Below are 288358 nucleotides of genomic sequence, written 5' to 3' on the forward strand. Positions count from 1 at the left end.
GGGTAGCCTAGTTGTTAAAGCGTTCGCTAGCCACGCCGAAGACCCGGGTTCGATTCCCCACATGGTTGGAGTCCCCCGCCGTGATATTGCTGGAATATTGCTAAAAGCGGCGTAAAATCATACTCACTCACTCACTTTTACGTCAATCATTAAATACTGGTAAACGATTGAGATAGCCATATATAATTTAACCCAGTGCTCTCCATTGTAGATTTAATACAAGTTAAGAGTGAAATAGTAATTACAGTAAACTACGGTTATAACGAACACGTTTATAACGAACTGACCGATATAACGAACTTATTTTTTAGTCCCGGTCATTTGATGTATATATGCTGTATATATGCTTATAACGAACTACGGTTATAACGAACTAAAATTAGTGGTCCCTTTGTCGTTCGTTATAACCGTAGTTTAATGTACTGTTACATTGATGTATCTTATACGTTAGCCCTTATCCCGAATTCGCCAGCTTATTGGTTAAAGTAAAACTTTACTCAACTATAAAATTATTCTCGTTTTTATATTTTCTAATGGGTAGACGCCGTTGTCTTGTGCCCCTTTCCATCCAAGCTTAGACGTTTAAGTTAGCGTGCCCTGCGTATAGAATTCAGATTTTGTTTCTGCGTAATCAATGTAGTCAGTTATTGATTTAGTGATAATACAACTGCTGTAACACACGAGGAGGGAGTTGTTTCAATGACTATAATCCAACTTGGAGTGTAATTTAGCCTGAGCATTGCTTCCCTTTGACGCGAGTAATTCTCTACAAGGAAATGATTAGTCTTGATCGTCCCCCCACTCTGTCATTTCTTTCAAAAGGTACGACATTCTGCTTGTAAACAAATTAAAGATATGCCTCGCCCTCCTACTTGACCTCGATGAATAGCGACACAAGTTGAGCAGTACATTCGAGGAGACGGCTCGGGAATTCTTTTCATCTTTCCGCTGTCCTCACAGATATTCATTCATTAAGTGCACGTGCATGGCATGAATATTAGCACAACGTGTGAAAGCAATGGAGGGTATGCAGTGTACATGACGCTGCCCCCCAGGGAGCAAATAGGGTGCACTTGCAGTGCTGTCAAGAGTTATTTTGTGTTTCTTGTTTAACTCAGCAATATTCCAGCTTTTTGACGACGGTCTGTAAATATTGTTGTTCTTATTCTCACTGGACATATCTATGTCTGTCTATGCGTAAATATTTATATATTACTTCTCTGTTTGTTGTTTAACGTCGCACTCAGCAATATTCCAGCCTAATGACAGCGATCTGTAAATAATCAAGTCTGGGCCAGACAACCCAGTGATTGACATCAAGAGCATCGATCTACGCAGTTGTGATACGATGACGTGCCTCAACCGAGTCAGCGAGCCTGACCACTCAATCCCGTTAGTCGCCTCATACGCCAAGCATAGTCGCCTTTTACGGCAAGCATGGGTTGCTTAAGATCATTCTGACCCGGATCTTCACGGGTTCCAGAGTTGTTTCCCAGACAGTGAGTGGAACAACGATTCAAGCAGAGGCGTACGATGACAGACAATCAGACAGGGTCCATAAGCAATCTTAGCGCTACGGCGATAGCATCGCCCATACTTTAACTTATGCTTACGGCAGTCGTAACGCTAAGATCGTTTTGTGCAAGTGGTCCCTGGGCCCCGTTCGACAAAGTGACCTTGGTGCTACGAATGGCATAAGTCTGTGTTAAAGGATTGTGGTTACGATCGTCCTAGTGCGAAGATAGATTTGTGGAACTGGTCGGACTTTGTATCCACCGGATCTCCATTTCTGGGTTGCTAAGGGCCACGTTAATCCGATTTATCCACGGGTTTTTTACAATGTACCAGTGGCGCATATTACAACACTTCTTCCGGTTTCTGAGAACTTCCCGAGGGAAGCGTGTCCACTAGCCTGTATCAAAGCCTAGTTTGGAAACAAAACTTTGATAAAAAAAAAGATTCGTGCACGTTCTTGCCTAGGGAAGAAGCGGAGAATCAGGTATATCCGCATTCTGATATTCTGACAAATCAAACGGCCTTTCCATGATAGAAACGGATCAGACCGTTAATGGATCAACCATGCTTGCCGTAAAAGGTGACTATGCTTGTCGTAAAAGGCGACTAACGGGATCGGGTGGTCAGGCTCGCTGACTTGGTTGATGCATGTCATCGATCCCAATTGCGTGGATCGATGCTCATGATATTAATCACTGGATTGTCTGGTTTCAGACTCGATTATTTACAGACCGCCGTCATATAGCTGGAATATTGCTGAGTGCCCCAACCGCCCTATGTGAAATGGGGAGTGGGGCCGCGACCTCATTTCACAAAGCGATCTTGAAGTGCTTTAAAAATAAAAATATATTGACTGCAAACTGTTTCACAAGATTCTGTCTGTGATAAAAAGGAACATTAAGGTAGTGACGACCAGCCCGATTGTAATGCTAGCAGTTTCGCAAGGCTGTATCCGAGATAGGAAAGGTTAAGGCAGTACCGATGTCAGCCCGATTGTAATGTATGTCAGACGTTCCATAAAGCTCAGTCATATTATAATCCTGATTGTCAAGTCTGGTAGCAGTTTCGAAGGGTCACATATGGGATAGAAAGGGGTAAGATAGTCATATCACCATCCTGATTGCAATGTCTGGTATTTTATATAGTAGTATCGAAGGGTCACACATCGGACAGAAAGGGTTAAGATTGCAATGGCTGGTAGCGATTGCGTAAGGCTCTATGGAAGAGAAAGGGTTAAGGCAGAAAACCCATAAGCCCCGATTGTATTGTCTGCGAGCCGCTTCACCTCAGCGATTGTCTTTCATCGGGACTGTGACATTTGGTCTCGCTGTGGGAGTCTGAACAGCGCTCTAAGCGCATGTAAACATTGTCTGACAGTGTCATCAGACGACAGAAAGCGGTGCTCCAGAAACATTGATATATCCGCTCAAGACGTCGAGCAGCAGCATTTCAGTTTTCTAAAGCTGTTACAAACGTATGCACATAACAATCTAAGTATACATTTATATGGAGGGGTGGCGGGGTAGCTAGTGGGTAGAGCGTTCACTCGTAACGCCGAATACCCGGGTTACCAAAATGGGCACAATGTGTGAAGCCCATTGCTGGTGTTCTCCGCCGTGATATTGCTGGAATATTGCTAAATGTCGCTTAAAACTCAATCACACAATCACTAATATGGAATATAAACATTGTTTTTGTTTTTCAAAAACGCTTCTTACATTCATTTAGACCTAGTAGATATTGGAGATTGTAGATGTTTGATATAGGTACAGCTTATACCTACATATATATGATAGAGTGAACCCCGTTTATCCAAACGGTGCCCTTCCCAGTTAAATTGCCCGTGTCAACCGGAGAGCGGAAGATCGGTGGTTCGACCCCCTGGCAGCGTCACACCAATAGATGGTATTTATTGTTACCCTGCATGACGCTTGCCTTAAGAGGGTAAACAAGGGCTGGTCGGCTCGGAGTCAGTATACTGTGTCTGAGTGGGTTATCCATGTTAAACTGCACTATTGTATCTCAGTGGGCTAGCACTAAAAATGTCCGAACAAGTATACAAGGAGCCACACAATCTGTCACACACAATAATCTTGACCGTGACGTTAAACCCCGTTTCATCTCATCTCACGTCCACTTTAATCATTCTCCGCGTCAACGGACAACGAGCACGGGTTATGTCCCTTTAGGTTGATAGAGACGTTCTAAACATACGTCTGGAAAGCAAGGGGTCGGAGTATTGGGGTTTCACTGGAAATAAAATAACCGTTTACTTTAAAGTTTTCATCCCATACACATTTACATTTACACCATCAAATCACTAGCAAGTCCGCCCCATGTGATTCCGGGGTAGAATAGGTCTTCAGCAACCCATGCTTGCCGTAAAAGGTGACTATGCTTGTCGTAAAAGGCGACTAACGGGATCGGACGGTCAGGCTCGCTGACTTGGTTGATGCATGTCATCGATCCCAATTGCGTGGATCGATGCTCATGATATTAATCACTGGATTGTCTGGTACAGACTCGATTATTTACAGACCGCCGTCATATAGCTGGAATATTGCTGAGTGCGGCGTTAAACAACAAACCAACCAACCAACCGCCCCATGTGAAATGGGGAGTGGGGCCGCGACCTCATTTCACAAAGCGATTTTGAAGTGCTTTACGACTGATGTAAATGTATGTTGTATGGTTTGGGGGTTACGACATATATAGAGCCCCGATGAAACGTGTTAATCACCACCTTGCAAAGAAGAGACCGCCTCAGCGGTGGATAGAGCGTCTGGTCGGGGGTTCGGGGGTACGATCCCCTGCCGCGTCACACCAAAAGACGTTTAAAGATGGTATACTTGTTGTTACGCTGCCTGGCGTTCGATAGTAAGGCGATAAACAAAGACAGTTGGCTCGGAGTCACTATACTCTGTCTGATCGCGGTATTCATGTTAAAGCTCAGAGGGCTAGCACTATAGATAGACATTATTCCGTACTACTGCACGCACGCACATACATACACACACACGCACGCACGCACGCACGCACGCACGCACGCACACACACACACACACACACACACACACACACACGCACGTGTGCATGTATATGTCGCTATATATGTGCAATAATCTCGAACGCGACGTTAAACCCAATTTCACCTAACCAGCAAAGACGTGTTTTCTTTGACACTTGCTCTCTGTGTATTGAGGGCGGTTAATATTGTGGTAAAGCGTTCGCTCGCCACGCCTTAGACCCATGTTCGATTCCCCATATGGGTATATTGTATGAAGCCTGTTCCTGGTATCCCGTCTTACGGGAACATTGCTAAAAGAGGCGTCTAACCCTCCGCACTCATATTGCTTATGATTATCTCACCGATGCATCGTTGAATGCATACATGCATGCAGGACGTGTGCATGTATCAATGCATCTGTGAGAATTCTAATCATAAACCAGGGCGATGGGACAACATGTTGGTTATAGCTCGGGTTCGAATCCCCACGTGGGACAATGCGTGAAGCCTTTTCATAGTGTTCCACGTCGTATTATAGCTGGAATACTGCTAATAGCGGCGCAAAACCATACTCACTCTGTCACTAAAAACAATTCACACATGGGGCTCAAATAAATTATTTTCTCGGGGCTGGCAATCTTTTTTTCTAAGTATGTGTAAATACTACTAAGAATTGTAATAATATTTTTGTCCTTAAAAATTCCAGCTTTCAAGTGGGATATGATTGCAGGTACAATTGAGTCAGCATTGCATTTTCTTTACTATTCTTTATTCTTTACTATTACAGACGTGTAGTTTGATAATACGAATATTATTCGCCAAATTGTTGACGAATAAAACAAACATATACTTAAACATCATTCATCAATAATTTAATATAAGAGTAATGTGATACGTAGGAGTAATCTTTAAGTGTACCGGTGTTGTATTCTCTGGTACACGTAATGAATACTCGAACGAATCACATTACTCTAGATATCAAAGTATTGATGAATATTGTTGTAGTGTATGTTTGTTTTATTCGTCAACATTTTGTAGAAGAAAAATATTAAGAAAAAACGTCACCGCTAAAGTTGCCGGAATCGAGAACGTACTCGGGGTCACCCACAGCTGGTAATCCAAGCAGCCATTACAGCCGCTATGATATATGTACATTATTCCTATTCCCGACATATCACCGTTTCGATAGTTTACAGAGCCTATAAAATTCCCAAGCACTCTAAAACTTGATGGGAAAAAGTCGATGATATCTATCACTTTCAGTATTCTACCAGTGGCCCGTACTTTATGCCTGAAAGCTATTGCTCATGTGAATTCTTATATTGTTCGAAGGGGCCAATCTTTTGATTTCATTGCATAAATTCATCATGCAGATACATCAAGTCCAGTGTGCGAGTCGCATGTTGGAGTTACAGCGTCCATGGACGTCCTCTGTGTGGAGACGTTGGAAGGATGCTTCTATGCATTCAAGATGAGGATGCTCGTCTGATGTTCCGATATAGCTCTGACATTGCCATTTTGATAGCACCTCGGACAGCACCGACATACTGGCGACTTGATAGCATTACCAGACCCACATGCATATGGCATTTCCATTTCAGATTGAAATGAAGCAAAAAATAACACATCGAAAAATACCCCGGACAGACATGGTGACTTGTTGGCGAATTTCGATTCGGGACGGAGAGATACTTTGGCAAATATGTTTGATTTTAGAGGCATTTGGAGTGTGATCTATGGCTCTATTGACACATAAGAATGAAATTTGTGGATATTTACAGACATTGGGAGAAATCGAAGTTTTCTTATGACACTGTCGCACCAAGGGATATTGAAACTACAGGAACAGCTCGGGGTGTCCTAGCGATATTTTGACAGCTTATTCTGTTTTTTTATTACGTCCTTCGGTTATAGGTGCTTTACTTTATGGCTTTCTTTGAATTGAGTGAACATTTTTTCAAGCAAATAATTTTGAAAGTGGGAGGTACCCGAATTGGTATTGTTTGAAAATAGACCTAGGAGTTTTCGAGACCAGAGTGCAGGTGGCGGTATCACGACGCCACGTCCTTCAGCAAGGCCTGGGTGCCGGTGTACAAAGCGATCTCAGCGCTAAGGTGATCGTAACTCCCACACCGTAACATGGAGTTACGACAGTCGTACCGATAAGGTTAATAGTACAACGGCACCCAGGCCCTGGTTCCATGAAGCGACCTTAGCGTTAAGTCGTTGGTACCTTCTATACTTCAACACAGACTCACGACGGTCTTAGGGCTAAAATCGCTTTGTGGAACGGGGCTCGGTGGCTTAAGACGCCATAATGTGTTGTGCAGCTACGATCCACTATTTTTGGTTCGAATGCTACATACTACACAGCCCGTTGTCCCACAGCAGTGGTAATGTTGCCACATACTATACAGCCCCTTGTCCCACAGCAGTGGTAATGTTGCCATATACTATACAGCCCGTTGTCCCACAACAGTGGTAATGTTGCCACATAATACACCCCGTTGTCTCACACCTGTGGTAATGTTGAGACATAATACAGCCCGTTGTCCCACAGCAGTGGTAATGTTGCCACATAATATACAGCCCGTTGTCCCACAGCAGTGGTAATGTTGCCACATACTATACAGCCCGTTGTCCCACAGCAGTGGTAATGTTGCCACATACTACACAGCCCATTGTCTCACACCTGTGGTAATGTTGAGACATAATACAGCCCATTGTCTCACAGCAGTGGTAATGTTGCCACATAATACACAATCCGTTGTCTCACACCTGTGGTAATGTTGAGACATAATACAGCCCGTTGTCTCACAGCAGTGTTAATGTTGCCACATATTAGAACCTCTTGTCTCACACCTGTGGCAATGTTACCACATATTATACGGCCCGATATCTCACATCAGTGGTAATGTCGCCACATACTATACAGCCCGTTGTCTCACAGCAGTGGCAATGTTGCCACATAATACACAGCCCGTTGTCTCACACCTGTGGTAATGTTGAGACATAATACAGCCCGTTGTCTCACACCTATGGTAATGTAGCCACATACTATACAGCCCGTTGTCCCACACCTGTGGTAATGCTGTGGGTTTTCGTTCACATCAGGCCGTGGTAGGGCTGGTTATAAAACGGGCCTCTCAGAACGAGCCCGACCAGTAGAAGTTGAAAACATGTATTCCTTGTGTGCGGGGCCAGTTTTATATACTGGGATTAGGATACAGTGGGAAATCAAACCTTTGCTGTCAGCGCACATGGTGAGATGAAACAACTCTTTATAAGAAATATAAAAATATAATCATAATAAATAAAGTCAACGTCAGAGAATATCCAGTCTCGGTTATCCACCGAAACAGGTTCCATTAGGCGTAAAATACAAAATAATGGTGGAAATCACTGGATCACTGAAAATTACTGACAACACCGGGTGTTCGCGAAGGAGCATGTCCTGCACAATTGGTACCAATGGGGATGCCTACTTCTTGCCTGAATGCCCTGTCCTCATCACACATACACACCGACATTGGGGTTGGGTGTAACGCCGCTTTAAACAGTATTTAAGTTCTATCATGGCGTGTCAGCTTGATGTTGGAGGCAAGCCCGTCGTTATGGAAGTCTAACGGCCAGCCCACACTGAAGCACCGCCACAGCGCGTAACTCGACGTAGCTACGTTTTTTTTAACAGCAACCCAGATTACCGCAGCGCGTTGACGTCAAAAGTGTTCGATTGCTCAAAATATTTTGCTGCCGTGTCGTACCAGGGATAATGCAATGGACCCAGGAACCAAATATTACATTCATTTCCACCTGTCTTCTCCGATTGAGATACATCAGTATTCATGCTTTCTACTCACGCATGCAACCCGTGAAGATTCCGGGGTAGAATAGGTCTTCAGCAACCCATGCTTGTCGTAAGAGGCGACTACGCTTGTCGTAAGAGGCGACTAACGGGATCGGGTGGCAAGGCTCGCTTACTTGGTTGATGCAAGTCATCGTATCCCAATTGCGTGGATCGATGCTCATGGTGTTACTCATTACTGGATTGTCTGGTACAGACTCGATTATTTACAGACCGCCGTCATATAGCTGGAATATTGCGTTGAATGTGGCGTTAAAGAACAAACAAACAAACGTAAAACAACGAACGAAGAACTCGGGACAAGGTTCTCAGTGGTTATACAATATTATTCATTAAACGACCACTATATATGTCCAATATGACTGATTGTTATACCTTCAATTCTATTTACATTTTTTTCCTGAACTGCTGCTCTGATATCCTGTCTGAATGTAGGTTTTAAAAACTGCTGAACTGTGCAGAGTTGCTTCACGTGGGTGCCGGCCTTAAGATGTTCGCCACTTCGGTGGAAATCACTTGGGTGCTGACAAACTAAGGATCATATACTGTGAAAATCTGATATTCGAATCCACATTACATTACATTACTTTGGTCCGCTGGCTCACTTATCCGTACATTTGTTACTCCGGACAATTTTAGTGGGGAGGCTACCGGTCGGATTAACGAGGTATCACTGTATAGAAGTCGAGTTACGTCTTTACGACGTACGTTTACAAACATAAAAATATGTTTTTCTGACGTTTATCACCAGAATATTACAGCTATAAAACTGCGGTCAGTAAATTATCGAGTCTGGAACAGAAAATCCAGTGATTGACATCAATGCCAAAACGCTTACAGAATTTCTGCAATGTCTTTTTAAGTATATCGCATACACAACCCCAATACCGACGTAGATATCTCTTTGGCGTAAATGGTGCTAACTGCTCACATGTTATTAAATCCTGTTTAATTACGACCAACTCAAAACACACAACTTATTTTAAGAGGTTTGTGTAGTCAAATGTTCAGTATTGAGTTTAAGGATATTATTCATGTGTAGGTGCCGCGAGGTGACTGTTAGGAATCGATTTTTTCACGATTGTCTTCTTGCTCGTCCAAGCAGCTTTGTGCTTTGATGTATGGGAATGAACCTGTTAGAACCACCTGTACGGCGTGGTTGTCTCCCTTTCACACTGCCTCCTCAACCCGTTATTTTCCATAGGGGGTGTTGTTAGTCGCCTTGTCAATTCCCGATCGAAAAAAACTCATTTATTCTTTGAATAAATGTCTATTTATGATATCTGCTACAAAACAAGAACGTGTTTGGTAACCCCCCATGTACTAATGATTTCAGAGGTGTAGCTACTCACAATGGATATATCGACCGGCAACCTTTCTCCCCTCAAGACAAAATAGAACCGTCCTCTGTTAAGGTTAGCAGAGAGTTGATTATCCGTGACCAAAACCTCGTTTGTGAAACTGTCAAAACACGAGGGATGAGGAAACGCGGATCGGTGTTGGAGTTACGTGGCTCGCGACAGTAGCATATACATGCGATCTTGTCTGGATAATTTTAGGATGGACGTATAGCTTGTGATACACTTTACAGTCCCGTTACTTCGTCTGATAGGAACGACCCACGAGAAAATGGCGACTCAATCTCACCAGTATTACGAACGTTTATCATCCTTACCATGGATCTGCATTGTTACATTGCTGTGCACTGTGGCGGTATCTGAGGCTAAACACCCAGAGAAGATTGTAGCTTTCTTCCAAGGTAAGAATAGCTTTACAGTTGATGACGGTATGAATAATACCGCAATGATTACCCGCTTGAAACTGGCTCTTGTTGTTAGAATCAACAGTCCTGAGGACCCAGCGCATCATGTGTGTGTATTGCAATGCATTAGTCTTCAACGTGCATGCACAGGTGTAAATTGCGGTGTATTGTTCGCTCGAATGGTTCTAGAACGTAGTGTGACGTTCGTTCATCAGATCCTGGAACAACTTTTGAGAAATAACGTGTTATATATTGCAGCTTTGCTTGGGATGGTTCTATTTTCCAGGATGGTTCTATTTTCCAGGCCTTTCTATATACATACCAGTTCATGAATGATATATGGCTATATTTATCGCTTTGGTTTGACACTACCTACAATAGCGATAACAGAGGCAAATGATGCTTTTGAATGAACGACTAATATATATTGTTATGTTTGTTGTGTAGAGTATGTACTATGAATACAAGATACTCATGTTTAGGATAGGTAGCTTAATGACATTAATCCGTGCTAAAATAAGTTCTAATAGAAATTTCTGTCAGAATTTATGAAACAAAAATTTCTCTTTTAACTGCAATAAAAATGAAAGTAATCGAATATCATTTAGTTTAATCTAAGTAGATACAGAAACTTTCCCTTAAGGTGCTCTTGTACTTCAGTGTCAAAGATTTATTCTTTATCAGGTTTATGAATTGTATTTGCCATTACATATAATTCGTTTATACCATATGTCAATTGTTTTTACAACGATGTGTTAAATAGAGATACTATTAATTTAACCAGTTGAGCAATGTTATTCAATTTGCATAGTTGTAGCACCCTTGTGCTCAAGTGGTTACATAACTGACAAATTGGCAACAATTTGCAACAAGACTAGATACTTGTATACTACTTGTTAATAAGATACCCATTTTGTATGTGTAGAACTATTATATCACTAGGCTGGCTAATTATATAAATGGTGCAAACTTCTCATTTTTTAAATTCATTGCATACTTGCTTTTTCTGTATTACATTTACTGAGGCTAAGTTAGCCATGAATGTGTATTTACTATACAAATAAATTTACTTTCAGTCAATAGGAATTTCATCAAAGGTTTCAAATCAATGAGAAGTGTAAATGTAAATGTTTATATTAATTTCAGTTATACAGTATACAGCTAAGCACAAATAATAATGTGTGCATCTGGAATGGGACTTAAATTAATTATTCAGTGAATATTGTACTCGTTTCAAAATGAATTAAAACATAAAAAGTCCCACAAAACATGGATGTGATGTATTTGATTTAATCCTTCAGTATTTCTATTTAATCCATTTCTAACTGTTATTAGTTGTCTTTCAAATATTTATGAATCAAACAGAGAAGGGAAACATACAATAACATGAAACAATTTTAATGAAAAATTGCTGAGAAAGAAAACATATTTGCTTTGAGGCTTTTGCTGGTGAATGCATTCCCTTCTTGTTAGAAGGGAAAAAACCTGATGAATAAATATCAAATTTTCATCATTTGTGTTGCTTGGCGAAATTCTAGAGGCTGATTCACTCTCAAATTCTGAAGTGAAATAGCTTCCAAAGATCAGGTTCACAGAATCCTAAAATCAATAATTATGCATTGAGTTTCATATTGGATTGAATAATTAAGGAACCAGTTACACATGAAGAGGACTACAAATACAGTAGCAGTTGAAGCAGTGTGATGTACACAGTCAGAAATCATCAATGGATTGAACATAAAATATTGGGAAGGTTTAAACAGTTGCATGGATTTGATGAAATGATTGTTGCAAGAATATTGTGATTTAATTTCAGAGGTGAGCATTGGGTGGGTGGTGTTTGAAAACTAAACATTCTGTTGATTGTATGCATGTTCAATGACAAGCGATCTTCAAAGAGATAAGAGATATTATATTGATCCCTTCAACATATAGCAGGACAGACTGACATATTGTGTTTACATATGTGTATGATGGGTACTGGAGAAGCTAGATATTGCTGCTTCTTTTATTTCTCAATTTTTTAATGTACACATTTTTTAAAGGATACAAATGATTAAGAGCTGTAGAATGTTTAGTCTAGCAAAAATGGTGTTCATCTTCAAGGCAGTTCTAATTTGGAGAGCTAATAATTCATCTGAAAACATAACTAGGTGATCTGAAAAAAATATCTTAATTTCAGAAACACAGTCCTTGTAAAAGAGGTTAACTTTTTGTAGAAGTAGGTTCTGATAACATGTTTAGAATCACTGTTTTGTCTTGCAAATTACATTACTTTGTACAAAATTTATGCTAGTCTGTCTCCCAGACCCTAGGGAATATATTAAATATGAAGTCAAACTCAAGTCTATGATGATTAACATGATTAAGCAATTTAAGGATTACGGATTGTTCTGGGCTCAATTTGTTTTTTACTGTATATTTTGTGGATATATATTTTTAAATGAGATAACTTTATTTCTGGGATTAGTCTAAATTTATCCTTTTGCAGGGATTATTCAGCTACAAATCTGGAGCAAATGTCTGTAAAAATTCTCAAATTGGAATTAAAAATGTGTCCAGTGATGTTATAGTAATAACTAATATTATTGCTTTGAGAATAGACTTGCTTTTCACTGATAACAGGACCAAAAAAACAAGAAGAGGCTTTACTGTTAGATTTACGTACATATTTACATTGGATGAAATATTATAATACCCCTGAATTCTAAGAAAATATGAAATTTTATCAAGAAAATCACAATTTTGAATAACATTATCTCTTTCCCAATTTCATTTTGGAATGTTAGATAAATCCCTGTAATGTTAGATTAAAACCAATGTTTTGTAAACACATTTTTAAAAATACAAAATAGATATTTAGAGCACTTAAAAATTCAAGGAAGCACTAAAATATATTATGACCTCCTGAAATATATATTATGACCCCTATTGTCTGAAGTGGCTTAATTCTGAAAATTCTACATCCAAAGCAAAAACACCTTGACCAGTTATAAATAATTCCGGTATCATGATTAGATCTAATGTGGATGAAGCTTTATAATGAGATATAACCTCAATTAGTACCCACTGTAGTATGTCCCATTGTGGCCTACAACAACTCTTGTTTGCTGCCATCTGTTAGTGCCTAGCTACTGTACAGACACTGCTGGGAGAGCTCCAAGCACCTGTCGACAGCCTCATCACTACTGCATGGGAGATCACGCTTCCAGTGATACGGTGGGAATAATCCTAGAAATCCTGTCTGTGAAACGGCGTTCTAGGGTAGCTGCTTGTCTTATTGAGAGAACGATGGTGAGGGTGTTTGGAAACGAGCCAGCTGGGGGGATAGGCTGTTATCAATTTTGTATAAGGTTGTTTTCAAAAAAGAAATCCATGTCTTGTTTTTATCCAGTGTGGCAGTCACCGTGTTGGTGATTTTGTAGTGTTGATGAATTCAGAAGCTCACTCAAAATGGTAATGCATCACTTTGGGTTTTCCTCCCACATCAAGCTTGCATGCTGTGTTATAACTAAAATAGTGTTCAAGTCTGCATTTGAAACAACCCAGTTATGGGTGTGTGTTTTATCAATCGTCATTCGGTGCTTGTGAAGGCCGGGGCAAAATCAGCATCAGACTTGAGTAGAACGTTATGAAGGCGTGAATATGTAACTATGTCTTAGCGTCCAGGGAATTTCGGATTGTAAAAGTGGAGCCATTTATATAGCTACATTTTCGCAGCTAAACCTTTGAATGAATGTCCAGAAGAGCAGAAGGGGTCTTATGCTGCTTTTGGCAATATCACAGTCACAGACTTACCAATGGCCTTGTGAAATTGTTCCACTGAGGGAATCAAACCAGGATATTTGTTTGGACAAGGATTGCTTTAACCGCTACTTCACTGCTTGACTTTGCCTTGGACCTAACAGAAGTCAACATGCAAGGCTAGTCATCCCTGGTTAAGTGATCAAGATTAACAGATAGAGTTAGGATACAGCTTTTTGGAAGCGGGTGGGGGTGGGGGTGCATTATAACATACAAATACTGGATGTATGCATGCGTTATTTTTGAAAACATATTACCGAACTATATTTAGTATATCAGGTTCCCGTTCCACAAAGCAATGTTAGGAATAAGACGATTGTAACTCTCATTCTTTAACTTAGATTTGGGGACAGAAGATTTAATGTTCTGGGGGGAATCTTGGATTATATATAAAACATTTTTATCCCAGACAATATGATTGAAATCTGTGCACATCAAGAAATCTTTGGTAACTGGGCCTATGCCTGCATGCACAAAACAAGTTTAGCATTGTTTCTGTATCAACTGAAATGTCAGCATGTCAGTGTTGGGCTTTGTTGTGTTTGTTTTCTGTGTCCTATGCACTAGCTGCACAGTATTGATTTCTTGTTGATAGAAGTATATACATGTCCATTCCACCCTCTGGTTTGTAGCTGAATGTCAGGTCAGAGATAGGTCCACTGTATGTAGGAAGGATCAATGATACTCTCTGATTTGAGATAATGTTATGGCCTAGAAGCTATGGCCATTATGAATTCATGACATGTTCTACCAACTTGGCTAGCTTAAAAAAGCCCATGGGGGTAGTTCAGTTGGTAAGCTGAGTGCGTTACATGTTAACTAGTTACAACTGGACCAAGAAGTCTCTCCCAACATGGGTGAATAGTGTGAAGCCCATTCCTGGTGTCCCTGCCAACACACCACTGCATTACTGCATGATAAATACATTGAACCTCACTCCCTTTGTCAAACATAATCCAACTCCCTTACTCACTCCAACATAGGCTCATTCCCTTTGTCAAACATAGGCTGATTCCCTAACTTACTCAAACATAGGCTCACTCCCTTTGTCAAAAATAGGCTGATTCCCTAACTTACTCAAACATAGGCTCACTCCCTTTGTCAAACATAGGCTGATTCCCTAACTTACTCAAACATAGGCTGACTCCCTTGTTCAAACATAGGCTGACTCCCTTGTTCAAACATTGGCTGACTCCTTTGTTCAAACATAGGCTGATTCCCTTACTCAAACATTGGTTGATTCCCTTACTCAAACATAGGATGACTCCCTTGTTCAAACATATGCTCAAGCCCTTAATCACTCTCTTGAAAACAGGCTGACTCTTTACTTAAATAGAGTGAGTGATCTTCTTCATTATTGCATCATATCTAGGAGCAGACGCCTAGAAAAGGCTGCACACATTTAACCAATGTGGGGAATCGAAGCCAGGTCTTTGTCTCAACAAACCAACACTCTAACCACTTGGCTACCCAACTGCCCATCACTCTAATAACCCTAAGCTTCCTTTACTTTATCAGTTTCTAGTGGTAATGGCACTTCATGTACCTCTTTCACTTGCCTGCTAGTTGTTTTATCTTGGAAGAACAGGATCCATCTACAAAATGATCGTAAATGATAAAATTCCTATAATTTACTCATAATTCTTTAATCATGAAAGGAGGAATCTCAGAGCTTCAGATAAGCTGTGTATTTGCGTAAAATACACCTTAAATAAACTGAAATACATCGAAAAATCAGTGTGTATCAGTGATCAGTGTGGATCAGTGTGTATCAGTGATCGTGAAATTCACTTACCAACAGTTACATTCGGAAATGTTTGTGCGACAACCATACTGATAGATGCCAATCGAAAAGCACATCGTTCGTAGTGAGTGTACATGTTGTATTGTAAACAGTCGCTGATTGGAGATTAAAAAAATAGCACCTTTCTTACAATCAAGGTTTTGCAAATAAAAATGGCTTCCGGGAGAAGGAGCCGCAAGCAGACACAGAAGGGTATACTACTATTCATATAGTTTAAAATGACTTATTGGGATCTTTACGAAACAGGTTTTCAAGTTAAAATACCCAAATGTCAAGAAACAGATGGGTAAAAAATGTTTGAATACACTCTAAAAATTGTGGATACCGAATCAAAATCAAATCCCTGGGTAAAATACACAAATAACCAAAGGCTTGTCTATATCTCTGGAATCTAGAGGTTGTAATGTCTGACAAATGCAAGAAAGTAATTACTACAAAGCTAAATAAATCAGAATTTCAACATTGTGCCCATGAGGGAATTAAGCCAGGATATTCGTCTGGACCAAGGACTGCTTTAACTGTTGTGCTACCTCATTGTCTAATTGGGAGCACGGGTGGCCCAGTCATCTAAGGCGCTGTGATTCGCTGTGCAAAGATGGTCCCTTGGGCACGCCAGAAACCTATGATTGTGGGTTCGAATCCCGGTTTACCCCGATTATATTTCTAGGTTTGTCAGCACCATACCCATGCTCGTGGGTTTCACCGAAGTGGTAAACATCTGAGACCTGCATCACTTCGGGCTTTCCTCCCATATTAAACTGACATGCCGCGATATAACTGGAATACTGTTAAAAGCGGCGTTAAACCCAACTCACTCACACTCACTGTCTAATCCAAATGTAGGAATGTATGAGAAATATTGCAAAGAAATTCCTTTAAAGCTAAATAAATCTGACAAACAGTACCTTGGTTTTGGCAAATACTCCTGCAAAGAATGGACTCAATTAACTACTAATGACATGACAGTATCAGATAACAAGTTTCCTATTTCATCTACGCTAAACTCATGTCCTTTGTATGGAACATACCTAAGATGGTAGTAACGTTATAGTCTGACCACTCAGGAGATACAATTAAGTGTTGGCCAATGGTTGGTCTATATGGCTTTAGTAATTTTTCACCTCAAGGACAGCTAAGTCCATGGTACATAATGTGCACAATGTATTGAGGCAGTCTGCATGACTAAGCCAGTATAGGAACAAGGCGTGAGTGTGAGAGACCTGTAGGTAGCTGTATGGGAAAGGTGTGGGTATAATGGCTATGTGGAGTGTATATCAGTAGCTTCATCATACCTGAGTGACTCCATCGTAGGCTGTTGAACCGAAGTCTCTGGTGCAGGTTAGGGTAGGTGTTAATGTTCTAATAGTCACCCGATGAAAGGCAAGAAGTGGCCCTGAAATGTCGTGACAGACAGTAAAGAAGATTCAAAAGATTCATGTCTTCAGGTGGTGATTGAAAAACGGAGTGATGCCTTAGCTGATTTGTCATGTGTAGTGTGAGATGGGATTGGAGAATTAATATCTTGGTTTGTTACCTGTTATGGTGGTGTTTGATACACCACTTGAGAACATGTCCAAAAGTTCAGTGAAGCCTTGTAACTCTAAAGTCCTTTGTCAAATTATCAGGAAGTTAAGACAAGAATCATCTTGATATCAACTTGAAGCAGCATTTTCAGTTCATTGTTTTGTTTTGTTTGTTTAATGCAGTGCTCAGCAATATTCCAGCTTTATGATGGCAGTCTGTAAATAATCAAATCTGGACTAGACATTCCAGTGATTGATATCATGACTATTGATCTACGCAATTGTGATACAATGACATGCATCAACCAAGTCAGTGAGCCTGAACACCCAATTCTGTTAGTTGCCTGTTACGACAAGCCTTTTACAGCAAGTATTTTATTAGCTGATCTTATTAGACCAAACAGAATTTTAGTAGACATGGCCTTTGGTCTAGTGGCTAGAATAAGTTTCAACCAAACAAAACTTCAAGTAGCCAGTTGGACCAGAATTCTTCTATACATCTGCAATTATTCACACTGGTATTGGCAAACATTAAAGTTACAGATACTGGAGGCTGACTTTTTGTATTTTCTTCTAGCTGGTGGGACCATCTCAAGTTTAAAATTACTGGCACTGATTGATGTGAGGCATGCTCAGTGGCATTTGTTCAGTTGACAGGCATGCATAGTTGTCAAACTCGGGTGCATTCGTGAATAACTCATATTATTCCAGGACAAGCCGAATAGTGACTCGTGCCCCTTTCATGGCCATTTTTGCGACTGGGTTCCGTCTAAGCGCAAACAGGAATAGCTTTAAGAATTGTCAACTCATTGCGCAATGATTTGCGTTTATTTCCCCCATGTCATATATCATGTATATATTCCAGATGCTATTGAAACCACACCGGGACTTACAGTATTATACAGTGTGATTAAACATATTTAACTTGTCTTTGGCATATTTTTAAATGCAAGATATGTGTAAAGTCCAAAATTATTCCTGTGTGATTCTTTGAAGTCATACGCTCATTCTGATTGGTTTGTCGTATTTATGCCCATAACCTGCATCGACATGGGGATGAGTCTTCTTACAGGTTACGGAAAGGCGCGAGCTTTGACGATAGCTCAAGTGAAGAAGCTTTATATAACACAAAGATGTCCAACATATACCCGAGCAGCGGTCACTTTTCATTTGCCAGTCAAGATAATACAAGGCATAGGAATGATGTGGTTAAGGTTACCAGACTTTATTGTTTTGTTGACCTTTGTATCAAATAAAAGTTTGTTGACATAAAAGTCTGTCAAGAACAAATGACGCACCAGAACGACAGTTGTCCACATCCAAAGCCACCCAAAATTTAATTTTATTCCCGTAACTGAAGAATTAGATGATGATGAATTAGAATTGTGGGCTGCTCAAGGCATGAGTCTGTTCTGTAATGTCAGTATGTAAAATTGACCAGTATGGTCATGATGTGATTGGTAATTTGAAGCATTTATATGGACCAGCAGGAAATAGTGATGGACCGTTATGATTGGTCATTTGAAACATTTACGTGGGCCAGCAGCAAATAGTGATGTACAGTTATGATCGGTCATTTGATGCATTTACAGGAGCCAGCAGCAAATAGTGATGGGTCATTCTGATTGGTCACTTGAAACATTTACAGGGCCCCCAGCAAATAGTCATGGGTCATTGTGATGGTTGTGATTGCTCATAAAGCACTGTGTGGTCTTAGTTTCAGAATCTGAAAATAATTTTATTTTTTTGAAAATCGACCATGGGTTTGGTCGAAAAATGATGATAAAGTATTGTTGTAGTACAAGGTTAGCATTAGTAATACTGGTTGAACTAGCCTGTCTCATTGTAGGTTGTTGTACAGTATTCCCATCAGTATCGCGACAGGATGTGCCAGTGATGTATGATAGTTATCATGTTCACACAAACAGCCATGGGGAAAACGGAAACCAGCAGATTGTTATCTTATTAAGGACATTCTCATGTTTTCCACAAATATTTTCTTTAAGCATATCATCCACAGGCTAGTGTTATCGCCTTACAGTCACAGCCTTGCTACAAACTATTTCAGCAAAATGTATAATTATAAACACACTGACTGCTCTTGGAGATGACAATCCCTCGATCAGGTGTCCATGAATACCCATTGACTGCTGTAACCTGACACAGTTATAAGCAGACAGTGACAGTTGTCATTTGTTTATACTAGCTTCACACCTGTGTCGAGGCTGGAGGTATGTTGGCCTGGACTTGGACTTTGCTTACTCTCATTACCTGTACAGTTAGCCGTGCAGGTAATTAGAGACAGGTGACTTCAGTGGAGGCGGGAAGGGTGTGTGCTAATTAACTCCTGGGGCAAAAGTGGCGTGGGGGTGAAAGCTGGGTGGAGATGCTGTGTGTAACAGGTGTGAGGGCAGGGTTGTAAGTTGGTGCGTGTGTTTGGTATGGTCAGGGATGTGGGTGGGGAGAGGGTTGTGGGTGTGGTCAAGGTTGTGGGTGTGGTCTGGGATATGGGTAGGGACATTAATGTGGATGGGATCAGGGAGGTGGAGGTTGGGCAGGGATGCAGTGGGGGGTCAGGGACGTGGGTAGGGATCAGGGACGTGGGTAGGGATCAGGGATGTGGGTGGGGTCAGGTATGTTGTTTGGGGTCAGGGTTGTGGGTGTGGTCAAGTTTGTGCGTGGGGACAGGTATATGGGTGTGGTCAAGCGTGTGGGTGGGGACAGGGAGGTGTATGGAGTCATGGAGATGGGTTGGACAAGGAGGTGGGTTGGGTCCGGGATGTGGGTGGGGACAAGGAGGTGGGTGGGGTCTGGGATGTGGGTGGGGACAAGGAGGTGCGTTGGGTCAGGGATGTGGGTGGGAGACAAGGAGGTGGGTTGGGTCCGGGATGTGGATGGGGGACAAGGAGGTGGGTGGGTCTGGGATGTGGGTGGGGACAAGGAGGTGGGTTGGGTCCGGGATGTGGGTGGGGACAAGGAGGTGGGTGGGGTCTGGGATGTGGGTGGGGACAAGGAGGTGCGTTGGGTCAGGGATGTGGGTGGGACAAGGAGGTGGGTTGGGTCCGGGATGTGGATGGGAGACAAGGAGGTGGGTTGGGTCCGGGATGTGGATGGGGGACAAGGAGGTGGGTGGGTCTGGGATGTGGGTGGGGACAAGGAGTTGGGTGGGGTCAGGGATGTGGGTGGGACAAGGAGGTGGGTTGGGTCCGGGATGTGGGTGGGGACAAGGAGGTTGGTGGGGTCCGGGATGTGGGTGGGGACAAAGAGGTGGGTGGGGTCCGGGATGTGGATGGGGTCCGGGATGTGGATGGGGACAAGGAGGTGGGCGGGGTCCGGGTTGTGGGTGGGGACAAGGAGGTGGGTTGGGTCCGGGATGTGGGTGGGGGCAAGGATGTGGGTGGGGTCCGGGATGTTGGTAGGGACAAAGAGGTGGGTGGGAAAGGAGGTAGGAGGGGACACAGAGGTTTGTGGGACAAGGAGGTGGTTGGGGTCCGTGATTTGGGTGGAGACAAGGAGGTGGGTGGGACAAGGTGGGTAAGGACAAGGGGGTGAGTGGGGTCAAGGAGGTGGGTGGGGTCAGGGATGTGGGCGTAGTCAGGGAGGTGGGTGGAGACAAGGTGGTGGGTGGGACAAGGTGGGTAAGGACAAGGAGGTGGGTGGAGTCAGGGATGTGGATGTGGCCAAGGATGTGAGTGGGGACAGGTATGGGTGAGTAGAAGAAAGTCAGAGTTAGGGGAGATGTTGTAAAGCTGCGATGGCTGATGGGTGAGAGTAAGGAAGTTTGTGGCATGTGGGATAATAACTTATTTAGACATGTCTGAGTCACAGTTATTTGAGGTATCTAGTTGACTTTGAAGCTTCTCAGTGTTAAAACAGTGTGTCAGACCAGAAGTACATTCTTTTGTTCCGGTAAATAGATTCACTTATGTTAATGCATGCTGCCTGAGGCTTGTGCAAATGTAGATGTGTAGATAGAAGGTCAAGGTCAGCGGAAGCATAATGGTAACTTTGTTTTTCTGTTAAAAGAAAGAAAAACAAAATGAGAAATGTTTGCATGTTTCATGAATCATGTTTTTTGTTAACATTTTCTCTTTTTTATTGTATTTTGAATTTTGAATTATTTGTTGGAGAGTTTAAGATGTTAAATAATGATTTTCCAAATATGTGCTTCAGTCAGAATACATTTGTGAATAGTTCTCTTTTCAACACTTACTGAACATTACAACATGTTAACAAGTGATTTCTACTGTTTGTTGATATCATGTTACGTTATGTTCGGTGAAACATAAAATAAACTACCCAGATGTTTGAAACAAACACTAATTCTAAAAAAGAAATGATTTGTGTTGTGACACATGGGAAATTTAATCTAATTAACATTTTGAAAACTCTCTTTACATCAGACTAGATTTGATTAATCCTTGGCCAACAATTGTCCTTCTTCTCGTTCACACTTGTAGCAGCACATGGCATCTCAGCAGACACAATGGAGTGATGGAGCTCTCCTGTGTGGGGGAGATACCATTGTCTCAGCCATGCCTTCAGCATAGGAGACCCTGATTAACTGGCGGTTGATTTATTACCGAGTCTGGTTTTTATTGATGTGGAAATTACACTCGAGATCCTGATGAATCTCCACTCTCTTAGGCAAATTGAAAACGCTGGTTATCGTTTTGCTTACAAACTTGTAATGCTAGGTGTCTCCTAAGTTTAACATAGAAACAGTATCATCTCTGGCTGATGGTGAACAACCTGTAGATGCATGTGTAAGGAATGTTTTGTGTAATATGTTTTTATATTTTTTAAAAAGTCATCTTTATAGATTATAATTGTTCATATTTGGTAAGACATAAATTGAAGATCATTTCAAGATGAAAAACCTGTTTGGTATAGGGACATTTTAATAATTTGTGTTCTGGTTTTCAATTATTTGTTAGTGTAATTCCTGTACCGTGGCGATTCATAACATTAATTTGTGTCTTCCTGAGAAAAACTATCCGTACCTTTAATTGAGAGTCACGAATGTAAACACAATGGTGTTATTGATATTAATCAGGAGTAGGTTATCTTGATCTGGTGTGTCAACAGTGGAAGTTGAGCCAACATGTACCAACCTCATACTGCAAGTTTAACCTATGCCATCTTGATTTGTATTTTAGAACCTTTTACATTTTGATATGATTCAGTATTTCATGAGTTGATTTAAAATGGGTTAATCTGGATGAAGACAGGTTGTTATAATCATTCTAATATCAGGAAGTGTGACAATCAGCATGCTTTCTGTCTACCTTTAAGATAGCCCCTCCCAGGACTTGTGATTTAGGAAAACCGACCGGCCCATTGTTTCACTTGCAACCTAAATGTTTTTACGTCTGGAGGTGAGGTGAGGTGAGGTGAGGTGAGGTGAGGTGAAATGTGATATGATCACGTTCAAGATTTTTGCATATAGCGCCTTGCATGCATGTGTGTTTATGTGTGTGTTTGTGTGTATTTCTTCTTGTACTAGTCTGGACTAATGCCACTAATTTAGTGCTAGCCTACTGAGATACCATGCCGCAGTTAAACATGGATACCCCACTCAGACACAGTGTACTGACTCTGACCTGATAAGTCTTTGTTTTATCCCATAATGCCGAGCGCCAGGCAGGAAACAACAATACAACATCTGGAAACAGCCTGCAAAACCCATTATACATTTAGAAAAAATATTATGTTTCTGCATCATTGCTGAAACTATTTGGACCTACAAGTTTGTGTGTTACACATTATAAAACAAAAGTTAAATAAAGTGAGTGAGTATGGTTTTACGCCACTTTTAGCAATATTCCAGCAATATCAAGGTGGGGGACAGAAATGGGCTTCACACATTGTACCCATGTGGGGAATTGAACCCAGGTCTTTGGTGTGATGAGCGAACACTTTAACCACTAGACTACCCCAGTTAAATAAAGAAGAACCCCTATCTATTAACCTGTTGTTTGAGTCCATGTGACCTGAACCCCTAGAATAACATTTGGACTCTGAAATTAACATATTTTACAGAAAAAAAACGGTTGTTAAAATATCTTAATAAAATATAATAAAAAGGAGCCCAGAGACTGTCTTCATTTCCCTGAAACTGCAGTAATCTAGAATGGCCCACTGTCATAAACTTGCATGGGCTGTATTGGATATATTTGTTTCAGGGTCTGTATGATAGAAACACAAGTACTTTTGTTTTCCTAATTGTGCACAGTGTTGTAATGCTTTTAGATTTTGCAAGAAGCTCCAATTAAATTTGGTAATGGTGACTTTTATTTGTGTACTTTTCATAGTTGTGCAGCTTAACAGAAGCACTGAACATGTGTGAGATGGTTTGAGCAGACTGTGGTCTGGTATTGCTGCAGGATTCATGCGAAATAAATACTTATGGTAATCTTGCTGATGTCAGCAAATATATTTTGCTACCAAAATAGCATGTCATAAGAACCAAGGCATGATAATAGACAGCTGTCTATGCATTAAGGTAGGGTTAAATCTGAAATGACAATGGTCATCGAGCAATCTAGAAATGAAACTTACCATTGTCCATGCAGATAATTATTATTTCATGACTCTGTAAATAAACTATGAGCCAGACATGCATCTCATATTTCTAGCCTGATTAAAGATATCGCAAACCCAAAGATTTAGATAAGAGTATCTCTTCCACTGACTGTTCATTTACATGCCCATCGTTTTGCAGTTCAATCACAGCGATACGGCTGCATGCTAATTCTGGATCTAACGTCATTTCTCTGTTGGACCACTAAGTAGACCAAAATGAGATCTCAAGATGTCGACAAAGGCTGAGTGTATCTGTCATGTAATTTCCTGATACTCCCTAAGGTTTCCTGAAATTGCTTTGAGAGATTATAGTCTCCGCCATCCCTTCTCCAAGTCTCTGTTTGCTGAGCATGTCATAACCAAACCATAGCCTGTTTGCTGCCATTGCTTGCCCATCATGGGGCACCTGCTAAATTAGCCCCACAACTACCCATAGCATCAAATGACCAGTGGGTAGGATGTGCAGGATCAATGCCATCTGATCCCTTGGTCATCCTTGACCATTGATTCTTCAGCATTGTCCAGGAGTAATCAAAGAAGGAACAATGGCTGTTTAGGATGGTTCCACTGCATCTGCAGGTTCTAATCGCTTTTTCCAAAATTTGATGCTTTTGCTTGATTGAAGTATTGAAACTTTCCAGATCAATTTAGGGTCATTAGTTTAGGTCAGGGCCTCTGTTTGAATTTGTTTGAGAAAGGTTAATTTCTGGGAAATGGGAGAGTGTCAAGGCTGTAAGATCAAGTGTGTTTATGGTTAGGCATCTCTATAGAAACAGTGTTGATTGATCAAAATAAAGTGAATAGCTGCAAATAGGCATGTTGTTTTCTGTGTGATTAGCTGAGTTTGAGTGTCTTATCATATTGATAGAAACTACATGGCCGAACATGGTCAATATTAGAAGTATTAAATCTAACAATATGAAGCCACAGTGTCATTGTATTATTCTGCATTGATGTTACATTATTGAACTTGTAAAAATAAACCTGAAAGACATAGATACAAGCTGTTGGCAGCTGTTAAAATGTGTATAGGTAAATGGGTTCATGTTGGTGTGACTGTTTGACTGGGAAATATATTTATTTTGGCAACAGGCTAATATTAGATTATTTATTGAAATATTTTGGTAGGAAGTGAAATTTGATTGAAACATATTTTTCCAGTTATAATGTCTGACAGTCATGTTTGTCTGGTCTCGTTGCTTTATGGCTGAAATAATGACGATGAAACGTTAAATTTTGACTCACTCACTCACATTTGACTGGTACCATTTGTATTGCACAGTGGTATTCCAGTTGTCCATTCTGCTCATCTGACAGAAAGGCCACTGGTGCAACATCCTTTTATGACAAGTTGATATATCACATAATAAATACAAAGTATTGAACACAAAACAGGCAAACATTCCTGTTTCAATGGGCCAGTGACCTACACATGCTAATTACTTAAAAGTTCTGTCTATATTTCTGAATTGTCAAGCATCCATTGTATACTGTATCAAATCCTCAACTAACAATTTTTTTAAACATATCTGCGGTAGTAGTGCAACCTGTTACCATGGTTACATGCTTGTAACTACCTTGGAGTAATTATTTCAGCTCAGCTAGTTCACACCTCTTGATCCAATACGATGATGAAACCATTTACTCGGTCCCATTGCTTATCAATATTCATCCCCAAACATGGATGTTGAGTTAAGTTGACTCGAAGAATGTGACAGTAATATTTTAAGCAGCACCATGGATCTCTCGGAATGTTGCTGGAAGAATTCATTGCTACAATGTTGAACAAAGATAAATCACTTCAATATTGTTTTTGGTTAACATACTTTTGGAAATATTAAAAGAGACTTTTGGAAATATTAAAAGAATCTGTTTGTTTATTTGTTGTTTAACGCAGCACAGCAATATTCCAGCTATTTGCTCATGACATCAATCACTGGATCACCAGATTCGATTATTTACAGACCGCTGCCATATAGCTGGAATATTGCTGAGTGCAGCGTTAAACAAACAAACAAACAATGATAAAAACAAACAAACAATGATACTGCCTTGACATTTAACTGATGTGGCATAGATATTCCTACCTGTATATTTGATTCATACATACATACGTTAGAAGTTGCTAATCTTCAACAAGTGTCAGATATTTCTGTTGACAATCTGGGTATGGGATGTTCATGTAGCAGAACATTATAAGGCCACCCCAAAGTATGTGTTTCCTGCTCATACAAACATTGAGTATTTAGGTCATTTTTGACAGAAAATATCCTGTCTCAAGCCAAAATCCTATCCAGCATACTCACTCACTCACTACTCAGTGCTGCCAGTATGTTTGTGATACTTATCTATTCCCTATTATTTTCACCCTTATTCTAAATTTATGCTTCATTACTAAAGCATGCATTTTGTGAAATAATATATAATTGAAGCACAATTGTATTGATATTTTTTGTATTGGGCAAAATCAGTGTATCGTTATGTACCTGGTTAGCTTGTCAAGACCCCGAGTTGATTCCCCTCAAGGATACAATGTGTGAAGCTCATTTCTGTGGTGGTAACACTGGGAATATTGGCATAAAACCCTACTCACTTGTGGTTATATATCGTATTAACTTTGACAAGTCATGATTTGGTTCCCAGTTGCACTCAGATTTCTCAGAATATTGTTTGGTTTTAATGTGGCAAAATTGGTTGGAATGATTTGTATTGAAATTTGAAGCTTTTAAATGATATTGCTGGCAAGAAATTGCAAATCAGGTACAAGATGTGCTCAGTGAGGATAAAATTTTCTTTGGATCTTATGATGCAGACTGACCTAATTCAGTATGGTTCCTTTCAGGACTTGTGAACACCTAAAGCTGAATCATTCACTGAATCTCAAACCTCTCATTTGGCACAAATTTGAGGTCATCTGGTTTCTATTAGTGATCCTAATAAATCCAAGCCAGTTATGAATCACTCTCTACATTTCAGTCAACCTTTTCAGTCCAACCAGTAACACCAATCCTTTGGAATTCTTGTCACTTCCACCAATCCTAGGCGATTATGAGTTGTTATTACCCCAGTGCTGTAGTGTAAAGTCATCTGCATAATGGCAGGATGCTGTAACCTGTTGTAGCGAGACTCTGTGTCAGGGACACGAGGCAGAGACCACTCTTGTCGGGTCACTTCACATTGATCAGAACAATGCCTGCGTCCTGTGTAGTAGGGAAAATTGCTTTTATTCCGCATGACTAGCAAGAATATCGTCTGCCTTTCCACCATGGTAAAGGCCTGTGATATGATGTTTCACAATGTGTCAGAGTGTGTGGTCTGGGATTGCTGTAGACACATCCACTTGCATTTGGAATTCTGGTCTGGATGGAATTATGGTCCTGCTCAGTATGGATTTTTTGTTTTAGATGTTGGAATTAGGTATTGTTGTCTGTTGCTGAATGGGCCAGTGTAACATATGTTCATCAGAGAATCCCGGCACATGAAAGTTTAATGTGTTACACTGGGTTATCCTGGAATAATAAATAATTATCATGAATGGTCTGTGCCAAACCTGGCCAGTGTCAGTGGTGGGCATCTGGCAATACAAATGCAACACTTCAGTATCAAATGTTGAGATGTGTTTGTGTGCATTGTTTCCAACACGTATTTGGTAGACAAGGCAGGGAATGCATGATAGCACATCATTTTATTGTGGGTACAATGTGTGAAGCCCATTTTTGGTGTCCCCTGCTGTGATATTGCAGGAATATTGCTAAAAGCAGCGTAAAACCATACTTAATAATTCATTTTGCTGTGTCTAAAACTTAGTGTTCCCTTATTAATTTCAATCAGTTTATTTTAGGCCTCTATATTAAAGCTTGTGTTTCAACAGTTTATTATAGGCCTCTATATTAAAGCTTGTGTTTCAACAGTTTATTATAGGCCTCTATATTAAAGCTTGTGTTTCAACAGTTTATTATAGGCCTCTATATTAAAGCTTGTGTTTCAACAGTTTATTATAGGCCTCTATATTAAAGCTTGTGTTTCAACAGTTTATTATAGGCCTCTATATTAAAGCTTGTGTTTCAACAGTTTATTATAGGCCTCTATATTAAAGCTTGTGTTTCAACAGTTTATTATAGGCCTCTATATTCATGATATTAAAGCTTGTATTTCAACAGTTTTAACAGGCGATGGGGTAGCCTAGTGGTTGAAGCGTTCCCAATGTTTGATTCCCTGTATGGGTACAATGTGTGAAGCACATTTCTGGTGTTCCCTGACATATTGCTGGATTTTTGCTAAAAGCGGCATAAAACCATACTCACTCACAGTTCTAACATCACATGCTTAAAAGTAAAAGATAAGCGTGATACTTGATATTCAAAATCAAAGCCACAAAGTCAAACCATTCTGTATGGTGATTCATAGGCTTTGTGAATTAAAGGGAGTCTGCACTGAGATTAATTGGCAGTCCAGTTTTGATTTAAGTCCTTCAAGACCAATCCTGTCTGCCAACTCAAATTTTATGATCATGATGGTGTACATTTGTTCAATCAGTTAATGATTACCCAAATCACACAGAGACAATGTCTCAGTTTCACACAGGGCACTGATTACAATGTCTAGACCTTGACTGGCACCGGGCACCTGATTGTGTAGCATAGTACCACTACATATCACATTGCATGGAAGGTATCTTAACATCTTAACAGGTTACTCACTGAAAGTCTCAACAGTGCACTCCAAATTTTCTTCATATTGGGGAAACACCATGTCTTCTTACTAGCATCAAAGTGTTGCTCTTAAAATATAAATAAATTATGCCATTAAGACTGTAATCCACCATTAACAATTGATATATATCAGTGTTATTGTACAAACAGGGATGCATTGATTAAACAACCGAAAGACATTGGACCTCTGTATGTTCCTTAGTGTTGTTAGTATTTGCATGCATGCTGGATTGATTAAGGGAGGTGTATCAGCTGTACAATCTTAATGGCTCTAGCCAGCTTGTGATGATCTTGATAAGGAACACGTTATTCATAAAGATCAATCAAATCCCTATTTGTAGGGAAAATTGTAGATTATCCATCGTATGTTCCTTAGTTGACACTCTCGAAGTAATGCAGTAGAGAATGTCTGATCGCTGTCATGATTTACCCATTCTGGAAAAAGATGAACAAATTCTAGGCTTTTGCTGAATGATGTTGTGCTTGGATAAGCCACCAGTTAAAAATAATGTTAAGTAGCGTAAAACTGCATTAACCCTTTCACCTCAAGCCTGAGTTAATTTAGAATTTATTTTTGATTTGACAAATAAGCTATGGTTGTGTGGAGGGTTAAAGCTTTCATGCACAAGGATTTGGCACTTACAAATTGACTATCAATTGAATGATGTTGATAATATCTCTCTGATTTGTCCAACAGCTGAAATGTAATGGAACAGTGCTAATAAATTAGTGACATAAAGTTCCTCATAAAATCGTGGGAAATTGTAAAGGCCTAGTGATATTTCTGGAAGAGGTTTTCCAGCAATCCGATTACCTCTGGATGGTGGCCATTAAGGGGCAACCCTTTAAACAAATAAGTCTTGAATCCTGAAATTCTTCCACAACACTGATATGATGATGCTTTTGTTGGAAATGTAAAGTGTGGAAGAATGATTTCCAATATATAACAGTGTCTGAATACGTGACGAGTTTTTGTTGACAAAAGCAAATCTGGGAAAAGTATATTTAATGATTCTTTGATAAAAAGGAAGTTGATGTGCATTATCCTGTCTCTTTGACATCAAAGGGGGATATTACTTGGGAATTATGTCCAATTTCAGATGAGATCGCCTTTAAATATGAAAGATCAAAAGTCTATCAGTGGAGTCAAGGCAGTTCTGTTTTTCGCATCACTTCTTCCGGGAATATAACTAATTGATTATTGATCAGGTCCTTCAGATTGCGTCAAAGTTTGAACATTGCTCGACATAAATGTGTTTGCAAGAAACTGGTTAGAAATTTTGGCTGCTTCAGAGGTTTTTTGTCTGCTTTGGACCGACAAAAGATCATGTCTGCATCATTGACCATGATGCTAGAAATAATGGCTTCACCAAACTCATAGATGTGTCTGAGATTTGGTATGTTTTGTTGACAATACTGAGATGTCTGATATTTAGATGAAACCAGAATTTTGTATAAGGCTGCCATGTTTAACTGTAGCAGAAACACCCTGACTTAATGAGAGATTTTGCTTTACAGGCCAGAGCTCATTTTCTGTCTATGCTTGGTGTTAGAAGTATTGCCATGTGTTTAATTGAGACATTGTGTCTGTGTCCTGAGGGTATTCAGGGTTTCAGATTTCTAGGACATTGTCTGATTGTCATCCATAATATCATAACAATTTTTTTTATGAATTTTGTAATGATATATAAAATGTCCAGCAAAAGTTAAAATCATGAAAATGTCCAAATGCCATTTGTCTCAGCAGATCACTGGTCTTCATTACTGCTGGATGGTTTTAAATGGGTTTAATCAAACTTGCTGGGACTATAGCTTGTTCCCTTTATACTGGAGAACACCTTCATTATGCAATGGCCCTTGGGGATTTCCGGGTCAGAATAGGTCCCCAGCAACCTCTGCTGGTCTAAAACGCTGCGAAATGGATCGGGTGGTCTGACTCTGACATGGTTGACTGCGTGTCATCGTACCTTCAGGAAATGGATTGTTTCTCACAATATCACTGGATTGGGTGGTCAAGATTTGTTTATTTACAGGCTGCCATCATATGGCTGAAATATTGCTGAGGACGTGTTAAAAAATAAACACAAAGACACAAAGAGAACATTCCTTTAAATCACATTTCTCCAAATGCTTCTTCAACTAAACATTGCATAGTAATCACATTAATGTGATAGTGGTGTGCAGCTGTTGACTTATGACGGGAACGATTTAAGGTAACACTGTTTCAACCTCAAAGTTTAAGCAAACTGAATTGGAATAAGATAATACGAGAATTCCTCTGAAATAGACTGGGTTAATCAGTGTTAATGGTGGTCCTTTGAACTGTCATGAAAGAAACTGTGGTCTCTTGTGGACTCTGCACTGGTTAGCGCCACAGGCGAGGGATATTTTTAGGCTCACAACCTTTTCATTAGGTAAAATAGTATACTTGATGTCTTTTAAGTCCATACTGGAGTTTGCTGTAACATAGTGTTTATAAGGATTTGTGGGAAATGTTAGTGGAGAAACTGTGGAGGTTGACTCATCAATGAATTTATGGTACACAGTTTACTTGAAGGCAAGTAATGGTCGATGTGTTCTGCTAGTGTCCACACCTTTCTTGGGGTAAGGTTTGACATGGTGTTCAGAGAGCAGTATGGAGTATCACATGTTTTGTTTGTGCAGGAGAAGGGCTTTTCTTAAGTCTGGCATCAACATTTACGGTTCACAGGATGCAGATTGAGGATGGGTGCAAATAATTTACATTGTAAATTCTAGGGGATGCAAAAATGTATGGATGTGTGATTCATAAAAACTAACTAAATCATAGATTGCATGGTACATGTGATTTTCTATTCAGGTAACAAATAAATTCAGAGTGTTGTTGGTTGATTTTCGTGAATGTTACATTGATATCCCCATCTATAATAGGCTTAAGGCTTCTAAGCATGTGCAGACTCACTGACATCATTATAATTGTTGAAATCAAGTGAAGTGTGCCACGTGTCACCATCCTAGGACCGCCATGTTCATACCTAGGACCGCCATGTTTATACCTAGGACCGCCATGTTCATACCTAGGACCGCCATGTTCATACCTAGGACCGCCATGTTCATACCTAGGACCCTCCAAAATAACTACTGCACTTGGAAATGGATGGACCTAGGTAAATCTCTGAGTGTTTCAATATTTCATAATTAATTCCCTGTAACTGTGAGGAATAAGGCAAATAATACAAGTGCAATAATCTTGGACGAGAAGTTAACCACATCTCAACTCACCTCACATGACACTTTGGGTGTCACAATAAATCGCAATATCGATATATTGCTATTTGTAAGCACTTAAATAAATGAATCGATTGTTAAATCAGTTTCCGATCTATACTATCGATTTCAGTTAGGAAATTTGATAGTTTTGATTGTATTTACCATATCAATAAAATACATGCAATGCTGTTCAAATTTGTTTTCCTTTTGATCTTGAGTGGTAGTAATTTACACATGGTAATGTGGAAGTTTCTTTTTCTTAAATTATTAGGGTAAAGAAAAAACAAATCAGTCATATCTCATACTTTACTTTTTATTTGTTATGGTTATCACATTCAAAGGAAACTTCAGTTCCAAGGTTTAATTCAACTCTAAAATTATACACTGAAAACTATTGATTTTATCGTAATAGTTGCTCGCAATATCAATAGTTATCGCAATAGTGATTTCCAGACCAATAGTCACCCCCACATGACACCCTCATAACACCCAGCGAAGTGTCTGGAACCACATCTCAGTTTGTGGTTATGTATTAATACATATTATATCCACACAAATTATATTATTCTTCAATCTGTTGTCATGAAAGTAGCCTTGGTGTTATATTGGTTTGATTTTCATCATACGCTTTGTCTGTGAGTGAGTGAGTGAGTTGGGTTTAACGCCGCGTTTAACATTATTCCAGTTATATCGCGGTGTGTCAGCTTAATATGGGAGGAAAGCCCGAAGTGATGCAGGTCTCAGACGTTTACCACTTCGGTGAAACCCACGAGCACGGGTATGGTGCTGACAAACCTAGAAACATAATCGGGGTGAACCGGGATTCGAACCCACCATCATAGGTTTCTGGCGTGTCCAGGGGTCGCAACTCTGCACAGCGAATCGCGGCGCCTTAGACGACTGGGCCACCCGTGCCCCCGCTTTGTCTGTGAGGGAAAGTGCCACCTCAGAAACAGATATTTTTCTCAATGTGTTAATTTGTGATCCAGTCCAGTTCAAAAGACTATTGTCAGCAATCTTCCTCAATCTTTATTTTATAGCCTGTAGTTAATGATCAAATGCTGCACCAATTTCCCTGCAGACATGCATAGATTTATCTTGCTGCAGACGTAAAGGTCATTGATTAGCAATGAACGGTTTCTGCTTTTGTTTGATTATTCAAACTGTTGTGTTTCCGACTTTGAATTCCTGAATCTGTGCCGAATTGTGCCATGTTCGTGGCCAAGGAATAGACGTGAATTGAATTGGATGTATATTTTTCAACAGTTGAAATGATTCAATCGAGCACCTTCGTAAAGTCAAAGATACATTATGATTCTGTCCTTCCGTTACCAGTGGGGATTCTGGTAAGAATATAGGTCCCCAACATTCCATGCTTGTCTTAAGAGGCGACTGATGGGATATGATTGGTCAAGCTTGCTTTATGGATGTCATTGTATCCCAATGGTGAGGATCAATGCTTGGGTTTTCCGGTCCAGACTCGATTATGTACAGACCACTGTCATATAGCTGGAATATCGCTGAGTGCTATAAACAACAAACTAACAATTCATGTACCATCATATCTCATTTCACACTCTGGTTTCATTATCTGTTCATAAGATTATCTTACCCTCTAAGACCTGTGTAGAACTGGGTTAGAATAGGTCTTCAGCAACCCATTCTTGCCGTAAAAGGCGACTATGCTCGTCCTAAGAGGAGACTATTGGGATTGGGTGGTCAGGCTCACTGACTTAATTGATGCATATCATTGTATCCCAATTGCGTGGATTGATGCTCATGATATCAGTCACTGGATTGTCTGGTCCAGACTCGATTATTTACAGACTGCTGCCATATAGCTGGATTATTTCTGAGTGCGTTATTAGACAACAAACAACTATAAACCTAAGATATTGCACTCAGATATTTTGGCTTATATTTATCACACAAATTGTTTAGATATTTGCTGTGTCATATGAAACTTTGGTTTTCTGCTGTAAGATAAAAGTGACAATACCTTTCTGCAATTTTTCTTTGAAGTTATGTAAATGATACCTGTTAAATTTTGATGCATATGTAAATAGGATTTGGGGTGTGTCATTTCAGATCTATATTTTGCATAATTTCCATGACGATCGTATCAAACCAAGAAATGATGTATGACGTACAGCCAACCGTTCTGATGAATCTTTGACTGAACAAGAAGCATTTCTAAAGGTTGAGCAGCCATATTGCATATCAATAAATTTCATTATAATTTGTCATATACTGGGGCATAATGACAATATCATGAACCGAATTCAATCTACAACAGATTAGGCATGTAGTGGTGTGCAGAATAGCGATGTAGTTTATGAGTATGGCACTTCCATCTGCTAGCGGCAACAACACACATGGCTATGATTTTTCGTGATTAATGATGGTGCGTGTTGATTTATGTCTACCCAATACATGCTCTTAGGCAATCAGGAAACATGGAGGCTCACAAATCTACACAAACTGAAGGAAACTTGCAAAGTGTATGAGGAAGCTGTGCTCTTGGAGGTTTGATTTTTTTCCTGAAATGAATGCTTAACTATCTCACTTAGTTCCACTTGATGGGGACAGCGTTTGGTACATTTAACTGATCAAAAGGTTTCCCACATGGCAGAAATTAAGCTTTGGAAAACGAATCACTGATTTATTAACAGCTTGGAAATGGGTTCAATTTAGGGTAGGAAGAAAAGATCTGTGTATTTTTAATATTTTTCGAAAGTATGCTGATATTGATGACTGTTAGTATTTGTAAATAAAACTGATGCATCAAGATAAACAACTTTAAACCATTTTTTCTGAAGATACTTGAAGTTTCTGTTATATTGATACTATTTTCTTTCCCACGTGGTAAGCCTTTGTTTTACTGACCTTACACTTCCTAACCTCAGTAATGTTTCTTGTTGAAGTTTTAATGAAAAAAAGGGTTTCTCACAAAAGTCCAGAAAAATTATTCTGTTGAGAACACTTATGGCTGATTCTTCTTGCAGGAAAATTCCTTACATTGGCATCAATTATTACAAAGCAGTTTCGACACTGTAAAAGAAGGCATTCGATAGGGTGTTGAAAGTGATGCCATGAAGTTACTAAAAGCTATAAATGGTTCTGGTGCAAGTTCAGTTAGCCATAATTTGGTTAGAAAAAAAGTTTGAAATAGTGTTTTGCTCTGGATGATGTTTCCAAGACTTGTTTACAGGCAGCTGCAGTACTGTTTAGATGTGGCTTCAGGCAACAAACACCTATTTTTATGCAAATTGTGTGAGAGGTGGGTGCTATTGGTAGAGCCTTTTGTTGCAGTCTTGCTTGACAACAGTATAAGGATTTATACCGAAACATTGCCTTCACAGTATTAAAGAAGTTGTTATCCTTAGATTGTGTCCACAAGGTCATTGTTGTCCACAAGCTCATGGTAACCACTATTCAGTCATAAACTCAAATTCACCTTTACATTTAAGCTTGTTAAATTTTATATTTATCTTTCAAATTAAATAGAAATGGAAAACATGAGTTTTGTGTAGATTAATGTTTGGCTTGTGTATATTGTTCAAGTGGTTTGAAATCCCCCATGAACAGAGGTCTATTTGCTGATACTTGACAGCAAAATAGAAATAATTTGGCCCAAAATGATGTCTTTGGATGTACTGGAGGAGGCTGCCATTGATAATGGAAAAGCTAAACTTTACCATTAGCTTGTCAAGGTTTCAGATTCATAAGTGAAAGTACATGAAAAACATGTCAGTGTTTCAACTTGACAGTTTCTTCTTGGAAGTTGTTAACTGGGATCAGTCGTGTCAAATAGACTTAAAGGATCTGCAAGATCAAAGTCTGTCTTCATGATTCTCACAAGGTTAAAAACTCTTCCTCTTGTGAACTTACATTTCTTAATGGCATGGAACTGACGAGCCAAACAAGCTCTTTGCTCTGAAAAGCTATCACTACACCTGCATTGTGGTAATAAAGCTGCTTTTTTGGTCACGTCTCAAGTATGTTGTTTAATGATAATTTTGAGACCATGTTTACTTTTAATGACAAATTTCTTCAGAAGGGAAGATGGAGTAGCACACTGGTGTTTGCTTGAAACATAAATGTAAGGGTTTGAATCTTCCATGAGCATCCACAGCTTGATTCCCTTATGCAGTTCATTAGTTTCAGTAAACGGGTTCCTCTCTATGTGATGATCTTGTTGACCATGTAAGTCACCACTTCCGTGGTTGTGTGGATGGAGCTCTGCCTGGAGAGCGGTGTTTAGTGGTTCTGTCCCCAGGCATGTCATACCAATGACATTAAATGGTACTTGTTACCTGTCTAGTGCTTGGTATTAATGAGATAAAACAAGGACTAGCTGGCTTGGAGTCAGTATACTGTGTTTGAGTGGGGTATCCATGTCAAACTGCGGCATGGTTTCTCAGCGAGCTGGCACTATATGACCAGCAAATGTCCAGGGTCCTGTGCGACAAAGTGATAGGAGCACTAAGGTGATCGTAACTGCCATACATTAACATAGACTTACGACTGTCGTAGTGCTACAATCGCTTTGTGGACAGGGCCCAGACAAGTACAAGCAGCCACATGCACTTCGCTGTATAGCATTGAGCCTCATTTCACCTCCCCTTGTAGGGATGTAAGACCCACATATATCTGTATTACATAGTGCATGGTGGCCTGGTATTCCCTCTGAGCACAGTAATTTGCTGATCGGGGTTGTATGCCTTGTGCATGCAAGGATGCACAGTTGAATCTTGGATTTGCTCTGATAAGGCTCCTCCCATGGATTTTCACCAAAGTGATGAATGTCTCCGTCCTGAGTCTCTGTGCAGTTCCTCCCACATTGGGGGTGGTGGGGTAGTCCAGTAGTTAAAGTGTACGCTCATCACCAAAGACCTGGGTTCGATTCCCCACATGGGTACAATGTGTGAAGCCCGTTTCTGGTGTCCCCCGCCATGATATTGTTGGAGTATTGCTGAAAGTGGCGAAAAACAATACTCACTCACTCATCCGACCTAGCTAGTGATTAAGCTGACTCACCATGATATTACTCAAATACTGTTCAAAGCAATGTTAATCAACTCTTTCACTCTCCATTACAGAGAGGAAACAGACTCGTGGTCTGACATGCCTTGTAGACAATGTTTATTATTTAGTTCTGGGCCTGAACTTTTCCGTCCCTACAAAATGTCACGAAGATGATTGTGAAACAGTTGGCTAGCTTGGAAGACATCGGTTTACATCAGTGGAAGTGCATCTGGTGCAGACTTCCCTTGGCTCTGTACATTATTTCCGTGATGTTGGTTTATTGAGAGGTAGGTCTCCTTCAGCTACTGTGAGATTTCGGCCCAAGGTCCTAATTGATGAGCTGAGGTATTTCGAGGTGTTAGCATGTGATTGTGAAAGTTTATCGATGTCGTCAGTCCTGTTGTATTGATTGTGCAAGTGAGTTGCAAGTGTTTCCTATCTACATGGGGAAGTGTAGGTATTGGTGTTGGACCATGCTTCGTCACAGGCACAATCATATAAATTACTGCGAAGGCAGATAACAGCGTTGTTGGAACTGTCCCCCAATTACAGAGACTGACTGACAGTAAACAAACTCAGTCAATAAACCCCTTGCCTGCCATTGATTCTGCAGAAACAAAGCTGGGGAAGTGATGGCTGATCTTAATTGTAGCCGTTTTTATAGCCCTCGACTTTCACTGCAAACTGTGGCGTGGGATTCTTGTATGTATAGCTAGACCTGATAGAGAATTTCTATTAACTCCTTTTGGGCCAAGTTGTGGTTTATGCTACTTCCCTATCATGCCTATCATCTCAATAGACTGGTTTACTGAACTTGATCCCTTTTACTTGAAACATTGAATCCAAATAGTTACTTCAGTACATTACTAAGATGTGACGTGTTATTTGAGCAGTTGAAGAGTATGGCTCGAATGTATAGTGAATGATAATTACAAGAATATGAAGTCAATGTATTACTGTGTGGCCAGCTGGGCAGGTTGTGTTTAACATGTTCCAAAGGAGAAGACTAATGCTTTCCAGTGCTTAGTCACAATTACATGAATGAATGCTCATGATGTCAATCACTTGATTGTCTGTTCCATATTCGATTATTTACAGATTGTCATCCTCTGGCTGAAATATTATCAAGTATGCCATTAAACCATGATCAATGGCTTTTCCCACAATATTATCCTCATGGTGATTCCAGAGCAGAATATATCCTGAGTACCTGTGTTTGAAATACAAAGAAATGAAATAGCCAGGCTGCCATCAACACCCACAGGCTTTTGAAGCTACAGACTCGGACTAAACTCTTTGGGTCCTCATTTAAACAATGGCAGCTTATTGTGACAAATAAATCAACATGTATATTTGCTGCAGGGCATAGGACCCATACAATTTTAAACTACAGGGCCCAACATGAGATCTACCTGCCACGGGCTTACGGGCAGGCACTTATTTCATAACACTTATTAATTTGTGTATTGGGTGGCTACAATGTGTTCAAGTTGTGAGCGCATATTTGAATCTCCGGAAATGACGTCATGATAGAACAATGTTTTATCATAAAAAAAACATGCTTCGTTCTTGATTTTTCTTTGAGATTTGTCTCATAGCTATCTTATATCTTGACATAGGCTTACGTCAGTCATAGCTTTACGATCACTTTGTGAAATCAAAGCCTCGACCATGCTGTGATTTCTTATTGTGTCATCTTGAATGCTTCCATTATTGGCCATCTGTTTCTGTGGTCTAGGCTTCATTAGTTAATTGGTCATTCATATATGGCTGTAATATTACTGATTGTGTCATAATGCCTCATTCACTGTCACATACACACACACACGCACGCACGCACGCACACCAGCCTGTTATATGTTAAATAATGGAATCAAACAATTGGTCCTGAAAACTATCACATTTCTGTATCGATATGTCATCATCCGTCCTGACTTATCCATGTTCATTCTTTTGCTCATTCACAAAGTGTGGTGTCATGATTCATTTGATCTTTCCAGTATTGTGTATTAAAAAAAGGTATGGGGAAATTTCATTAGAGTGAAAAGGTATCAGTTCATCATGACGTCAATGAAACAATGTTTTATGTTTTGCATAGCACCAAGCTGAATCTGCCAGCCTTTTACACAATCAACGTGCCTTTGAATGTTTTATGTTGATAATCTTACGAAAATTATCTGAAAACCTTTCCGAGGGCAAGTAACATGGGAAGTTTATCAGATAGTACCGAAACATCAATATTGGCCCATTAAAATACTCATTCCACATTCATGGCATTCCGGAGCCACCCTTGGGTATCACACTACCCTAGAAGGCTTGACATTCATGCAGTATTAAAACAACTTGAATGTTGGTGAAGGATCTTTGCACGGACAGTAGTCTTGGCAGTGGTGATTACACCAAGTAAGTGGACTCCCAGTGGAGGCCTGGAAAGATGCTACATAGACAGAAACCATCAAAACCACCAATAGTTAAGCCCTGTAGATCGGGACACTTTACGGTCCTGGGGAAATACGGAAATACGGAAATACAATGTTGCTTTTCTGTCTTGAACTCTGACGTCACTGTGTAATGTGAAGCATGAAAATGCTTTTTGGTCAAAATAATGGCCTCGTCCTTCTTTAATTGCCCTCCATGACTTGGAGTATCCATCCCGGAAATTTCCTTGACTTACTTGAGTGAGCTTTAGTAATGCCAGATCACTGCTTGACATTTATGCTGTATACACTTGACTGCTTAGTTTTTTATTGCAACAGGCTTGCCCTCTTGTCGCTGAAGGATTGTCTCCAGCAGTTCCTAACACTAGGGATCTTGTTAGTGAGTGAGTGATTGTGTGTGTGTGGGTACGTGGGAGAGAGAGAGAGTGGGTACGTGAGAGAGAGAGAGAGAGAGAGAGAGAGAGAGAGAGAGAGAGAGAGAGAGGGAGGAAACCTTTGCTGTTGAAACTGTCCTCTTTGGTTTGCGGTTTGGATGTTAAGTACTAGAAATCTATAATGAGTAGCTAAGGGTGGTTTCATAGCACCAAGACACCCAGAGTGCAATTGACACATTGAGGGGAACGAAACCTGGTCTGCAGTGTGAAAAGCCAGCACTGTAACCACTTGGCTACCCACTGACACAGCAGGAAACACATGCCTCAGTTAACACACATGTATTTTAGCTGATTATTTTAACCTTGAGGTCAGTGACCTTACATTGGGTGTACAGTGTTTTGTCTCTTTAGCATTCACCGCCTCCGTGGTCTAGAGGTAGAGCGTCCGCCCCGAGAGCGGAAGGTCTGGGGTTCGATCCCCGCCCGCGTCATACCAAAAGACGTTAAAAGATGGTACTTGTTGTTACCCTCTCTGGCGCTCGGCATTAAGGGGCTAAAACAAGGACTGGTCGGCTCGAAGTCAGTATACTGTGTCTGAGTGAGGTATTCATGTTAAACTGTGGCATGGTATCTCAGTGAGCTAGCACTATAATTCAGCTTCATTCCGGACTAGTACAAGTACACACACACACACACACACACACACACACACACACACACACACACACACACACACACACACACACACACACACACACACACACACACACACACACACATGCACGTCGCTATATAAGTGCAATAATCTTGGACTCGACGTTAAACCCAATTTCACCTCACCTCTCTTTAGCATTCATGTTAAACATTTATTCCATGTATACATTTCCCCTTCAGGGCAACAGTAATATGATGCTACTTTCAGCAGTGCTGCTTCACTATGAGCTGTGTTTATGTATATGACACTGAAATCTATTTGACCATAATGGAATCTCGATATGACATGTAGAACATACTTTAAGGTGGGACATGGTATTGTATGATGGTGTACTGTTTCCTTGTCTGCTATCAACTGAAAACAACATGTTATTGTAGAAGGTGAGGTCAGATAGCATCTATGCTCTATTAGAGAACACTTCCTTAATCATGCAAATGTTTTGTTGTTTTTCAATGTGAAAGAAGACCTACCTCATCTCTGCTCATTGGGTTAGGGGTCAGATAATTCCTTATTAAATAGTATGCATTGATATGTATAGTGGATTGCTAATAACCCTTTTTGGGCCAAGTTGTGGTCCCCTATCATCTCAATATTATTCTTTTCTTGAAACTTGTATCCAAATAGTTTCCAAATAGCTTCGCTTTGAGACCTTTTTATCCCCTGCCCCAACAAAGTTGGCAGGGTATATTGAAATGGGTACCGTCCGTCAGTGCGTGCGTCCCGAAATCGTTTCCGGAGCATAACTCAGAAACCATTTAATATTTCTCTACGAAACTTTGCATGTCTATCAGACTCATGCTGAACTGGTACCTTTTGCTATTTAGAAATTTTTATTTTTATGTTTCCATAGTAACAAGTTAGACTTCGGTTCTATAAAGGTGGTGTTAATTTCCGGAGCGTAACTCAAAAACTGTTAAGTACTTTCTTACAAAACTTTGCATGTCTACCAGGCACATACTGAACTGGTGCCTTTTGATATTTAGCACTTTTAGAAATTTTTATTTTTTACGTTTTCATGGCAACAAGTTGGACTTAGAAAACAATAAGGGTAGGGGTTCGATTCCGGATGAAATTTTCCAAATCTGTCAGACACATGCTGAATTGTTGCCTTTTGCTATTTATGAATTTCATAAATTTGTATTACTGGGCATTATTTCCAGAGCTTGACTCATAAACTATTTAATATTTTCCAATGAAACTGTGTTAAAATGGACAGGGGATATAGATGACTTTGTTGACTATGCACTTTTTCAAATTGGGATTGGGTTAGAATTGGTCCCAATGCTGGCTGTAAGGGGCAAATAAGTGGATCAGTTGGTCAACTCTGTAACTTGGTTGATTGCATGTCATCATTCCCAATTGCATGAATGCATGCTCATGATGTCAATCACTGGATAGTCTGGTCCAGACTTGATTATGTAGAGACTGACATCATACAGCTGGAATATTGCCAAGTATGGCATTAAACAACAACCAGCAAACAAATATAGTTGTGATTAGAATTCCTGTTGCAGAGATGCTAACCAATCCAATTTTCGTAGAATCAGTGATATTTTGAAAAATATTTCCCCAATATGACTTCGTTAAATGTATTACGAAATTTGTCCAAAGCAGAATATCACCAGTTATTATTAATAGTTTTTGCTACCTGCGTTGTCACATATATGGAAAAATAATAATTACTTGTTTTTTACTGTGAGGGGAAGACTTATGGAATTTGAGGAATTTGGGTGATAAATGTTGATGCAAAAGATGAGGTAAATCATACAGATATTGATTACAATTTTGTTTTTAGAATTTCTAATTTTGTGATTGCCTCCGTTGTCTGGTGGTTAGAGCATCTGGTCGCAAAACGGATTGTCAAGGGTTCAATACCAGGCCGGCCTAACCAAAAAATGTAAAAGATGGTACTTGTTGTTCCCTGCCTTGGCATTAAAGGGATAAAACATGGACCAGTCAGTCAGGTGTCAGTATACTGTGTCTGAGTGAGGTATTGATGTTACACTGCAGAATGGTATCTCAGTTGGCTAGCTCTATGAAACTGGCATTAGTCCATACTAGTACAAGCAGACACACCCACCCACACCCACACCCACACTGCACTAATTTTGGAACACAATTATTCCAGGTTTTTTTCTAATTGCCTCAACTTGGGATTGGTGTCTTTTGTAACGTGTAGACATACGTCAGAGTGATATACACAGCTGCAATGTTGTGTCCAGAATAGTAGTACAATGTATAGCCAAATTTCAAGGGTATTGATGCCATGAGTTATCCTTGTTTTTACTTGTTTATCGGTTAAATCCTTCACAAAGTTCACGACAACCTCCGATGTCTAGAGGTAGAGCACCCGCCCGGAGAGCGGAAGGTCCGGGATTCAATCCCCGCCCGCGTCATACCAAAAGACGTTAAAAGATGGTACTTTTGTTGTAACTAGCACTAGGCATTAAGGGGCCAAAACAAGGACTGGTCGGCTCAGTCAGTATACTGTGTCTGAGTGGGGTATTAATGTTAAACTGCGGCATGGTATCTCAGTGTGCTAGCACTATAAATCAGCATCAGTCCGGACTAGTACAAGCAGAGACACACACACACACACACACACACACACACACACACACACACACACACACACACACACACACAAAGTAATCATTAATAATGCAATAATATTGGATGCAACGTTAAACACCATTTCACCTCGCCTTCACGATGTTCATGTTTTGTCAGTTATGAGCGGCACATAATGATGGTCTTCTCTGAAGGACATGTGCAAGAGGTCATGCCCTTGCTCACTGTTCCTGAGTTATTGCATTTGTTTGCTGTTGTCATGGTTTTGCCTTTGCTTGATTGTGGAGTCCAAGACAGTCTCGTTAGAAAATCAAGAGGGAATAATTGGATGATTTTCTGATTTCTGTGGTTTCTCATGTTACACTGCAGATTGCTGTTTGCAACCTGACACCTGCTCTGTCAGAAGGGAAATGGGGTATGTGAGACATCAGATACGAGTCACATTTGTCTAGTTGTCATTTCACATGTACTTTGATGTGTGATAATTCTAGATCTAGAAAAGGGCAGGGTATGTGAGGCTAGGATAACCTTCCTTGGAATGAGTGTTTTTGGTAAAGGACAACCTTCCTTTGAGTGTTTTTGGTCTAGGACAACCAAATGTTGCTTGTGGAAACATTCCCTGTATATCGCTGTGTATAAGGGAAGTTTTTCGTACCTAGATTTAGGGGGCTTTCAAGGAGGGAGTGCGTCTTATACACAGGGTTGAAGAGTTTTGATGTTTTTAGTCCCCCAACCCAAATAAATTACTGTGAGCACATAACACCGGAAATACCATCTCAGCAAATCCGTACTGAAGTAAGCAAACTATTCATGTAATTACCATGTCTGGTTATAAAAAGAGTTCATTATATATCTGGACTTATGTTTGTTATCTATTTTATGCAATATTTGATTCAAATATTGTTTATATTCAGGATTCTAGGATAACCTTCCTTTGAGTGTTTTTGTTCAAGGAAAACCTTCCTTTGAGCATTTTTGGTCAAGGATAACCTTCTTGGAGGTATGTAAGGCTAGGATAACCTTCCTTGGGGGTATGTGAGGCTAGGATAACCTTCCTTTGAGTGTTTTTGGTCAAGGACAACCTTCTTGGAGGTATGTAAGGCTAGGATAACATTCCTTGGAGGTAGGTGAGGCAAGGATAACCTTCCTTGGAGATACTAGGGTCTAGGACAAACCTTCCTTTGAGCTATGTTGGTCTCGGACAAACTTCCGTGGAGGTACAAAGTCTAGGACAACCCTTCCACGGAGGTACAAAGTCTAGGACAACCCTTTCTTAAAGGTACTTGAACCTAGGACAACTCTTCAGAAAGTTTAATAATGTGGAAGTTTGCCCTGTCTTTCTTGTTCAAAGAAGGTGCACTGTATTTATGACTTCTCCATGTATCTGTTTTATCAGTAATAGATTTTAGCGTGAAAAAGAGCTTTACAGGTTGGGCTGTTTGACTCACTCACTGCAAATATAATGTAACAGTTGGGTATTGAACGTATGATAAGAGGAAAGCAACACTGACTAGCTGATATTGAACTAATTCCGTCACAAATGACGCAGTAGAAGGTTTTGAAGAGTCAATTTCACAGAAATAATGTCAATAAGACATTCTAGCTTCAGAGAAAAACAGGCAATCTTACTGGATCAATGTGACAGTTATTGCAATTGGTTAAAGAACTTGTCACAAAGCTGACGCTATCCCAAGTCTTAGAGCACTGGAGCGTTTATTTGTAGTGTTAAATACGACTGAGCTCAGTGTGTTGTGGTGCCAGTGCTTTATCAAATTACTCATCTTACTTTCACTGCACTTGAAGTCTGCAGTAGCATCAGCTTGCAGTATATCTCAGATGGAGTTCTGAATCTCAATTTGAAAGAGAGATGCCAGATGGCTACTGGTAGTGCAGGACATGCTTACTAGGGCTTGGACGAGTCCAAATCTACTACCCGGGTACCCACCCCCCTGTTACCCGACCCTACCTGGGTACCCACTGTAGGTCTCAGGAGCTATCTCAAAATGTCGAACATTTGTAGCATAGCCCTTGCAAAACGTATTCAGATACATATATTAAACAATCTGGACATTCATGCACTGAAGTTGAATTTAGTTATATCTTTATTCAACACTTTTCTAGAAAATGTTTGTCATTAAACAATATATCACATGACTAACTACGGGTCCTGCGGGTACCCAGGTCCAACTCAGTACCCACCCGACCCGGGTACCTGAGTTACTCGTCCCAGCCCGAATGCTCACCCTTTTGTCAAACACCTGGTGTCATCACTGATTTTCAGGGAGCAATTATTATAATTTGGTTGATAATCAAGACTGGTTATTCTCTGGTATTGATGTTTTATGTTATTTTGTATGGCATCCATCCATATCGTACTATGTAGGTAATATTAAAAGGATTTTTTAGATACGTTTTTTCCATATAGACTTTTGGTATAAAAGTGTTGAGTTGTTCCTTTATCAGAATTGGAATAGAATAATTTGACTTCGTGATTTGTAGTATATATTTGCATATTACTGGAACAGAGTTGATTTTGTTTCTAAGAATATCTTTTTATCCTAGCAGTTTGGTGCAAATACATCAGGAGGCACAAAACATGCAAAATTAGAATAGTTTCACTTTGTTGTTTGCAATTTATCTTTGCATTTTTGAGGTACAGGATCAGATTGAATCGTTCTAAGGAGGTAACAAGTCGTGTTTGTACATTGCTGTTTTTTTGTGTTGGGTCAAGACAGAAAGGAAGAATTAAAAAACCTGTCTTGATCATTTGGAGTTAACAGCAAAACTGGGGTTGGTAAGGCATTGTGAAGTATGAATATATATTAGTTTGTGAGACTTGCTGGATAACCTGAACTTTTGTTGTCAAAATAAACTTATCCAGCTCCTTCCAATGGAAAAATAGCTCGTGTGTAAGATTGTGTCTCCAACAAAGATCCCAGCTCCGTCCTAACCTTCCTTCCAATATTAGATGGTGCGTTCCGAAGGAACTCGTCTTTATGGAGATATAGCATTGTATGTTAATCAAACAAAGTTAAAAAAAATTGGTTTGAATTTTTAGCCAGGAAAGGAACTGCACTTTGAAAGTGATTGATCATGCCATTTGCAGTAATCTGCTATTGATCTGTTTGATAACTGTCTGGATATATGCACTGATTGATTGCCTGTCTTAGATATGTCTCCTAGCATCCCAAAATAAATGAGTTTGACTTAAAACATTTTGATTTGCAGACATTTTGCATCTAACTTTGACAACACACATCATTAGTGAGGACAGCAGGTCAGATTTTATTTTGTGAACAGGGCTATTTTATGAGACAAAAAGGACTTTTTGACATAGGTGTTCTCATATTTTCAGAGATATTGGTATTTGAATTAGTAGACAGATAATATAGAATATCGATAGCATGTGATGTTGACAGTGGATGAACATTAATCTGTATGGTTTAGACTTTATAGATAGTCTGTGATAATGAAGTCAATAGTATTATCCAAGCAGTGGGGATCAGCATCTTTGTTTATGGGAGTTACAATTGTTGGAAATAAGCAATTAATTTGGAAGGTCTGTGGAAGTTTGTTACTTGTGGAGTTGTTTAAAGTTCTGGTTTCATAGATGCAGCACCAAGATTAATCAAGATTTGATGATTGATGAAGAAAGAGAAAATTAGAAAAATGGCCATATGTCTGATTAATCTATTTGGTGTAGATGCATTATCTTTATTATCAGATCTTTTACTCCGATATAATAAGTTTCTGCATGAAGATCTGAAGATACATCTATAGGAAGTTTCTAATCCGCAAATCAACGCGGAGGCTTCTAAAAGTTTGGGATGAGTGATGGAAGCATTCAGACTGGCATATCTGATTTCTGCATCTCGATACAAATACAATCAGTTCTGATTGCAAATGTTTAAGCTATGTGACTATATTGTCAGGGGTATTTTATATACCCTGTTGTTTTTTTTATTTGTGTCCTGGCATCAACAACCAGAAAGATGTACTGTCAAGGTATATTTGTGTTCTATGTTGGTATTCTTTTCATAAGAGTAAGTGAGTATGGTTAACATGGCTTTTAGCAATATTCCAGCAATATCACGGCGGGGGACACCAGAAATGGGCTTCACACATTGTACCCATGTGGGGAATCAAACCTGGGTGTTTGGTGTGATGAGTGAATGCTTTAACCACTAGGCTACCCTCTTTTCATTAAATCAAAATTTCTCAATTGAGGTGGATTGTTTTAGAAAGTTGACATTTGATTGGCTCAAGAATTCATACATCCTTTATTTAGATTATGCAGTTAAAAATTTCTCAGGGTTCACCTGACATGACATTCTGGGTATCCCCAGTTCTACATATCAGAGTAGAAGATCTGATGTATAGATGTAGTTTGGGAGAAATCAAACTTTGTTGACTCTTAGTTCAGAGCGAGTGAGTTGGGTTAAACGCTGCAGTATTCCAGTTATATCGCGGCGTGTCAGCTTAATGTGGGAGGAAAGCCAGAAGTGATGCAGCTCTCAGACATTTACCACATCGGTGAAACCCACAAGCACGAGTATGATGCTGACAAACCTAGAAACATAATCGGGGCGAACTGGGATTCGAACCAACAATCATAGGTCTCTTGCTTGAACAAGGGACTCAACTGTGCACAGCGAATTGCGGCGCCTTAGACAACTGGGCCACCCATCCCCCCTTTTAGTTCAGAGGTCAATGAAAGTATGTATCGCTGTTGTCTTTACTTTGATGCCAACAGACCGCCAACATTAGGCCATGGTTCTGGTTAGGACATTGCTGGGAGCAACATTGTCTTAAGCAACATTCCAACTTCAACGAATTTAAGTTAACATGGCTGCACTGTATTTTACTATTGATGCTTGGTATCTGGGTCTCGTTCCACAAAGTGATCGTAGCGCTAAGACGATTGTAACTCCCATACTTTAACATGGGCTTGCGACAGTCGCAGCGCTAAGATCGCTTTGTAGAACGGGCCCCTGGTATAATCTCTTACTAATAGTGATTCATGACCACATGCTTATGATATAGTCAGAATCTACAATGGATTCTGCGTAAAGCAGATATTTCTTATGAATCTGGAAATGGCTTTGTCTGTTTTAATGAGATATGATAAAAGAGTCTTGAACTTGTCTTTACTACAATGCCATGACAAAAAACTAAGAAAACATTTTGCACAATTGATTTTCTTTGGAAATCATGAGATATCAGTCCATATGTTTACCACGGAAGTCATGAAGTATCTGAAATCCTAAATATTGATATTTTCCTAAAGAATCTCAGGAACAAGGCTAGCATATGTCCAGCAAAGATGAATCAATAAAAGGGTCAAGAAGAAAAACAGGACGTTGGCGCCATCATAGATTTACTGTTATCTCCTAGCATTGATGCTAAGCCATACAATAGATCAACAAGGGAATTAAGAACGAATTGATCCCTCAAACATTAATAGCATATAACTAGTATATATGATGTATGCATGTCTGTACAATACACTACTGGGACAACACTTGTCATTCTTGGCTCCTCATTGCAGGAGTGAGTATCTCCCTTGTGTGGTTTAACTGTTTTAGGCAACATTTGTAGTATATTTTACTTTAATGCAGAACCATAGCAATTATTACAGCTTGTTTTGTCAATTTTCTGGGTCAAAATGCCTAATGCAGAAGATGCTTGACTGAGGTAAATGGCAAAGATACACAATTCAATTTAAGTTAATAGCCAGTTAATAGCCAAAGTTTCAGGACATTATTTTGAAAATGAGAAAGCTAACTGGTTCTTTTTCTTTTCCAAAGCCCTTGTCATTAAAGGCTTACACAAGAGAGTGTTACAAAAGGGGCATTAAGTGAAAAATCAATCTAATACAGTATGTATTCTTTTCTGTTTCAAAGGGCAGGCTCGTGTAATTTGCAGTATCATAGAACACAATGTATTGTGTTGTATTGTGTCTTGTATTGTGTCTTGTATTGTATTTCCTCTCAATATCATTTATGGTGCTGCTTACAAGTTGGCCATGATTTGGATTTCAAACTACCCAGACATCAACCAACAGACAGGTTTCATCTCCTTTCTCAAAATGTAGACATTAAGAATGGGATGGCTTTACAGTAGCACCAGGAAACACCATGTCTGCTCTTTACTACCTTCCTTGTTTACAATACAGCATATTTACTTTCACAATTGGTGATTCCTAACTTTAATGACTAACCAACTGTATTATTATAAGTATCAGAACCTATTGATTATTTGATAAAAGACAAACTCCCAGTATGCCAAAGTTTATTGTCTCTAGTTGCAGCCGGAGCCAACTGTGTGTAATATCTTATCATGATAGTTTGTTTGTTTGTTGTTTACCGACGCACTCAGCAATATTCCAGCTATATGATGGCTGTCTGTAAATAATCGGGTCTTGACCGGACAATCCAGTGAATGACAACATGAGCAACGATCCATGCAATTGGGATCGATGACATGCATCAAGCAAGCCAGTGAGTCTGACCACCCGATCCCGTTAGTCGCCTCTTATGGCAAGCATGGGTTGCTGAAGACCAATTCTACCCCGGATCTTCACGGGTATTATTATGAAAGATTTACGTTTTGTTACAATGCAAATCTGTATGGAAAGTTAATGCGATGCAGACTCTGTTTTTACAAGGCAAGAGGTGGGCACATGCTTTATTGCATCTTTCAACACAATCAATATCTTTGCTGCTTTTTCTTTTCCTTAATGGGAAACACTTCATGCTATGCACGCTATTACACAGAAGTCAGTTACAGAAAAGGCTATCTTTATGCTGTTTTGAAAGCTGGATAAAAACCGTAAAAAAAGACACGAAAATACCATAATATAAAGTGGTATCATGTGTTTTTGTGTGGGTCGAGAGATAGACTCCAGTAATCTACATGGCCAGGTAATCACCTAGGTGTAAGGCCGGCTCTTTGTCTCAGGTATGTTCCTGCTAGTCTCCATTGATTGTTCAGTGAACCACACTGGCTTTCTCACCTGATTACCGCCAGACAAGAGCCTCCATGGAAGAAAGAGAAATCCCTTTGTCATTTATGCAGAAAATTGATTCTGTCTATTGGTTAGAAGCCTTGTCAGAACTCAGAACATGATTAAAATAGATGAGGTGTCAATGAGTGTGTCACACAGAGGTGTCACAGAAGGTGTCACCTGTTCCTGAACTTGATGTTTTTTGTGTCTTTTATGACAGGTGATTACCGAGATGCCAACCCTAGTCAGTGAAATTAGGAGGAATGTAAGTTTGTTGATTGAGGTGAGGTGAAATGGGGTTTAATGTCTCGTTCAGGATTCTTGCAGTTATATGGCAACATGTGTCATTGTAATAGTGGGGCGGTCGGGTAGCCTAGTGGTTAAAGCGTTGGCTCGTCACGCCGAAGACCCAGGTTCGATTCCCGACATGGGTACATTGTGTGAAGCCCATTTCTGGTGTCCCCCGCCGTAATATTGCTGGAATATTGCTAAAAGTGGCGTAAAACCATACTCACTCACTCACTCACTCATTGTAATAGTTTGGACTTAAGCTGATTCTATAGTGCTAGCCAAATACCATGCCACAGTTTTACATGGATACCCCACTCAGACACAGTTGACTCCGAGCCAACCAGTCCTTGTTTTATTCTCTTCATGCTGCGTGCCAGGCAGGGAAACCACAAGTACCTTCTTTTAATGTCTTTTGGTATGATTCCCTTGTTGATGCGAATCACCGATCTTCGCTCTCCAGGCTGATGCTCTATCCACTACACCATGGAGATGGTCATTATGTATAAACTGGATGCACATTTTCAAATACAATATGGCAGTCAGAAGCCAACAGGCCAACTGACTGTCTTAGGCAACAAGTTGTTATATTTTATGTTATTTATCAGACAATGTGTGGTTTGTATGTATTACCTAGAGATGTATGTAAGCTGTTGTCAGTATTGTCAGTTTTGAAAACTATGTTTTAGGTAATAATTATGTTGACAAAAATTGGAAATCAAAGTACGATTGTACACTGGAATTGGCGTATGTTTCTGTATGGAACATGGCTAAGTATTGACCTGAGAAAATGATAGATTAGTTGAATACATACGAGGATATTCAATTTAAAATTTGGAAGAAGGAATACATCATATCAATAGAAGATACAAACTGTTTTATCATGTTTTAAGAAGCATGTACATTTATGTGTAACCCTTACAAACCCTTATCCAGAATACATATGCAGCATAAGGGGGCACGGGTGGCCCAGTCGTCTAAGGCGCCATGATTCGCTGTGCAGAGTTGTGTCCCTTGGGCATGCCAGAAACCTATAATTGTGGGTTCGAATCCCAGTTCGCCTCGATTATGTTTCTAGGTTTGTCAGCACCATACCAGTGCTCTGGGGTTTCACCGAGGTTGTAAACGTCTGAGACCTGCATCACTTCGGGCTTTCTTCTCACATTAAGCTGACACGCTGCGATATAACTGGAATACCGTTAAAAGCGGCGTTAAACCAAACTCAGTCACACATATGCAGCATCAGGTTTCCGGGGAAACCAAGTCCCAGTGTTCCATGCTTCATGGCACGAGCTGACCAGTGCAGTTGATAACACTGTCAAGTCCAGTAATGTATGGTCAAATATAGAAAATAGTTCTCATAAAACTTGATGTGATCTCGTGGCTCATGTTACTGTGTATAATGTGATATGAACTTGATTTGAGTGTGCCTTGGACAGGCTTGAATTTGTTGCAGGTGCTGTCAACATGGTCAATAGGGCAGGTTATGCTCCCCTTTTCAGAAACATCTGGTATCATTACTAATTGATAGTGATTCCTAAACACATGCTATGATATAGTTGGTCTTGTACAATAGAATCTGTTTAACAGATTTCTTGTTGCTTGAAAATGGTTTTTCGCTGTTATTATTATTTGCATCTTAAGATAGCTGGATCTGCTTTAGACAGTACGTATTTACAAGACTGTAACCATGGTTACTCATGTTAGTTTGCAAATGTATTTATTGTGTACTACTCAAAAGAAGTTAAACATCGCCTGATTTTTCGTATGACTGTAGTAAATCATGGCCATGAAAAAATCAGGTGTTGTTTAACTTCTTTTGAGAAGTATACAATAAATACATTTTGCTAATGGCCATGCCAGATTAACTATAGTCACATGAAAACACTGGATGATCTTTTAGCTTCTTTTGAGTTGTATATTTTCAAGCAAATGTATGGTGCATGACATACATGTGATATGTTTGCCCAGACAGATCATGTTTCCTGATATGGCCATCCTGTGTACAATGGACAGCTTGCTACAACTCCGTGTTTGAAAGTGTTTGGCAGCAGATATCTGGTCAGGACATTCTCCATGTTAAAGGATGTATCTCAGGATGTTGCCCAGCAGGTCCAAGAGCCTGCTGCTTGTTTGGTGAACCAAGGTGTTCCAGGAACCAAACAGTTTGATTCGAGAAGCTTGCGCCTCCTCCGCCTGTTTGTTTCCGACAAGGAGACAGTTAATGTCAATATGGAAACTTCCTCGTGCGGACGCAAGCACTCGAGGATTTCAGTTGATTCATAACTTTAGCCCATACATTGATTGGAATATTTTGTCCATTCTTTACAGACACCCAGAAACATGGCCATCTTGCAACTGGAATCACTTTGTGTGAAGATGGTTGAAACAGATTTATACAAAATCAAACATTTGTTTCTGGAATGGTGTTTGGTGCTTCTGTTTGCTGCTTCTGTTTGCTGCTGGTGTTTGCTTGAATGTTTGTTGAAAGGTGAATGGCTATATCTAAGGAATGAATTTTATCAAATGAAAATTTTTGTGTTTCTTGTATGATTGCAAAACAGATTAACTTTGGGACAGTGTTGCAGTAAATGCCTGGCACTCTAGGAAATAAACATGGATTGTTTTCTATTTGGATGACAGAAACAAATCTTTGACAAAATATGTTTTTATGATGCCCCTCTACAATGAAGTAGAGAGTCTGCATTGAATACAAAACAGCTCCATCCATCTGTCCCTCCCTCTCTCCCTCCCTCCCCCCACACATCTATCCATCTGTTTATGGCAGAACTGGTGCCTGCTGCTAACATGTAATTTATTGTTTGTGTTTCCGTGATATGAGTTTGATTTGGACAATGTGAAGATGAAATTCCTTTCTGGAACAGAATTAAAAATCCTTTAATGTTTCTTAAGTCACTTTGCATACGTATCAGCATTAAACAGGTGTATGTTCCTTTTTTGTATTAATTATCTTTAGCATATATTTTTCTTTGGTTAGTTTGGATGTCATGTAAATTATTAATGCATTATGTTACTCCAGTGCAACATCCACTTGCCAAACAGCTTAGAAGATGAGCAAGTATTTGAGAATTGTCATGTGAGGGAATGTTCTGTTTGTGTGTTTGTTGTTTTATGCTGCCTTCAGCAATATTCCAGCTATAGGACAGTGGTCTGTGGACCTGACAATCCAGTGATTTACATCATTAAGATTAATCCACCCAATGGTGATACTATGACACGCTTTCAACAAAGTTGCAGAGTCTGACCAACTGTTTCTTTAGTCGTTTCCTATGACAAGTGTAGGGCCGGGCCAGAGTCTGTATTCTTACCCAGAATCCTTTTGGGGGTATGATTGAATGAGAAATATGAGTGTTTTGGCATTATCATAATCATAGGGATGTGGGAAGATAGATGACTTGTATTTTCACCAGGACTTTATCACTATTTATCACTGATAACTTAACTGATTTCTGTGTGCTTCAAATATGTCAGAAATGGCTTGAATTTATGACATATGTCAATTATTGATTTTATTTTGTAGACACATTTCCTACTGGTCTGTAAGACAAGAGAAGATGATATCCTCATGGTACAGCCATACATGCACTTTGTATCTGACATCTTGTACTGGTTCAGACTTTTTGTCACAGCTGAATAAACAGTTGCATTAGAATTGTAACATCAGCAAGAATGCTCACACTGGTAATGTTTTACTAGTTGTAGAGGTCATGGGTGGCCAGTCATCGCTACAAATAGCTGTGGTCTGAGTTGCTTTAGATGTACCAAATTCTTATGATTTTGGGTTCGAATCCTGGTTTGCCCTGGTTATGTTTTTGGGTTTGTCTAAACCATTCAGTCCTTGTGGGTGTCACCAAAGTGGTAAGCATCTGTAAATTGCGTCATGGCAGGCTTTCCTCCCATATCATGCTGGCATGCCGTGATATAACTGGAATACTGTTCAAAGCAGTGTCAAACCTTCCTCCCATATCAAGCTGGCATGCCGTGATATAACTGGAATACTGTTCAAAGCAGTGTCAAACCTTCCTCCCATATCAAGCTGGCATGCCGTGATATAACTGGAATACTGTTCAAGGCAGTGTCAAACCCAACTCAATGAGTTGTAATTAATGGTCGCCACAACCAAGACCACTGTCTGGAAACTTACGGATGGAACTTAGCACTAGCCCTCAAGTGTCAAACCCAACTCAATGAGTTGTAATTAATGGTCGCCACAACCAAGACCACTGTCTGGAAACTTACGGATGGAACTTAGCACTAGCCCTCAAGCCTGAACCGGATTTATTACTGGTATCCTAAGGGCTAGTAGCATTTCAAACATTTTGGCAGATATTGCTCTATTTTATTACTATTCGAGATAGTACACGTTTTTGGTTAATTGTAATCCCTGGAAACATTGTTTTTGGTGTTCTGAAAAGCTAGTAAATGCTTTGCTGTGACCGAAAACAACCAAGATAATATTTTTTTCCCCAACAAGGACTTTGAGTTGCTGTTACCTCACGGACATCAATTGCGATGTATGAATATTGAAGCAAACCAATTTGCATGACGAAACAGTGTGCAGCAGTTTGCTTAAGGGTCTGTGTTTACTCGTCATGAATATTTGCCAATATGGTATTCTGTGGAAATAAGTAATGCGGTTACATCGAGACACATGGCTGTGTTGGTATGTCATGAGAGAAAAGATTCTTTAAGATCAATTGATTTTTTTTGTTTTACCCTTTTTAAATTGTGATATTCGCACAGTGCTATCATCATAATTCTTTTCTTTTCTTGAATGATTGATGCAAATTTCATTTGTATGTACCACATGTATGTACCATGTGTTGTTTTGTCTATTCCTTGTGGTTCACTTGATATAACAGCATATATTCCAATTTGTTACTACATGTATTATAACAAAGACCTGTGAAGATTCCGGGGTAGAATAGGTCTTCAGCAACCCATGCTTGTCATAAGAGGCGACTAATGGGATCGGGTGGTCAGACTCACTGACTTGGTTGATGCATGTCATCGATCCTAATTGTGTGGATCGATGCTCAAGATATTAATCACTGGATTGTCTGGTCCAGACTCGATTATTTACACACCACCGTCATATAGCTGGAATATTGTTGAGTGTGGCGTTAAAACAACAAACCAAACCAAACCAAACCATTATAACAAAGGTAACGAGGACTCTTAAAACTTTTCAGTCAACATGATCAGTGTAAGAAAATCTGAAGATCACATGAAATAAGATTTGAAAATAATGTGAAAAAAGGCTTTAGTAAAGTTACTGAGTACTTGATGCAATAACATTTTTTGGCACATTCCATGCCAGAGCCCTTAATCGATAAAGAATTGAGGAACAGTTTTTTTTGCATTCCACAGATCTGAATTATTCTGTCTAGGCTGAAGACAGAGGTGGTATTTGCCATGTCGCATGTATTCCCTAGACTGGCATTAAATGACAGAGCCTAGGCTATAGATGACTAATACATCAAACAACTTGTCTGACACTGTGCCATGAAGACAATTCGACATCTCCCCCAGGATCTTCACAAGGCTGGGGTTGTATGGGTTACGTTATAGGCTAATATGATGGAGAATCCAATTTGGAACAATCTGTTGAATTTTAGATATTTCACGGATGCTTTCCGACCCCAGGGGAGTGAAATGGAAATTTGATTTAGAATGGGCTCTTTTGGTCGGTGTATGTGATTTTTTGGCTTGGAAATACCTGTTTCAGCAAAAATGGGATCCAGCTGTGTTGTTTTGAGTTTGAATGAGCTTCTTCATGTTTGTCAGAATTTAGCATTGTAGAGAGTGGGAGTGGTCTTTGATCATTTGGGTTGCTGTGAATGTTTAGACATTACTTAGCATAATTTTTTCTATAATTTTGTGAAATTTTATATTGTAGACCAATGTAATACTTTGCTGGAATAGATAAAGTCACTAGTCCATTAGTCCGTAACTAGTAACAAACTAGACGGAATAGTTGTTTTTTCCCAAAGTCTTGTTATTATCCCTCGCCACGAAGTGGAAATGGGATATAGGAATGGATGCTCTCTGTCCGTCCTTCCGTCCGCCCTTCCGTCCATCCATCATGTTTTGTTTCTGGAACAGAACTAAAAAACCATGAGATATATCTTAACCAAACTTGGCACATAGATAGGTCTAGTGGCGAACTGGTGCCATTCGATAGTTTAGGATTTTTGAAAAATTTATTTTCCAAGTTTCCATAGCAATGACTTTGACTTAGACTGAAAATGGCAGTAGTGCTCGTTTCCTGAGCAGATCTTGAAAACTGTAGAATATTTCTTGCCTGCAAACACAACAGGACATGCCATATTGGGTGGGTGGGGGGACTAGATGGGTTTGACCAATGGCGTCCTCTTCTGCTTCGCCACCATGGTTATAGTGAAATAGTTTACAAGTATTTTTAAACCTCCATGGTTGTTTTTATTGTTATCTGAAATAGTCTCATATAACAGGTTGTTTTATTGTCTAGTTAGGACCTGATAGGATATTTTGCTGATATAACTACTCTTACTTACTCATCAATGTCAGTAACTGCCACTGTAATGTCAAAGTCTCATCACTTTCAGTGATTAGCTGATGCGTACAAAAAACGCAAGCCTAATAACCTGCATTCCACAAATTTTTACATGTTTGTCATAAGGAAACGAAGCCTTTGTTCTCTGAATCCTAGCGAGAGAATCAATAGATTGCTATTCGTTGACCATCATTTGTAGGAGGCTGTCAGTTCTAACCCCCAACGACGCAAGGCCATGTGTGCATGCATGCAGGTTCTGGGCATTAATATTTCATGTGCGTCTGTCTGCAAATGCCACAAAGTCATCGGTCATCATGAACCAGACTTTGGTGGCCTTCCCGGAGTCACACTTGAAGAAATTATGTTGGCCGAATGCAAAAGAGCATGGAAGCAATGTTGTTTGGAATATCATTAAGGTAGTTGTACGGCCTCTGTGTTATGTTACATGGAAACAGTGCGAGTTATATGGCCTCTGTTTTATCTTACATTCATATGTTGCTAACAGCTGCCTTTCATCAGATGGTTTTTGATGACGTTTCTTGAATGCATGCACTATTCAGTTACCACAGTGATATTAGCTGGGGTGCATGCATGCGGTATTCAGATAACTCAGATATTATTCAGTTACCACAGTGATATTAGCTGGGGTGCATGCATGCAGTATTCAGATAACTCAGATATTAGTTGGGGTGCATGCATGCACTATTCAGTTACCACAGTGATATTAGTTGGGGTGCATGCATGCACTATTCAGATAACTCAGATATTAGTTGGGGTGCATGCATGCACTATTCAGTTACCACAGTGATATTAGCTGGGGTGCATGCATGCAGTATTCAGTTATCTCAGTGATATTAGTTTGAGTGCATGCATGCAGGTACAACTCTTTAATGTCATCAGGGGCGGTCGGGTAGCCTAGTGGTTAAAGCGTTCGCTCATCACACCGAAGACCCGGGTTCGATTCCCGACATGGGTACAATACGTGTTACCCATTTCTGGTGTCCCCCGCCGTGATATTGCTGGAATATTGCTAAAAGCGGCGTAAAACCCAATTCACTCACTCACTTTAATGTCATCACAGGTGTTTCAAGGCTTTTTAAGAGCCTGATTTTCAGCACCATGTCTGCAGCAAATGTTGATAAAAGTTCCCAATTTGCCTGGAACTGAGGTTACAATCTGAGAATATATAATGTATGGTCAGAGAATAACCAATGCCCATTCCATTGGGCATACTAGGCAAGATGGAGGTGAAAATTATATGAATGGATCACTGAAAATCAGTGATGAAACCAGGTGTTTGCAAAATGGGTAAGCATCACTTGATACACCGGTAGCACCCACCACTCACACAATTTGCATGAGAAAGTATGTGTTTGTTACCATGGTTACCTAATGGGGCTCAGCAGAACTTGGTCACATGAATTCAGAGAGCTCTATCTTGTTTCTCTTTGCTCTGATGTGTTGGTAAACAATAGTGCACCAACTGGAGTATAATCCAAGTTTTGAAAGGATATTGAGCTGTTACAGCCAAACTGAATGAAAGGTACAAATAAACCTCATTGAAACACTTTAGATTGGGTTATGTTTATTGACCAAGCCCTTTGTGAACATATTACCCTAAAATGCAGTCCAATATTTTGCATGACCAATTCTCTCAGATCTTTTTAGCACATTTGAAAATTTATATACCAGAACGAAATAACATTTATTGATTGTTGTGTCTTAAATTACTGATGGTACTTCCCTAGATTTATGGGAGAGCAAGAATATGCTTTGTAACAAATAATACAATAATATGAGGAAGCTGAAATCTATAAACTTGTCACTTGATGAGCAATCTGTTTCAATCTAGCAGTCACACTGTTCTTGCAGATTGACCGTTGCAAGTGGAAACTGTTGTACTCTGTCAGTGGTAGATGCATTGATTTTGGAGACTTTGAGTATTGATTGTGTTATTGATGTTCCTCATTTAGTGTTCTTCATCAGCGTTGTGTAACTGAAGACCACATTGTCATGTCATGGAGCACTCAAGCTTGTAAAGATGTTTCGCGAAATTGAAATTTATGACTTGCTAGCTGCGTGAAAATGTTCAAGCATGAAGCAGTAGAAATTGGTTGTCGAAGTGAAAAGGTATGATGGTTGATTTCTTTGATGGTTATTCTGGGGTGTTGATAGAACATTGAGTTGATGGACATAAGCATATTGCACTTATGAGTCGTTTATTGATAAATGTCTGCATTGTGCTACCTGAGTGGGGGCTACAATACATATGGAGGACCATTCTCTACAGTTGGTTCATAGCGTTGTCAGGGGCACCAGTGGCGCAGTCGTCTAAGGCACTTCAATTCGCTGTGCAGAGTGGTGTCCCTTGGGCACACCAGGAACCAAGGATTGTGAGTTCGAATCCCAGTTTGCCATAATTATGTTTTTAGGTTTGTCGACACCATACCCATGCTTGTGGGTGTCACTAAAGTGAGATTTTCAGCATTTTGGGCTTCCGTCCAACATCAAGCAGACATGATGTGATATAACTGAAATACTGTTTAGAACAGCGTTAAACCCAACTCACTCACTCTTGACCTTGATGTAACAGCTTAGTGTGAAATGGAGACAATGTCTCCATGTAATTAGGGTGACTGAGAAATGCTACATGAATAAACATAGTGTAAAATTTGACAAGGAAATGAAAGCAACAAGACCATTTCCATAATCATAAGAAATTTCCATTGTACGATTCTGACTAAATCAAAGCATTGAATCACTCTCAAATAGTGATCACACCAGTGTTCATGAAGAGGTGAATGTATCCTGCCCCACTTGTGGCACCCGTCACAAACACATGTAAAGGCAAGTTAGTTGTTCACCTGACAAAAAGAAGAAGGGAACACATGGTACAAGTCAGCATGGGACATCCGTTTTGTCACTGATGCATCAAATTTGGAAAAGGCCTCCAAGTGTCCACCATACTAAGGCCTTGAATGTTTTAACTCTGATCAAACATCTTCTGAGCAAGAGTCACATGACCCTTTTGAAATCTTTGCAGAAAGAGCATGCTCGATTTTACCTCGAAAGCTGTGAAATGTTGACACCAAACACTGGCGCTGCTGGAATATGGCTTGACATAAAGGGAAAGTTGACTTTATGGAAGTTGAAGTCATTTCTCTTGTCATACAGTCTTTAATCTGTCATACATACATAATCTTGATGCTTAGATATGAAATATGAAACAGAAGAGGCTGTTTGACTGGTCCCATTATTTCTATCTCAGGTGGGTAAGTCAGTGAAAGGGAAATGTCTATTTGACCAGTATTGAACAATATCAGATCACCGATATACCTGAAGCTTAAGTTGAATGTCTTGACCAAAGTCCCTTGTGGTTTTGCCAATCTCAGCAGAAATTCCAATGTTTGAACATAACTTGCTTGGACTGCCAATTTGCTCAAGCATATGGTCCCCTTTATCAGACAAAACTCAATACAAATATCAGGGGGCACGGGTGGCCCAGTCGTCTAAGGCGCCGCGATTCGCTGTGCAGAGTTGCGTCCCTTGGGCACGCCAGAAACCTATCATTGTGGGTTCGAATCCCGGTTCGCCCCGATTATGTTTCTAGGTTTGTCAGCACCATACCCGTGCTCGTGGGTTTCACCGAAGTGGTAAACGTCTTAGACCTGCATCACTTCGGGCTTTCCTCCCACATTAAGCTGGCACGCCGTGATATAACTGGAATACTGTTAAAAGCGGCGTTAAACCCAAGTCACTCACTCACGCCAATACAAATATCAAAAATGCTAACCTAGGTCTGCTAATTTGAAGCAGAATGAAGTTAGAAAGTGTAAAGAAAGCTGCCATTGTGAATGAGGATGATCCTCAGAGTAAATGAATGTATTATCTAATTTACACCAAAGGTGTGTTCCTTTAGGTTTTTTTTGAAAAAATCACACCTGTGATACCCATATTTTTTTACACATTCATCTTGTGGAAATTCTGGTACAAAGTGTGTATTCACCATAAAACGGATTTAGGATTCTCTTGCTGCAGGATCCCAGGTAGTAAAAAGTGGGTTGGTTTATGAGATTGTCACTCTGTCGCTACCTGTGTGTAGTGTGATTTGTCACACCCTGGAATCCATGTATCATGTGATGTATCTTAATTGACGCACATGGTATCACAACTCACTTGGCAGTAGTATATCATGTTGAAAGATAATTTTGGCATCAGGATTTATTGGATTCAGAACATGATGACAGGGCTTGTAATGTGCTGTCAATTTGTTCAGTTGCTTTCGGTGTAGAGCATAGCCTTTTTTACTCAGATATGATACATTGTGGTGGCCTAGAAATATTATTCGTGAGTGACTGAGTTTGGTTTAACGCCGCTTTTAACAGTATTCCAGTTATATCACAGGGTGTCAGCTTAATGTGGGGGAAAGCCCAAAGTGATGCAGGTCACAGACGTTTACCACTTCGGTGACCCACGAGCACGGGTATGGTGCTGACAAACTTAGAAACTTAACCGGGGTGAACTTGGCGTGCCCAAGGGATGCAACTCTGCACAGCGAATTGCGGTGCCTTAGATGACTGGGCCACCAGTGACTCCAGAAATATTATTTACATTTGAGTTGAATGTGTATATTCTAGACTGACAGGCTGTATGTCAGTCATTCTGATTTTCAGGATTTTAAAATTAACATGCATGACATAAGATGCTCGAGGGTGGTAAATGTCTAAGACCTGTATCACTTGGGGCTTTCCTCCCACATCAAGCTGATTCGTCGTGATAACTAAAATCTGTTCAAAACGGTGTTAAACCCTTTTCACTCACTAACTCACTCATAATTGTTGACATTTATTGTCAGTGTTTGCTATACTTATCTAAAATATCAGCTATGTCTGAGGATCAAGATTACTCTGTTTTCTTTACACAGATAACTCCCAAGAAATGATGCATTGGATCCAACTAGGCATGCCCAATCTGGGGAATAATATCATTTGTCATTGCTACTAGTTCCATCAATTCCCATAAGTACATTAAATCTTAAGATGTCAGTGGTTCAATATTGATTTAAAAAATTAAAGGCGGATGAAAATTTTAATTTGATTGAGCATCGTGGCGGCATAAAAACATTTGGAGTATCTGACGTGTCTGAGGAGGATCCATCAGTCTCCTTAAAGCAGGACCCTGATGGGCAGCGTGTAGCCTCGTGGTTGAAGCTTTCCCTTGTCATGCTGCAGCCCTGGGTTCAAATCCCATTTGGATACAATGTGTGAAGCCTGATTCTGTTGTCCTTGACTGTCATATTGATGGAATATTGCTAAAAGATGGCATAAAACCATATTCACATAGTCGGGACATTGGCTTTTTACTCCTAGAGTATACAACTAGCCACCTGATATTCAGAAAAGCAGATACGTATTAAAATAAGCATTGTCTTGTTTACCGATCCCAACTTTCAGTCAAAATAAAAATATGTTTAAACTACAAAAATATATTTTTTAAGAAAATTGACCATTCCTGCTGAAAATTTTGGTGACTGGTGGTCTGGCTGTTGTTTTGTATACACAACTGTAATCTGAGCATGTTATTAATTTGATCACCAGTGCACAGACTGTTGACAATTTGTGCTAATCATCTGGAAATGATACCTGCCTTTGATCCCCATATCATGTTCAATATAATCCATTGTTGTGAATTGTGTGGAACAGGTGGTGTGACTGGGCAGTGATACTGACACAGACTGTAGCAGGCTTGTCATAATCACCTTAATGCAGCCTTCAGCACTGTCTTTATCCTTCCTCATCTTCCCCATAAATAGGGTATTGAGACACGGGGCTAAGGATTTGTGGCAGTGCTGTGGCAGTTATGTGACTGCTGTATTCATGATGTTATATCACTGCCTGAAGCCAGCTTGTGATTTGATCAGGTGGAGATTGTGTTGAGAAGAAGAATCCATTTATAAGAGAAAAATGTGAAAATTCGGTCAACTCTGGTCCACATTCTGTCACGTCATGTAGTCATTATTCACATAAACATTAATTAATGCCTTTGCTTTGGGATTATAATTGATGGCAGTGTGCTCCATTTGTTTGAGAATGATAATTTATTTTTACCCAAAGTAGAAAAAAAATGCTGTCGTATCCATTGGATTGGTAATTGATGATGTCGGTGCATGAACACAAATGCAAATAATGATTTCTCCCCCTAATATTAACAGAACACTTTTATGATACATCATGTCCGCTGTGAGCATTCTCATCAGTTACCTAGAGAGATGTGTTTTATTGAGCAACTCTTTTGCCACAAGTACTTTATTCCCACATTTGTATCATCGTGGCATCTTGTGAGAATTCCGTCTTGTTGTGACTGGAACACAGAAATGTCCCTTGATGAAGGACTAAGCATTTACTCCGAAACAGTGTCTTCTTCATCATAAAGACGTTGACATCGATAACTTCTTTTATGTGTATCACTTCTAAATGCCATTCAAAGACTTGTCACTTCACTCCCAAATTACAGCATATGCCATCTACCATCAATATAGCATCATCATGATAATAAGATAATCAGAAAAATCTTTCATAGATTCAATTAAGAGTGAGTGAGTGAATATGGTTTTACGTTGCTTTTAGCAATATTCCAGCAATATCACGGCGGGGGACACCAGAAATGGGCTTCACACATTGTACCCATGTCAGGAATCGAATCCTGGTCTTCGGCGTATTTAATTAAGAGTATCAATGGTTGCTTTTCATGTTATGGATCCCCATCTGGTGTTGTGGTATTCCAATCAAGACTAGGTTTGTACGACTACACAGTGCACCCAGTCCCTCCCAGTTCCCAGTTGTCCTGTTACCCGATACGTCATTGGTAGCAGAAGACAGTGCTCTTGTCTTATGTCTCTCCAAGGTAGGAATAACTGTTCTCCAATGAATAAGTAATGGCATATTGTCATGGTTGATATTCAGCTGACTGTGAAGGCCATCAAGTTCTACCATTCACCATTTCTTATGTTGGCGTTGGAGGCAGCGGTCTTGTAGCTTTGTCTGATGAATGAATGATGGCAAGTGGTGTTCATCGTTTAGAAGACAGTTTTTGTCCAATATATATATGGGGGCACTGTGTGGTGACCCATTGGTCATTTCACTGTGCATTTGTACATTACATTTAATTCTAAAATGGGGTAGGAAAGAGTATTGTTTCCCAAAGGACTGCAGCAGTGTTGGAGAACTGCTGTAAAGTTATCAGGTGTTTGGTATAGTTTTTTGTGCTGTTTGTTTTGTTGTCACTTTGAGAACCACAGAGAAAAGGATGATGGTGCGCACCTAATGGGGCAGGCAGATATTAGTTGTTGTTATTTGCCAGATATGCTTGTCATGGGTTTTAATCTCAGACTGGCTCAGATAGACCAAGGTTGTGTCTTCAGAAAATCCTGGTATGTTTACTAATTGATACTTACATATTGATTGGGTAAGCCAAGGCCCCTCAGTTTTTACCAAGATGTTACCATGGATACTCTCATCTTGTTAACTGAGATCAGATACTCACCATCGCTGAAAATGAATCGCTGTTGGTGGTGCTGACACTAGTAGATCCATACTTTTTTGGTAGACAAACAAACAAAGTGGTATTTGAGTGACTTAAACTAAACAAGCTGATGCTACCGATTGGCTTGAACCTAGTTCTTTAAAGAACTTACTTGTTCTGGGATAAATCTAGGGTGGGGCCTTGTGCTTTTAGCCCCTAAGTTTGAAAAAAAGCCCACATTTTCAAATACAATTTGGGATTTTTACATTGTGCTGTATGGGCAAGTGTGGGTGTACCTCTGGAATATTAAAAATTTTCACATGAAGGCCCTTGTCAGAATATTCCTAGAGTGAACCCGACCCGTGAAGATCCGGGGTAAAATAGGTCTTCAGCAACCCATGTTTGCCGTAAAAGGTGACTATGCTTGTCGTAAGAGGCAACTAATGAGATCGGGTGGTCAGGCTTGCTGACTTAGTTGTTGCATGTCATCGATCCCAATTGCGTGGATCGATGCTCATGATATTAATCACTGAATTGTCTGGCCTAGACTTGATTATTTACAGACCGCTGTCAAATAGCTGGAATATTTCTGAGTGCAGCGTTAAACAACAAACCAACCAACCAACTAGAACTTGTAGAGCTTGTTTTTCCAGTGGGGTTCTGGGACAGAATTGTCACTACCTATCTGTGTTGGTTGTAAGAGGCGACTTACAGAACGGGTGGTCAGGCTCTGTGACCTGGTTGAAGGCATGTCATCATACCTTGATTGCTTTGTTCTTATTATCAATCACTGGATTTCTGGTCCAGATTTGAGTATATATGCTGTCATATTGCTTGAATATAGCTGAGTGCAGTGTTGAACAACAAACACATAAATGTTGATACTGGAATGAAACTGATAGCTTAGGTGGACAAGCCCTTGGAGAGTGTCATCTGGAGATGAATGGGTTTGCATTAGCAAAAATTAGGAAAACAAATAATTTTCTGTTGATAATATTTATATGGTCAGTCAGGCAGCTGAAATAGGAGAATAATAGACACTCCAGTTGTACTCTTGGGTGTTCTTGTTTCAATTTGTGTGTGCAACAACTCCCGTTTCCATAGTGTCCCCGTGTATTGCACCATGGGAAAAATGTGCCTATTGATGTGTAGCATTAATACATAAACTGCACTGGTGATTTTGCCAAAGGACAACTTTGTCAGTGCATGTAAGCATGTTTGTCTCCACTATTGTGTTGCTTGTACATTTTTGAAGATCAATTTCTGCGCCAAATATTTGATGAATGCATTTCCACTCTTTGGGTGGTGCTGGAATTATTGTGTTGTGGTATTGTCTTCCTAACAACTGATTGTCTTGCTGTGAATGTACAGATGTGCTGGTGCTTACTTTATTTGTTTTGGAAAGAGTCTATTTTAAGCTATGTTTGAACACGCACAGACATTTTAGTCAACAACAAGGTGATATTTCGACATAGAGAAAATGGCTTTTTGTTTAGTTGGTAATCTGGCCAAGACTTTTTGATGAAGTGTTTTTGTGCAACTGACATTCAGCTTCATTGGTTGTTGGAACATGGTGAACTGTGGAGTGTGAAGTGGTTTACAATGCCTCAGACTTTGCTGGATGATAATAATTATCAATACAGACATCTTTTATGGGATATAGCTCTATGTTGCATGGGTTGAACAGATATTTAATCCTTTTTTGTGACTTCATATTGAAATAAATTCGCTGCAACACTGAGGAATGGAAAACAGATATAGATCTTGAATACATATATATTTAATTTTAAACAGTAAAGGCTCAGTAACACCAATTAGCAGAGGAAGTCAAACAACAGACTGTGCAGAGTTCCTTCCCTTAGCTGTGTCAGGATCTGTAAGTTATGACTTCAAATTCAAGATCCGCCTACATTTTGCTCCTTGGTCCATCAGTATCTTACTCATGCTCATGGGTTTTACAAGAATGGTTAAATTCTCAAACTTTTCTGCTTCTTCAAACACTGAATACTGTTCAAAGATACATTACACCCAAATCATTCACACACTCACTCTGATCTTTGCATATAAAACAGAGATAAGAACAAGAAGAGCAAAAACAAAGGGGACAACGTCACCACCAAAATAACATTGAAGTAGGTAGGTAACACATCTGATGCGATGCCTGTTGAAATGTTAATGTTCTGGTATGCCGTCAGAGTCAGCTATTGACTGCCTCACAGTATTACCACCTCTCTCCTTCTTCTTTATGTCTAACAGAATTACAGCACATCACCTATGTGTTTGTTTACCCTGTAAAGAAATGAATGTTTTACCAAGAGGATTCAGAACAGGCCTAGCTATTAGAACCTGCTGGAAGTGAATTAAATATGGATGGGAGAAGGTGCTTGTATCAGGATTCAACTTCTGACACTCACTCAGTCAGATCTGACCCGTGAAGATCGAGGTAGAGAATAGGTCTTCAGCAACCCATGCTTGCCATAAGAGGCGACTATGCTTTTCGTAAGAGGCGAGTAACAGGACCGGGTGGTCAGGCTTGCTGACTTGGTTGATCCATGTCATGGTATCCCAATTGCGTGGATCGATGCTCATGATGTCAACCAATGGATTGTCTGGTCCAGACTTGATTATTTACAGACCGCCGTCATGTAGCTGGAATATTGCCGATTGCGGCGTTAAACAACAAACAAACAAACCTTGGAGTCCTTGCAATCATGAAAATAGTGCATTCTGGGATGGCCTTGACCTTGAAACTGATGAACCTATTACCACAATGTAGTGAGTGCAAATGACAGATGCAGATGATGATGTTGAATTAGTGTTCCTGGTCCTGTGGTAACAGCTGTAGTAGACTGATAGTTACCATATTTTCTTGGGTGTAGTGCACAGTATTTTGGAAAACACGTTTTTTTTAGTTTTATGCGCAGAAAAATATGACACCATACCCCTTCAGTGAGTAATAAGAAACTTGGTCACTACAAATTGAAATTTGAGATAAAAAAATCTCCAGACATTGTATTTTAAATTGTTTTTTGTTTGTTCTGCTAAGCATTGTTTTACATGCAGGGCTTAAGATTACTTTGGATATTTTCTCGTAAACTAAGGCGGAAACAGCAATCAGATGTACACACGTTTTTCTTGGAATCTCTTGGTGATTCAGTTAAAACTTACCCAATGATATAACTTTAAAGAATTTTGATGCAATGATCAGAATTTTTTTTATCTGAAACTAATTTATTCTCAGGAATAATGTATTCCAATACTGTATTATTTTATTTGCAGCTTTTACTACATATATTGTGTGTTCTGCTGTGCTAGATGAAAGGTGTGTATATAAAAGTGACATTTTTATCCCTTCCACAGTCATATAAGAAATCTCTGTTGAAAGCATAGCTCATTGTCCATTCTTTTGCTCAGCTAATAATAGCCAATATATTAATACTACAATCTTCTGATAAGTATGCTAAGAGACAATTTTGGGCAAGTAGACCTGAAATGTTTTTGGCCCAGACTGACGATTTCACGGACTGTCTGAAGCGTGTATGCTTCTGATTTTCCTCTGTGGCCATGATGTGATCATGTCCGTGTTAACCCCTTGAGTACTGCCGCCATGCTCCAGTGACTACACACATTTCTGTAGCTATTTATGTAGTTATTATTGATTCATAGACAGTTGTTCACATGTTAATGGAAAATATATGGTCTTTGTATTCTACAGGGTCACATATGCCATACTTGGTATTATTGCTTGAAATTATGAACATCATGATGATAGAAAACTTGAAAAATATCAGAAGATTAAATTTATGATTATATCTTTATGAAATTGCATTAGGTTTTCATATTTCATTGTATGTTTGAAGTTTACGAGTATGTACTGGGAATTCATGTTTAAGGCCATGATCTGACGTTTAGTTATCTATATTACACAAGATTTTGAAAAAGGAAATCCACAATAGCATATAGAAAGCTGCTGAATAGTTTAATGTTTAACAAGGACAATGATGTGATAACATTTTTAAGAAACATACAACATCCTTTGCTAACCTTGAGTGGTATTTAACAAAAGTGTCCGAAGTGTCAGCTTAATCTGGGAGGAAAGCCCGAAGTGATTCAGGTCTTAAACGTTTACCACTTTGGTGAAACCCACGAGCAAGGGTATGGTGCTGACAAACCTAGAAACATGATCGGGGCGAACCGGGATTCGAACCCCCAATCTTAGGTTTCTGGTGTGTCCAAGGGACGCAACTCAGCACAGCGAATCGCGGTGCCTTAGACGACTGGGCCACCCGTGCCCCCCACTTTAGGAGCAATGTATTTCTATCCTTTGTAGACTAACAATAGTATTAACCGGTGCAATGTTGGTATTCTGATCTGCTCCTTAAGTTCCATCACACTAGCAGAAGCATAATTCCTGCAAATATCCTACCTGTATTACACCATTGCCATAAATCCTGTATTTTGGCTGTCATCACTTTATAAAATCTTCAGATTTTCAACAGAAGTCCTCCTTACTGTCACTTATCCATAATCAGTTGTACAAGAAATAGTATTAGAATCAGTTTGTTTTTTATCAGTTGCGTCTTACTTTTATCAAACTATGTCTACCCCAATATTCCCGATTTTTGTAAGTCGTATGTGAAGTGGAAAAATAATATCCCTGTTAATTGCCCCAGTGATTTCCAGACTGTTCCCTGAGAGGAAGTGGTTTATGTGGAGATCACTAGCTGCTACTGTGAGGAAGACAGGATGCTGGCGGAAGACCGTAGCCTCTGGTGGTAGATGTAATGAGTCTTTGAAGTCAACACGCAACAGTATTCAGAGCCAAGGAAATCCTGTCAGCTGCCTGTGATGGCCATATCTGTAAATTGAGGCATTAATCTCTGTCTTTAAGATAAATGTGATGAACAATCTTATCACCATAGGTATGTGGTTTCAATGGAAATTCTCTCCAATCACATGACCTCTCCCTGTTTGTCATCTGTTGTCATCGCAGAAATCTCTGTTAATTTGGTTTTGTTATTCCGGGTCATGGTTATGTTCTAATTTCAGTCAGGCAGGCAAATTGTGTTCATCTGATATTTTGAATTAACGATGTATACTACTGAAAGAAATGCCATGCCATGACTTTAATGATATGAAAGAATATGGTGGTCCTTAAACTTTTTGAGTGATATATGAATGATTTGGTTTTTAGTCTGTGAGAATAATTTGAAATAGTATAAATATGTAATTAAACTCCAGTTCATCTGTATCCTATAAAAGTTGTACTGATCTAGAACAAGACATCAATCATTAATATGTACCGGTATATAGGATTTGTTCTGTTGGCTTTGGGTTGGTTTTTTGAGTACCTTGGAATAAGATGTTTTTTGTCCATGAAAGTACTTTGTTGTAGCTCATTGTATTGTCATATCACAAATCCAAGTTAACCCATGCCCACCCCCACATCCATGCCCTCATCCCCACCCACGTTCTCATCCCCACCCACATCCATGCCCTCATCCCCACCCACGTCCTCATCCCCACCCACATCCATGCCCTCATCCACACCCACATCCATGCCCTCATCCCCACCCACGTTCTCATCCCCACCCACATCCATGCCCTCATCCCCACCCACGTCCTCATCCCCACCCACATCCATGTCCTCATCCCCACCCACGTCCATGCCCTCATCCCCACCCACGTCCTCATCCCCACCCACATCCATGCCCTCATCCCCACCCACGTCCTCATCCCCACCCACATCCATGCCCTCATCCACACCCACATCCATGCCCTCATCCCCACCCACGTCCATGCCCTCATCCCCACCCACGTTCTCATCCCCACCCACATCCATGCCCTCATCCCCACCCACGTCCTCATCCCCACCCACATCCATGTCCTCATCCCCACCCACGTCCATGCCCTCATCCCCACCCACGTCCTCATCCCCACCCACATCCATGCCCTCATCCCCACCCACGTCCATGCCCTTGTCCACACCCGCACCAACATATCTTATATACAAGGTTTAAGTGCTGTTTAAGTTATGGATGGAAACAATATAAAAAATAAAATAAATACAAATATTTGTTTGCTTGTGATTCTTGGTACTTAGATGTAATAAAAGTTATTTTATGTTATTGCTGTGTATAAAAAATTAGGATAAAACACTGATCCGGAATATGAAGTCTTGTCCATATGCTAGACCTATGTTGCAAGTATATAACATTAATTCAAGGCTCGATTACTCAGCCCAGATTGCAGCAGGATTATAAACACTTTTATCACCCAGGGGATAAATAAATCCATGTTTTAACCAGAGCCAGAGTCATGAAATACACAAATGGTATAAGCTCAAAGAGCTACTTCAGTTAACTTAAACCTCTGTATCAATACCCAGGCCAGTAATTTCCATGTAAATAAGTGTGTGTGCCTAGTGTGATGGCAGTGGGAGGGAAGTTCAAGCCTCTGAGGAGTGGAAGAACCATCCAATCTGTCTAACATTGAGTCAAGGGACCAGGGAAGGAAGCCCTCATATACTGTTGATTGTGTCCCTACAGTAATCCTGTGGCAGGTTTGCTAGCGAGTGTAATGAATACCGGACTTACACAGAGATTGGTCACCCAGGGATGGAAACGCTTTTATGAGTTATCATCATGCTTGGAATAAATGCTTGATAAATGTAAATATTAGTTGGAGGGAAACACTCTCAGATGAATATCTAAGTGTTGTTTGGTTTGCCAGAGAGTTTGTCATTCTACTGATGGGAAGAATGTGCTACTAACTTCTGACTTGAGTGTTTCCTTCAGCTTTATTATAATATACAGTTGAGAGAACTGGAGCTCTTAACATTTAAAGAAGTCATCAAAATAAATTTAGGATTAGAATGCTTATTTTATTGATTAATAAATTAAGGTTTAAGTAATGGGTTTTTGTGAATTTTTTTGTGATATTTTCAATTGCTAAAAAAGAGATGAGATGCTTTTTGAAAGAATGAATTCAGTGAAACTCATTTATTATCCAGGCACATTTGGTCGGTCGCCATTAGGACTGGAAGGTTTTATTGTATAAGGTTATGATATTATCTCTAAAGAATTCTTGAGCTATGGCTGATATTTCGTAAAAGTAAAGATGTAACGGATTCTGTATAAAGTGGGAAAAACTATGTTGTAAAATGTAGAAGGCTAAACATAAATGAATGTATCTGTGAGCTAACATTTAAGTTCATTGCTGCTTTGTTTGCGTAATCACCAGCACCGTGGAATTAATTCAGGGCTCGTGATTAACCAACACGGCACCGTCAGTCAGGAAATCTCATTAACCAATGTTTTCACAGACATAAACTCCAGAACATTTGTGTACAAACTGTGAAATGTGTTCTTATCAGTTCAATAAATTTCTATTCATTTCAATACATTGCTGTAAGTTGTAATTACATCCATAAACTTCCTTAATCTCCACCACATAAAAAACAACCAGTTTGGTTCTGTGAGCTTGGCGCCAACGGCTGACCTACGGTGCACCTGCGTTGAGGCCGACTCAGTCCGTGTGATCCATGTCGGCTTAACATTTCATCTTGTAGTTGAAGTCATTATATGCCATGTTGCCGCCATCACAGAGAGAGCTTGGGTTATAAAGGTGTGATTATGGAGCAATGCTGACCAGCCCTGTTGGAGATTTCATCCCGATTCTGCTGGTAGATTGAATATGGTCATCATCAGTCCTATTGACCTCTGGCCTACCATGTCTGGGAGAAGGGATTGGTAATATGTCATGAATATGCAAATTGATATTGTAATTGAATCCCAGATGGCAGGATTGTTGCCATTATGTCATCAGAGGATCATTCATGTTTGGAACCTTTGATGAAATTGAGTTGGAATTTTAGTTGATTTTATAAGATTTCAAAAACCTTTTTTTTTCAAGTTTGTTGTAGGAATGTAGTCTCACCGTATGGGAGTATGAGGGTGTTTTCATTATCATGCATTATTTGTGACCTTAGCCAATAGTAAAGAGTCCGTAAAATCCTATTCGATGTTGTAAACTCAGTTAATAATAGCCCCTTTAATAACACTATAATGTAAGGAGCCAAGCGTGGGCTAGTAGACTCAACATTTTGTACACAGATTGCATTGAAGTTAATTGTCATGGTATCTCAATATTTAGACATAGTTTAAGTTTTAGGAGAATATTGTATTGAACAGTTTCTAACATTTTTTTTAAAAACAGCAAGCATTCACTAGCAAAGGATGAAAAATAACTTTAATGAAGAATTATCAGTCAGACACAGTTAATGTAACTGTCAAATCAAATTAGTCTCTTTCAAATATCTGTTCAAATTATTGAATTGGATCTGAACAAGTGTCATACGTTATTTGTTAGATTTATCCCAAATTGACAGGAGAGTTATGAAAGTATTGACTTCCTATCCTTTAATTTGTTTTGATGTTGGAACTGCTTTTGATTGGTTGTAGTTTGAAATGGTTCATTCTGTGTGTATGCATGCGTGAGTGCCAGTTTGAAACTGTGTTATCATACAACTCAACCGGGGGACTTGTACAGTTGCTGATCTGCATCATTGGGACTTGTACAGTTGCTGATCTGCATCAGTGGGACTTGTACAGTTGCTGATCTGCATCAGTGGGACTTGTACAGTTGCTGATCTTCAGCAGTGGAACTTGTACAGTTGCTGATCTTCATCAGGGGGACTTATACAGTTGCTGATCTTCAGCAGTGGGACTTGTACACTTGCTGATCTTCAGCAGTGGGACTTGTACAGTTACTGATCTTCATCAGTGGGACTTGTACAGTTGCTGATCTTCAGCAGTGGAACTTGTACAGTTGCTGATCTTCAGCAGTGGGACTTGTACAGTTACTGATCTTCATCAGTGGGACTTGTACAGTTGCTGATCTTCATCAGGGGGACTTGTACAGTTGCTAATCTTCAGCATTGGGACTTGTACAGTTGCTGATCTTCAGCAGTGGAACTTGTACAGTTGCTGATCTTCAGCAGTGGGACTTGTACAGTTACTGATCTTCAGTAGTGGAACTTGTACAGTTGCTGATCTTCATCAGAGGGACTTGTACAGTTGCTGATCATCATCAGTGGGACTTGTACAGTTGCTGATCTTCATCAGGGGGACTTGTACTGTTGCTGATCTTCATCAGTGGAACTTGTACAGTTGCTGATCTTCATCAGTGGAACTTGTACAGTTGCTGATCTTCAGCAGTGGGACTTGTACAGTTGCTGATCTTCATCAGTGGGACTTGTACAGTTGCTGATCATCATCAGTGGGACTTGTACAGTTGCTGATCTTCATCAGGGGGACTTGTACTGTTGCTGATCTTCATCAGTGGAACTTGTACAGTTGCTGATCTTCATCAGTGGAACTTGTACAGTTGCTGATCTTCAGCAGTGGGACTTGTACAGTTGCTGATCTTCATCAGTGGGACTTGTACAGTTGCTGATCTTCAGCAGTGGAACTTGTACAGTTGCTGATCTTCAGCAGTGGGACTTGTACAGTTACTGATCTTCATCAGTGGGACTTGTACAGTTGCTGATCTTCATCAGGGGGACTTGTACAGTTGCTAATCTTCAGCATTGGGACTTGTACAGTTGCTGATCTTCAGCAGTGGAACTTGTACAGTTGCTGATCTTCAGCAGTGGGACTTGTACAGTTACTGATCTTCAGTAGTGGAACTTGTACAGTTGCTGATCTTCATCAGAGGGACTTGTACAGTTGCTGATCATCATCAGTGGGACTTGTACAGTTGCTGATCTTCATCAGGGGGACTTGTACTGTTGCTGATCTTCATTAGTGGAACTTGTACAGTTGCTGATCTTCATCAGTGGAACTTGTACAGTTGCTGATCTTCAGCAGTGGGACTTGTACAGTTGCTGATCTTCATCAGTGGGACTTGTACAGTTGCTGATCTTCATCAGGGGGACTTGTACAGTTGCTGATCTTCATCAGGGGGACTTGTACAGTTGCTGATCTTCATCAGTGGAACTTGTACAGTTGCTGATCTTCAGCAGTGGGACTTGTACAGTTGCTGATCTTCATCAGTGGGACTTGTACAGTTGCTGATCTTCATCAGGGGGACTTGTACAGTTGCTGATCTTCAGCATTGAGACTTGTACAGTTGCTGATCTTCAGCAGTGGAACTTGTACAGTTGCTGATCTTCAGCAGTGGGACTTGTACAGTTACTGATCTTTAGTAGTGGAACTTGTACAGTTGCTGATCTTCATCAGAGGGACTTGTACAGTTGCTGATCATCATCAGTGGGACTTGTACAGTTGCTGATCTTCATCAGTGGGACTTGTACAGTTGCTGATCTTCATCAGGGGGACTTGTACAGTTGCTGATCTTCAGCAGGGGAACTTGTACAGTTGCTGATCTTCAGCAGTGGGACTTGTACAGTTACTGATCTTCAGTAGTGGAACTTGTACAGTTGCTGATCTTCATCAGAGGGACTTGTACAGTTGCTGATCATCATCAGTGGGACTTGTACAGTTGCTGATCTTCATCAGGGGGACTTGTACAGTTGCTGATCTTCATCAGGGGAACTTGTACTGTTGCTGATCTTCAGCAGTGGGGCTTGTACAGTTGTTGATCTTCATCAGGGGGACTTGTACAGTTGCTGATCTTCAGTAGTGGGACTTTTACAGTTGCTGATCTTCATCAGGGGAACTTGTACAGTTGCTGATCTTCATCGGGGGAACTTGTACAGTTGCTGATCTTCAGCTGTGGGACTTGTACAGTTGCTGATCTTCAGCAGTGAGACTTGTACGGTTGCTGATCTTCAGCAGTGGGACTTGTACTGTTGCTGATCTTCAGTAGTGGGACTTGTACAGTTGCTAATCTTCATCAGGGGGACTTGTACAGTTGCTGATCTTCAGCAGTGAGACTTGTACAGTTGCTGATCATCAGTAGTGGAACTTGTACAGTTGCTGATCTTCATCAGTGGGACTTGTACAGTTGCTGATCTTCAGTAGTGGAACTTGTACAGTTGCTGATCTTCATCAGGGGGACATGTACTGTTGCTGATCTTCAGTATTGGAACTTGTACTGTTGCTGATCTTCATCAGGGGGACTTGTACTGTTGCTGATCTTCATCAGGGAGACTTGTGCTATTGCTAATCTTCATCAGTGGGACTTGTACAGTTGCTGATCTTCACCAGTGGGACTTGTACAGTTGCTGATCTTCAGTAGTGGGACTTGTACAGTTGCTGATCTTCAGTAGTGGGACTTGTACAGTTGCTGATCTTCAGTAGTGGAACTTGTACTGTTGCTGATATCTTCATCAGGGGGACTTGTACAGTTGCTGATCTGCATCAGGAGGATTTGTACAGTTGCTGATCTTCATCAGGGGGACTTGTACTGTTGCTGATCTTCATTATTGGGACTTCTACGGTTGCTGATCTTCATCAGGGGAACTTGTACTGTTGCTGATCTTCATCAGTGGGACTTGTACAGTTGCTGATCTGCAGCAGTGGAACTTGTACAGTTGCTGATCTTCAGTAGTGGAACTTGTACAGTTGCTGATCTTCATCAGTGGGACTTGTACAGTTACTGATCTTCATCAGGGGGACTTGTACAGTTGCTGATCATCATCAGTGGGACTTGTACAGTTGCTGATCTTCAGCAGTGGGACTTGTACAGTTACTGATCTTCAGTAGTGGAACTTGTACAGTTGCTGATCTTCATCAGAGGGACTTGTACAGTTGCTAATCTTCATCAGTGGGACTTGTACAGTTGCTGATCTTCAGCAGTGGAACTTGTACAGTTGCTGATCTTCAGCAGTGGGACTTGTACAGTTGCTGATCTTCAGCAGTGAGAATTGTACAGTTACTGATCTTCAGTAGTGGAACTTGTACAGTTGCTTATCTTCAGTAGTGGAACTTGTACTGTTGCTGATCATCATCAGTGGGACTTGTACAGTTGCTGATCTTCAGCAGTGGGACTTGTATAGTTACTGATCTTCAGTAGTGGGACTTGTACAGTTGCTGATCTTCATCAGTGGGACTTGTACAGTTGCTGATCTTCATCAGGGGGACTTGTGCTATTGCTAATCTTCATCAGGGGGACTTGTACAGTTGCTGATCTTCACCAGTGGGACTTGTACAGTTGCTAATCTTCATCAGGGGGACTTGTACAGGTGCTGAACTTCAGCAGTGGAACTTGTACAGTTGCTGATCTTCGGTAGTGGGACTTGTACAGTTGCTGATCTTCAGCAGGGGGACTTGTACAGTTGCTGATCTTCATCAGGGAGACTTGTGCTATTGCTAATCTTCATCAGGGGGACTTGTACAGTTGCTGATCTTCATCAGGGGGACTTGTACAGTTGCTGATCTTCATCAGGGGAACTTGTACAGTTGCTGATCTTCATCAGGGGGACTTGTACAGTTGCTGATCTTCATCAGGGGGACTTGTACAGTTGCTGATCTGCAGCAGTGGGACTTGTACAGTTGCTGATCTTCAGTATTGGAACTTGTACTGTTGCTGATCTTCATCAGGGGGACTTGTACTGTTGCTGATCTTCATCAGGGGGACTTGTACAGTTGCTGATCTTCATCAGGGAGACTTGTGCTATTGCTAATCTTCATCAGTGGGACTTGTACAGTTGCTGATCTTCACCAGTGGGACTTGTACAGTTGCTGATCTTCAGTAGTGGGACTTGTACAGTTGCTGATCTTCAGTAGTGGGACTTGTACAGTTGCTGATCTTCAGTAGTGGAACTTGTACTGTTGCTGATCTTCATCAGTGGGAATTGTACAGTTGCTGATCTGCATCAGGAGGATTTGTACAGTTGCTGATCTTCATCAGGGGGACTTGTACTGTTGCTGATCTTCATCATTGGGACTTCTAGGGTTGCTGATCTTTATCATGGGTATCAACTGTATTAGATTCCACTGCTGCAGATCAGCAACTGCACAAGCTCCATCTGTATCCCAAGTGTCTGCATGTGTTGCTGTCTGTGCATTCTGTATGTTTTATCTTTCCTTAAGGTATTGCAGCTAGATCAATTGATTACAACTTAGAAGACAGACTACTTTGATTTGTCCAAGTTGTCTTAGCCCTTTATAAAGTGCTGGTTTGCTTGATGAGAAAGTTAGCATTGCAAGTGCCAGTGAGCCTCCCATTATCTCCTTGAAGCGTTAAGTAAGAGTGACTGAAACATATATTTGTCTGGATGCTTGAGCTTGTGCCATCCATTTCTTCATGTGTTGCAGTTGGCAAGGTTAAAAGGTGCATTGGCTGCTACTGTTAAGATCTGTTATATTGCCGCTGGGAGATTTTGTAAAAAGGAAAAGTGGTGATGTCATTTGTTTCTAATTGGTATGCACAGGTATTTCTTTGTTTTTCCTTGAAGTAGTCATCCTGATGGAATAATTTGAGTATAGGATTTAGAAAAATGAAAAGAGTTATTTTATTTGTGATTGTATACTGAAGTAATCTTGTTTTTTTCTTGCAGTTATTGCAATTCAGTTTCCGTTTTTTTCCATGTAGGTGGTTAGGTTGTATGTTTGTTGTATTTTATTATACTTTGAGGCCAACAGGTTATTTTGAATCAAGGATGACATGTCTGGCGAGGAATTTGGGAACCTTCTTGGTACCCATATTGCAACTGTTGGGACAGGGATGGTGTATAGTATGGAGCTAGTATTATATTGCTTGGTCAAAGCCTGGTTCTTTTGTATTTTTATTACAATGTGCTCAATCAGCATATTAATGTACAAGAGGCTCAGTACCACTGTCATATTGAAATCAAACACATGCTTCGTGTACAAGAGGCTCAGTACCACTGTCATATTGAAATCAAACACATGCTTCGTGTACAAGTGGCTCAGTACCACTGTCATATTGAAATCAAACACATGCTTCGTGTACAAGAGGCTCAGTACCACTGTCATATTGAAATCAAACACATGCTTCGTGTACTAAGAAATCAGTGAGTGAGTGAGTGGTGAGTATTCCAGTTATATCACAGCATGTCAGCTTAATGTGGGAGGAAAGCCTGAAGTTGGTGGGTTGGTTTGTTGTTTAACGCCGCACTCAGCAATATTCCAGCTAAATGACGGCGGTCTGTAAGTAATCGAGCCTGGACCAGACAATCCAGTGATTGACAACAAGAGCATCGATCCACACAATTGGGATCGATGACATGCATCAAACCAAGCCAGCGAGCCTGACCACCCGATCCCGTTAGTCGCCTCTTACGACAAGCATAGTCACCTTTTATGGCAAGCATGGGTTGCTGAAGACCTACTCTATCCCAGAATCATCACGGGTATGATGCAGGTCTCAGACGTTTACCACTTCGGTGAGACCAACATCAACAGATACCAAGTCCCAAACTTAGAGAAGAATGTAGCAAAAGGCATTTATATGATTGATGTTGAAAATCTCACTAATTGAGTCGGATGGTTTATGTGTCAAATTTGCATAGGGTATTAACTCTCACCATCAGGTAATTGGCTGATTATTTGCTGGTGTAAAATGTCACCTTACTATGAATCTGGTTATCATGCAGGATTCTGTCAACTTAATTTATGAGGTTACACTATGGATTGTCATGTGTGCTCTTAAAGGGCCAAGTATTTATTACTTCAGCCCTAATCCAGGATATCTGTCTAGATCTGTTTGAGTTGAAGATTGTTTGATGTCCCCTTCTGTAAGTGTGTTAATTACCATGAAGCCAGTCATGACCTAGCAGACTGGCAGACAGCATCACCTGTATATCGCTGGGCCATCTCGGTGGGAACATGACATTTCTTGTAACTAACAACTCCAGGAATAAATGATTCTGTCAAAACCGAGTCAATATTGATTTTTCCCAATTTAAGCAAAAGCCTCATTAGTGTTTAAGTCTGGGGGTTTGGGTTTCCGATGTTCTGTTTTCCTGGGTTACAAAATTTAAGAAAATATCAATACCTTTAAAAGTTTAGAAGGGTACAGAATACTGCTGGATTAGAGATTGTGCACAAGCGTGTTTTAATAGAACAGGGAGAGTTTTAAAATTTGATGATGGTTGAAACCCATGACGTCTTTAGCTTTCTGGCTGAGGAAGGGAAACCTATTTAGAGTGTTGGCAAAAAGTGTACAGCGTTTTCAGAATTGGCTTGAATTCCTTGGAGAGGAAGAGAAATTTCTTGTTATTAGGAGCTGCTTCCATTTCACTATGTGGCCGATGCTCCATCCCAATCCCTAAGATACCAGCATTTTTGTTGGGTTCTAGTTCATTAAAAGGAAAAACAACTGAGAAAATAGAGAGAGGTTGTGTTTGGCTTGCTGAAAGGAAATTTATTTTGATAGATGTAAAACATTTATCGATCTATTGTCAGTTTTTTTATGGTCATTGTGGTGTTTCCAGTAGTGATGACACTGCTGTAAAAAGAGTGTTATGAGTGGAAACTAAACTGATTGGAACCGGTCTTGTTGCAATCCCTCACTCAGCATCAATTCTGGCATTTGATTAGGTTTCAGTTTTTAGTCATACCATTGATATGTTGTTTTGCAATCCAAAGAGCTCTTGTGCAAGCTACCATAGCACTTGACTTACTGACCACGTTACTGTTGTATCATGCTCCCATACTTTAACAAACTTGTTGCAAATCTTCAAGTCATATAACTTAAAATGGGCTTCATATTTTGTACTTGTGTGTGAAATCAGACCCACTTTGTACCCTAATCTATTCAAACATCTTAGTGACCTGTGAAGATCCTGGATAGAATAGGTCTTCAGCAACCCATGCTTGCTGTAACAGGCGACTAACAGGATATGGTGGTTAGGCTCGCTGACTTGGTTAGTGCATGTCATCGTATCACAATTGTGTAGATTGATGCTCCTGATATCAATCACTGGTGTGTCCGGTCCAGACTTGATTATTTACAAACTGCCATCATATAGCTGGAATATTGCTAAGTGCAGTGTTAAACAAACAAACAAACAATACTCCTTGTAGTTAAGGAACATTTGCTGTATACAAGTATGCTGTGTATATGCATCACTAGTCTTCCATACGTTCTACTATTGCCTTTATAGATTAACAGTTTTTGGAGAAGTTTACAATTGAACTTATGTACTCTTATGAGACCTGATATCTTTTGAGATTCGTCTTTGAGATTTGTTTGTGTTTTACCGTAAAGCTGCATTATTTTGCAAATTCACATTAAGTAATATGTTTTTAAGCAAGATGTTTTTAAAAGAGATGTGTTTTCATTTTGTTCTTCTTTAACAATGTGACTGCAGATATGTTCAGTTAACTCAACTCATCTCAAATTCTCTTTATCAGTACAACACTCTCCGTGTCTGCCAACCAGACAGTTGATCCTGCTCAATGGCCACCTTTGTCACTCAGACCGACCACCAAAATATAAATTTGAAATATGAAGGTCTTTTCAGTATATGACCTTAAATGTTTGTTTGTTTGTTGTTTAACACCGCACTTAACAATATTCTAGCTACATGATGGCAGTCTGTAAATAATCGAGTCTGGAGTATCGACCTCCGCAATTGGGATACGATGACATGCGTCAACCGAGTCAGCGAGCCCGACCACCGGATCCCGTTAGTCGCCTCTTACGACAAACATAGTCACCTAACTGTGAATGAGCTTTGCCTAATACATTTCTGTTAGCTTTGGAAACAAGCACCTTTCCTGTAGTCACACCAATTATAACTAGCCCCTAAATCATGCCCGAATTCAATACATCTTACTTAGTGCAAGGGTTTGGTTTTATTAGTCCTGTAGATATTTTGCTAGACTCTGGCTTCAGGCTAGTGGTTGTGGGCATGTGTGGTATCTTACTGGCTGTATGTGTCTGTGTGATGAGAGGACTTCCTGTACAGTGTTGGACAGTAGGAAAAAGATGGTGGAATCCTGGATGAGTGTCTCCCCGAGCGACTTGGTCTCTTAGCCCCATGTAATACAGCTAATCTTATTGCAGTGAAGCTGTAACCTACTGCCTTGGGACACATTCTGATTGTGAAAGCCTAACACAATCTTCCCGAATAGGATGGCAATCCATATCTTCTTTTGGCCTAGCTTAGCTGCAGTGCATCAAGACGTGGGAGGGAGCCAATGCGATTAATGTGCTTGATTTTGTAATATAGATGATCAATTTTTAATCACATTGATGAAACATTAAGCTTTCTATTCACTCTCTGGAAGTTAAGTTTTAAAGCTGTTGAAATCAATGGATAAGGTGATATTCAATTTGAAAAATTGAAGTCTGTGGTTCAGATCAAAGTTCAGTGACAAGCAGGAGGAGGTGTATGTTATCTAAAGACATCTGCCATCTGTGGAGGGTCCACTATTTAATAGTTCATACAAAACAGTGGAAGAGAGAAGGGAGAGATGTGGGGGTGATCAAATCATATTTAAATCGGTGGTGAAAAACCTGAGGTTGATGAAAAAGAAACTGTGTTTTTCTTTCTGTGGTTGCTTGGCTTATGTGAAGGTAGTTGCCGTGGTAGCATATTTTAATTTGAGAAAATAATTTTAAGAGTATTACGTAATGTTTTGACTTGTTCTTTCGTCATTGAGAAGATAGCGTTTAACTGAGGAAACATAAAAAACAGCCAACTGAAATGAATATATTAGAATCAATCTGAATGTAAGAAAATAAATCAGAATATTAGAGGCAGGGTTGACTGTATATTGAAGATTGTTTGATTTGATTGAACAGAATTTTATCTCATTTGATTGCTTTACTTCATTATTTCAAAGTATGAGTTGACACATAAACTGCTGGAATTTATTACCAGCGGACATGAGCTGTGTTGGGGGTGAGTGAGTGTGTGAGTGAGTGAGTGAGAGTGAGTGAGTGAGTGAGTGAGTGAGTGAGTGAGCGAGCGAGCAACCAAGTGACCAAGTGAGTGACTGACCTAGTGAAAGAGCTACTCTGTTTTGTATAACACCTTAATGCAGGAGTATAATCATGCAGGTCTTAAATGTTTAGTTGGTGACAAGTCTGACATTCAAACCCACGATCGCATCACTAGAGCATGTTTTCTACGGCACTGACCAACTTACCATGTTCCTCTAAGGGTCAAGGGTAGTATTCTTCATAATTGGTATAATTAATTTCTTTATATTACTGAAGTCCTTCTCATGCATATTTACTTTCAAAGATGTTTTATTGTGATTTATTTCTTTAATTGATGGGATGCACTGGATCCCTTTTAGTCTAGACCTGAATTGGTCACTATTAAACAACCTTTGTCTGCCATAAGAGGCCCCTAAATGGATTGGGTAGTAGATATATATACATGCCGATTATATACACACTTACAAATTACCTGTGAATGTTGCACTGATGCCAAAACCTCTGCCAGTTTCAATAAGCTGTACTTTTGTAAGTAGCAGTAATTTTGAATCTATGATATCTTGGTGAGTATACATCCAGTTTACGTAATTGTCATGAGACGTCTTGGGGTCTCAGAAGTTAACCAGAAATATGTGTCCTGTGCTCTGTAAGTAAATGTTGTGTTGCTTTTTCAGGTAACTGTAACCAGTCCAACCCATGCATCCACGAGTGTCAGGACATCTACGATGGGGGCTTCATCTGCCACTGCAGGGAGGGCTATGTCCTCAACAAGGACGGAATGTCCTGCTCAGGTATGTCTTGTCATCATGACTGAACCCATGTGTCCTCATGCTTGGTGTAATGGCTAGTTAGAAGGTAGATCAGAAGGCCACAAAGTCGGGTAATGTCAACAGCTAGGTGACAACCACTGGTTGTTGATTGCTGAGATGTAGCTTTGTTGCAGGAGGTGGTGTTCGTTGCAGAGGGTGGGGGTTTCTTGCAGGGGTTGTTTTTTTTGCAGGGGGTGGTGTTTGTTTCAGGGGGTGGGCAATCTCATTAAAATCAGATCTAAGTTCTCACTGCCGCTAAACAAAGATCTGAGGACATCCCATTACGGGTCATGTGAGAACGACCTTTCGCGAATTTTGACCGACCACTGAAATGACTAACAAGAAGTCGACATTAGCCACTTAGAAAGCAGCTTTCTTAAGTTTACAGCACTCATTTCAATCTGGTGAGTTCCATTTAAGACTACGCTTGAAAAATATGTTGACACAATTCTCGATTAAAATTTTGAAAACTGAACAAACGAACATTCCGGAATGTTTAATATATGGTTGAAATTGTATGGCAGTGCTTCCCACATACTGTGCAACGCCTCCTCCGTTCATATATTTATCCCAAGGAAGCGAGAGATAGAGAATAATTTGATGGAATCAGTCGTACAGGCTGTAACTGTCATTCGGAATATACAGTGTTAACGTTTTAGAGGTTGCATGATAAGAAAACACATTTCGACTGTCACTTCCGCTTTGATTGGTCGGATGAAAGGTCGTTCTGACGTGACCCGTATAGAGATGTCTTCAGATCTTTATTCAGCGATAGCGAGATCTTATTTTAATGAGATTAAGGGTGTAGGGTTTGTTGCAGGGGGTGGGGGTTGTTGCAGGAATGAATACCCCCTTTCCCCCCCATTCTTTTGACATCTTGCTGTCAACCAATGTCAGTTCCTCATGTGTGTATCTTTGTGACTTTGACACCTCCCCCCCCCCGAGACCTTGATCCGTCTCTGTGATATATACTACTCAAAAGAAGTTAAGGATCACCTGATTCTTTCATATTACTAAAGTTAATCTCTCATGTCATGACAGATTGACTTTACCATTATGAAAGAATCCGGTGATCCTTAACTTCTTTTGAGTAGTATAAATATGCTAAACTCAATGTAGTTACATTCAGCTGGAGAAATGGAATGTGGTTGGCAAACACAAATGCCATCTTCAGCTCGTGACTGGTTGTAATAAATGTCTCTGTATAGATCCTCATTATTCTGGATTTACTTTCATATTGAATGAACGTTAAAGATAGTATGACAGTATTTCAGTGTACATTTCCTGATTTTATTGACAGAACAATACTTTCATGTCTCTCCTTCTGGAAGAGATTGGACACTTTGTGGAGTCAGTAAGCATTGTTCTAGCTGTCACTGATGAGTCATGCACGGATCTCAGTATCGGTAACTGGTTTCAAATTGCATCTATTTGTGAGATTCCATGGGGTCCCAGAGTGAAGTGAACTGCATGCAGTACAAGGTCAAGCAGTGTCTGTTAATGCCTTGTATTTAAGTCAATTATAGTCTACAGGCAGAGTTGATGTTTAACCTGAACTTTGAAAAAAGCTTGGATATAAGGGATTAGTGTATTGTTAATGTGACAAGTTCTACTGAGAGGGATTACTCTTGGTGAATAATCTGTTATTTGAACATGTGTTGCCAGTGTTGGAGTTTCATAGGCATAGGGGTTCATGTAGTCTGTGATGGTCTGTTCATCTTGATAAATTGTTTTAAAACAAGAATTACATTTTATGATGAAATAACAGTGAATTAATTTTGTGTCATGTTAAAAAAAATAATACATCAGATTGTTAAGGAGCATTCGATATTTGATCCTTGAAACGTACGAATGGTCTTCCATTTCTGTACAAATAAGTCACAGAAATATGATTATTAGGAATTCATGGTGTTCATAGTGAAGACTGTGTGTGATGCTGTAGAGATGTTGGTGGTATAAAGACATGAAATTTTATGACGAATAACTTGTTTATTGTTTTGTAACGACACTTCAAGGCTACTTCTTGTATACCTTCATCAGGTGATTTTGTTTGCTTGTTGTTCAATGCCGTACTCCTCAGTATTCTAGCTCTATGACGGTAGCCTGTAAATAATCAAACTTGGACCAGACAATCTAGTGATTGATATGATGAGCAACGATTCAAGCCTTCGGGTATAATGACATGCAATCATTTAAGTCACAGAGCCTAGCTACCTGATCCATTGGTTCACCTCTTACAACCAGGGGACACGGGTGGCCCAGTATCTAAGGCGCCGCGAGAAACACCAGAAACCTATGATTGTCAGTTCGAATCCCGGTTCGCCCCAATTATGTTTCTAGGTTTGTCAGCACCATACCCGTGCTCATGGGTTTCACCCAAGTGGTAAGCGTCTGAGACCTGCATCACTTCGGGCTTTCCTCCCACATTAAGCTGACACGCCACGATATAACTGGAATACTGTTAAACTCACTCACTCACTCACTCACTCACTCACTCACTCACTCACTCAACCACTCACTCAACCAGCATAGGTTGCTGGGGATTATTTTAGCCCAAAAGCGTTGTTGCAAAGTAATACAGAAGTTGTCATATTAGTTTTATGTCTGTATGTTCTTGACACTTCTAAAAGCCTATCATAGATTTTTTGCTGTAAACCTATCAGGAAATGTATAGATTTAAGGTTTTTTGGTTTATTTTGGAATCAGATATTTCATTTTGCCTGTGTGGACAGTGGGGTTCAGAGTAGAGAAGATGATGGACACAATGTTTCAAAGATCCAATAGTAATGGAGTGGAAGTTGTGTTATGATATTAATGGAGGAATGAATACTTGCCAGACAGGTGCTCTATTTGTAGACAGGTTAAAGTTGGCTGTGCAGGTAATATGGTTCCATGATTTTATTCAAAAGAACAAGAAAAAAGAAAGAGAATCCAAAGTTTAAGAAATTTGTCAATTACTGTAAAATCTCATAAAACTCACAGCTTTGATGTAATATTTTTTTAAATCTTCTCCTGAATATGGTAAGGTTTTAATGTTGAAATAGGGAAAGAATTTGTAATTAATGGTTTCCTTGAAATGTCAGGGTCAGAGTATTTCACATCTATTTTTCTCCACGCAAATTTTCAGCTAGTTTCTATAGCAACTGGCTATGAATGATATGGCGTCATTCAAATCATGCATCATTGATTCAGTCTCAATCCAGAAAGTCGGATTTTTGTCAGGATTGGTTTCACGAAATGAAGTCTGTAGTTTTTGCCATGAAGATCTTCAGAATCATTGAAATTATTGATCGTGGCAAGTACCAACAATATCCCAGTTTTTGCTGCATGGTTGTGTAGAAAAGAAGCACCACCACCAGTTGTGATTGATGTAAGTACGGATACTTTCATGGATGATGAACTTTAGTTTGCTATTTGTGTGTAAAGTGATTTGCCTATTAGTTTTTCCACTCACTTATCCCACCAGTAAGAACGGGACGAGAGATATGGGTGTAAATCATGCAAGGTTTGTACAGAACATCAAAGTAGTAAGGGAGAACTTTTTGCGAATGAGGATCTCAAATTATGTTTTGTAAGTTAACATACTGATAGAGGGAGTTCATGGCTAAATCAAATTTGTCTGGGTTTCTCTAACTTTGGCAACAGTTCCATGAAATTACCGTATTTTATACATTTTGTGCTGTGGTTCAATAGCAGATATTTTAACTGTTATTGAATCATTTGGAAGAGGTTCAACAATGTTCCCCTTGACAATTATTTGTATCACATTCTGCTGTTAAACACTGTAAATATGCACCATTGTGACGGACAGTGTATCACTACTGTCCGAAATAGTGAAGTCCTGACCAGACAAACAATTTGATAGAGCAACAATTGAAGCCATCAGTTTAAAGATCCTTGTCAACCAGTCATGCGTTGTATCAACCGAGCCTCAGTTTTGTTGGTCAACCATGGGGATTCCGGGCCAGAAAAGGCCCCCAGCAACACATCTTGGTCATAAGAGGCAACCAAATGGATCTGGTGGTCAGGCTATCTGGTGGTCAGGCTTTCTGGTGGTCAGGCTATCTGGTGGTCAGGCTATCTGGTGGTCAGGCTTTCTGGTGGTCAGGCTATCTGGTGGTCAGGCTTTCTGGTGGTCAGGCTTTCTGGTGGTCAGGCTATCTGGTGGTCAGGCTTTCTGGTGGTCAGGCTTTCTGGTGGTCAGGCTTTCTGGTGGTCAGGCTATCTGGTGGTCAGGCTTTCTGGTGGTCAGGCTTTCTGGTGGTCAGGCTTTCTGGTGGTCAGGCTATCTGGTGGTCAGGCTTTCTGGTGGTCAGGCTTTCTGGTGGTCAGGCTTTCTGGTGGTCAGGCTATCTGGTGGTCAGGCTATCTGGTGGTCAGGCTTTCTGGTGGTCAGGCTTTCTGGTGGTCAGGCTTTCTGGTGGTCAGGCTATCTGGTGGTCAGGCTATCTGGTGGTCAGGCTTTCTGGTGGTCAGGCTATCTGGTGGTCAGGCTATCTGGTGGTCAGGCTTTCTGGTGGTCAGGCTTTCTGGTGGTCAGGCTATCTGGTGGTCAGGCTATCTGGTGGTCAGGCTTTCTGGTGGACAGGCTATCTGGTGGTCAGGCTTTCTGGTGGTCAGGCTATCTGGTGGTCAGGCTATCTGGTGGTCAGGCTATCTGGTGGTCAGGCTTTCTGGCTTTATTGATTGTGTGTGTCATCATACCCTAATGGAGGGGAATGTTGCTCATAATGTCAGCCACTGGGATGTCTTGTCTAGAATCAATTATTTACAGTTCTCCATCACATAAGCTCGAATATACTGCACTTCAGGTAGGAATATTTTCTCTTTCAATGATACACAAATCTGGTTCTCATATGTCAATTGTATTTTTTTTATACAATCCAAAGTTGATTATCCCTTTGAAAAGTTGAAAAGTATATTACTGAATGCAATGTTAAGCAACAAACAAAATGAAACAATTTTGATGGCTCTTGAACAGGGTGTACTCACAAACCAGAATGTCATAGGAACTAAAACATACTTTTCCCCCATACAGTTTTTATATGCTCAGTCATCCAATTACCTGATTTCCTGAGAAATGAACTGGGTTAAGGAGGGGATAGACCAAGTTTCAAAGTGGAGGGGGAGAGTGGTACTTACTCAATACATCGAAGGAAACTCATGCCATTAAGAATGGAGGAAGTGATTTGTCTTCAAGAATATGTCCTGGAATGGTTCTCTGACAGAGTTAAGAATCTCTTGGGAAAAAGGTTGAAGGTTGCTTATGCTGAAGCAGTTATTCTAGGAGGCAAATGTGGTACTTCAGATTGCATTGCATATCAATTGGGAGATATTGACATGTTGTTGTTGAATGAATGGTATTCATCTGGAGCAGACTCCAGAACTGGAGTTAAAACCTCCTGGAGATAAGGGGGAAGAAATCACTTAGAGCAGACCAGTGAGAAGTAGAAGTGCTTGTTCTTTGAATGGTCATTAGATGTGCTTGTTATGCATAAATTATGGCAGATGGTGATGGAGGTTTGTATATCCCTTTCCGGGTTTGAAGTTCCTTGAATTAGAGCACCGTGGAGAAAAAATCAGGGTAGAGAATAGGTCTTCAGCAGCCCATGCTTGCCGTAAAAGGCGACATGATTGACATCATGAGCATCAATCCACACAATTGGTATATGATGACATGCATTAACCATGTCAGCCAGTCAGACCACCCGATCCTGTTTGTTGCCTCTTATGACAAGCATGGGTTGCAGAAGGCCAATTCTAACTTGGATCTTCACAGGTTTGTGGTGAAATGATGTTCACCGAATTTGAAGATGGATAAAAGATATACTTCTTGTTGGCACACTTAAGTTCCATAGGGCACATACTTTGTGCACTGCCCAAGGCACACTTCACACCAAAAATACATTTCCATCCCTGCTTTTCTCTGTTCTCTACATTTTCACTGTTGACACGTGGCGCTGACAGGTCTAGATCTGTTGCTTTAGTTGAATAAGAACTGTTCAATAAGCAAACAGTAAAACCAACTCTCTCAAAATTGGACAATGATGACCTGTGATCCAAGTAACATAAAAAGTGAGCTTTAACAAGATAAAAAGACCAAAGTGTTATGAAGTCATCAATATAAACCCATTGCCTGAGCAAGAGAATGAGAATTCTCTTTACAGGCGCTGGTGTCATGCCTTTTTATTACATTTATCCCTGTTCTGTAATAAATACTAAATCGTCATGACATGTTTCCAAACCAGGCAGTCATTGGTTTAGGCTATTCCTGCATTATTAATATCCAAAGGTGTAAAGAATTCCCTCCAATATTTCAGCAGCAGGAGGCTGCCTGTCTTTGGGGTCCGACAAACAAGTTACATTGCTGGATAATATGATTATTGTACATTCTAAAGCACACTCATCCTCGCTGGTCCTGATGTTGAAAGGACTCAGGTTTCAGTGGCAGGCATTTGATTGTGCAACATGAACATTTGGAGGCTGTTAAATGGAAAGATATGGTTCTTTGAGTGTTATGGTTGTTTGTATGTTGTATATAGAACGTGTCATCTGTATTGAAACAGATGAGGTTTATATTCTCAGTGGAGTTCGTGTTTCATTGTTTTTCCACAAAGATGTCATTTATGAGTTACCATATTTGCCATATTAACCGCCCTGCTCCAATAGCATCCTCGGATCAAGTTTTAAACCAATCTGCAGGTAATCTTTCTGATCGACTAATACTAAACCCAATACATGACAGTCCATATGTTCCTATGTATAATACCTAGTTTTAACAGAAAATACATCTGTGTACAGACTTTAATTCCAAAGCAAAAACATCTGAAATAACATGTCATCGAATCTGTTTTGCTGTATGCTATTTTGTTCCATAGTTGCAGTATTATTTATTAAATGGTGAAAAGTCTGTCTATATTTTAGTATTAATGATCCATGTCTTTGCTGCAGTTGTATTATTCAACATTTAATAAACATTGTTTATGTTTTGGCAAAATTGTGTGGGAACTGCCTGGCAGATCACACCAAGTCATTGTTATATACAGCAAGACTGACCAGAATAACGTTATGGGTGCCTTAAAAGAACCTTAGTTGTTGCCTTGATACCTTAATTCCCATCATTTGGTTGTTTGAAAATTGAAAATTTGAAAATTGTAAGTCAGTCCGTCTCTTCAGGTTAGTTCCTGTTTCGAGATCACTCAATAATCGTCAATGTCAAACGGTGACCTGTCAAATTGTTCCATAAAAAAATAACTCTAATGATGGCAAAGCTTAATACATAGACCAGGAATGTGTTATGTTTTTGTTACATATCTCACATGTCAACGTGATTGCTATTTCTGGTAATTGGTATTGACTTGCCTTGTAATTTCAAAGTTTTAGTTTCATTGATGTTTGAACTAAATTTGTTTTCTCTTGCTTGATATCTGACATGGTCTTGTATGGTATTTTTTTTAATAAGCACCCTCTGTCAACTTTCAAGTTCCTAGCAGGTCTTACAAATTTCATGTAAAACCTCAAAGCAGGTCTCATTTGAAAGTAGCACCTCTCACAAGGTTACTATGAGATGGGAAGATACCTACAGTACAATTGGCAAGAGTGGCAGTAGGTTTATAAGAGTGGTTACTTGTAATGGTATTGTCAATCCATCAAAGTGGCTGTGCTATCCGGAGGGTAAGAATGAATCAAATGCTTCTACACACTGCCCACAACTTGTGTGAATGACCCTTGATTATTTGTTCTTGATACCAGAGAGAATTGCAAACAGACAGTGGAAATTTATTTTTGCGTGGCGCCACTCTTCTGAAGATTGACGCCCTTTCAAACGTTGATTGCAAGTCTGACAACATGGCCGTGATCTGGCACATATATTTATCTTGGGTTGAGTGATTACAATAATTTGTGAAAAAGAAATTTGTATGGTGTCTGATGACTACATATTTCATTGCTGCTGTATGGTTCTAGCTGGGGTAACCCAGTTAAGGTGGGATCGTGTGACAGAATCTATTTGTATTGGAGGGTAGGGTGTCTGAGAGCTACCACTGATGGGAAATGTAGACATTGTTTTAGATCTAATGAACATAATTAGGGGCATCACAAGATGGACGTATCGTCCAGCAAGCTGCAGAATACAGCATCTAAGCTGTGTAAAGTATGGCTCCTGTCTTGTGTCTGTAGTGTAAATTATTATTGATGTGTAAAGACTAGTCACTCAAACTTGTACACTTTTCAAATAATGTTGTTATACATAATGACACAGCTGTATGTCTGTGTGTTGGTGTCATTATGGACAGACAATGATTCTTAATTATCAATTGTTCAAATTCTTTGTAAACTTTGGGGTTAGAATAGGTCCCCAGCTACCTATTTGCAGACGAGGTGACTTAATGATCAGGGTCCCATTGTACAAAACAACCTTAGCGCTACGACTGTCGTAAGTCTGTGTTAAGGTATGGGTTAAGTTAGTTAAATTTTAAGTCACATCGGCAATATTTCAGCCATATCGTGGTTAAGGTATGGGAGTTACGATCACCTTAGCGCTAAGATCGCTTTGTACAATGGCACAGTCAGGTGAGGTGACTTGATTGATTGAGGACCATCTTACACCGACGACATGGATCATTGCTCTCAGTATCAATCATTGGATTGTTGGGTTCAGATTAGAATATTCACAGGCTGCTGTCAGACAGTAAAATGAACAAATCAAATTTATTGTTACATTGTGTCTTGGTATTGTTGAATGTTCAAAGTCATTGTGATTTTGTGTTTGGATATGTTATTGATTGTTCAAAGGAACAGCATCTTGATATTTTTGGAAGTTGTCTGGTGCATTCGCCATGGCTGAATAACACTGGCAGCTTTTACTATCTGTGTCTTGATATGTGGATGGTGTCTGGTGCGTTCGTCATGGCTGAATAACACTGGCAGCTATTACTATCTTGGCTTGATACTAAATCATGCTTTGTTAAGCTTATAATTTATTCAAGCAGAAGGAACTATCATTTTGTCTTCTCACAAAATTAGACTAATTGCTCAGAAGACGCTTAACTTTCAGAGGTTATCTATTCTGTCTGGAACTCAGTTGCATGAAATGGATCCTCCAATGAGATGTGTTGGGAGAAGTGTTGTCTTAACAGTGTTCTAGTTCTTGACAAAGCCAGGAGGTCCTTCTCAAGGTCAACTTGCTGTACTTGGATCACAGATTTGCCTTCTCGAACGTTTTATCAAAGTGAAAAAATATGTTTACTTTTCAATCAGTTTTTATAAAATTTAAATTGGATTTTTAAAATTCAGTGAACTTGACAAACAGTACTTCATTAACTAAAGGACCAATTGTAGTTTGACTCAGGTGGAACTGTATAAAAAGTGTAAAATAAAGAGAAGAAAAGAATAGAAAAGGATAAGAAGTTTGTAATGATTTTTGTTCTGTCATTGAAATATGATAGTTTAAAACAGTAAATTGCTGCTCTGGTGCCTTGTTTTGTGCCTGCTCGGTCCATGAGTGAGTGAGTGAGTGAGAACAGTATTCCAGTTTTAGTATGGTGTGTTTAATGTGTGAGGAAAGCCTGAAGTGATGAAAGTCTGAGATCTTTACCACTTTGGTGAAACCCATGAGCATTGGTATGGTGCTGAAAAGCCAAGAAACATGATCTGGCAAAGGGGGATTCGAACCCATGATCATAGGTTTCAGTTGTCCCCTAGGGATGTAACTGGAAAACAGATTGCAGCGCTTTTGATGACAGGGCCGTCTGTGCCTCCCCCTTGCCCATGAGACAAGCAGTAACACAAGGTTGATGTCCTATTAGTATCACTCACTTATTAGACATGTATTTATCTTTTACCCCAGTACTTCCAGGGACGATTCCCAGTACCTGGCTGTGCCCACAAGACTGGGCTGGGGAATGGATTATGATTAACACTGTGCTCAGCATTATCACAGCTAGATCATGGTGACCGGCCAGTAATCAGCCCACCCCTCACACACTGGGGTAGCAGTGGCAGATACTGCTAGGTTACAGCGGAGAGGGGTGTTCTGCAACCAGACAGCTCATGCTAGTTATTAGGTCCTCATCAACCACGGGTGGTCGTAAGACGTGATTTAATGATTTCTGTGGTCAGGCCCAGTGACTGGGTTGTTTGCATGTCATCGTGCACAGATGGCATGGATCATTGTCCATGGAGTAGGTGCACCTGTAGTTGGATTGTCTGGTCTAGATATGATTATTTACAGATTTGAAATCTTAAATATTGATAACTGAATGGCCATTCAATCTCCATTTAATGCGTCTTCATTTTATCTGACCCGTGAAGATCTGGGGTAGAATACGTCTGCAGCAACCCATGCTTGCCGTAAAAGGTGACCATGCTTGCCGTAAGAGGCGACTAATGGGATCGGGTGGTCAGGCTCGCTGACTTGGTTGATGCATGTCATCGTATCCCATCTGTGTGGATCGATGCTCATGATGTCAATCACTGGATTGTCTGGTCCAGACTTGATTATTTACAGACCGCCATCATATAGCTGGAATATTGCTGAGTGTGGCGTTAAACAACAAACAAACAAAACAATAATTTTATCCAGGGTACTATATCTCCATTCTATCATCATTATACCCTGGACCCATTTTCCACCAAAGTCAATGACCTGCATCAGTTAAGGAATTTCTCCCCATCCTGACATGCGTGATATAACTGAAATACTGTTCAGGGAGACATGTGATAAATAACTTCATCATATAAGTGCTGAGAGCAGCATCAGATGAGAGCTGATGGCGCTTGTGGAAATGACTTGACAGCTTGGGTATGTTAGTCCTGCATCCATTCGGCTTCCATATCATGCTGTGTGTGTATTATGGCTGTGGATCAGAGCTCGGACTGGACAAGGTTTCCATGTCATGAAAGCTCTTATTGCAGGCATGGTGGCAGGATAGGAATCTTCAGAAGTATCAGTTGTGTTAGACATGCTTGCTTCTTCCATGGAACCAAACTTACATGCTTAAACTCACTTTGATGTAAATCTAATTATGGTAGTGAATATTGGGAATATGATGAAAGTATAGTGATGATTCTAAAAAAAAAAATGCTTTAGTGCTTGATCTTAGGTGAACTAAGCACTTAGAAGAAAGTTAGTCTTATCAAGTTGATGAGAAGACACAGTTGTGAAACTTTTTCAACATGTACAGTAGAACACGGATATAACGAACACGGATATAGCGAACAAACGGATACAACGAACTGTTAAAAAATCCCCGATTTATCTCCTATATAATATCATATAAAATTTACGTACATAACGAACTCTCTATAGCGAACTAACGGATACAGCGAACTGATACCTGATCACCGACAAGCCCATTTATCACTTATTAGCGACGTGTATAGCGAACTGAGAAATCTCACTCAGTGTCAAGTGTCACTGACAATTGGCTGTATGCAATCAGCGGCGAATCAAAACAATGGCGGCGAATCAATACAATCAGTGGTGACGGATCAACCTTGTTAAATTTGCATTGTGTTAATCTTACCTGTACATGTAATCTTGTCTGTAAAACAAACAGTTTTTGACAGTTTGGCGGATCTGAACGATGCCGTTTCAAGAATGCAGTCAGCGAAACGAGGCCAAAGTAAAATCACAGACTACACATCTCGTATGTAAATCGAAAAATTATAAATATGTTTAAATTTTGTACATGTATTTGATAACAATCTTCAGAAAATGTTATGAATTTAATGTTATTAAATGAATGTTGTAAATTGATATCAGTTGAATGATCACTGCTAATACAAATCAATGCTGCAGTTACGTGTGTATTGTGTTTTGTCTTATCCAAGATGGCGGACGTTTCCGAGCGAAAACGTGTATAACGAACAACGGATATAACGAACTGATTTCTCTGGTCCCTAGTAGTTCGTTATATCCGTGTTCTACTGTACCTGTCATTTTGGGGCAATTGACTGTAATTAATATATAGGTACCAACAGCAATAACGATTGAGTCTGTATGCTCTAATTTGCTTTACAATAAAAGATTTACAGTGGGATGAAATGTTTACTGTGTTAAGAATTGACCTAAAGAAGGAGAGTTTAAGGTATCATCCCTTTAAGAGTTGATATTGTTTTCTGGTCATGTCAAATCCCCAAAGTATTCATCAAAGAAGAACAAAGCCTCTGTTGTGAAAGTTATCTTAGTTCGATGACGATCATAATCCTATGTGTTTGTTGATATATGGGAGTTACAATCACCTTAGCTCTAAGATCACTTTGTGGGGCATGCCCCATATGGTAATGAATATAAGAAATATTTGGACATGCTTGTGAAGATACTTATCAAGAACAGTATTCATATCCAGTGGAAAGTCCACAACAGTTCTTGGCTTTGAACCCCATTAGAAAACGGTCTTCAACCAAACTGATTGTGGTATTTGATTTACAGTAAGAGTATGAGAAAGTTGAAATTGAGCCGGCTGGGTATTTCTGTAGCAATAATCTTGGTAGGAAAATTAATCAGTCATTCCTATGATGAAATTTGACATGGTTTCAGTCAATTACATGGAGAACAGCAAATATCCAGCTCCAGTTTCCACAGTAATGAACTATCATGTGTATTTTAGTCTCTTTTATTAGTAATTTAGAAAAAAGAATTTGCAGGTATTATTACATGGTCAGAAAGTGATAGATTATGGTTGCAATTGAAACTGAAGATTTTGACAGCTGTTTTCTCTGTTGTAGTGATACCTGATGACATGAATGGTTGTTCATAATATCAATCACTGTAGTCCCTGGTTATGACTTGATTGTGTACAGGTTCTCATCATATACTGGAAAATTGCTGATTGTGACTTTCACTACAAAACAAAAACAAAAATTCTAAATATCATTTGATATTTGAATGCTGTATTCCCTTACAAAAATGAGAAGGTCCTTTGGTTTAAACCAGCAACTCTGTGGAAGATAAACACAAGTTTAATGTTACAAGATTCAAATTAATATTAAAAATAGCAAAATGCAAATTTAATTATTATTTTTTTGATACATTTTTTTTTTTAATACTGCCGACTCTAATGGCATGAAAATAGAAATAACAAAATAAGTAACTTATATCACTCAAACTAGTTTGTGTTCAAAAGAGGATTCATTTCGAAATGCGAATTACATAGCAAAGTGTTTATAGCGTAGTTTGAAGCATTGTAAATGGATAAGAGTTATGGCCCATTGATATGACATATCTGTTTGACATGTAGGTGGTAAAATGGCGTCATTCATGTGGTTTGAGAGTGCAGTTGTGATTTTTTTCATATTTGTTTTCAACCATGACAATGTAAGAACAAAACAAAATTCTGTATACCAACTATAACAAAATTAATCGCCTTAGAAACATATTGGGGGGATACTTGGTACAGTGAAACCATGTCAACTCAAAGTGTTGGCCTTTGGTCCTGTGGACACAACAATTAAGGTGATGTTAAGCAACAGTCCTGCTTTGGGGGAATGGGTGGTCTAGTCATCGAAGTCACTGCAATTCACTGTGCAGGGTGGGTTCCCGAATGATCGTGGGTTGGACTCCTGGATTTGCCTTAGTAGTATCTTGATCTGTCAGCACCACACTCATGATAATGGGTCTCACCAAATGTCTAAGATCTGCATCACTTCCTATATCAAGTGTGGTATCACTGAAATACTGTTCAAAGTGGCATAAAACCAAAATAAATCAATAAATCAATGAATCAAGTCTGGAAAACATGTTTTGAATGTCAGACTTACCCCGATTATCATCATTTAAATGTCTAAGATCTGCATGATTATACTCCAGCATTATGCTTTTATGCAAAACACTCACTCACTCACTCACTCACTCACTCACTCACTCACTCACAAACTCACAAATGAACTCAAAAATGAACTCACTCACTCACGCACAAATGAACTCACAAATGAACTCATTCACGAATGAACAAACAAACTCCTGAAGAAATAGGTGGATGGGTGACTGCACTCAACAACTTTGACCCATGAGAGATTCTAGGGCTTTCTCCCTGCCCCAGACTGAATGGGTGAGCTGGATCAACACTGCCTTGAACAGCATACCATGGTCTTTCAGTAAAGACGAATGGGCCATCCTTTACCCCCTTACCTAGTTTACCGTGGTTAAGTAATAACAACAATAGCGTTTGATTCATCCAGGGGTGGTGGGGTGTTGTTCACCCATCACACCAAAGACCCCGGTTCAATTCCAACATACCGTGAGTGAAACCCATTTCTTGTGTGAGAGACACAGCCACCAGCATCAGCAGCATGGCAGTTTGTGTATGTTTGGGAGCTCATGATGAGCCATTAGCTTTCTAGACTGGATGGGATCGAGTGAAATAACTGTATCAAAGCATCAAATGTTTGTTTAAGTCTTGAGTTAGGAGATTTTAATGGAACTAGATCCAGGAAAGTTTTTTTTCATTTTCAAAGAAAAGAGGTTTCTGAAGACTTTCAAAGAATTTCTTCTTAGTTGGGAGATAACTTACATGTTGGTCATGTTAGATTTTTGTGGTTTTTTTTTTAAAAAAATAAACATAAAAATTACCAGCATTCATCCCTTTCTGTTGACTGAAATCTGTTTAAATAAGATGACAACATTTGCTAAGATTAATCTTCAATCTCATGCGAATGTGGTCCAAACAAGTATATGATGCAGTAATTATGTACAGCATTTGCAAAATTTCTCCAAAGTTTCAAATGGTTTAAACGTTTAATCTTTGTATTTTTTGTTAACAACTAAGCTTCATCGATACGTAGATACACAAGATATCTATCGATCTTTGCCAAGTCAGTGATGCTAATACTTCTCTGATATGTTCATGTTAACTAGGCTTTAGTTTATGGAACAGAGGTTTATGCATTCAAGTTTTGTGTGTAGGTGATATAAACCCTAGCTGCAAGTTCTTGTCAATAAATAGGAGTTGGCATCAAAGGGCATGGCCAGCACGGTTTGTTGCATAGGTGACTGTAGCAGATATGTGTGATGAGGATGCTGTAGTGTTCGCATTACCAGCTGAGGATTACCCTGACTGCTGTGAGACGGTTGTGGTGATGCTGTCAAGCCTCTCATTGATGTCCGAGACGGAGGCCTCATCAGCAGCAGACATAATGAGAGAGATGTATTAAAGGATGAATCAGGGTATCGTGATTAGGCTTCATTTAGAAAATAGCAAGGCTGCCATGATATTTGATCTCACTTCCAAGTACCAATAAATGAGATCTTTGGTAACTCTTGTGCTTTTCTACCTGGAACAGGTTCTATTGTAAAATAGGTCTGAGCATACTCGGGTCTTGTACTGGTCCTTGTTTACTTTGGTCTTGTAGAACATAGCTTCAAGTGGGGATCCAGTCACAATTGGTGAATAATGGATGGTTCTACTGAGAATGCATGTGTTTAAGCTTAAATATGTATCAGGACTTCTTTTTCATTCAGTTTTGATAAATCAACTATTTTCAAATTCAAAGGTATGATAAAACATCTATGTGCCACTTAGACACCAAAACAACATGGAATACATTTGAATTGAGGAGGCCGGTGTGTCTTGTAATTATGGAAGTTTCTTACAGTCTAAAAACGTCCAGATTATCCATGTCATATGGTCACATTCTACATGTTTTTGAACATCTGCTAGGGTGGATCACTTGATATTGATTCTTTTATTTAAGCTCAGTGGGTAAACATCATTAATACAAATGTATTTAGGCCAATGAGCTAAAAGGATGAGGGGAATAAATATGTGTATTCTTGGTAAGAAGGGTCAATACTCCTTGGATCATTTCTCTGCTGTATGGTCAGACTAATGATGATTCCAGGTCAGTGAAGATACATTCACTGTCCAGCTGTCCATGCCCCACAGTGTGATGGCCTAGATACTCCTGGAGCTGTAGTGAATGAGTGGTCTTCGGCATCACATCACTCCCTCACCACATCACTCCCTCGGACAGGTTAGATTCCACTGGTCAAGGGTTCAAATCCCGGATTCTTGCCAATTTAGATCCTTGGTCAGTCAGCACTATACCCCTATTGTTCAACTGGTCAAGGGTTCAAATCCCAGATTCTCGCCAGTTTAGATCCTTGGTCAGTCAGCACTATATCCCTGTTGTTCCACTGGTCAAGGGTTCAAATCCCAGATTCTCGCCAATTTAGATCCTTGGTCAGTCAGCACTATATCCCTGCTCTTCCACTGGTCAAGGGTTCAAATCCCAGATTTGCACCACTTAGGATCATTGGTCAGTCACTAATGGGTAAAACATCTACAACCTGCAGCCCTATGAAATTTCTTCATTGTTCAAAGCCACGTTAACCCAATCTCACTCATTTGTTCACTCCCCCGGCTGCGTCATACCAAAAGATGTTAAAAAATGTACTTGTTGTTACCCTGCCTGGTGCTTGGCATTAAGGGGATAAAACAAGGACTGGTCGGCTCGGAGTCATTATAAGGTGTCTGAGTGTCGTATACATGTTAAACTGCAGCATGGTATCTAAGTGGGGTAGCACTATAAAACAAGAAGACATGGACATGCACGCCACAAACCTGTGAGATTTGATGACGCTCATTAGTGAGGATCTTCTGGGCCTTCTGTTCCAAGTCCAGCTTCCTGTAATTCTCTTTGGTATTAAGAAGTGAAATTATCTTGAACGCTATGTTAAGCCCATTTCACCTCATCATTTACTCTCCTAGCTATAGTGCTTATTTAGTAATCAACAGTCAGTGGTACACACCTCTAGTAATTACAGCTGAAGGGGTCGGTGTCGGCACAGGTACTACAGAAATGTATCCCAGGTACGTTCTGTAAACAAAAATGTACCCTAGCAAAAATCAAACCACAGAAACGATGAGTCCATTCTGCCGCAGGGCCACAGGGCACAATACACGTAGGTAACTGGTTCATTAGGTATTCGTCACTAACTGTGTGCCAAAACATGGTTAAATTCATCATGGCAGTATGCGTTCGTCAGGAGGAACTGTTGGAGCTGCATTCCAGGGTATCATATAGGAAACGATCATACACAGTGACGTATGTACATTAATCTAATATTCCGCGATGCACACATGCACTCGTAATCAGGCGAACCAGAACTACAACATGAACCGGTTTCGGTTTCGGGTTGGGGAATATGGACTCGTCCGCCGTTTATGGTATCAGGTACGTTTCTGTATTTTGATTTTGGCTGGGGTACATTTCTGTATACCTAATAACTGGGGTACATTTCAACAACCCCTTCAGCGTAATTACACAATACATCATGTGGAACTAATGTCCATCTGGTGGACACATCTTGAAAATGTCAAAGTTGTAATTAGTACATTTTGTTTAGTATATATAGTTATATAAACTTACTTTTAATTAAAGAGTATGTACAGGGCTGAAATAAACATAACATCAATCTTGAATCATCAGTGTTTGCTGAGGATGACAAAAATTAAAAAAAACTACGTTTTAACAATGAGAGTCCTGTTTGCCAGGCTGGAATCTTAAGGCTTTGTTTGTCCATGTGACTTGACAATGTACAGTGCCCCCTGGTGGGGACTTCGGGAGGGAGCAGATGGTAGCAGTAATTAGCTTAGGGACAGTGGCGGACATGATCACCCCACTGCCACAGGACTTGATATGGCTGCTGTTGTATTGGATGTCGGCCTGCCCTCGTCTTCAGGAATGTGACCCATCTGCCAGACTGCTTGAGGAAATCAGGCATTTGTCGACAAAGGCATCATATCTACAAACTTTATGTTACTGTTAGTCAGGGATTCTGTAGAGATTCTGCCATTATCGCCAATGAGCACAAGCAAATACAAAGCCACTTCTCAAAGTAACTTCATCATAGCTTGGAAAGAAAGTTTGCAATGACCTCATCATGGCCTACTTTTTATACAATGAAAATTGCAAGTTGAAGAAAAAAGATTGAGCCTACACAAGGTTCTCATGCATGTTATCTTGACTGTGACAGTTAAACATTAATTTCACAATAGTACAGGCTTATTAATATAATCAAGCAAATATTTGAATAAAAAACAAAATTATTGAATAAAAAAGTTTTTTATTTTTAAAATGTTAATGTGATAAAGATCTAATTTGTTGAATTTGTTTCTCCAAGTTCTAAATTTCAGTTACTTGAAAAAAACTTTTGGGCACAAGAACTTCAAATAAAAATATGAAAAAATTTCACCCCAAAAAATAATTTGGATTTTATCTCAGAATCCAATAAAAAGACATTTCCCACACATGGCTGGTGACTGCCTGTTACTTCACAGAGAAAAGTTAACAATTGTCATTACTCATGCGGTTAATTGCTGCCAGAGAGTTTCACTCACTGATTAGCTGGGTCGGGCTCGGGGCACCTCACTGATCGATCAATTAATTCCTCTTCTCAAGAATTATAGGAGACTTGAATGGCATTTTAATGACGAGTTAAGGAGTGAAGCAGGAAAAACTTCAATTTTGTTGCAGTAATGGGCAAACGGTTACAATGATTTCAGAGCAGAAATTCAAATTTCTGAAGGGTTATAATTTAACCGTTTAGTCTTGAAGAACCTTCAGAGAAGTTATGACATATGTAGATGCAATGTTTTAAAGTTCCTGTTCTTAGTTATCATTTGTCCTATACAAACTTAAATATGCAGTGGGGGACATGGGTATTACAGTTGTCTAAGGCACCACTATTTGCTGTGCAGAGTTGCATCCCTTAGGCATGCTTGGAATGTGTGAATTAGGGTTTGAATCCCTGTTCGCCCTACCCTCCCCGTACTCGTGGGTTTCACCACAGTGGTAAACATCTGAGACCTGCATCACTTTGGCCTTTTTCTCCCACAATAAGCTGACATGCCGTGATATAACTGGAATACTGTTCAAAGCAGCGTAAAACCCAACTCAATCGATCACTCACTAAATTTACAGTGACGGAAAATAACTCAGGAATCGACAAGTCAGGCTAGCAAGGGACTGCATATATAAAAGTAAGAAAATATTGACTGGTGTCAATAATCTTGGATACTATCAGAAATGTTTTTGCACGAGTGTGTCCGAATGTCCATGATAGTCACGCATTCCTGATATATGATACAAATTTATTGGATATGGCTCTAAAGATATTTATGTGACAGTTTCCATTAAATCCATAGTAAATTAAACATCATCATATAGGTGCGGGGCGGTCGGGTAGCCTGGTGGTTAAAGCGTTCGCTCGTCACGCCAAAGATCCGGGTTAGGTTCCCGACATTGGTACAATGTGGGAAGCCCGTTTCTGGTTTCCTCCTCCGTGATATTGCCTGAATATTGCTAAAAGCGGCACAAAACCATACTCACTCACTCACTCACTCTTATTGGTGCCTTGATTTTATCATCAATGTAATCAGAGTAACAGTTTTAGGTTTCATTTGTGTGAATAATTAGTGTTTGTGATGATAAAATCCATGTTTGAGCTGTAAGATGGTACACTTTTCGTCAATTTGCACTTTTTAAAAAGCTGACAGCCTGACATGTCCTACAAGAACAGTAAAAGAGAAATAATTCATGAGGATGTTCATGAATGCATAACACTGAAATTACATCAGTAGGACAGCCTATAGCCAAGGGGCAAAACTGAGCAGTTTATGACTTGTATTTTTATGGCCACCAAGTCCCCATCAAGACAGGTACTTCCTTCAGAGGCCAATCTCATCTTTCTCTGGGGTAATATTCTCTTGACCAAGTTGATGATGTTATTACATTACTGGGAGTGAGCTCTGCCAAGCTTACACAGTTATATGGCGCTGTGATTGCTTTTTAAGATGGACTAAAGAACTACGTCAGTAGGGACAGTTAATGAACATTTTGCCATAACGGTGAAACTAGGTCTTTGTGGGTGTCCATGATGGAAATTTGAGCTGCAGTGTTTGGGTCACTGCTCTGTGCGTGGTAGAAAGTGCTTGTTTCAACTTAGGCTTATTTCAGAAAGGAATCATTCCTACCAAGGGTTGGGTACTTGTAATACTGATTGCGGCCATAGCTGGAAGTCCTTATCACAAAGAATCGTAATGTGAGCTTGAAAGACATCTAATGAAAGATTCACTCGCAGGAGAAAATGCTCAATAAGTTGTCCAGTAGATTACCCTGAAGTGGTAATCAAAACTGCGAGTGTAATAGTTTTGCTGGATTATATTAGCCACTGTTTTAGAAGATATTTTCATTGTACAACATGTTTCTTTTGTACCTTATACTGCAAATGTGCAAAATATTTCACTTCTATGGCATCACTAATTTCTAATTAGATTCTTGGCCCATTAGAAAGATTGTCAATATTTTTACTTAATTTTGGAACATGAGGGTTAATTACCACTTCTTGCACTTACCTTGGGGATGTGTGTTGATTGCCAGGAGGTGGACTTCTGTGAGAAAAGTCAGGGATGATTATCAACGGGAGGACGTCTGTGAGGGACGTGAGGGTTGATTGCTAATAAGTGGACTTCTTTGAGAGACATGGGGGTTGATAGCCAATAGGTGGACTTCTGTGAGGAACAGGAGAGTTGATTGTTAATAGGTGGACTTCTGTGAGAGATATAAGGGGGTTGATTGCCTATAGGTGGACTTCTGTGAGAGACATATGAGAGTTGATTGTTAATAGGTGGACTTCTGTGAGAGATATAAGGGGGTTGATTGCCTATAGGTGGACTTCAGTGAGAGACATATGGGGGTTGATAGTCAATAGGTGGACTTCTGTGAGGGACATGAGAGTTGATTGTTAATAGGTGGACTTCTGTGAGCAATGTCAGGGATGATTATCAATGGGAGGACGTCCATGAGGGACGTGTGTGTTGATTGTTAATAGGTGGACTTCTGTGAGAAATGTCAGGGATGATTATCAATAGGAGGACATCTGTGAGGGACATGAGGGTTGATTGTTAATAGGTGGACTTCTGTGAGCAATGTCAGGGATGATTATCAATGGGAGGACGTCCATGAGGGACGTGTGTGTTGATTGCCAATAAGTGGACTTCTGTGAGCAATGTCAGGGATGATTATCAATAGGAGGACATCTGTGAGAGACATGGGGGTTGATAGTCAATAGGTGGACTTCTGTGAGAGACATATGGGGGTTGATTGCCAATAGGTGGACTTCTGTGAAGAACAGGAGAGTTGATTGTTAATAGGTGGACTTCTGTGAGGGACATGAGAGTTGATTGTTAATAGGTGGACTTCTGTGAGAGACATGGGGGTTGATAGTCAATAGGTGGACTTCTGTGAGAGACGTGGGGGTTAATAGTCAATAGGTGGACTTCTGTGAGGGACATGAGAGTTGATTGCCAATAAGTGGACTTCTTTGAGAGACATGGGGGTTGATAGCCAATAAGTGGACTTCTGTGAGGGACATGAGAGTTGATTGTTAATAGGTGGACTTCTGTGAGAGACATATGGGGGTTGATAGTCAATAGGTGGACTTCTGTGCGGAACATGAGAGTTGATTGTTAATAGGAGGACATCTGTGAGGGACGTGAGAGTTGATTGTTAATAGGTGGACTTCTGTAAGCAATGTCAGGGATGATTATCAATGGGAGGACGTCCATGAGGGACATGAGGGTTGATTGCCAATAGGTGGACTTCTGTGAGGGACATGGGGGTTGATAGTCAATAGGTGGACTTCTGTGAGAGACATGGGGGTTGAAAGTCAATAGGTGGACTTCTGTGAGAGACATGGGGGTTGATTGCCAATAGGTGGAATTCTGTGCGGAACATGAGAGTTGATTGTGAATAGGTGGACTTCTGTGCGGAACATGAGAGTTGATTGTTAATAGGTGGACTTCTGTGAGGGACATGAGAGTTGATTGTTAATAGGTGGACTTCTTTGAGGAATGTCACAGATGATTATCAACGGGAGGACGTCCATGAGGGACATGAGGGTTGATTGCCAATAGGTGGACTTCTGTGAGGGACATGGGGGTTGATTGTAAATAGGTGGACTTCTGTGAGCAATGTCAGGGATGATTATCAATGGGAGGACGTCCATGAGGGACATGAGGGTTGATTGCCAATAGGTGGACTTCTGTGAGGGACATGGGGGTTGATAGTCAATAGGTGGACTTCTGTGAGAGACATGGGGGTTGAAAGTCAATAGGTGGACTTCTGTGAGAGACATGGGGGTTGATAGTCAATAGGTGGACTTCTGTGAGGGACATGGGGGTTGATAGCCAATAGGTGGACTTCTGTTAGAAATGTCAGGGATGATTATCAATGGGAGGACGTCCATGAGGGACATAGGGGTTGATAGTCAATAGGTGGACTTCTGTGAGGGACATGAGGGTTGATTGTTAATAGGTGGACTTTTGTGAGCAATGGCAGGGATGATTATCAATGGGAGGACGTCCATGAGGGACGTGTGTGTTGATTGTAAATAGGTGGACTTCTGTGAGAAATGTCAGGGATGATTATCAATAGGAGGACATCTGTGAGGGACATCGGGGTTGATAGCCAATAGGTGGACTTCTGTGAGGGACTTGGTGGTTGCTTGTTAATAGGTGGACTTGTGTTAAGGATACATCCAGAGGCAACACACATATATGCAAGGGAATCATCTTGAATGATGATTGAGGATATCAAACTTCCTGTTCATATTCCTGTGAATCTAACTCAGTAGCCCAACTGATGAATGTCTTGCCATATCAACATTTGTTTCACATAGGTCCATTCCATCATAAAACATGTATTAAAAAATGAACATCATGATGAATAATAAAAGTTCAATTTCAGTAAGCTTTATTTTAAGGGGCCTATTTTTTTATGTTTTCAGTTGACCAAGCCTATGTGCGGCAACAATTGGAGCATGACCAACATGACTTGGGGTCAGAGGTCAGAGGTGACTTAGACAAATCGAGGGATGCCTCACCTTCACATTCAAATTATAACATTGCCAATGAAGTATTGCCAGGCAATGAAAAACAATCTCAGGAAGAATCCAATCTCTCCCAAGACAAGGGTAGTCTGCTATCAACAGACTCTAGTCATAGGAAAACCAAAATTTTGGACAAAGTTGATCGTGTTGGCCTCCTGCCAGAAAATCCTGAAATTTCAATTAAAACGTATGACCTACGCAAAGACATCCCTGACCCTATCTCCGACTTCCATATCCGGGAAGGGGGAGAGCACTCTCAGAATGACTTGATGAGTCCGGAGTGGACGGAAGGGAAGGGCAAGTTCAAGCTACGACCTTCGAAGACTGTCACATGTGATGGGATGGTGTGCCAGAATAATGGAACTTGTGTCGTTGATGCTAATATCCCAAGATGCAACTGTCCAATTGGAACGGCTGGCAGCCGATGTGAAAAAGGTAAGTTTTTAACCATCCGTCTATTTTGAGCTGTGATTAGTCTGTTTCTGTTAGAGAAAGTTTACTGTCGTTGATACCTGTTGTGCTAGCATCTTCTCATATTTGTTGGAGTACAGGTGACCCAGTCATATGATGTGTCGCAAATGGCTGTGCAGAGTTGTGGCCCTTTGTCACACCATGATCATGGGTCCAAATCTCTGTTTTTCCCTGATTGTTTCTAGGTTCGCTAGCACCATACCAATGCTGGTGGATTTCACCGAAGTGGTAAACGTCTGAGACCTGCATCACTTCGGACTTTCCTCCCACATCAAGCTGAAATACCATGATAAAACTGAAAGACTATTTAAAGCGGCGTTATACCCAACTCACTCTCATATTTGTCGGGATCTCGGTTTGAAGAGGTCCCCAGTAACCTATGCTGGTCCTGTTAGTGAGGGGATGATAGAAGATGGTTGTAAAACTGGAGAAATATGCTGTATTCGACGTAATAAGCACCCAGGGCGCTCTCAAATTAGAAATATGGGTCTCTTATTAGAATATTATTTTAGTGAAAAAAACAGAGTTGAAAGATAAATTTTGTGGTTTATGGTGACAGCCTGAAATGTTTATATAAAACAGATATATTTTTCCAGAATTTAATTGCCCATAATTAAGGGTGCATATAACACATGAGTGCGTATTACACACGAATAAATAAGTCTTGTGTACATTGATCAATCGGAAGGGGTGCTAATTTGGATTGTTCACTAGCCAATATATTAGCAAATATCGCTGCGGGTGCTTATTCGAATATGGTTACGACGTCTTCTATGTTTGTATTACAGTAGCTATGGTTTTGGTTTCTTCACTCTATTTGATAATCCACTATTGTGAACTAGTTCGTGAACTTTCAAGCCTGAAGTCAGTAAAACACAGCATATACTAGCACTCAAGCTTGCTTTAACAGACAATGGCTTACGTTTTTCGTAGAATATCCTGGAACATCGTCCCACTATGTGGGAGGGCCAATGTGTCATGTTCCCTTGACATTTGAAAAGCCTTTCTTACTATTTTGTAACATTCCATGATTTGAAATGAATGTTTTTCACTGTCCTTAAATGAAATTCCTGATTCATACATTTGGGACTAAGATTGCTGGAATTACGCCATTGTGATAAGGTGTCAGATGAATGTTTTACAAGTATCCAAGTTGGTGAATGCATTATGTTGTTTTTAAGCATATTGTCATCATATAACTAGCTGTCCAATGAAGCAAACTTTAAGTTTGAACATAGATTATTGTGGAGGAAGTGGAGAAATGTTGTACTTCCTAGTGTTGCAGTTGGAATATTTTTTAAGACCTTTAAACAGATTATTTGAGGAAATTGAGAATTTTTTTTGTATTTGCTTTCAGTGGTATTTTTTGTTGTTGAAACTTGTCTGAATGTTGTACCTACTAGTACTTACAATTGTGTTTATTTTTCAATACAGACAAGGTATTATTTGTTTCCCTTTCATTATGACACCAACAGACTGAAATTAATAATAGTTTGTCTGAAGGATCTTTCAAGGAGATAGTGTGTTTGCCATTCTCTGATGTATTGTTAGAACAGGGTTAATTTGTTCCTGGATCTCATTACACTGACAACTATGGAGAGCAATAACAGAACTAATAAACTGGCTTATCTCATATTTCTTGGAATATTGACTTTAGCCCTTCAAGAAATGATTCAATTTGTTGGAGTGCAAAATAATAGGTTTTCTTTACTTTTATTAACATGATATTCAATCATCAAAGCTTTATTTCCTGAACCCATTTAGTTATATGCTTACTCAGTGTCTGCTCTGGCTTAAATTTTCTTGGGGTCACTTGGACCCCTTCATCATAAAATTAGGGGTCCCAAACAAAAATGGAGGGGTCTAATTTATAGCATTATAACATAACATTAACAACAGAACACAGTGGTTGTGAAAAATAAGAAATCTTTTCGCAACTGCAAAATATCAACAAACAGGCAAAGTGAGAGAAAGGTTCACATCAGGGCACATCCTGCTCTCATAACCAAGAGGTTTACATTAAGGGACAAACAATTTCTTAAAAGGGACATTTGATATTAATGAATATTATAACACAAAATTATCCATGTTAATATCTAACTTCGTATATGAAAAGGCAGTACACGGGTCAGCCATTGGTAAGGGGTCATTGTGACAGACATTTGTGAATGTTTTTACCGAGATCTACCAATGATTTGAAGTTTTGGATTCAGTTAAGTTCAATAGCTGTTCTGATGCTACTGTACTGAGCATTGAGTTCATGTTGTAACTGTGACAATGATCAATGAGTCATAAAATATAATTGGCATATCAAACGTTTTTTTAGTAAGAGTATGTTCAGGATCCAGCATTTCCTTGATAAATCAACATGTTTCAGGTGCTATAAATGTTTAAACATGTCAGTTACACCAATAACGGTCCTGGCAAAATGTGTTTTGCAATTCTTAATATAACTCACAAGAGATTGAATTATTATCAGCTTGATAAGTCTGTTGTAGAATAACTAAATATTCAGAGTCCGCTAAATAAAAACAATGCTTACATCATTGTACATTCAAGTGTTCGCATTCATTCTTTATCATATACAGTATCGCGGTATTGATAAATCTCGTAATCCACACAACCTGTCGACTGTTTACTTATGCAAATCTAAGCACGATATATTTCATCGCATGATCGAATACAGGACTCGTTGCGGTATGTCACGGCTACTTGTACACACGTTAACTTTTTTATGACAGTTCCTGGGATGTTTTTGAAGTGGAATTACCCCTTCCTCCATTCAAAATTGATTAGAAAAAGAACCCATTTGTTCAAACGAAGTCCCTTGACCAAACCTCGGTCGTATGCAAAATTCAAAACAGGAAGTGATATACCATATAATCCACACAGCCTTACTTACTGCGGTAAGATTCACCAATGACAGGTACTTTGTTTACCGAACTTGGTAAAGAAAATCAGCATCAATCATTCCAATGAACAACAAACATTTTGTGAATCACATATTTAATAAGTTTGTAAGCGTGCCCCACTACGATCCATTATAAATTAACTACCGCGATAACATAGCGTATCATCCTACACGGTCGCTCCATTTCGCGGGTCACTGTTACCACGTTCTGAAGTATACCCTGGCTATTTTTAGTTTGACACAAGGTCAGGATGTTTTCGACCAATCAGCAAGCTAAATTAATTACGACTATATCCGACTTGCTTAATATGTGGCACCTGATTGGCTGAAGCAAAGCTACGGACCATACCGAAAATTAATACATGCAAAACCGACAATAGATATAGGTCAAGTAACCGGTTTGGGTATTTGTCATAAAAAGGGAGAGAATAATGAAACTGGTTTGGTTTAGCAAACGGAAGTGTTAATCAACATGCTTCGCTGTCTTGTTTGGCAACAAATACCTTTACGCAAAGACGTACGTCTTTGATTTACGATATCAGTGTCAATTCAATATGAAATTAATATAGCCCCAGTCACTGCGTCCACGAGACCCACACATGTTACGCAGGTGCGTTCAAACTTATTTTTGTGCGTCCAAGACGCAAAAACGCGCTCTTCAGCCAACACTGCTTACTACTGTCAGCTGAGTTATTGCCTGGTGACCATGCAATAGCTCGTAGTCCACTGGGGGCACAGGGGCGCAGTTCTCTTGGGTGCTGTGATTCGCTGTGCAGAGTTGCATCCCATAGACACGCCAGAAATCTTTGACCATGGGTTTGAATCCCGGTTCCTCCCCATCATGGTTCAAGGTTTTTCAGCTCCAAACATATGCTCGTGGCTTTCATCAAAGTGGTAAATGTCTCAGACCTGCATCACTTTAAGGTTTCCTCCCACATCACGCTGACACACAGTGAAATGGCTGGAATATTGCATTTAAATAATTAAATCCAACTCATTTACTCACTCGTAGTCGACTATGACAAAACCAACTCAAATTCCATCTCAGTAGGGTTAATAAATGGTGCTGTTGAAAGGTCGTGGTATTAACTGAGAGAGCTTGGAAATATACTACTCAAAGGAAGTTAAAGAACACCCAATTGTTATATTTGAGTATAGCTGATCTGTCATGCCTTAACTATAGTCATATATTAGGTTATTATACCCAGACCTAAAACGGCAGGGGTATAAAGTTACACTAAGGAATTCCGTTCGTCAGTCCTTCTGAGGACATTTTTGTTTGCAACCTATAATTTGAAAACTACTGTATAGATTCTTGGTGAACACTTTCTACGCCAATAGGAGGGATGCAGTACGAAGTTTGATTTCAATATTTGGATTTTCTGAAAAAATACAGCTATTTTAATTTTTGTTTTACTTACAATTGTTTTTACTTAAACATTTGTATGACCTATAACTTCTAAACTAAATCATAGACTCTTTTCAAATTTAGCTAACAGTTTCCATACTAATAGGAACAATGCAATGCAGTTTGATTTTGATAGGGTGATTTTTTTAGAAAATATTGCATTTTTCATGTTTTGAACTATGTTGGAGTCGAAGTCGGGTGTATTAGTGTGCCTGGTCACTTTTTACGTTGTTATTTTTTCATATGACAATAGTTCATATGTCATGCCATATGAAAAAATTGGGTGCTCTTTAATTTATTTCGAGTAGTACATAAAAGACTGACCTGTGTCTGATTACACAGAACAATCTAAGCACTAAGGCATCAAGAGTCTATGTTAAATCAGGGGAGTCCCATCTGTTATCCGTGTGGACATTACCCTGGAATTTGTTATCAGGAATGAAGAAATCCTGTCAGTTTTGGCAGCTAGCTATTGGGACAACCTCGTGTTCATAACGTGATTAATTGATATGAGGCCCAACATGCACAAGATACTTCAGTTGCTATGTTGTATTGTGTGTTATCTCCCACACATGACACGCAGCAAAACCAGAAAATGTCAGTAATGTTTGTAGTGCACAACACTGAAGCACATGTAACACAAGTGATTTTGTTCGAAGCATGCCTCTGTTTACCCAGCAGTACAAATGAGTACATTTAGTATGAGATGGTAATGTGACTGTTAACCTTCTGGCTCCTCTCAACTTGTGTAGAAGCCTAGCTCTAATCAACTTGTGTAGAAGCCTAGCTCTAATCAACTTGTGCAGAAGCCTATCTCTCATCAACTTGTGTAGAAGCCTAGCTCTAATCAATTGTGTAGAAGCCTAGCTCTAATCAACTTGTGCAGAAGCCTATCTCTGATCCACTTGTGTAGAAGCCTAGCTCTAATCAACTTGTGTAGAAGCCTATCTCTAATCAACTTGTGCAGAAGCCTATCTCTGATCCACTTGTGTAGAAGCCTATCTCTCATCAACTTGTGTAGAAGCCTATCTCTCATCAACTTGTGCAGAAGCCTAGCTCTAATCAATTGTGTAGAAGCCTAACTCTAATCAATTGTGTAGAAGCCTAACTCTGATCCACTTGTGTAGAAGCCTAACTCTGATCCACTTGTGTAGAAGCCTAGCTCTAATCAACTTGTGCAGAAGCCTAGCTCTAATCAATTGTGTAGAAGCCTAACTCTGATCCACTTGTGTAGAAGCCTAACTCTGATCCACTTGTGTAGAAGCCTATCTCTAATCAACTTGTGCAGAAGCCTAGCTCTAATCAATTGTGTAGAAGCCTAACTCTAATCAACTTGTGTTTTTTGCAGTCATCTCCGTTGTTTACCCCAAGTTTCATGGAATGGGTTACCTGGCGCTGCCTGTCCTGAAGAATGGCTACCGAGACTTCCGGATCTCAATGGAGTTCCGACCAGAGGCTAAAAATGGTCTGCTGCTCTTCAGTGCAGAACTAGACGATGCCAAGACAGATTTCTTCTCCGTGGCTTTGGTGGATGGATACATCGAGTTCAGGTAATCATCAGATGTATCTTGCTGTACCTGTTGATAACTACATAGCTTACCCATTGAGAACTGCATCCCTTAGGCATGCTAGAAACCACTGATTTAGGGTTCGAATCCTGGTTCATCTTCATTATACTTTTTAAGTTTGTCAGCACCGTACCCGTTTTCGTGGGTTTCACCAAAATGGTAAATGTCCAAGGCCTCATCGCCTTATGCTTTCCACCCACACCAAGATGATACACTAAAATACTGCTCAGAGCAGTATCACGCAAAACTCACTCACTCACTCACTCACTACTGACAGAAGAGATGGAACAAATTGGTACGTTGTGGTGGACAGATGGACAGACAGCAACAGACAGCTGCAGACACAGGGAGTTAAATGGGCTTGGAGTGAATGGCAGATTGAGACTGCTTTGATGTTCCTTCAGGATTTTCTTCCCTTATTTCTAGAAGCTGAATTGCATGTCTGTCCACATGCCTATGGCAATAATTTTTGTAAGTTTAGGAAAATTGAATGTACTTCCCATGGAAATGATAGCAGCCGGTGACATGTATTGACAGATCGGATATTAAATAGTGGAAAGTTGTGTTCAGTAATTGACACAATCTTGAAAGCAGCTGTCATGAAGCATGTCTCACTGTTGCATCATTATCAGGCAAAAAGATGTGACAGCCAGATTCTTCATATTGCTTTGATAGAAAATTAACAATTTTGTGATTTTCCCAACCTGAATACAGACATAAGATGGTGTTTGTGTTACGATCACTTTGAGGGATAGATCCTTGGTTTCATTTGTGAGGATGTTTGTTTTGTTTGTTTGTATGATTGACATCATGAGCATTGTTCCAAGCAATTGGTATATGATGACATGCATCAACCAAGTCAGTGAGCCTGACCACCCGATCTCGTTAGTCACCTCCTACGACAAGCATAGTTGCCTCTTAAGGCAAGCATAGTCGCCTTTTACGGCGAGCATGGGTTGCTGAAGGCCTATTCTACCCCAGATTGTCACGAGCTTGTGACAGGAGAGGGTTGACTGGTACAAAACACATGGATATATAAAGCATAGCTCATTCTTTGCTGTGCCATCAGTTTTAAAGATAAGTGTGAAAATAGAGGGAAATAAACCATGAAAGATGAAGACTGCATGCTCCCCCTGGTATATTATTGTCCTTTGCAAATATAAATGGTCAGCGTCTTCCAAGTCAGTGAAACCAAAACTGTTCATTCCTGTAGGCCTGAAACCAGGGTGCCGTTGTACAAAGCGATCTTAGCGCTAATGTGATCGTAACTCCCATACCTTAACATAGACTTATGACAGGTGTAGCACTAAGGTTGTTTTGTACAACGGAACCCAGGACAATGTATATGTATAAGTGACATTTGTTGTTTGATTTTGACATTCTGCGCATGTGTTTTGTAGATTGTGTTCGATTGCGAAATAAATCTCTAATAAGGGACATTCTATAGCATATACCTCAGACAGGTGGGTGTTCTGTGGAATGTCCCTTCTATGAAACCATCTATGAAACTATTCTATGAAAAGAAGGCCCTGTAACAACAATAGGATGATGTCATTAGAGGTTCATGACTGGTCTAGTAGACCTGCCCTGTGTGCAGGTGAGCCAGGAAGTGTGTAATTGTAACTGGTGCTAGATATGCATAAACTGGTGGCCCGATTGACTGTGTGGTCTACATCTTCCCAGTGTGCAGTTTAGACAGGAAGTGTCTGGATGCTCACACTCAGCCCATCCCGGGGTAGAGGAAGTGGCACAGACTATCGATGTACATATAATGAACGTTATTCAATAAAAATGCACCAGACCAATTCAGACTCAATTTGGTTGGACATTGTGATTGGCATTCTGTAACCAGAGATGATTGAGGTGGGGGAAGAGGTTATTAACTCTCTTTTTTCTGTAGTGATTATTTTCGAGTTAAAGGTAACCACTGACTAATTACCTCTGCAACATTTCATGTTTTTTGACACTCATAAAGTAGCATCCTCTAAAAATAATACTGATCATTAGATTGTAAGCAGTTGTGTTTTGGATCTCAATGTCATGTTTGTGGTAATGGAACACTGTGATTGGAAGGTTCTTTGTGTGGTAATCTGTGTCGTACCAGCCTGTGAAGTGTTCAAGGGCTTGAGACGGCAGGCAGTCAGAGATTTGGTTGGTTGGTGTTGGCTAGGTGGAATTGTAGGTTGGTGGTTTAGAAGGTAGGTGAGTGAATAATCCTGGGATGAAAATTTATTATCGGCTGGTTTTGGATTGGTGAGTGAGAAAATGGATGGATCCTGGCAAAGAAAGGTTTGGTAAAAGCCTTTGGGAATTAACCTGGCTTGTGCTAATCTTAATTAAAGGGGGGCTTGGCTCTGGCAGATTGGCAGTCCCAGCCAGTTGCCTTTAAGATATCAACAACACTGATTATATTCTAATTCATATTTCATATATTGTTTGTCCATCTAGTAGTTAGTGTATACTCTATTTACATGGAGACAAATGGCTCAGTTTCAGAAAGAGTACTAATTATTAAATTTAGACCAAGACTGAAAACGGACACTCTTTAAGAAATTTTCTTGTAAAATTCTACCAGGTTTCAGCATGTGGATTGATCCATGAAGCATGTGTTCCAACTGTTTTGTGATACTGACAATTTGACGCAGTGTTTTCCCCTTTGACGCCATGTTTTCCCCTTTGACGTCATGTTTTCCCCTTTGGCACCATGTTTTCCCCTTTGACACCATGTTTTCCCCTTTGACACCATGTTTTCCCCTTTGACACCATGTTTTCCCCTTTGACACCAAGTTTTCCCCTTTGACACCATGTTTTCCCCTTTGACGCCATGTTTTCCCCTTTGACACCATGTTTTCCCCTTTGACACCATGTTTTCCCCTTAGACACCATGATTTCCCCTTTGACACCATGTTTTCCCCTTTGACGCCATGTTTTCCCCTTTGACGCCATGTTTTCCCCTTGACGCCATCTTTTCCCCTTTGACGCCATGTTTTCCCCTTTGACGCCATGTTTTCCCCTTTGATGCATGTTTTCCCCTTTGACGCCATGTTTTCCCCTTTCACACTATGTATACCCCAGCTTACAAAACCAAGGCCTCTGGCAAGTGTAGGTTTGTTTGTTGTTTAATGCCACACTCAGCAATATTCCAGCTATTTGATGGCGGTCTGTAAGTAATCGAGTAAGGACAAGACAATCTAGTGATTGACATCCTGAGCATCGATCCACGCAATTGGGATCGATGACATGCATCAACCAAGTCAGTGAGCCTGACCACCTGATCCCGTTAGTTGCCTCTTACGACAAGCATGAACAGGTGTAGGGGACTGGGGACCTATTCTAAGCTGGTATCCACATGGGGGAGAACCAAACACTGAACCTGAAACAGCCCAGAGCTGCGTGTTTGCATAAAACGTGCAATAAATAAACTGAAATATGCAGACGAAACAAGTCCAGCATATCAAATGATCAAGAAAACTATAAATACGCTATTGAAATATAATTAATGCATATGGTAAAACTGTTAGATAATATGATTGTGTATCAGCTTACCGCCTGTTACATTCGTTAAAAGCTTGTGTGACAAACATGCTGATACATGCCAATTGAAAAGTACATTGTGCCTGGTCAGTGTACATGTGGTTTCTAAAACAGTCACTGATTCGATAGCACCTTTCTTATAATGTCAGGTTTTGCAAACAAAAATGGCTTCCTGGAGAGGGAGCCACAATCAGACGGGTATACTACTACATGTATTCACATATTTTTAAATGATTTACAGGGATTGTTATGAAACAGGTTTTCAAGTTAAAATACCCAAATGTCAAGAAACAGGTGGGTAAAAACAACATATATACCCTCTAAACATTGACACACGTAAAGTCTAGGTACACACGTAAAAGTCTAGGTACACACGTAAAGTGTAGGTACACACGTAAAGTCTAGGTACACGTAAAGTCTAGGTACACACATAAAGTCTAGGTACACACGTAAAGTCTAGGTACACACGTAAAGTCTAGGTACACACATAAAGTCTAGGTACACACGTAAAGTCTAGGTACACACATAAAGTCTAGGTACACACGTAAAGTGTAAGTGAACACGTAAAGTCTAGGTGCACGCGTAAAGTCTAGGTACACACGTAAAGTCTAGGTACACACGTAAAGTCTAGGTACACACATAAAGTCTAGGTACACACGTAAAGTCTAGGTACACACATAAAGTCTAGGTACACACGTAAAGTGTAAGTACACACGTAAAGTCTAGGTACACGCGTAAAGTCTAGGTATCTCTGCGCATAAGCTTCAGAGCAGCCATCTGTGGAGGGTGTCAGTGTTGGCTCAGCTGAGACAGCGCTTCACATTTAGTGCTGACTTCGAGTGATGTGGGCAGGGATCACATTTCCTTATGTCCATATACTGTATATATATTCCATCAGTTAAATTATTGCTTTTTAAGGAAAGGATATTAAATGGGGTTGTCTTATTTCAACAGAAATTGAGTCATTGTTTAACAATTGATCTACAACATAGGTGCTTATGTTAGAGAGAGCTTGTTTAAGGAGCTATCATAAAGTCCTCCCAAGAGTAATTTGTTCCTCATTGTCCAGAAGTGAAGCAATGATTCTACATTCTATATGACAACCTGTGTGGATTCTGGGTAATAGAGGTCCCCTTGAACTGTTTACCCTAACTATGCTGGCAGCTTTAGATGGGATGATAGGACGGGGTCGGCTTAAGTGTTCATGAGCATTTTGATTGTCCTGAAAATTAAGACCCATTACCCAGGTGGGGATTCTGGGTTAGAATTGAAGCCCAACAACCTGCGTGGTCGTAAGAGGCGACCAAAATGATCGGATGGTCAGTGGTTTGGTTGATAACGTGGCATCATGAATGAACTCATAATGTCCATCACTGGATTGTCTGGTACAGATTTTATTATCTACAGAATTCATCATATAGCTATATTTTTGAGTGCACATTAAACAACAAACAATGGTATAGGGTACACATGAAGCTTATGTGGGGGCACGGGTGGCCCAGCTGTCTAAGGCGCCGCGATTCGCTGTGCAGAGTTGCGTCCCCTGGGCACGCCAGAAACCTATGATTGAAGGTTCGAATCCCGGTTTGCCCTAATTATGTTTCTAGGTTTGTCAGCACCATACCCGTGCTCGTGGGTTTCACTGAAGTGGTAAACGTCTGAGACCTGCATCACTTCAGACTTTCCTCCCACATTAAGCTGACACGCCGTGATATAACAGGAATACTGTTAAAAGCGGCGTTAAACCCAACTCACTCACTCACTCAAGCTTATGTAGGTCCAGTTGGAAATACGGAAAGTCTAACCCGTGAAAGCCCGGGTTAGAACTGGCCATCAGCAAACCATGTTTATCATAAGAGGCAACAAATGGGATCGGGCGGTCAGACTCAGTTACTCGGTTGATGCATGTCATTGTATCCCAAGTATGTAGAACACTGCTCATGGGGGTCTATCACTGGATAGTCTGGCCCAGACTTGATTATTTACATACTGCTTTCATATTGGAATGTTACTGAATGTGACATTAAACAACAAACAAACAAACAAACAGCACAGTCTGGCCATCATCACATGCAGTGTACTGTCTCAGGAGCAGTGGGATGGATACTGTATTCAATTCAATGTTCAGTGGGAGTGTGACATTAACCATGCCCCCTTGTACGGCTAGAATCGATATCCTCCACACCTACTGGCTGGTTGTTTCTACGTGTCATATTCCCTTGAACAAATGAAGGAATTGACAACCAATAAACTCTGTTTGTTTTGCACTGTAGCAAAACATATCTCTGTGACTGACCGATGACTCCCAGCCTTTGATAGCCTGATAAAGCTGTCCCTTGGAAGAATTCTTTAATTAATGTTGTCCTTGTGTGGGGCGATAAAGCTGAATTACCAATTTGGCCCTGAAACGTTGTCCGACTTTTATTGGTGTGTACCAGTTGTAGGCTTCTGGTATACATGGTATCAAACGTGTAATAAATCTTTTATGTGGACGCCTCGGAGTGGGATCGTTTGGAAGAGTCGGTGTGTGCTTGACTGAAGTCTGGTTCGAGACTTTAGTTTCCTCTGTGTCAACATGCTGTTTTCTCCGTACAAACATGTCGTACAGAAGTCGTGATAATAAAGGAATTAAAAAACAAGGGTTGCCATACAAGGGTTGCAAGTATAATTGATATTGAGAGTGAATGAGTGAATATGAATAACTTATAATAATAATAATAATAAAAAAATAAAAAAAATAAAAAAAATAAAAAACGCGCCATGATATAACTGTAATACTGTTAAAAGCGGCGTTAAACCCAACTCACTCACTCACCATAGGCATGCTCAAAGTGCTGGCCTTATTACTCCAGTCAATTGATCAGTGCGCACACAGTTTTCATTACCAACTCCCTGGGGAGTATGCAACCCAAGCTACCAGGTACCCATTTTTACTGCTGGGTGAAGAGGCATATCTCCATCAAAATCACTTGTGTTACATGTGCTTCAGTGTTGTGCTGGCAAACTGAGGATCATAATCAGATCAAATCTGTTTGAACCCACAATCATTGGATCTTGACATGCTAAGGGACACAACTCTGTACAGCAAATTGTGGTGCTTAAGTACCAGTGTCCTTGATTCATATTGTGAAAAATGGATCCTGATTTAAAAGACTTTACATGGGTTGCTATGCAATTAATATTGCAGCAATAGGGTTTCCATATGATCATATTAGATCCAAGGATCCTTGGAACATCACTAAACCTTATATCATCCAAGGATTGCAATTAGTTCTGAAATTACAAGGACTATATTATATGATCATATTACTTAATCACAATTTATGAGGTCATGGTACATTAGGAATTTCATTTCAAATGGATATAAAGTTGCATGTTTGGGTTATGTGAAGATAGGGCAGTCAGGTAGCCTAGTGGTTAAAGCTTTCGCTTGTCACGCGGAAGAGTGAAACCCATTTCTAGTGTCTTCCACCGTGATATTGCTGGAATATTGCTAAAAGCGGCGTCAAACCAAACTCACTCACTCACTATGTGAAGATATGATAATAGAAGTTGTGACTTAAACAATCTTGCTTTACTGGCTTAGAAGCTGATGAAGTGACTCACCCTCGCTTCCATCCAGTGTTACAATCATCTCGAGTCTAATTTCTTGGTGTACATTTTCCAGCTCACATTTTGTGAATTTGAAACTGTAAGTCTATTTCCATTGTAATGATAACAGTTATCCCAGAGTCTGTCCATTGTGATGGGATGAGAGTTGAAACATGAACCAGAGTTGAAACATGAACCATTCAAGGGAACGAAAGCTCGACAGATGGAATGTCACCTGAAAGGTCATGGATCATTGCATAGAGTTTGATATCAAACTTTGCAAATAAAAACTTTGAATTTAAACCCTTTTCAGATTGAATTATTTTTTATAAGTTAATCACTGTCAGTTTATGTATGTGTGGATTATTATCATAATCAGTGGTGTTGATATGCACGCATGTAATCAATCCCTCTTTGGAGCACATATTACCAGTTGAGTTGCCTTACATATTATCAATCGCTCATTAGGGCCCATATTACCAGATGTGTTGAATGAAATATTATCAATCCTTCTTTGGGGCCCATATTACCAGTTGAGTTGACTCACATATTATCAATCCCTCATTGGGGCCCATATTACCAGATGTGTTGAATGAAATATTATCAATCCTTCTTTGGGGCCCATATTACCAGTTGAGTTGACTCACATATTATCAATCCCTCATTGGGGCCCATATTACCAGATGTGTTGAATGAAATATTATCAATCCTTCTTTGGGGCCCATATTACCAGTTGAGTTGACTCACATATTATCAATCCCTCATTGGGGCCCATATTACCAGATGTGTTGAATGAAATATTATCAATCCTTCTTTGGGGCCCATATTACCAGTTGAGTTGACTCACATATTATCAATCCCTCATTGGAGCAAATATTACCAGATGTGTTGACTCACATATTATCAATCCCTCATTGGGGGTCTATATTACCAGATGTGTTGACTCACATATTATCAATCCCTCATTGGAACACATATTACCAGATGTGTTGACTCACATATTATCAATCCCTCATTGGGGGTCTATATTACCAGATGTGTTGACTCACATATTATCAATCCCTCATTGGAACACATATTACCAGATGTGTTGACTCACATATCAATCCCTCTTTTGAGCTCATATTACCAGATGTGTTGACTCAAATATTATCAATCTCTCTTGGGAGCACATATTGCCAGTTTTGTTGACCCACATATTAACAATCCCTCTTTGGGGCTCATATTACCAGATGTTTTGACCCACATATTATCAATCCCTCATTGGGACACATATCACCAGATGTGTTGACTTCATGATCGGAATATCGGTCTGCATCAAATCTATAAGCTATAAGCCCCAGTCAGCAATATCCAGTGATATCACAGTGGTTTGGAAGAAGGTGGCAGAAGCTGTTCTGGTATCACTGTGGTTGCCACAGTACAGCTGCTATGGTGCTTAGTGAAAGCTGGTGCTAATTGCATATTTCTGTCTTAATGTGGACTGAAGCTACCGCTGATTGATTACTTGTTCTGTCCCACTGATGAAGGCATGGTCAGTTCTGACTGAGAAAGGCATTGCAGTCTGGAGACCCATGACTAGGACTAGACCATGTGTCCACTGCGATTGAAATGCTCTCAGCTGTTGACAAGGAGACTAGACTCATAAACTAGCTAAAGTGCTGAATAAGTGTTGGGGATGGGATGAATTAACTGCAGAATAAGTGTTCCTGCTCTCAATGGTCCTGCCTCCATGGTGGAAGACGTCATACCGAAGGTACATTGAAACGCCTTCATAAGTGCCTGAATATGGCAATATCTCTGCGTTGGACTTTGATTGAGTCGCTATGGAAAAGAGGTCTTTATTACTTTATTTTGATACTGCTCTCTAGATCAGATGGCAGACTGTTGTTGTGAAATGTCGTGAATGCTATGATTTATTGAATCTTATATGAAGCCTGGTATTGTGTGTGATGGGAAGCAGACTTATCGAAAGAAGGAAGCACTTCAAATTGAACATTAATACCCAAACCCAAAAATGTTATTTCTTTTTAGGAAAATGGAGATTATAAGTATGTGGATTAAGTTATTGTTATCATCACCCAGAAACTCTCTAACGTTTATTATTTTTTTGGGATATCATTTTTAGAGATTTGTACAATTCAGAGGTTATGATTATTTAAGTTCATTTGTGTAATATGATAGGGTTCCACAATTTGCTGAACAGAGTTGCTTCCCTTTGGCATAACAGGATCCACTGATCATGGTTATTCACTTGATATTCATGAAATGAGTAGCATATTTCTGCAGCATTAAGATAATTTCATTTGTGAACATACTTTCAATAATTGTCAAGAAATTCTTCATGGACATATGTTAAAATGATTGTCCAGAAATGCTTAGCAAAATTCAAGACTATTCAACAAATTAACATTTTTTAAGATCATTGACATCCAGATTACGTTTCAGAGATATATGAGAACACTTTTTCAACAACTGCATGGGAAAGTAGGCCAATACGTCAAACCCAGTGCCTAGTAAACTTCCATAAAGTCTTGGGGCGGTGGGGTAGCCAAGTGGTTAAAGTGTTTGCTCGTCGAAGGCTCGAAGGGTTTTATTCGCCACATGGGTACAATGTGTGAAGCGAATTTCTGGTGTCCCCTTGGATGATATTTCAGGAATATTGCTAAGAGCGGTGTAAAACCATACTCACTTACTCAATGAAATCTTACAATTATTATCTCGAAATGCTTTCCAATAACTGACTACTGAGTTCAACCAATTATTATCTCGAAATGCTTTCCAGTAACTGACTACAGAGTTCAACAGGATGCTATTGCCCATTGCTAATAACATTTTGTCTCATAAGTGTTTGACGTTATACCAATAACTTCACATATTAAACCTAATGTTTTATCAATTCTTATCATTAAGTTGAGCTGTTTCCAGGCTGATGGTATTCTAGCATCATCTTTAATGTTATATAGCAAAAACAATTGACATTGTCATCGTGACAAGATATCCACCAAACTTGAACAAGGACCTCAGGACATTTGGTCTTGAATTAATGAGCATCAACGGTTATTTATATCTTGACATTTTATGATTAATGACCTCATATTCTGTTGATTGTTGCTTTAAAACAGTAATAATAATGAATTGTTTTTCAAAGGAATGCCAAAGTAAATGATTATTATGTGGAAATAAAAATTGATTATTGACAAAAATAGCTAACGTTGTGTGGAAATTGTTGCTGAACAATTTTTTACTGTCGTGAAATAACAACTTGAATACGAAAGAGAAACAGGAATTCTTACATCCCTAGTATTTGGTTACGAGACTGATGAACTCGACTGACTTTAAGATCAAATGAAGTAAAGCTAAGAATTTTTCTAAACAATTTTCAATTTCAACAAAGTCCCTTTTGAACACTTGCAAACCCTAGAGCTTTTATGTTTTGTTAACTTTGATTGTGTTTTCGATGTACTACAATATATCAGTTTTTATCAGAGAAAGCCGGCAGACTTGATGTACTGTTAATCAATTCTGTAACTTTTTCTGTTAAATACTTCTCCATTCCAATTGATTTTTGTTCAAGTGGGGCAAAAACCATTTGTCTTGTCTTGTCTTTGTTATTCAGAAACCTATTTTTACCAGAAGAAAGGAACTGTCTGTCATTTTAGGTGATGCAATTTTTATTCTATGATCTCACCGCTTCCATTCAATGTCTTTGATTTCTTGCATCTCAATCAGTTGCCATGGCAACTAGATACCCATTTTTCTGCATATAGACGCATTTTGGCACACATTAGACTTGGCACTGAAGAAAGTGGCTTCTTCTCCAGGACGTTGTGTTTGGAATAACAATAAGTTGATATGTCCCACGTTCCCTCGCTTCTTTTGCTAGGAGACCCTTAAAGGATCTTGGAGTCAAGGAAGAAAAGTTTGTTTTGTTTTGAATTCTTACTCTAAAGATTTCAATGAATTATGCAGCTTGCACACGATGGCGCAAGAAGTCAGTCATGTCTGACAGTGTAGATTAGCAAACGAGCATACAGTTAGGCAGCTTAAACTTGTCAAGTTTACAAATAACATCACTTAAACCAGTAAATTTAGTTAGGTGACTTAAACAGGGCAGTGTTTTGGACTTATTTGATGTCTTTAGCAAGCAAATGTTCTACAAGACATGTGTCTTGTCTGAACCTTTTACCTTACATTGTTGCAAACAGTTTGGAGGTGTATTTAGTGCCAGAAGTTAGTTGTTTGTTGTTGCAAACAGTTTGGAGGTGTATTTAGTGCCAGAAGTTAGTTGTTTGTTGTTGCAAACAGTTTGGAGGTGTATTTAGTGCCAGAAGTTAGTTGTTTGTTGTTGCAAACAGTTTGGAGGTGTATTTAGTGCCAGAAGTTAGTTGTTTGTTGTTGCAAACAGTTTGGAGGTGTATTTAGTGCCAGAAGTTAGTTGTTTGTTGTTGCAAACAGTTTGGAGGTGTATTTAGTGCCAGAAGTTAGTTGTTTGTTGTTGCAAACAGTTTGGAGGTGTATTTAGTGCCAGAAGTTAGTTGTTTGTTGTTGCAAACAGTTTCGAGGTGTATTTCGTGCCAGAAGTTAGTTGTTTGTTGTTGCAAACAGTTTGGAGGTGTATTTACTGCCAGAAGTTAGTTGTTTGTTGTTGCAAACAGTTTGGAGGTGTATTTAGTGCCAGAAGTTAGTTGTTTGTTGTTAGTTGTTGCAAACAGTTTCGAGGCATAGTTAGTGCCAATTGTTAGTTGTTACATACAGTTTTGAGGTGTAGTTAGTGCCAGAAGTTAGTTGCTTGTTGTTAGTTGTTGCAAACAGTTTTGAGGTGTATTTAGTGCCAATTGTTAGTTGTTACATACAGTTTCGAGGTGTAGTTAGTGCCAGAAGTTAGTGGTTAGTTGTTACAAACAGGTTCGAGGGGACCTGTGCTTCACAACCCAGTTTATGTGTAGTTAGTGCCAAGTTTGATATTGAGGACCTGTTGCTGTATTGTTACAATAATAATTAACTTCTACAGTGATATACATCAAAACAGTTTGTGCAAATAGTGCTTTATTGATTTGGATAAAATTTGCCAAGACTTGACAATTTAGCCTAGCTATGTTCCCCACTTTAAGCCCATGTGCCACCACCAGTGTTGCCTTGGTTCAGACAATGAGAAGGTATTTCACAGGTAAATTGTGAAGAAAACAAGACCAAAATCACCAGATGTTAGATGTGTGTACAGTGCTTTCACCATTGATCGAATAAGTGGTTAATCGATTAGGATAGAAAGTCAAAAGAATTATGCTCTGCTACAACGTCAAATCAATACAAAAAATATAAAATTGAAAACAATCTTTATTCCTCACAACAAAAGGAGGTTTTAGTTCTTGTTCAATCGATGCCTGGAACCATGACTTGCTATAACCATAACTCATAGTTACATTTCCTTTTCCATTTAAAAATATCTGCCTCTTTCACTTATTTTGGCCATACATCTGTCCTAAACTTACTCCTAATGTGCCGCAATTCACTGTGCAGAGCTGCATCTGTTAGGACAGACAGAAATCTTTGATCCTGGGTTCGAATCCCGATTGTCTCTGATTCTATTTCTTGGTATGTCAGAACCATACCATGCCCTAATGTTTAGCCAAAATGGTAAACATCTTAAGACCTGCATCACCTCGGGGTACTCCTACTAGCTGACACATTGTCATGTAACTGAATACTCGTCAAAGCATATTTAAATCCATCTTGCCCATGTTACTAGCCAATTACATGTCGAGTTGATAAACACTTGTTACAGGTGGCTGCTTATAAATTTACTAGAATCTGACATGGTCATTCTCTATATGATCAATTCTGCCATGTTGCTGTGGTTTCATCCAAAAGTGGAACTCAATGTCTATTTTGAATATAATGGACATATCAGTATCTCCGATCTCCACTTAATATCAAACAACATTATTTGTTTTAGACATATTATAACTTGGTACATCACAAACGCTTGTGACTTGATGGATGGGGCTTTTTCATGTGATTGTTACTGATGGTTGGGAAATAACATTAACTTTTTGCATGTTTCATTTCTTAGGCTACACAATAGGAGGCAATGAATAAACAGACTTGTCTGTGCAGACAGAAATTTTATTGATTTTGGAAATGTTAACCAAACAAGTCAGGAAGAGGATAATTTAAACCAGCCCACTTCATATCTCAATCTAACCCTTTTTGCATCCTGTCATGTAATAGCTAAAGTTTAAACAGAAATATTTTTTTTGACGTTTGTGTGTTGGAAACTGCTAACATTGTTGTGTTGAAGAGAGTAGGTTGTAGACCATATACCATATATGGTCTGTGTTTGTAGAATCCCTTCCTATCCGCGGACAGAGGTATGGTCAGATGGGTACAATTTATTGACTGAGGTTTTGCATGTTTTACTCCTATTGGGTTATCCACCTACACCACGATGATGAATTGTCTCTTTAGCACTGACACATTTTCTCATTAATCACTGAATCTCAGAGGAGAAAACGAGAAAAATCCAATTTTTAATAGATCTGAAGCTAAAGTTTCTGGCTATAAATGCAACAAAAATATGATACCTCATACATAGCTTTTTCAATCTATTGATGTGATCCATACCAAACAAAGTGCCTATGGTTCTGTTCCTTGCAAGATGGAATATGTTGATTAGTTATTTTCTGAGAGAATGATGAAAATGCTGAACAGTGTAAATTGATGGTACTTTCTGTAATGGAATTAGCAATCAAATGGTGGACAGTGTTTTCAGTCTCCAAGGATTCCACTAGCTGTATTATTAAGTTTCTGTTAAAGTTGATTAAATTTATGTTAAAGTTTATTAAAGGACTGTAATGGTGGCTGGTTCTTTTCTGTTATGTGTTTGACAAGATTAGTATGGACGCCATTTACACACACGTGAAACATTTTGCATAATTGGGGACGATGGACACAAAAGGAATTAGGTTTGTACTGTTTTGTGGGCAGGAATGAAAAGCTTATATTGGATTCCTTTGTGGTAACTATGGAAGCTAAATGTAAATTATTCAGCTTTTATTGATTTAACATTTGTGGAAGCTATGGAAAAATCAAAATCATTGCAGAATTCCTGAACAAGAAGAAGAACTTTCTTGGGGATTTCTTTTTTGAAGTTTTGATTTTTGATGTGGAGTGATGCTTACTGATGTTCACTCCAGAGGAGTGAATTCATTGCGGTATAGAAACATTACCCACGTGGCAAACGTGAGATTTCACATATTACCAATTTGGCAAATGTGAGACTTTGACACATTACTAATCAGGGCGAACGTGAGACTTTGACATATTACCCACGTGGCAAATGTGAGACTTCCCATATTACCCACGTGGCGAATGTGAGACTTCCCATATTACCCACGTGGCGAATGTGAGACTTCCCATATTACCCACGTGGCGAATGTGAGACTTTGCATATTACCCACATGGCGAATGTGAGACTTCCCATATTACCCACATGGCGAATGTGAGACTTCCCATATTACCCACATGGCGAATGTGAGACTTCCCATATTACCCACAGGGCGAATGTGAGACTTCCCATATTACCCACGTGGCGAATGTGAGACTTCAACATCATTACCTGTGTGGCAAACGTGAGACTTCAACATCATTACCTGTGTGGCAAACGTGAGACTTCAACATCATTACCCATGTGGCAAACGTGAGACTTCAACATCATTACCTGTGTGGCGAACGTGAGACTTCAACATCACCACCTGTGTGGCGAACGTGCTAATTCAACATCTTTACCCATGTCTCAAACGTGAGACTTCAACATAATTAACCATGTGTCGAACGTGAGACTTCAACATCATTAACTGTGTGGCGAACATGAGACTTCAACATCATTACCGTTAACCAAGTGGCGAATGTGAGACTTTGATGATGAAGAAATGCTTTATAACAGGTTACCCCATTGCCAGCCATATCAACGTGAAATTTGACATGATCAGATATTAGTGCACCATTTGAGGCAGTTCTCAGTTACATTGATCTATTTACTAGAACTTCATAGAATTACATCCATTAGGTAAGGTGTCAGATACAGATCCTGACACCAATGTCATCTCTGGTTTGCCTGCAACAGACCTGGGCCTCGTTCCAGCAAATGATCTTCGCGCTGAGACTGTCATAAGTTTGTGCTAAAGAATGGTAGTTATGATCATCTTGGCTGAATGATCGCTTTGTGGAACACAGCCATGTTGGTACTCTTCATGCTACCTGATGCACGGAGACCCGTGAAGATCTGGGTACAGAATACCATAATCGACGTAATAAGTGCCCCGCTCTAATAAGTGCCCACAGCAATATTTGCTAATATATTGGCTTGTGAAAAATCCCAATCAGCACCCTTTCTGATTGATCAATGTACACAAGACTTATTTATTCGTGTATAATATGCACTCATGTGTTATATGTACCCTTAAGTATGGGCAATTAAATTCTCGAAAATATATCTATCGTGTATTATTCGCACAGAATCTTCTTTTATATTATTTCAGGCTGTGAGGCATAAACCACAAAATTAACAATCTTTCAACTCTGTTTTTTATCTCACCAAAATTATATTCTAATAAGAGCCCCCTATTTCTAATTTTGATGTCAATCACTGGATTGTCTGGTCCAGACTTGAGTACTTACAGATACAGATATAGCTGGAATATTGCTGAGTGCAGCATTATACAACAAACCAAAGCAACCTGACTTCAGAATTAAGCCTCATCTACACGCTCATCTTTTGGAATTAGATTTTAATAAACTTCATTTTGCTAAGAATAATTGATATGTTTATTGCTATTTTCTGTTTGACATTAAACATTTGAAATGCAGGCTTTTCCCACTACTGATGGTTAGAACTGTGTGTTTCATGCAATGAGCCAATGCCAAACATTTAGTTATGGGCAGACTACAAAACATGCCATGCACTTGACAGAGATGTGTTGGTATTTTAAGCCATTATTTTTTGGGGACAGGAGTTGCCATAATGTGTAACGAACAAAAAGTGACACGGATTTATTTTGCAAATTGATGAGGACATTTTTTAGGGGGAAAGGAATAGCACTAATTTGTAAAGAACACAAAGTTGCGTAAATATATGTTCCCAATTGAGGTTGTGTGTTCAACTTACAGAGGTGATCTAAACTTTGGGATTGCACATGAAAACGTTGTTTTGGTAACCAGAATTTTTTTCTTGAACTTAACATTTGATAAATAGAACTACATGTCCACACAAGATCCATTCTAATTGCCATGCCATTAAATGTGTAAACACCAAAGTGGTAAATGTCTAAGACCTGCATCACTTCGGTCTTTCTCCTGTAACAAGCTGACATGCCGTGATATAACCAGAAAACTATTAAAGCAGCGTTAAACCCAACTCACTCACTGCAGTGATAAGGATGCTGATAGCCTACTCTGCCCTGGAGTCCCTCTGAGAATGAGCAGTAAGTGTGGAGTTGTTCCACAGTACATGCTTAAAATTGGTTAAAGGACCCGTGAAGATCCGGGATAGAGTAGGTCTTCAGCAACCCATGCTTGACGTAAAAGGTGTCTTTGCTTGTCGTAAGAGGCAACTAACAGGATTGGGTGGTCAGGCTTGCTGACTTGGTTGATGCATGTCATTGTATCCCAAGTGTGTGATCGATGATCATAATGTCAATGACTGGATTGTCTGGTCCAGACTCGATTATTTACAGACACCGTCGTTTTATAGCAAGAATATTGATGAGTGCGACGTTAAACAAGAGACAGAGAAGATATATACAATAAACAAAACAAACAAGTCAGAAAGATCAAATGAAGCCTCTATTGTCTCCTTGGATCCCTGATCTCCCCTGATGCTCACACAACATAGAACATGAGTGGAACTTGACTCAGACACATGTTTCTCCCTTGCTTGTTTGATCTTGAATTTAGTGGGACATTCCAGTTTTTTATCTGAAACACTTGTCAGCTGTTGGAAAGTCCTTAATCTTGGTTTACAAGTATTTATTGTACAGCTGTAATTGCCATTACCAAGATTGATTTCAATGTCGAAGGAATTTATTCCGATGGGCCTCCACTATTTCTTTTAATTCCATAGGGTGCGTTTTAAACAATTTGATTTATTGAATCTGGTAGCCATTTACATGGGCTCTTCCGCTTCTGTTAAATTTTTTGTACCACATTTTATTGAATCCAATTTAGGCGTGTCAAACTAATCTTTTTCTATGTCACTGGTTTCAATTAAGCAGAACGGGGAGCATTCAGCACTGATTGGAGAATCTGGGAAAGCCAGTTTGGCAATCTCGACTTTGAACCTTAACTTGTTTATTGGCTTGATTGAAGCAAATTAATGATTTGTACCGAAAATAACTCAAATTGACATGAGTTTGCTTTGGGTAATTTGACTGACGGGTAATTTCAAGGAGGGATTAGGATATGCTTAAAATTGTGTTGATAAGAATCATGTGCGTAAGATTTTGATTTTGAAACTAGGGCAGTCCATTGTTTCTTTATTCCTCTCTATCTTTCAGGAATAAGTTTGCGTCTTTTGTGTGACGTTTCATCAGGGCATGGCTCGACCATGGTTAATATTGTCAAGAGTAGATTTATTAGCGTACTTTGAAATCAGGATTAAACTCAGATGCATCAATGCAATAGGTCCCCTGTACCTAGATATGTATCGGGGGCACGGGTGGCCCAGTCGTCTAAGACCCTGCAAATCGCTTTGCAGAGTTTCATCCCTTGGGTACGCCTGAAACCTATGATTGTGGGTTCGAATCACGATTCGGCCCGATTAAGTTCCTAGGTTTGTCGTGGGTTTCACCGAAGTGGTAAACGTCTGAGACCTGCATCACTTCGGGCTTTCCTCCCACATTAAACTGACACGCCACAATATAATAATAATACTGTTAAAAGCAGCATTAAACCCTACTCACTCACTCACTCACAAGATGTATATCCAGTGGTGACACTGCTTTCCCATGGGGATTCATGGTTAGAACTGGTACCCAGCCAGCTATGTTTGTCGTAAGAGGTAACTTGTGAGATCGTTAGCTTGGTGAATTGGTTGATTTGCGTCATCTTTTTCTTAATCAATTTTTATATACATATAGAACAGCCATGATTTTGTAATATGCTCTTACAAGCCCATGTAGCTGAGGGGTAATGGGCTTGAAAAGAGAGGGGGTGGAAGAAAGGGAGAAAGAGAGAAACCGAAATATATACAAACATTGTCATCTTACCCTGACCCTGGTCGATGCTCACGGTATCAATCACTGGTTTGACCTGTGAAAATCCGGTGTAGAATAGGTCTTCAGCAACCCATGCTTGCTGTAAAGGGGGACTATGCTTGTTGTAAGAGGCGACTAACGGGATCGGGTGGTCAGGCCCGCTGACTTGGTTGATGCATGTCATCGTATCCCAATTGCGTAGATCGATGCTCATGATATCAATTACTGGATTGTCTGGTCCAGACTCGATTATTTAATAACCCCCGTCATATAGCAAGGATATTGCTGAGTGTGGCATTGAACAACAGACGCAGAAACAGTCACTGGATTTTCTGGTCCAAACTTGATTATTTACACACCACCGTCATATAGCTGGAATATTGCTGAGAGCTGCCCTCTGTACTGTGGCATGCTGGTTGCCATGGTCATATAGCTGGAATATTGCTGAGTGCTGCCCTCTGTACTGTGGCATGCTGGTTGCCATGGTCATATAGCTGGAATATTGCTGAGTGCTGCCCTCTGTACTATGGCATGCTGGTTGCCATGGTCATATAGCTGGAATATTGCTGAGTGCTGCCCTCTGTACTGTGGCATGCTGGTTGCCATGGTCATATAGCTCGAATATTGCTGAGTGCTGCCCTCTGTACTGTGGCATGCTGGTTGCCATGGTCATATAGCTGGAATATTGCTGAGTGCTGCCCTCTGTACTGTGGCATGCTGGTTGCCATGGTCATATAGCTGGAATATTGCTGAGTACTGCATTTTGTTCCGTGATACGCTGGTTGTTCGTCCTTACTTTGATGCATAGTTCTGCCTTAACTCAGTCCTTTGGCAATAAAATATTTATCTTGGATTGAGTGCTGTAGGGATATAGTTTATGTGGAAATAACTTTTGGCAGTGGAATAATTACGGCTAGAATTTACATACATGTGTTTTTAATGGACCATTATGGACGCCCTCGGGAGTGAGAAACAGGAGAGCTGAACGATAAACAGGGAGAAGTTTAATAGTGTTGTTATTGTGGAAAATGGTGCAATGTTTATCTGTGTCAAGGAAGCAGGAAATAAATCTGAATACATGTCCTTGAATACGTGAATATATTTCTTGCTGGTGGCTATCCATTTAAACTTTTTAATGATACAATTCTTGCTTCATTAATGATTATATTGTAATCAAATATATTTTTTGTGACGATGAGGTGAGATGACGTAAATTGGGTTTAACATCAGTTTCATCACGTTCAAGTTTATGTGTTTGCGTGTGCGTGGATTCCCTGATCTAACACAGTGTCCTGTCTCTAAACCGTCTAGTCCTTTCAATGCCGATCGCCAGGCAGTGTAAAAACAGGTGCCACCTTTAAATGAAGTTGTTTGGTTTTACATACCCGGAAATCGAACCACCAACCTCCCGCTATATGGGCAAACGCTTCATCCACAAGACCACAGAGGCACAGAGTTCTCTTCCTTTAGGGTTTTTCAAACATACATGGGGGTGGTTGGGTAGCCTAGCGGTTACAGTGTTGGCTCGTCACGCCGAAGGTCCGGGTTCGGTTCCGATTCCCGATATGGGTACAATGTGTGAAGCCCATTTCTGGTGTCCCCCGCCGTGATTTGCTGGAATATTGCTGGAATATTGCTAAAAGCCGCGTAGAACCACACTCACTCACTCACTCACTCACTCACTCACTCACTAACTCAAACATACATGTAATTATTACAAAGGAACCAAAAATATTGGTTAGGACAATGGTTTGATCTGATTTTAGAAATGTCTGTTTTCTTTAAGGTTAATTTATTTCTAAAAAGACATTATGGATGACACGATCAGACAGGGTACATCCAGACTATTAACAAGTTGGGGGTTGCTGTTTGACATTGCTAAAGTTAGGGTGACCTCAACCATAAAACATAGGACAACTATAGTCTGGTCTGAAGTACAGGTCTATTTACATCAAATATTTAAACATTTGGAATGTTGGAAATGGAATCTTTTTCCAAAGTCTTTACTGAGCAATTGTAAAGTATTTCTTGTCTGATAGGATTGTATAGTAGGCCAGTGGTTAATATATACCTCTACTTGTCCCTGGGTTCTATTTCCTCTACAGGATCGCACATGGTGAAGACCTATTATCCTGCTAAAATGCAGCACAGAGGTTAACAATAGTATTGTTTTTTGCAAATGAGAAACATGTTGTTTAATTTGTGATAATGACACCATCCTTAACTATTCCTTCTTTGTTTCAGATTTGACTGTGGCACGGGAATCGGTGTTCTGCGCAGTCTAGGGGAGGTAACTCTGGGCAAATGGAACGAGGTGACGGTGCAGAGGGAGGAGAATGGAGCTGGCCTGCAGCTTAATGAGGGGGACATTGTGGAGGGCACAGCACAGGTGGGCCCTTTTGCTGATACTTGTTATACCCCCAACCTTTTAGGTCAGGAGTATATAGTTACACCAAGGTTCCGTCCGTCCATCCGAAAACTTTGTCCGCGCAATTTCTCTAAAACTATTCACTGGATTCATCTCAAACTTAGTACAAATAATCTGTGTCATATCGAGGGGTGCAGTTATTAATTTTCCATTTTTTTATGAATTTTTCAAACCCTAACCCTATCCATTATTTTATTTGAAACTACTGACACACTAGGTGGGTCGGGTGTATTAGTGAGCCACGCTCACTTTTGCCCTTGTTCAGTTTGTTCTGAGGAGGTGGTCCAGTCGTACAAGGTACTGCAGATCGGTGTGCAGAGTTGCATCCCTTAGCTAGGTCAGAGATTTTTCCAAACATGATCCTTGGGACTATTGGGAATCTTGTGAATTATATTTTCATGGCTAGGACCCCGTTCCATAAAGCGATCTTAGCGCTACAGCTGTCATGATATAACATGATTATAAACCTTGGCTTGTCAGGACTGACCACCTCCGTGGTCTAGTGGTAGAGCATGCCCCCAGAGGGCGGAAAGTCCGGGGTTCCATCCCCGGACATGTCATACCAAAAGACGTTAAAAGATGGTACTCCTTGTTACCATGCCTGGATCTCGGCATTAAGGGGCTAAAACAAGGACTGGTCGGCTCGGAATCAGTTTACTGTGTCTGAGTGGGCCGGGTATCCATGTTAAACTGTGGCATGGTTTCTCAGTGGTCTAGCACTATAAATCGACATCTGTCAGGACTAGTACAAGTAGCCACACACACACTCACACGTGCATACACACCTAACTTGTCAGGACTATTTACATGGATTTCTTCATCACAGTGTTTGTCATCTATAATGTGTGACACATTACACTGTCCCCAAACACCAGGATATAAATATAATGCAGTTCAATGTTGTAACTTTTACTTCTGAAGGACACAAAAGGATATTCGTCATTTCTTTTCCCCCAAACTTACATTCACAAGAAAGAGGCCGATCACAGCAATGTCACCATGAGGATTAATCAAATTTGTTTTTACCCAAATTTTGTTACGTTTTAAGCATCATGTATTTTCAATGCTTCAGGGCGCGTTCACCCGTATAACCCTGCGTCTCCACCTGTTCCTGGGCGGCTACGCCAACATGTCCTCCATCACAAACCGCATCGGCACGGCCAAGCAGTATGTCGGCTGTGTACAGGAGCTGAGCATCAATGGCTACAAGTACGACATGAGGAAGGGGGAGATAATTGGTGACGCCCAGTTCGGACTCAATGTTGGTGAGTAGTTGTCTGGAAATATGATTGCTTTCTTCAAGAGCATCATGATGCAATGCCAACAGCTGTAGTGCCTTGCAGTGATATGGATATATACTGCTGTTGTTGTCTTTAAATGCAGAATTGTATTGTAAGTACTGGCCACTCATCTTTGTTGAGGTAACTTTTGGGCCATTGTGCATGTTTTGTCATTGTACTTAAACTTTAATGCTCTGTGGGGATTTCGAGTAAAAAAATAGGTCCTCAGCAACCTATGTTGGTTGTAAGGGGCTACTAAATGGATCGGGTGGTCGGCTTGGTGACTTGGTTGATTGCATGTCATCATATCTCGATTGAATAGATCAATGCTCATGATATCAATCACTGGTTTGTCTAGTCCAGACTCGATTATTTACAGACCACCGTCATATAGCTGGAATATTGCGGAGTGCAGCATAAAACTACAAATAAATGAACAAACATAAACTTATGATTATACATCAGGGGATGTGAATACTAGATGTGACATATTGTCACTTTCTGGGGAATCAAAGCCAGCAACCACAATGCCATCCTTTGGTCCACCACTTGAACATCTCTCAAAACAAATGGTGCTGGTTTTGTGAAATGGGATCGAGCTCTGAGATACTGGTATTAACAATGTTATATTTTTTTAGATGGAACGTAAATGTTCACTTGTTAGAACCTGCTGTGATGCTACTGCCTTTGCCTCCAGGTGAGTGTAGCGAGGGAATCTGTGACAACATCGTGTGTCAAAATGGCGGCTCCTGCAGTCCTCGCTCCGCTGACAGCCACGTCTGTCTGTGTCCTCTCGGTTCAGCTGGAGACTTCTGTGAGAAAAGTAAGTCATGTAGCAGTTTAGTAGTTGGACAAACATCAGAAACTTCAGCTTTTCACTGATGGTACTTGGACATTCATGGAATAGCTTCCAGTGATCTTGTATCATATTTAATGACTCTGAAGAAAGTCAAGTGTCTTGGTTTATGTAACAATAGACTGACACTAACATAGTCATATGTATTTGTCTGGCAGCCTTATCTGATGCAGACATCTGATGGTGAATCTAAAGGTTCCTTATAAATATTAATCGTGTTCAGAAGCCTTTTATAGCAGCTAGGCTTTGTATGTTGGAATCACAATCATTCCTTTCTGCAACAAAAATATACAGAATTAAAACAGTAATTCTTGTGAATACAAAACCTCTATTACATCAATGCCATAATTCTTGTATTTTGGCTGCAATCACACTATCAAATGTAAAGATTTTCAAGTGAAGTCCTCTTCACTGTTAGCTATCCATAAGTAGTTGTCACTTGATGTTTATCATCAAGAATCTCTGCTGGCATGTTTGTTCTCTTGTAGGACACGATGTCCACATTCCCCGGTTCAGTGGCCACTCCTACCTGCAGTACGAGGGGCTGAACCGCCGGGTGTTGTCCTACACCGAGATCGAGGTGGTCTTCAAGCCCATGATGCCAGACGGCTCCATCCTCTACAATGGCTACACCAAGGACAGGAAGGGAGATTTCATTTCCCTTGCTCTCAGGGACGGAATCATCGAGTTTAGCTTTGACCTGGGGACTGGTCCTGCTGTCATAAGGTCAGAAGAATGTGAAAATATATTCATTTTTCTGGATAATGTCACTTAATAATTTTAATTACTGTTGCTCTGGAGTGAAATTGAACTTGCATCGTGAGCATGATAAATGATCGGGTTTGAAAATGTTTGTCAAAAATGTTTCCAATTTCCAAGTTTTGTTTTATGTCAACTGTTGTACTGAAGGATTCTTAAAGGAAGAGAGCAGTTGAACTTGCATTTTGAGAATTCTAAACTATTTGGTTATGAGGTGGGAAGTTAAAATATTTTGAGAATCTCAAATTTTAAGTATTTCTTATTTAGAGTATGATTTGAATATTAATAACCCTTTCCAAAAGTGTGAAAACTTGGAAATTGAAAATTAAACAGGGATCTTAATTTTATGTGTCTATATTACTCAGAGTTAGTAGATATATGCAGAAATAAATGTGATTTCAGTTTCTCAAAGCTTAAATATTGGCTTACCTCAAAATTTGTGCAGACTGTTTGAGATGATGGCTGTTGACAGTACATGTTACTCAGTCCAACTCCTTTGTGCATCAAGAATGACAATGACATAAACGTGCCTGGCTAACATCAGCAATTTTTAAGTATTATCACTGTAAGTACCCAAAGTAAGCGTTTGATGGGGATGCTGCTTGTATTTCAATTCTCTTTAACCACCCTCCTTTGTAGGAGTCATTTACCCGTGTCCCTGGACCACTGGCACGTAGCGCGAGCATCTCGGACCGGTCTGCAGGGCATCTTGGAGGTGGACGACCAGCCCCGCAGCGAGGGGGAGGCAGAGGGGGCGTACACGCAGCTCACGCTACTGGAGGGGCTGTTCATTGGCGGACATCGCAACTACGACGAGGTGTCCAAGTACCACAACATGACCAACTCTTTTGTGGGCTGTATACAGAAGGTGAGGCCGAGCTAGCTGTGACTCTCGGGGCTTGTTTATTACTGTGAGGGAAATATTGTAAAATGAAGCATGTTTTTGACACAGGACCAAAATCCCAAAAGATATCTTAGCACTTGGACTATCATTGATGTGTGTTTAAGTATGGGTGTTATGATCATCTTAGTGCTACGATCACTTTGTGGAAGAGGAACCTGATCGTTTTTTAAGTACCACATGAGTAGTCATAGCGATAGGTCAAGGGCCCCTTTCACAAGGCAATCGTAGCGCTTTGACTAAGCTGTAATGTCACACTCACCTTGTGTTTTATTTTCACAGTGCACTCTGTTTGGCATTGTTAGTCAGAGGTTTTTGTTCACAACATATCAATACCCTAACTTGATTCGCCTTTTACAATGTTAAATTAGATTTTGCCTGTGGAGGTGGGAAGATCTTGTGGAATAAGGGAGATAACTCATTGAAGGTGTAGATGAAAATCCATTCAATTTTGCGGGGACACAATTCAAATCGATGTCTTGTAAATGTCATATTCAGCTTCAAGCAATACCGGTTCATATTTCAGTATAAACAAAGTTGTGAGCATTTTTTAAATAATTTCTGTAGTCTGAATAGATCTGGGTAGGCAGGAAATATACTACTCCACGTTTAATCTTTCCATGACAAAAACTTTTTCTTGTAATATGTCAAGTGTGTGTTTTGATAGAATGACATATCTGATTATGTCTATCAAAAGTGGAGTACCGATAGTATACTTACTTACACTTTTAATGATATTACACAGTTGCATTTGCTGTTTAACAATACAGCAATACAGTCTCACGTTGCAGCATAAGTATAATGACAATAGCCATAAGATCCAATAACACGTACATTCACTTTTGTTAAGTACTCTACAAATACATGTATGCGTCAGATTAGGTTTGGTACACCATGTATTCCATAATGAAACCTTTCAAATGAACTGCAGTTGAGTTGAAATAAAACATGCATGTTCAGTCACTAATTGGTCTGCTGTTGTAAGTGGGACCGCCTCTGTGGTCAAGTGGTAGAGCGGAATTTTCGGGGTTTGAGGGGCTGAAACAAGGACTGGTTGGCTCGGAGTCAGTATACTGTGTCTGAGTTGGGTATTCATGTTAAACTGCGGCATGGTACCTAAGTGGGCTAGCACTATAAAATCTGCATTAGTCGGGACTTGTACAAGCAGACAGACACATACACACACACTGCTGTAGTAAGTGGAGTAATGACCTTGACACATGATGTACCGTAGGTGTCATGAAACACATACCCACAATGGTACTCTTCTAGAAACAGTAGCAACTTGTGTCTTTCAGGTTTAGGCAAAATATTACCATTTGTTGAAACATGGATCCGCCAACCCAGTTTATGTCAAAATTGAATTATTATATATTTACTATTATTTTGTTTGTTCTGATACACATGCACACATGCTCCTCAGTCGCTGTATATGACAGCAATAGTCTTGAAATTGATGTTAAACACCGTTGCACCTGACCTGTTGTTTTCAGGTTGTGATCAACAAGAGGCCCGTGCGACTGATGAAGGAGATGGTGGACGGGATCAACATTGAGCCCTGTAGCCACCCGTGTGCCGGCGAGCCCTGCATGAACGGCGGGGAGTGTCGGCCCAAGCGGGACGTCTACACCTGCTACTGCCCTCTGGGATACGCCAACACTAACTGTGAAGATAGTGAGTAATGCTTACATGTGTCACGCACTACAGTGAGTGAGTGAGTGAGTTGGGTTTTTGCCGATTTTAGCAACATTCCAGCAATATCACGGCAGGGGACACCTGAAATGGGCTTCACACATTGTACCCAAGTGTCGAATTGAACACGGGTCTTTGGCGTGATGAGCGAACGATTTAACTACGAGGCTACCCCACCAACCTCATGCAGTACAGGGCCAAACACTGACTGTGTATTTCTCTGCTCAGTAATCATTATGACATTTCTCCATAAGAAAGCTCTAGGCTAGATAGGAAAGGCTTTGTTGTCAGGTTCTACCAACTGCACAGGTGGAGATAATATAACATTCTTTCCTTATGGCCTGGCATAAACTGTTCACAGTAATAAAAGAAGGTTTCATGTTAGAGTCATGATGTGTTAATAGCATCGGAGAGGGTAGAAAAAAGCCGATTTGTATATTTGGCCAATGCCATCTTGTTTTCCCTGCAAACTTTTCGGGGTTAGATTTTTTGGCAGGGTATCATATCACCTGGCTGAGCTTGTGTGACTCAGACAAAAGTGTAAATCAATCATTGTAGTGTAGTCTTTTGAGTGTTGCATGTTTCTGAAAGGCACTATGAAGGAGTTATCTCCCCTACACCAAGTCTGGATACCTTGTGAGTGTTTTATTTTGATCTGTTTCAGAGATGGAAAAACTGCCAGAAAAACCGATGTTTATTGGAACTAGTTTCCTTATGTTTACGGACAAAAGAATATTGAAAAGGTGAGATGTCCTTCTGAAGAATAATGCATAAAAATGTGAATGAAATGTCGCTGTAAAGGAACAAGAAAAATATATTTTTGTTTGTAGGGCTGTATTAGTTCACTTTGTTCTGCCACATGTGACACACAGTGAAAACAAATAATCAACTTTAACTCAAAATGACATGATGTGTTTTGTTCTCAATTCCATCTCCAAACAAATTGAATGAGATTCGAACATGAACGACGACATTGTTTCGTTTGACCATCTCACGCCAAATATCCAGAACAAATTTATTTTTGACTGTTTTGCCAAATAATACAAAAATTGAATAAATGTTTTCAAAGTTAGTCAGTGTATATTAGGGCTGGGATGAGTCAATATTTACTGATTGGGAATTGTTTTACCGCAGCCTTGGCCCAAACCTTTTAGATACATGCATCAAATGTTCAGGTCATGCGTACACTGAAGTTCACTGAAGCTTTATCTTTACTCAAACATATACAAGTCAAATGGAATGTGTGCATCGTCAGAAAGAAATACAAACATTAGCAACATGTAGTGTAACCACTGAGCTATAGTGAGTTTTTATCATTAAACAATGTATCACTTGACTAACCATGGGTCCGGGTAGTCCTGTGGGTACTCAGGTTCTACTCAGGACCCGCCCGACCCGAGTACCCGAGTTACCGTCCCAGCCCTAGTGTATATCACAATAGAATCAGTATGATTGGACACTCAATAAAGTCTTACTCTGTTGATGCATAAACATCTGAGCTCATAAAAGTATTCATTAGGAGGGCACAATGACCCTTTTTCATATTGTTTTTTTGTATGAACACACAATGGCATTTTGAAAGTGGTCAGATGTAACAAATGTTATGAATATAAATATAACTGGACAGCAAGTCATAGCCTCAACATGTGTAAAACTCCTCTGCTATTTTGGTTTCAGGGTAACGGGTAACAAAATAGATCTTCAGATGCATATTTTACCAAAGGGTAAAAATGGTTTGCTGTTCTGGAGTGGACAAGATGCAATGGAGTCGTCCAGTGACTTCGTGGCTCTAGGTTTTGTTGATGGCGGACTCCAGTTACGCTATAACCTGGGAAGTGGAGAAGCAGTTATTGGATATAATGATTCAAGACTTTACGACGGCCAGTGGCATTTTGTCAGAGCACAAAGGTATGGTTTCTTTGCCTTGATTATGTTTTTTTCAGTATTCTAGAGGTTACTCAGAGATTTATCTAGGATTTTGAACTTACTGCCTATGCCAGGCAAATTTGGAAAGAGACAGATTTAATTCAAAAATTGAGAACCTTTTAAAGTCGATAATTTGTTAACTTCAGATGTGTCTCCATGTTGCATTCATTGCAAGACTAAGCATTACCCCAATTTTCTCTTTGTCCTGTTATCATTGGTATACAGGTCACATTTATGAAAATTAAAATATTAGTTACAATAGTTGCAATTATGATTACCTGAGTTTGGAATTCTTTTATTCCACATTTGGGAATTTTTACCGAAGATCAGAGGCTGATTTTTGACCTGAGAACTACTGGATGGATCCCTGTTTGTTATGGTGACCCAGTGGTCTAAGGTGCTAATGTGAGTTGTCTATCCTATAGGAGACAGGATCTGCTGGTCATGGGTTTGATTTCCAGATTTGCCCTGACTATCGGTTCTATGTCTGTGGGGGGGGGGCACGGGTGGCCAGATTTGCCATGCAGAGTTGCGTCCCTTGGGCACGCCTAAAACCTATGATTGTGGGTTCAAATCCCAGTTCGATTTTGTTTCTAGGTTCGTCAGCACCATACCCGTGCTCATGGGTTTCACCGAAGTGATAAGCGTCTAAGACCTGCATCACTTCTGGTGGTAAACATTTATACACTGACATATTTTATGTTTCCTCTGACATTTTACTGACATCTTAAGTTGGTATGACATAATTTAAATGCTATTCTAAATTGCCATGTTACAAAATAGTGATGAAATTTTAGAAAATTATTCCCTTCTATGAAATGTGTTTGCAGAAAGGTTGATCCACACGTCAAGTACCTGTTTCATTTGGTTCACTGGTAACACAGTGGCAATGATAACCCAAGGCAGATTTAGAGGTTGAATCAAGCCCTCTGAGTTTAGTAGGAGGACATCAGCCACAATATCTGTGTGGATAGTGCTTTTATTGATTTGTTTGTTTGTTTGTCGTTTCATGCTGCACTAAGCAATATTTGAGCTATATGACAGCTGTCTGTAAGTAATCGAGTCTGGGCCAGACAATCCAGTGATTGACAACATGAGCATCGTTCCACGCAGTTGGGATCTATGACATGCATCAACCAAGTCAGCGAGCCTGACCATCCGATCCCGACCATCCGATCCCGTTAGTCGCCTCCTACGACAAGCATAGTCACCTTTTATGGCAAGCCATTATGGGTTGCTGAAGACCTATTCTACCCCGGATCTTCACAGGCCGCTTTTATTGATGGTGTAACCTGATTTGATTTTAGATAAATGCTCACACTATCAACCACTGGTTTGGCAGATCCCGGCCTAGATATGCTAGGCTGTAGATACTGCTGACCGGGCACCCTTTAACTTGGCCTCTCACTGCTGATCATTGAAAAAAAAGGATGAAATTAAATAACAAATATGAAAACTAAAAAAAATATTGAATCGTGTTGATGATAAAAGTATAAAGAATGCAAGGAATCAATTCTTGAAGAGTTTGTAAGAATGCGGTATAGACAGCTTCCACCATTTTGGTAAGGGATGTCCTTGAGTTCGTTTCTTAGTAATGGTTTCTATGATTTATCGATGCCATGTCTGGTCGCCTTGATAAAATAACAGGGTGTTTGGGGGCCCCACACACAACGGCTTGCATTAGGTGCTTTTAGTAATTACATGTAATATTTAACAGTTAGTACGAAATAATATGTGAAAATGGTCATGTATTATATCATTTCATTTTAGGTGTGTATTCATTTAAATGTTTTACATTTGGTTTAATGATAACCCATGCTGTAGGTTCTCATGATTGTGTTTTAGATTTTTGGATTGAACCATCTATTATATCTTTAACCTGCATCAACAAAATGTTCCCCCACAAAAGAAAATTTAAATCCAAGAAAAAACCCAGCTCGAAACTTAATTGTGGAAGACAAGAAAAAGTTTGTTTTCCAGGGTTCACATGTAAAGATCACCCCGTTTCTTGTTTCCCTTGCTGCTTTTAGATGCACATGCACAATAGATGGCATTCTTCCACAGAAAGGTCATCACAGCCGTAAAACTTGCATCAATGACATGTTAACGGTTGGCACTTATCACTGACTTGTTTTCTATTTGTGTAAACTGAATGATATAGTGGGATCCTATTGCTGTAGAAGACATGCATGCATGTGACATTTACGGCAAAAGACAAGGACAAAATAATTGTTTAATAAATTGCAAGTTTCCTGCCATTGAATGCCTGTAGTTTTCAGTCTTTGGCGTCATTTGTTTGACATTTTTCACTGTTTAAATAATTTCCATACATCGTGCGATGCCTACTTGCTTAAAAAAATATTGTCTAATGTTTGTTGTAAGTTTAGATATGTTTGCTGGTGTGTGTGTGTGTGTGTGTGTGTGTGTGTGTGTGTTTCTGTTCAAGACAAAGCTGCAAATCATTTAACACTGTATGATATATGGGTGGTCCACACTCATTGTCTTCAAACATGATTTCCACTTCAGTGTGTGTAACTACGTCTTCAACATCAATTGTTTGACGAATGAGTGAGTTTAATACTTTCTGAAACCCTGTCATCAAATGACAGTAAAATAACTAGTAACATGTAACTAGATTTGTATTTAAAACTAGTTTGAAAGGAATATTAAGAACAGACTATTAAACAACGACACAATATAAAACTCAGGCTATAGATGCATGGCCAGCAACCCTAACTAAGCCATCCTACTAGGAACCATGGGGACTAATGGTACCCCTGCATTCGTCACCACTCGCCCCTTTCCGTAACCCGCAAGAAGACTCGTCCCCCCATCGATGAATGTTATGTGCGAAAATACGACAAACCAATCAGAATGCGCGTATGATTTCAAGTTCTTCGTCAAAGAATCCCTCAGAAATAATTATTGATTTTACATATGTCTTGCCTCTAAAATATACCAAAGACACAATTAAATGTGTTTAATCATACTGTATAATTCCGCACGTCCTGGTGTGCTTTAAATTGCATCTGACATATGTATATAATATATGGGGAAAATGTGTGAACCATAACACAACGAGTTGACAATTGTTTTAGGTATGCCCGTTTGCGCTAAGACGGAACCCGGTCGCAAAAATGGCCACAAGAGGGGCACGAGTCGCTATTCGGCTTGTCCCGGAATAACACGAGTTGGTCACGAATGGGTACCCCTGTTTCCTGCCTGGTACACCAGCATGATGTACCAGTACATTATCTTTCTAGCAATTGTTTGCAAGCTGAGCCAAAAATTAAAATAAACAAATATTCTACAATTTTATAAAAACATGACCACTTTAGGACGGGCTCCGCTATCCTGCATGGTAGCAGAACTTGAAATTAAGACGAGATGTTATTTGGATGAAATGGTTGCGGATGTAGGGGTACATCAGACAAGATGTGTAAATATCAGTGCATGAGGTAGGAAGTAATTATTTTCATGTATTGGATATGTCACCTCAGACTTTACAAGAATCACTTTTGAAAACTACATTATTTTGTGTGTGTTATATAATGAAATAAGTTAGCCATCCAGTCACTATCATAAACAAGTGACAACTACTTCTGAAAATATTCTGTGTATGATTCAAATTGAAAATAACACTTGTATTTTGTGAGTGTATATGTAGGATTCTGGTGGGGAATGGAACCCAAGTGCTTGGCATGGTTAATGATTGCACCAGCCACACCACCACTCAAAGCATGGAGAATGGTATAGAGTTGTCTCCCTTACACCAGCTAATCCGTTCATGTGGACCATTTGTGACAGAAAATGGGAAAAATCAATAACAAGAAGGCAGTTTGTCAGTCAGATGTGTTCCAGTTGTAAACCTGGTGCTTGAGACAAGACACACCTCACAGGCGAGTTTCATACTTGTCGTGCAGAGATGCTGACCATTTATATGGAGGCTTAGCTTGGTTGAAATGCATAACCGGTCTATCGCTTACTTTCTAGCTTTTGTCTTTTAAGTAACCAGTATGTGCCATGTTAAGGTTTCATCCTTTGTTGAGTTGTAATGGTTAACTATTTCACCAATACTTTTGTTTTTATGCCCTTATGTTTGTCGTATGTCTGTGTTAAAGTATGGGAATTATGGTTGTCTTAGTGCTCTGGGATCGCTTTGTGGAATGGGACACTGTGCCCTGTGCGTAATCTTAGCAATAAGATGGCATAAGTTGTGCTAAGATGGCTTCATGGATTAATGCTAGCTTATACCATTGGGAGAGTTAGTGATCATCATGCACCTTTCATTTATGGAGAATGAATATTCAAGACTTTTACTTCTCCCTGAGGGGTAGCCTAATGGGTAAAGCATTTGCTTGTCACATCACAGACACGGGTTTGATTCTCCCAATTCTGATGTACCCATCGGTGATATTGCTGGAATATTGCTAAAAGCAGCATAAGAAGTTTCTATTTCTGTTTAATGAATGTTTGCTCACCATAAGGGCTGACCGTCTAAGTAAGCTTACCGTATGGCATATCCATGATCTGAACTGACTAAAATGATGGGCTGTTTCATGTCTATAAGAGATATGGAACTCTCTATTTCTTTCACCCCAGTATAAAAATTCAATACTTTTGCACCTATGATCACTGATCTGAAGCACATCTAAATAAAAGACATGGGTGTTGGGGGAGTGGAGAGGAGAGAGTCAGGCACCGGTGCACACAGGTGTGTATCTGTGCGCTACCCCATGTTAAAGATCTGTGAAGATCCGGGGTAGAATAGATCTTCAGCAACCCATGCTGGCCATAAAAGGTGACTATGCTTGTCGTTAGAGGCGACTAACGGGATCCAATGGTCAGACTCGCTGACTTGGTCTATGCATGTCATCGTATCCCCATTGCGTAGATCCATGCTCATGATGTCAATCACTGGATTGTCTGGTCCTGACTCGATCGATTATTTACAGACTGCCGTCATATAGCTAGAATATTGCTGACTGTGGCGTTAAACAACAAACAAACTAACAACAACCCCATGTTAAAACAAAATAACTCCTGTTGCTGATTATTTTCATAGATATGAATTTTGAGTTTGTCACTTCCATGGAAACAAAGAGGACATTAGTAGAGAAATGTTTCCTCTTTCAACTTTACTTTTTAGCTAAATATTTTATAAATTCTCCTTTGAACCCAATAAAAGTGGGTGATGTGTAGCAGTTAAGTTGTCAGCCATTTCTAGAAGGGGCCTTTTGTTGTAAAGCTAAGCAATATTTATTGGATATTAAAATGTGTTTATTTTCCTCTTAGGTTTACTATACAAAAAGCAAATTGGGTTTATTGGCTCATGAATTGTGTTTAGAGTTACTGTTCTTACCATATGCAAAACTTTGATAAAAATACCACATGCATATTTCAAAATTGATGGGTCTCAAAAATGAGAAGCGAAAGTGTTAATGTTAGTTTTACATATTCAAAGGAATAAGAGTAAGCCCACTTTCTGTTCTTTCTCTGCAGTTCGAGGAAGCTGGGTGACAATTATGCAATGCAAGCAGAATTTTCTCCAGGTCGTATTTCAACGGAAATACATGTGTTGGCTCCTCACATTGGTGATCCATGAGTTTGGTGAATGGAAAGCTTTATTTCATTCCAACACTGCAATGTTAATTGTAGTAAAGGTTTAGCAGATTCCACAAATCTCCCCAAAATAACTAGGCCTCAACCATCAGAGCAATCTGTCAAGCAGGGTTCCAGTAATTCACACTAATTATTGTGAATGAGATTTTGTAATTGAAAATAATGGTGCTGAAATTGTTTTAATGTTGGTTCATATTTATAGTTGTTTATGTAGAGTCATAATGCTGTTTATCATTCCGTCCCTTCACATGTATGCATATGGCGAGAACACGGTTTGAAAGCTGTACACATTTCAAGCAAAAAACAACACAGGATGCGTTCAACGCCAATGAATAATACATGAAGAGCCTGACTAGGCCCTCTTTTTCCATGTATATTTTGTGACATGATTTCCTTGGGATGGTTATATTTCAAAAAGCAGTTATTGATTGTACACAGCAAATTGTTATTGTGTTATTCCACGGCTGGAAAGGAGTGGGTTCAGAAAAAACTAATCTTGTCTTTGAATGCAATTCGCCTCCAGATGGACAGAAATGTGGCAAGAGGCAGTTGCGGACTTTTTTGCCGCGAGGGTGTCTCAGGGGAAATCACTGGCAGTGAGCTCCATATCGGAAGTAAAATGATGTTTTTCTGACTCTCACTTAATAAATTATTCATCTGCTGAAGAGGAAATTGATTTGTAATCTCACAATGTTTGACATAGGCATTCCGACGTGGCTGTTCTGTTGCTTGGATATGTACTGCTTGATCCGCCTGAAGTTAATTGGGGCTGGAGGAGGATATATATATATATATGTGCTCATGTGTGTATATCCCTCCCACACCTGCTGAGCATACTTCATGTATGTTGTTGTCCTTTTTGGATGAGTGGTCCAATTTTCTAAATTTCTTTATTGACCATGAACATCAAGGATTTCTTCTATGCCTTAGTCTGGCATTCACTTTGACACATATTGTGGATACACACTCTTTTGCCACAAATTGATTGATTAATTTGAATACTTCAGTACGGATTTGTTGACATTGTATTTCCGGTGTTCATGGTAATGTCTTTGCGTTGGGGAAAAAACCCATCAAAACTCATTATAGCGTGCATAATGCGCACCTTCTTTTACATAGCTGTGTTTTTTTGGAAAAAGGTGCGCACTATACTCAAGAAAATATGGTACATAACACTAAGTCTACCTTGATTTGGGATATTTCTTGTTATCAACATACCAGTAAGGTAGTTTTTCGATCCTGTCACTTGGGTTTGAACCATGACTGTTTAGTTACCGATTCCACTCAATTGTTCACAAGTATGCAGATAAGACATTGCAGGCTGTGCCAAAACTTTTGAGCTACTAGCCCAAACTTTGCTCTTAGCTTAATATTTTGTACATTTTAGTGTTATGATATGGACTTTTATTAGCTGAGCTTACCTGACCAAATTTACTAGACTCAGGTTTTCAGGCAAGTGACAAAACTTGCAGACAGAGTCCTCATTGACTAACTTTAGGAATGGTTTAGGGTGCCCTAGATGTTGTGCTGATGACTGAAGGAAGAATGGAAAGGCATACAGGATAATTGTGTATGAAGAGGCATTGATATGGATATTGAGATCAAGTTGTAATTAATTTAGACTTTGGGCATGTACGCAAAGGTCAGTCATGTTTTTTTGAAACATGGTAAAGCGTGTTACCATCATGGAACCAGGTGTCACTGACATCATTGATGGGATGAACACAGGCAGGGTCACTTTGACACGATATATTCTGTGTGTGTCCACCATGGGCTGTGATGCATGCCTGTAACCGTTGGGAAGTTGACATGCAAAGATGTCTGAGGAGACCAGTGTGGAATCAATTACAAGAACAACAGACGAATGTTTTCAGTCTTGATGTAATGTCGTCCGCTCCATGATGTGGACGATGAGAATGGGTTTGTGTGTCTTGCAATGGATGACAAGAGAGTGTTACAACATGGCAACGTGATGTTAGGAACTTCAGTATACTTCATGGCAACAAGTCATGGCTGGCATATTGCAGTGGGTCACATCTGCATATATAGGACCCTGCTACATGGGTCACTCATGCAAACCCTGCACTTGTGTGCCATTGCCATTTTGAATTGTCCATGGTATTGTGTCTGTAACATTATTGCCCCAAGCTCTGAAAATCATTCAGTGGGAACATGTGCCCTTTATGACTACAGCAATTACGCTCATAGATTTTTTGTTCAGAGACTAGATCTTGACATCCAAACCTTTTTCTATTTTGGCAAAAGAAATTTAAGAGGTTTTTTTTAGCCTCCAGATGCTCACCTTACCTGTTACATCTTTGGATTTAAGTTTTGCAAACATGACGAGGGACTGGACCAGTTGGTAGTCCTTGCAAATTAGATTCAAGTCATTCAAAATTACATTGTGTGTCAGTAATCTCATATTTTATGGACCCGTGAAGATCCTGGGTAGAATAGGTCTTAAGCAGCCCATGCTTGTCGTAAGAGGCGACTAACTTGATCGGCTGGTCAGACTCGCTGATTTGGCTGAAGCATGTCATCGATCCTAATTGCGTGGATTAATGCTCATGATATCAGTCAACGGATTGTCTGGTCCAGACTCGATTATTTACAGACTGCCGTCATATAGCTGGAATATTGCTGAGTGCGTCGTAAAACAACAAACCAACTAACCAACCATATTTTATGACATTTGTCAGTCTAGTACTGAATGGTTTCCCTAATAACACAGACAATATGTAAGTTTCACACATTGTTCCCTTAACATACATAGTATAGATATTACTTTTTGAAGAAGTCAGAATTATGCACAATTTAGTAAACACATGAAAAACTATTTCAGTTGTTTTTTGTGTATATATTTTGTCATATTCTAGATGATTCCTTTTTCCATCCTTTTTTGGTGATGTCACATGACCACATCCTAGACTCATTAGCATCAGGCATTATCATGCGTACGCTAATCCCAATCTTTGCATATTGTTTTTCACAGAAAGATTATTCTTGAAATACTCTTGATCTCAAAGAAAATAGTTGTCAAATGTCACATGATGCTTCAGCGATATTTCTTTATTGAAAAAAGAGATTATTAGATTAGTATGTCATTATATTTTTGTGAAAGGAGGTTTTTATTCCCTTTGAGAGTTTTCCATTTTCATGTTTGTATGACACACTGAAATATTAACTTTCTTGGTAGGTATAATCACTTTGATGACTTTAAGTGCTGCAAACAATACATAAGTATATTTTTTATCAAAACAATATAATTAAGGTAAATGTTTTTAAGGAAGAGAATGTATGGATGTCAACTTCTTTATTATGAGGAACACATTTCGGAGTATATGCTTTCTCCTTCATTCACCCAATGAAGGAGTTAGCATGTCCTCCCAAACATTGTGTTCCTCATAATAAAGAAGTTGACAGCCATATATTCTCTTCCTTATGTGTATCACTTTTAAATGCCTTACAAAAACCTAAATGTTTTTAGCTCAGTCATACATTTTAGAGACTCTTTTAGTGTGTGTGTGTTGGGTGGGTGGGGGTAGGGGAGGGGGGAGGCAGGCACCAGTCATCAAAGACACCATAATGTGGAAATGCGTAGTGGTGAGTTTCATTCCTTAAGTGTGTCAGTGAGTTACTTCAGTGAGAGACATTTGGTAGCAAATATTATTATCTCGTGGTTTCAACAAATGCAACATGAACATGTTGTTGTACATGATGCCTGAAGGTGTTTGATGTTATCCTGATAGATACGTCACTGCACAGCAGGATGTTAGTGGTTGACATTCTTATTATACTTAATTGTGATGTTTGATTTTATTACATTAACAAATTTGTGTTTGATATTTTGAATTAAACAAGCAGTCCCATGATAACCTTGGGTCATGTCATGGGGTACATTATGGCGCAGTGATGACCTAGCATTAGATCTTTGTCTCAAGTCCTGTTAAGATCCGGGTTAGATTAGGTCTTCAGCAACCCATGCTTGTCATGAGAGGAAACTATCCTTGTCATAAGTGGCGACTAACGCGATTGGGTGGTCAGGCTTGCTGACTTTATTGATGCATGTCATCATGTCCCAACTGTGTAGATCAATGCTCATGATGTCAATTACTGGATTGTCTGGTCCAGACTTGATTATTTACAGACCGCCGTCATATAGCTGCAATATTACTGAGTGTGGCGTTAAGCAACAAACGAACAAATAAACAAGCAAACACTGTCTCAAGTTAATTTGCATATCACATGAGCCACTATTCTTTTATAAACAGACCGCCTCCGTGGTCTAGTGGTAGAGAGTCCGCCCGGAGTGCGGAAGGTCCGGGGTTCAATCCCGGCCGCATCATACCAAAAGACGTTAAAAGGTGGTACTTGTTGTTACCCTGTCTGGCTCTCGGCATTTAGGGGCTAAAACAAGGACTGGTCGGCTCGGAGTCAGTATACTGTGTCTGAGTGGGGTATTCATGTTAAACTGCGGCATGGTATCTCAGTGTGCTAGCACTATAAATCGGCATCAGTCCGGACTAGTACAAGCAGCCACACACACACACACTGCTGTAGTAAGCTATATAAGTGCAATAATCTTGGACGCGAAATTAATCCCAATTTCACCTCACCTCACCTTTTATAAACAAACAAGCTTCTTCTGAAATCAGAGTGGGCTGGCCTGAATGGAAGCCTTTCACATGTTACAATATTTTCTCAATGAAAAGACACATGTTTATTTAGATGTATAGATTATTCAAAAGTGAAACAGGTGAAAAATGAATGTAATTTGTTGAAAGGACTGTGTATGATGTGACAAATCATCACATCTGGCAAGCTTGTGGCAAGGCTACTAGGTTGACCATAAGGAATTTTGGGTAGAAGAGTGGTGATTGAGATTCAGCTTGGTTTTCCACAGCATGCACTTCCTGTAGTGCATGGGACATCTTCATTCCCTGCACATGAAGTTTATCTCTTGCCTGTGGATAATCTGATACTTTATAAAATGTATCCATTGTATTGCAGGGACAAGCAAGACGCATACCTGGAGATTGATAGCACAGAGATCGTTGAAGGGAGTGCCCCCGGCAGCTACACAGTACTTAATACTAACAAAATACTTTATATTGGTGAGTACATATAGCATATTATATATGGCCTGTGGAACTACATGAATTCCTAGGTTTTAAGGTTGACAATGAATTCAGTACGCTGACAATAACAGTATGAGTGCTGTATGTCAACAGTGAAGTCATGAGGAGAATGGACCAGTCCAATGCATAAAAAATGATGTCATTAGTTCAGTACCTCAACAATGTCATCATTAGTTCTGTACCTCAACAATGTCATCATTAGTTCAGTACCTCAACAATGACGTAATTCGTTCAGTACCTCAACAATTACGTCCTTAGTTCAGTACCTCAACAATGATGTCATTAGTTCAGTACCTCAACAATGCCATCATTAGTTCAGTAGCTCAACAATGACGTCATTCGTTCAGTACCTCAACAATGACGTCATTCGTTCAGTACCTCAACATTGACGTCATTAGTTCAGTACCTAAACAATGACGTCATTAGTTCTGCACCTCAACAATGATGTCATTAGTTCAGTACCTCAACAATGACGTCATTAGTTCTGTACCTCAACAATGACGTCATTAGTTCAGTACCTCAACAATGACGTCATTAGTTCAGTACCTCAACAAATGACATGATTAGTTTAGTACATCAACAATTGACATCATTAGTTCTGTACCTCAACAATGACGTCATTAGTTCAGTACCTCAACAATGACGTCATTAGTTCAGTACCTCAACAAATGACATGATTAGTTTAGTACATCAACAATTGACATCATTAGTTCTGTACCTCAACAATGACGTCATTAGTTCTGTACCCCAACAACGACGTCATTAGTTCAGTACCTCAACAATGATGTCATTAGTTCTGTACCTCAACAAAGACATCATTATTTCAGTACCTCAACAATGACGTCTTTAGTTCAGTACCTCAACAATGACGTCATTAGTTCAGTACATCAACAATGCCATCATTAGTTCAGTTCCTCAACAATGACGTCATTAGTTCAGTACCTCAACAAATGACATGATTAGTTCAGTACCTCAACAATGACATGATTAGTTCAGTACCTCAACAATTGACATCTTAAGTTCAGAACCTCAACAATGACATGATTAGTTCAGTACCTCAACAATTGACATCTTAAGTTCAGAACCTCAACAATGACGTCATTAGCACAGTGCCTAGACAATGATGTCATGCGTGCCATGTGTCAATAATTTTATCTTTAGCACAGAACACAGTAATCAAGTAATGTTGTCTTTACATGTCTTTTGAAATACTTTCTGTAAGTAATATCTGATGATAATTACTCCTCAACAAAACCAGTTAGTGTATACCATACCATCTCTGTCAAAGGTAAAGCATCATTCAATGGTGATTGTCTTAGATTCAGTTCTCTAGAAGACATGTCGTATAGTGTCTATTTTCTAGGAAAGTCCAGCCCTGAAATGTTATCTGACGTCTTCCAAACAGCATGTCCTGTGTTTGTCTTCCTGGAAGTCGACTGATGACAGGGATGACAATAAGACTCAAGTGACATGTCATTGAACTTTCCTCATGTAATGGACATCTACATCATGCTAAGATTAACATCATAAATACTACATAAGTCTTTTCCCTGGAGGAGGAATACACATCAGCTGTCGCCAGTTGTGCTATGTATGTTCCATTCACAACCTCGGTGATGGCTCCTGTGGTCTCATAAAATGTGTGCTGATCTCAGGTCCCTTCCAGACTTTGTTGTCGTACAGCCAAATCCAGGAATCTTAAATCTGGCAGTTTCAAAGTTAATACTTAGAATAGGATAGGAATTTGCCATTGTGTATATATGTCAACTTGTGGGGACCGGGGTTAGAAAAGGTAACCAGCAACATTATAGTCCATTATTATCATCTTGTTTGGACCCGGGTTAGAATAGGTCCCCAGCAGAACAATAGTCCATTATTATCACCTTGTTTGGACCCTGGGTTAGAATAGGTCCCCAGCAACATAATAGTCCATTATTATCACCTTGTGGGGCCCTGGGTTAGAATAGGTCCCCAGCAACTTCATAGTCCATAATTATCACCTTGTTTGGACCCGTGTTAGAATAGGTCCCCAGCCACAAAATAGTCCATTATTATATCACCTTATGGGCTCTGGGTTAGAATAGGTCCCCAGCAACTTCATAGTCCATAATTATCACCTTGTTTGGACCCGGGTTAGAATAGGTCCCCAGCAACATAATAGTCCATTATTATATCACCTTATGGGCTCCGGGTTAGAATAGGTCCCCAGCAACATAATAGTCCATTATTATATCACCTTATGGGCTCTGGGTTAGAATAGGTCCCCAGCAACATAATAGTCCATTATTATATCACCTTATGGGCTCCGGGTTAGAATAGGTCCCCAGCAACATAATAGTCCATTATTATATCACCTTATGGGCTCTGGGTTAGAATAGGTCCCCAGCAACATAATAGTCCATTATTATATCACCTTATGGGCTCTGGGTTAGAATAGGTCCCCAGCAACATAATAGTCCATTATTTTACTCCACTTTTGTATGTAGGCTGATTTAACATTATAAAGTGTAGGAATAATCCACTGTGTATTTCACATGATAAGATATAGAAACAGTTCACTGTGTATATAGGCTAGTGTAACAGGATGGAGAGCAGGAAAAGTCCACTGTGTATTAAACTGGTTCCACTATTGGTACACAATGCAAGCTTAACGCTTTTAGCCAAGAGGTGGTGGTTAAAATGTGGGGGCTCTTCTAATGTTTGTATGGCAGGAGCCCAGTCAGACAGTCAAACTGTACATCTCATGATGAAGTGTTGAAATACTATATCACATGATGAAGTGGAAGATGTGGAAGAATTTTATCTTTCTTCAGATATGTGGTTAACACTCTGCTTCTGTTTTCCAGGTGGTATGCCGGATGTTTCGCAGAATTCACTGGGAAAGTTCAGTTCAGGCTATGTTGGATGTATGAAAGATGTTATCCTGGCAACTGACTTTAATATAAAGATGATGAACCATGCACAAAGTGGACGCAACATATATCACTGTGTGTCCAATGTCTGAGACAAATCCAACCTGTCAACCCTGCTTCCAGAATGAACTGTACTGGTCAACAAGGCCTGGGTAATACCAAATTCATATTTGGGGTGTGATGGATAGATGTCATGTGATTTAAAGAGTGGATATTCAAAGAGAAGATTATGTAATATGAGAGTTGTGCATTTGTCAGATGAATTATATCATCTGTTATTCCATAGACAAATAAGCCTAAATTGTTGGTGATGAAATCATGTGTTTTTTTCAGGATATAATACACAAATCTGCTTGGAGACATTTACTTAATTTATACAGTGAAATTTTGTTGATTCATGACAATAGAAAATGTGGCAAATAATTTCACTGTTTTGACATGTGCAAACATTCTTAAATTAGGAAATGCATGTCAATGAATATTTATTCCATATTCAAGATATTTGGTGCCCTGCTTCTATTTGTCCCAAATGGCATTTTCGTACCTAATGGTGTGCTACATCACTGGGAATAGTGCACCCAGAGTCATAATGCCCCCTTTAAGTTCTAGTGTGTCCACCGAATCCCACTGGTATGGGCACTCAAAGCAAAAAGCATCATTCATACCATGGAGAGCTAGAAAGACGTATTGTCATCTGCATCTGAAATTGAAGATGTGGAAGGTAAAGGAGTCATCGACTACTTCTTGTCACATCCTTTATTAGCATATTGTCCATGATTAAGAGTTGTGCCATTCTTGAATTTTTGCTGAGAACAGGAATGTAATTATGGTGAATATGGTACAGAAGAATGCTGTGAAGCCCTTACAGGTAATAATTATCAATAACTGATTGAAAAATCATGGTTCAGGAAGTTCAACGTTTAATGTTAGTCCCTACATAAAAGCAGTTGAAAACAAAGATGCAGTCCCAGTGTAAAATTTGTTATGATGACTTGTCAGAATGGATTGGATATACTCAAATACTTTTACAGTAATGATGAATTATTTTAGGACAACTAAATTTGACCTTTTTCAAAGTATATGGAAAACTTCAGATTAACGTTGTCAATTTTTTTTTAATTTGGTAATTCTACCTGGGCCTAAAATAGACCTTATCATCCCTTGTCCCCAATGTTCAAGGATAAGTCCCCAATGTTCAAGGATAAGTCTCCAATGTTTAAGGATAAGTGCCCAATGTTCAAGGATAAGTCTCCAATGTTTAAGGATAAGTGCCCAATGTTCAAGGATAAGTCTCCAATGTTTAAGGATAAGTGCCCAATGTTCAAGGATAAGTCTCCAATGTTCAAGGATAAGTCTCCAATGTTCAAGGATAAGTCTCCAATGTTTAAGGATAAGTGCCCAATGTTCAAGGATAAGTCTCCAATGTTTAAGGATAAGTGCCCAATGTTCAAGGATAAGTCCCCAATGTTCAAGGATAAGTGCCCAATGTTCAAGGATAAGTCTCCAATGTTTAAGGATAAGTCTCCAATGTTTAAGGATAAGTCCCCAATGTTCAAGGATAAGTCTCCAATGTTCAAGGATAAGTCTCCAATGTTAAAGGATAAGTCTCCAATGTTCAAGGATAAGTCTCCAATGTTTAAGGATAAGTGCCCAATGTTCAAGGATAAGTCCCCAATGTTCAAGGATAAAGGATAAGTCTCCAATGTTCAAGGATAAGTCTCCAATGTTCAAGGATAAGTGCCCAATGTTCAAGGATAGTTTCATGTTAACATTTGTTTGCCAGCTGATACATTGACATTGACAGACAGGAATTTTAGGTACATCATTTTTAAAACTACAGAAGAGAGGATCTATACTGTGGCATTTTTTAAAACTGTCCATGCAGAATATGACGAAAGACTGGACCTTGTTATTGATCATTTACTAACAAGACATCCCACCATGAATTGTATCAGCCAATTACTTTCTCACCCCATTGCTTGTACACTACAAGATTTGTATACAATTATCATTGGTAAACACAGGCATAAACAATAACCCTTTTGTAACCGTTACTGAAAAGTTGTTTGTACTGGTTGAAAACTTCATGTAGGTTATGATGACTTCATTATTAACCTCATGTAAAGTAAGATGTTAGGTGTGGATGAATATTCACATGCCAGTTTATGTTGTTGACATCCTTGAAATGTCATCTTTTCTTATTCTAGAAGTTGTCTTCAACCTTTGCGAAATGACTCTTGTATCAGTGGATTAATTATATCCTTGATGTTTTTTCAAATTGTCCATTAGTAACAAGAGGAAACTTTGATGTGAAGATATGGTCAGATCTCATCTTAGTATCATCCACAAACTAAAATATCATTAATGTTGCATTTCATATAAACAAAATGATAAGTTAGACAGACAACAAACTAATATCTTAACATTTTCAGCTATTCCTTGAAAATTGCTCAGTTTGTCATTATTAAAAATATGTGATTAAAAGAGAATATACATGTAGAATTTTTCAGACATTAATCTATTTTCTAGAAGTAAGAATATGGTAGCTTAATATCCATCTTACGCTTTTATTAATGATACATTGTTCTATTTGGTTAAAGAACATATTTTCTGTAACGATTGCTCACTGCTACCAGCAGTACAATTACTGATGGTAAAAGTTGCATTCTCTCGTTGTGTTGGCAATGATGTAGGATTGAAATATAAATCACCAAAATATGTTTCATTTAGATACATTAATAAATCAGTAATCACCATTCTCCAATTTTTTTGCCCAAGTCTATCGTGTTGAGCTTTTCCAATTTTATGGAAATCGTAATATTGTTAAGAAGATTTGAACATTCTTAAAAGCATTGACAAATGACAGTGGCGTAATTCTATGATTTTTGTTCATGAAAAATTTCTGAATTATCTGATTTAAATTTTTAACCTGAAATAAGTTCAGTCTAGTTTTTATTCTGATAGTGTTGATGTATACAATTCAAGCAATATGTGAAAAGACTGATTCTTTAGTTTTGCAGTTTTTCCAGAAATTGTACATATTCCTCTTTGATAATATTTCATATGAAATCATTAAAATTCAATTCCACACAAGCTAATGGGGATTTTTCTCAACCTAAATCATGTCGCATGCTTATAATTTGTGGAAATGAGCTTTTTTTTATATCTTGCAAAGTTGGGAGGTTCCTTTCACATGTTGACAGATTTATCTATTTTGCAGTTACAGAAATTATCATCAGGCCCCCAGGGGTATTAACAATAGCTTTAGGGAGCTGAATTTCTTTGCAGAAAGTCATTTTGAAATTCTTCTATGTGCGCGCTGTCACCTACTCAATTTTGATTACAACGAAATTGATGCATGGACTGTGAGATGGATCATGAAAGTCATAAGGCATTTTGTTTGATATAATTCTTGCCATTGTGAATGTGTATGCCGAGAACTATTCCAGCCTTGGTGGGGCATCACTGGATCTGATAAAGCTATGATACTGTTGGGCTTGTGGGGCAGTTCACCTGTGTGGGGTGTGAAACATGTCAGAATCGGTAGTAGGTTTCCAAAGAGATGCAGTTACAGTATCACTTCTTTGGGAGGTCATGTTGTAGCTAGAAGCGACCAGAAACAATATTCCCTCTTTCTAATCAAAATGATTGATTCAATCAAATTCTACTTCTCATATTGTCTGTATCAATCACAAGGACATGAATCTGACATATCACTTGAAGGCTCTGGTGACAGACTTGGATGTTCTTCCAAAGGAGAGATCTGTCTTTGAACTTGCTACTTCCCACCATTAGCTGATTCAAGATTGTAAGGCAAATTTTGAAGTAAAATGACAGCCTGTTTTGTTTTGATGTTTGGTTTTATAGTTTTAGACCAATATCTACATTTTTTAAAGTAAACATTTATGCTTTGAAATTATGTTCCCATGAATATCTTTCCAGACCATGACATGATCAGGACAGCCATTTTACAACATTTTCACCTGGCTGTGCTATTGAAGGAGAATATTATTCCATACCTGGTGCATCATGTTCATTAATAACTCATTAAAATGAAGTGGTTTCATACATTTTGCATTTTTCATCCAATGCCAATGTGAACATGTCTTCACACGTCTGAGGCATGACTGGGGAATCAAATTGCTATCTTACTGCAAAATGTGCCAAATATAACACCCAACTATTCTGACTGCACATTAGACAAGTCTATTTATTGATCAGGACACAAGCATTTGCACAAATGGCTATCCATATATGACGTTTTCATTTAGCATTTGGGTATCTTTGAACTTATCCTGTGTTAATATGTATTATTTGTTAGAGCATGAAGTCAGTTACGTTTTCTGTTAGTTGATACCATTTTAGCTTTAATAACTGAATATTTAGTTGTACATTTTCAGAGACCAGATTTTTTGAGTTTGTATCCCAATTTAGAAGAGGGACCTCCATACCTCATATGATCAGTATTTCTAGCCAGTACTAGAAACAACCAATTTAATTAAAATCAGATCTTTTTCTTGCATGTGATACCTCTCTGTGCGAAGATTTGACAAAACCGCTGTAAGTGAACCTTCTTATGAGCTATCATCTGCATTACTTCGGGCTTTCCTCCCACATTAAGCAGACATGCCGTGATATAACTGGAATAATGTTAAAAGTGACGTTAAACCCAACTCACTCACTAATGAACAATGAACCCAATTAACATTCTGAATGGAAGTTCTAATATGCTTTTGAAAGGCATTCAGAAGAGAAACACGTAAGGAAGAGAATTTATGGATGTTAACTTCTTTATTATGAGGAACACAACGTTTCGGAGTATATGCTTACTCCTTCATCAGGTGACTAATATGTTGTTTTGGATATTTTATACGCCCTCTCATATATGAGTCCCATTGAACTGCTCCAACTAGGTATAAAATGAAAGAGATATTCGTGTTCTGTATCATTTTTTTTGTGTTATGATCAAAATGTCAAAATCGAGGTGGTAAAGAAATGATGCCATATTTGTAAGATAACATCTGATTGGCTGAAGGCTCCACACACCCTTCTTTTAGATTGGTAGGTGAAGGCTTCACCTGACACAGTATCCTGTGGAGGGTTTTCAGATCTTCACACAGAGGAATCTTATTGAAGTAAGATCGGATTTTAGTGAGATTGCAGAAACAACAGCTACACAGTGTAGGCTTTAGTGTTAGTACTTGTAGTAACCATCATGTATTTCCAATTATGTACATTTATGATTATTAATAAACCTGTAAACCAATTCTAAGATATTAATTTCACAATTGTGATTATTGCGATTGTTGCGATAAAATAATATGCATTTAATCATATTTAAAATTTAGATTATTAAAGTGCCCAAAAGCACAAGCCTTGCAGTCTGTTAGAAGTGTCTGTTAGCAGTTGCTAAAGCATTCATTGTTACTGTTAAACCTGTTAGTATTTAAACCTCAATGAAAACATGCCTTCTTTCACCTAGTGACTTACACAAATAAAATCTATCAAATAACATAAATCATGATTATTTTCACATTTCAAACTTCACATTTAAAAATCAAATACATTTAAATTACAAATACCTAATGTTATTAATCAAATTCTTATTGTAATATTGAAAACTATGTTGAGAAGAATATCTTCATAAAAGAATTTGTTCTCATTTGTCCAGACATACAGAAAGCTTTTGCATAGATATTTCAACCAAATGTACTGAATAATGAAATCCTGTTTTATTTTTAGTAATACAATGTCATTCAAGCAACCTCACATTGCCTGTCAGCACTTCTCCAGGTACATGTAGATATAGAAACATGTTTGACTTGTTTGTTTTACTTTGAGGTATTCCAGCTTTAATAAATTGAACTAGACAAACTGCTACAAATCCAATAACAAATTAAAATTATGCTAACACATTTGATACTTCGTACATCAACATGTCCTGACTTTCAGTATTTGTACAAAGCATCATACTACATCCTAACTGTAGACGTAGCACCAAGATAGTGGTCCTAATGCGACAATGTATTGCATTCCTAGACATTGAATAAACAGATTGTATTTAGTGTATATTCCTCAAATATTTAATTGTGCTTGTCTGTTCTCAAATCAGCTTTTGTGTATGTGATACCCTTTTTGTACAGTGGTCATTTTGCTAGAGAATTGTTACATTTTGATGTTTATTATTTCTTCCATTGTTACACCGATGGTTCTGTTGATTTGTGCATAATACCTGTAAAATATGGTTGTACCTGATTAAAAAGGACATCTTGTCATCTTGTGCTGAAACTCATTCATAATCATGATAATAGGCAAAATATTGTTGTCAGAACATATTAATGATGGAAATATATGAACTCATAGCTTCTTGCAGGGGATGAGAACAGAATTATTATGTCCTATCAACCTTTCCTCATAGAAATCATTTTATTCTCATTACATTGAAATTGTTGATATAATTAGTGATTTACTATGTGAGAAGGATTTCTTGACAATACCTTTTTGTTGGTACTGACAGAATCTTTGTATCTCAGCGGAATGTATTGATAGTTGTGGAGAAAACAATGTTTCATGTGTCTAGAATGAAGTAGGTCTACACATGCATAAGTATTCATTAAATAATTGTCCTGAATTCTCAATAACATATATTTTTAAGATGTTTCTTTTTTAAATTTGATTTACATATGGCAGTTTCCTGCTATATAGTTTGGATAAGTATGGAAACAAGTATTGTTGTAGGATGTTGTTTAAAGGAGTAGGGATCAATCCTTAAATGAGTGTTCAGTATTGTACCTCTGTTGATCATTTTTCATCATTGCTATTTAATTGGTTGAACACTTAATCTATTTTACAGATGTAAAATTTGCTTTTCTATTTAATACACAACTTCTTTGTTGCTTTATCATGTTAATATTTATGAATTCACAAATTGATGTGGAACTGGAAATTAAGAGATAGAAGTTTGAAATAATGTTTGTAATATTTTATTAATTTTATAATCAAGAATTAATTTTTGTCATTCATTGAAATGCATTACCATGAATGGCTGCAAAATTGCTGATGTGGTGTTAGGCGATATTCATAAATTAATTTGATCGGGAACTACAAACATTACAGTACCTTGCATGAATACATTGGAATACTGAGTTGTATATAGGTCAAAGCTCTTTGGCCCGTTGTTCTCGTCCAGAGCAGGCAAACCAGCATAAGCTTAATACTTAGTTTACTATGAGCATATTATCACAAGTAAAAATTACACTTTGAGACCAAGGTGTCGGCCAATTTTGTACACGCTGTGGTAACAATATTCATGTGCAATACTAGGTGTAGCTTGGACCAATTGTGATGTATGTATTTTTGCACAGACCTGTACTTGGCTGGGCCCATAGTGATGTATGTATTTCTGCACAGAACTGTACATGGATGCTTCACAGTTCTCATGTCCTGTGTTGTTTTTGTTGTATAATCTGGATATGTGTGAATTATTTTGCAGATTAAAATTAGAGATACTGCATCCTAAAGTGGGGTGACTTTCTGCAAATAAAATGTTAAATGTTTATGTGTCTCTGTTATTTATTTTTACTTAATTTTCTGAAAAGTAAAATGGAGGATTTGTTTTCTAAACATCAGTATCACCCTCTGAGAGTGCAATGGACAGCAGTTTGAATCCCTTATTGACGTGTTCAGGATTTTATGAATGCTTCCAGTCATTGCAGATTTCAATCCAAGGCTTGTGAAACCTTTTTTTGTTGCTTTATGTCAATTGACCAAATTATCGTTGTCTCTATTGTGACAATGTGTCCTCATCATCCCTGGTCTTCTTGGCTTTCTTGTTCATAAGTCCATAATAGAGATCTGTATACTGTCATATACTAGTAGATGAAACAGGGGACCAAGGAACAGAAGTATATTTTTGGTACAGTTTGACAGAAGGGTTGCTTTAATGGTAACACCAATATATGCTACGGGTACTGAAAAAATGTTAAGGTTCTTCCGTTTCTTTCTTAAAATTTTAGTTAATCTGTCATGGCATGACAAATTAACTAAAGTAATTTGAAAGAAATCAGGTGGTCCCTAACGTTTTGAGTAGTATCTGACAAATGGCTGCTGTTTTCAAAGGAGCTTTATGCTGATGTATTTAACACAAGGTGTACATGCATTTGTACCATCTGTACCAGCTGAAGTTCAGGATGAGGGAACCCTTGTAATATTTTTGAATGTATTTTTTTTATATATGATATAAATAATCAACATATGGTAATGGATTGTTCAAAACTGGCACACACTGCCGATGACCCAGGTGCCATATGGCACATATGGAACAGTAGATTTTCAAGGTGAAGGTAATCTGTTCTCAATATCTTGTATGGCCACCATTAATAGAGTTCAAAACTGACTGGCCTCGTTGTCCCATGGAAGCAATCAGATCCCGAATTGTTGCCTGGGAAATCTTCACCCACTCTGCCTGCAGTGCTTGTGCACTGTCGGAGGTTCTGTGGTTGTTGCTGACGTGCTCGCTGTCGTTGATCCAGTGCATCTAATAAATGTTCGATTGGAGACCTGGAGAGCCATGGCAGGACCTGGATGTTGTGATTCCTAAAACAGGCTGTTGTCCGTCTTTCCGTGTGTGGTCTGGCATTGTCGTGTTTGAAAGGGGCGGTCGGGTAGCCTAGTGGTTAAAGCGTTCGCTCGTCACGCCGAAGACCCGGGTTCGATTCCCGACATGGGTACAATGTGTGAAGCCCATTTCTGGTGTCCCTCGCCGTGATATTGCTGGAATATTGCTAAAAGCGGCGTAAAACCATACTCACTCACTCACTCACTCTTGTTGGAAAATGTCGTTCGCTTGTTGTATATGGGAATGACGTGTGGCCAAAGAATCTCATTCGTGTTCCCCAGAACTTGCTTCCAGCATGTTCTAGCCGTGTGAATCTGTCCTCTAGTTTTGATAAGTGGTCGACCGGATCTGGGAAGGTCACATGTCACGTGTGTCTGATAACGGTTCCACAGTCTTGTAATGGTGCTTGGTACTACGTGGAAAAACCTTGTTACAGCTAAAGATAATTCTCCTGTTTACAGTCGGCCAATGGCGTTGTTGCGTTGCGCTTCCGTCAGTCGTGGCATGTTTTCGCTGTTCACTTGCTGTAATATTGTGATGACATGCAAATGAAAACCCAACCTTTTTATAGTCCAACAAGTGATGTTGCACACGCATGTCATGTGCGTGTGTTTCGGCGTCAGGCTCTCACGTAGCTGTGGTTTTGCGACTTTCTCCTATTTTCACCAGGTCTGAAGTACCTCATTCTTTCCAAACAAATCAATCCCAATCCATGCAGAAATGACCAATTCATTTTGGGTATTAATTGTATATGGATGTCGGCAACTCTCTGCCAGATATTTACGATTTTACTACTTTTGCGTGTGTTTTTTTGCAGAGTATATGCATATTGCCATATCCATGCCTTTAAGCACGCTCACGACACAACAAAATTATAAACCCTGTCAAGGTATTTGAGTGCATTTAATTTACCCTATCAGCCCCTGGAGAGTTTACTACACCAGCTGCCTATTAAGGCGCTATGAGGTCATGCATTCATATTACCATCATCATCCTACCATGTACCCATTCACTGCTGGAGGACCGCCCCCGTGGTCTAATGGTAGAGCGTCCGCCCGGAGAGCGGAAGGTCCGGGTTTTGATTCCCGGCGGACGTTAAAAGATGGTAATTGTTGTTACCCTGTCTGGCGCTCGGCATTAAGGGGCTAAAACAGGGACTGGTTTGCTCGGAGTCAGTACAGTCAAGGTGGAACTGGGCAGAAGCCCTAGAAACACTAGGAGTCAAGGTTGCGAAGACTGTAACAGATCCACCTGCTGTACAAGGCTGAGTGACTAAGCCTGATTTGTGACCCGTGTGCTGCACTCTAGTGCTAAATATAAGAAAAATACGAGTTGCTTATCGCCCACGAGCACGGGTAAGGTGCTAACAAACCTTGAAATATAATCGGAGAGAACCAGGATTCGAACCCAAGGTCATATTCTGGCGTGTCCAGGAAACATAACTCTGCACAACGAATAATGTCGCCTTAGAAGTCTGTGCCACCCGTGACCGCCTTCAAGCTAAGAACCTCTTTACATTAGACACATGGATATTGAATAAAACCGACAAAATCCTTTCCATATTCATAAGAATTCTTGAGAATCGATTGTACGATCCCGACTATTTCATGAACTTGTGTTTATGAATCACTATCAAATATGATGACATCCGCCACAAATACAGCAAAGGCAAGTCAGTTGTTCACCTGAAATACGGGAACATATGGTACAAGTCAAAATAGGGAATTGCATAGGACAAATTTTGTCACTTATGCGTACAATTTAGAAATGTCCTCCCCACGTCTACCATAAAACCTTTCGAAAGCTTGGCCTTGCAACTTCTGAGTAAGAGTCGCTATTTGAAATGTTGGTAGAAAGAGCATGCTCAATTGTATCTCAAAAGTTGTGAAATGTAAACACCAAATTGTCTTGAACCTCTGAAGGTATTTTTGTGTGTTTGTTTGTTGTTTAACGCTGCACTCAGCAATATTCCAGCTGTATGACGGCGGTCTATATATAAAATCAAGTCTGGACCCAACAATCCAGTGATTGGGATACGATTACCAAGTCAGCGAGCCTGACCACCCGATCCCGTTAGTCGCCTCTTACGACAAGCATGGGTTGCTGAAGACCAATTCTAACCCGGATCTTCACGGGTCAGATAGGTATGTAACTGTATCTGTGGTCACCAAGTTTTGAAACAAAAGCTCCATGGATCAAGGAATGAAGTTTTCCCTTAAGTTTGTCATGTGGGACTGTGGTGCCCAAAGTTAAAAATCAAGTATTTTGACAGAATTAAACTTTGTTCTTTTCTGAAATTGCCAAAAGTCAAGCAAATCCTTATTGTTTTTGAGAATCCACATGGTATTAAATCCACAAATACTTTCTGTGAATATACAGAAATACCTTCCTTGATTGTATTAAGGATTACGGTTAATCTTTGAAACAGGGATTTGGGGGTACATTTACTGGACTCAGAAATATATCTATCTTTGTAGGGATTTTATGAAGCTTTCGGGCCCGTAAAGATCCGGGATAGAATAGGTCTTCATTAACCCAAGCTTGCCGTAAAAGGCGACTATGCTTGTCGTAAGTGGCGGCCAACGGGATCGTGTGGTCAGGCCCGCTGACATGGTTGATGCATGTCATGTCATTATACCATGTTCTCTTTCATCAAACAGTTAATATGGTGATGCTTACATATAAAGGTTATCTGAAGCCTTCTTAGTGGAAACAACTACAAACGTTTTATGTCAGCTTTGGAAAACTTCTGCTCCAGTTTCAGTGTGTGAAGCCTACCAAAGACAACATCACGCACCGACGTAGACCACACTAAAAGACATTAAACAGGTTCCTCTTCTCTTGTGGCCCATTTGTTGGCATATGCTTCGACAGCATCCACAATGACTTTAATGTGATCCTAATTGGTTGGATGACTGCTCACGATAATTTGGTTGAGACATTTCCAAATTTAACGCATTATTGACCAACATGATTCATTTCAGTTCTATTTTGTGACTTATATCTATGTGTTTTTTTCAGGTGAACATTTGCCTTGCTTTTGCAAGTGTTTGTAATGATTGTCACATGTAGTGCAGGATACGCTCACCTTTCCCAAACACCTGGTATCATCACTATTTGATAGTGATTCATGAACACATATTTATGATATAATCGCATTGACCAACATGATTCATTTCAGTTCTATTTTGTGACTTATATCTATGTGTTTTTTTCAGGTGAACATTTGCCTTGCTTTTGCAAGTGTTTGTAATGATTGTCACATGTAGTGCAGGATACGCTCACCTTTCCCAAACACCTGGTATCATCACTATTTGATAGTGATTCATGAACACATATTTATGATATAATCGCATTGACCAACATGATTCATTTCAGTTCTATTTTGTGACTTATATCTATGTGTTTTTTTCAGGTGAACATTTGCCTTGCTTTTGCAAGTGTTTGTAATGATTGTCACATGTAGTGCAGGATACGCTCACCTTTCCCAAACACCTGGTATCATCACTATTTGATAGTGATTCATGAACACATATTTATGATATAATCGCATTGACCAACATGATTCATTTCAGTTCTATTTTGTGACTTATATCTATGTGTTTTTTTTCAGGTGAACATTTGCCTTGCTTTTGCAAGTGTTTGTAATGATTGTCACATGTAGTGCAGGATACGCTCACCTTTCCCAAACACCTGGTATCATCACTATTTGATAGTGATTCATGAACACATATTTATGATATAATCGGAGTCTGTTTGGGATTTCTTATCGCTTAAATTTATATATTATTTCTATTTACCTTATGTTGTTCTAATACATGACTGAAATATAAATATAGGAATACAAAGCATTTTCGCACAAATTCAAATGGGTAGTTTGCCTCTTTCAAAACACATTATATCACTAGCATATGTATTCCATGAAGATAAACCACTTGTATGAAAACTGCATCCCTGAAATTCCATCTCTCATTTAGGAAATACCCTTACCTCTGTTCTTGACCTGAAGAAGTGAAGACGTAAGGTTCTGTCCTGTATTAAGGTTGTGTAAAGTGTTGACGTAAGTGATTGTCTTGCAGCACCATACACCTTACATTAACTGATCCCTTGTTTTATGTCGCCATCTCTGTGTTCTTTTTATTGTTGTTTAAACCAATTGGGATCACAACTTTAATTTGGGGGAGATGGGATGCTGTCGAAGCAGATGCAGACAAATGGGTCAAAAGAGAAGAGGAACCTGTTGAATGGCTTTCAGAGTCGATAACGTCTGTGTTGTCATTGGAAGTGAGTGAGTGAGTTGGGTTTAACGCCGTTTTTAACAGTATTCCAGTTATATCACGGCGTGTCAGCTTGATGTATAGACGTTTACCACTTCGGTGAAACCCACGAGTACGGGTATGGTGCTGACAAACCTAGAAACATAATTGGGGCGAACCGGGATTCGAACCCACAATCATAGGTTTCTGGCGTGCCCAAGGGACGCAACTCTGTGTCATTGGAAGAAGGAACAGTCAAAGAGGAACCTGAATTGGAATAAACAATTTCTGCCCCAGGCAGATGTCTTCCAAAGTTTGGCTGTGCTGCATCATAGATTTGTACTTGTTCCCACTGACAGGGCCCAAAATAACATAGCCATTTTATGTAAGGATATCGAATAGCAAATATTGCCACAAGTAAGGCCAGTTTGTTAACTGAAGATCTTACAACAAACAGGTTACTCGGGATCTATTGCAACACATTATCAACAGGAACTGGTATCTTCTGTGTAGCATTAATGTGTTGTCCCACTGTCACTTGATTAATTGTAGCCTCTTTAACAGGTATAAATGATCCATACGTCACCTGGTGACCAATGGAATCTGTTTCGATGGATAATCGTTCAACAAGACCTCAACGAACAAAAGTGCAGTGTGTATTATTGCATTTAGCGTCGTGCTCCTTCATACGTATTTGCTTCGTAAAAACTCAATGAGGGCATATGGATTGGGAAAGTGGAAATACACCCATGAAGACATGTCAAGCCGTCGGGGTATGATGACATGTAGACACTGAGCCTGACCAACGGATCGAATTTACATACATGTGGATCCAATCCAACCCGGTACCCATGAGGTCACTTATTTTGGGCATGTAACACAGAGAACAACACGGTGCCGACATGCCTGACAATAGTAGCACCAAGACGCCGTGCCAGGATCCTGTGGTCGATGGCTTAGATCCCTCATTCGCAAAAAGTATTAACTTTTATACGTCCTAACTAGAACTGTGCTTGTATTTGTCACCAAATTCGTACAATTCTGACATGTGTCACTATGAGCTATAATCATTACTTCACAAAGGTTTTCAAAGAGGCATCGTTAAGAAACCATGCATTATCCACATTCTTAATATTGCATACGCAGCCCGTCTACCTCTAAAAGAACAGCATCCAGCTCTTGGTTCAGTAATTTTCACCTATGTCAATACAGAAATCATAAATCGAACCAGTACTTGCGCCCTATGACACCCCATAAAATAGGACAATGTGTTCATGTTCATTATAAGTAGATTACAGCAGCCCCAGTCTTAGTGTATTTTTCACAATTTGTGAGATACAATCGAGCATGCTCTTCCTTCTAAGATTTCAAACAGCGTCATATGGTTACAACATTAATTCCCTGTTCTGACTTGTTCCATATGTTGTCTTTTCCCCCTGAACAATTACTTCGCCTTTGCATGTGTTTGTGACTTATGCCACAGGTGTGGCAGGGTACGCTCACCTTTTCGTAAACACCTTGCTTCATCAATGTTTGATAATTAGGAGATAAACATACTGTGTTTTCAATGTAGAGCTAGGTTACCTGTAAATGTAACCGCGCTAAATTGAATTTGGAACCGAAAGCGCAGCGTGTGGTTTCAAATGTTAAATTTAGCACGTCATTATTCTCAATTTGAAATAAATATTAATGCATCAATTCATTGTACCCGCGAAGATCCGGGTTAAGATTGGTCTTTAGCATAAGAGGCGACTAACGGGATCGAGGGGTCAGGCTCGCTGACTTGGTTGATATGTGGTTAATGCATATCATCTTACCCCAATTGCGTAGATCGATGCTCATAATGTCAGTCACTGGATTGTCTGTTCCAGACTCGGTTATTTACAGACCGCCGTCATAATGCTGGAATATTCCCGAGTGTGGCGTTAAACAAACAAACAAACAAACAAACAAACAATCCATTAGGACTTTATCTGTTGCCAACTTCTGGATGACTTGATTCGTGTCCAGTTTCGTTGGTTATTGAAATGCCTTCGCAACAACCATCCATTAGGGCGGCCTTTGAGACATCGAGCTGCTTAAAGGGTGGACATAATATACCGGTTTATGGACACATAGATAGGTTTTAGAATGAACACCTGGTGTCATCACTGATTTTCAGTGACCCATTCATATAATTTTCATAGCTTTTTTGCCCTGTTCGCAAATTGGAATCTGCTTCGGCGGATATCTAGACTGGTTATTTGCATAAAGTTCGTATACTAGTATATTAACGAGATTAAAGAGCATATTGACTAAACACACTGGATATAAATTACATCTATTGTATGAAATTAATCATATGTATATTGATAACTATAATCACTGCATTCAGTTCATATGTAGATACAGGGATACATCTCCACTGCACCACATAAAGGACAATGGGCGCATACACGATGGAAGCTCCAAGACAAATCTCTAGGATAAAAGCTAGTGCATTTTGGCTCTCATTGTCTAGGTTTGAAGTAAAGCTTGGAAGGAGGTGGTTTCCAGATAAATTTGAGATCACGAGTCAGGTCGAAGTTTTGTAGTATGGACGTACCACATCAAGTGGACACCGGGCGATATAACTGGAATACTGTTAAAAGCTGCGTTAAACCCAACTCACTCTTTCCGAAGCAATGTGTAAAGACAGTTGGGCATCGTACCATTGGATTCCTACACAAATACATTGAATCCATAACAGCACTTTGAAATAATCTAAAGCGCTGCGTGTTTTGCCTGTTGTACTACTACACTGTTCGATGTATATCTGTATTCACATGAGTTCTTAGTGTACTTACAGTACTACGAGTACTACAGCCTCATTCCACCTTCTTTTACTTGACATTTCACGGTAATGGTTTGTGTACATTACCTTTGATATTTTGTCAATAGTCTCAGTAAAATCGTGGTAACCGTCCTTCATAGTTTGACAAGCCCGTCTCAGGTTCGGTATCAACATTGTTCATGAGAGACTGGTTCTCGTAGTTGAAGAGGTAGGCAAAGGCAGCGCCAACACTGTCACAAAACTCCGGTATTTTATGGCCAGGTTGAAATCTTTCTCCACAAACCTGAAATTAAATAAACGAGTTGTGAGTAGCAGGGGTGAATGCTGCAGTAAATATGGTGCCGACATGTTGCAGAAATGATCCTAGCCTCTGTTGCACATTGAAACACAATCAGTCTGTTTACAGATTTCATCCAGCTAATAATCAATATGCCAGTTTACACGACTATGAAGTACAGCATACCTTATTCAAGTACCAAATTACTTATCTTTACAATGTTTCCTAGTTACTTTGAGGATTGTTCAGAATATGTCAACAGCTTACCAATATCAAGATCACGTTGCTGACATACTGATTCAGGTCCTCCCACGGGTTAAACGATTTCGTTCTCTGCATCTGTTGATAATTTCAATGCAGTTCCATTTTGTTTTATTCCTCGAAAGGCAAGTTTTCTCAAGTATTTCTGCCTGTCACCAAGGCTCTGAAAAATCAGATCATGCGGTACCATATATTGCATGCGTAGCACATCTAGCACCCAGAGACTAAGAGTTTCAGTTTGCAAAGGTGCATCATACAGAAACCCTGCATTATCCACATTCCATATATTGCATGCGTAGCACATCTAGCACCCAGAGACTAAGAGTTTCAGTTTGCAAAGGTGCATCATACAGAAACCCTGCATTATCTACATTCCATGTATTGCATGCGTAGCATATCTAGCACCCAGAGACTAAGAGTTTCAGTTTGCAAAGGTGCATCATACAGAAACCCTGCATTATCCACATTCCATATATTGCATGCGTAGCACGTCTAGCACCCAGAGACTAAGAGTTTCAGTTTGCAAAGGTGCATCATACAGAAACCCTGCATTATCCACATTCCAAATATTGCATGCGTAGCACATCTAGCACCTAGAGACTCAGAGTTCCAGTTTGCAATGGTGCATCATACAGAAACTTTGCATTATCTACATTCCAAATATTGCATGCGTAGCACATCTAGCACCCAGAGACTCAGTTTCAGTTTGTAAAGGTGCATCAAACAGAAACCCTGCATTATCCACATTCCATATATTGCATGCGTAGCACTTCTAGCACCCAGAGACTAAGAGTTTCAGTTTGCAAAGGTGCATCATACAGAAACCCTGCATTATCCACATTCCATATATTGCATGCGTAGCACATCTAGCACCCAGAGACTAAGAGTTTCAGTTTGCAAAGGTGCATCATACAGAAACCCTGCATTATCCACATTCCAAATATTGCATGCGTAGCACATCTAGCACCCAGAGACTCAGTTTCAGTTTGTAAAGGTGCATCAAACAGAAACCCTGCATTATCCACATTCCATATATTGCATGCGTAGCACTTCTAGCACCCAGAGACTAAGAGTTTCAGTTTGCAAAGGTGCATCATACAGAAACCCTGCATTATCCACATTCCATATATTGCATGAGTAGCCCATTTAGGTATAAAACAATAGCAATTAGCTCTGGCAGAGTCATTTTCACATTTGTCAATGAAAAGTTCACATATCTAATCAGTGAGGTCTCCCTATGACACCCGTTATGAACTCTTCACCAAGATGACCGAGGGAAAGTTAATGAGGAAAACGGGATAAGGACAATTTGTTCATGTTTATTACGTAACTTACAGAAGCTTTAGTCTTAGGGGGATTCGTTTCACAACGTGTGAGGTACAATCGAGCCTGCTTTTTCCATGAAGAATTCATGACTCTTGCTCAAATGTTGTTTGATCAGGATTGTAACATTCATAAAGTTTTAGGGTAGACATGTGGAAAGAAAAGCGCCAGAGCCCTTTCCATATTCATGAGAAATCTGTCAAAAACAGAGTCGACTGTATCATGAGCATATGCACAAGTCAAAATAAGGAATTGCATCTGACATCAGGCGTCTAATTTGGAAATGTCCGCCAAATATCTACCATAAAACGTTTTGCCAACTTTACCGAGACCTTGAATGCTTTAACCTTGATCAAACATCTTTCGAGGAAGAGTCGTTTGACGCTCTTTGAAATGTTGGTAGAAAGGTTATGCTCGATTGTACGTGATGAGTTGCGAAATGTAAACACCAAAGGCTGGAGCTGCTGGAATATTGCTCGACATAACAGAAAAGTTGACAATTGGAAAGTTGATGTCATCCCTTCATCCCTACATTCTTGTGGAGATTATTTTGAATCTTAATGCATAGATCTAAATACTCGTCTCCTTTGTTTCTCGTTCAGGTGGGTAAATCAGTGGTAGGGAATTGGCTATTTCATTGTTATTGAACGATATTAGATCATCGACATACCTGAAGCTGAAGTTAAACTTCTTGGCCGAATAACTTTGTTTTAACTTTGCCAATCCGAGCAGAACTGTTATGAATGAGGAAGTCTAGCTTTTCACATATTGTTTCCTCAGTAATCATCAGGTGGCATTTGCTTTCATTTTTGACAAATTGTCCTGAACGTTTGACGATAGATCACTGTATCTAAGGTCACTACTTTTAGTGACAAAAGCCCAATGGATCAAGAAATGAAGTATTTCCATAAGTTCATCATCTTGGATGGTGACGTGCAAAGTTGAAAAACGAAATATTTCGTCCGAATTAAACTTGTTTCTTTTCTGAGATTGTAAGAAACAGTCCTTTTTTTGAGAATCCACATGGTATTAATTCCACATTGACAAAATATACCAAAGGGTTGATCCTGTTTGTCCATGTAAGGCGACACTTTTCTATTCCTTTAAGAATTAAAAGACCTCATCTAAACTTTGAAACCCCATAGGCAGGATTCATCATGCAGTGCGGACATTTATTTTAGGAAGGTCACCAACATGTCAGACATATGACCGCATTATGTTTTATTAGTACACACGTTGATAAAAAGAGTTCAACACCCCCCTCAACGAGATGTCTTGAGCCTTGGGGAACTGTGGTTTTAAAATTCCAGTCATACATGATACGATCAATAACATCATGACTGCCTGTCTATAGCTTCTGCATTTTTAATACCGAGTGACCACGGGTGTCAAGCATTAGCCTCTGTCCATTCCGTTGGCAGCATGCGGCCTTCGAAGAACCAGACCAGTTGGCACCAGGGAGGGGGAGGGTGATAGGCGACGTAGAGTGGGGGTACCGACGTACCCCAAGGGCACTTCACACTGAGCAGAAGTCGGACTGAGGGGAAGGGCTTTGATATTTCTACGCCAATATTTTGCAGCAGTGTAGAAATGTGTTTCAGTGCACCAAGGTGAAAATTCAATGAAACGATACTTGAATACATGAAAATAGTGCTTTTTTGTAATGGGTATGAACGTGTTTTAGTACATTGGATGTGTATATGACTTATTTAAGAAATAAAAATCAAATGTTTAATCATGTTAAATCAAACATTGTAATCAGTCTATTTCTTTCTGAAAACTAGACATCAGAGGTTCTGATCGGATTGGCAAAATCCAACCAAGGGAATTGGCCAAGATGTTTGACATCAGTTTCATGTCTATCGATGATCTGATATCAGTCAATAATGGCCAAGCCAACAGTCAATTCCTTTTCACTGATTTATCCTCCTGAGCTAGAAGTATAAGTGACCAGTGAAACCGCCTCATCTGTTTATATTTACATCTATGCATTAAGATTCAGATTGACAAAACACTGTCCACAAAACTGTATGTCAAAAGGAGTGATTACAACTTTCACCTTTCCCTATGGTTTTGCATTTGAAGTACAATCTAGCATGATCCTCTTTCTACTAACATTTCAAAGAGCGTCATATGACTCTTGCTCAGAAGATGTTTGTTAAATGTTACAACTTTCAAGGCCCCAGTAAAGCTTTGAAAAAGCATAATAGTCGTTCCACGAAGATATCAAAGAGCGTCATATGACTCTTGCTCAGAAGATGTTAAATGTTACAACTTTCAAGGCCCCAATAAAACTTTGAAAAAGCATTATGGTCTTTCCACGGAGATATCAAAGAGCGTCATGGGGCTCTTGTTCAAAATATTCAAGGCCTCTTTTTTTCAAGTTTTCTAAAGGTTTTATTGAAGACATGTGGCAGATACGTATTATTGTATTATATAGTTATGTAAATATTAGTTTTAAGTCATTTAAGCGTTGCATTGATATTTGTATAATGACAATTGCTTTAAGAATTGCAGGTATATTATTTCCGATTTTAACTAATGAATGTATTTTTTCTATCTACAGGTTTGGTCATTTTGATACAGACTATAATTATAAGGACACAGAAGATTTCAAAGTTGGGTCTATCAATAGCTCTATAGTTAGTTTCATTCTAATATAATTAAGGGTAGATAGGTAGGGCTACTACATTATTACGTGGCTTGATTTAATCAACATCAATTGGATCATTCAAATTCTTGCCCTCTTTCTAAATTCAAATCTGCACTTCACATTCACCATTTGCACCACCAGGATTGTAGTACCATGGAGTCATAAACAGATGCAAATACCTCACATATTTTGTCTCAACACTAAAATCGGTTACAGACACGTGGAGGATATTTCCACATTTGACGCTTCACTGCTCTGCCTGTACAAGACTCGATGCCGGTATGATACAACTTTGATATTCCCTATCTTACTCACCCCCTACAGAAATTAATGGAAGTAGTCGTTACCCAAAGCGTAAAAGTAAGTATATATCCAACATCTATGTATATAACAAAAACATGCTCATTTTACACCAATGCAACAGTCAACCAAATTGATGTTCGCTGAGGTCAACCTGAGAGAGGTTCGCGTGGTTACAGTGAGTCGTTGTACCCTGATCGTGATGTTCCCTCGAGTCAACCTGAGAGAGGTTCGCGTGGTTACAGTGAGTCGTTGTACCCTGATCGTGATGCTCGCTAGAGTCAACCTAAGTGATGTTCGCGTGGTTACAGTGAGTCGTTGTACCCTGATCGTGATGTTCGCTAGAGTCAACCTAAGTGATGTTCGCGTGGTTACAGTGAGTCGTCGTAACCTGATCGTGATGTTCGCTAGAGTCAACCTAAGTGATGTTCGCGTGGTTACAGTGAGTCGTTGTACCCTGATTGTGATGTTCGCTAGAGTCAACCTAAGTGATGTTCGCGTGGTTACAGTGAGTCATAGTACCCTGATCGTGATGTTCACTAGAGTCAACCTTAGTGGGATTCACGGGGTTACAGTGAGTCATAGTACCCTGATCGCGGTGTTCGCTAGTGTCAATCTAAATGACGTTCGCCGGGTTACAGTGAGTCGTCATACCCTGATCGTGATGTTCGCCAGTGTCAACCTAAGTGAAATTCGCGTGGTTACAGTGAGTAGTCATACCCTGATCATGATGTTCACTAGGGTCAACCTATAGATGTTCGCGTGGTTACAGTGAGTCATCATTCCCTAATCGCGATCTTTGCTAGGGTCATCCTAAGAGAGGTTTGCGTGGTTACCGTGAGTCGTGGTATTCTGATCGTGATGTTCGCTAGTGTCAACCTGAGAGAGGTTCGCGTGGTTACAGTGAGTTGTCGTACCCTGATCGTGATGTTCGCTAGTGTCAACCTGAGTGAGATTCGCGTGGTTACAGTGAGTCGTTGTACCCTGATCGTGATGTTCGCTGGTGTCACTCTAAGAGAGGTTGTAATTCGCTAGAGTCAACCTAAGAGAGGTTCGCGTGGTTACAGTGAGTCGTCGTACCCTGATCGTGATGTTCGCTGGTGTCACTCTAAGAGAGGTTGTAATTCGCTAGAGTCAACCTGAGAGAGGTTCGCGTGGTTTCAGTGAGTCGTCGTACCCTGATCGTTCTGGTTGCAAGAGTCAATCGACGTGGGCTTTACGTGGTCACGGTGATTCCTGATGCTGCTCGTGTACTTTCATATCTAGTTCAGACTCTTATTTTAGGCCACGGCTAAGTGGTTTGAATAGAGACTGCTGAGGAGAATTACAATCAATCCTAACTTCATCAAGTCAAAGTCGTCTGGTTCAAATTTATCTATTTTCTGCGTATATTGCACAAATCAATTTCAGGAAATCCCGATTATGGCATTGCATTAAGTTCTGTAGTGGTGTATTGTGTGTGGTGTGGTGTGGTGTGGTGTGATGTGATGTGGTGTGGTGTGGTGTGGTGTGGTGTTGTGTTGTGTTGTGTTGTGTGGTGTGGTGTGGTACGGTGTGGTGTGGTGTGGTGTGGTGTGGTGTGGTGTGATCCTCTATGTACAGTCCTTTCCACCAACATGTTCTTATTTTAATGTGGAGTAGCCAAGTGATTAAAGCACATGACATTCAAGATCGTCCATTTTAATTTATCCATTTTTGCGTATATTGTACAAATCAATTTAAAGAATTGCGGTGCGGTGTCCTTTCCACCATCATTTTCTTATCTTAAAGTTGAGTAGCCTCGTGTTTAAAGCATCCGGCGGTGACGCCGTGCTAGAATGAACCTTCTCAAAGGGCGACAAGCTCTGATGATGAAGACCAGCGGTTGGTTCCGATTTGTCTGGCTGAGTGAGTGAGTGAGTGAGTTGGGTTTTAACGCCGCTTTTAACAGTATTCCAGTTATATCACGGCGCGTCAGCTTAATGTGGGAGGAAAGACCGAAATGATGCAGGTCTCAGACGTTTACCACTTCGGTGAAACCCACGAGCTCGGGTATGGTGCTGACAACCTAGAAACATAATCAGGGGGACCGGGATTCGAACCCACGATTCGTCTGGGAAGACGCTGAACTGTCTGGCGTGGCTACGTGCTAGTTACGATGTGTTGTGGAACGTATGTCGCTGTCTAGAACGTGTAGCCACTTCAGACCTGCAACTGAGAGGATGAAGTGTTGCTTTGTTAACCTTAAGAGTTAGTGAGTTGGGTTTAACGCCGCTTTGAACAGTATTATGGTTATATCATGGCGTATCAGCTTCATGTGGGAGGAAACACTTTGGTGACCACCATGGGCAGGTGCTGACAGACCTAGGCACACAATCGGGGTAAACCGGAATTCGAACCAACGATCATATGTTTCTGGCTTGCCAAAGGGACTCAGTTCTGCAAAGCGAATAGCAACCCGTGCCCAGTTAACGTTAAAATGTTGTGCAACGTCGACAGCAGGTCTCAGACGCTCAAACAAAAAACAAACTAACAAACACTCTTCATCCAATTTCAAACGTATTCAAAAACATTTCCCTGAAAAGTCATCATTAGTTCGAATCGAGCCTGAATTTTGAGCGTGTTATCCACCACAGAGCTTTGCAAGTGTATACTTAATATTCAGGTTAGTCAAGGCATGGGGGGCACGGGTGGCCCAGTCGTCTTAGGCAATTCGCTGTGCAGAGTTGCGTCCCTTGGGCACGCCAGAAACCTATGATTGTGGGTTCGAATCCCGGTTCGCCCCGATTATGTTTCTAGGTTTGTCAGCACCATACCCGTGCTCGTGGGTTTCATCGAAGTGGTAAACGTCTGAGAGCTGCATCACTTCGGGCTTTCCTCCCTCATTAAGCTGACACGCCGTGATATAACTGGAATACTGTTAACAGCGTCGTTAAACATAACTCACTCACTCACTCACTCACTTTAATGTTTTCTGTGCAATTCCGGTCACAAGAACAAGGAGCCAAGATCACTGGACGATTGTGAAGATCTACTTTTTCTAAATAAATCGAGATTGCCACTACCAATATTGCATTGTTTTGTGAGGAATTCAGGTTATTGTTCAAGCTGGTCCAGTGGCACGTGTACTTTGACACGATTGTTACTCCTGAACGAATATTAACTAAATCTTTTTAACTTTATGTTTTACTAAAAACCTGGCCATTTGGTTTGAAGTCAAAAAAGGAAACGATACTAATACAGCTTATAAATTATGGTTAATACAGTCCTCTGGGATTTGGGGTAGTGCAGTTTTCTTGTTTTTAAGATATACTTAAGCAGTTCTACTCGATAATTCTGATGAAGAGTTTTGATGTTAGCGTTTAAAATCCAATTTACACCTGTATGGTTGGCAGTTTCCTTCATTTTCAAAGAAATGACCTTTTCCGCAATTAACGACTCGGAGTAGTGTTCATAAATATTCAGCGACCTAACTTCATTTTATCTTCAAGGAAAGTGTTAAAATGTATCGTGCAACTGTCATGGTACAATATTGCTGAAATGGCAAATAAATAAGCTATTTTTCTAGAATTTTCAACAACGATTTTTCAACGTTTGTTCATCAAAGGCAATTTGACGGTTTTTTTGTGAAAGTATTTTTGTCGACTCTCACCAGAGAGCAAAAGCTCGCTCACCCTTCTTCGATATGAGGATATTAGTGACACTTGTTTATTCATAGATTTCCCACGAGCAGCGCCATTTAAATGAATTGAATTAAAATTAGATTTGTTAATCTCCCGAGTCCTAATTTCTACGAGTGCGGTGTCTTGGCCGTTCCCCTAGCGACCATGTAGCGACATTCACGACTCGATTACCTCCCCTTACTTAATGTCTCCAGTTCTCCGAGTCACGTGAATGGCGCGTAATTGGGTTACCGTGAAAGTGACATGTTGCGAATTTGTCAGGTTGCTGTCACATGATCAGAGACTTCTTAGCGAGGCTGACGTGATGCTATCATTGGCCTTTTTTCCATCTCCAGTGACCTCATACCCCAAAGATTTCAGCCGTGCTGGTACTTCCGTATAATAATGAAATAAGACTGGTCATATTGCGTAAGTGAATTAAATCACGTTGGGTGTCTTTTTCGGTATCTTGCGAGTAAGAAACAAGCTAATGATTATGAATCTTCTTGTAAAGACGCGTGGCTCTTCAGCTTTTGATTTCAGGAAGTGGTTTTGTTCCCTGGCTGATGTGTGACAAAAAAACCCTTTACGATTCACAAACTGTTACAATTTGTGTACAGGTGAAGCACCTATCCTCAAATGTGTACCTGCACACACGCACGCACACACACACGCGCGCACACGCACACGCACGCACGCCACACACACGCACATACACGCACGCACATATATCCCAACGCCCCAATACATAACCCACAAAAATCTGTCACCGGGAAGGCACTCCCATTGAACATCCGGATTAGATTTGGTCTTGGTAGGCAACCCCATTGAACATCCGGATTAGATTTGGTCTTGGTAGGCAACCCCAGTGAAGATCCGGATTAGATTTGGTCTTGGTAGGCAACCCCAGTGAAGATTCGGATTAGATTTGGTCTTGGTAGCCAACCCCATTGAACATCCGGATTAGATTTGGTCTTGGTAGGCAACCCCATTGAACATCCGGATTAGATTTGGTCTTGGTAGGCAACCCAAATGAAGATCCGGATTAGATTTGGTCTTGGTAGCCAACCCCAGTGAAGATCCGGATTAGATTTGGTCTTGGTAGCCAACCCCAGTGAAGATCCGGATTAGATTTGGTCTTGGTAGCCAACCCCAGTGAAGATCCGGATTAGATTTGGTCTTGGTAGGCAACCCCAGTGAAGATTCGGATTAGATTTGGTCTTGGTAGCCAACCCCATTGAACATCCGGATTAGATTTGGTCTTGGTAGGCAACCCCAGTGAAGATCCGGATTAGATTTGGTCTTGGTAGGCAACCCCAGTGAAGATCCGGATTAGATTTTGTCTTCAGCAACCAATGGTTGTCTAAGAGGCCACTAACGGGACAGAATAGCCCATTCGTATCCAAATTTCGAAGGCCAATATCCGTCACAGCAATAAGCATTAACAGGCGCCTTAGAGTTAATATGTTTTTCACTGTCGCAGCAATCTAGAACTAAAAGTGAGGAAGAGGAAAACAAGTGGTTGATATTGTGAGCATACATTCTAACAACAGGGAAACACCTACCTTCATATCAAACACATCCATCCATAACTAATTAAACGCTGTCAAAACTAAAAAGTAACCAAGTGTTATTCCAAGTTAATAGGAATTAATACAATTCTATTTCTAAGGTTAATATGTCGATCGTATCCTTCATCCTTCTCCTAAAAGGGAATCTTATCTGATGCCTGAAGCAGTTCTTGGTCCAGCCGAAACCGATCTTGTAATCTTTATTTGCAATATTAGAATATTGAAATGCTGAATCTATTTCCATCGGAACATTCGTCATACATTGCTTATATTTCTTGTAATATTCACATCCCAAAGCACTGAACGATAATCCCCTATTATTTTCAAAATGAATCATATTCAATTTCTTTCCACAAAACTTCTATTTCTGAATTTAACGACATTTACAAGACAGCCGGTCGTCGAATAATGCCGTATTAATGGATGCATTGCTTTGAAGACGCTTCTTAAGGAGGCATGAACAAAGCGGGTAACGTTTCACTCAACTGTCTCCGCAAAGTTATCCGGGCTTGTATGAAACAGAATACCAATTTGTAATGTATCTGTTTACGACTACACATAAGGAGATGTTCTATGACTTTAAGTAATATCATAGTTACACTGAGAATATTAGCACAGCTGCGTTACATATAAATGGCAGCTCTATCTTTATATACGAGTGTCTCCGATTGCTGGTGGCCCCACGGCTTTGCAATATCGTGTAACACGAATACAAAACCATCTTTGTCCATCTAAGCTTGTAATTTGCATGAAGGAACCTAGTCTTACTAATAGTTACTTGCAAAGGCTTCTTATTATTCAAACATCAAGAGTAGGTAACAATCACCAGGTTCCCCGTCAGTTTGTTGTTCAACGCAGGACATGTCATATGTACATCCTTCAGTTCCTTTTCGAAAGTGGGTGAGTGAGGATGGTATAACGCCGTTTTTAGCAATATTCCAGCAATATCACGGCGGGGGACACCAGGAATGGGCTTCACACATTGTACCCATGTCGGGAATCGAACCCGCGTCTTCAGCGTGACGAGCGAACGCTTTAACCACTCGGCTACGTGACCGCCCCCCTTTACGAAAGAGAAGGCGAAATACGAAAGAATAAAACTAATGAAAAAAAAAAGCAGGAGGTGTGTAACTTTTAGTTCTTTAATAAAGTTTGAACGAGGTTTTATTATATCTCTTGCAATTTTATCACAGTCTCAAATATGAAAATTGCCAAAATCGGTTATTTTTAAGACAATTTTCAAAACAATTATCGGGGTTGCCTAATCTTGTTTTATGGTGACTTTTACCTCCAAGCTGACACGACATCCAAGATTCGTGTTTGTTGATGTTGACTTCTTCAGTAGAGGGTCGAACAGGGAACGTCTTAGGCGGACACACTGATTTCCTATTTTTGAGTGGTCTGGATAGGGTGTAATTTCAGCTGATAGATCAAGGAAACCAAATCATGTTGATTGCACAGCGCGGGTACCGGTGGGGGAGACCCCGGCCACTCCCCAGGATCAAGTAACTCAAGAGTGAGTTTATCCTAGGATCAATATTCATGAGTAATCGCATTTGCAACTGGTATCAGTTGGATCTGTTAAAAGAACGAAGAGAGTTATTTATTTACATTAATAAAGTGAGTAATATATAAAATATCCTTGGGTGAGATATACAGAATACAGCACTAATTATCGTTAGATACACCTTTTTTTACGAAACTCGTTATCTTTCTTTGGCATCTAACGAGAATGCGGGTTATATTCTGTCTATGTCACCCAAGGATATTTCCTGTGGAAACCAATTTTACATCGCTAAACATATTGCTTGAGGGATTTTGTTCTATAATGTTCTGTACTAAGTACATCATTTTCACTGCTCTTACTTCGCTAAACATATTGCATGGGTGATTTTGTTCTCTGATGTTCTGTACTAAATACAACATTTTCACTGCTCTCACTTCGCTAAACATATTGCATGAGGGATTTTGTTCTATAATGTTCTGTACTAAGTACATCATTTTCACTGCTCTTACTTCGCTAAACATATTGCATCGGTGATTTTGTTCTCTGATGTTCTGTACTAAATACAACATTTTCACTGCTCTCACTTCGCTAAACATATTGCATGGGTGATTTTGTTCTAGGATGTTCTGTACTAAATACACCATTTTCACTACTTTCACTTCGCTAAACATATTGCATGGGTGATTTTGTTCTCTGATGTTCTGTACTAAATACAACATTTTTACTGCTCTCACTTCGCTAAACATATTGCATGGGTGATTTTGTTCTATGATGTTCTGTACTAAATACATCATTTTCACTGCTCTCACTTCGCTAAACATATTGCATGGGTGATTTTGTTCTCTGATGTTCTGTACTAAATACACCATTTTCACTGCTCTCACTTCGCTAAACATATTGCATTGGTGATTTTGTTCTATGATGTTCTGTACTAAATACATCATTTTCACTGCTCTTATTTTGCTAAACATATTGCATGGGTGATTTTGTTCTCTGATGTTCTGTACTAAATACAACATTTTCACTGTTCTCACTTCGCTAAACATATTGCATGGGTGATTTTGTTCTAGGATGTTCTGTACTAAATACATCATTTTCACTGCTCTCACTTCGCTAAACATATTGCATGGGTGATTTTGTTCTATGATGTTCTGTACTAAATACATCATTTTCACTGCTCTCACTTCGCTAAACATATTGCATGGGTGATTTTGTTCTAGGATGTTCTGTACTAAATACACCATTTTCACTGCTCTCACTTCGCTAAACATATTGCATGGGTGATTTTGTTCTATGATGTTCTGTACTAAATACATCATTTTCACTGCTCTTATTTTGCTAAACATATTGCATGGGTGATTTTGTTCTCTGATGTTCTGTACTAAATACATCATTTTCACTGCTCTCACTTCGCTAAACATATTGCATGGGTGATTTTGTTCTAGGATGTTCTGTACTAAATACACCATTTTCACTGCTCTCACTTCGCTAAACATATTGCATGGGTGATTTTGTTCTCTGATGTTCTGTACTAAATACATCATGCATGTCTCAGGCGTTTACCACTTTGCTGAAACCCAAGAGCACGAGTATGATGCTGACAAACCTAGAAACATAATCGGGGCGAACTGGGCTTCCCCGGTCACAGGTTTCTGGCGCGCCAAATGGACGCAACGGCTTTCGGCGCCTTAGACGACTGGGCCACACGTACCCCCTTCCACGTTTGTAAAACCCATGAACACGTGTACGGTGCTGACAAACCAAAGATCATAGAAGGGAAGAAATTGAGATTAGAACCCTTGAATAGCGGACCATTGCAGCTGAAGGACACAACTCAAACCAAGAGAGCCTCCATGTTCCTTTCAATATCTTCGTGACTCATATATGTGGACCGAGATATGAGTTATGTTTTCTTATTTCTTGAAAAAGTTATCATATCATACATATCAATAAAAATAGCATTGTACAACGTGCTAGATGTATTTCCTTTCCCTTTAAGACAAAACCTATCCTATTATCATTTGATCTGGTCTCCATAAAACCGTTGAAAATGGCACTAGTGAAAAAGCCCTAAATGCCAAAAGGCAATATTACATTCCTTATTTGATGTGCGTGCAAACGACGGGTTTCCAGTTAATGCCCCGGACACGAACTAAACCCTACTATCGGTACAGTTTGAACTCTCGTACATGAAACCACTGACTTTAATGAAGCATTAAAAATGTAAATGCCAGAAGGCACAAGATAAATTGCTCAATATGTGTGCGACTTCTAATGGCAGTTTCTTGAAAAGTATCGTGTTTGACTAAAAAACAAGGCGTGATACACATTTGTACGGACTGTCGAAGTCCAACGTTGTGGATTGGTATTAGACTGGACAGGTCCACCATCCTTTACTTGTCTCGAAGGTAAACTAAATGGATCGGGTGGTCAGGTTCGGTGATTCGGTTGCTGGTCTGTCTGGTCCAGATTATTTACATACTGCTGTGATATCGCTGGAACACAGCTGAATGTTGTTGTCGAGAATCTTCTGGAAATAAAACTCCGTGGATCTTGTTTTGTTATGTGGAGTTCCCGTATGTGTCCACTACATAGTTACATGTTGTTGAATCCAAGAAATATGGGCCTATTATGAATGGCTAGGTCAGGTGCAGAATATTGGCTTCCATATACGGTTCTACAGATGATTTAACAGTAATAATAACTAGTTACAAAAAAGACTGGGAATACACTGGTGCTGAACTGTTTTTTATTGTTCGAAACTCTATCCTGCTACCACACTTTACCCTGTTTGCCAACTCGCCAACATTCAACAGATCCGACCTTGCCCCGTCAACCAACTCATCAGCATCCTCTCACCACATTACAGTTGCCTTTCAACACTGACGTCACGCTACATCTCATCGACCAGGAGAATGCCTCACCCATCACCAAACATCGAGTTCCCACACGACCATCTTACCTTTCCTCCAAGACAAGACACTCCGATCCCCACACCCCACCCGACATCATACAGCACGCGTACCTGGCTCTTCTCCGTCGTCCAGTTCAACCTCTACCCTCTCCTATTCCTCTGATTTTATCCTCTTAATCAATCCACACACCCAACCCCGCCATCACACTCTATCCTGCCAACCATCCAATTCGCACACCCGTCCATCACACTTTATCCTGCCAATCAACCAATCCGCACACCCCATCCCGCCATCACACTTTATCCTGCCAATCAACCAATCCGCACACCCCATCCCGCCATCACACTTTATCCTGCCAATCAACCAATCCGCACACCCCATCCCGCCATCACACTTTATCCTGCCAAACAACCAATCCGCACACCCCATCCCGCCATCACACTTTATCCTGCCAATCAACCAATCCGCACACCCCATCCCGCCATCACACTTTATCCTGCCAAACAACCAATCCGCACACCCCATCCCGCCATCACACTTTATCCTGCCAAACAACCAATCCGCACACCCCATCCCGCCATCACACTTTATCCTGCCAAACAACCAATCCGCACACCCCATCCCGCCATCACACTTTATCCTGCCAATCAACCAATCCGCACACCCCATCCCGCCATCACACTTTATCCTGCCAAACAACCAATCCGCACACCCCATCCCGCCATCACACTTTATCCTGCCAAACAACCAATCCGCACTCCCCATCCCGCCATCACACTTTATCCTGCCAATCAACCAATTCGCACTCCCCATCCCGCCATCACACTTTATCCTGTCAACCAAACAATCCGCACACATCACTCCGCCATCACACTTTATCCTGTCAACCAACCAATCAGCACAACCCATCCTACCATCACACTTTATCCTGTCAATCAACCAATTCGCACTCCCCGCCATCACACTTTATCCTGCCAATCAACCAATTCGCACTCCCCATCCCGCCATCACACTTTATTCTGCCAACCAACCAAGCCGCACACCCCGACCCGCCATCACACTTTATCCTGTCAATCAACTAATTCGCACTCCCCATCCCGCCATCACACTTTATCCTGTCAATCAACCAATTCGCACTCCCCACCCGCCATCACACTTTATCCTGCCAAACAACCAATCCGCACACCCCATCCCGCCATCACACTTTATCCTGTCAATCAACCAATTCGCACTCCCCATCCCGCCATCACACTTTATCCTGCCAATCAACCAATCCGCACACCCCATCCCGCCATCACACTTTATCCTGCCAAACAACCAATCCGCACACCCCATCCCGCCATCACACTTTATCCTGCCAAACAACCAATCCGCACACCCCATCCCGCCATCACACTTTATCCTGCCAAACAACCCATCCGCACACCCCATCCCGCCATCACACTTTATCCTGCCAATCAACCAATCCGCACACCCCATCCCGCCATCACACTTTATCCTGCCAAACAACCAATCCGCACACCCCATCCCGCCATCACACTTTATCCTGCCAATCAACCAATCCGCACTCCCCATCCCGCCATCACACTTTATCCTGCCAATCAACCAATTCGCACTCCCCATCCCGCCATCACACTTTATCCTGTCAACCAAACAATCCGCACACATCACTCCGCCATCACACTTTATCCTGTCAACCAACCAATCAGCACAACCCATCCTACCATCACACTTTATCCTGTCAATCAACCAATTCGCACTCCCCGCCATCACACTTTATCCTGCCAATCAACCAATTCGCACTCCCCATCCCGCCATCACACTTTATTCTGCCAACCAACCAAGCCGCACACCCCGACCCGCCATCACACTTTATCCTGTCAATCAACTAATTCGCACTCCCCATCCCGCCATCACACTTTATCCTGTCAATCAACCAATTCGCACTCCCCACCCGCCATCACACTTTATCCTGCCAAACAACCAATCCGCACACCCCATCCCGCCATCACACTTTATCCCGTCAATCAACCAATTCGCACTCCCCATCCCGCCATCACACTTTATTCTGCCAACCAACCAAGCCGCACACCCCGACCCGCCATCACACTTTATCCTGTCAATCAACCAATTCGCACTCCCCATCCCGCCATCACACTTTATCCTGTCAAGCAACCAATCCGCACACCCCATCGCGCCATCACACTTTATCCTGCCAACCAACCAATCCGCAAACCCCATCCCGCCATCACACTTTATCCTGTCAAGCAACCAATCCGCACCCCCCATCCCGCCATCACACTTTATCCTGTCAAGCAACCAATCCGCACTCCCCGCCATCCCACTTAATCCTGTCAAGCAACCAATCCGCACACCCCACCCCGCCATCACACTTAATCCTGTCAAGCAACCAATCCGCACTCCCCACCCCGCCATCACACTTTATCCTGCCAATCAACCAATCCGCACACCCCACCCCGCCATCACACTTAATCCTGTCAAGCAACCAATCCGCACTCCCCACCCCGCCATCACACTTTATCCTGCCAATCAACCAATCCCCATACCCCATCCCGCCATAAAACTTCCTGCCAACTATCCAACATTCTCTACCCTGATCCCAACTCCCCGCCCCACCTCCTCCAACCAGCGCACCCCAATTCTCCCCATCCTCCAACCAGCGCACCCCAATTCTCCCCCTCCCCCAACCAGCGCACCCCAATTCTCCCCCTCCTCCAACCAGCGCACCCCAATTCTCCCCCTCCTCCAACCAGCGCACCCCAATTCTCCCCCTCCTCCAACCAGCGCACCCCAATTCTCCCCCTCCCCCAACCAGCGCACCCCAATTCTCCCCCTCCTCCAACCAGCGCACCCCAATTCTCCCCCTCCCCCAACCAGCGCACCCCAATTCTCCCCCTCCTCCAACCAGCGCACCCCAATTCTCCCCCTCCCCCAACCAGCGCACCCCAATTCTCCCCCTCCTCCAACCAGCGCACCCCAATTCTCCCCCTCCTCCAACCAGCGCACCCCAATTCTCCCCCTCCTCCAACCAGCGCACCCCAATTCTCCCCCTCCCCCAACCAGCGCACCCCAATTCTCCCCATCCTCCAACCCCAACATTCTCCGACCCTCGAAGCCCGGAGTTAGGATGGTGTCGCTCATTAGACTGTGAGCATGTGCTCCCGAGGTGGCCAGATTAACACCGTTGTTTGACGAGTTCTCCTGGGATCCCCATACATCTAGATTCAAGCTCCTCGGACAGTGTTAATCTCACAATAACACTAATTGTGAGAGGATTATTATCACAACGTGTCGTTGATAATCCCCCTCCACTATGTTGAATGGACAATACGTTACAAAGAATTAGATCTTATTCATACTACATGTATTTTTCTCAAAATGGGCCAGACTGGAACGGAACATCCTTTATTCCTGGGTTCATGCAGAAAATGATGCTTGTGAAACTTAATATCCATTTAATGTATGGGTGTATTCTGCACTGTTGGGATGCTATGTTAAATAATGGCTAAGTTGAATTCATTTTAGCAGATTTCGAGCGTGCCCTTTCTACGAAGATTAAAAAGAGATCCTAAAGTACTCACGGAAATGAAAAAAACCATGTTTTTTCGATCTCAGATTTTAAATAAATGCAGTTAATATACAAAATATATAAATTTTCAAACAACTCAATTAGTACTAATTGGGCCTTGGCACAAATACAGCGTATCAAAGGTTTTTATGTCTTTTTACACGTAAAAGTGTGTAAAAATAGGAACAAAACAGACTATTGTGAAACTGAGCATAACCAGGTGTTAGTAGATCAAGGTGAATGTCCATGACCTATGACACCTTGACGACAGGTGAAATCAGGTACTTGAAATCCACGTGCATGTGATTTGTCAGTGGTTAGTGATTTGTGAGTGGCATTGTGGGACAGTGAATCACCGTCAAAATATCAGAACGTAAAAGTAACATATTCCCTTCTAAAACAACAACTTACATGTCATTATTATTATGTACATAAACATAGCTGTTGTTTTTATTGTTGTTTTGATAATTTTTTTCCAGGCTAATTTGCATAATGCCTATAGCCTGTTTCTGCCATGTCAATTTGGACTTTTTGAATGTTGAAAGTGCCTACAAATTACCTCCTGTAAAGTACATTTTGTATTGAGCATTGAGATAAAACTAGCAAATCAAGACTAGTACTTTTCCAGTTGTTTTGTTATTTCGTATTTACATCCACGTAATGCTTTGTGTCGATTATTAAATCCAGTAGAACAGTTTTTTTTTATTTCCATGAGTACTTTAGCTCAAAAGTTGTTTGACCAAGGTTGTAGCATTCGAGGCCTCAACGATAGTTTCAGAAAGATTGATGGTAGACATGTGGGAACGTTCCCATGTTTAACAAAGCGGTGACAGAGGTGATGTCCCACCTTGTTCCCAATTTTGACTTGTGCCGTGTGTTTCCGGGTGAACAATTGACTTGTCCTTGCATGAGTTTGTGACGAGTTCCATCTGTGGAGCAGGATACGTTCACCTTTGCGTGAACACCTTGTATCATCGCTAGTTGATAGCGATTCATAAACACATGGCATATGATATGATCAGAGTCGTACAGTCAACTCTTGACAGAGATAGCTTGTGGGTATGGAAAGGGTGTTATCGCTTCTATTTATTTGACATTTCATGTTTGGGGACTGAAGTTATTAAGATTACAATACATTAGACTTAAGCCGCTGTCTTGTTCGAGTTACAAGGTACTCACAATTCAGATCGTCATTCAACTCATCATATAGAAGTAACTTGGTGTCCGAACGTTAGTAAATTACTTATTAACCAAATTGTCAGTGATACCAGCAACATCAGAAAGAGATGTTTGCTATTTAAACTTCAAACAATACTAGTACAACTGATTCTATTTTTTTAAACATTTAGCATTACTTTTAATGTTTCACTGCAACTTACGTAAAGATTAATGTTGCTCTTAATATGCCATTTATAGACTACTGACATTAATTGTGTGGGATGTTCCGGAAATATACCACAAAGGAAAGTAGGTATATAAAAACAAAGCAAGTATTTGTTCACATACTGCCACTGTATTGTATGTTTTCACACACTGCCACTGTATTGTATGTTTTCACATACTGCCACTGTACTGTATATGTTTTCACCCACTGCCACTATACTGTATATGTTTTCACACACTGCCACTGTATTGTATATGTTTTCACACACTGCCACTATACTGTATATGTTTTCACACACTGCCACTGTATTGTATATGTTTTCACACACTGCCACTGTATTGTATATGTTTTCACACACTGCCGCTGTATTGTATATGTTTTCACACACTGCCACTGTACTGTATATGTTTTCACCCACTGCCACTGTATTGTATATGTTTTCACACACTGACATTGTATTGTATGTTTTCACATACTGCCACTGTATTGTATATGTTTTTACATTCTGCCGGTGTTGTGTATATGTTTCCAGATATTGCCACTTTCTTGTTAACATTAAGTACCATTTATGCTGGTAACATGGACACAAATAAAGTCGACCCGACAAAGCAGAGTCTATACGTGGGATCATTAGTTTTCTTCAATATTCTATTGCAAGTACACAAGAATGTAGACTGTAAACGATGCAAAGAAATATCATTACCTTCTTCCCTTTATGTCGAGACATATTCCAGCAGTTCCAGCCTTTGGTGTTTCACCACTTTTGGGGTACAATAGAGCATGCTCATTCTTCCAAGATTTCAAACAACGTCTTACGACTCTTGCTCAGTAGTTGTAACATCAAGGTGAGGTGAGGTGAAATGGGGTTTAACGTCGCGTCCAAGATTATTGCACGTATATAGCGACGTGCATGCACGTGTGTGTGTGTGACTGCTTGTACTAGTCCGGACTGATGCCGATTTATAGTGCTAGCTCACTGAGATACCATGCCGCAGTTTAACATGAATACCCCACTCAGACACAGTATACTGACTCCGAGCCGACCAGTCCTTGTTTTAGCCCCTTAATGCCGAGCGCTAGACAGGGTAACAACAAGTACCATCTTTTAACGTCTTTTGGTATGACGCGGCTGGGGATCGAACCCCGGACCTTCCGCTCTCCGGGCGGACGCTCTACCATTAGACCACGGAGGCGGTCTGTAACATCAAGGTTACATTCAAGGCCTCAGGAAAGCTTTACTTAAGTTTTATGGTAGACATGTGGGGACATTTCCAAATTTGACGCATCAGTTGCGAAAATGATGTCCTAAGCAATTCCCTATTTCGACTTGTACCATATGTTCCATTTTTGTTTCAGGTGAACAATTTACTTGCCTTTGCATGAGTTTGTGACGGGTGCCACCGATGGGACAGGATACGTCCACCTTTTCCCGAACACCTGGTATCATCACTATTTGATGGTGATTCATGCTCATGATAAAGCTGCAATCGTACAATGGACTCTGCTTTTAGCTGAAATTTCTCATGAATATAAAACAGGGTTTTGTCGTTTTCATGTCCACAATATTCATCTCATTTAGTTCTTGTGTTATTAAGGCTCACATCGTGCTTTACCTTTCTTTCTTTGAGAGTTGACGCTTTGATGGCAACAACAGCCATCAACGTTAGCAAACTGACAAACCATATATATCATAATGCTTCTTTGAAGCATTAAGAAATAAAGAAAATAATAAGAGCAGCCTTATTCACCATGAAAAATAACACCCTACTCTGAGAGGCTAGGTTGGAAATGAAAAAGATGTCGAATCATCATTTGAAACAATAAAACCGTTTGGTATTTAGAAACGGCTGTTCTTTAGAAATTACAGTCCGCACAAACAAAATGGCTAACGTCGTTTGAACGTTTCTGATGACAAGGCGTACTTTTATAACTCAGTCTAAAGCTGGTCATAAACATACATATCTGCTTTACATCAAATCCAGAAAATTCCGCATCAAGTTTAAGTAAATAGTTCGTAATGAATTTTTAAAAAAATGCAATAATCCGGAAAAAATGACGCCCAACTCAATCTTCACGATCAAGCAATTTGTACTGTAAAGATATTAAGATCAGTCTATCATATTACAATTAGCCACGAAATGACGACAGGTAACGAGAGCTCAAAGGAATTCTATCGAAAATAATGCATTCATCATAGTATTGCAATAAGTCTTAGCGAGTTGTGCAGCCGTTGTTTGTCATGGCCGTCTTCCCAGATAGTCGGCGCTGATTAGCGAAAAGGTAATGTTACCTGGCCCGTGGCGTCAGGTTTGCAATAATGAGATTCCTTATTGCCCGTGGGTATTACCTTACGAGCTGAAATTATGGCGGAAAGGAGACACGTTTCCAAATCAACCACAGAGGCTGGTATCGAGCTCTCTGTTCGACAAGGTCCGGTTTCTTCTTCATATCGCTAAAAAGTAGAAATGAAATTTTATGCGAAGCGAAATAAGATTCATTTCGAAAATGTCAGCAATAAATCGGAGATGACTGATATGAAACCAGGCGTGATTAAAAATCTATGATCTGCGGTAAGGTTTCCCAGTGGCTGTTTATCAAGGCTCAGGAATTTTGTCTCCGTTTTATCATTTCGAAAAATACTTAAGGCAAATAGCTAATGATTAATTGCAGTCTATATGTTATTCCGTTGCATTAACCTGGGTAGTTATTTCCGGTTTAATGAACATAATGTCTGATATCTTGGTTTTCGGTATGCCATCGTGTATTTGAATTCAAAACAGCGAAAATAATTAAAATTACGAACTTGTCTTTCAGCTTTTCTTATTTAGAGCTTTGTTCAACTAAAAATCACATGTGAACTCATAACAATAGACGACCTGTTCGGGGCTGTTTGTGTATTTCGAAGCCAAGCTACAAAAAAATAATGCTCAAGAAAAATAGTGACTGCGTTGGTACGTGGATTCTCGTTGGGGCAAAATCATCTTGAAGTTCGACCCGTGAAGATTCCGGGGTAGAATAGGTCTTCAGCAACCCATGCTTGCCGTAAAAGGTGACTATGCTGGTCGAAAGAGGGACTTACGGGATCGGGTGGTCAGGCCCACTGACTTGGTTGACTTGGTCTTCGATCCTAATTGGGTGGATCGATGCTCATAATATTAATCACTGAATTGTCTGGTCCAGACTCGATTATTTACAGACCGCCGTCATACAGCTCGAATATTGCTAAGTGGGGCGTTAAACAACAAAGAAACAAACCAACCAACAACCCTTGAAGTTCATGTGTATCCCCTGTCCAACAGTGCCGTAAAACCATTTCCCCCTCCCTCCATGACTGTCATAACTGCGAAACTGCACGATACTACCCTGGGTGAGCACAGCCAGACAGATAATGCAAGTCTTCACCCTTTCTTGCAAGTAGATTTCTTAGGATACGTTTTAAAATAATTTCGTGATATTTTGAGAAATCTTGTAATATAATATTGGCCAGAGTGTGCTTATCGACGGATTGAACACAGCATGCATGGAGGGACTGATCACAGAGGTCATGGACGGACTGAACACAGCATGCATGGGCGGACTGATGACAGAGGTCATGGATGGACTGAACACAGCATGCATGGGCGGACTGATCAAAGAGGTCATTGACGGACTGAACACAGCATGCATGGGCGGACTGGTCACAGAGGTCATGGACGGACTGAACACAGCATGCATAGGCGGACTGATCACACATGTCATGGACGGACTGAATACAGCATGCATAGGCGGACTGGTCACAGAGGTCATGGACGGATTGAACACAGCATGCATGGAGGGACTGATTACAGAGGTCATGGATGGACTGAACACAGCATGCATGGACGGACTGATCACTGAGGTCATGGACGGACTGAACACAGCATGCATGGAGGGACTGATCACAGAGGTCATGGACGGACTGAACACAGCATGCATAGGCGGACTGATGACAGAGGTCATGGACGGACTGAACACAGCATGCATGGACGGACTGATCACTGAGGTCATGGACGGACTGAACACAGCATGCATGGAGGGACTGATCACAGAGGTCATGGATGGACTGAACACAGCATGCATGGGCGGACTGATGACAGAGGTCATGGACGGACTGAACACAGCGTGCATGGGCGGACTTGTCACAGAGGTCATGGATGGACTGAACACAGTATGCATGGGCGGACTGGTCACAGAGGTCATGGACGGACTGAACACAGCATGCATTGGCGGACTGATGACAGAGGTCATGGACGGACTGAACACAGCATGCATGGGCGGACTGGTCACAGAGGTCATGGACGGACTGAACACAGCATGCATGGGCGGACTGATGACAGAGGTCATGGACGGACTGAACACAGCATGCATTGGCGGACTGGTCACAGAGGTCATGGACGGACTGAACACAGCATGCATGGGCGGACTGATCACAGAGGTCATGGATGGACTGAACACAGCATGCATGGACGATTGGATCACAACATGCCCACGGACGGGTTCATCACAGTTTACATTGACTGGCTGATCACAAAATGCATAGACTAACCGATACTGTCATGCATTGGCGGGTTGATTACAAAATGTTTTGACAGACTGATCGCAGTGTGCACGTACGGACTGATCAGAACATGCATGGATTGACCAGTCACACAATGCATGGACTGACCGATCACGGCATCCATTGGCGGGTTGATTACATAATGCATGGAGGGACTGATCACAGAGTACATGGGGGGACTGATCACAGAGTACATGGAGGGACTGATCACAGAGTACATGGAGGGACTGATCACAGAATACATGGAGGGACTGATCACAGAGTACATGGAGGGACTGATCACAGAGTACATGGACGGACTGATCACAGAGTACATGGACGGACTGATCACAGAGTACATGGACGGACTGATGACAGAGTACATGAACGGACTGATCACAGAGTACATGGATGGACTGATCACAGAGTACATGGACGGACTGATCACAGAGTACATGGACGGACTGATCACAGAATACACGGAGGGACTGATCACAGAGTACATGGACGGACTGATCACAGAGTACATGGACGGACTGATCACAGAGTACATGGACAGACTGATCACAGAGTACATGGACGGACTGATCACAGTGTACATGGATGGACTGATCATAGCATGCATGGAACTGAAACGAACTGTACAGGAACAGTATGTGTGGGTTGGCGTAGGTTTTAGGTAGTGATGCAACCAGTGTTCATGTTAATGTTAATGTTGTTTGATGTCGACGGTGCTGTTGGTGTGAGCTTCTTGTGTGATTGTTGTTGTCGATGACAGCGTTTGTGCCGGTTGCGGCGTTGCTGCTAATGTTTGTGTTTGTGTCAGTAGTGGTGTCGCTGATTGTGTTTGTGTCAGTGTTGCTGTTGGTGTCGTTCTTGGCGCTTTTGTTGTGTCGGTGGTGGAAAATGCGCTTTAATATAGTCTTGAATATACGACTTATTTTGTTTACACCCTGTTTGTACAACAGTCATCTTGGATCGTGATATACATGTACCATTCCCCTGTTTCCAAATGTTTTCATATCACATTTGAAAGAAAGTAAAAAATGAATTTGACTCTCTCTCTGATATGTACAGTGTGAATTTTGGTACGTTATTCTATTTGACCGATGGCCGGAGAATTTTATTTGACTTGAAGGGCACTGACGCTCAGTCCCTAAAATGAGGGGTGGTGGGGTAGTCTAGAGGTTCAAGTCTTCACTCCGAAAACCTGGTTTCGATTCCTCACGTGGTACAATATCTGAGGCCCATTTCGGGCGTGATATTGCTGAATTATTTCTAAAAGCGGCGCAAAGCTCACATTTTGATATGAACTCTGTGGCGAGCATAGATATTAACATGTAAACAAACCTTAGATGTTTCCACTTCGTCACCAACATTTCTTCAGTCTCCCATCTCCTATCAACACATCAAACCATCAAATCCACATGAACATCAATAATGAAAAACAGTAACCCACAATCAATCAATTTGTCATTCCAAGGACATGATAAGAAGGCTCATTAATAATGATATTAATAATAATGACGGTGCTAAAGTTAACAATGATGATGATGATGATGAATTTCAATGATTTCCTTTCAAATTGCTGTTAATATGTGACGGTGAATAACAATAACCAGACATTTCACACCCAAAACTTTATCAAGATCACAAACAAAGCAAACACATTTTTAAAAACTAATATTAAAATGAACATGATCTATGTAGACAATTGCAGAAAAGCTTTGTCGCACAGAGAGCTATCAAATGCCAGGGTAATGGCATTCCATAACTAAAGACTAGCAAGTGTGAAACCGTAACAAGTTTGATTGTTGGTTGTTTAACGCCCCAGTCAGCAATATTCAAGCTTTATGACAGGTGCCTGTAAAAACCGAATCTGGACCATATAAGGCATCTTATAAATATCATCACCTGTTTTCAAATCATTTTGTAATTGCATTCATGCATGTCCAATAAAGTCATGTCATTTGCCAGTTTTCACAATGCATTTAACACGCATCGGCGCCGATCGTCGGGTAGCACGATGAACCACAAGATCTTCATTTTAATCGACTCTATGGACAGTGGGTAATTGGGGCCTATTCTACGAGTGAGTTAGTTGGGTTTAACACCGCTTTTAACAGTATTACAGTTATGTCACGGCGTGTCAGCTTAATGTGTGAGGAAAGCCCGAAGTGATGCAGGTCTCAGACGTTTACCACTTCGGTGAAACCCACGCGCACGGGTATGGTGCTGACAAACCTAGAAACATTGGGGAGAACAGGGATTCGAACCCACAATCACAGGTTTCTGGCGTGCCCAAGGGAAAGCAACTCTGCACAGCGAATCGCGGCGCCTTAGACGACTGGGCCACCCGTACCCCCTATTCTACGAAGAGATCCACAGCCACAGTAAGAACATATGTTCACAGAGTGTCACACAGAATATGTGCCACCGAAATATGCTACATTAAAAGAGATTTACGATAAGTGTGAAAACTGGAATATCACACTGAAATGGATATGTCCAAATAATATGAAGACAGGAGCAGAAACAATTCGCACACAAAACGGATGTGAGAAAGGCAGACAACAGTAAAAGTGCAGAAGAAAACGTTTTAAAGATGGTTGAAGTGTCAAGAAATGAAAACACCTTTGCCTGTCATAACATGCCAGTTATACAATTAAGAAATCATCAACAAAATCCTGAAAATATCATATTTTGTCGGCTTTTAATCTTGTCACACATCAATAATTTAATGAAAGAATGAATTTATACTTAAAAGTAAAGTGACAAATACATTGGTTATAAACGCAATGGCAAAAAGTGGAGACTGACTAATAATAAGAAATAAAAAGTTTTGCAAATGGATGGGTGGAGGTTGGATTGATTGATTGACCTGAAAAATGGATGGGTGGAGGATAGTTCGATGGATAAAGAAACGATTGTCGTCATAAGGGAAGGATGATGGAAGATGGAGAATCGATGGATAAAATATAACCAGAAGATGGCTTGATTCATGGATGCATGGACAGATGGACAATTGTTTGTTTGGTGGAGAATGTATGTAATGAGGATGGATGGATGATAGATGGATACATGGAGGATGAAAAAAGATGGATTGGTGGAGAATGGCTTGATTGTTTAGGATGAAGAATGGAAGGGGGAGAAATTATTGATGGGGATGGAGAATTGATAATGGATGAATATATGAGAGGTTGAATCAGGTACTCGGTCTGATTGATTGGCGGATGGTGATGTGGTGGACAAACGGTGGAGAAACTATGGATTCATGGTGGAGCATGTTGTTTTTCTCCAGGTGAACAATTGACTTGCCACCGGTGGGACAGGATACGCTCACCTCGCGAACACCTTGTGTCATCACTATTTCATGGTGATTCATAAACAGATATGCTCATATTACACTCGGAATCGTACAATGGACAATGCCTTTAGTAAAAATTTCTAGTAGTTATGGAAAGGTTTTTGTCGTTTTTATTTTATTAAAATTGATTGATAGAGGATTGATGGATGAAGAAGAGATGGTAGACTGGGGATGAAGAAACGGATGGATAGATAGATGATAGATGATGGAAAAATGGTTGATATAAAATGTAGAATGGATGGATAATGAGAAATTGAAATGGTAAAATGTAGAATGGAAAATGTAAAGTAGCTGGATGAACAGATAGTTGATTGACTGATTATGATTATATAAACATGGTGCTGGATCAGTGGGACATTGTTGTTCTCATCATTTTTTACATAAACTGTCTTCAGGAGTTTTCACCATACACGAACGCTACAAATGGGGTTGTTATATGTGCTATTCCTGTATATCTACTTCTTCCAGTAATGGCGTCTCCATTAGCTGGCTTAGCTCAGATCACGAGCACAACTCATTGTTGAGGACAGTTTTTACCTGTCTTGCCAGCTTTAATTAGAACTCAACACCTTAGTTGCTCTGTGCAGTTTATGTATGGGACACCTAATTGAGCTTGCATTGGAAATGAATGCATGGCGTGTGCTTTAATCAGTATCCATTGAGAAACATTTTCAGTTAATTGTTACATAATATCCTCTCAGCGACCATTCATCACGGGGTATACGTGTCCCATTCCCAGTCTAACACAGTAACATATTCAGGCCATCTTTTGGAGGTCGCAAGAAAGTATTTATATTGTGAAACTGTATTATTAATATGTTTGAGTATTATATTTTGAATTAATGCCACCAAATAAATAAAGACAACAAAATAAATTGTTATTTGTACCCAGACCTCAGCATGAACAGAAATGTTCGATAATCACGATGTCATTAATATATGAAATGGAAATTAATCTAAAAAAAACTTGAAATACACAGTAGATGCTAGTTATGGAAGATATGATATACATATATTATAATGGATATGTCAAAACCACTCGAACAATTAGATAAGCAAAATATTAAAGCGGCAAAATTCATTCCATAATCATACCATGTTGATTGTACGATTCCAGTTATATCATGAGCGTGTGTTTATGAATCACAATGAATCATTAAGAATGATACCAGGCGTTCGCGAAAGGATGAGCGTATCCTCCCTCACCGGTGGCATCCATCACAAACACGTGCAAAGGAAAGTCAATTGTTCACCTGATCAAAACCCGGGAACATGTGGTAAGAGTCAAAATAGTTAATTGCATTTTCGTGAACCCCTCGAACAATTAAACATGCGCAGTATACAATAAAAAGTGATTTAGTGACACGCATAGCATATAATCATTCCCTTATAATAAATTGCTTAAAGGGTAGTACAAATGAACAACTTTCTAAAACAATAGAAAATATTTTTGTGAAAAAAGCTAATTAAAATTTTGTATAATTTCGTAGACATTCTCAAATATCTGCTATATTTGCATGGATGCACTCCAAGATATAAGATCCACGGGTCCTTTTAAAAACTGTTGATATGATGGCTTCAGGAAAACGACATTTCTAAGACTAAATGTTATCTGATTCTCACAGTGACATTTCAAACAAGGACGATCAGACTGAAGTTACTTCCATGATATATCAATCTCATATGTCTGCACACTTGAAAGAACACAGCATCTAAATTTCCGACATTCTTTGAACGGATCTCTTCTTGTAGTATATGTCACCCACATAATGACAAATACGAACATTAACGTGGGCCGTGTTAAGATAACCTAAGGATTGTAGGGTTAAAAAGTATTCCTAAGTCAGTCCAAGTATATTCTCTGATAACTTTAGTCCCTGGTATCAGTGAGTGAGTTGGACAGTATTCAAGTTTTATCACGGCGTGTCAGCTTGATGTGGGAAGAAATCCCGAAGTGATGCACGTGTGATGTTTACCACTTTGGTGAAAGCAAAGCACGTGTATGGTGCAGACAAACCAAGAAACCCCTGGTAGGAAATAACAGCCAAAAGATGTCAGTAATTCACTTTCGGTCCACAGGGATCTTATGTTCTTCGAATACGTCATTAAATTATTTCTACCATGTTTATACATCGACGTTGATGGAGTAGGAACATAGCTTTCAAAGACCAGCATCCATATTTTCTTCATATCCTCGCTGACACACTGATGTGCTTTGTCGCTTATGTCAACGTCTCCTTGTAATGAAATGCTTGATCATCACTATTTTGCCTGTTAAAGGAGCAAAGTCCAATGGAACCTGTTTCGCCAGATCATCCAGACTGATATTTCTCAGGCGTTGACGTTGGCCGTTGACGTTGGCGTTGACGTTGACGTTATTATTACGGTAAGGGTTTTGTCAGTTTTATTTAACGGAACTTCTTAAAACTATTTGGTAACTGAAAAATATGACTGATCGAGACACAGTGAGAAACAACTGCCGAATAAAACTAGCTTAGTTGATTGACAATATTATAAATAATGTGCGCCACGTTTGTGCCAGTTTTACAGTGAGTTGGCGTTATAATGGCGGATCCAGAGGTAGAGTCCACTGGGGTGAATATTGTTTGTTGTTGGAAGTAAAATTATCTGAGAGTGAATTTGGACATTTTGGACCTCTACCTTTTAAAAATGCTTGATCCGACCTTGTATTATACAGCTATTGGTAAATGTACCATGGAATTATACACTACAGTGAGTTAGTTAAACTTATATCTCATCGGCTCATCAGCAGTGTCTCAGTCACATAGAGACAGTACCATATACGTGCATTGGGATGTAAAGTACAGGGCAAAAGAAAGTATGCACTTGTAAATTGAATTTGACAAAAATATTATAATACTGTTAAAAGCGGCGTTAAACCCAACTCACTCACTCACTCACTCACCAGTTTCCTCGATCTTTCATCAATGACACTATAGAAAACAGTTTTACCTCGTCACACCACAACAACAATACAGCTCTATTGTCGTGTGCTGTGTGGCCATATTTAATGGTATAACGTCACACTGACACTACCAATGAGCCCCTTGGCATGGCGTATATTCAGAAGTGTTGACAATGATCATAACTTATGAGTCAAAACCAACACATACCTTTTTCTTCGGTTCCACACTGCCCCTTATGCTGCAACAAAAATCCCAGAACTGGTATAATAACTCACAGAAGGACATAAATATTGCTGAATGGTTAGCCAAGGCGTTAAACTCCCACCCAGGGGACAATGAGAGGTCGAGCATTGACGGACATAAGCAGACAAGAAATTGCGAAGGCCATAAGCGGTCGTATAATTGTGTAGGAAAGAAGCGTCCGAATAATGGCGCATGCCCAGTCTTTACTTCAACAGTGTCACCATCGGCTGGCGATTAGTCGGTCATCTCAGTCCCTCTGTGGACAAGAGCTCAAGTATTAGTGCGATTTATTTCAACATATCCTCCTGACACGAGTCTGACAACGCGATCTTGCGGGATCTCGCGGGACTTGGTGATTGAGTTGGTGATGAAGTGAAACGCGAAATGTGACGCCAACGAAATCCCCGGATGAGGCATGCCTGCGCTTACTCGGATCGCCATGTCCCTGCCGTGACACTCAAACTCGTCTGAATTTAATTTGACATTTAGCGAGTTAATTTTTCTGATGAATATCATCTAATTGCTTGAGTAATTTCTCACATGATCAACTCGGTTAACGTAGAAAAAAGGAGGGTACATTCAAACATTGCGGAACAAGTTTAACCAATCGTTGCGTGATATTAGTTATTGATAGAGCCAGGTAATGAATGCAAAATGCAGGGACAATTACCTCCACCATAAGAACCTCCTTTACTAAGAAGTGGAAGACCTCTTTAAACATAAAGAAGCACAGATTAATTTTGTGACCTTGAAGTGAAAAAAGAGTGAGACAATCTGGAACCATACTGGAAATACCATGAGAGTTATTCGTGACGATTATTCTGTTTCTTATAAAGATGTGCAAGTTCTGATTGTTGATTAGTCAGTTCGTCAAAAATAACATCGGCAATTCGTCTTCCGGGTCAAAGTGATGTGCAGAATGCACAATATTTGAATGTAGTTGGAACACAGAAGCACTGAAGATGTATCAAACACAGCTATCAAAATTCGGAATTGGTTTCGAAGCATTGTCTCCATGCTTGTAGTTTAATATGAACATTATTTCAGCTTATTTCAGCTTATTTCAGCTTCACCTCGTATATTATTCAATTGTTGGCGTGGAATTTAAAGATATTTGCATTGTTGAAAATATCACGAAATCTACATTGCTGACTGCAAATTAATATTTCATGAAGAATTCTGCATCTAATTGTCCTAATACTTATAGTTTAATATGCACCTTATTTACCTTCACCTCGTGTATTCTGTTGTTGGCGTGGAATTTAAAGAGATTTGCATTGTTGAAAATATCACGAAATATACATTGTTGACTGCAAATTAATTTTTCATGCAGAAGCCTGCATGGAATTGGTATTTCTGTAATCGCCAGGAGGTGAAATAATAGTGAAGGATCCTGTATTCCTGTATAATCAGTATCATAAAACATCCAGTGGAGTGAACAGCGAACTTCTATAAGCCGTTATACGGGATAATCGGTGTTTGTGACAGCCAGGGAATAATACTAATCATATATTAGGAATTGTACAATATCTCTGATTGTAGTAAATCTCATACTGAGGGAAAAATGGCTTTGGTACACCTTGCATTTTGATGTAGAACTATGAACAAATACAAACGAGAAAACCCTTTCCACAATCACAAGAAATCCACTGTACGATTCCGATTATATCTGGAGAATGTGTTTATTAATCACTCTCAAATAGTAATGATACTTTGTGTTCGCGAACATGTGAGCGTATTCTGCCCCACCGGGCACAAACACATGCAGTGGCAAGTCAATTTTTCACATTAATATAAAACGGGAACATACAGTGAGGTTAAAATCGAGAATTGCACCGGACTATTTTTCTCACTGATGCGCCAAATTTGGAAATGCTCTCCACATTTTTTCCCAAAGATTTTTTTCTTTTTTTCTTGGCCAAATTCCCGTTTTGATTTGGCCGCTCCGTAATATACTACATGGAACATGTACAACTCTGCAGATTTGATGCGAATAGTGTAGTTCTGGAAAAGTGATAATAAAACATAAGGCACAACTTGTAGTAAACACGTTTTGGAGATGAATGAAGTGATTTCGAGAGTGAGAGAGAGAGAGAGAGACACAGAGAGAGAGTGAGAGAGAGGGAGTGTGTGTGAGAGTGAGTGAGAGAGAGAGAGAGAGAGTGGGACACACACACACACACACATACACACACACACACACGCACACACACACACACACACACACGCACACACACACACATACACACACAAACACACACACACAAACACACACAGATAGACATCAGACACAGATCCACACACACACCCAGAAGACACAGAAACAGATCCACACACACGAACGCACACACGCACACACGCACACACGCACACACGCACGCACACACATAATGGTAAGTTTCTAAATGTCAGGACCGCAGTCATGCTGTTAAGTAACTAGTTACCAGCATTAAAGGCAAAATGTAAAATACATTAAAAGCTGCAAGCTGTACACTATTCGATATGTTGCAGCAAAAGGCAAATTTAGTTGCTGAAAGTATTTCTATTTGGGCGTCTCTTCTTCTGATAAACAATTCTCCATGACATGACCAAGATGATGAGAGTCATATACATGCATATTATATACATATGTGCTCATATCGTGTGCATATGTTTGGTTCTGATTTGACCATCTAAGAGATAAGTTTGTGCTGTAACGATGTATGTGTTGGTCATGAAGAGTCAACGTAACCACACTCGCACACATGCAGATCGTCGAGTATAGGGTGTTGATTATTTATGATTAAAATGCCAGTATAAATATGCCAGGTTCCTTCAGGTGCAGGGGAAAAAGCAGGGATGCTCTCCAATATGTTCATATCACGATGGCAACAAACATTAAATTAGAAGATTTCTGTTACGGTGACTTTACATAAACGTGTGCGTGATCATTGCGAAAACAGTTTGCAAAGTTAGTTTGTGATGTTTGACAAACTGTTGGCGATAACGTCATTTTTCAACTCTGTCTCAAAGATTGACCATATTCCTTAATTCAATAAAAGAACGTTCTTTATATTCACAGAAAGTATTTGAGACAAGTGGAATTAATATCACGCGGGTTCTCAAAAACGCAAAGGATTCGCTTGACTTACAATTTCAGAAACGAACTGGGTTCAATGCTGTCATAACATGTTTTCAACTTTGTACACCACTATCCCACACGAAAACTTTAAGTAAAAGCTTCATTCCTTGACCCATGGGGCAAAACCTGGTATCATCACTATTGGACAGTGAAACATAAACACAAGCTTATGATATAGTCGGAATCGTACATCGACTTTGCTTTTGGTAGAGATATCTTATGAACATGGAAAGGGTTTTGTCGCTTACATTTACTGAACGTGTTGACCATGGGTAACACGTGAAGATCCGGGGTAGAATAGGTCTTCAGCAACCCATGCTTGCCGTAAGAGGCGAATATGCTTGCCGTAAGAGGAGACTAACGGATCGGGTGGTCAGGCTCGCTGACTTGGTTGATGCATGTCATCGTATCCCAATTGAGTGGATAGATGCTCATGATCTCAATCACTGGATTGTCTGGTCGAAATTCGATTATTTACAGACCGCCGTTATAAAGCTGGAATATTGCTGAGTGCGGCGTAAAACAACAAACAAACAAACAAATTACCCATACCGCCTCCAGTGAAATAGTCTGGATTAACGAGTGTCCGGATTATACAGTATTATGATGACGAATTAATGAGTCCTGTATACATAGCCTAGGGGCGGTCGGGTAGCCTAGTGGTTAAAGCGTTCGCTCGTCACGCCGAAGACCCGGGTTCGATTCCCGACATGGGTACAATGTGTGAAGCCCATTTCTGGTGTCCCCCGCCGTGATATTGCTGGATTATTGCTAAAAGCGGCGTAAAACCATACTCACTCACTCACTCACTCATACATAGCCTATATCCACGAAACAGTCTAGAGGACGTTACCCATTGTGGAAGATGGGGTTCTATACTGCCAGGGTCGGAACTAACGGTGTTTACTGTGTACAGTCTTACGTTGCAAGTACATTCAAATTGTTAGACTCTTTAGATGACAGTCTGGGAATGAAGAATATCTCCTCGACGGCCGAATATTCAATTTGTAGCTGTCCATAAAATCCATCAACATGATCTATATAGATGAACACATGCAATATTCATTTTGATTATGTTGCCGGAGCCATACACATTTGTTTCAACTGACAACTACAAACTCCTATGAGGAAAAGTGTTTTATTTGAAAAATGCATATTGCATACATCATGAACAATGGTGACATCTAATTGACTATATTTTAATAACAAGAACGACATAAATAGTGTTCATACATACATACATACATACATACATACATACATACATACATACATACATACATACATACATACAAAAATGAGGTAAATGTTCACTCGGTGTACATGTAATATATAATAAAATGATAAAGTCCACGTTAGTCCATCATCTTCTTTATATCAGTTTCATACATAGTACTTTCGCTGTCTCATGACAGCTCTTCAGTGTAACTTGAGTGGATAGATGCTCATGATCTCAATCACTGGATTGTCTGGTCGAAATTCGATTATTTACAGACCGCCGTTATAAAGCTGGAATATTGCTGAGTGCAATATACAAATTTATTAATTATATATAAATTAATTAATTATTAATTATTATGGTTACACTGAAGAGCTGTCATGAGACAGCCAAAGTACTATGTATGAAACTGATATAAAGAAGATGATGGACTAACGTGGACTTTATTATTTTATTATATATATATATTATATATATATTATATATATATATATATATATATATATATGAGATTTTGCATTTAATTCCGAATTTAATTCCGAATTCCTAAAAGACTGTTAGGTTAGAAAAACCTCAAGGAGTTGTTGCAAGATTTCCCGTTGATACAACATGATCCTAGGATTTCATTAGTGTATCGATGACAGGTACCTTAAACTGCAACCAAAATCATCTAATTTTCACTTTGTAAATTATATTGATCAATGTGACATTTTCGCCACGGAATGAATCAAAATGTAATTTTTTTCGTGATCAAAATTTCACACATTCCGTTTGTTTAGTATGTTAGGAATTATTTTAACGTTCCTCACAATATGAATTATTTAGTAGTCTGATATCGGAATATTATGGAAAATATTCTCGAAATGACTGAACATATATTGAGAGAATTAATGACAACATTGATCACCCAGCGACTGATTCACACCTTGCATATCCGTGGGTGATGTATATTGTGCACAAGGACCGGCTGCATCTCAAATAAATACATCCTTAGATATGGATCCAACTGAACTCAAATATACCTGCGGTATCAACATTTTCAACCACTCTCTTGAAATCGGGTCTTTTGTTTTAAGAATATCAAATTCCCAAATACGGCATAAATGAAGGTGACTTGTAAACAAACATATCTGTATAAATACGTCTCCCCGCCGACTTTTTACCTATGTTTGAAATGTCTCAACATTATTTACGTTTATACATAAAAAACAAAACGATTTCATACAAGTAGTGTAGATTTTTATTTCAAGCGCAGAAATTCTGCAATTGCTTTGAGGCGCAAAGGTATACACAGATGTGCTCATTTGGTACTTCTTGCAGTTGTTTCCTTGTTCTAGGTTGACAAACACATAATCAGCAAAGCCGAGGCATATCACAGAGAATTGTGTGAGTGTATATAGGTTGAGAGAGGTCTCACACTCTGTGTGAATACTATGTTTCGGTTGGGAAGAATTGTTTTTGACAAAATGCAATGGGATGTCATGGCGTCTATTGTTAGTATCTTCCCCATACTTTGGATGCACACTTTTAACAGACCACGGGTAAGCTGGATGCTGCATTTCAATGATTCGTATGCGTGTTTTTAGTTCACCACTGTGCTACAAACACAACTAATTGATAATATATAATATGTGCACAACTAATTGATAAAATATATGACAATATTACGCGTATGTTGATTTACATTAACTTTGCTTGTTTGTTTGTTGTTAACGCCGCACTCAGCAATATTACAGCTATACGACGCCGTTCTGTTAATAATCGAGTCTGGACCAGACGATCCAGTGATTGACACCATGGGCATCGTTCTTCGCAATTGGGATACGATGACATGCATCAACCAAGTTAGCGAATCTGACCACCCGATCCCGTTAGTCGCCTCTTGCGACAAGTATAGTCGCCTTTTACGGCAAGCATGGGTTGCTGAAGACATATTCTAACCCGGATCTTCACGGGTCGATTTACATTAACATCGTATTTGAATGAATTTAAAGAAAATATCTTTCTGATTGTTTGTTTGTGATAACACGTCACTGTCAGCATATCTTATCTGCAGCTATGATATCACTTCGGCTCATAATAATCAATCAGGGTGAGAAAAACTAGTGGTTTAATAATAATAATAATAACAACAACAATAACAACAACAATAATAATAATAATAATAACGCTTTGACACAGATAATCTGGTATCGTGTACGTGTGCTTTTCAAAAACAATATTTTACAAAGCAATCAAACAAGAGAGATTATATTTAAAAAAGAAAGTACATTTATTTAATTCTAATCATTTCTTCAGCATCAATGATCATAACTGAATGTATTCTCATTAATTGCATCACAAGTGTATCATTCTTTCTTGAAAAAATATTTGTTTAGAAAATAAGGTCGGTATTAGTAAACATGGACAGGGAAGGAGCACAACATACTTTTGGTTCTACAATATGTTACAGGTATGTACATTTTATCTCAGATCAGATAGAAACGGTAAATAGTCAGACAACATCAGGTATGTAGTGAACATAAAAAAACAATGACCATACAGAATCGTATGGAATGTATATGGGTTTACAGTTTCGAACAATATTCCTTTGAACCGATCTTGTTCAGTTGACCAGCAGTATCTCCATGGTGAGCCCAGAACGGGTTTCACACACCATTTACCTGTTTGCATTCGGGAAAGGGTCTTGGTTGTGACAGTCGGGGAGAGATTGGAGCTGTTCATTTGCCTGATGTAGACGTGGACGATGTTGTTTCGTGATAACGTTACGGACACTGTGAAACATTTCGGACGGTACAGAAAAAAATATCCTGATTACCGTATTTTCGAAGAACTGAATTATGTGCTTGTGGCGAGGGTAGCACACGATCATCGTTCGCAAACACCTGGTCTCATCACTATTTGATAGTAGTTCATACAAACATGCTTATGATATAGTCGGAATCGTACAATCTGATTCAGCATAGTTATGAAAATGATTTTTGTCGCTTTTATTTAGTGAAATTCTCAGCTCCCTGGGGTGTATACAACCCAAACTGCCTGTGAGGCACTAGAGGGTTAAGCGTCACATTACCAGCTCATCCTATCGGGTACCCATGTACTGCTGGGTGACCAGACATATTCGCACAAAGTGTATTTTGTATAATTACATTTCCACATAATATTTCGTTTGACACTCGGAGCTGGCTGTATTATACTTATTGGCCACCATAGCGTAGAGGAGGAGACATAAAACATGAAGAAAGTGAGTAAAAAATTTACTTCGACAGATTTTAGGGATCGTAGAGTAGAGGGGAGAGGATAGAAAGTGTGTCATAGCCAGAGGCCATTGGTCCACGAGAAGGTTGTAAAATTTCCATTACATATTCTTTCCCCTACAAAACATAATCACCCCAGGTCTTGAAATCTGTTCTTTCAAGTTGTTATGAATCCTATGTCCTATTTTTAAGAAACCATTTTATAAATTTATAATTTTAGGAGGAGCTTGTATACAAAGGAATGCTCTGTAAGTATGGTCAAAATTCAATTTTACGTTTACAAGTCGATATGAATGATACAGTGCACACACACGCACGCACACACACACACACACACACACGCACGCACACACACACACACACACACACACACACACACACACACACACACACACACACACACACACACACAGAGGGAGATTTTGAACTATATATACATGTACATATCCCAAAAGATCCCTCTAAAGGGGCATTTCTGGAATAACGAGTTCCAGACTAACGGGGGTTCAATGTGTACAGACGTCTTGCCAGTGTGACGTTTTCTGATGTCGTTACTTTGCTAAAACGCATTTTAACGTGTCACATTGCTATGACAGTCCTACAACTTCCAAGCAATCTGGAACAACTAACTTCAACCAAAAACTGTAACAACTGTTTCACGGATTGCCCAGGCCGTGGTTTGCATGGCGCGATCAGTGCCAGGAGAGACGCAGCGACCCGACGTGCAGAACAGTAGACAATGACATATACTCCGGCAACAGATTAAGGCACTCATGTGTAATAATCGCTGCATCCTAAATACCATGGGACATCTGTAGATAACTACATTCCGAACTTGCTTGACCCTTGAAAAATATAAATTCATGATGGCTCCCATCGTGTAGGAGAAACGAGTAAAGGTCGTTTGCTGGATCAAACATCCTGCGCACACTTGACCCTTGTTTGAATATTTTTAGGATGTTTGGATTGGCTGGAGCGTCTCTTGCCCACTGGTTGCTTGACCACAGTGAATGTCTCAGTGAAGCTTTCAAAAAGCTTTGGACAGAAATGATGCCCCGAGGCATTCGATATTTTTTTTGTACCATATGTTCTCGCGTTTTTTTAGGGGAACAGTTGCTTTTCCTTTGCATGTGTTTGTGACGGGTGCCACCAGTGGGGCAGGTTACCCTTACCTTTTCATGATTGTTTGATAGTGGTTCATAGACACATGCTTATGATGTAGAAATGGACTCTGCTTTTAGTGTAGATTTCTTATGATTATGGAATTGGTTTTTATCGCTTATATTTATATAAGTATGTAAAATGAGAAGAGAAACGCCATTTATGAATACAGATTGATACTTGCGAGGTTTACTTGAAACTAGTGTTATTCAACTGAATATTCGGGGTGGTGTGAGGTGGTGTGAGGTGGTGTGAGGTGAGGTGAGGTGAGGTGAGGTGAGGTGTGTGGTGAGGTGTGGTGAGACGAGGTGAGGTGAGGTGAGGTGAGGTGAGGTGAGATGAGGTGAGGTGAGAAGTCACGCCCAAGATTATTGCACTTATAAAGCAAGGTGTACGTATGCGTGTGTTTGCCGAGTGCTAAGCAGGGAAAGTTTGATGAAGGTGTAAAAACAAACATATGCACTGTGCTTTTAAAACTTCAAAATGACATTCATATTTAAAAATGAGAACAAAGGACACAAACAGCAGGTAACAGATTCCCTGGCTTTTGATATCCAGTATGAAGAGGAATGTCGAAAACTAAGAGGAAAATGAAATTATTGAAGTTAATATGGCAACTATGTTGTTTTTGATAATCATATCATATTTCATATGTTACCTCGAAGAATATACAATTTGTTTGTTTTTGATGATCATATTATATTTCATATATTATTTCGAAGAATATACAATTATATTTTTATATATTTTCAGCATTTCCGAAACATTAAGTCCAAATGAAATGACGCATAAACATTAAAAGGAAAAGTATCAATATATTATTTTGCATTTGTTTCACATAAACCCTGAGCAAAGATCGGAAAGAAAACGCCAGAAAACATTTTCATCAAAGCATTTGTACAAATATGATTTATGAAATACAATATGTTTGCGGAATAATTTACGATTCAAAGACTTTCAGAAATACATATGGCATTATCTACATGCAAACATTCATCGGCGAATTTGTTTTTTATGTTCATTCGTATTTTATAATTTAATTTGTGAAGAAATATTTTCATTTAATTAATGAAGTATGTTATTAAGAAAATGCAATTCCCATATTGTATATGATGTTGTCGTAAGAATGATGAAAGCAACAAATGAATGAAGTGAATCTTTCAGTCATTAGTCAGTGAATACTAAATAGTTCAAATCAGTACGCTTGCTCACAACAACACAAACCCGCGAAATTTGGCAAGATGTATTGACTCAGTTTCGGACGTTTACCTTTATATTGTGTAAATTAACAATACTTGCAATATATTAACATTAATAGATACTTAGAATCATCAGTAAAATAAATGAGCGTATAATTTACATTAAAAGCTGTATTTCGGTAGGAATTAATAAATGTATGTCTTCCTAAGGGAGAACATAATATCAGTATCGATGAAAATTGTATGGATGGATCACTGAAAATCAGTGATGACACCAGGTGCTCGCGAAAAAGGTAAGCGTGTCCCTTTTTACTTATTGTGACCGCCGGTGTCTTCGCGAACACTACTAGCCTTAAGAATATTTGTTTCTTTTCCTTCAGACCCCGTGGAGTTTTTTGAGAATAAACGAATAGTTCCCCATTGCTCTATGATTGTCGTAGGGCTCTAAAGAGGATTGGTTGGTCAGCCACGATGTGTTGGGGTACGGCACATCGTCGTGCCCTGATGGCATGGGGCGTTGTGTACTGGTGTGCCTGGTGCAGATTCGAACTTTTACAAGCCACCGTGATTCAGCTTGACAATCAATATCTTCGGCGTTTAACAACGTTCAATGACCCACTCACTCTTACCACCCGCGAAGATCCGGGGTAGAATGGGTCTTCAGCAACCCATGCTTGCCGTAAAAAGCGATTATGCTTGTCTTAAGAGGCGACGAATGAGATCGGGTGGTCAGGCTCGCTGATTTGGTAATTGCATGTCATCGTATCCCAATTGCGTGGATCTAGCTGATGATGTCAATTACTGGATTATCTGGTCGAGACTCGACTATTTACAGACGGCCGTCATATAACAGGAATATTGCTGAGTGCGGCGTTAAATAACAAACAAACAAACACTACTCTTACATTTTGTACTTCATTCTTCTCGCGCGACTTGACAGGATCAGCTGGTGGTGGGTTCGAATCCTGATTAGGATCCTTTGTTTACACACGCATAGGCTCCATGTGAGTTGGTATGCGATCATTTGGGATTCCCCACATTAAACTGACATGACGTGAATATTAGAATACTGTTCAAAGAGGTGTTAAAAACTCACTAACGTTTCGTGTGATGCAAGCAGAACCCATTACTGCAACGTTTAAATCAGTGAAATAAATGTGCTATTCTCTTTTAATTCAACAATATCAGTGGACACCTGGTGTTAACTCCATCATCACATATCTTCCAATGACCTTGCGGGGTCCCGGTTAGAACAGACCCGTGAAGATTCCGGGGTAGACCCATGCTTGCCGTAAAAGGTGACTATGCTTGTCGTAAAAGGCGACTAACGGGATCGGGTGGTCAGGCTCGCTGATTTGGTTGATGAATGTCATCGATCCCAATTGCATGGCTCGATGCTCATGATATCAATCACTGGATTGTCTGGTCCAGACTCGATTATTTACAGACCGCCGTCATATAGCTGGAATATTGCTGAGTGCGGCGTTAAACGACAAACCAAACAACCAACCCGGTTAGAATACATCCCAAAAGCCATTGCTAGTTAGAGACAACTAAATGGAGAACCGATAAGGATTGCCGGTTACAACAAGCCCCTAGCAGACAAAGCAAATTATTTCCAATGATCCTTGTTTTTGAATTTGTGGTTTGTGATTAGGTTGATTAATAAAATCGATTGATAGAGTGTCTCGGTATATAAACATACAGCATTGCGTTGTTATAATACACTGAATGCCTGTTAAATAATTGATGGAAATGGCGACTTTACTGAACCAACGTTAAATCTAAACCCTCCACTTGTCTTTCAAATTGCCTGGCTTGTTGTCAAACTCTAATCTGGCACTAACACAGTGAACAGCAATTTGTCAAGATAGATAATTATACTTCGAAGCTGTTCAACACGTATTTATAACTGGTTTCAAATCAACAATCAACGTACTTACGAGACCAGAACAACACGGTACAGAATTTGACTGACACGAAGCCCAGCTGACCAGAATACATTAAATCCACCGGTGACCGTGTTCTAATAGAAGCGCATATAAAATATCTATAAACAATTTTAATTATTCATGTGCTCTTACACTAAAATGTCACGTTGCTTGTATCAAATTGCAAGCTTCAACGCATACTGTATTTAATAAAGCAGACATTTCCTTAAGAAATTACTGTTAAACTATGTAATTGAGTATTACTGAATACATCCTTGGGGATATCGGGTTTGAAATTGTCCCAAGAAACTTATGCTTGTCACAATAGGTGGTCAGACTCAGTAATTCTGTAGACATGGTGTCATCTATACACCACAACCCCCCCCCCCCCCCCCCAGCTAAATAAACTTTGTTTGTTGTTTAACGCCGCACTCAGCAGTATTCCAGCTATATGAAGCACGTCTGTATAATCGAGTCTGGACCAGACAATCCAGTGACTGCCATCATGAGTATGGGTCACGCATTTGAGATACAAAGACATGCATCAACCAAGTCAGCGAGCCTGACCACCCGATCCCGTTTGTCGCCTCTTACGACAAGCATAGTCGCGTCTCACAACAAGCATAGTCGCCTCTAACGACAAACATAATCGCCTTTTACGGCAAGTATGGGATGCTGAAGATCTATAAGAACTACGTAGTTATATAATTGCACGAACAGGCTATTTCTAACTTGGTCAAGAATGACACTTTTAAAGTTTATCAACAAGCAAACGCGATGACATATATTTCATATATTAGGAAGATACAGTCATATATCACATATGTTTTTGCCAAATGTTTCAAAGTTAGACCAGTGTAAATGTAAGCATATTAGGCGGGATTCCTTTTCGAAATGACGGCTTTGTTCTTTAGACTTGTTCGAAAATTCGGGGTATTTAAAACATATAATATGTGATCTTCTATCAAAATGCACGTGTTTGCTTCAGCCATGAACGAAAGTTTGTTGTGAAGCTTGGCTTATAAGTGGTTGATCACAGAATGCATGTGTATGCGTCAGACGAGCATGGAAATGGGAAATACGTGCCTGTTAAGCCATGTATGTGTGACTGATCACAAAAAGAATGTGCATCCTTCAGACGTGTATTAAATAGAAAAAAGTAATAATTGTAAGACCCAGAATAAATAAATAAATAAATAAATAAATAACAAATAAATAAATAAATAAATAAATAAATAAATAAATAAATAAATAAATAAATAAATAAATGAACATGACAGACAATAGATACCACCACCCTCCCTCAATCGCTTATATTTACCAGTTATAGTGGGAGGGTCTGATTAACGTGGAGTCTTTTCATGATAGAACTGAAGTGTGCACTTTCACACACATTTATTTGCCTGATGATCCTCTTGTGAAGCATGTCAAGACTCACGATGAAAACATGGCATGCCATAGTTTTCTTAAGGAGAGGCTATCTGAACCACCACTGCATCGAGTTCACGTGCAGTGTGTTGAGAGGGTAGGTAACCCTGCAGAGTCCTTCGCTTGGATGAAGTCGGCTGGCCTGTAAAGTAAAACAGAAGGATTTCTGTTTGCTGCTCAGGACCAGTCCTTTCCCAAACCGTCAATGTGTGGATTTGCATCAAAATGTAAATATGAAATGTAGAATATGCAATGAATTCAATGAGACTGTCCAACACATTGTCAGTGGATGCCAAGCTTTGGCACAAACACAGTGTCTTAAGCGACATGATGGAGTGGCTCGATCATTTTATTACCGTATTCGCTACGCTTGTTGTTTTGACACAGAGGTCCATCCATAGTACGACAAAGAATATGTAGAGGCGTCATTGAAAAGGATAAATACAACATTCTTTAGAATTGGCCCGTATACAGCCTCAGGGGTATCAAGACCAACAAACCTCATCTGGTCCTTTTTGATAAATCCAATGCAATCACTTATATTATTGAATTTTCTGTCCCTTTTGACACTAATGTGATTGACAAGATTCAGGAATAAAAATGGCAAATATGCAGACCTCGATTTCGAAATGTCACGCTTGCATCCCAAATACCAAGTTGTCCGACTCCCAATTGTTCTTGGTGCCTTAGGTTTGGTACCTCCCAATCCGTTGACTGACATTTGGAGGGTACCCGGGTTTGCTACCAGGAATAGAGCCCTTCTGACAATCTGGGTATTGCAGAAGGCAGCAGTGTTAGGGAGCCTTCACATTCTCTGAAAAGGTCTGGTCGGGTTCGACTAGGCAGCGCTTCCTGGGAGAAGTCCCATTCGCTGTCTGGGCTGCGTGTAGAGGGAGCAATGGCCCTGACCTGATGATGATCCTAAGCAGCCTGACTGTGCCAGGAACATTCAAACCCTCTTTGCCGCATTTTACATTTTAATCATAATACTACTAATAATAATAATTTAGAAAAAAACAAGAACAAACAACAACAATAATGTGCATATTTGCAACGCGCCATTTCTCCGATAAATGGATCAGTGGACACTCTATGTACAGTCCGCCTCATATATATATATATAAAGGTTGGCTCACACACTTAGGTTAGTTGGTTGGTTTGTTGTTTAACGCCGCACTCAGAAATATTCCAGCTATATGACGGCGGTCTGTAAGTAATCGAGTCTGGACCAGACATTCCAGTGATTAATATTATGAGCATCGATCCACGCAATTGGGATACGATGACATGCATCAACCAAGTCAGCGTGCCTGACCACCCGATCCCGTTAGTCGCCTTTTACGACAAGCATAGTCGCCTTTTACGGCAATCATCGGTTGCTGAAGACCTATTCTACCCCGGATCTTCACGGGCCGCTCACACACAAGGGACATTTCTTGATATATATATATATACATAAATCAAGAAATATCCTTAGTGTGTGAGCCATTTGTGAAAAAACTTCTTAAACTTATTTCTGATTTAGGCGCGTTCCTTCTCACTAATTATCTCTAAATATTTTCGTTCATGTTACATTGGCATAATCCCTGTTTTTAGCACATCTTTTCCGCTTTGATGGTCGAATTTATATGATTTCATCTTCCTATTTCGGTTTTGTAATAGATTAGTTTTTAGACATTTACCCGCGCGCCTTTCAGAATATGTCAATGAACTTTCGGTTACCTGTGCGGGATAAATGTATGCATGTTTTATTTCCCAATATGGTCAAACATATTATTTTCTAGACCATGATCATGGTCATGACCACAGCTGTTAGCAATTACATGCACTTAGATATCTTGAAATTATACATGGAAAAGACTGCATTTTGACAGAATGTTATTCTCGAAATATGTTGTGACACTATTAAAATCGCATATCTGAATGAGTTTTTGATAATCTGATTGAATACTTAACACATACTTAAGCGCTGTTTTCAAACAAGAGCTTAACTAACATTAAATGTACACTGAAACTCAACTCAACGGAAGTTTTCACAATTTCATTTTATATGAATAATGACATAAAATAATCAGACAAAAAGTTACGCGAAATAACATGTTAGAGGTTACATGTATTAAAACAGGTTCTATCTCGGGTAATTGTTTCAAAATTTAGCAGTTTCATGTTAGGATAGAAATCAATGAAAAATATATAACATATAAATATCGATAGACATTATTCACACGTTTATTTTGTTAAAACTCGCTAGCAATGTGTTTAATTGAAATCGGCCGAGTTCTGATGCATAATAATATTATACTACCACAGGTTACCATTTCAAATGTGTTTCAGTTTATTGAACCCTTTAGCTTGATGTTAAACATCTTAAATCGTGATCTTAATAAAATTAGCAACTGACGCAGGATTACATACGCTGCATCTCTTCGCGTAATTAGAAAACGTTATCACCAGAGAATAAACAGTCTCGATTATCCACCGCAACTAGATTCCATTGGGTGCAAAAGGCAAAATAGTGGTGACAATTATATGAATGGGTAACTGAAAAACAGTTATGATACCAGGTGTTTGAGAGAGGATAAGCATGTTAAACTAACGTAAGACGTTTGTTAAGTATGGACTGTAATTAGAGAAATCTAACAAGAAAAAATGTATCTTTTGTCATATTGAAAACTGAAATCTTATGGTAATTTTACTTATTGATATAAAGTATTCAACTTTTATGATTGCTGTTCCATATGTTTACACCAAAACCGACGGAATAGGAATATAATCAAGAATTGTAACTATCTTGCGTGTGCAGAACATAGCACTCTTAGGCAATATATGACTTTTACAATTTCACTTTGTTTAAATTAAATGTAAAACAATCAAAACTGTTTCCAAGGCTCTTTTTATTCCGTCCTAGCAGCGGTATTGTTTATTAATTGTTTTGAAACGTTAAATAACATATCACGCACATAGACTAACTTACTTATCCATTAGGATACCCTTTTCGCATTATAAGAATTACAATTACAATATTTCTCTTGTGATGTGTCACCTTCACAAGGTGTTTTCAGATAATTATATGACGATGTGTTTGCAAAGTGTAAGAGAGTATATAAACAGGTAGTTTGTATCAAGATTTTGACATAACGTCACAAAAACCCATTTTTATACAAGTTTATTTTTCAACACGTTCATGCTGGTGGTAATATTCTAAGAACGAAACAATGATCGGTATCTAGTTCATTCATTTTGTAAATGATCCATCACGATTTGTTTGAGATCAGCAAAGCAACCAACGGATCAAATTGGGATTAACTACATTTCAATTGCATTTCATAAGCAATACGAAAGGGGTAAATTATAACATGTACGTCTTTAAAAGTTTGAAAGTTTTTGTAATATTGAAATGAACATGCATGGCGTGGAGTCGAGAAAAAATCTAAGTAAACAAAGTCATGTAACACAATCTTATACATTGTTCTTATAAGGGAACAATCACAGATATTGGTACATACGCTTTACTGTCAGTACATTTGAAATAGCGCGAATACAAATTCAACACATGTCAGAATCAAATGTTGAGATGTGTTTGCGTGCATTTTTCCAACGCATATTTGGTAGACAAGACTGGGAACCTATGATAGCATATCATTTTACTGTGTCTAAAACTAAGCGCCCCCTTATTCATTTCTATCAGTATAATTTTCTTTCAGGTATGACGTCATGTTACTTTTAAAAATTAAAATATAGCTACATTTTTAATTAATTTTCAAACAAATAATCAAAATAATATCGTTTGACACTTATGCAAGAAAAGCGCACCAGCAAAATATATGATTAAGTTCGTTGTTTCGAACCGGTGGGAAGCCAGATAAATGTTAGAGTTATTCGGAGTTCGAGACAATCAACAAAGTGCATTTTCGATAAGCAAACGTCATCTGTGAGAGATTATTACCAGGCCCGGATGCAAGATTAGACCACTATGAACTTTATTAAATACGACGGGAACAAAGCATGGCACATTGTTACACCAACAAGAACATGTCTTACACAGATGAAATGTACATAATCACAATGCTGAAATAAAAAATATAGTCTTGATTATCTTCGGCGTAAAAGGTAAATTAGTGATGAAAATATTATGAATGAATAACTGAAAATCAGTGGTGACACCAGGTGTTCATGAAATGGGTAAACTCGTCCTTCTCTGCAGGTAGAACCCGCCACTCGCACAATTTACATAAAATGTTAGTGTTTGTCTGTTGCCTGACATGTAGATATGTGGACAAGTGAAGGACCCCAGTGACATGTCAGACGCATCACTGACAAAACTAATGTTTCCTGCAATCCCCTATTTGATTTACACCATATAAATCCTAAGGCAAACCATTGACTTGCCTTTGCATTTGTTTGTGCCACCGGTGGGGAGGATATGCTCACTTTTTCGCGAACGCCTGGTATCATCACTATGTGATAGTGATTCATAATAATAGCGACAAATTTTTTTTCCATAATCATACAAAATATTTGCTAAAAGCGAGTCCATTGTACGATTCAATTTATCAAAAGCACCATAACACATTCTTATTATATAGCCAGAATCGTAAATCTACTTTTAGCTTTTAGCAGAGAATTCTTATAAAATATGGAAAGGGTTTTGTGGCATCTATTTATTCGAGAGATAATTGTGACAGTTTTGATTGAAACGGAGGTGTCCGGATAAACATTATAGTAATTAAATTCCGACATAACTGTTATATCAGTTACAAATTACTAATAATACGATTATCCCGCCCTAATAATACATCTGAATACATAGAAAAGTTCCAACTATTACACAGCCAAGTATCCCGATATATTCACTGGTGATAAAACGAACAAAAACTCTTTAGCGGGATAACCACGATGTGTTGAAAATACTAAAAAGTATTTGAGTATATGTGTTAGATTTAAAACGCATTTCTCAAAATATGAAATGAAGGTGTTTGCGTACATCTGGTGCAAAGTATGGTTCGTGATTGAAGTCTTGTAAGAAATTGTGGCGTTTTGTTCAAAATTTTGTACAAACCAATAATGCTTCGACTTTTTGACAGGCATATACAGTAAACTGCGGTTATTACGAACATGCTTATAACGAACTGACGGATGTAACGAATTTATTTGTTGGTCTATATATAAGCATATATATGCTGTATATATGCTTATAACGAACTACGGTTATAACGAACTAAAATTAGCCGTCCCTTTGAGTTCGTTTTAACCTTAGTGTACTGAAGTTGTAATATCTCCCTTAAGACGCTCAGGAAAAGAACAAACTTTGTACACGCATATTCTTTGTCAGGCTCGAAACGCAATATTTAACTTCTTTTGCACATTATCAGTTGCCGCGTGCGTACATGTACACTCATATCTAACCAGATGTAAGTTATAAAACTTTTAATATTTTTTTAATGTCCTTGATGATAATATTACTATGTTCATCACTAAATGAGAAACAGCATTTTAAGCATCTAACTAAACACATGTCCTACACTAACTTGAGGTAAACAAAAGTATATTAGGGTATTTTTTACGTGATGATATTTTTCACTGTTACATATTTCAATAACATTAGAAACACGTAGATTGCAACCCCCGTGCGTGGTATCTGATGTTTGTATATATTTGATACGTCATCGTATAGGTGAATAAGTGCTGTTTGCGGCGTTAAACAACCAATAAAGTTGAATTTATATATTATCTAAACGTTTATGATGTACCTATATTCACATGCCTCCGTCTTTAACAAGAAAGTAAGTCAAACAAAATGAACCGAAAATTTCAAAAGCAAATACTTACGACTTACTGTGCAGTTTATATTTCAGAAACATAAACTAGATATTCCATGTATGTTATTTATCATACACATATTATATTAATTTATAAACGCATCACAATTTTATTTGTTCAAATTACGGTAAAATGTAAAACGTCAAATATATGTATCAATGATAAAATCAAAATCATTCCTACGGCGGAGAAAATATATAAAATATATATTTCTGAATATACTTTCATAAGTGTATATAAATATTTTAAAAAGTACATTGTAATACTAAATGTATGGTTGTGAATTTCTTTTTGTAATTGATAGAATTATTTAACAACATTGTAATAATACATGTGCTGTTGTAAATTTTCTTTTGAAGTTCATAGAATTATTTTACATTCATACTTGATTCTGATTACATATGATGGATATCCTAATGCATACTATCATGATGAATATAATGATAAAAATTAGAACCATTAAAAATACGTTATCGTCCTTTTTAATTCCGGCTCCAGTAGAAAGTAATATTTTTCGTATTTCTTTTCAATTCTATGAACTTCATGTTTTAATACCAACTATTGCTTCTATAAATAGTATGGAGCTAGACCAACATACACCGTGCCTATGTGTAATCATAACACCGTGTACATACAGGAGATTATAAATGGTCCTGAAACAATCAAATATAAAAAAAACAAAACAGAAAAACATCTCATCTTTGAAAATACATGAATACTGATATTTAACGTTTATCAAAATTGCCTCTTAATTACTTCTTGTTAACTGCATCTATCTTACAGGTTGCTTCGATATAAATAAACAGTTTTGACGATTACATTTATGAAACAAATGATCAATGATGAATTAAATGCTATGTTAAGAAAAGAACGTTCGTCTGTACTGTAACATAACACCGTGAACACCTGCGCTTTGCGTTTGTTAAAAGGAGCTTCAAACCTATAAAACTTTCACTTGACCTGGTGTCATCACTGATTTTCAGCGATCCATACATATAATGTCCCCCTTTTTTGCCTTTTAAGCCCAATGGAACCTGTTTCGATGGATAATCGGGACTAGTTATCCTCTGGCGTTGACGTTTGATATGTGTTAAACAAGGCACACATGCGTCCTATATAAGGTGTCACAATGTACAAGTAGGAGAAATGGTTCGAAGCATTATCATCAAGCGACAATGAGTGCTCACTTACCTGACAGACGCTGCGGATTTGTAACAAAGGTTTTTTTTATTCCCATCCGATTTCGAAAGAAATAAAATCGTGGAGCATGAACTGAAAGCATTCATTTATTTCTATCACGAGTTATTCACTGGTATGTAATTATAGCCCCACCCCGATCACGTCCTTGGCCACCCCGATATTTGAGATAATCCTAAATCCGGGTATTATAACAAAACACCTGCGGGAACGCCTCTAACATTATTTGAACACATATTCATAAATTGAGTTACATCAACTAAGATGAATGATTCCTAAACGTATTAATTTAGTAACAATTTAGGTTGTGATATGGTTACAATTTAGGTTGTAAGATACAAATGAAATGGGATGGAAGAATGTTTACAGTAAGTAAAACTAAAACGTTAAACCATTACTTTGTTTCATCTCTTGAAATTCTAATATTTTTATTTATACCAAATTATAAGCATTTGTCATAAATCCGAAACAGAGACACACAACATATATAATCACAAAATCGATTAGTTTGACACATAAATAACACTTTTGAAGTTTACCTGAAATGTTGAACGCTATCAGTTAAAAATTAACTAAATCAACTTAACAACAGATAAGCATTGTAATAAACATTCTTTTCACATTTAATAGCAGAACAAAGAAAACAAAGATAACAAATGAAGACACCTGTGTATAAAAAATGAACGTAAACTTCTAAAGAAATTAAATTTTATCTTACCTGATAGCAGTTTATGTAATCCCTAACCATGGAGAATATTGCCAGCCACGATATAAACCTAATTACAGGATGTACTACTGCACCTGTGCCTTCAACATCTTCTTCACCTTTTAACGTGTATGACTCATTGTACAGAAAGACTATCTCTTTCAAATTACTTTGCGGAAAATACTTTCAATGACACAGGCTTTGGTCGCCTCAATTTAAATGTTGCCTGATACTCAAATGACTGTTATTTAAATTAATCAAAATTAAAAACTATTGGAAACACTATTGACGAGAGGAAATGTCATGTAACGATATTTCTATTCTGGTGACAAACATGCAGCGAAGTGCAATTAACACCAAGAACCATTGTTTACAAAGAGAGTTTAGTTCAAACGTCACACATGTAATACAAAATTAAATAAAAGATAGGGATTTGAGTATATGCAAGCGGTATGAAATAGCGTCAATCTATGAAGGTTTTGGTAAAACTGGGGTCATGAATATGGGTACTCATGATTATAAAAAGGGTTTTTCGCTTTTGTTTGTAATCTGCATATAAATGTAATTTTTATTTCGTAGGTGCGTTTTTCTCCGAGTAGTTCTTGAATGCGTACATGATTTATTATAAAGGACGGAAGAGCCAAAAAGTGAGATTCATATAAGTAAAATTAGTACATTGCTACATTGAACATCCCCATACTTCACATTACCCATTCATTACATAGATACAAATGTCAGCTTTAGGATCATCGCCTATACGATAAATCTGGGGGGAAACATCATGCATTATTGTGATGGAAATATTTCAATATTTGGAATTCTATTATCAAATCCAGTGGCTGACGGCGAATTCCCACTATTGATAAAATAAAAAACGTGAATGCTGGAAATAGGGAAAGCCGTCTTTTCCGACGAAATGTATTGCATTCTACTATATACAAACATCATTTTTTTATTAGATGTCTTCAAATGTATGTATTTACTTACTGTTTTGCTTTTTTATCACACTCTGTAGGGGCTTGGTTCGAATTGATTTTTGTGGTCAACTAATCAGCTGTACGTGTAGATATGTTATAGCAGGAATGCCCCTCCACACAGGACTGTAGTACCTATAATTAAGCCTACAAGGTGTTGAAAAGTTTGTTTGAACTCCACGTTTCCTATTTTATGAACTAAATTCAGATATCTCTTCAAGTTGAATATGAATGAAAGAAGAATAATGCTACATAGAACTTCATTAATTATTTGCCCTATTTGTGAATCATGTATTGAAAATGAACAATTGTGTTTGATATGACCATTATAGAATCTTTTACCTCCATGTATAAAAGACATCCCACTAACTTTAGGAAAGACAGTCCACGTGTTGTTCATTACAACTAATTACGTACAAATATTTCATGTTTCTGAAAAAAACAACTTACAAGCTCAGAGGCAGCTTATTGAAGTAAACTTTTACTTTAAAAAACTTAGACACCATGCATTCTACTTTTACTAATACCATTACTTGCGACAGTCTTGTAAATAAACTATATTCACAAAAGGAATGTTAAAGGTGACTGTCATTACTAATTTTCAGTGATACATTCGTATCATTTTCATTACTGTGGGGCCTTTTCCACCATACGGAATTGGTTTTGGCATGTATTCGAGGCCTCTTATTCTTGAAACTATGTACTGAAATTAGTCCGACATCTTGGAAATAGAAAAAGAAAACGATTCTCGCTTATTTTCCAAGACTTAGTGTACTGCTTGGTATCACATGTTATACCTAATTATACCCCATTGATCCTGACGGGGCCTTATTTAATGACATGTGTCGCGACTTTTACAAAAATCGGATTTCCGAATCTAGGATCCGTTTTGATTTCGCTTAAATTATCCGCAGCCGGCCTCAACATCAGTTATCCAGACACATCGATTCCCGATTAATAGGGTCCTGCTAAAGGTTTTTTAATTCTATTTACAAAAAAGAATGCGTTTCAAAGTGTGACAGATTCTCTGAGTTTCGAATGCGACATGTAACTGTCATTGTGGTAATAACTGGTTATAATAAGTTATAGTTACGTAATTAAGAATTGAATGTAAACGTAACTAATTCCATTTCTAATTTATACAACCTTTTTTCATAGAACATACATGTATATATTGATTTTTATATGTGTCTAAAATCTCCTTGTAGATCTTGTTCGTATGTGTACAGATTATACTTTCAGAGAAAACCGGAACAAGTTGTTTCGATTAAATGTACCAACAAGAGTTTTGTTTTATGGTGAAATTTCCACATTTGACGCATTGGTGACAAAAAGATGTCCGAATTCCCTTATTTGACTTAGTTTTGACGTGTTTGTTTAGGTGAACAATTGATCTGCCTTTGCATGTGTTTGTGATGTGTGATCAGTGAGGGAACGCTCACTTTTTCGCGAACATCTGGTATCATCACTATTTCAAAGTGATTCATAAACACACGCTTATGATATAATCGGAATCGTACAATGGACTCTGCGTTTAGTAGAGAGTTCATATGATTATAGAAATGCGGTCGGGTAGCCTAGTGGTTAAAGCGTTCGCTCGTCACGCCGAAGACCCGGGTTCGATTCCCGACATGGGTACAATGTGTGAAGCCCATTTCTGGTGTCCCCCGCCGTGATATTGCTGGAATATTGCTAAAAGCGGCGTAAAACCATACACACTCACTTACTCGATGCTTTTGTTTCTTTTAAGAAATTTGTCATTATTAGTAGCAATCGGGAATGGGGGATAAATCTCATTATCAACTTACACTCACGATATCAGTTTGTCAGTATGTGCGTAAGTTCGAGAAAAATAGTCGAATCCCGGTTCGCCCCGATTATGTTTCTAGGTCTGTCGGCACCATGCCCGTGCTCGTGGGTTTCACCAACGTTGTAAACGTCTGAGACCAAGTGTTATTCATTACAACTAATTATGCACGCGTATTTCATGTTTCTTAAAAAAAACAAAAAACTTACAAGCTCAGAGGCAGCTTGTTGAAGTAAACTTTTACTTTTAAAAACATAGACACCATGCATTCTACTTTTACTAATACCTTTACTTGAGACAGTCTTGTAAATAAACTATATTCCTGTTCTTTATAATTTTTAAAATAAAAAATAAAATAAACATGTCAGGATGGAGAATCAAATCCTTTTACAAAGCCAGATCTTCTGAAGAATTGATATCCTAATCATCTCAACCTGGGCAGCTTTTCCTATCCATCAGTCAACCATTTCTTATCTGGCACGTCCAATGTATAAATAACAGAGGAATCAGCCAGTTTCCATCGCATAACACGTTCCGTCAATATAGAAGAGAATAACAAAACCAAATAGCTGTCTCCATACTAATGCATGAATCGAAACATGGACAAAATTATGCATACAGTTATTACTAACTTCTGTTTATTTTTTTTTTTGGAGTAAAAAATACGCTGTAGCATACGAGCCAGTATAAGCATATATTTAATCACATCTCTTTATGAAACTACAATGTAAACATAATTATGTATGCATGCAATTAACGGGCCTAAAGTATATGAAAATTAAGGAGTTGTCTAAATACAGATAAATGAAAGCGACAAAACCCTTTCCATATTCATAAGAAATCTCTGCAAGAAGCAGAGTCGATTGTACGATTCCAACAATATCACGAGCATGTGTTTATCAAGCAGTATCAAATAGTGAGGACATCAGGTGTTCGCGAACAGGTAAGCGTATCATGATCCACCGGTGGCATCCATCACAAACACACACAATGGCAAGTCAACTGTTCAACTGAAAATAAAACCCGGGAACATATGGTACACGTCAAAATAGGGAATTGCATCGACATCATATTTGTCTCTGATGCATCAAATTCAGAAAGGGTCGATTGGAGAATTGAAGTCGCCCCCCTTGTCAAACAGTCTTGTGGAGAGTGAAACAGAGGAAACGGCATCACTGGTCTCCCTAGTTTCTAGTTCAGGGGGGTAAATCAGTTGAAGGCAATTGGCTATTTGGCAATTTTGCTATTTTTAAAATATATCAGAGCATCAAAATACCTGAAGCAACAGTTAAACATCTTGGCCATATTCCCGTGTATTGTCCCAGCAGAAAATCCGAGTCATAAAGAAACACATAAAAAAGAGGGGGCACAATTATGCTCCCGGGAAAACCTACGTTGTGCATAAATGTCTTGTATTAAGGGTTATGGTTAATCTTTGGGACATGGATTCGCTGGTACATTTGCTGGACCCAGCATATTTATACTGGCATTTTAATCTTAAATAATCAACACCCTATAATCGATGATCTGCATGTGTGCGAGTGTGGTTACGTTGACTCTTCATGACCAACACATACATCGTTACAGCACAAACTTATCTCTTAGATGGTCAAATCAGAACCAAACATATGCACACGAAATGAGCACATATGTATATAATATGCATGTATATGACTCTCATCATCTTGGTCATGTCATGGAGAATTGTTTATCAGAAGAAGAGACGCCCAAAAAGAAATACTTTCAGCAACTGAATTTGCCTTTTGCTGCAACATATCGAATAGTGTACAGCTTGCAGCTTTTAATGTATTTTACATTTTGCATGACTGCGATATTGACATTTTAATACTTTCCAATATGGGTGTGCGTGCGTGTGTGCGTGCGTGATTGCGTCACCCCTCCCACCTCTCTCTCTCTCTCTCTCTCTCTCTCTCTCTCTCTCTCTCTCTCTCTCTCTCTCTCTCTCTCTCTCTCTCTCTCTCTCTCCCTCTTTGTACGGATTTATATGGAGCTTTGGAATCCAGTACAATAGAGACATGACTACATGCTTTAGAGTAAAGTTAAAAATTGATAGTGCTGATGCATAGTTTGGGCAATTTTTTTCTCAGTTGGCATACTGACCTTTATTTGTGGCATTATTTAATATGTCACTTATACCAAGCTCTTTGATGCACAATTAATGTGGTGATGCTTTCATATAATGCTTATGTTATTGGAGGCTTTGTCAGTGGGAACAACTACGCACTTTTCATGTAGGGCAGCCAAACTTTGGATGATAGTTGTCTGGCACAAAATGCGTTTATTCAAAACATGTTTCCTCTTTTTCGTTTTGTGCATTCTACCAATGAAAACACGACGCTCTGAAAACAGTTTCAACGTGTTCATGTAAGGGAGTATGGGCATATCTCGGAGTAACCTAAGCAACAAACACAATCATCATAATGAATTCCTGTATATGACGTGGAGAAGAAATACATTTAAACTGGTTTCGACTTTCACTTTTGCCCAGAAACTTATTAAACACCATCCCTTCATAACGTCGTCCAAATTAGCATTTTGAAATTAATTTTCGCTGGAGGAATCAGGAGCTTCGATCTGATGGCAAATCTTACTTTTGGTCGTTATCTCTTATTTCTAAAAGCGAGGCCAGATGATGCTGGGAACAGTATCCAGGAGAATGGGTAGTTTCAGGTATCATGATGATTGCTGTGTTCTTTGACATTTAGTTGCAGAGAATATTGCCAACGTTAAGGTGGACACGACAATCACGGTTTATAACATGTGATGTTCATAAACAGATCACAAATGATCCCAGAACATAATGAAACAAAGTCGACAGCTTCTTAAGTAGATTCTAATGTCATTAAAAATATATTTGATACTTGAAGAGCACAAAATGAGAGTCGTATGGATATCTTAATGATGCGCAGATCCCTTTTCTGCCTTCTTAGACGCATCGCGAAAAGGAAGAAAAAGGTTTATTAATTTCTTCTTAATGTGGGTATACTGAATCTTACACAGGTGCAATCGATACCAAGAGAGAGAGCGGAGAAATAACATCTTTACATTTCTATTTTTTAGGGGCCACAAACATGTAAATTGTTGAATTGTTGACAGACCTTTGCGCAAAACATTTTTGATACATTCATTGATTCTATTCACAAAAGTGTTGCATAAGTATATTTACATATAAATATCTTCGTTTTAATATTTTGTGAAAACATAGACCTCACATTTGATCCTGTAGTGATATGCATAAAAGTACCTATATTATCTCTGATTTCAGTGCGCTCTCAACTTATCAACTGCATTATTATTCGTGGTCCTCGACTAACCACTTTTTTCTTCATGTATTCCATGTGTACATGAAATGGTTGGGTTATGCACAGGCGGATTGATAATTCATTTCCAGTAGGGATATTAGCGATGAACACTGGTATTTGTTTCTTAACGTTGTAGAAAAGCAACAAAAGCCTTCCCATAATTATAAGAAATCGTCCCTAACAGCAGAATCCACTGTACGATATCAGGTGTTCGCGAAAATGTGAGCGAATCCTTGTCCCACCGGTGACACCCTCCACAAACACATGCAAAGGCAAGTCAATTGTTCACCCAAATGTCCTCCACATTTCCATCACAAGGTATTTTATCTGAAAAGTTGTGAAATGTCGATAACAAAGGCTGGAGGTGCTGGAATATTGCTCGACATAAAGGAAAAGTTAACTATTGGAAAGTTGAAGTTATTCCTAATGTCAAACAGTCTTGTGGATATTTATTTGCTAGTCTAAACTTTATGCCTAGACCTAAATGTGAGCGAATGACGCGGTTTCACTGGTTTCTTTTATTTTTCTAGCTCGGGTGGTTATATCAGTGAAAGGGAATTGCCTATTTGACAATTATTGAGCGATATTAGATCATCAATATACCTAAAACTTAAAGGGCAAGTAAAGTGAAAAAATAATATTGCGCTTTTGTTTCGAATATCAACTGTCTCTGACATATTAAATTAGTTCCCGAGAGAAATATCATAATATTCGAGAAAGTATTTAAGTGTCCAAGAAAAGGCACTGAAATCACACGCTCCTTAATCGGATTCCCAAACAAAACTATTTGGGGGCGTGGCCTAAAGCTACCTGAGCTTTTATCATTGGCCGACATTTTGGCTGACTTGACAGCCATACGGATACGCCAGGGAGCGGTCAATCTTAAAAAGTTGCTGTTGATCCTACAAAAATAGCATTGCAAACATTGCTGAGTGTGTGAAACGACCTTTGATCTTGACATTCTGAATAATTAAGACAACAATTAATGTCTGGAACGATCTTCTTACTTTTAACATCCTAGCCCTGTACCATAAACGGTGACTTCCTACTTGTCCAGCAGCTGGCCCAGGGATAATTCCCATCGTCTTTGTTTAAGCAGTACACAACCGTACATTCAGCATTCGTTTACTTAAACATATTACCCGTGAAGATCCGGGTTAGAACAGGTCTTCATCAAACCATGCTTGCAGTGCTTGTCGTAAGAGGCGACTATCGGGAACGGGTGGTCAGGCTCGCTGACTTGGTGCTCATGATGTTAATTACTGGACTGTCTGACTCGATTATGTTCAGACCTCAGTCATATAGCTGGGGTATTGCTGAGTGCGGCGCTAAACAACAAACAAACTTCAAAATATATAAAAACAATAGATTAAAAGAATGAGCACTGTATTAAAGTTTGTCTTATTTGGCCAATTTCACATTTAAAATTCCACAGTCAAGATGTGAATCTGCATTGTGATAATCGTTCACTGGTTTCTGGTTGGCAAGAAGTTGTCTCTTCTCCTTCTCAAGTTCGATACATATTCTTCTTGGGTGGCATCAACAACCTGGATTGTGATCGCAGTATTATCCTGCTCAACCTGCACCATCTCATTGAAAGTGTACATATTTAGTTGTCACCCATCGAGATGATTTGTGGCGTCGTCTCACTGCTCAGAGACATATAATTTTGCTTCGTGAAAAGGTCATGGTGTTAATGATGGGTGGTTCAATGAAAGTTTGAGGTCTGGTCTTAAGCGTGGACTTGTATCCGGCAAAAAACAAATGCCCATCCCTCTTACAATTGGCAATATACTTCAATCAATCTACGCATTTGCCACAGCGGAATACTTTTTGTTGTTGCAATTCCATTTATAGCCCAAGTCGTACCAAATGATTAATATGTTCACTCACTCATTGATACATATATCAAACATTTTTAGTCAGTACAGTTTTTGTGAATAGAGTTCTCCAATTAGTTGTGTCGTTATATTTTGTGAGATATTCACCTATTCATTGTCTTATGTGTCACCACAATGTATACACAATTTTCTATTTTGAAATATCAGTTTGGTCAAGCATTTGTGATTAAGTATGCCCTAAAGTAAAATCTGCAAAGCTGCAATCTTGAATTTTCTTTACTTTTAGTTGTTTTCGTCTAGGCCAAATTCCCGTGTTTTGACTTTGCCAATCCGAACAGAAATTCTGACTCGTGTGCATAAAGAAACAGATGAGCAAGGAAGGGCGCACAATTGGTCCCTACTTCTTGTCTTAATGTCCTATCCTCAAATTTCACATCGGTGTCACCAATAATGAAATCCAGCATTTCACATGTTGTTTTTCTCATTGAACTTCAGAGTGCATTTGACAAATAGTCCAGAAATTTGGAACATCGTGATTTAACTATACAGTAAACTACGGTTATAACGAACTCAAAGGGACCACTTATTTTAGTTTGTTATAACCGTAATTCGTTGTAAGCATATTACAACATATATACATCAAATGACTGGGAATAAAAAACAGTTCGTTACAAGCGTGTTTGTTATAAACGAAGATTACTGTATATATGGTCACGACGTTTAATGACAAATTCCCCGTGAATGAAATCTTTGAAAACGTTGTCTTGTGGGATAGTGGTGTACACGTTAAAAAATCAAATGAACTTGGTTATTTTCTGGGGATTGTAGACAATTCAAGCAAATCCTTTGCGTTTTAAGAATCCACATGGTATAAAATAGTCCACTTGTCACAAACACTTTCCGTGAATATAGAAAAAAACACCCTTCCTTGATTGTATTAGGGATTATGGTTAAGCTGTGAGACAGGGATTTGGTGGTACATTTGCTGGACAAGCAACAGCAAAATAAAAACCAAACGTTTTCAGAGATATCAAAAGGAAATGGCTTCAACGTGACATGTGCGAGGTCATCAAACAATGCCTGACGTCATCTGCTTCCGGGTCTGTCGTTCAAACAAGTAAGTAGAACATGTTAGAAGAACGTTTTTAGAAGTACGTGTTAGAAGTACGTGTTAGAAGAACGTGGAGGAAAATAAACTGAACAAAACGATTTCTGTTCAAGTTTATTCCCATTGGGGAAACCATGAATAAACTATCATTCTGTATGCTGTTTAATCGAATACACCTGTAATACATTTAGGGCTGCACATTAGATTTCACAGATAAGAACAATTCATGTCGTCGAAACAAACACCGCATCTTCTATGTTCCCTTCTGTTCATGTATATAACAATATTCATATTCTTACTCACTCATTCATGACAGGAACTATCCGAAGTAAATGATCTTACATTTCTGAATACTCAGTGTTCTTGACTTTCACTCCCATCGGGTGTAAATATCTAGGGCGGGACATGCTCACGCATTCAACATAGTTATAACTGCAAACTGGTAAGACGTTAAAAGATGGTACTTGTTGTTACCCTGTCTGGCGCTCGGCATTAAGGGGCTAAAACAAGGACTGGTCGGCTCGGAGTCAGTATACTGCGTCTGAGTGGGGTATTCATGTTAAACTGCGGCATGGTATCTCGGTGGCCTAGCACTATAAATCGGCATCAGTCCGGACTAGTACAAGCAGCACACACACACAAGTGCATGCATGTCGCTATATAAGTGTAATAATCTTGAACGCGACGTTAAACCCCATTTCACCTCATCTCCATTTTGTTTGGGCGTCAGGCAACAGGCACGTACCTTTTATGCAAATTGTGTGAGTGGCGAGCGCTACCGGAAGAGCAGGACATGCTTACACTTTTCGCGTCCATTCAGTGATCCATTCATATCATTTTCACCGTTATTTTGCCTTTCACGACCAATGGAATCTCTTTCGGCGGGTAATAAAGACTGTTATTCTCTGACGTTGGCATTATAATTATATTCTTGTTATTGTGACGAATACGGATAAACATGCCTCTACTGCATCGACGGTTGATATCACACCTGAACATACAAATCTTAATTGTATTCTTAAATGTTAATAAAATATCGAAAACAATCCTTTTATTCATCTGAATTAATTCTGAGAATGATGTATGTTGTATGGATGTTTTTTTTGGTTGTAATTCCTTGTTAAAGCATTTTACATCACAGAAAACACATCGAAAGGCAGAAAACTCGATCAAAGTGTCGTATGTTCAAAGTACATATAGTGTTACAATATTGACATTATGTTACTATTTTTGGAAAAGAAATACACTGGGGTCTTGGTAATCCGATTTTAGAAGAAAATTTGATCGTTTCAAACAATCCTGCCCTGATACGTTGTGGCAGAGCATGGTCGTGCTAGGATTACACACGTTTGTGTCGTTCTGAATCATTTTATTTTGTCTCAAGAGGAATAAAAAACGGCCATCTTACCATTATAAAATCATTATGTACCAATGAAAGGCTGACGAGAACTATTCGACGGCGTTTCAACCCATTAAAAACCATACAATGCTCACATTAGCGAAAATGGCAAATAATTAATACAAAAGAGCCATTCCATTGCGAGGGCTGAACTTGTGAAAAAATACTTTTTGCTATTTATTGTAATCCAATATGTATGCGACAAATGCAAAATCTCTTTCAGGTTCGGAAAAAACCCATCCATGCCAATCGCAACACTGTTTTAGGAAACCCAGTCGTTAGCAAGAATGAAATGGGAGCTGTATTATTTCACGATATGTCCATTTATAAAACCATTCTCACCTCGTTAATTTTAAAGTTATTCTTCAAACAAGTATACAGCTATACCAACCCCATGTTTTCTCTATCCTAACAGACCGCCTCCGTGGTCTAGTGGTAGAGCGTCCGCCCGGAGAGCTGAAGGTCCGGGGTTCGATCCCCGGCCGCGTCATACCAAAAGACGTTAAAAGATGGTACTTGTTGTTACCCTGTCTGGCGCTCGGTATTAAGGGACTAACACACACAAACGTGCATGCACGTCGCTATATAAGTGCAACAATCTTGAAGGCGACGTTAAACCAATTTCACCTCACCTCACCTTCACCTATCCTAACATATTTCCAGAGAAACTAAAAACGTCAGTCTAAATTATTCAATTGTTTTGAATCATCTGCTTTTCACTCGCGTTGTAGACACATGTCACTCAATGTACACAAACCGACACAATGACGAAATTATGACGTCAAATAAATGAAAATTGATATTGATTCATAAACACATGCTGATGATGGAGTCGTAATCGCACAACGGACTTAGTCGAAATGTCTTGTGAATATGGAAATGGTTTTGTGGCTTATTTGCATACCATGTTTGTAGCAATATGTCGTTAGCTGCTTGTTTGCAAGTGCAATTAAGTGGTTTTTGCATGCATGAATTGTTATTAATATATACATAAATATGTATGTATGTATGTATGTATGTATGTATGTATGTATGTATGTATGTATGTTTGTATGTATGTATGTATGTATGTATGTATGTATGTATGTATGTATGTATGTATGTATGTATGTATGTATGAATGTATGTATGTATGTATGTATGTATGTATTTATGTATGTATGTATGTATGTATGTATGTATTTATGTATGTATGTATTTATGTATGTATGTATGTATGTATGTATGTATTTATGTATGTATGTATGTATGTATGTATGTATGTATGTATGTATGTATGTATGTATGTAAGTATGTATGTATGTATGTATGTATGTATGTATGTATGTATGTATGTATGTATGTATGCATGCATGCATGTATGTATGTATGTATGTATGTATGTATGTTACAACCTCCAGTATTTTGTTCACTGGGGTGACGTCAATGTCGAAAGTGCATTTACGTAAAGCGTACTTGTATCTACAGTCTAATGACGTCATTAAGAAATACACGCCATATTGTTTACACAGGCTTACCCTTTTCGTGGACACCTGGTGTCATCGCTGCTTTTGCCATTTAGGCCATTGAATCTGTTTCGGCAGATAATCGAGACTGACCATTATTTGGCGTTAGCGTTTTATGTTTTCTATTGAGTGAGTTTTATTTTACGCCGGTTTGAACCTTATTTCAATCATATAGGATACTGATGTGTCAGTTTTGTTCTGGAGAAAGCCCGAAGTGATGCAGGTCGTAGACCTTTACCACTTTGGTGAAACGCAGGAGCGATGTACAGTGCTGACAAACATAAAAACACAATAAGTGCGAACTGGGTTCGAACCAACGATTAAATGTTTTTGACACTGCTCAGGGAAACTGCGGCGCCTTAGACGCCATGCTCACCCATGCTCCCATTTGGTCTTTGAACTATCTTCTTCAGGTTCAAATGCCACTTAAACATCATTTTAAGTACTATTATTTCTATATATAATTTATATCAACGTTCACAAGTTACAGAGATTTATACATGTAAAACTATTTTTTTGTGACATTATCTGATCCGCATTACGCCCTCCAGTGGATTCTCGGTTAGGTAACACAAAGTGAAACAGAGGCAATTGTGACGTGTTAAGCACATGACGTCATATAGTTTTATACAAGACAGTGATTCTATAGCGTATGGTGATTGTAATGATGAAAAGTATTTTGTTACCTAGTCCGTCACTCGCGTCAGTGGTAAAGGTTGGAAAGAACACTCTACCATGAACACCTGTAATGCGTTTTAAAAAAGGATTGAACATGTTCTGTTTACAGACTAGTCTCGTCCATATACTGACACACACAGTGTAATGGTCCGTTCGGGATGAAATACTGTCAAATATCCTATTATCCCAACTAAAGGGGCCGAGGGTATACTTTGGATCTGAACCACTCGAAATATTTGCCTCGTCCGCGTGCGTGTGTGTGCGTGTGTGTGCGTGTGTGTGCATGTGTGTGTGTGCATGTGTACGTGCGCGCGTACGTGCGCGCACACGTGCGTGCGTGTGCATGTGTATGCATGCCTATGAGTGAACCGTAAACATGTAAGTTCTCTTACACGTTCTACCGGTTCTGTTTTTCCCCTCAGTATAATATACAATTTATTAGTTTTGATATGTTTTCCAACGACACTTCTCCAAAACCTAATAAATGCAGACACATTAAATTCGTCGCCAATGGCTATTTTAGCTATTCTACATATAAGCTATGAATCACTCGATATATGTATCAAATTGAATTGTTTAGAACGTCTGCCGTGTACCATTCCACGATAAATATGAATTCCTAAGGTATTTAGGATTATGATTTTTACTGCATAAATTATGAAATGTAAGACTTGGTTTCTTGGTGTTGTTGGATAGCTCACGACTTTGGGTTGAACATATTTGCATAATTAGAAACGTACGCCGAGCAGATATATATGTACATCTACATGGTCACAAACATATATATTTTCTGGTGTGTAATCAAATTATCAAAATAGAAACTGTTTTTGAAATAACTAAAACGGTCAGTGTGTATAGATTAACACTGTTGTGAGATTAAGAATAACACTTGTTACAATCTGGATTAACAGTGTATTGCCTAATATGGATATTGACTGAAATTTGTGTACACCCCATATAACAGTATTTACGTTTCAGCTTTTAAGGCGTTGATATAAATAACTAAAGTAAGGTAAACGATAGCCCCATTACTCAATTGTACACAATCAATAATATGATAGAATCAAATGTGTTTTTTCTGGTGTAATGGCTGAATATTTTTTATCTTCTACGAAATATGTGTCAACGAAGAAGATCCGTGCACCATAGTTACATGACGTACAATAGCATTCTCACAAGATGAACTTTACAAAGAAATAAGCGTATTCTACCTCTAAAAATAATTTGATTAAAGTAGAATAACGCTCTAAACTCCCTCCTGTAATCGATATTCTAATGGTAAAGTAATATTTCTCTTTTCTCAGATCTAAATTCCACAATCCAGATCAGTGCTACCAAGCAAAGTTAATGACTCTAGAACGATTCAATTCCGTTTTCCCTAAGGCACTAATTCAAGAACATGAGAAACACTCTCAGCTTGCGATGACTGGGGAGGGGTTAGTCACGTGACATGCTAAACGAGAATCTCGTTTCAAGGGAGGTCACTGCCACAGGGCAGTTACCTTATGTCTGAGCGTGTATCGACAGCTTAAGATGGCAATCGTTAGCCAAGCAGGCGCAGAAGCGCACATACGGGAACGGTGGTCAGCGCAAAAAAGGCCTTTTGAAAGTATTTCAGTAATAGTAAAACATCTCCCAGAGTATCCTGTGACCGGTAATACCCCAATGTCAGCTTAATGGATCTTATTATATTTATCAGGCTCTTCAAAACAGCCGCCTCTGAAGCCGCTGTGAAGACACCCATGCTTTGGATAAAGCAGTGGAAATAAATAATTAGCTAGAAACTGAAAATACTTTAGCTTTTACTGCTGAATCGTGCATACAGCGTGACTATGATAAATATATTGAACACAAGCATATGCAGAATAATGCAATTGAATAAATGACATGCTGTATGTTTTTTTCACATAAAATACATGATTGACTTGCCTTTGATTGTGTTTGTGATGGGTGACACCGGTGGTGCAGGATACGCTTACATTAACGCGAACACACGGTGTCATCACTTTTTGATAGTGATTCATAAACATGTTATAGCGGGAATCGCACAATGGACTCTGGTAGATATTTCTTATGAATATGGAAAGGGTTTTGTTGCTGTTATTTAAACCATATATTATATGCTTGTTCTATGCTTATATAATATGCCGTTTTACATTCAAACAAAACGTCATTTAAGTGTGTTAGATAAAGACAAAATTCATATTAACAATGTTTTAGATATATTATGTCATAGGAATGTAGAAGGAATATCTAATGTAACGTTGGTATATGTCATAGAGTATCCCTACGAGAACATGATGCAAACATAGGATTCAAACCTACAACAGGTTGATGAATGTCTCTGACAACTGGGCCACAGTTGAACAGTATTCCAGTTATATCACGGCGTGTCAGCTTAATGTGGGAGGAAAGCCCGAAGTGATGCAGATCTCAGACGTTTACCACTTCGGTGAAACCCACGGGCACGGGTATGGTGCTGACAAACCTAGAAACATAATCGGGGCGAACCGGGATTCGAACCCACAATCATAGGTTTCTGGCGTGCCAAAGGGACGCAATTCTGCGCAGCGGATCGCAGCGCCTTAGACGACAGGGCCACCCGTGCTCCCAGTTGGTATGGAGGTATGCGTTAATAAACCAGCGGATAATAATGTTGAACAGAATCTTTGCTTGACATACGTTTATTACATTACGATGGTTCACTTTTCGGACACATTTCGTATAAGAGTAATTGCACTTTTTTTTACCATCGCCGGAAGGAAGCTGACAAAGTGTCAGTTTCTTCCTGGCAACTAATCGTCTAGCTTCCTTGTCTGAATATTTATAGTGCAGCCATTTAGTTAGGTGCTTACAAAAAATGGTCCGGCTTGATGGAAATACATATCGTCAAATAAGTTGCCACACTATGACAGATTTCCTTTCCCTTTTAATACAACTATAATTAATGATTATTAATACAATACCTATTACAATAATGGTTTAATTACGATGGCGGCTAATATACATGTAGGTATCGTCGTCATTGGTGATGGACGCTCTCATTTTACGTACCTTTGAATACTGAAAGCAATTATATGTCTTGTTGTACACTTGCAATGGGTTTAATATTGTGAAACCCAAGGAGCACAAGATGGAGAATGATTAGTGTGCTACTATTTCGATCTTTGATGACAGACAAAACGACCAATCACCCGGCAACGACGTGCAACTTCATCCCATCTCATATCACACACAGAAGCAATTGGCGCAATGATAAACCTATGTGCATAAGGTCTAAACAATCAACATCAACAATAATGGCTCCAATACAATCCCCAGGCATCATTGGAATATTCAAAAGAAACATAAAAATGGATGAGACATGATTGAGATACTCGAATGTATAAAGTTTTGGATGAAGTCTTTCATGATGACGCTTGTTTGTTTGTTTTGTCTGTAAATAATCGAGACAATCTAGTGGCATCATGAGCATCGATCTATTCAACTGATTTACAGTGATCCATTCACATAAATTTCATGGCTATTTTGCCTTAAACGCCCATTAAGGAATTTGTTTCGTCGAAGAAACTGGTTATTCTCTGGCGTTGACGGTTTAATTTGCTATATACTCGAATAACCTTGCACCTCATCCCACCTAACATATGCTTCACCGTTGTGGATTCCTAATTTGCATTCCACTTACAATAAGACAATTCATGAGAAGACATCTGCATTAACATCAAGACATAAACTGTTCTAGAAAGGGGTTTAAATGAATACTGTATTTACATGCGTGTGTGAATACGTCTGTATTCTCACCCCCTTCCACGTGTGTTCGAGTGTTGAGTGTATGATTACTTCCCGACATATCGCCTTTGGCTCGCTCGGTTAATTGGTTGTTCGAAGCTCAAAACTAATGAAGTGTCTTTGTATTTCATCGTTCCAGATTTCTTAATATCCTCAGTTAAACTTCTTAACCATACGAGTTCGAGTTAACGAGGTTTCACAATATATGCATATGATACATCTTTGAGTGAGTGAGTATGGCTTTACGCCGCTTTTAGCCCTATTCCAGCAATATCACGGCGCGGGACACCAGAAATGGGCTTCACACATTGTACCCATGTCGGGAATCGAACCCGGGTCTTCGGCGTGACGAGCAAACGCTTTAACCACTAGGCTACCCGGCCGCCCGATACATCTTTGAACATATATTATATCCATAATAATTTAGCCACTAAATGTTTCATAATTATATCTATCATGAGAAGATCATGGGAACAAAACGTCATGGGGCGGAATTTGTACAATATATGCAATTTTATGGAACTACTAATGATGGAGAGAATTTATGGATGTCAACGTCTTTATTATGAGGAACAAAACGTTTCGGAATATATACTTACTCCTTCATCGGGTGAATGAATGCTATGAGGCAGAGGGCATATATTTGTATACCATCTCGTGGCTTCCCTTATACAGTTTTCACCTTTTATTATCTTATTACTTTTGTTGTTCTTACATGTGCATATATATTCCCTCTGCCTCATAGCATTCATTCACCTGATGAAGGAGTAAGTTGCGTTCCTCATAATAAAGAAGTTGGCATCCATAAATTCTCTTCCTCGTGTGTATCACTTCTAAATGCCTTTCAAAGACTAGATACTTATACATAATTGTGTTTACCATTTAATTATTAATGTTCTTGGAAGATAGCGGGGCTCTAATATCGTCATATTCATTATAACCTTAAGAAAACTATAGATTTCACGATATATTCGATGTTTTTCAGGACTACACGTTCACGCGGTTTCCCTGCATGCAGCGACGCAACAAGTGAACAACTAGCAAGCGAAATATCAAATGCAGAACAACGGGAAAGGCATTTTGACAAGAAAAGGATTGAAACAAAAGAAATCTAAATTCAATTGTATCATTTTAATACACAGAACGAAATGATAAAATTACACAAACTAATACGACAGAGCTACCGAAATATGTTCCTTGTGAAGTGAAGTTCCTTGAGGATTTGGGTTAATTTAACAACAGAACACGCCATGTATCCTTGTGTGCGAACTGACAGCAAAACATTGGCCTTTTAGCAATCAGAAAGACGGATTCTCTTTGACAAAACCCGTACAGCCTCTGGCACTACTGGCAAGAGGGCATTATTAGCATCTGTAGTGCAGATTGTCTAGGCCTAAAAAAACAAACAAACACTTACTTGCTTTCATTTTCAAAAACAACCTTCGTGCATTCATTTTTTAGGATTTCATGTTTTTAGATTTTCAGTTCTCATTGATTACTTGCAGTGCAGCCCTTTTGAGGTATCTGGATACACACGCTTGACCATATGTTTCACCATAGACGCTGGGAGATCGTTTCTCAGTCGCGAGGTAAGTTATGAATAGATTTTCTGAACAGCTGATTTTAAAGTTAATCATTAATTTAATGCCGTCCCGTGTATAGCGTACGACCTAAATCGGGGATTACGATAGATGTGAAGTCTTATCGGGTTCATTCAAATGTATCTCTTCTTCAAAGAGAAATATGATGAAATTTCATCCCGCATCTACTCTTAATTCTTAATATGCTTAAGTGAATTAAAAAGTTTAGTGTATTGCTATTGTCTGTTGGAAACGGTTAAATTACTATTCACATAAATTTATGAAAAATTATAGAAGGGATGCGGGTAAATGCCTCTCTGGCATTATGTCCGGCACATCTCCATGTATGCACTATTAACGTACATGAATGAGACAAAGCGGGTGAGTTCTCAGTCGTATGCATGTAAACAGCCGGACAATAGAAAGTATACACCCATGTTTGTTTTATGGTGGGAATCGTAAAATCGACTCTGATTTTAGCAGAAATGTCTTATGAATATGGTAATGGCTTTGTCGCTCCTATTTGTCTTAAGCTTGAAACGGTAACGCGAATCTGGAAGATTCAAACATGAGGATTATCATCGTCATGATTGTTTAGGTTAGTCCGACACGTTGTTTCAAGAGATGGCAGTTCGAAGAAGGCCTTAATTTTACAGTATTTTAGCAACACAGTTTCAAATTGAGATACTGCTGTCATGTACGCTTCTACCCAACTCTTCCTATGGCATTCTGGATTGTATATCGATTGGTTTGATGCCATGTTGGGGCCGACCATTTGATGTAACAAGAAATATTAAAATAATAATAATGATAATGTTGTCTCAGGTTTAACTCTTCAACATATATTGTGTTGTGAAAATGTGTTTTGAGGAATATCGTAGAAAGTGACCGAGCGCAATCATTCTTCAACTCACCCCACCCCTCCACCCACCACCTCATCCTCAGAATATGGAGTTGTCGGTCCCTTTTGACTGAAATCATGCTGGTATCATTCTATCAAGCCGAGAAAATATGTGTCCCTATTTGACTCCTTTAAGTCTCAGACAGTGTTTTTAGAAGTATATAACCATTAGCAGAATTGCTTCGATCTTAACGTCGCTTGTAATACAAGACTCAACAGGGGAGGCAAAAGGTTGTTAGATGTCTAGCTGAATAACGTGAAATGAGGACTGTGTAATTATAAGGTTGACATTTGTATTGTTGGGAAACTACGATGGCTGCTTTAGCGGGATGATATGGGTCTTCAAAGTTTGAGGTAGTCATATCTATGTGTCTTACACATGAAATTAGAAATGGATGCTACAAGTCTACAGAAAACACCTATTAATGCACATTGACAATGATTGCACAGGGAGTAAAACATTAGAATATTCGGCTCTGTTGGTAGTACACGGCGTTGTGTGGAAGTGGAAGTAACAGTTTGAATGTTGCCATACTTAATAATCTACGGCAATCGACATTAATGTCTCTGGATCAATACATAGCAGCTTAAAAGTCTTTGTGATATTTAATGCCGACATTGGGCTATAATATTCATACTTATTATATGTATAATCTATGTAAGATCGTACGGTATGTATTGTATGTATCGGTACTTGCAAGAAGCAACGCTATGTAAAATACTATTACACGCACAACTTATTGTCCTTATGAAACATACAATAACAATTAGGCGGCTCTTTGGCCAATAAACTTTTGGTCTACTGAGAGTGTTTCATTTGAAATATGGAACGTGTTTGGTGAATTTGATGTTCTGATATTTCCAAAGTCTTTATGGGCGTTTTGAACATTTAAGTGGGTGCTCCTTTTCCGTGCAGAAAGTAATAGTTTTGATACAAAGTAAAGTAATAACGAAGAACTGTAAACGGAACGAAGCAAGATGATCCCCATAACTCACGTGATTTTTAACATCTTCGGATCTTGGACATTCTTACTGCATTTAATATAATCCCTGTTATTGTATGTAACAATGGCCCCGTGGACGTTCTCAGTGTATATGATGTAACTGTCCCTCTGCAGTTGGTATTGTTCTACAACATAGCCCTTTTAAAAATTCTTCTTGCGTGTAACATTGCGCACGTTGAGGTTCCTAATGCGTGTAACAGAGGCCTTTTGTAGTTATCACAATTGCATTTAACATTTAACAGAGGTGTCCTGTTAGTTGAGGTCGTTATTAATATTCAATAACAAAGGTTAACGTGAGATGAGGCCTGTATCAAGGATTCATAATAAATGCTTAATGTGAGATAAGATCCATATTAAGGATTCATAACAAAGTTTTAACATGAGATGAGATCAATATTAAGGATTCATAACAAAGGTGTATCGTGTGATGAGGCATGTATCAAGGATTCTTAAGAAATGCTATATGTGAGATTAGATCCATATTGAGGATTTATAACAAAGGTGTAACGTGAGATGAGGCATGTATCGAGGATTCCTAAGAAATGCTTAATGTGAGATTAGATCCATATTGAGGATTTATAACAAAGTTTTAACATGAAATCAGATCAATATTAAGGATTCATAACAAAGGTGTATCGTGTGATGAGGCATGTATCAAGGATTCCTAAGAAATGCTTAATGTAAGATTAGATCCATATTGCGGATTTATAACAAAGTTTTAACTTGAGATTAGATCCATATTAAGGATTCATAAAAAAGGCGTAACGTGAGATGAGGCATGAACCAAGGATTCATAAGAAGGTGTGAGATGAATCCTTTATTTAGGATTTAAAAACATAGTTTAATATATGAGAAGAAGTCGACTTCAATGACATCGAACAGAGTGAGCAAAAGGGACATTTTTCAAGGGCGTCAAAACAAGGACTTCATGTGAGATGAAGCCCGTATAACGGCTGACAGCAAAGGAGTTATCTGAGGAACGGCCTGAGTGAATATTATGTGGAAAATTTCCAAAAAGGGAATATCAAAAGTTGTATTACTTTTAAAATGCTGATAGCTGTTTTGAGGTTAAATAATTTATATTTGGTACGTAATAGGACAAACATATGCAGATTGGAAATTGCATATACAAAAAAAGACTCATTATCTTTTTGGAATCTCAACTCAAAGTTGATGTATATGGTCTGAAGTTGGAACTTTATACAAATTCAATCACATATTTAAATGGAAGCGACAAAACGCTTTCCATAAAAGTACATTCTGTAGCCTTCACAGCTGCAAGCATGGCGGTTATCAACACAATGCAACCTACAACAAATTTTAAAATGACAATGCCCCTTGTAGCATGCACATAATAGAAGGGCAAGTCCAACTGGAGTAATCACCCCTTATTGTAGGTTACACGAAAACATCGCCAGAGTAATTACCTCCCCTTGACCAGGTTTAAAATCAAATAATGGGATTAGTTTCCCCAAAAAACCCTTTCCATATTCACAAGGATTCTCGATTTCACGATTCCGACTATATCATGAGCATGTGTTAATGAATCTCATAGTGATGATATCAGGTGTTCTCGAACAGGTAAGCGTATCCTGCCCCACTGGTGGCACCTGTCACAAACACCAAAGGCAAGTCAAGTGTTCACTTGAAAAACACGGGGACACAAACGGAAAAAGTTAAAGTAGGGAATTGTATTTGCATCATTGTAGTCCCTGATGCGTCAAATTGAAAACGCCCTCAACATCAATATGGTTATCATAAAACATTTGGAAAGCTTTTTACCGAAGCCTTGAATGGTATAACCTTGATCAACCTTGTCAGTGAAATTGTTGTTTGCAAGCAAATGAGCTGTATTAGGATGATAGGAGACAGCTAACATCTAAATAACAAAATAAATACTAGTAACACCCAATCAGGGAAAAGAATATAGAAATATTGATGTAATGTCATGTAAATTTTCATCCCATCTTCACTTTTGCTGATGAAGTTCATCAATTATTTATATATCTCCCCATGTTTTTACTCGTGTGTACTCACGTTGTTATATTTGTAAATAAAGATTACCATTTATAATTGGATAAAAAGGTACAGAATCGGTTGAAGAACTGTTTCAGATTGTAATGTACCTTTACAGTGATGTTGGATCATTGTTTGAAGATATAGATAGATATATCAAGGAGAATTACTCACCGCTATATGAAATGCTTATTTGCGTCTCTCTAAGCTGTCAATGTGGCATATGTCAACTTCGAGATAAAGTTAAAAACTCTTTAGTGAAGTCAAAGTTATTACTATAACTACTTCTAACATTATCAACAGTGAAATATTTATGATCCGAACTTAACAGATGCGAATTACATACGAAGAGTGGGTTTCCCATCAATCGGAAAATATTTTTTTGAAGATGGTTTCCAAGATAACAAATTTCCCTCGAAAATATTTTGGGAGGAAAGTAACCGCCTGACTAAATGAAATAAAACGTCTTTCGTCAGTGTATGCATTTTTTCCACTATTATTCCATACTGCATCTAACATAAGCAACTTACACAGATCTATTGGTGATATATCTTGGCCTTCAAATCGATAAATGTCAGGTGGATATATGACATCAAACGAGATGATTTCAGGCTGCGCTAAGGTGATAAGGAGTTTAAGTAAGAAAGTTCTATGGATGAACAACTTCTTTATTACAATTAGTGCGACGTTTCGGTGTAGATCCTAACACCTTTATCAAGCAAGTGATGGATAGTGCTAAACAACATAGGTATATATACTAGTACTTATTAACATCAATGTTTATAATCATCTCTATCAGTCTGCTTGCTGACTCTGTGTCCATTAGTCATCTACTGGCTTCCAATTATCTTAATCAGCTCTCTGTGTCCATCAATCAATTTACTGTATAACCATTGATGTTAATAAGTATATATACCTATGTTGTTTGATCAATGTACCGAGCTGCTGTGACACCATTGCCTCTCCCTGGACCGATGATCTCGAAGACCACAGGGCCGATCCTCTGTGCAAGACCAATTCCACCCCACACCATGATGCTCGGACCACCCCACGAGTCTCTCTCAACAACACAAGCATCCGAATATTTATTATCTGTCAGAATTTTTAAGGACAAAATTTCTTCTAACAATGAATAACAGATTTTACATGTAAAGAAAGAGAATATTTACATGGTATATTCAACAGACACCAGGAATTTGCTACGGGGCAAATATATGTATTACAATGTTTACACGGTTTTAATTATGCCATTGCATTACAGGATGCAACACAATAAACTGTTAACTGTTAACATTTAACTGTTATTGCATTAATATCACAACTTAAATGTGCTCATTAAGATTAAATATGACCATAGTATAGAACTTCCAGTCTGACAGTTGTACCAAACCAAACAGAGCATCGAGTGTAACTTCAGTAGAGTTCTCTGATGGTGTGAAGCCACGCGATGAAAACAGAGCAAATCCATTTATTGTACTGGTATTAAAATTTACCATCTGTGCCCAAGTCATGAAGACCAGACACTATCATATTTCGCATTATTCCGACCATCGGGGATATTTTCACCTTTCATTTGTGGATAAAATCCAATAACCAGCCTCGCAAAACCCATCTAATCCATATTTAAATTGATTTTGATGGTCATTACAGTTAATTCACTTTGTCATCTTTGATACACGTATCACAAAACTAACAATTATTATCACATTTGCTATCCCACTCTCCATCAGCTCTATCAACGCTACGTGCCGTCTAAAACTTCTGATTATCGTTATTGAGAACACGGAGTCGATCAATTGCAGAGCTTACTATATGGATTAGCTTAATAAGCTCTCAAGAGCTAGTAAAGCAACTTTGGGATATTGATGTTGATTCCAAGGAAAGCATCACTACTTAGGTGTAGAGAGCTAAATTTATGAGTAGTTAAAACGGAAGACCCCTAAAACATCACCCTGTAGCGGTGTATTCTAAATGAAGGCTGGATTATCGATAAACACGACGTTATTTTCCTAGAAATTAGGAGTATTTTTTATAATTGGAATCTGCAATGGCTCTTCGGGGTTTAAATTTGTATTATTGATTTGAGGCAAAGGTGTTGATTTGTCATTAAGCACTGAAGAGCTGTTAAGACATGTTTGAAATGCCAGCGATGATGAATTATGTCTTGGTTCATCTTCAACCATCAGAGCCGTCGATGTATATATAGTTCCTTATCACTATGAAAACAACCTGTCAATGCTTGGCCTAGTTGCGAACAAAATTCCATTACGACAATCGTGCTCTGATAACCAGACATACACTCAGGGAATAACGTAAATCTACTTCCGTTTACTTTTCATTCAGACGACGGCTTACGAAAGTGGGACAATGAAAGGTGTTTTACCTGAACGTGTAAAACAACACTAATAGTGAAAAACGATTTTATATTTGTGATGCCATAGAAAGTAGCTATTATTGGACTGCAAACTGTATTTCATCACTAGTTCTGTCATGAAAAAAATATACATTCAGATTGTATTCACGTAGGACATGACGATAAACCACTGGTACTTTATCGCCCACAGTTGCTGTTTGAATGGTCGTTGTCACTTAACTGTAACAAATAGTCCGTATTTCTTTATTTGTCCCGTTGATATTAATCTTTATGATTTGCATGTTAAATATTTACCGAGTTTGTGGAAACAGAGAGTGTGTTTTTAAAAAAAGTTTAGAATTGTAAAAAAGATACGGATATCACGCCATTTTAGAAATCACTACAAACGGGCTGTCACTTGCATTATATTTGACATGTTTGACACAGAGATAACTTTGCTTATGTATTTAATTGATGAACATTAAAGTCATTCACAATGTTAGTTGAATCATATATGTTGTATATATGTATTTGAATTAAACATATTTTAATTACAATTGAAATAGGTTCGAAGCGGCGTTAAACAAAATTTACTCACTCATAAAATGACGGCAATATGGGAAAAAAATACCCCCCCCCCCCCCCCCCCCCCCCCTCCCCCCCCCAGCCCCAAAAGCCTTGGCGTTGTTGTTCCAGGCGCTAGCGGTAGGGCAGTTCATCCATACCCTTTCCGCGAACACCTGGTGTCATCACTGATTTTCAGTGATCCAATCATTCAATTTTTCGTTTACATCAAATGGAATCTGTTTCGGCAGATAATAGAGCTGTTTTTTCTCTTGGTTGACGTTATAAATATTCAGATAAAATCCAGAACAATCCAAACAGGCTACTCAAACATAATGTAAGTCAGTGCGCAAGAAATCCATCGGTTAATATACGATCCATAAACTGAATCGTCAGCCAGTGCATCCTGGGCTTGCAAAGGGAAATAGTTCCTTACCAATCGGAATTAAACAATTTGGCCTGTACCTTGCCCAACTCTATATCAATCAATCTTATTAGCAAATGCTGAAATCTGGAGTCGTATTGTAGTTAGCGCCAATTTGGAGAAACGATCATCAACTTCTTATAACCCCTGAGATAGCCCAGGATAAGCCAGAGGTTAGCATTAATGCGAGTTTTATGTGTTGAACTATCGGAACAACATGACTAGGCCGGAACAGTGATTCAAGGCACTGCAGCTTTACAACAGATGTTTCCGAAATAATGGTCAGTAAACCAACCAAATACTCCTTGTATGGAGCATTTATATGCATTTATACAGCTCTGTACCTAATTGAGATAGAGTATGTTCATGAATATAGCAAGGTAATTTACTTCTGATTAATCACAAATGATTAGTCTTGGTTTTCGTGACTCTGTAAGGTCGTAATTTTCTTTGTTTCTTGCTGACCAGAGAAACCTAGCGTACCTCGCCTGTATGTGCACTGGCTCAAATAGGTAGTGTAAACATACATTAAAACTCATAACTTCTTTGATAGGCATTTAGAAGTTGGAGTACTAAGTAAGGATAAGAATTTATGGATGAACAACTTCTTTATTACAATTGAGAGCGACGTTTCAGTGATATCAAGCAAGTGATATACAGAGTGTGGTTGGCAAGTATATGTACAAGTAGGTGGCAATTAAAACTCATGTTTCTATTGCTCATGTAATCCAGACTCTGGAACTACTTGTCATGTAGGTTTGTTTTAAAAATTATATTCACTGTTTAAAAAAAGAGCGAACATGTATGTCTTAAAAAGTCATAATCAGGACAAACATAGTCATAATGTTCATTAACTGAATCCACGTGTTGGTTGTTTTGTTGTTTAACGCCGCACTCAGCAATATTCCAGCTCTATGACGGCGATCTGTAAATAATCGAGTCCGGACCAGACAATCCAGTGATTAATATCCCGAGCACCGATCCACGCAATTGGGATTGATGACATGCATCAACCAATTCGTCAGCGAGAATCCACATGTACCGAGCTCATTACACAGTGACTGAATCCACATTGTATACACTCATTGTCAGTCCCCTAAAGGCCATTTCAATAGTTTCGTGGTTGTGTAAGCATATATTCTAAATTGCTATCAAGAAGGACCGCCTCCTCGGTCTAATGGTAGAGCGTCCGCCCGGAGAGCGGAAGGTCCGGGGTTCGATCCCCGACCGCGTCATACCCAAAGACGTTAAAAGACGCTCGGCATTAAGGGGCTAAAACAAGGACTGGTCGGCTCGGAGTCATTATACTGTGTCTGAGTGGGGTATTCATGTTAAACTGCGGCATGGTATCTCAGTGAGCTAGCACTATAAATCGGCATTAGTCCTGGCTAGTACAAGCAGCCACACACACACTTGCATGCACGTCGCTATATAAGTGCAATAGAACGCGACGTTAAACCCCATTTCGCCTCACCTCACCTTTCAAATAGTGGTGACACCAGGTGTTCGCTAAAAGGTGAGCGTATCCTGTCCCACTGTATGTAGCCTTCACAAACAAATGCAAAGGCAAGCCAAATGTTTGGTTTCGTATGCGTAAACAAGCAGATCAGCAAGGAAGGGGGCACAACTAGGGATGCCTGCTTCTTGCCTAAATGTTCTCTCAAAATTTCACGTAAAAGTTACATGATTTTTTGGTTTGGTTTGTTGTTTAACGCCGCACTCAGCAATATTCCAGCTATATGAAGGCGGTCTGTAAATAATCGAGTCTGGACTAGACAATCCAGTGATTGACATCATGAGCATCGATCCACGCATTTGGGATCGATGACATGCATTAACCAAGTTAACGAGCCTGACCACCCGATCCCGTTAGTCGCCTCTTACGACAAGCAAAGTCGCCTCCTACAGCAAGCAAGCATGGGTTGCTGAAGACCTATTCTATCCCAGATCTTCACGGGTCGGATAAAAAGAAGACGCATTAAATGGGGATTAAATGGACATTCAGTTATTAATATTTTTATATTTCAGCTATTAGATGGTGGCCTGTAAATAATCAAATCTGGACCAGACAATCACATTACAGGTGCACCTACTCCAAGAACAATGATCCATGTCATCTGTGCACGACGACATCCAAACAACCGTCACTGGGCCTGACCACTACCCCAGAATCTTCACGGGCCAAATGTAACATGAAAAAGTCCAGCATTTCACATGTTGCTTTCTCAGGTACCTTCAGAAGGCATTTGCTTCATTTTTGACAATTGCTTTCTGTAAGTTTGACGATAGTTGTGTAACTATATGCATGGTCTCCGGCGTTAGTTACAACTGCCCAAAGGATCAAGGAATTAATGTTTTCCTTTAATATTTTCGAGTGGTGAGAAAGCTGAAAAGTCAAATGCTTTGACATAATTGAACTTGTTTCTTTTCTGAGATCACACAAATTCAAGCATATCCTTTGAGTTTTTGAGAAACGACAATATATTAATTCCCCTTGTCTCAAATACTTTCGGTGAGCACAAAGAAATTCCTTCCTTGAATGTATTAAGGATCATGGTTAATCTTTGAGACAGGGATTTGGTGGTACATTTGTTAGACGCAGCAATATCTCTCTTTGTTCTATTTTTATGGAGTTTTGACATAAGAGGAATGGACATGACTTCGGGTTCCAGAGTGTTGTCAAAAGCTTATCATACCGCTTAGCAAACCTGAGGCAAATATAGTTGTTGTTTTTTAAATCAAATATTTATTGCAGGTCGATTACAATATGAAATGAAGGAGTTGGCCTTGACGTCGCTGTAAGCAGTATTTCACTTATAACACGCCGTGTCAGGGTAATTTCGGGGGAGTGAACCCAAAGTGAAGCAGATTTTAGATGTTCACCACTGCTGCTATCCACTATGCTGACAAGAGTCATCAGAAAGATGACATATCCCCCCCGGCAGCTGTCTGTAAAGTAACCACTAGTAAATGTGCAATTCTGTATGTAATGAATCAACAGTTGAATGTTCTTTAAGAAGCCTACATTGTTTACCCACTGAATGGTTTTCAAATTCTGCCCCGGAAACGAACCCCATCCCCAATTGAGTCTGTGTCCAACTTCATTCCATAAAAAATAAAAAAAATAAAAATTAGAAAAATCCCAAAATATCAAAAGGCACCACTTCAGTTTGTGCCTGATAGCTTTGCCAAGTTTCGATCAAATACACTGAATGGTTTTCGAATTCTGCCCCGGAAAAGGAAATGATTACGGACGGACAGACGGACGGACAGACGGACGGACAGACAGACTGGCTGATCGCTATATCCCCCCGCATTATATGCAGGGGGGATAACAAACAATGATTAGTAATCAGGTCAAATTTGGGATTCGAACCCACGACCATAGGATTCTGGTAACGCAACCCTGCACAGCCAAGTGCTACACCTCAGACGACTGCTCACGTCTAGGGAACCCGTGCCTCCGAATACACATGAAGGATTATGAACAATGGCTTTGACTACTAGCATTATATTTTGTGCATAATTTGACAATACTGAAAATGGTGGTATGTCTGTCATCCTTCAACCTTGTGACAACACTGACTTGGAGTCATGACCTCCACATCTCTTAGTCATTTCATTATGGTGAATGGTGATATCCCGGAAGGGGTATTCGTGTCTCTGTCAATAATAGCTTCTACCTTTTCAGAAATGTGTCACAGAGATACTGCATTTACATATGCCACTGTGGTGTTTAGGGAAATAATGTTATACTGTCTGGGCCATCGTCATGTTTATGTATGGAGTGAAAACGAAAAGTTGATATTGTCACGGGGAATGCTGCCAGAAATGAAAACATCGACTTTTGAAAGTGGTGACACTGTATTCAGTAAATTATCACACACTTAGTTTATATAACAGTCAATGGAACACATTTGTGTTCAATCGTTATGCTGAAAGCCATCCGTAAAATGCCTCTACATTTTAAAGAGGAACCTTTTTATTTGATGAAAATGAGGAACACAAGATTTTCGCCTCACAGCAGAAATAACTATGTTTATTCATTGAGAAATATATAATTATTACATAGGAAGGATATATCCATTGTTTTATATCTGATTCACCAGATGAGATATTTGACAAGATGCATATAATATCTATCAAGCCCTGAATTACAAATGCCACTGAAAACTGTCGACGGCAGTGGATTACCAACTGCTATCTGATATTCTGTCAACTAGTATCTGACATGTCGGCCAACTACTATCTCACATGTCGGCCAGCATACATCTGAGATGTCAGCCAACTGCTATCTGACATGTCGGCCAACTGCTTTGTGACATGTCGGCCAGCAGCTATCTGACATGTCGGCCAACTGCTATCTGATATGTCTGCTAGCGGCTATAACATTTCAGCCAACTACTATGTAACATGTCGGCCAGTAGCAATGTGACATGTCGGCCAACTGCTATGTGACATGTCAGCCAGCTGCTATCTGACATGTCTGCCAGCTGATATGTGACATGTCGGCCAGTTGCAATGTGACATGTCGGCTAACTGCTATCTGACATGTCGGCCAACTGCTATCTGACATGTCGGCTAACTGCAATCTGACATGTCGGCCAACTGCTATCTGACATTTCAGCCAACTGCTATCTGACATGTCGGCCAACTGCTATAACATTTCAACCAACTGCTATCTGACATGTCGGCTAACTGCTATCTGACATGTCGGCCAGCTGCTATGTGACATGTCGGCCAACTTCTATCTGACATGTCGGCCAACTGCTATAACATTTCAGCCAACTGCTATCTGACATGTCGGCCAACTGCTATAACATTTCAGCCAATTGCTATCTGACATGTCGGCCAACTGCTATCTGACATGTCGGCCAACTGCTATAACATTTCAGCCAATTGCTATCTGACATGTCGGCCAACTGCTATCTGACATGTCGGCCAACTGCTATAACATTTCAGCCAACTGCTATCTGACATGTCGGCCAACTGCTATCTGACATGTCGACCAACTGCTATAACATTTCAGCCAACTGCTTTCTGACATGATCGTCAACTGTTATCTGTTATGTGAGTAAATCCAAATCTGATATGTAAGCCAAATCTTATCTGACAAGTCGGCCAACCAATATATATTTGTCTGCGAACAAATCTAACATTTGGTTGTTGATATGTCCTTCAACTGCTATCTCACATGTCGGCCATCTGAAATGTCAACCATATGCTATCTGATATAACATATTGGTATCCGATGTTGGATTTGTCAACCAACTGATATCTGATATGGAGCCATTCGGTCTCCGATATGGGAACCAAAGGATTCCCGACCGACTGATCATTGAAATTTAGCCAATAGTGTCTGACATATCGGTTAACTGATATCTGCCATATCAGCCATGTGATATCTGATATGTCTGCCAAATGATATCTGGTATATCTAAGTCAACTCATAGCTGACGCTTCTGCAACATGTATTTGATACATTCAGCCAATTGATACCAATCACCACGGACCGTATATGTCAACCACCAAACACAGACAACAGCTAACATGTTTCTTACGTGCATACATCTGATAGGTGACAGTCGAGAAACTAATATCAGCCAACGTAATGGATCATTGCAAATGATCCACCAGTTAATCACAACGCTGTGCACTAATCACATACAACATTACTCTTTGAGTATCTTCCCCACTGACATTATCAACACAAGGTATAACAGCTACACCAACGCAAGACTGTTTCTCTACAACAGTTTTTTTGTAAAGGAGAAACGCCTTGGCGCAGGGATGCGCGAAATGCCCTACTGTTGCAAGCTTTCACGTGTGGCAAATGAGACTGTACCTAATTAACGCTGCTTGTAATTTTCAAGTAATTTTAGTAATTGCTCGGAAGTTGAACGACTGTTTGGTATTTCTATGGGCACATCAATACTTGGTTCCAATTGCCGGCTGCCAATATCCGCCCAGTTCATCAGACTCGCAGTGAGATTCTCGACTGGTTGTGGTGGTGTCATCGACGACCTTTGTCACCACCAGTGTCTGCCTGCGACCCCATAATGCACGGGTTGTATATCTGCACATTGGCCAGCGCCGCGCATTCTGAATGGACTTCACGGGAGCTAATTTGCGCCAGAAGTAATATGGGTCGCTGAACCGATTTTCGTGTTCACTTAACCATTTCTAACCACAGAATTATGTGTTTTGTTCGACAGCAGTGCATGAATGAACACAACATTGGCTCAATTAATGGTGTGTAAAGAAAACTAACGGTGCATAGCTTCTGGTGCTTGAATTTCTAAAATGATTTTTCTCTCCTTATCCTCTCGCGCTCTCTCAAATCTTTGCATCTTATGCCTGTCGATGTATCTTCTCTTCTTCCCCTCTTCGTCTATATTCTTTATGTCAAGAGATGTTCTTCTTATCGACTACCTCTTACCCATCCTTTTTCTTCTCACTACAGAGCTGTCTCCCTTAGCTCTTACCTCCGTCGACCGCCTCCGTGGTATAATGGTAGACCGTTCGCCCGGAGAGCGGAAGGTCCGGGGTTCGATCCCCGACCGCGTCATACCAAAAGACGTTAAAAGATGGTACTTGTTGTAACCCTGTCTGGCGCTCGGCATTAAGGGGCTAAAACAAGTACTGGTCGACTCGGAGTCATTAAACTGCGGCATGGGATTTTAGTGAGCTATCACTATAAATCAGCATCAGTCCGGAGTGGTACAAGCAGCCACACAAACACACACACGTACATGCACGTCGCTATATAAGTGCAATAATCTTCGACGCGACGCCATTTCACTTCACCTCACCTTACCTCCGTCAGCATCGAACCTATGCCAGAAGGCTTCATCAAAGTGGTAAACGGTAATGACGTGTTTCAATTTGGGCTTTATTGCAACATTAATCTGACGCGCCGTGATATGACTTAAATATTGTTTAAAGATATGCTGACCCTAAGCCAGACACTCACCCTTCTTACTGTCACTGTCTATCTTTCCTCAAATGTTCCTCTTCTGTCCTCCTTCCTAAGTAATCTCATACAAAGGATGGGCTTAATAAAATGGCTTATGTTTACAATACTGCGAATCCCCATTGCTCCGGATTGTACCGTTTCAGCTTAAATCGTACGAATTAAAATACTTCGGTTTGCGGACTAACGAAGTTGCTGGGCTAACGGGGTTTCCGGACGAACGGGGTTTCAAAGGGGTTACGGGATGTCCGGACTAACGGGGCTTCCGGATTAAAGGTGTTTCCGGATTAACGGGGTTTCCGGATTATCGGGGTTTCCGGACTAAAGGGGTTTCACTGTAATACTTTCGATTTAACATCCACCTTGGGATTCCTGGAGAGGATGTATATATTATATTATGTTCGTCGTGAGTGCCGACGAATAAGGATCTGGTGTTACAGTGTGTCACCTTGCAAAGACTCAATTATTTTCATACAGCAGTTATCTTGTTGTTTGTTTGTTTGTTGTTTAGCGCCGCACTCAGCAATATTCCAGCGATATGACGGCGGTCTGTAAATAATCGAGTCTTGATCATACACTTCAGTGATTGATATCATGAGCATCGATCCACGCAATAAGGATACGATGACATGCATCAACCAAGTCAGCGTTCCTGACCACCCGACCCCGTTAGTCGCCTCTTATGACCAGCACAGTCGCCTTTTACGGTAAGTATGGGTTGCTGAAGACCTATTCTAACCCGGATCTTCACGGGTCACGTTATCTGGTCGGGATAAGGCTATAACAATCTAACTGATTTCATAATATACGGATGAAGCCGATGTTTACAATTAATTATATACATCCATGTACAAATGAGTAGAACGTATCCGTGGTCTTATGAATAGAGCGTCTGCTAGAAGAGCGCTAGGTTCAATGTCGCGCTAGGTTTCCCTGGTCGCGTCATCCCAAAAGACTGTAAACGATGCATGGTACCTGTTGTCACCTTGCCTGGCGCTCGGCATTAAGGGGATAAGACAAGGACCAGTCGGCTCGTGGTCAGTATACTGTGTTTGAGTGGCGTATTCATGCGGAATCGTATCTCAGTGGGCTAGCAGTAGGAAACCGGAGTAGTACACACACACACACACACACACACACACACACACACACACACACACACACACACACACACACACACACGTACACACAGACACACAGACACACACACAGACACACACAGACACACACACACACACACACACACACACACACACACACACACACCTACATACGTGTAATCGATGTTATCTGTCAGTATCGTAAAAGAGAATGTTCGTTGAATTGCAAAGGACATTTAATGTTTGTGCATAATTGATCTAATTGATCATTTACATCACGTTCAGTGTTTACATCCTGTGTTTACATTGGGATTCCTGGTTATATAGTTTCTCAGAACTTGTAAAAGGCGACTAATGGGATCGGGGGGTCGGGCTCGCTGACTTGCATCGTATCCCATTTGCGTAGATCGATGTTCATGGTATTAATCACTGGACTGTCCGATCCAGACTCGATTATTTACAAGCCGCCGTCATATAGCTGGAATATTGCTGAGTGTGGCATTAAACAATTGCGTGCTTCGATGCTCATGATGCCAATCACTGGAATGTTTGGGCCAGACTATTTACAGACCGCCGTCATTTTGCTAGAATATCGCTGAGTTTGGCGTTAAACAACAAACAAACCAACTGACACGTCTTGGTTCCACAGTTGTCTGATGCTCTGACACCACGTCAAGTTAAGAAAACACACATGACTTCAATGACCTAATCCGATTCTACATTTCAAGAATAAAGTGCACGTATGGTTAAGAAAATAACATCATAGCACATATGCTTTACATTCGTATTTAATCCTCGCAAGCAGTTGTACTACAGCTAGCGTCGTTTCCACATTACGCATTTCCCGAAGACACATGCATTTGTATATTGATTTAACCGTCTGTGTTAGATGAGAGTGGGTATGTATAAACCATGAGCTTTACATCCCCATACATAACAACTATTTACATGACATGTACCCACGATAGTGCCACTTACTTGATCTTCATATATAATGAAACTCCTACGGTTTGCATGTCTGGGTCGGTATCACGACCAAAACGTGTCGGCGTGTCATCGAAAAAAATACATTCATTCTATTCCCATACATTACTTATCCTTACCATTTACATCGATTCTATACCAAGCCCATCCCTCGTTTAGTCAGAATACCATAGCAGTACAAACAGTACCTTCCGGCTTCATAACGCCAAAATTACAACCCGACATTGCCGCAACCATTTTTAACATGTACAGCAAGTCAACTCCTCTTTGCAACCCCGTCCGTCTGAGAGGAACTAATTGTTCTAGCGTTCTTCTCACGTGTCAAGCTGAGCCCCCCTTAAGGGACGACACACACAACACCAGTCTAATCCAGGCCTGCTATCACTGGCGTTCCCTCTACCATAAAACAACAAACATTGTACCCTAGTGTGGATTCAATGAAAATTTCATGACGGCTCAATTTGCCTGATGGAGGCTTGGCGTCAATTCCAAAGCACTGGTGTAATTTGTCTCCAACTTGAACACTACATTTCGATCTTTCATTTATAGTCGCAGACGGACTAGAAGGGGGCCGTCCGCAGTGAGGATGTGAACAGGGACCAAGGAGGGGCACTCTACTTTTAAACTTAGCACTCAATAACTCCTCTATTTCCGCAAATGAAAACATACATTCTAGTCATTGACATACATTTGAGGTATGTGTTTCTTTACCACCTGTGACCAGATGATACATTGCCTTCCACCTCAACATACGTTTATCTTGTTTCCTTCATCATTTATTAATAACCCCTTCATCTTTTGGTGCAACAAACATTTAAAAATTGCTGCGGAAACTGTACCATAGTCATAAATCCCATTCAACCAGAAGACTCTTGGGTTTAGATAGGACGCTGCTATCTCTTTTCTGTCATTTTATTGAGTTAGAACATTCTTTGGGAGACAACATGGAGGCGTTTGTAGATGGACTTGGCGAAGTGAGAATAAAACTATGTAGAAGGATAAATATTGTATGAGTGAGTGACTGACTGGGTGAGGGAGGGAATAAAGGGGGTTTTCACATAATATACAAGACATTTTACGTTGGGACAGTGAACATTATACCTTTGGGAAATCATGTCCGGGATTTCAGCTTTGACCACTTAAAGCTTCCCCATCGCTTTTGATGAACGCATGATCCTAGGGAGAAAAATACCACGGATGAAAGAGACGACAGGAAGGAAAGACGATGAATTGCATGGACTGATTATGAAGCCGAAAACACAAAGAGGGGAACAGGACATGGGGAAAAGGCGCGAGAGCGATGGAAGAAAGGATGAAGAAATCGCGTATCAGGGGACTACTATTAGAGATTTATCAGATTAACACCGCCCTGCACTAAGCATAGACGTCATGGCATTTTAAACACCAAATAACGACAGTGGTACCGCAAGGACGTATTCTGTTGTATCCCGATGACAAGGTGTTGACAAGTCTCATGGGCTTGCCAGCTGTTTATGTTGATATTATGAATATTTTATATTACCATCTTCAACTTAACTTCTAAGAGTTGATGCTAATGTTTCAGAAGTTGGGGATTGTTTATAGATGAAGACATCGTTGTTGATTTTGTCAAACCATGATGGAACTGAGTGTCACCATTCAGTGACAGTCTGGATATTGTCCTAAGATAAACAAACCCCACGCTCTTTAGTCTTGCTTTCATGTTCGTATTCTCGTTATCTCTGCGCGTCATACTATACACGTGTACATCGATCCTGAAACAGAAATGTATTGTCAGAAATAATCAATGTCAGAGATAATTTGAGGTGATAAATCGGAAACCATTCCAAATATTGCAAGATTTGAATGAGAGGGTGAGGTTTTCCCTTCAACAGTAAAACATCCGGTTTGCACTTTCACCTGGTACCGTTGATTGAAGACTGGTTTCAACAATTAAATCCAACTCACACAACACGCTCTGATTAGACACATTGTGATTAGACACATTATACTAGTGGGCTACACCGGCCCACACCAGCAAATGACAATTTTCAGATCGTCGTGCACATTAAAATATTAATACTGAATGGCCGTGAAAAATATGTGAATGAACGAAATGTTAATTATTAAAACTGTATCTTATCTTTATGGCTATATGATTTCGATATTCGATTTCTGGGTTAAAAGGTTCAAATGCATTTTTGATGTCACTACGTGCATATTTATGCGAAAAACAAAGAGAGGCGTAAAATATTGACGATGTGTACCATTTCTGGTCCTTTGCACAAATCGTAATTTTAACATTAAACATCAACATCATTGTCTAAAATTAGATATCAAGCATTGTTTCAGAATTAGATTTTCCTACATTTTGGTATGTAGTTTTGCTTTTTCATGTCTTTGTGACGGGTGCCAACGCTTGGGAAAGAGACGCTCACCTTGTCGCGAACAACTAGTATCATCACTTTTTGATGGTGATTAATGGACACATGCTCATCATATGATCGGAATTTGACAATCGACTCCGCTTGGGCAGAGTATTCTTACGAATACGGAAAGGTTTTTTTTGTGTGTTTCTTTTATTGAAATACCTTAAACGTTGCCTATGTACCATAGTATGTTCCTAAAGTGAATTTCCTATGTATTTCCACTGCTGAGAGAAATCAGAGAAGAATGCACATTCAGATTGATCAGCGTGGCTACATTCTTGTATTATTACTCTGAATAACCTTCCAATCCTAAAGTGGTGGTCCTTACTTGTATACGACAAGAATTATACGAGAAGAATATTCTGCATTTTCTTTCCATGCACTGCTCTGATCTGGACTGAGGTATTTCCTTTTGGGAAATATTGCTGATAGAATGTTTATGGTCAAACAGAGCCACTATTGCCATGGCTCTGGGTCCACAAAGCGACCTTAGCGCGACGACTATCTTAAGTCTATTATGTTGTATCAACACGGCTATCTGTAACACTTGGCTCGCACGCTCGACACTCGCTCCAGTATAGCAGGAAATGTTCACGCCGATAGCGAACACCTGGTGTCAAGACCGCCCATCACAGGGAAATCGTATTTAAATTAGCCACCTCTTCTCGACAGTCATAACATTTTGAATAGTCCCATGTCGTCAAAGTGAAAACGTACATCAAACATTTAACCGGATCTGTAGTAGGTAAGTCTGTCTTTAAGGATATTACAGCCGATCTTTAATATATTGGACAAGTTGTTAGCTTGTATTGGCCAGGAGCATGGGTGATCCATGGGTGGTCAAAGAAGGCTCTGTAATTCGTTGCGTCCTTTAGGTGTGTCTTTAAGGATATTACAGCCGATCTTTAATATATTGGACAAGTTGTTAGCTTGTATTGGCCAGGAACATGGGTGATCCATGGGTGGTCGAAGAAGGCTCTGTAATTCGTTGCGTCCTTTAGGTGTGTCTTTAAGGATATTACAGCCGATCTTTAATATATGGGACAAGTTGTTAGCTTGTATCGACCAGGAGCATGGGTGATCCATGGGTGGTCGAAAAAGGCTCTGTAATTCGTTGCGTCCTTTAGGCGTGCAATTATGTGCAAAGTATTTATTTATGATCGCGGGTTCGAATCCCATATTTGCCCTGATCTAGATAATTGGTTTGTCAATAATATCATCAGTTCCTGTGTCTTGAAAAAATGGTAAACATACAAGGCTTACAACTCTTTGTAATTGTCCCCTACATTAAGCAGACACGCCGTAATACAGCTGAAATACTGTAAGTTCAAAGCGGCGTGAATCCCAACCACTCACTAACTTGAATTTGACATTCTGTAGCAAGAGCGACGTATTTGTTTTAATAAACAGACCAAGTCCATGAACCCCCAACAATAACCAAGCCGCATACTTATGCTTCTCGAAGGTTTGAAATCTTCCCACACTGACCAGGCAAAAGAACGTCAGTTGAACCGACTTGGAAAGGAGTGACGTGACATAATGTGACCAACTATTGATTTTACTGTACCTATGAGTTGTGATATTGCTCCAGCCCTGCCGTCTGAACAACATGGCGGGGATGCCTTCAGCTCACCTGCTGCTGAAACAGTGTTTCGAGTTACTTACAAAAGAAGAACTGGAATGAAAAAGATATTTTTCTGCTGAGTTTGGAGGCTGACCGGATGAAATGGCATTGAACATCAACTATGGATGGAATGTTTGAGATAAAATACGTAATTGTATATTTGATTGGCTTGCTTAGTGTTTTCAGTATATATGTATTTACAATTATTAATTACATCGAATCCTTTTAATATGGAAACCTCATGTATAAATGAGGTTTCCATATTAAAAAATGCGTTATACAATCTAATCGCTTATGCAGACATGTGCTAATGCGGATGATTTCACTGTAAACTCTAGTGTACGGATTAACGGAGATTCAGTGTTTATATATATGTCTATATTGTGAGTGTTCCTACTATTGATATACTGCCTTTGCCCTCATGGAGTACAAGTCACATATCATACAACCATCTGCTCACACGTTCAATATTGATACTACTATCTCTGCAATGACTACATCGACGACGACCAAGATACAGTAATGCCATCACTACATCTACTGATACTAGAGCTGCACGCCACCGCAACCGCCATGGCTACTGCCTCTTCACTGCTAACACTACCACGACTGCCAACAGACTCAGTGTTTGTAAAACCACTACATCTGCCACCAACGTCGCCAACGTCGCCTACTACTAATTTGCCATCGCAGCTACAGCTGACACACCCGTCCAGAAATATAGCTCCATCATCCCTGATACTCAGTTCAAACTCGTAAACACGACAGATATTCAATAGCTACACTTAGAATTTTGAACTGGTATATTATGCAGTAAATCGTATTAACTCTCCTTTTAGTGTCCATCAAGTGACTTCATATGGAACAGCCTTGCAGTAACTCACACATTTCGTCCTTTAGTCACTTCATATTATTCCATAATCATGATATAATGTGTCGGACTTTTCGGGAGATAACGCAGTTAAATAAATCATATCTGTGCCTGTATCCCTCTAGTCTAGTTATGTATATATCTACATGTTGGGAGAACCAACTGGAGACCTATATCAGTCGCAACTGGCTGGTCTGATTGCGTGATGTCATTCCCTTGAGGCTTGTGTTCTTCCTCGGCTCTGTTATCATCACTTCGGGGCTTCTATCATTTTGTTTTGGCCCTCCTCATGCACATTTATGAATGCATGGGCACTGGGTACGTTTGTAATGACGGTATGCATGAATGCATGTTTGTGTACGTGCTTGCATGCGTGTGTTGGTGTCTATCCTTTATCAGAAGATTGTTTGATATTGCTTTACGCATTGTTTGCCGTGAAAGAAAACACTCAGTCGGATCATTTTTTTTACCTATCTGGTGTGTTTGTACATGTATATCTGTCTATATGGATATGGGAATGTATGAGGTTTGGATTTTGTGGATCTGCGTGTGGTTATTGCTAGGTATAGAAGTCTCCAGCGCCAATTAAATAATCCAAAAAGTATTATTGTAATGAATAAATGTTCTAACTTCAGTGAGCATTTACATCGATATTAGGACAGAAAACACAACAACCAATCTCTTTTTTCACATGCCCATACACACACACACAAAAAGATTTCATCACAAATTGACATCGAGGGGTGATCCCTACCGAAATTGTTTCCCTCTGAATATACAGTCCTCATTACAAGTATCAGCCAAGGACACTTCCTGCTGTGCATCGGATACTTGCCAGCAGGCTGCGGCAACAAGGGTAATATTTCGAGTTCAGCTCATGTACCGCTATTCTATCCTGATCTTAACCAGCTACACCAAACATATGATGTAGTGGGGTTTTTAAGGACGAAGATATCCGCGTTTCAGTTTTCGCAACACGGACGCCTAAGAATCGATAGGTTTTTGACAGGAGAGTTGCAGATAATTGAGTCAGTGGGTCTTTTGATCCGAAGCCACGTTGTGGGAGTTTGCAGCCTCGGATTATGTCCCTTGTTTGATGTAAGCTTTGCGAAGGGGGCGCAGTGACGTAGAATTATCTCCCCTTGTCTGTGACATCATAGTCATTGGCGACCTCGGGATATATATCTCGCCCTTGGATTACGCTACCGCAGATACTTACGATGCATGATGAGTTCCTGATGTTTTGCTAAGATTAAATCTGGAGACTAAGCCCATGCTACTAGACCAGTATATCAAGTAGTTCTTGGTTTGACAGATCAACTCATACAGAGTCAATTTGCAATAATGAAGTCATATAACGTCGAAAATCATCAGTGATGAGTTTCACACTGTGTAGTTATGGGAAAGAAACAGGAACATTCAAAGTGACTTGCGATCACCAGGTTTTCTAGCGCATACATCTCATTAAGAAATGAACCAAGTTATTTTTGTGCAGCGATAATACAATTGTATTTTTCCCCTGTTTTACCAAGGAGATCAACATCAAGATGTACGGGCGTAATTGACTTGTTTAAGACCGGAAATGTTAAATTGTTAATTTTTTCTACCAATCAAGACGAATGGCACGTTTCCCCTTATATTTCGAATTGAAAAAAGCATTCCTGTTGTGTTTATTGATGAAGGAAACTGAAGATACTCCGCTGAAACGTTAATTCATCGGCCTGATCATAAAATCCTACTGATTATTTTTCAAAGCAAAGGCTACACACTTCCAAAGCTTAAAAGTACAAGAATAATTTTGACGTTACGTACATGCACGTTACGAGCGAACGCTTTAACCACTATGCTGACACCACCCACCCCCACCCGTTTTCTCTAAAATACCAGTGTATGTAAAATAGCAATACATCACTACAACGTCTTTCTGTAAATAAAAGTGTTCAATGCACCCCTGTTTGTAGTCGACATGTAACAGTTGCAACACGTGTAACACCAACACCTGAAGGAGGTGTTTGAACGAAAGAGGACCATTATTGAAGCAATTATTCATCTAAAAAATCTATATATACAAACCTCCGATTAATAATTTACTTGACTCTGGCGGAGATGGGAATGCTGGACATTTTGGTTCGTAGTTCTGTGTCTCTTCCCATGAATAAATCTGTAGTCCCATTTACATTCCCATGCGTGGGTGTAATACCTCGCCAGTAATCCTATTATCTTATAGTTGGGATGACAATCCTGTTTTGTAATGGAAGTTCAAAAGTGGAAGCTGATACATCTCCAGACTTTTTTCACAATGCATATACAAACGACTAGACGGCGTGTTTGCACATTGAAACATCCTTGATCTCTGAGTATAAGACTGTTATTTATGTTTTATGTCGAGTCCCATGACCTTTTAACCTAGTTTCTACCTGTACATCTCATGGCATAGTACAATGCCTATCATTTTTGTATTACATATATGTATTCTTGGTATAGTTAATACACCTGCGTAAACACACGTGTTAAAAAAGAGGACTATGCTCTAACGTTGAATTGAGTGAGTTGTGTCAGAGTGAGACATTGTTTGGGTGTAAGCTGGGTAATGTACAACACAAAAGTATAGTTATCAGTGTTTTTACTTAAAATATTCATCGTCAACGACAGAGAATAACATGGCTCGATTATACGCGGAAACAGATTACACTGGGCGTAAAAGGCAAAAAAGCGGTGACAATTATATGAATGGATAACTGAAAATCAGTGATGACACCAAATAAGCATGTCAAGCCCTTAACCAAACTGCCTGGGACTGCCAATTCGCCAAAACCTAGTTGTGTTTTAAATACAAAGGGGCGTTGAAACAAACTCATTCACCCACTACATTTTATTGATCGTCATGCGTGTATTTTGATGACATACGAATGCAGAAAACATATGTCACAATGGTTTGTGTATATGTAGATTAATATCACATGTGTTTATGTGTTTGATATGTTTACCACGTATGTGGTTTGCAGCTATACTGCAGTTAGTGTGGTTTATAGCTATACCTTAAATGTTAGTGTGCTTCATATATGTACCGCATATGCTTGTGTCTTTTTTAGCTATAACACACGTCTGTGTCTTTTATATGTACACGACACATGTAGATGTGAAGTGCGATTATTCCAGACATTTAAGTATTATTTGTGACTATACAACAGATCGTGGTGTGTCTTGCGGTTATGCAACAAATGTCAGTGTGTCTTGTGGTTATACAAGAAATGTCAGTGTGTCTTGTGGTTATACAATAAATGTCAGTGTGTCTTGTGGTTATACAACAAATGTCAGTGTGTCTTGTGGTTATAGGGCGGTCGGGTAGCCTAGTGGTTAAAGCGTTCGCTCGTCACGCCGAAGACCCGGGTTCGATTCCCGACATGGGTACAATGTGTGAAGCCCATTTCTGGTGTCCCTCGCCGTGATATTGCTGTAAAATTGTTAAAAGCGACGTAAAACCATACTCACTCACTCACTCACTCTTGTGGTTATACCATAAATGTCAGTGTGTCTTGTGGTTATACAACAAATGTCAGTGTGTCTTGTGGTTATACAATAAATGTCAGTGTGTCTTGTGGTTATACCATAAATGTCAGTGTGTCTTGTGGTTATACTATAAATGTCAGTGTGTCTTGTGGTTATACAATAAATGTCAGTGTGTCTTGTGGTTATACCATGTCAGTGTGTCTTGTGGTTATACCATAAATGTCAGTGTGTCTTGTGGTTATACCATAAATGACAGTGTGTCTTGAGGTTATACCATAAATGTCGGTGTATCTTGTGCTGATGCCATAAATATCAGTTTGTCTTGTGGTTATACCATAAATGTCAGTGTGTCTTGTCGTTATACCATAAATGTCAGTGTGTCTTGTGATTATACCATATATGTCAGTGTGTCTTGTGGTTATGCCATAAATGTCAGTATGTCTTGAGGTTATACCATAATGACAGTGTGCCTTATGGTTATACCATAAATGTCAGTGTGTCTTGTGGTTATACCATAAATGTCAGTGTGTCTTGTGGTTATAATATAAATGTCAGTGTGTCTTGTGGTTTTACCATAAATGACAGTGTGTCTTGAAGTTATACCATAAATGTCAGTGTATCTTGTGCTGATGCCATAAATATCAGTTTGTCTTGTGGTTATACCATAAATGACAGTGTGTCTTGAGGTTATACCATAAATGTCAGTGTATCTTGTGCTGATGCCATAAATATCAGTTTGTCTTGAGGTTATACCATAAATGTCAGTGTATCTTGTGCTGATGCCATACATGTCAGTTTGTCTTGTGGTTATACCATAAATGTCAGTGTGTCTTGTGGTTATACTATAAATGACTGTGTCTTGTTGTTATACAACAAATGTCAGTGTGTCTTGTGGTGATGCCATAAATGTCAGTGTGCCTTATGGTTATACCATATATGTCAGTGTGTCTTGTGGTGATACCATAAATGTCAGTGTCTCTTGTGGTTATACCATAAATGTCAGTGTGTCTTGTGGTTATACCATGTCAGTGTGTCTTATGGTTATACCATAAATGTCAGTGTGTCTTGAGGTTATACCATGTCAGTGTGTCTTATGGTTATACCATAAATATCAGTGTGTCTTGTGGTTATACCATGTCAGTGTGTCTTGTGGTTATACCATAAATGTCAGTGTGTCTTGTGGTGATGCCATAAATATCAGTGTGTCTTGTGGTTATACCATGTCAGTGTGTCTTGTGGTTATACCATAAATGTCAGTGTGTCTTGTGGTGATGCCATAAATATCAGTGTGTCTTGTGGTTATACCATGTCAGTGTGTCTTGTGGTTATACCATAAATGTCAGTGTGTCTTGTGGTGATGCCATAAATATCAGTGTGTCTTGTGGTTATACCATGTCAGTGTGTCTTGTGGTTATACCATAAATGTCAGTGTGTCTTGTGGTGATGCCATAAATATCAGTGTGTCTTGAGGTTATACCATTTCAGTTTGTTTTGTGGTTATACCATAAATGTCAGTGTGACTTGTGGTTATACCATAAATGTCAGTGTGTCTTGAGGTTATACCATGTCAGTGTATCTTGTGGTGATGCAATAAATGTCAAGTGTGTCTTGAGGTTATACCATAAATGTTAGTGTATCTTGTGGTGATGCCATAAATGTCAAGTGTGTCTTGAGGTTATACCATAAACGTTAGTGTGTATTGTGGTTATGCCATAAATGTTGGTGTGTCTTGTGGTTATACCATAAATGTCAGTGTGTCTTGTGGTGATGCCATAAATGTCAGTGTGTCTTGTGGTGATGCCATAAATGTCAGTGTGTCTTGTGGTGATGCCATAAATGTCAGTGTCTCTTATGGTTATACCATAAATGACAGTGTGTCTTGAAGTTATACCATAAATGTCAGTGTGTCTTGTGGTGATGCCATACATGTCAGGGTGTCTTGTGGTTATACCATAAATGTCAGTGTGTCTTGTGGTGATGCCATAAATGTCAGTGTGTCTTGTGGTGATGCCATAAATGTCAGTGTGTCTTGTGGTGATGCCATAAATGTCAGTGTCTCTTATGGTTATACCATAAATGACAGTGTGTCTTGAAGTTATACCATAAATGTCAGTGTGTCTTGTGGTGATGCCATACATGTCAGGGTGTCTTGTGGTTATACCATAAATGTCAGTGTGTCTTGTGGTGATGTCATAAATGTCAGTGTGTCTTGTGGTTATACCATAAATGTCAGTGTGATTTGTATTTAGTATTTTGGTAGTGTCTCTTGTGGATATGCAATGTGTGAAGCTCATTTCTGGTGTCCTCCGCCGTGATATTGCTAAAAGCCCCGTAAAACCTCACTCACTCACTCACTCTTGTGGTTATACAATAAATATTAGTGTCTCTTGTGGTTATATCGTAAATGTGTGTGTGTGTGCGTGCGTGCGTGCGTGCGTGCGTGCGTGCGTGCGTGCGTGCGTGCGTGTGTGTGTGTGCGTGCGTGCGTGCGTGCGTGTGTGTGTGTGTGTGTTCACTAATTTTAATGATATTCGTACCAATCCCGCTAATGTAAATATCTCCTAATTAACTGGTATTCATGCCAGATATGATAGTAAAAGTTACATTATTTTCAGACAAGTAGTATTATTTTTCACTCAAACCACACCGGTTGATGGTTATATATTTATACGTATACTAGGTAAATGTTCACATGCACGCTGTGCAATCGAGTGCAACGACCACCCATTTATCATAGGTATAATATATGGGTTTTATATGACTTATGATTATACTACACGGATGTCTATGGGAGAGTAACGACGTTTTGCCATGTAAAATTCTCATTCAACATTTGTCATTTGCACCTGGAATGATATAACGACTCATATTCCTGACCTTTGGGTCTGACTGCACCAGGGATGTTGGAACTACCTATAACACTCATACTTTGTCGTAACTGCACTTTCAAAGATATAACGACCCACAGCCCTCAACTTAAGGTCTTCTACATCTCGAATGATACACCGACTCCTAGCTCTCAACTTTGGGTCTAATACACATCGAAAAAATTACGACACACCGTTTTGAACATTTGGTCTACTGCGCCTCGAATGATATCGCTCCTCCTAAACTGCAAACTCGGATCTTTCTGTAAATCGAGTCATATTACTCTTTCTAATGCGTGCCTCTGTTAATGTTTATCATCCTGGCCGCATTATCCAGACGACTGCGAGTGACGCGAAAGTGTTATCTTTTTCTATGTCGTCCTTATTCTTAAACATGGACGTCTACAGAAATACAATGTAGTGTTTACTCAGAGAATTTCACCCTAATGTCTTTTGATATCAAATATATCAACACCAGATGATAAAAGTTGAAAAACTCCACTTTTATTAATGAGTGTTGATATATTAGATATCAAAAGACTAGTGGGTGAGATTGTATTTATCATCCAACATTATTCTTCCAACTTGTTCAGTTTATAGACAGTAATAAGCAGTGTCTTAAGTATGAAAAGTACTGTTAACAGCTTCAGTAGCAGAGCCATTAGTGATGTCATTTGATTGTGACGTCATGGTAACCAGTGACGTCACAATGGTCTGCAAAGCATTGTGATGCAATTTTATTGCAGCGATATCTACAGTGTAGCGATATCTCCTGTGGGAGCCAATTTTCGATGATAAATCTTCCACTCAGATTGTAAATCGTGAGTCATATTTTTCTGTCCGTATATAATTAAATATTAATATAATTTGCTTTATATCATTGTTACACTCAAAAATATGTTATGCATGCACTGCATTGACTAGAATGTTGTTTAAAAATAAAACAATGGATGGTTTGATTTATGCTAAACTGTACATGTCTGTATGATTGATCCTTATAATAATGACACTTGTATATTGTCGACAACAATAAACAAGATTTACATTGTGTTTGTGTGAACTAATCAATTTTTGTAAATATTAACACAGTCTTGATTACAAATATGTTTAACCCTGATCAATATGACACTGTCTGACAATATGTCTTGGCGTGATGATATATATTCAGACGACAGTCCATGCATATAAATATGATTGAGAAGTGATGACAAACTTCTACTTTTTGTGAGGTAATATGCAGATTTTCATCATCTTGACCCCTTTAAGGGAAGATATTCATGGGAACTAGACTCTGAAAAGTACTCATCTATATTTAGCCTGATTAATATAGATCTTTGTGCATTTTACAAATCCTTGACAGAAGTCACCATTTGAGTTTGTTTCAAATTGTTCAAAAAAAACCATGGTTTAAAGTCAACTTAATATGCATGAATGTTCGTCAGAAAGTACCAAAAGATGGAGAAAAGCAAGGGATGCACAATTACATGATAAGTAATATATTGTATCGACAGATGAAAGGGTTTTGATAAATTTGTAGTTGTCGTCATATTGACAACTCGAGGTGTAAAGTGATATTCATATTGTGAATTCGTTTTTTTAAACTGCAAAGAACAGAATTACGAACTGAAAATATTCAATGTATAACTGAGCATTAATATTGAAAAAAGCCATACAGTATATCATATGTGTATTTAATACAGAATGGAATTAGGAATCTCAAATTGGAATATTCTTTAAAAATTGCCCACATACTGAGCGTCCTATCAAGGTCCTTATAGCCTTCACTGCAACATCACATTGTCAGAGACCACGCGAAGAAAAAAGATCCATCAAGACCAGTCTGTAAATGATTTCTGTGATCCTGAAGGGCGGAGGCTATAGCCAGGGAGCGTGAATTCTACCAGCTGATCAAGAGGACGACTTTCCTGACGCTTGAAAGGATCTCAGGAACTTCAGTTGACTTTTCTCTCGACTTATGGGAAATAAAAGCGACATTTGTGCATTTCTTGTGAGCCATTTCCCTCAACGTTTGGAAGTTCTGGTTGGGAAAAGGCTCGAGGGATGGCTAGGGCTCGTAGAAGACCCATTGAGACTGAAGACATTGGCAAATGTCATCAAAACCCGCTCAACGAGATCAGCTGGGAATTTAGATTCTATTTGTATTCATAACCGCTCTCTGTCTGTGTGTCCTGTCCAGCGATGCCATATTGCAGGGTTGGTCCTCTGATTGCTAAACCTTGGTGTGTTGGGCGAGGACTCTCTTCGTGTTAGACGCTCATTAAGGGCTAACAAAGGGGAAAGGGGAGAAAGATGGAAATAAATTTCACTCAAGAAGACCAACCGCCGAGTCTTGATTTTTCTACCAAGGAAGTCAATTATGAAGAATTTCGTTTGTTACAACTGCACTTGACAGCGAAATTAGTGCGAGTTCCAGTTTTATTGCATCGGAAGAATTGCTGCAGATTGTTACAGAAAGCAGGTCAGGGAAGGTCGTGAATGTATTCAGCTCATACCCAAGTTTATTTTGCTCCGTCATTTAGTCTTTGTTATCGCATCAGGCGCCACACCGCCATTCTCAGAGCCGACTCCGCGATCAATATACCTGCGCGTGGAAGCCACGCACCGTTTGATTGTCACGTGACTCGAGAGTGTGCTCAATTGAAGCAAGTAGGCTTTAGCAGACGACTTTTATAGATGGAGGTTCCTCCACATACAGGGTTAATAAAAATCAAAAGTCGTTTTTTCTGCGGTGGTCATTTCGGTACATTGGAATGTAAAGAGTAAGAAGAGTGTATCGTTGTCAAACGCTCACTGTGGATATATTTGATCAGAACCCCTTGTGAGGTGTCTTGCAAGTGGTCATCGAGAGGGCGGGGCAAGCGCACCTTGACGGCTCCTTTGATGTGCTGAGGTAGTGTACCTGGATGACGAGAACATGACAGCTGACTCGAGCCGTGCTCAGGTGAGGAGCCAGGTATGAAAACGGATGACGCAGAAGGGGAGGGAGGGTAAGCGCGAACGGCATTCGCACTCGGAGGAGTGGGGGAAAGGATGAAGACCCTCGTGGACGCAGAAGCGGAGGGATGGAGAGTGGCAGCATGTGCTTGTGGATGGATTAACGTTAAGGTAGGTCTTACTCTGTACACACATCACAACATAACACCCATCGCCTATAGGAGTGCCACATGTACACACAATCGTGTATATCTCGGCTGTACATTGCGGTTATTGGACTTCTTTGACGCTGTTAACTTGGATGTCTCCAGATTAGATCGCTACAGTCGTGGTCGTCTTTATTCAGTTGAGATTGGATTGAGATGTAATGCGGATTCCGAATGTTGAGAATTGTAACCAGTTATTGTTCAACGGCGCCGTAACGCGAAGCTATGTTGTCCTCCGGCATACGTTCCTTCAGTTAAACAGTAGTTACTGAGCTTGGGCTAGTTTTCAGACGTACTCCTATGGTTTAGTATTAGTTCCCTATATGTTCATCGTTATTTGCTCTCTCCGCCAGGGTAATGTGGCTTTCAGTCTTTGAGTTTGTAGATTTAACAATTCAATGTCTGAGGATTCACTGTAACACTTAATGGCAATCGTTTGTGATAATCTTATCTATTTGTGTTTGTGTGTCTTCAAATGACTCTACCGCATTTCTCATAGGTTTATGGTGTGTGTAGTTGTCACATTTATTTGCTGGCCAGTTTGTTAATTTGAGACGGATAGACATCCAACTTTCTGTTCATTAAATATGTTCGGTGTTATCCATAAGTGATGTGGAATGTTAATCTCAGACGTATGGCTTATTGTTGGAGGATATAGATCTTGGTTTGTGACTCAAACGTAGGGTATGGTTAATACTTTGTCCATCTCCCGTGGGTATAGATGTTGGTTTGTGATTTGGAACTTGTAGTGGTGAAAGCGTGGAAAACGAACAGACCTTGCTCGACTACGGGTATTCTTGGGTAAATAATACAACATAAGGCTGTTATTGCTTGAGAATACACGTAATTGACGTGGTCCCATCTTCATCCAGACTGCTTGAATAATTCACCAGATCCTTTGGGGTTCCACGGTCAGCGGAATGATTTTGTCCAGGAGAGTAGTCCCCAAAGCCTTGAGGACCATTATAAAGTCACTCTCTTTAAACTAATGAGCCAAGGAAGGCATCCGCATTTTCATTTGATGAAAATTACATCAGATAAATGATATCGGGGCTTTGAACTCCGGCTCATACAAAATGCATCACATGACTCTAATAATTGTTGCTTTATTGGCTAAAATCGATGGCGCCAGTGGCGTGTGACAACTCGGAACAAATGGCAAGAGATGTGTGAAAATGTTTGTCTTCTTCAACAATTATGTGGTGGTTTGTGCAACATTTTGATGCTGTCTTAATGGTTGTTGCTAATTAGCTTCATCACAAGCGAGGCTTTGTCGGTGTTAATAGGATCGCATAATTGTTTGCTATAGCAAAACAGATTTACATCTTTCAGTTCGGTTTTAGCAACTATTACCTCGTCCATTTGCCAATATTCATTATCAAAGTTTAAAAACGTAAGGTTGAGTTCCTAATATTTGAAAATGATGGCCATTAATCCTTGATAGATTACATAGCTTTCTGGTACCACACAACAGTCTGAAACGGTTAAGTACTTAATGCTTTAATGGGTTTGATGACAAATGCACAGTGCTCGATTCCATTTTCTGAAGATTTTTCTCTGACCAAACAAATCATCCCAGATAACTATCATACTTTACTCAGTTTCACTATAATACCGGTTAATGTCCGCCGACACAAAAACAAGATAACTGTCCCAACTCACTGATGTAACATGATGCAACTGAAATCAAGGGATGGACGTTTAGCGCCCGATCACTTCGGCCCACTTCATCATTCCTTGGGGATACATTAAGTGTATCAAAGTATACAGTGCTGTGGGCGGATAGAGTAGACCAGTGATAGCAATCACACTGTGTCTGACAGATGAGGGGACGTACACAAATGACAGTCATGGATCCGACGCTCTAATATGTCCAGGGAAGTGTCTGTCTTGCAGAGGACTATCTGTAGATCATTGTTAGACAGATTTTAACCCCACTTTGGCTTGCGGTTGTTAATTCCTATATTTTGAACATTCATGTTCAATATTTTACATTTACACTTCAAACATCACACATTTTATCATGAAATATGCAGCTATTAAGTGACAAGGATATGATACTTCATATGTCACAGCCATTGTGTTAACAGCTGCTGCAGATGAATAAATTAGTATTGAATACCTTTGTGCGATAGATAATTGTGTACATACCAAACTAAGGTAAATGAGAGTCAATGAACAGTTAGAATAGACATATGAATATATAGAAGAAATACATATCGAGCCCGTGAATTATCAACAATCAGTATTGGCGTAATTGAGCAGAATCACTGGAGGAGGAATAACTCCAGTAAATGTTCATTGTTGTGTATTTCAGAGGATACAGGTCATATATCGGGACATGTGTTCCCATTAGCTCTCGCATTTACAATATTGGTATCATGTTATAATTATGATCCTGACCGACAGATGTTTTTCTCTGCTTCCCCCTTTACTGAAGAATTAATGGTTCTGGGAGGGGTTTTGACGGTGGTTGCTTTGTTATGTAGTACAGGGTGTGTGGACTAAGATTAACCTTATGAATAGTGTTTAATTCCCAGCAGATTATAGTTTCCTTAATCAGCTCATTTTATACCCTGGTCTAAATCTCAAAATTCTTACTTAGCAGCCAGGTCATAAAAGCTTCATGGCCAGCTGTATAAAAGCAAACTCATAACGGTTATGCGTGACCTTTGGGGTTTTGTGAAGTAGAACTGAATATGTTGTTTCAGTTAATCATGAATATGTCCATGATATTACACATGCAAAATAATCTACAATAAGGGTTGAAATTGCTTGCATGACGATTAACTATTAGTCTCAAGAATGTACATTATTCTAGCTTAAATATTGAGACGCCTTCGTCTGATGCTATTACAGCAGTGTCCGCAAATGCATCTATCTACCCATGTTTCTTGTTGCGTGTGTGTGTCACTGTTTCTATGTATAATTCAAAATGTATATAATTGATTTTTGAAGCCTCTCCCATGCTAATCTTGAGTCATCCGAGAAACCCACGCTATCGTGTAATTGAAGGCAGCTCAGCGTATCCTTAGGTAAAAATGGCGACAAATATATGACTTTATAACACGAATCGGAAAATACGTGAACGGATGGAAGAAATAGGAAAACACATGTATCCTATTTTTTCTGATTATGTGACACGGTAAATGGTTTAAATATATACTTGTCTAGCAATTTGTCTGTACCGCAATGAAACCGTTGATGCATATTCCTGAATAGATTCTCGTGAAGAAGCTGAAAGTAGATGGCTTATGGTTACCAGTTCATAAATAACTGATGTTGTAACAAAGTACTACATTGATGAAGCCGATGCTGTTCAATAAGGGTATGGCTCTTTTCATTGCATCTAATTCATGATGTGGTTCTATACTATGTATCAGATGAACAATATCAAGCTTTTCAAATTCCCGTGCTATTGATATTTTCCAATAATGGTTCATTTTAATGAAAAAGTGTTGATTGGAATGTGATGATGTACTATACGAGGAACATAGACTAGTTGCAGTGTATAGTTGAACCCTGAGTAATGAAGTATTGTATGGCATTGTTAATATATCTGCCCCGTGTTATTGTTCTCTAATTGAATCTTAACCAACACTCTGGATCACAATACAAGCATTCGCTTCAACATTATATTGACAACATCCTGATACGGTAGCATTCACGAATGATAAGAGAAAATTGCACACCAGCTGTATTTTCAATGGCACCCACAATCAATATGAAAGATAAAATGATTTGTCACTGCTCCAAATTTTACATTTTTGTGATAACACCAGCAAAAACCATAACTAAAACTTAAATCTCCTAGATGGTGGAATGTGTGCTTTTATCATTAATAAGCAAACATAAGTTTTGAGCACGGTTTGTTAATGAAAAAAATGAAACCAAAGAAAATTCTGCTGAGGGTACAATTTACATTATATATGTAACCGTTTGAAACCTGTTATTTCGTTTGGAATTTTACATTTTATCGAAAATGCTGTCGGGGAACTACTCAATAATTTAAAGCGTCTAGCTTCAAACCGGTGCCAGCTTGAGCATGTCCTGGGTATATATAGCTGTTGTGTCCATATGGAAATACTATGGGGAAGACCAAGAACTAGTGTAATAGATGTGTAGAATGTTAGTGGTACTGCCGCAGCTCGGTAAGTGCGTTAGGGAACGCTGTTATGCGTTGAGGAAGTCTGCAATTCACTCAAAGTAGAAGTCATCGTAACCCAACAAATACGTGCAGCAATTTAGATACCTACACCGAAAAAACACTCTTTGAAACGGTTCCAGCATTCGTTACATTAAGCCAAGGCGCTGCGAGGATGTTCCAGATATTGGATTTGAGTAGTCTGGTGTATGTTACTTTGAACATTGAACTCCATCATCCTAGACACTTATACTATAACCCGAAAAGCCGTATGTGCAACCTTTGTATGAGCCCTTGTCTTTCCAACAAAGGCTTTAGGTGGACAGCGTCCATGTAACACAATAGTGATCGGTGATACAGGGCGCCTTGATGGATTAAGCGGTCAATGGTCCTGTCTGTGTCTCCTTGAGTCCTTTATACCACAAAAAATACCAGCATCCGGCCTGTATCCTTGAAGATACACATTACTATATCGGAAACATTATAATTTAAGACTTAGGGTCGGCTGGGATCGCGTTGTATTGATACGGTGTTATTTACAATGCTGGTAATTATCTCCTGCTTTTAAACAGTCAGTTGTAATGAAATTAGATACACGCTCTGAACAATCGATTGGAACGATAAAAACATCTGTCCTACATCTTCGAAATTGGCGACTGGAAAATAATATGATCGGCGATAGCTATTCAGCAGTTGTGTGTGTACAATTAAGTGACTCTCAACTGTGTTGTCGTTGTTTTGCAATTGTTGAAGCAATTGCAACGGGCCGGAGTGATCGTCACCATAGGATCTGCTTAATCATAATCTCACTCCTGCTAATGTCTCCAAATAATTCTCAAGAGACTGTTTTTGCCAAAGGACTGCAATTAGGTGGATTTCTCACCGCCTTGCTTCATGTAATCCAAATCAATATCAAGCAACCATCCCTGAACTCTTCCCAAGGTTTTATGGCAACATGCTTTGAGACTAATTGAATGCAACATCAAGACTGTCTCCTATCAAAATCGAAACTTTATAACACATCTTGTATTCAAACTTTGACACTAGTGATAGAAAAAGACCGCCATTCAGGGATTTGAGTCCTGTGCAAGATACTAATGTACTAGGAGAGACACCATGCTAAATCTCTTTTTCAGGGACTGCACAATATTTCTTAAAAAGATTAGTTCATAGAGAAATCTTATTATCTGAAACATCGGACACTAATCAACGTAAATCCGCCAGTAACAAATTTAAAAGAGATATGTCTATGGACACAAACATAATTACTGTACGTCCATATGCTGTTATGTTCTTAAACACGATTAAGAGATTGCTTGAGAAAGAAGAGTTCGTATCCAAAATTGTGTAAAGAAATGAAAAATAGTTATATTTGTGCAAAGGCATCACAGATTCTATATAATTGTCTGCTACAGTAATATTTTATGCTGTCAATCCTCATTTTTATAATGTGATTAAGAGTTTTAATCATATATCATTTTGAAAGACCAGGAAGTTATAGGCAATAATCAAGCCGTAAAACCCCTGGACCTAGCTATAAAATCATCGTCCGGGGATTCCCAACGATTAAACAACATGCAAGAATATGACTAGCAGTAGCAATGATTGAAACCTCTCAATGGCGATGTGGTGGAACATATGATTATGTAATAAAGCAAGCCAAAAATCAACTTATCACGGAATGTAACTGCTTCTCTAAATCAAAATCCTGAGTTGGACAGGTCAGAACGTTGTCAACATTAAACATTTTTTTTCAGTTCCTTGTTTGTTCTTCTATTGCGTGTGACTAGGTTCCGTCTGCTCGTCCACGCAATCCGTTATTTATCAGCGGTGCAATGACTGAAGAATTAGAGTGCCCGACACTTCCGGCGCAGCGTGAGATGAGCGCGAGACCCATACGATCCAATCGATAGCCGTGCAATCAGATCACGTGACCTCTCGAAGGCACTCAAGTATTAAGTTCCCTTAGTGTATCCGCAGCCCGGAAGTAGTGTTACAAGACTAAGTTGGGGGAGCGAGTGTGTATGAAATCCTGGCACTTAAGATCCCAAAATGACAAGGTTTCAGGCAAAGGCAAGAGGTTATTAGAAACGATATTTTGGTGGGACACAATCTCACATCGAACAGGATGCAACTTTTTGGACATGCATTTTTTTTGCACATTGTTATAAAATATTCATGGTGTGATTAGCTACTTGTACAAATTTCTTGTACAGTCAATTTACACACGGTTATGGGGGGAAATAGGCAATTGTCTCCAAGGAAATTAGTTTTTGGATTTAGACCTACAACCCGACAAAACCCTACAAAGGGACAGCTGACAGTGACAGCTCAATTTCGCGGTTGCACCGTGCACATTTAAAGGCGCGGAGGACCATTGTGTAGACCCGCCGAGCGCACATTACCCCTTGCTGAAGAAGCCAAGAGTTCTCACGGTAGTAATAGATAAGGTAACAGAATATTAAGCTATTGGTTTGTTACAGAATGTCATTCCAAATTTTAAGGCACTTTTAACTCGATAAGGTTATGTCAAGTTTATTACGTGAGTTATTAATTTTGCATCAGCGGAAATATCATCTTTGTATTATTCTGTCTCAGAAGCATGTTCAGTGATAACCTTTCGCAAGAGAGGTGATATGAATATGGATTAATAATTAAAATATATCGATCTGTTTGATGTATGTGTGTGTAATAAGAAAAGATCATTGATGGCATACAGGATTCTGCTTTTGACCGACAATTTTTATGATTATGGAAAGCGTTTGTCGCATTTATTAAAAGCCCGGAGCGTATAGTAACAGTAGTAACAGTGACTTCAACAATAACCTATCATACGAATATGACACCGAATGAATGAAATATACATATATACTTACGATTTTCACGAGGAATGTTTAATTGTAGAGACTGACAATTCTGTATCATTGGTGTGTCTTTGTTTGATGTTTGACGCCGCTCTCGGCAATATTCCAGCTATATGACGGTGTCCTGGACATAATCGAGCAGGATCGGGTAAACCAGTGATTGATATCATGAGCAACGCCCCAAGTCACCCAGCCTGACCACCCGATCCATATAATCGCTTCTTTAGACAAGCATAGGTGGCGCGGTGGAATCCATTTGAGATTATAATATTAGTAATGATCCCTTATATTTAAAAAAAAGGGGGAAGTGATAGCTGTGTGGATAAAGCGTATGCTCATCACACCGAAGAACCGGGTTCGATTCCCAAAGTTGGAACAATGTGTGAAGCCCTTTTTCGAGGTCCCCCGCCGTGATATTGCTGGAATATTGCTAAAAGCGGCGCAAACTCACTAACTCACACCACTAATTCACTAACATGCACGATAGTCAAGGAATAGTTCAAAGGTGAATTACACCATAAATACACATTTAACACATGTAATAAACGCCGAAATATACTGAGCCCCATTTATGTTTTTGCAGACTTTTAGCCTGATAGACGTGTCTTAACATAGGAATTGTGACATTGAGTAACTAGGCAAAGATAATCATCTTTGTCAAAAACGTTCCAACAGTATGAAATGAATATCCCTATTATTTTTTCACATTGATAAGGTTTTATGGCCAAATATGGACACACAGGTGTAACGTTAATGACAGAACACGGAATCTGTACATGATAACAACCATATCTATCACAATTACATAGAAACTACGTGTACAAAGACATGTAAAAGGGATGGTTTTGAGGAAAGATAACTCTCTGATGTTGATTAATTTGGCTTCAAAAGGTAGCATAATTTTTTGGCAGGTAAAGGTACCGATGTTCAATGATAAACAGATTGTATAAACTATTGTGAATAAACATACATTTTAATAAAAAAAATTAATTTTAATATTTTGTAGAAGGGTAAGATCTGGGCATTTGTACATATGATACAACCCCCTGTACATGTATGTATGTGCAAAATCAAACCTGATGCACAACCTCGTGTATCGTTATATAGTGAGTGAGTGAGTATGGTTTTACGTCGCTTTTAACAATATTCCAGCAATATCACGGCGGGGACACCAGAAATGGGCTTCACACATTGTACCCATGTCGGAAATCGAACCCGGGTCTTCGGCGTGACGAGCGAAGTATCGTTTTGTAAAGGTACAAACTTTACAACCTGCATTTATCTTATATTCAGTCAGTTTCATCAGCACTTATGAAGAAATATATATATAAAATGGAATTGGAGCATTGTTCAAACCACAACATGCAAATGGTTATTAAAATAATTTGTAACTCATTAGTTTTGTGTGAAGATCCATAACTTGAAATATGCAATTGGTTGTATATAGTCACTGCCTAAAGATCTCTTTTGTATGTCATATACGTTTGTCAATATCTGTAGGGCTCGTTCCACCTACAACTTGGTATGTGTAATTACTTGTATATAGCAACTGTATTACACAAATGTTTCGTGTGTAATCCACTACTGAATACATGCAATTGGTTGTTTAGAACATGTAACAGTCATGTGTATCATCCGAACCTTGAAGTATGCAATGAGTTGTACATACCAATATAACACACCGCTGTTGTACCTAAGATATATTAATCTACTTGTATATCCGTATGCATATCATATGCAACATGACATGCGCACTTGTATACAGTAATTATATAACACAATAGTTTTGTGTGTAATCTAAACCTTAAAAATGAAAAGGGTTGTACATGTCAACTACATAACACGCCTCTGTTGTATGTAATATACATGTGTCTATATCTGTAGGGATCGTTAGCATGGTATTCCTCCTATGCTGTTTAAATAGTAACTCATTCACGTATACAGATTACCTGATGCTGATAGGATGACTAGGAGCAATGGCTATCCGACTCATTGTCTGGTTGGTGAATGAACATCGGTTACCATGAAGAAAATAGACGACCTGTTGTGAATGTAATGAGACAACTGATTATACCCTACTCTCTATGATAGCTTTATATACAATACCAGCTTCTGCGCTCACATATCAAACGCTGAACGCTGTTATTTGCAAATTAATTCACTGTAAGATGGGCTTGTTTATCCTTCTTCTCTAAGTATGCTTCGGGGTAGGGAATTTCGAGGCACAGCTTGCCCGATATAGCCGGCTATTTTCTAGCTTTCGAAATTGGGACGACTTAGAATTATCTTCAGTGCAGTCAGAGTACGGTGGGCGAGCATCTGCTACGTTTGAAAGTCAGCCACACGACGTATGTTTGCTCTCTTGATAGTACTTACATTGGTTTTGATACGATCAATCGATTGTAAGGAAACTGCGTATGGTAGATTACAGAGGTGGGGAATATACACTGTTCATCAGCGGAAAAAGACATTTCAAATCTTATGCTCTAAGGTAAAGAATACCAATTATTTCATTCTGCTTTAAAACCTGTGTTTTAAATATAAACAGTTCATTTATTTGAAGATTTAAGATGAAATTGAAATTGTATAGTTTTTTAAAACATTTTTCAACGTTTTAACATATTTCAGATAACAGTTACATTCATGAGGGAACACTTATCTAAGAATGCACTTAAAACCATTATGCAATGAAAATTGTACTTGAAAAATGTATATATATTTTATCTGTTTTACCTTTTTAACACCTTCATTAGGGACAAGTATTTTCAAAAACTCTGTATTAAAATTATGAACAACCATGGGATATCACAGGATAGCTGTAAAACACCACATTCCCTCAAGCAGGCTAATGCAACTCAATATTCGCCGATTCAGCAATTATTCATGTTATGTGTAAACATGTAATCTGTAAAGCCTTTCACGTTCATATGGTAGGCGCGGAGCAGCTGCAGACATTTAACATGTGTGAGATGTTGCTCTATCTCACAACCGTTGGCTGTATGCCCTCATGCTAAAATATGAATGCAAGCAGACTCTGACTATGTGAAAGTCTCAATCACTCGTTTCTAATTTACATAATTCTGTTCTATATTAAGAATATCGTACACCAAGGACATTCTGGAAAAGGAATACGTTATTAGGTTTGACCTCCTATGTGAAAATGTTAATTAAAATCTTTGAATTACAGAAATTGAGGTTCGGCAAGGGTATGCGTCATTCATGAAGTATTTATCAAGGTATGTGTCAATGGTCGAGCATGTTAAACGTTTCAAGAATTTTAATACCTCATAATAAATCTCCCGTCTTTTATGCTCAGTTAGGTAGTTTGAGGGCGAACATATAGGAATTAAGACTATTTAGGACATAAAATCTTTCGAACCACTAAAGATATTTCGGCTAAATCTTGCGTTTAATCGGTTTCCATTGTACCGTCTCGTTAATTATACCCAGTTGTCGTATTCAAACTCTTGCCTCAAGGGGCCATAATCGCAGTACAAAATGCTATGACTTTCATGCAATTGGTGTTTAACAATTCATGGGGTTAGTGGACGAAGACATATTGCTGTGTCTCGATGTAGTGTTCTGTTTGATTGATGCTGTCCAAACTCGTGCGTCCCTATCCTCCCAATGGGGGGCTGAGCTGAGAAGTGTGCTGAATAATTCAGCGCGGATCGATTCTGGAGTAGCAACACAATCCAGGCTGTGACTCTCCCCTGCACTAACACAGTCTCGTGTCCCCAGAGTGGCTCAAGCCTTATGTGTCCAAATTGTTTGTGTCGGGTTGATACTTACCTCAACTTGTTAAATCGACTTTTCTAAAACTCCCCTTACTCTCTGTGTATATGTGCGTTATACATAATTAATAATACGCCTGACAACTTGTATATTTTGTTTTCATATGTTTTACGCATTACTGAGATATGCAACAATAATACAACACACATGTACACACACGTAAATACATAGGTACACACACACACACTCACAAACCCACACTCTCACACGAACACACTCTTTCTCACACACACATGCACACACACACTTTCTCCCTCACACAAAGGCACTCTCTCTCACAAACACATGCACACACAAACCCACAAGAACACACTCTTTCTCTCACACACATGCACACACACAAACACACACACTCTCTCACACACAAACACACACACAGAGAGACACATACATAAACACAAACACTCTCAAACACACACACTCTCTCACACTTACACATACACACAAACACACACACACACATCCATTCCATCCTTACACAACATATTCCGTAGAACGCACACTCACTCTCTCACTCTCTCTCTCTCACACACACACATACACACACACACTTTCTCCCTCACACAAACGCACTCTCTCTCACACACACATGCACACACACAAACACACACTCTTACTCACACAAACGCACTCTCTCCCTCACACACATGCACACACACAAACACACACGAACACACTCTTTCTCTCACACACATGCACACACACAAACACACTCTCTCTCTCTCAAACACACACAAAACCCACTCACTCTCACACACATGCACACACACAAACACACAGATAGACACATACAAAAACACAAACACTCTCAAACACACACACACACACACACACACACACACACACATACACACACACACACACACACATCCATTCCATCCTTACACAACATATTCCGTAGAGCACACTCACTCTCTCTCTCTCACACACACACACACACACACACACACACACACACACACACACACACACACACACACACACACACACACACACACACACACACACATTCCATGCTTACATAACATCAACATGTTCCGTAGAGAACACACCACCCACACACACACTCACACACCCACACACATTCCTTGCTTACTTACTTAACATATTCCGTAGAACACACACACACACACACACACACACACACACACACACACACACACACACACACACACACACACACACACACACACACACACACACACACACACACACACACACACCTAACAATCCACACCTGCAGACACACATACATCCAGAAACACCATATCCGACTTCCATTAACCGACAGGCAACCGGGCGTTCATTCCGTTGAGTTGATAATCATCATCATCACCATCCTTTCTAATCATCGACAGTGACATGTATAAACGCAATCAACTCAAAATGTAAAAGAAAGAGTTGGTGTGAACAAGTCCATAGTTTAACAACGGTAAATAAAGAGCCACGCTGATTTCAGTATTATTACATTGTAATAACTGAAGGGTCGACCAAGAACCGGCTTCACCTACTGTACCTGAATGACGAATCGTGCGAATACTTAACCTGGCCCTCTACCACCTACTCCAAACATTAAGTCAAACCATGACTAAACCGTTGACGAGGAAAAGGGGCACATCTTCAATCACTAGTCATAAAATCTGACTGTGTAACCTAACCTCCACACTGATCATTATCTTAGTCCAAAGATTTACGTTATCAAATCCTCCCTCAAAAGGATTCTTTGTAAATCACTCCTACAAAGGACACCATCCAATTTAAAACCTCCTTTTTAGAATTAAAGTGTGTAAGGATTAAAAAAATACGATGCGCAAAAGGGCAATCCCTCTTTCCTATCCTATATTAAGTATTCAGAACGTAAGCTTTCTGGACTCGGAAGCTAGTCACAATGGACGTTTCGTAAAGGACATGTCATTTTGTTACCCGTAGTTACTGTTTATATATTCCTTTCAACGCACACTAGAACAGTAAGTTCATTGGTTACACTGCATCCCTTTATTCCTATTAGGGTGAAGAATTATAGCAGCTTAGGTTCAGTTTGACCCGGTCTTACCTCTTCCTATTTAAGAACCTCTCAACGGAGATATCTTGTTAATTTCCACCATGCCACGAAGTCCCCTTTACTTCCTAAGAACTTAGAAATAGCTTTATTGATTATGAAAAGAATAACCATACTTGTTGAAGAAGGCAAAAACAACATTTATTGGTCGTGGTAACTCTCAGGATTCGTTAGTTCACGTATCAAAGGATGAAATGAATACTTGATCAAGAAGAAATTACTTTGGGTATATATAGTTCTTCCTACTAATCCGAGAACATTCGCTTTAATGGTGTCGTGTAGGATGTCAGTTTGTCAGGTTGACCTTCATGAAGGCGTTTGTGATTGTGACCAATATATAATAGACGTTGTTTGTTGTTTTAAGCCGCAGACATATTCCAGCTATATCACGGCGGCCTGTATATAAGCTAGCATGGGGCAGAGAAACCAGACTAGCTGATAAATTATGAGCAACATTCAACGAAGTCAAATAAAATAAAAGCGAGAAAAACCCTTTCCATATTCATAAGAAATCTTTTCTGAAAGCAGAGTCGATAGTATGATTCCGAGTATATCATGAGCACGTGTTTATGAATCAATCATATGAATTATCAAATAGTGATGACACCAGGTGTTCGCGTAAAGGTGAGCGTATCCAGCTCCACCGGTGGCACCCGTCACAAACACATGCAAAGGCAAGTCAATTGATTATCTAAACACTGGAACATAACCAACCAAGCAGACCTCCCGATCAAGTGTGTCACAATTTGTTGCAAGCACAAGGTAATAGGAACATATACTAACACAATGGGCACCAACAAATACTGACGGATGTTCCTATAAGCGTAGGAATGGGGGGAAGGGGGGGGGGGGGGGGGGGGGGGGGGGTGTGTTATTGTGAAACTATTGAATTGTCTACACAGTTCGAGGAAGCTGTATGATACATCATCCATATTGATACAATGTTCGACTGCAATGTGAAATGTGTTCGCGATTATCCATCGTCTTTCTTAAAGATGGAACAACAAATACCCGTGTTACACAGGAGTAGCAACAAGAGAGGTTATACTTTTTACGTATATGGAAAGGTGGTTATTTTATATCAATTAAAATCATGCAGAAATGTATGAATATGTATAATAAATATAATTAATTCCACAGATTAAAATTACATGTTCAAAAACACTTAAACACGCCATATATACATTAATAAGGATGAATTGTACCTTAGAACAGAATGTCTTAATACATAATGATGTCAGGGAATCGTATACAAACGTACTTAACACAGGAGTTCATTATTCCAAAAGCAAAGCCCTTTTAAAGATATAGATTGGGGGGGGGGGGGGGGTGTCATATATCCAGGTAACAAAGGTCCACCATTCATGGTTTACGTTGATGACGTGCATACTTACCAGGTTTGGAAATACTGATATGTAACTGTTTTTTCTGTGTATCATTACTTCTAAGACACGAATATCCACTATAACGTGTATTTGGTTTGAAATGTAACGCGCAAAGAGTTTTGACGAGCTTTTTACAACACGTTCACGTACATTCGTATGCTTGTAGAACTTAGCAATGCCGAATATCGAACTCTCACAGTGCAAACAGATTCAACTATCTGCACATACACAAGTATATGAAGAAACTATCAATAATTTATCGTTACGTTGTTTCGAGTACAAATGTGTTGACCTCACTACATCCAGCTCCAGTGCTAATGTACGACTCCTCTGTTTAGAGGAGTCGTTTTAAACACTGTTTAGTGTTACAAGTAATGGGATTACAACTGCTTCTTTCACGGGTTTCTGGAATCACAAAAAGGCTAAGAAGGCTCAACGTGTAAATTTACCGACAAGAATACAAGATAGAAAAAGATTAAGTTATTGCTGAAATTTCTTTACAGGATATCCTGTCTGCCAATAAACAATTGATAGGGTAATAATTTGTTCTAATGTAACAACTATATCCTTTTAATAGTTCTCCGGTTCCTGTGGGGCTTAGGTATCAGAAAAGGGATTTAGTGAAACCTGCGACTGAAAAAATGGCTAGAGAATTTGTCATAATAAAAAAAATATTAACATTTTAAGCGTGTACGTTGCTATTTTTTGCAAGTGATATCTATACTTCAGGATACCAGAAATAAAATTCGCATGGGCAAGTCAATAGGGAAACAGGAGAGCCATTTCATAATAAGTGTTGAAATGCAAAACCGTTGGTGTACATATATCTATTTCATAGAGGTAATTTATTACATACAATGTAAATAATGTTTTACCTACTACCAATAAGTAGGTACACGTATTGACAAGTGTGTTTACATATATGAGAAGTGAATATCGTGTCAATCGAGAAAGGCATGAAGGGAATCAAAACACTGAATCAATATTGTCATAGATGTAAGATATATGCTACTGAATAGTTTCTGTAGAAGCAATACGAGTTCAATTTCTAGATATATGGTTTTCTTTTTATTCACAATGGTGGTATAGAGCTCTCAGAAAGTAGAACTGGGATTGGTTCTGCGATAGTGAACTGTGAATGAATGAAAACAATTTACACGTTGATCTTTTACTTTATGTGCTTAACAAAGGCATAGTGGGCGTATGTAAAAGGCGAACGTAGGATCCGTAGGACACGGAATTAACATTGTGTATAAAGAACATGACATTATTCATGATGGAAAAAGAAGTTTTTATTCTTTAAATCATGAAATCACGTTGGAGAGCATCAACTGTCATATAATTCATGTTAGCAACGGAATTTGTTCTAAACATAGGAACTGCGAAAACAGGAATTAGCACCATTGCTGGAAAATATATACTCTAACTGTTATTTATCCAATTTGAAGATATCTGTACTCATCTTTCTTAAATGAGACATACAATATTAATGGAATAGCAAATATTCATGATTATTAATGTTATGACAAAATGTAATACGGTGATTTACAATGTTTCATATCTTAATTCATTCTACGAGTCGGTTATTGCAATTATGATACAATTTTTATTCAATTACGTTTTATTCCTGGATAATGTTCACAGACAAATGAAGGAGGGCACGAACATTCCTTTGGAAACGGAGGAAGTGGTATGTACGATAGTTTAGTCGATGTGATAGATTAGCATACATAGAATAGACAATTTAGTTTGTAGTAGTTGTTGTCCAATAGTACCTCTAGCTGTATAGTGCATTTCATCTTAGTAAAAAACAATCTTTTACTGTGTTTAGTACAGTAGACAGTAGACAAATGTATTATTGTCAGTTTGATGTAGTTGGGTTTTAATGGTGCCTACCACTATGTTGAGAAGATGACACAGTTATCTAAATGAATAGAGAACGAGTAGTATATATTATATTTGACTTTGTATACCATTCAATGCAAATTGTACATGTAAAATTTATATTTCGTGAGCAGTTTTTTCTGATTTAAATCATTTTGACTCTTAAAAGGTAATTAGATTATAATTCTTTCATAGAAATACCCGTCGTACACCATGTGCTAGCACGTTTGTTTTCTTATTTCAGCAGTCCGACCCGATAATGAAGCTGAAATGGGATTTATTTGGCCTCTTATCAGCAAACGCTGCAGTGCAAATAGTGACATTAATTTTATAACAGTTACAATGGAGCTACACCAGTGAAGTGATTCACATATTTGTTTGGATCAATAATTGGAGCATTGAAGCGAATGCCTACCTACACATTATCACATAATGAATCACTTGAATCTTTTATACGACGCTAATAAAATGATCATGATTTGAGTAATCCTTATGTGATAACATGAGCAGAAAATGCATAAACCCTTTATAGTGTCCCATATTCAGGACAAAAATGTATCAGGTCAAACAAGGCTGTAGACAACAATGAACAACGGTAGTGAATGAAACCATATGTTTCACCTACCACCTGCAGTTTGATCCTTATGTACCCAATAACACTATCTATTTCATGTCGGTACTCATTTTCTATATTTGGAGAGCGGCCAGTTGTCTAGGGCGCCGCAATTCACTGTGCAGAGTTGCGTCCCTTGGGCACACCAGAAACCTATGATCATGGGTTCGAATCTCGGTTCGCCACGATTATGTTTCATGGTTTGTTAGCTACATACCCGTGCTCGTAGGTTTCATAGTGGTAAATGTCTGAGACCAGCATCACTTCGGGCTTTCCTCCCACATTAATCTGGCATGTCGGGATGTAACCGGATAATGTTGAAAGTGGCGTTAAACCCAACACACTCACTCACTCACTCACTCACTCATTCACGCTGAATGTTGAAAAAATGTTTGGAAAAACGAAACACGTCGCGTGAAATATGTATGTAAAAAGCAACACAGAATCAGATAATATCAGTGTGGCTTATCAGTAGAAGTGTTAAATATATAGATAGTTAGGACTAGGGGGTATTCTTCTTCATGCAAATACAATCCAAGTACATCAAAGATTATGTAATATAAGAGACAACACGTAATAGGCATCATCATAACATCCTTGTCACGTGTATTTTGTATAGCTAAGAATGGATCGAAGTTGTTTTGTTGTTTGGCCATGAGGGAAATCTTATGTAACCTTTGTTAAAATTACCGAGTATTATCAAGAGTGATGATATCAACAGCCACAGTATCAGTAGTAACAGTAGCAGCAGTAGTCGTAGTTAGCCGGTATGGTTGGTAACCCTATTATATGGTGAGGGGTAGTAGTCGCTCCAGGTAGTAGTAGGTATGGTAGAAGTAGCAGCAGAGGCAGTAGCAGTAGCAGTAGTAGTAGCAGTAGTAGAAGTAGTAGTAGCAACAGCAACAGTAGCAGTAGTAGAAGCACCATCAAAAGTAGCAGTAGTAGAAGCAGCATCAACAGTAGCAGTAGTAAGGGCAGCATCAACAGTAGCAGTAGTAGTAGTGGTAATAGTAGTAATAGTAGTAGCAGTAGTAGTAGTAGCAACAGCATTAGTAGCAGTAGTAAGGGCAGCATCAACAGTAGCAGCAGTAGTAGTGGTAGTAGTAGTAGTAGCAGTAGTAGAAGCAGCATCAACAGTAGCAGTAGTAAGGGCAGCATCAACAGTAGCAGTAGTAGTAGTGGTAGTAGTAGTAGTAGTAGTAGCAGTAGTAGTAGCAACAGCAACAGTGGCAGTAGTAGTAGCAGCATCAACAGTAGCAGTAGTAGTAGTGGTAGTAGTAGTAGTAGTAGCAGTAGTAGTAGCAGCATCAACAGTAGCAGTAGTAGTAGTGGTGGTGGTGGTAGTAGTAGTAGCTACTTCATATGGCGGGTAACTGCTACAAAGGTTGACTCAATTGTATCGTAGATATAGTTGCAGCAGTGATGTAGAAGTAGTTAGAACAGCAGCATCAACAACATTAGTAGCTATAAAAGCGGGAATATAACAAATTAAAATATTTGGTAACTCCATACTATGCT

General features: G+C 39.4%; 2 protein-coding genes and 1 long non-coding RNA gene across 3 annotated transcripts; all 3 read left to right on the forward strand.

The window, feature by feature from the left end:
• The first annotated feature begins 9793 nt into the window (after positions 1-9793).
• On the forward strand, positions 9794-161651 carry LOC124113747 (pikachurin-like). The gene is made up of 14 exons (XM_046474258.2): positions 9794-10146; positions 82821-82937; positions 105745-106281; positions 111985-112186; positions 132826-132970; positions 134082-134274; positions 134987-135112; positions 135634-135871; positions 136544-136772; positions 138299-138479; positions 139162-139240; positions 140175-140405; positions 151056-151159; positions 154030-161651. The coding sequence occupies exons 1-14, from the start codon at positions 10017-10019 to the stop codon at positions 154185-154187; spliced, it is 2670 nt and encodes an 889-aa protein (XP_046330214.1). The 5' UTR covers positions 9794-10016; the 3' UTR covers positions 154188-161651.
• Positions 161652-175214: 13563 nt separating this feature from the next.
• LOC125381873 (extensin-like) lies at positions 175215-187400 on the forward strand. The gene is made up of 2 exons (XM_048399207.1): positions 175215-175234; positions 186401-187400. The coding sequence occupies exons 1-2, from the start codon at positions 175215-175217 to the stop codon at positions 187398-187400; spliced, it is 1020 nt and encodes a 339-aa protein (XP_048255164.1).
• Positions 187401-269195: 81795 nt separating this feature from the next.
• Positions 269196-287716, forward strand: LOC124113748. Its single transcript, XR_006857802.2, has 3 exons — positions 269196-270061; positions 285988-286033; positions 286472-287716. It is a non-coding gene; the product is annotated as an uncharacterized LOC124113748 (long non-coding RNA).
• The last annotated feature ends 642 nt before the right edge of the window (positions 287717-288358 follow it).

This window comes from Haliotis rufescens, unplaced genomic scaffold (assembly GCF_023055435.1).
Source record: "Haliotis rufescens isolate VD_foot unplaced genomic scaffold, xgHalRufe1.0.p SCAF_2, whole genome shotgun sequence".
Lineage (NCBI taxonomy): Eukaryota > Metazoa > Mollusca > Gastropoda > Lepetellida > Haliotidae > Haliotis > Haliotis rufescens.

Bases quoted from the DNA above. Each gene is read 5' to 3' on its own strand.
- LOC124113747 (XM_046474258.2), top strand. From the start codon at position 10,017: ATGGCGACTCAATCTCACCAGTATTACGAACGTTTATCATCCTTACCA. The intron at 82,938-105,744 runs GTATGTCTTGTC...TTATGTTTTCAG, and splicing joins GGACGGAATGTCCTGCTCAG to TTGACCAAGCCTATGTGCGG. The intron at 132,971-134,081 runs GTGGGCCCTTTT...TCAATGCTTCAG, and splicing joins TTGTGGAGGGCACAGCACAG to GGCGCGTTCACCCGTATAAC.
- LOC125381873 (XM_048399207.1), top strand. From the start codon at position 175,215: ATGACGTTCGCCGGGTTACA. The intron at 175,235-186,400 runs GTGAGTCGTCAT...TATCCTGTCAAG, and splicing joins ATGACGTTCGCCGGGTTACA to CAACCAATCCGCACACCCCA.